The 287,384-nt window shown below is 47.3% G+C and overlaps 5 protein-coding genes, 1 non-coding gene and 2 pseudogenes across 13 annotated transcripts; 3 read left to right on the top strand and 5 right to left on the bottom strand.

The window, feature by feature from the left end:
* SLC7A10 (solute carrier family 7 member 10) lies at positions 28,681 to 45,470 on the top strand. 4 transcript variants are annotated; one of them, XM_018062275.1, is made up of 11 exons: positions 28,681 to 28,967; positions 38,135 to 38,339; positions 40,455 to 40,606; positions 41,090 to 41,215; positions 41,287 to 41,440; positions 42,156 to 42,279; positions 42,365 to 42,468; positions 42,809 to 42,905; positions 43,106 to 43,255; positions 43,834 to 44,011; positions 44,254 to 44,605. In XM_018062275.1, the coding sequence occupies exons 1-11, from the start codon at positions 28,817 to 28,819 to the stop codon at positions 44,382 to 44,384; spliced, it is 1,572 nt and encodes a 523-aa protein (XP_017917764.1). In that variant the 5' UTR covers positions 28,681 to 28,816; the 3' UTR covers positions 44,385 to 44,605. The 4 variants fall into 4 exon arrangements, with proteins under 4 accessions (XP_017917764.1, XP_017917763.1, XP_017917765.1 ...); XM_018062274.1 differs by having other exon boundaries at positions 28,730 to 28,967; positions 44,304 to 45,470; XM_018062277.1 differs by lacking the exon at positions 28,681 to 28,967 and adding an exon at positions 34,180 to 34,384 and having other exon boundaries at positions 44,304 to 45,470.
* LRP3 (LDL receptor related protein 3) lies at positions 45,571 to 57,592 on the bottom strand. 5 transcript variants are annotated; one of them, XM_018062269.1, is made up of 7 exons: positions 57,307 to 57,590; positions 55,419 to 55,466; positions 49,907 to 50,045; positions 48,397 to 48,611; positions 46,854 to 47,970; positions 46,481 to 46,613; positions 45,571 to 46,230 (listed from the first exon to the last, which is right to left on the bottom strand). In XM_018062269.1, exons 1-7 carry the CDS (start codon positions 57,377 to 57,379, stop codon positions 45,643 to 45,645), a joined length of 2,313 nt encoding a protein of 770 aa, XP_017917758.1. In that variant the 5' UTR covers positions 57,380 to 57,590; the 3' UTR covers positions 45,571 to 45,642. The 5 variants fall into 5 exon arrangements, with proteins under 5 accessions (XP_017917758.1, XP_017917757.1, XP_017917759.1 ...); XM_018062268.1 differs by having other exon boundaries at positions 45,572 to 46,230; positions 49,907 to 50,081; positions 57,307 to 57,589; XM_018062270.1 differs by lacking the exon at positions 57,307 to 57,590 and adding an exon at positions 51,748 to 53,385 and having other exon boundaries at positions 45,572 to 46,230; positions 49,907 to 50,081.
* On the bottom strand, positions 88,693 to 88,766 carry TRNAT-AGU. Its single transcript has one exon. It is a non-coding gene; the product is annotated as a tRNA-Thr (tRNA).
* Positions 91,698 to 144,111, bottom strand: WDR88 (WD repeat domain 88). The gene is made up of 11 exons (XM_005692488.2): positions 143,787 to 144,111; positions 133,290 to 133,400; positions 127,637 to 127,725; positions 124,509 to 124,572; positions 119,172 to 119,310; positions 116,125 to 116,254; positions 107,717 to 107,904; positions 105,640 to 105,722; positions 103,652 to 103,720; positions 95,127 to 95,219; positions 91,698 to 91,871 (listed from the first exon to the last, which is right to left on the bottom strand). The coding sequence occupies exons 1-11, from the start codon at positions 144,108 to 144,110 to the stop codon at positions 91,698 to 91,700; spliced, it is 1,464 nt and encodes a 487-aa protein (XP_005692545.2). The 5' UTR covers position 144,111.
* Positions 125,807 to 126,899, bottom strand: LOC102187426 (annotated as a pseudogene).
* Positions 145,688 to 200,552, bottom strand: GPATCH1 (G-patch domain containing 1). Its single transcript, XM_005692246.2, has 20 exons — positions 200,458 to 200,552; positions 193,466 to 193,600; positions 184,865 to 184,950; positions 183,020 to 183,180; positions 181,092 to 181,189; positions 180,162 to 180,220; positions 179,170 to 179,412; positions 177,786 to 177,933; positions 174,474 to 174,553; positions 171,149 to 171,353; positions 169,067 to 169,363; positions 167,846 to 168,024; positions 167,229 to 167,356; positions 166,411 to 166,547; positions 165,886 to 166,052; positions 157,527 to 157,743; positions 154,523 to 154,630; positions 152,662 to 152,759; positions 151,549 to 151,694; positions 145,688 to 145,973 (listed from the first exon to the last, which is right to left on the bottom strand). The coding sequence occupies exons 1-20, from the start codon at positions 200,528 to 200,530 to the stop codon at positions 145,943 to 145,945; spliced, it is 2,796 nt and encodes a 931-aa protein (XP_005692303.2). The 5' UTR covers positions 200,531 to 200,552; the 3' UTR covers positions 145,688 to 145,942.
* On the top strand, positions 214,425 to 285,714 carry RHPN2 (rhophilin Rho GTPase binding protein 2). The gene is made up of 15 exons (XM_018062266.1): positions 214,425 to 214,516; positions 229,050 to 229,165; positions 246,943 to 247,071; positions 250,112 to 250,187; positions 265,743 to 265,820; positions 266,180 to 266,304; positions 268,313 to 268,479; positions 271,083 to 271,270; positions 271,676 to 271,832; positions 273,573 to 273,692; positions 275,095 to 275,289; positions 279,202 to 279,278; positions 279,570 to 279,716; positions 280,385 to 280,540; positions 284,380 to 285,714. The coding sequence occupies exons 1-15, from the start codon at positions 214,448 to 214,450 to the stop codon at positions 284,638 to 284,640; spliced, it is 2,061 nt and encodes a 686-aa protein (XP_017917755.1). The 5' UTR covers positions 214,425 to 214,447; the 3' UTR covers positions 284,641 to 285,714.
* Positions 239,518 to 239,886, top strand: LOC102186897 (annotated as a pseudogene).

Raw genomic sequence — 287,384 nt, 5'->3', positions numbered from 1 at the left:
GAAGGAGGACATAGCAACCCACTCTAGTATTCTTGCCTGGAGAATCCCCATGGACAGAGGGGTCTGGCGGGCTATAGTCCATGGGGACAAAGAGTCGGACAAGACTGAACTGCTAAATACAGGACAGCACAGACTCAAAAGACTGTAACTGATCAGAGTCTGGGGTTTCTGGGAATTGGAGGATGTGTTTGAAGCATCTGTGCTTTCAGGCCCCATCTGGGATTCTGGGCATCACTGTGTTACAATCTGGAGCCAGAAAGAGGAGTCATGGAACTGGAAAGGGGAAGCTAAAGGTGGGAGGTTTCATTCAAAGGAAGATCCAGGAGATATACTGAGGGGAGTCATGCCTCATGCCTCATGAGTTGAGTCCCCTAGAAGCCCTCAGGTTCGTGGGCCGCAAAAGCCGGGGAAAGCTACAGAATCCATAACACAGGGGCAGGATATTTGTCCTGGACTTCCTGAGGTGGTAAGCTGGAACTGACGTCCTCACGTAAAGCCCCGGCCTAAAAGTGCTGCCCTGAGCAAAGTAGATTTGTAAAGCTGACCCAAGAGACGAAACTTTTCATCCTCCTTAGAACAGTGGGTAGGGAAAAGAAGTCAACTGTGAGAAGACAAAACCCTCGCCAGAGATACAAATAGGTATGGGATTCAAATTTACACAATCCAGCCTCAAGTCTAGAAATTAATATAAAAACTGATAAAGAACTATAAAACTTACTTCTAACCACTTTGTATGAACACTTCCACCCAGGGCAATTTCTACAGAGAAACAATCCCTGGTGAAGAGGAGCTCACAATAAAAGAAATTATGAAGAATCTGAGAAAGCAAGTCACTGCATCAGCAGGAGATCATAGATGTATTAATAGATACTAGAACATTTTTTTAAAACTACATAATAGAAATTTTGAATTACTAAGGAGATAGAATCAGAAGTGGAAGACATAATAAAAATATTACTTTAAAATAAAGAACAGATAGACTTCAAATGATATCAAATAGTCATCACAGTCTAAAATAAAAGTTCAGTGGATGGATTATATAGCAAATTAGCTATGGTGGAAGAGGGAACTGGAAAACACATCTGAAGAAATTTCATGAAATGCAGCACAGAGATATAAAAACAAGGAAAGATAAGATACAAAGTCTCTTAAAGGATAAAATGAAATGGTCCAAGAAGGTCCAACATGCATGGAATAGGAATTCCAGAAGGTGAAAGCAGGAAAAACTCAAGACCTAACGGTTGAGAAATGTCCAGAATGAAAGACGAAGTCCTCACACTGAAGGTGTACACTGAGTCTTAAGAAGCATAAATAAAAAGAAATTCACATAATAGGAAAACAGCAGAACTTAAAAAAAACAATCTTAAGGGTACCAGAAAGAAATAGCAGTGAGACGGATAACAGACTTCTCCTCAGCAGCACGGATGCCAGAGGACTAGGGAGTCAAGTGTTCCAGGTGCTTAGCGAGATAACTTTGCACCAAGAATCCCATGCTCCACTAATGGCACGTCATGGATTAGTCGCTCAGTCGTGTCTGACTCTTTGCGACCCCATGGACTGTAGCCCACCAGGCTCCTCTGTCCATGAAATTCTCCAGGCAAGAATACTGGAGTGGGTTGCCATTTCCTTCTCCAGGGGGTCTTCCCAACCCAGGGACTGAACCCAGGTGTCCTGCATTGCAGGCAGATTCTTTACTGCCTGAGCCACTAAGTTGTGTGCATACTCCACTAAACGGAAGTGAAATAAAGAATTGGGGTGCAAGTAGTAGGCTCGATCTGTGGTGAGAAGATAGCATTCGTGATCAGGAGTAGAACTGAGGGCCTTCAGAGCAATCAATCATGGTGGAGGGCAGAGTGGACAGATGGGCCAGTCTGGCCTCTTGGAGAATGGCTTACTTTTGATGGACACATGGGACAGGAGAGTGGTGAAAGGCAAGGTCAGACACTATTCCAGAAAAGAACATGATAAAGCGGCAAGAGAAGTCCAGCAAGACAGCTCTGTATGTGGTTTTGACAAGTCGTGGGGGTGAGGTCAAAAGCCACCAGGGGCCCCTTGAGCCCTGGAGACACACTGGCTTCAGAGTGCAGCCACATCTTCCCTGCATTTCCACCTGACCTGCTCTTTGCGCTCCACTCCATTGCCACCTCTTTTTCCCTGACCCCTCACCAGATGCAAGTTCTCTACTCCGTGAACCCCCTATGAAATCTCTTGCGAGCTATGTCAATTCAGTCGTGTGCGATTCTTTGCAACCCTATGGACTGTAGCCCGCCAGGCTCTTCTATCCATGGGGTTCTCCAGGCAAGAACACTGGAGTGGCTTGCCATGTTCTCTTCCAGAGGATCTTCCCAATGCAGAGATCCAACCTGCATCTCTTATGTTTCCTGCATTGGCAGACGGGTTCCTTAACACTAGCACCACGTGGGAAGCTCATGAACTATTTCAGATGATTTTTAAAATATTTATTTATGGCTGTGCTATAAACAAATATTTTTTTTAACTGCAAGGAGATCCAACCAGTCCATCCTAAAGGAAATCAGCCCTGAATATTCATTGGAAGGACAGATGCTGAAGCTGAAACTCCAATACTTTGACCACCAGATGCGAAGAACTGACTCATTGGAAAAGACCCTGATGCTGGGTCTGAAGGTAGAAGGAGAAGGGGATGACAGAGGATGAGATGGTTGGATGACATCACCGACTCGATGGACGTGAGTTTGAGTAAGCTCCGGGAGTTGGTGACGGACAGGGAGGCCTGGCGTGCTGCAGCCCACGGGGTCACAAAGAGCTGGACACGACAGAGCAACTCAGCTGAGCTGAACTGACGGCTGTGCTGAGTCTTTGATGCTGCGTGGGCTTTTCTCTAGTTGCAGGGAGCGGGGACTACACTCTAGTTTTGGTGCACAGGCTTCTCATTTAGGTGGCGTCTCTTGTTGTGAAACATGGGCTCCAGGGCACACAGGCTCCAGTAGTTGCGGTTCCTGGGCTCTAAAGCACAGGCTCAGTAGTTGTGGCGCACAGGCTTAGTTGCTCTAAGGCATGTGGGATCTTCCTGGATCTTTCTAGACATAGAACCTATGTCTTCTGCCCTTGCAGGCTGATTCTTTACCACTGAGCCATCAGGGAAGCCCTATCTTGGATGATTTTTATCTGGACTTCTGTGTTCTTTCCCTATGAAACACCCACCGCAGGATCAGTATAGACTCACCTGTGCTTTGCACGCAAGTCTTCCATGATTCCCTTTCCCTGGTGAGTGGCCAGGAAGTGTGCCCTGCTCACTCATCAGAAGCTGTACACAGGCTCAGCCACACCACAGCTACCCTTAGACAGAGCAAGGCTTCAATAGAGCTAGAGGACTCAAATGCCTACAACTACCCCCAGGACCACTCTGAGAAGCTCCCATCTCAGCACCTGTGATTCAAGGGGTCAAGGGGTCCTGTAAGTCAGCCTGAAGCACAGAGGGAAATGGATAAAACCATCTATTACAGCGGAGTCATGCTCTCATCCCTTCCTGTCATCCCTGGCCTGTCCTCTGGGGAGTTATGGAGGAAAATTTCTAGTACTCCATGTAGGAATCCTCAGAGGCAGGAATTCATCCACTGTGAAGCCGGTACAGCTCCCATGACCAGCAGCACAGAGCTTAGAACAGATGCCCACGCCCATCTGCATTGGGTGGTCAGGTCATCTGTATTGGGTGGTGGGGTGGTGGCCTACATCTTGGCACTACTGGAACTGTTAACTGGACAGTTAACCTGGAACTGTCCTCTAAAGACTTCCAACCTGTTCCTGCCACAGGGCCTTTGCACTCCCTGTTCCTCTGCCTAGTACACCCTTCCCTCTTAGTCATTTTGTTGGCTCCTTCTTGTCATAAAGTGTCAGCTCAAGTGTCACCTCCCAGGGGGGAGATCACCTCTGACCCCCTCAGCTAAAACCCCACGGCCACTCTCATCACCCTCATCACTCTGATGGGTGTCCTTCATGGCCTTTATCAAAAGCTGAAATTACATCATTTTCTTATTTGTTTACTGGCTGATCATTGCCTCTTCACAGAATGTCAGCTCTCCAAAGGTAGGGTTGAACACACCTTGCTCACCACTGAGTTCCTGGTGCATCACAGAGCACACGGCAGGATCTCAACAGATGCCGAGCAGGAGTGACCTTAACACCCAGAGGGCACCGGAGGTGGACAATGCCAGCCCTGGACTCCAAGCCTCAGGCCACCCTGATGACTCCCTACGCAACAGGGCTCACTCGGCCTCACCCTCCCAGCTTCTCCCTGGCCCTGGCCTTGGAGGCTGGACCCCACGATGGAGCCCCGGACCTAAACCCTCCCAAGGTCACATCCTGGCACTGCCAGTAGTCAGCTGTGGGACCCTGAACACATGTCTAGGCCTTGGCTTCCTCATCTGTAACATGAGTCTGCCCAGCAGGGATGCTGGGAAGATGAACTGGAATAAGAGACTTCAACATGGTTATGTTCCTAATGGGTGCCCTGGCAGAGTGGGCCTTTGAGCCTCGGGGGAGTCCAGCTGAATGGCCGGCAGCATTTCCCAGAGGCTGGGCACAGGGTTCCCAGCAGCTGACTGGGCGGCTGACTAAGGCCCTTCCTTCCCGGGAGCAGCCGCCCCCACATCCAGGAAGAATGGCAGGCGGGCACCGCCTGGCACTGGAGACCACTTCCTATTTTCATCCTATCCTATGAACATGCCTCCTGCCAGAGCAGGCCAAACTGCCATCCTCCACAAGAGCCAGAGCCTGGCGCTGGGCAACAGTGGCCTGCTGTGGACCCGGATGAGGGCTGGGGTCCAATCAGACCCAGTCGGGGGGCTTCCTGAGAGGAGCCTCTCACCCTCAGTGCTCCCAGGGCTGCCTTCTCCCCCAGACCCTCTACTTAGCAGGAGGCTGCTGGCAGTGAAGGCTAGTGGGCACCGACTGGAGCAGACAGTGATCACCCTCGGGCTCAGCGACTGGCCCTCTGTGCCCGAAGAACCACTGTGCGAGCCGGGACTCAGCCCTGGCTGCTCCTTCTGCTATCCTGTCACTGCCTTTCTGGGCCCCAGCCCGGGAAGGGGTGGCAGCCTGGACGGTTTAGGATCCCACTGCCCACTACAACTGACCTCTGGAAAGAGCCCCACAGGACTAGGGAAAAGCTTACTCCTCCTGGGAGCCTCACCACCAGGGCCCCACTGGCCTTCACCGCCCCACCCCCTCCGATCATCCACAAATGGCCCAGGAGAGCCTTGGGCACTTTCCAGCAGAAAATCAGGCTCCACCGCTGGAATGTCAGGCAGACTCAGTGGGTCAGAGGTGTCAGAGGCCCTGCTCTTCACGATGGGACCTCTGCTCTGACCAGCTCAGGCTCGGGGACCAAGACTGGCCTGGCTTCGGGTCTGGGAAAGTTCTCAGGCCCTGGAGCGGGTGGGGGGTCTTGGCCCAGGCCAAGAGTGACACCAGCAGTCACGCCACTCGTCCAGGGCACAAGACACAGGGACCCCTCCTTTTGAACTCCTGTGGAGTTCCAAGCCAGGAGGGCAGCAGGGTGGGGGCCCAGCTGGCCTTGAGTCGACCGTGAAGGCGGCTGGGTGGAGTCAGAGACCAGGGCCCCTTTTGTGCCCACGTACACCCTGGGGTGGCAGAAGCAGTCCCGAGGAGGGGCAGACCCTGCCCTGAGAGTGCAGGAGGTGTGGGGGAGGAGGAGGGACACCCCTCAGCCTCAGGCCTCAGCGGCCAGCCACCCACCCCTGGAGGCACAACTCCCTCCACCCACAGGCGCCCGCCCTGCAGGATGTCCCCTCTGAATTCCTCCCCTCAGGCACCCAGCCGAGGACACCCTGCCCTCTCCTGAGCTCTGGCTTCTGCCAAGCGGAGGCCGGGGCGCCTCTGGGCTGGGGGAAGGGCTGTGTAGCCCCAGGGCTCCTGCCGGCTGACATGGCTGACTCTGTGAGTGGGGGTGCCTGGAGGAGCAGGACGTGTAGCAGGCGAGCGTAGGGTCAAAGCCTGGTCAGTGTGTGTCTGTGGGCTGTGTCGCTGAGTAGTGTGTGGTGTCCGGGGGCCATATCGATGTAGCCCGTGTGTCGGTGTGTGGCGTGTGGGTCTGTGTACGGTGCATGTGTCTGTGATCTGTATCAGTGTGCAATGTGTGATATGGGCATTGTGTGGTAGCTGTGTTAGTGCGTGGTATCGAGGTCTATATGGTCTGTGTCTGTGTGTGATGTGAAATGTGTGATGTGAGGGTCTGTGCATGTAGTTTTTGTGTCTATGTATGGTACGTGTCGGAGAAGGCAATGGCACCCCACTCCAGTACTCTTGCCTGGAAAATCCCATGAACGGAGGAGCCTGGTGGGCTGTAGTCCATGGGGTCGTGAAGAGTCAGACACTTACTGAGCGACTTCACTTTCACTTTTCACTTTCATGCATTGGAGAAGGAAATGGCAACCCACTCCAGTGTTCTTGCCTGGAGAATCCCAGGGACGGGGGAGCCTGGTGGTGGGCTGCCGTCTGTGGGGTCACACAGAGCCGGACACGACTGAAGCGACTTAGCAGCAGCATGGTATGTGTATCTGTGTGTGGTGTGTGTGTCTGTGTGTGATGAGGGAGGCCTGTGTGTATGGTGTCTCCTTGTGTCGTATGTTTGTGGTGTGGGGTCCCTGTGTAGTGTGGGGTCTGTGTGTGGTGTGAGGGTTTGTGTGTGATGTGTGTGTCTGAGTGTGTTGTGTGTGTCTGAGTGTGATGTGTGTGTCTGAGTGTGATGTGTGTGTCTGTGGGTGATGTGGGGTGGTCTGTGTGTATGGTGTGTGTCTCTGTGCGGTATGTTTGTGGTGTGGGATCTGTGTATGATATGTGTGTCTGTGTGTGGTGTGGTTTTGTGTATAATGTGGGGTCCGTGTGTGGTGTGGGGATCTGTGTGTGGTGTGTGTGTCTATATGTGGAATGTGTGTCTGTGTGTGGTGTGTGTCTGTGTATGGTGTTTGTGTCTGTGTGTGGTGTGGGGGTCTGCGGCATGCTGGTCTGTGTGTGGTGTGTGTCTGTGTGTGGTGTGTGTCTGTGTGTGGTGTGTGTCTGTGTCTGGTGTGGGGGTCTGCAGCGTGATGATCTATGTGTGGTGTGGGTCTGTGTGTGGTGTGGGGGTCTGCAGTGTGATGGTCTGTGTGTGGTGTGTGTCTGTGTGTGGTGTGGGTCTGTGTGTGGTGTGTGTGTCTGTGTGTTGTGTGGGTCTGGGTGTGGTGTGGGGGTCTGCGGTGTAATGGTCTGTGTGTGGTGTATGTCTGTGTGTGGTGTGTGTCTGTGTGTGGTGTGGGTCTGTGTGTGGTGTGTGTGTCTGTGTGTGGTGTGGGGGTCTGCGGCGTGCTGGTCTGTGTATGGTGTGATGGTCTGTGTGTGGTGTGGGTCTGTGTGTGGTGTGATGGTCTGTACTGTGTGGGTCTGTGTGTGGCGTGTGGGTCTGTGTGCAGTGTGGGGGCCTGCGGTGTGATGATCTGTGTGTGGTGTGGGTCTGTGTGTGGTGTGTGTGTCTGTGTGTGGTGTGTGTCTGGGTGTGGTGTGGGTCTGTGTGTGGTGTGTGTCTGGGTGTGGTGTGTGTCGGGCTGTGGTGTGGGTCTGTGTGTAGTGTGTGTGTCTGGGTGTGGTGTGGGTCTGTGTGTGGTGTGTGTCTGGGTGTGGTGTGTGTCGGGCTGTGGTGTGGGTCTGTGTGTAGTGTGTGTGTCTGGGTGTGGTGTGGGTCTGTGTGTAGTGTGTAGGTCTGTGTGTGGTGTGGGTCTGTGTGTGGTGTGTGGGTCTGTGTGCGGTGTGGGGGCCTGCGGTGTGATGATCTGTGTGTGGTGTATGTCTGTGTGTGGTGTATGTCTGTGTGTGGTGTGTGTCTGTGTGTGGTGTGTGTCTGGGTGTGATGTGGGTCTGTGTGTGGTGTGTTTCTGTGTGTGGTGTGTGTGTCTGTGTGTGGTGTGTGGTCTGTGTGTGGTGTGGGTCTGTGTGTGGTGTGTGGTCTGTGTGTGGTATGGGTCTGTGTGTGGTGTGTGTCTGGGTGTGGTGTGGATCTGTGTGTGGTGTGTGTCTGGGTGTGGTGTGTGTCTGGGTGTGGTGTGTGGTCTGTGTGTGGTGTGGATCTGTGTGTGGTGTGTTTCTGTGTGTGGTGTGTTTCTGTGTGTGGTGTGTGTGTCTGGGTGTGGTGTGGGTCTGTGTGTGGTGTGGGTCTGTGTGTGGTGTGTGTCTGTGTGTGGTGTGTGTCTGGGTGTGGTGTGTGGTCTGTGTGTGGTGTGGGTCTGTGTGTGGTGTGTTTCTGTGTGTGGTGTGTGTGTCTGGGTGTGGTGTGTGGTCTGTGTGTGGTGTGGGTCTGTGTGTGGTGTGTGGTCTGGGTGTGGTGTGTGGTCTGGGTGTGGTGTGTGTCTGTGTGTGGTGTGTGTCTGTGTGTGGTGTGGGTCTGTGTGTGGTGTGTTTCTGTGTGTGGTGTGTGGTCTGGGTGTGGTGTGTGTCTGTGTGTGGTGTGTGGTCTGTGTGTGGTGTGTGTCTGTGTGTGGTGTGTGTCTGTGTGTGGTGTGGGTCTGTGTGTGGTGTGGATCTGTGTGTGGTGTGTGTCTGGGTGTGGTGTGTGTCTGTGTGTGGTGTGTGGTCTGTGTGTGGTGTGTGTCTGTGTGTGGTGTGTGTCTATGTGTGGTGTGTGTCTATGTGTGGTGTGGATCTGGGTGTGGTGTGTGTCTGTGTGTGGTGTGTGTCTGTGTGTGGTGTGGGTCTGTGTGTGGCGTGTGGTCTGGGTGTGGTGTGTGTCTGGGTGTGGTGTGTGGTCTGTGTGTGGTGTGTTTCTGTGTGTGGTGTGTGTGTCTGGGTGTGGTGTGGGTCTGTGTGTGGTGTGGGTCTGTGTGTGGTGTGTGTCTGGGTGTGGTGTGTGTCTGGGTGTGGTGTGTGGTCTGTGTGTGGTGTGGGTCTGTGTGTGGTGTGTTTCTGTGTGTGGTGTGTGTGTCTGGGTGTGGTGTGTGATCTGTGTGTGGTGTGGGTCTGTGTGTGGTGTGTGGTCTGGGTGTGGTGTGTGGTCTGGGTGTGGTGTGTGTCTGTGTGTGGTGTGGGTCTGTGTGTGGTGTGGGTCTGTGTGTGGTGTGTGTCTGTGTGTGGTGTGTGGTCTGGGTGTGGTGTGTGGTCTGGGTGTGGTGTGTGTCTGTGTGTGGTGTGTGTCTATGTGTGGTGTGGGTCTGTGTGTGGTGTGTGTGTCTGTGTGGAGTGTGCCCGTGTCTGAGGGCCTGACTGGTGCCGGGGGTGATGTGGTGTCTGGTGCAGAGTCTGACTCCACACCGGGAGCGGAAGAAGGGCCCGGTCCCTGTGCAGTTACCTCACGGGGTGCAGCGCAGGGAGGGTGCCGAGGGGCCTGGGGACCCAGGGCTCCCGGGGCTCATTTCCCCTCTCTGCCCAGGCCCGCATGGCCCATGTGCCAGCCAGAGAGCGGTGGCTCTCACAGCAGGATCCCCCGCCCCGTGGCCTGGACTCGCTGCCTGGGGTCCGAGTCCAGCCCCGTCCCCTGCGGGCTCTGTGCGAGCCGCTTTTCCCTCTGAGGCTCAGCCGCAGCACCCAGGTGGGGTGACCAGCAGCTTGAGCTCAGGGAAAGGCGTGCACAGAGGGGTCACAAGGCACGCGTGACACCACCGCTCCTGTCCTCACTCTTTCCTCCAGTCCAGGACCCTTTGGCTGGGTGGGGGCAGGCTGTTCCCACCTGACGGGTCCGGGTCCCAAGCGGAGAAGGAACTGGGGGCCAAACGGTGGCCCCAGTCATGGCCAATGCAAGTGCGGGTAGCGGGCCTCCAGGATCCCCTATCCCCACCCCACCCACCAACCTCAGGGCTTACTGCCCACGCAGCTACCAGCCTGGGCCAGCACAACCAGTCTTCCATCCCAAGCCTGGCCCATCCCTCCTGGCACCCGACAGTGCCCCAGGGAGGCAACCTGGAGTCAGGCCCACTTGAGCCCACTTCCAGGTGTTCCTTCTCCCTGCTGCTTTGACTCCCCAACTCCACACGCTTCTCAGCTGCATCTCCCACCTTAGAGGGTGGCCCCTGCTCATCCTCCTCCTCCACTCCTCTCCCTCATAGTCTTTCCTCCTCACCCTCCGCTTCTGTTCTTCCTCCCCCCTGGGGTGAGTCTCATTGCTGGAGTTCCTGGGCCATCCTTAACCCCTCCCACTACTGCAAACCCAGATGGACCCAGGACAGAGGGCCGCTGGGCTCCACGGCCCTCAGAGCACCCATGTTGGAGGTGGGTCCCCTTTTAGAAGCAGGAGCCAGTGTGGCAATACTCCAGGCGCCAAGAAAGGCAACCAGGTAATGGTGAGTGACTGGCACGTTCTGTTGTCCTGGCCAGACCCTCTGGGGGCAGAGTCTGGGGACAGCAGTGTCTGCCAGGACTCTCCAGGGGATAGGGGTCTCAGAGTCCATGAGGGGATTTCAGTGGGACAATGGGCTAAATACCCACCCAGGCTGGTACAGGCTGGGTGAGGGGGACAGGGTGACCAGGGCAGTGTCACTCCCAGTTGAGTCAAAGGGGACTGGGCCCAGGTAGCTTGGGAGGGGCCTCTGCTCAGCCTCTACCTCATTCTTAGCTCAGGGCTGAGACACAGATCTGGGACACAGATAGGTCAGGGGGATGGCTGCAGGGAGGGAAAATGCTGGATGGGGAAGCCACGGTCCCTCCATCCCCTAGAGGTTTATTGGCAGGTGCCCCAGCTATGGGGCCAACGTAGGCTACAAGCAATCCATAGCTGCCCTTCCTGTTCCAGGCCCCTTCTCAGCCAGGACCACGCTGAGCGCCAGAGGGTTAAAGGGTGGGGGTCTTGAGCCTCAGGTCCCCCACCTGGTGCACGCCAGTTTGCAGGGGGCAGGGTAGGGAGACGCCTTAGAGGCCTCAGATAGGAGACAGGAAGCCCAGAATCCCTTCTCTGATGGCTGGACCTCCAAGGCCTCTGGGCCCCAGAAAGGAGCCTCTGACTCCTTCATCCACAGCCCTTGGCTGCTTGCCTATTGCTCCAGGGCCCAGCCGTCTTCCCCTGCCCAGCAGGGCCCCCTCCCAGAGCCGGCCACCCGCCTGCCCTGGGCCCGCCGCTGACCACAGCCCTGAGTGTGGAGTGAAGGGAAGAGGCTGGGCCGTGGAGACCGAGGGCCTCCCACTCCCGCCCGTCACAACCAGGGTTGGAGCCAGGGGTCACCCCCTCATCCACCCCAGAGACCAGGGCAAGGATTGGTGGAAAGGCTGAGAGGTTCAGGGGTCACAGTGCATCGCTGGGTCGGAGGTCAAAGATTTGCTGACAACAGCCTTGGAGGTATTGATCCGGTGGGGGAGGTGACAGAACTCTGTCCCCTGCCAAGAGCTGTGGGCATGGGCTGGTGGTCAGCAAGCTGGATCCCCAGAGCCCACCCCAGAACAGGCTCCTGGGGACGGGGGGCAGCTCCTCTCATGGCACCAAGTCCCTCGACAGGCAGGGGACCAGTCATATCACAAGGGATTTCAGTTATCATGCTGAGCTGATGGTCCAGCATGCCTGGGCCTGTCGCCAAGGGGACAGCAGGGACCTGGCGGCTATGTGCTCCAGCACCCAGAGCTCTCACAGGTATGAGACGACAGGCCCCGGGGGAGCTGGGAACTGAGGAGTCAAAAAACCCGGCATCATCTTCAAGACAACAGCAGGCCGAGGGCCGAGCTGGCTTCCTGGGGGAGGGTGCACAGCTGCAGTGACCCGCAAAGGCTTCTCCCAGTCTTACCTGCTCACCCCAGAGGTCAGCTTCTAGCGGATGCAGGCATTATTCCAGCTCCCTCCCACCCCAGAAAGATGTAGTGAATCCTCCCCACTCCCATCCCCAGCTTGTGCCCAGAGCCCACCTGGAGGTGGCCAGACGCTCTGACTGCCCCTTACTCATCTCACACACACCCATCCACCCAGCCTTGGCCCAGAAGGAGGGAGCCCCCATGACCGAGAGGGTGAAGGGGCATCTCACTCAAATGAACTCACCCCAAACAGACTGGACCCAAAGGTGTTTCCTTTTCTTTTGGATTATATGAATGTGTACATATCTTTGTATGGAGGGGATTTTATTTATTTACTTGCTTACTTAGCTATTTGTTTACTTTGGCCGCACCATGTGGCATGTGGGATCTTAGTTCCCCAACCAGGAATCAAATCCATGCCCCCTGTAGTGGGAGCACGGAGTCTTAACCACTGGACCACCAGGACATCCCCCCAAAGGAGTCTCTGCATCTATCCTTGAGGGTGCCTGGGGAGAGAGAAGAGGGGAGTGTGCGTGTCTGTGTGTGCGCATATGTATCTGCACGTGTGTATGTCCATGTGCTTGTTGCTATGTGTGCACGTGTTTTTCCTGTGTGTGTGTATGTGCACGGAGCATGTGTGTGAACATGCAGTTGTGTGCATGTGTGCACGTGGGTGCATTGTGTGTGTGTGTGTGTGCATGTACTCACATGTGCTTGGCCCAGGCCCGAGGCTGGGCTGGCCCCCTTCCAGGCACTGCCTGGAGAGACACTCCAGCTGTCCCTTGGAATGGCTTGATCGGGGCTTAGCCAGAAACCCTTACAAGTCCCTGTGGCCCTGGCCCTGGCAGCTGGCCCAGAGCTGAGGGCTTGTGATCAGCCCTGGCCAAGCTGGCAGCATGGCCAGAGGGCAGCTCTGTCCACTGGGAAGGCATGTGGTGGCCCCTGACTCAGAGCATACCTAGGTTCGAGGTCACTGGCACTGAGAGGGGATGAGACACGTGGCCCCCTGGGGTCTGGAACTCCTTGATGCAAATGGGGCCCCCTAGCAGTGGCCCCTGCTGGGAACATCAGGTATTGCAGACTGACTCTGCAAGCCATGGCCAGGCAAAGGGCCCCCTTCGCTGCAACAGATTGCTCTCTGAAAGGAGCAGTGGGTTGATACACGTGGTTTTCAAACTGTGCTCTAAGGAAGCCTGGGGTTCCTCAAGTCTCTCCAGGGGCTCCCAAAAGTCAGCGCTCTCAGCTTCTCACCTTCCTTCTCAAAAGAGCATTGCTTTTAAGTATTGAGCTTTTGAAGCTATTTCTCCCAAAATACTTAAAATCTCCAGGCTGATTTTGACCTTTCAGTTCTGGGAGTCTATTTATGAGTGTGTCTCAGTCAGATCTGCGTTTAGAACAATTCATTGTGCTTTAACCCCATCATCTTCTGCCAGGTGTACAATGCCACTTTAGGTTGGGTTCTGACTTAAATACCACTTGGAAAGCAGAAGAAGCAATAAACAGAGGGGAGTTCGCTTCAGAGCTGGGCAGCTTTGTGGGTCCCCTGGGGCCCAACTCTTTGGCAAGGGCAGAGTTCATGCCCTCCAACAAAAGGGTATGTATGTGGGGGGCTCTAGGAGATGGGCTGCCTCATCACTCTGGCCCTGACATGGGGAGACCCTGATAATAGGGCATCTCCACCCAACAGCCCGCCGGCTCCCCCCACCACTCCAGAGGGGCAGAGCAGTTACTGCTGGTCTCCCGCTGGCACGTGGCTTCTGGCATCCTCCCGCACGTCCCCAGCTCCTACACGTAACACATGGGGCACACCACGCCGCCTGCACTCCACACCTTGCTGTGTTTGCCTGAAGCCATAAAATGTGATTTGCTAGATATAAAACATGGTTCACAGGGAGGTAAAGCAGGGCCAGAGGTGCGGTAGGTGGCGGCTAGCCACCCTGGCCCCAGCCTGGCCCACCACTTCTAGCTTAGACTGGCCCCAGAAGCTCCCCATGGGGGCCACTTCCCTGTAATTTCCTAGGGAGTGTGGCCACAATAGACCAATCAGAGCACGACAAGGTCTGGGGACAACTGGGGCAGACACAGCTTGCTCAGGTCTCTGGCTTTGTTCCAGGGGGATGGGCGCTAAGGCCCAGGGTTGGTCCTGCCATGGCCAGACCAGGTTGGGATGGGTGGGGGACAGCCTTGACCCACTCATCCCTGTTCATTCCTTCATTCGTTCAGCAGTGGAGAGACTGCTTTCTTGCCCTTCCCTCTGCCCCACTCCCTCTGACTTTGCTCCCAGCCAAGAAGACACTATCCAGGAGCCTGGAGACAGACCAGCCCTGTCCTGCCCTGGGGAGCCCTCAACCAGCGGGGAAAGGCCCTCGAGGGTTTTAACTGCTTCTCAGCCTACAAAGATATGAGGATTGGGTCCTATTGGATCCACCACAAGCTGTGGCCTCCACTCCTCACCAGCCATTACCAGCTCCAGATAGAACAAGCCCTTCAGCCACATCCCAGCATGAAGGCTCCACTGCCTGTCCCCCAAGGGCCTCTCCATATTGCATGTCCTGGGGGGGGAAGAAGGCAACGTAGCCTGAGGCCCTGTGCAGTCTGTTTTCTCCCACCCTCCACCCTTTATCGCTTCACCCATCCACACAGGCCTAGGTGTTTCACTAGTAACAGGTTCAGCTTGTTCCTGCCTCAGGACCTTTGCACATACTGTTCCAGGTACCCTGAATGCTCTTCCCTGTAGTGTTCACACAACTGACCCTCTTCATTACCTGTTCACAGAAGCCCTCCCTGGACCCTCCTTGCCCATGACCCTCCCAGTTCCTCCATGAATGATTTCCCCTGTGACAAGGTCCCCACCATGAATTCTCTGGCTCATTTACTGCTGACTTGAGCATTCTGCAGCCTGCAGGCTCCGTGGGGTAGAGTCCAGTCGTCATCTATGGCTGAATCCCCGGCGCCGGGCACACAGTGGGTCCCGCTCACTCTTGCTGAGCAGTGCACAAGTGAGTGCATGTCTAAGGGCTGGGAACTAGGCCCACAGGCAGCAGAGTAGGGCTGTGGGAATCTAACTGCCGAGCTGGACGGGGCGGGCAGGTGCAAGTAGGACTCTACCCTCCTCCTTCACCTGGCAGGTAGGCCTGCCTGCTGGCAAAGTGCTCACCTGGAAGTGTCAGCAGGAAGAGGCTCCCTCCCCCGCAGCAAGGCATCTAGGCCAGGGAGGGGCCAGGTAGCCAAGAGTTAGTGCTGCCCCACCACTCACTAACTCTGTCCTCAGCCTAGGCAGGAGGTGGGGATGGGCTGAATTCCATGGAGAATGTCTCCTCTTGGACAAGGCGATGTCACCCCCATGGGCTAAACACAGCTAGTGGGTGCTCAGATGTCTCGACAGACTGGAAAGCACCCCTTGATCAAGGAAAGGGGGGCAAGCCTAGGGGGGCGGATAAGGGGACTTCTTCTGTCCCATGGGCTCCTGGTGACACCTAGTGGCCAGCATTTCTGATGCACTGTCTCCCCCATTCCCTGAACTCTCTCTTGGGGGAGGTCCCAGGGAGCAGGGGCCCCCCAGCCCTCAGTCTCACCCACTCACGTTCCCACGATCCCTGTCTCTGGGCCCACACCCACACGCTCACTGTCATACCCTCTCTCAAGGCTCTTCCCACCCACGCGCAGTCACAGAGCCACCTGGGGCCCCTAGGGTTTCCCTGGGCCCTGTAGGCAAAGGGTCTTCACCAGGGGAGCTCCTACCCTCCAGCCTCCCCACCCCCACCCAGATGCACCATGACCAGCTAGTCGCTCCTGGGGAGGGAGGCCTCAAGGGGGAGGCTGCAGTGGCACGCTGGGCTCCCTGCCCACCCCTCCCCCTGATAAAAACAAACCCCAGACCAAGGTCGAGAAGCAGCAGGAACCCAGGAGGTCACCATCCTGACCAGAAGCCCAGGAAGAACCAGCCCATGAGCAAGGCCTGCATGAATGAGGGTGGTGACCCTTAAGGACACGGGGCAGGGGAAGGGGCCTGGGAGCCAGGCCAGGCCCCGGAGTGGGTACGTCCACACTGGCCAAGAACAACCTCAGCTGAGCCGGGGCCAGGCTGCCTGCGTCACTGAGAGGAGCCTGAGGAACTGGGGGAAAGGCCCGGGGGGCGGGGTGTCTGAGCCCTACCAACAGGCATGGGGCACGCGAGGCCAGTGGTACAGGGCGGGGCCTGACTGGGCCCCGGAACCTCAGACTCCGGGGACTGGAGGGATCCATTTCAGGTATACTGCAGGCCCTCTCCTGCAATAGCCACCAGGAAAGGAGGGCAAAGGTCACTTTCCCCATTTTTCCTCCAGTTGGGAGCACGAGGCCCAATGGGAGCTGACCGAGACAGGAGTTGCTGGCGCCTCCCTTCCCAGCCTGGAGCATCAGGGCCTTCACCTCCTATCAGGCTTCCTTGATGGCCCAGACAGCAAAGAATCAGCCTGCAACACCGGAGATCTGGGTGTGTTCCCTGAGTCAGGAAGATCCCCTGGAGAAGGGAATGGCTACCCACTCTGGTATTCTGGCCTGGAGAATTCCATGGACAGAGGAGCCTGGTGGACCACAGTCCATAGGGTCGCAGAGAGTCAGGCACGACTGAGCCAGTAACACTTTCACCTCCCATATCCTCCCAGGATCTGGTATCCCTCAGCGCTGTGCACCCAGCTCAGCCAGCTTGGAGATCCACCAGTGCACCCTCCCTGAGCCCCAGCCATCTGCACCACAGAGAGGAGGTGTCCCAGAAGCCAGAGCACCCCCGGGATGGGATGCAGTCTCTGCCAAGGGCTGAGAGGTGGCCAGGCAGGGGTGCCCACAGCCCTTCTCTGCCCTGTCCACAGCCCTGGCCCACTTGCAAGGCGTGAACCTTGCTCAGGGACAAGCAGGCTTGCAGGGAGTTGAGGAGTGAGGTGAAGGCCACCCCAGGACGTGCCCCATGCCCCAGGGACACCTTAAGTGCTGGAAGTTCTGGTTCCTCAGGAGGTAGATGCCAGGAACTGAACTGGAGGCGGGTCACTTCCCTCTGGCTCCCCAGTGCTCGTCCTCAGCCCTAGCCCCACTTTGGACTGGAGTAGACCTTCCCCAGTAGACACACCTGTGGATGGAGAGATTCCAGGGTCCTGTGAGAGAAGGGGCAGAAGCCCTGGGCTGGGAGACTCCAAGTCCTTCCCCTACCCCACAGGCTGTAACCCACTGCCCTCCCAGAGCTGCCCCTCAACAGGCATCTCCTCCAGTCTCTGGCGGGGGGTGGGGGGCACTGGAAGCCTCAGCAGATGAAACGAAGCTTGAACTGAGTTGCAGTCTCAGCCACGTCACCTTCTTGGGAGTCATACTCTGACAATGCTGGCCGTGGGGGCTGGGACATGTGGAAGCAAATACTGGCCCAGGTGATGCTGGGGAGAGGCTCTGGTGGAGGGCTCCCTGGAGAAGACCCCTAGGCTGAGAAAGCTCCTCCAGACCAGAGGTGCGGATAGAATCCCAGGCTAATGCAGAGGAAAGGGCCCTGAGAAGGATGAGACCCCGAGCTGCTGGGAGGGAGACATGGGAGGGGCAGGTGGGCGAGGCTGGAGCAACAAGGACCCTGAGGGCCATGGGTGGGATGGGTCAGCTGTCCCTGCAGGGGCCAGGGAGGCAGTGGTGACTGGGCCTGAGGGAGAAGTCCAGACATAGGTCTTACAGTGTTTGTGGGAAAGTGAAGGGGCTTCTGTTTGGAAGGGGCCTGGCTGCCCTTCCAGATCAGAGAGCCAGCTGGGCGAGAGCCCTGGTAGTTCTTGTGCTTCTCCCAGGGGGTGTCTGAGAAATGGAGGGAAACACCGGGTGTCATGCCGTGAGAGCACTATGGGCATTGTCGAGGAGTGGGGGTGGGGCTGGGGGCTGGGTGTGGGGGCCATCCTGCCCAGCGGCAAGTCGTCCTGTGCCCACACAGCATCTGAATATCACACGGGACACTCGTGGGGGTGGTTCTGCCCCTCAGGGAACCTCTGGCAATGTCTGGTCCCACTTCTGCTCATCACCTGGGGTGGGAGTGCTCCGGACCTCTAGTGGATGGAGGCCAGGGATGCTGCCAACATCCCACAATGCACCATAGCACAGCAGTAGCACCAAGGCTGAGGAATTCCTGGCGAAGGTGAAGACTCCCTCGGTAACGATGAGAAGTCTGGAAACTGCTTTCGTTTTACACGGTTTCCAAATACAGAATTTCCTAGGATGCAACAGGTGTGACAATCCTGGGAAAATGCGTCCTTGTTTCATTTGGATGTTTATCAAGAGTTGTTTCTTCTGGCAGTCCAGTGGTTAAGACTCTGACTTCCAATGCAGAAGGCACAGGCTTGATCCCTGGTCAGGGAACTAAGATCCTACATGCCACAAGATACGGCCAAAAATTGGACAATAAACCTTAAAAAGTTTTAAACAAAACGGATGGGGAGCTGCTGTGTAGCACAGGGAACTCTACTCGGTGTTTTGTATAGAAAGTGAAAGTGAAGTCGCTCAGTCGTGTCCGACTCTTTGCGACCCCATGGACAGTAGCCTACCGGGCTCCACCGTCCATGGGATTTTCCAGGCAAGAATACTGGAGTGGGCTGCCATTTCTTTCTCCAGGAGATCTTCCCAAACCAGGGATCGAAGCCGGGTCTCCTGCACTGCAGACAGACGCTTTACCGTCTGAGCCACCAGGGAGGCCCGTTCTGTATAGAGGGGGAAAGAATCCAAACAAGAGTGGATATATGTGTGTGTGGCTGATTTGCTTTGCTGTATACCTCAAACTAACACAACATTGTAAACCAACTATACTCCAATAAAAAATTCAAAATATATAAAATATAAAAAACAGAGTTGTTTGTCATTTTGGAAATTTGCCATCCCTAAGCTGTGGCTCCTGCAGCCATCTGAGCCTGGAAGGATGCTCCGAGCTCAGTCTGGTCTACAGCTGCCACAGCCTCCACGATTCTACACAACCGGTAACTGAGTCCTCTGTAGGGCATACGCAAGCATTTTTCAAATCAAACACACATTGTGAAGTTACAATTTACATCCCCTTTATTTCTCTCTAGTTTTAAAGTTAGGGCATTATGTTCATTTTTATTAAATTTGACTGTAGGTTACATTACCTATGAATTTTACTCTGGGGTGGCAAGAAGACATGATAACATTCTTTATAGAAAGGCCAATGAATCAACAGGCTGGGCTGAATGCCAGGATGGACCCCAGGGAGCAGCTCAGGACCAGGAGGCCCATGCCTCCCAGGGGTCGTAGTTTCCACATCTGACTATCCCAGCTCCCCACTTATCAGCTACGTGACTATGTCCACTCCATGCCACAGTTTTCCACCTTAAAAATGGGGAGACAACACAGTGCCGGGCCCATTGCCATCTCCCCACCACCAGACAACGCCCTGAACCTATCTTGTGCCTGGCCCCCTCCCACCTTGGCACAACTCACCCTTAGCCAGGCTGACCTGGACCCTATGGGCAGCCTGGAGTCGGCTGAGGCCCTGGGAATCCTCACTTCACACATCTTCCTTCCTGTGAGGTGGGCCCGAGGGAACGTGGCATCCTCCTCTTGGGAAAGAGATGCTGGTCCTGAGATCCTCTAGGATGGTGCTGAGTGGGCCCGAGGCCCCAGCCCCACTGGTGACTCATGTCAGGAACAGACTGGGCAGGGTCAGATTCAGGCCCTCCCCTAATGCAAATCTCAGTCCAGCCCACCCAGAGTGGATGGTGCTTTGTGCCCAAAGGGGTGGTCCCAGGAGGGTGACCCAGGGGCCAAGGGTGGGGAGATCCCTCTGACACTGAGACAGCTGCTCTCCAGACCCTTCTCTGTGGGCACCCAGGGTCCAGCAGGCCCATCTGCACAGGGCCCTGGAAAAGCAGATGGACCTGCGTTTCCAGAGTGAATCACCCCTCACCACCCAGGGGATATAGACCCCTACCTTCCCGCACAAGGAGGGCCCCCTAGGAGGGGGATCCAGGTTGGGGGCACCCAGAGAGCTGTCCTGTCCAGGGTCCCATGTTTAGACTTTCTGTGAGGTCCCCCAGTGACATTCCACCATGGCCCCTAAGCTGCCTGCAAGACTGAGGACAGTCCCTGCCCATTAAATAATAAAATCCTGCAATGTCCCAGGGGCTGGTGAGTCTCAAATTCAGAAGTATCTGGTGATGCCAAAGTCTTGTTTCCACGTTAAAAGCGTTAGTTTGCTACAAGTACATGCCTAGATTGCCCCAATGTTTAGTAGTAACTGGTTTTGACCTATCTCTGTGCTTTGAGGCACCAGGTCTCTGAGGGACCCGCCTAAGCGCCCAGGCCCATGGTGCCCGCTCCCCTCCTGCAGCGCCCACTCCTCCGCCCGCACCTTTCTCAGGCTCCCTGCCTCCCTGCGTTTTGGGCAGGTGGGGAAGCTGGGCCCATGGGGCCCACAGAGCCCCTGCCCACCAGGCTGTGGTTGGCCTGTCAGGGCAGCTCCACTCTGCTATGAGAAAGGCCAGGGTTCATCAGATAAGGCCCTGGGCCCTCCCCACACCACCACCACTGCAGAGGCTCTATCGCCTCCCGTCCTTCCCCAGCCCTGCCCCGAGGCAGGTGTGCTGCGCGGAATGAATTTCACTACGAGATCTCTCTGGTTTCACTATGAGTTTCCTGACCCAGGCCAGCACCCACAGCCCCTGGGGCCTCCCCTCCATGTCTAGGGCCAGGACAGGCAGCAGAAGAGGGAAGCAGGCACAGCCCTTGGGAAGGACTTCCCTGGCCCCCAGCTGACTCCAAGAGAGGCTAGGTCCTTTCCCAAGAAGCCTGGCCACCCCGTCCCAACCCCTTAGGACAGGATTCGCCGGGGCATGATTTCCTTGATGTATGAGAGGGAGGCAGGCTACAGGGTCCACCCCAAGGTCAGGAGGCTGCCCTCTGGTGGCGTCTTTTGGAATGGCAGGTGTCCTTGAGAGAAGGCCAGGGCGAAGGTGTCCTGGTCCAGGAAGCTCACCTGGCAAGATTTGGGACTGGGACAACCAGGAGGGAGAGGAGAGTCCAATTCCAGAGCAGAGGCCCAAGCCACAACTTCTCATGTTCTCTACTGGTCCCTGTTACTCACAGCCCTCACCACCTCCAACAGGGGGCTACACAGGGCTGTGCCTATGGGGGTCTCAGGGGAGACCATGGGTAACACAGGACGACGTGAGAGTCCCAGACTCCCCAGCAGGTCACCCTACCCCTCTTTTTCCCTCTTCCAACCAGTGGGCCCAGGAACCCCAGGCACTGGGCAAGCTGCCCCCCAGAATGGCTGTGGCACTGGGGGATCATGGCCCATTCCCACTCCCTCCCCTTCACAGAGGGTCAGTGACTCATCTGGCTTAGAAGTCAGGAGCAGGACTGGGGCTGGAAGCTGTATCTCTGAGTTCCCAGTCAGATGCTTGGGAACCCACACTGAGGACCTACTGTGTGCTGGGAATAAGGCCAGATTGCCTATGAGGAACATCTGGTCCAGCAGGGAGGGAAGTAGTAAGGAGAGGGGCAGAATGGGCACAGAAGAGGCACGCGGTCCCATCTGGGGACCAGGAGGTCTTCCTGGAGAAGGTGGTGAGCAGGCTGACTCACAAGCAACACAGAAGCAGGAAGGTGTGTGTGAGGGGGAGCAGGCCAAGCAGATGGCATGGGCAAGGCAAGATGGGGACCGACATCTAAGCATGCAGAGCCTGGCACAGTGGCTTTAAAGGTGACCACACATCCCAGCTTGCTCAGTTAACGCCCTCTCATCCTGCTGTAATTACTAATAGCACCCCCTTGCATTTTCAAACGGTCCCAGTTTGGACTGTTAGTCAAATGGCCTCCCTGGATTTCCCTGGTGGTCCAGTGGTTAAGAATCCGCCTGCCAGGGGCAAGGGAATGGGTTCGATCCCAGGTCCAGGAAGATCCCACATGCCTTGGAGCAACAAAGCCTGTGTGCCACAACTACTGAGCCCGCCTGCTGCAACTGCCGAAGCCTGCTTGCCTAGAGCCCGTGCTCCTCACCGAGAGAAGCCACTGCAAGAAGACTGTGCGTCACAGCTGAAGAGCAGTTCCTGCTTGCTGCAACTAGAGAAAGCACAGCAATGGAGACCCAGTGAAGACAAGAATACATAAATACATACTTTTTTTAAAAAAGAAAAAGAAACCTGTTCTTTAAAAAAATTTTTTTAAATAAAAAAATAAATGGCCTCCCTGCTGAAACTGAGCAGGGAGACTTTGGGATGGGGGAGAGAGATTTGATTTGCATTTTGGAGAAATCTTGGGGTGACGAAGAAGCGGCCGTCAGCCTGGAGGAAAGAGTGGGTGGTGGAGAGTACTGGCGAGGCTGGTGTGGAGGATGGAGAAGTTAGAGCTCCGGGAGTGGAGACCGAGATAGGGATCGCAGAGTGGGCGAGGGCTTGGTGTCCTGACACACCCTTCATGTGATCATTCTAGAAGCACCGAATGTGCAGGCTGAGCCCTCAGCTTTGGGCACAGGGGTCCCTGCCATGGACCCTCACACCACGGAGAGCCAGAATGTCACCAGCCCAGAATACAAAGATGTTGTTTTTAATTTCAGTCTCACAGAATATTTTAAAGTTTGGTAACTAGCTGAACAAAGGTGAACTGCGAGAGAGGGGCAAGAGTAATACAAGGGCCCCCCTCCCAAGGCCAGAAGATGCTGGGCTAAGGAGTGGTAAGTGTGTGTGTGTGTACATGTGCATGGGGGCAGTCATAACCCCTGCCCTGGGAAACTAGAAGAGACAATGCTTTCACTTAAAGTTGGTGGCCTCAGGTCACCAAGGACAGTGTCCTGGTTTTCCTCTAACTGTGCTTTCTTCATTGTCTATTCCATAGTGACCTTAGGAGCTGGGATTTAAACTAAATATTTAGGCATGCGTATGTGGAGCCTTTGTTTGGACTCCTGCCCGGGTCCAACCAGTGTTAGGGCTAGACATGGGCAGTGGCTGTCCAGGGGCGTGCGGAGACTGGAGACAGAAAGCATGGAGAGGCAGAGACAGCCCCGTGAGACAGAAACAGAACGGCCGCCTAGAACCACCCACAAGGAGATGCTGGAGACTTAGGGAGTGGTTTGGGATCAGGATGGCAGAAACCAAGGAGAAAAGGGCTGCCTGAGCAGCCACCCAGGCTGGAATGTAAGTAGCAGGAGAAGGGAGGTTAAGGCCAGAACAGGTAGGGAGGTACCGAGCAGGTTCAACACCCTTGAGGAGCTGGTGGAAAAAGAACTGGCCCAAGGACACCCCAGCTCAGATCCTGTCCCATCCAGGGACGCTGCAAAGGACATGCTTAATGTCCTATTCTTACTGAAGTGAGCACAACCTACATATGAAATATCGCACACATCCTAAGTGTTTTGCTTGATGAATTTTCACAAACTGAACATATTCATACACCCAGATCAAGAAACAGAACACCAACCTCCCCCCTCCAGATTCCCTCCCTTGCCCCTCACCAGTCACCACCTCCAAGACACCTCTGTCTTAACTTATAGCATCATAGTTTAGCCGAGAATGTTATATCACATTCAGCTTATTTTGTTCAATATTATGTCTATAAGGTCTATCCAGGTTGGGGCATGGTAGTAATTTGTTCATTTCCTTTGCAGTACAGGCAGGACTCCAGGATTTGAATGTTCTCTGACATATTTATCCATGCTACTACTAATGGTTTCCTGTTTGGGGCTACTGCGAAGAGGGCTGCTATGAATAGCATTATAGGGACTTTCCTGGCAGTCCAGTGGTTAAGACTCCAATTCTACTGCAGGGGTGCAGGTTCTATTCCTGATCAGAGAAGATCCTGCACGCCCCACAGCATGGCCAAAAAATAAACAATAAAACAGCTAGTTCTTTTAAAAATAATAAAAATGTTATAAACATCTGGCAGTGCAGTTGTATCTCTGTTTCTGAAAGGTAGCCGGGAGTGTATCTTTGCCTGGGCTCTCCAGAAACAGCCTGAGGTCACAGCTTAGGTGGTATTTCTTAACCAGAGTGTGAAATCACAGGGAATCAAGAGTGAGGGTAGAGACTCCCCTGGTGGGCCAGTGCTTAAGAATCCGCCTTGCAATGCAGGGGGTGTGACTTGTAAGATAGCACATGCCTCTCGGCAAAAACATAAAACAGAAGTAATACTGTAACAAATTCAATAAAGACTCAAAAACGAGGGACCTCCGAGCTGGTCCAGTGGTTAAGAACCCACCTTGCAGTGCAGGGGATGTGGGTTTGATCCCTGGTTGGGGAACTAAGATCCCAGATGCCGCGCAGCAACTAAGCCTGCCCTCTGCAACTACAAAATCCACGCACTGCAGTGAAAGATGCCACATGATGCAAGGAAAATCCTGCGTGCTGCAACTAAGACACAGCCAAATAAATCATTTGAAAAAAAAGACTGAGGGGAAGGAAAGTGAGGCAGGGAAGGCAAGAGAGCCAATATGAGGGTGAGTTTCTGAACTGGCTACAGCTTGCCAAAAGCATCTGATTGCTGGGCCGGTGGGACCCTCTTGCAAGAGGCTTTATAATGAACAGGACTCGTGACAGCCCATCCAGGATGAGGAATGGTGGAGAATGTGTCCACTGGTTACCACCTGCCATCACCAAAAGTTAGGCCCAAGTATGTTAATTCCTCTGCATTTTGGGTTACAAATGTGTGGGTACCGGTTTCAACCCTCATGGTCTCAGACCTCAAGGGATAGCAGAGAAGACCTGGGTGGGGGTAACGGTGATGGGAGGTGTCCGTAGGTTGTACTTGAAAAGGAAAAGAAAGTAGCCAAGGGCTTCACAGCAAGGTGAGGCTGGAGGACCCGAGGTGGAAGCTGGCAGGTGTCTGATAGAGAATGGAGATGCTGGGCCATAGGGATTTAGTGCCTGTGTGCGTGGGCAGTCAGTCATGCCTGACATTTTGTGACCCCAGGGACTGCAACCCACCAGACTCCTCTGTCCATGGAACTTTCCAAGCAAGAACACTAGAGTGGATTACCATTTCCTTCTCCAGGGGATCTTCCCGATCCAGGGATGGAACAAACCTGCGTCTCTTGCGTCTCCTGCATTGGCAGGCAGATTCTTTACCAGCTGAGCCACCGGGGAAGCCCATAGCAGTTTAGAAATACTGCCAAAAAGGCTTCCAAGCTGGTGTACCAAGGCACACTCCCTCCACATCCTTGGCGACAGTGGTGTTTACTTTTAAGCACTGTGATGGACGTGCCGTGGTAGCTCATTCTGGTTTTAATTTGCATTTCCCTCATGACTAATGAGATTGAACACCTGTTCAAGAGTTTACCAGCTATTTGGACATCCTCCCTTGTGAAGCACCTACATAAGAAGTCTTTTTCCTACTAATCTGTAGGTTTTTTAAGATACAAGTCCCTAATCAGATATATGTACTGAAATAACTTCTCTCAAAGGTAGCTTACTTTTCCCTCTCTTAGTCATGACTTTTGATTAACAGAAGTTTTTATTTTTTAAGGAGTCAAATATATCACTCGTTTACTGACCTTGCTTTTTGTGTCCTGGGTAAGGCAATGAATCTATTCTTTCCTCTAAGTCTTCTTTTAGCAGCCTGGTTGCTTTACCTTTCACGAGTTCATTCAGCTTTCATGCGCACATCCATGGACTTGGTTTTAGGGTATAGTGTCAGGCAGAGATGAAGGGGTTTTTTTGTTTGTTTTCCAATACGGACACTTCATTGATTCAGCACCATTTTATGAAAAGTCTGTCCCACTTCTCTCCCCTGCTGTGTGATGTCAACTTTGTGGTAACAAAACAGGAGTCCAAAAATGAATGAGTCTGTTTCTCATTTTCTATTCTGCTCCTAGTTGATTTGTTTATCCTTGCACCTGTCTTCCTAACTGCAGTGTAAGTCCTCCAGCTTTGTTCTTCTTCATCTATGTTTTAAAATCAGCCACTTTGCTAAATTACCTGATTAACCTTGAGTCATAAACGTAAATGTTTTGTATAATATAAATGTTTTTGGATTTTCTATCCAACAGTGTTACATATAAATGACAGTTGTATGTTTTCCTTTCCTATCTTCATACCTTTTTTATTCTCTTCAGGTTGGCTTCTTTCACTTAATAACATGCATTTAAGTTTTCTCCATGTTTCTTCATGGCTGATAGTGCATTTCTTTTTAGTGCTAAGTATTATTCTCTTAAGGGATTCCCTGGTGGTTCAGACAGTAAAGAATCTACCTACAGTACAGGAGATTTGGGTTTGATCCCTGGGTTGGGAAGATTCCTTGGAGAAGGGCATGGAAACGCACTCCAGTATTCTTGCCTGGAGAATCCTATTGACATAGGAGCCTGGTGGGCTACAGTCCATGGGGTCGCAAAGAGTCAGACACGACTGAGTGACTAAGCACAGCACACATTATTCTATCATCTAAACTGTAGATGTACCATTCACCTACTGAAGGACATCTAGATTACTTCCAAGTTTTGACAATTCTGAATAAAGCTGCTATAAACATCCATCTGAAGATGTTTGTGTGGACGTGAGTTTTCAACTCCTTTGGGTAAATACCAAGGAGCACGATTGCTGAGTTGTATGATAAGAGTATGTTAGTTTTTTAAAAAACTGCCAAACTATCTTCCAAAGTGGCTGTACCATTTTGCATCCCCACCAGCAACCAGTAAGAGTTACTGTAGCTACACATCCTCGACAGCATTCGGTGTTGTCAGTATTTCAGATTTTAGTCATTAAAAGGTTGTGTCTTATCACTTCTTTTTCTTGCCTTATTGCACTGGGAGGACCACCCTCCCAGTACTGTATAGAAAAGAGTGCTAACTAACATTCCTTCTCACCTCCAGTCTCAGTGGGAAAGCAATCATTTCGCCATTGAGCACGAAGTTACTGAATGGGTTTTGTTTGTTGTTTTCTGTATCTTGGAGGGTTTGGTAAGATACCTTTATCAAACTGAGAAATCTCCTTACTATTTCTAATTTGCTAACAGTTTTTTTGGTTTGTTTAAATCGTGGAAGACTGTTTTCTGAATCTTTTGAGAACATCCTATGATTTTATTTTTTCCTCCTGTTAATGTGGGGCCTTATATACCTCTTGTCATTTGGATGGTAAATCAATCTTGCCAACTTTTCTTCCCATCAGGGTTTGCAAGTTCAGGTGTATTCCACTACAATGACCTCCTGAACTGTGACCCTAGAAAACAAAATGCAAATCCATTCTGCGCAGTGCCCTAGGGTCAAGCCCCCTCCACCTCCTGAAACACCGACTCCACATTTCAAGGACCATGAGAGGCTCACCTTGGAAAACCACAGGCCCCTGGCCCGTGAGGCTCATGCCAACCCTGGAGGGACCCTCTCCCAACAGACTTTATCGTTGCAAGGGCTGCTGGGTGCGGAGAGTCGAACAGGTCAGACCCCAGCCCCCATCACCCGCGACAATTAGAAAGTCCCCAGAGCTCGCGCCGCTTGCCCTCACCCCACCGCCCGCGCGAGGCTCCTTTAAGAGAGTCCGCGCTGAACGCGTCTCTGGGGCGGGAGGCTGAGGGCGCCAAGAATGCGGGACTCCGACGGGAGCGCGAGGGCTGAAGCCCCGCCGGGCGGCCTCCCCCTCCGCGTCCCGCCAGGGTCGTCCCACGCCTACTCCCAGGTCCCCACCCCCAGCTTCGAAGGTCCCCCTCGCCTGCAACCCCGGTGCACCGCCACGCTGGCAGCCCGACGCTCCGCGCGCAGCCCAGCACCGGGCCAGACCCCGCCCCACCCCCGTCCGCCCGTCGGAGGCCGCGGGCGGGGGGAACGCAGGTCGCCCGGCGCGGCTCATCCACATTCAGGGGACAGCGCGTCGCGGCGGCCGCCAGGAAGGGACAAAGGCTGTTCCGCCGCCGGCCGCACCGTGCCAGACTCTCCCCTCCCGCCGCCCTGGTGGCTCCCGACGCGGCCCCCCTCGTGTCTGCTCCGCCGGGCCGGGCTACGCAGTCCTGACGGCTTCCGGGAGGAGGAGGCAGCGGCAACCTCCCTTGGACTCTGCACACCCGACCCCCGCCTGTGACCCCAGAGGCCAGGGCCCCCTTCTCCGCGTCTCCGGGGCAGTTGAGCTGGCCTCGTCTCCTGGTGCTGGCTGGACTGCGCGGGGCCTTCGCCAGAGACCCGAGTTCTGGTGCACCGAGCCCGAATTCTCACCTGTGGCCAGGCGTCTGAGGATAGAACCTGCCAGGCTCAGCGCAGAGCCGGGCTGGGCGGAGAGCGAGGGAAGGTGGGGTTTTGAGCCCAAGCCCTTCCAGGCCCCCCACGAGGCACTGGGTCCCCTCTGGATGGCCGTTGAGGGCTCCAAAGTCTTCACCCCGACCCCGTCTCCCCAGACTTTTGATGGCGTGGGCTTAGGGTCTCCTGACCCCTTCGAGGGGATCCCGGACACAACCTATACCCCTCGGAGAACTGTAGCTCCTACACCCTCCACCCAGCGTCTGTCAGGAGGCCAAGGCGGCATGGGAAAGGGTTTGCACCTCGGCGCAAGCCACTCGGTCAGCTCCCTTTTCTATCCCGGGAGCTCAGCGTCCACCCGGAGAATGGGCCCAAACCTCCATCCCTCTCCTGGCACTCGCGCTCTAGGAACCCGTGCCAGGATGTAAGGGGTCCGGCAGCGCTGGCGCACAGGGGATCTCAGCACACAGACGGCTATGATGGTGGCCAGCTTCCTTCAGTCTCCTTGAGGGCAGGGACAGTCCTGCCTTTGAGCCCTGCTCCCCTACCCCCACCCCAGGAATGGCTGTAACTCAGGCAGCGGGAAGACCCACTTCTTAAGCCTTCTTGGGTCTGGGAAGTTCTTCCTAAGTCTGCCCCAAGTCCTCTCCTTCTTTCCAGGCCCGGGATGGGACGGGGAGAGCCACGGAGAGGGGGGGAGAGTTCCCTTTAAGGAAGGTGGGGGAGGGGGCTGCCGGCCGGTCTTCCTTCCGCCCCTCCCTGGCCCCCGCCGCCGGGGCTCAGGGCCCGGGCCCCGCGCCCGCGCATGCGCCCGCCTGTGGGCGCTGTCCCGGCTGCGAGGGCGGCGCGCACCGACAGCCGGACGGACAGGCGGCCGGTCGGACCGACGGGGCAGCGCGGGGAGCGGGGACGCGGCGGGACAGCGACATGGCCGGCCACACGCAGCAGCCGAGCGGGCGCGGGAACCCGGGCCCTGCGCCCTCGCCCTCCCCCGGCCGGGGTCCCGGCCCGGGCGCCTCGGAGCGGGTGGCGCTCAAGAAGGAGATCGGGCTGGTGAGCGCCTGTACCATCATCATCGGTGAGTGGGACCTGGGCGGGCGGGCGCCTGGGGCGGTGAGGCCTGAGGCGGACAGTGGCTTGGAACAAGGAGCACCACTCTCCGGGTGCGCCTAGCTGTCCACGACGGTGAACCATGGATGAAGGATGCACGCCCGCGGCACATGCGGCGTCTCCCTTCACGCAGCAGCCGCAGAGTTCCCAAGTGGCCCGAACTTCAGCGCTCTAACGAGGTGCAGGTCCCATCCACCGCTGGAATCCTCCTGCCACCCTTATTTCTTTAAACTTCTGCAGGGCAGTTTCCCTCAGTCTAATCATCTCTAACATGTGGTCCTGCCTTGAGTGCAGGAGCCTTGCCAAGTGAGCGGACACTGTAAGCTGGCCTCCTGCTAAGGCCCCCCCAGTTCTGGGTCTTGTCGCTCCAGCAGAGTTCCTACAGTGTGCAGAGTCCAGGTGCCATAGAGTGTGAATGATTTATTCTTCCAAAGCAGGAGGGACTGTGGGTAGCCTGGACAGGTAGGAACAGCCCAAAGTGGAAATGGGTTCAGAGAATGTAATTAGTGCCAAGATTTGCAGCTGGACCCTGGCGCAGGGGGGCGGATCAGCAGTGATGGGGTGGCTGAGTTGGGGTGGGCAGATCCCACCTGCAGAGAGGCTTCCTGGGCTGGGACCCCACTCTCATCTTCTCTGGCCCAGCTTCCCCACCTGAGAATGAGTGCACACATCCTGCCCACATATGGGGACTTCTGGGTAGGCAGAGGGCTCAGGGCCCAGTGAAAACAGTGGTGGGATTTTCTTCCTGCTGTCCCAAGTCATGAACACGGACACCTCAGGAACTGGCTAACCCAGACCTGTGTTCACACAAGGTGCCCCAGACACCCTTGTGGGAGGAGTCTGTTCCACCTCCAGTGTCCCGGGAGACACGGGCTGGAAGGATGAATGGAGTGGACTTCGACTGCTTTCCCTTTATCACCTGCTCATGCTTCCCATCCCCAGTCAGTGGGAGCTGCTTGTTCATCCTCGGATCCCTGGAGATGGAAAAAGCTGGGGGCTCAGGACGACAGTCTGGGGTCTTCACTTCCTCCTCCGCTGCCCGCCCCCGCCCCCGCACTGGAGCTCCTGGGCCAAGTCTGGGGTCTAGCTCTTGGTCAACCCCCACACTCACACTGAGAGTTGCCCCAGGACACAGCCCCTATGCAGGTACCCCTCTGTCTCACCCCCTTGCACCTGGAAAGGTATCTTCTAGGGGCTGATCCTGATCTGGTCTGGAGCCCTTCTTGACCTCGAGTGCCCCTGTCCGTCTGCTGAGAGGACAGGCTCCTTCCAGGGATTCAGTCAGAGTACTGGCTAGAGCTTTGCCCAGAGCTTTGCCCTGACCCACACCGTCTCCAGGAGCTGTGCCCCCAGCAAGAGGAAGCCAACACATCGTGGGTGGACCAGGGAGTCCAGAGGCTGACCAGCTACAGTGCCCAGAAGGGGCAGAGAGAGACGTGATTCTTCCTGGGCTGCCTCAGCTAAACCCAGAATCCTCGAGCATAGACCTACTCTGCCTTCTCCCTGTATCCCATCCCCACTCCCCTAAGTCAGGCAGAGGCTGCTGGCTCATCTCGCCTCCTGAGAGGGCCCTGGTGGTGATGGTGGGAGCAGATGAGGCTAACTCAGCAGGAGTTTTTCTGTGCAGCACGGGTCTGCCCTCCCAGCTTCCCCACCTCTCGTGCCATTTTTGCTGTTCAGGGCCACTGTTCCCTTGGCCTCAGACCTTGAAGACTGAGCTGGGCTTTAGGAGTGACTTAGCCAAGGGTGGCAGACTCAAAAACAGAGCCCAGATGATCTGACTGCAGCCCAGGACACTCAGGGGTGGTCCTATAACCCTACTTGGGGAGTTTTGAAGGGTTTCAGCAGGTGGGAGGCTAGCCTGGGCAGAAAACAGACAAGGGGAGAATGGACCTGTTTCAGAAGGTGACAGACGAGGCAGGTGTGGGCTGAATCACTGCACCATCATCTCCCACCCGACACCCTGAAGGTCCCCTCTTCACTGTTCCAGGGGCCACATCTCCCACGTCTTATCCCACGTTCCTGCTCTGGGGAGCCTGGTCAGAGTAAAAAATATCTTCAAAGAGTCCTATTTTAGCCTAAAAAGTCTTGAGAACTTTATAGCCTTCTTCATAATCTTTCTTGTTTGTTAGCAGCTGCTCTTCTTATCTCCAAAACTTCCAAATACTCTCCCAGAAGAACCTATAATTCTCTCCCCTTGCAGCCCCTACCTCAGGCTGAGTAGGGCTTTGGGCTGGAAAACGACTCCACCTAAAACGTGCTTAGGACCACTGAAGCAAGCACAGCTGGAGGGGAATAGGGAACCAGCCTGGAGGAAAAAGAGTCCTCTGGGGCCGGAGCTGTGCAAGACATCACTACATCCATCTATTCAGAAAACCACACCTGGCTACATTATGAAAACACGGTCTCCCTTTATCTCACATGATTGCCCACCTTGCAAGATGGGAATTTTCATACCACTTTATAGATATAGAAACTGCTGTTGAAAGTTAAATGATCCTGCTGCAAGGGGTGGACTTGCTATTTGGAACCAGAATTGGACTCCTCTCCCAGTCCAGCGTGCTTCTTCGCACTACTGTGGTGCAGGGCAAAATCAGAGCCAGATTCAGAGCCCATGATAGGGGAAGGTTGAGGATTAAGCTGGGAGCTCATCCAACCAAGATTTACTGAACTCCTCACTCTACTATAAATAGACAAACAGGTGGACAGAGAAATCTCCTGTGACTCCTCACCCCCACCCAAGGCTGTATGTACAGGATCCCTTGTCCTGACTCAGGGACCGCAAACAGCTACCTCCCCGATTCATGCCCAAGGAGGGACTGTGCCCAGGTTCAGCAGAGTGAGAACCACCTGGGTCTGCTGACCAGGCTGTCCTGGCCTCCACTGTCTCCCTTTGACCCAAATATCTGGCCTATGTTTGTGGATCAGGCTCAAGTGTGTTCTGGGGCTCTGGCGTCTCCTTTCTGAACCCCATCTCCTTAGGAGCCAGTACCTATGCATCCAGCTGTGGCCAGGTCCCTCCATTGTCTCTGGGGCTGGAGATTCTGGGCTGCTCAGGATAGCCCTCTTCAGAACCCTCGCCCACCAGCCTGTGTTTGGTTCACCATAGCCCCAGTTTGCAGATGAGGGAAGTAGGGACCTGAGGCTGCCACCAGCCCAGGGTCAGATGCTTTTGGTGTGCTCTGGAACACCCTTGGGGGCTGAGGCAGCTCCAGCCACAAGGGTGGGGCTGGCCAGCACTGGTCATGTTCATGCATCTATTCAACAGTTAGGTACCAAACAGTACAGGGCCCTGTTCTAGATGCTGGAGGCACAACAGGGAACAGGACAGACAAACCCCTATCCTCCTGGAGCTGACGTTCCAGCGTGAGAAGTCGAAGAGCAAACAAGATAAGCCAGCTGAGTGTTTAGCTGACGGGGTCATGATTACATGCTAAGGTGAGAAGATGATAGAGAGAGGTTTATAGATAGGAGATGAGTCAGGCATGGGATGGGGTCCAGTCTTTGTGGGTCTTGCAGCCATAGTAAGGACCTTGCCTCTTTTTCTTTGTCAGATGGGAGCCCGAGGAGGGCTTTGAGCAGAAGAGGGATGGCGTGGGGTGGAGTAGGACGGAATAGAACAGGATGGCATGGCATGACATGGCCTGGGGCTTACTGTGGGGGAGAGGCTGCGGGCAATAGGGGCTGAAGCCGGAAGCCCAGTCAGGAGTCACTGGGGTAAGAGATAATAGTGGGGTGATGCTAATGGAGGTGCTGAGAGGAGGTTCAGTCCTGGGCATGTCTGGAAGATTGAGCCAAAGGACTTGTGATGAACTGGATGAAGGATATGGCTGAGTAGAGTCTAGGTGATAGCGGATTGGAGCCTGAGCAGCTGGGGGCCTGGTTTGCCATTCATTGATCTGGGAAGACTGTGAGATGAGTAGGTCCAGGGAAGAGAGTTATGTCCTTCTGCTCATCAGTCTTTCATAAGGAAAGTGGGTCAGTCTGGTGGTACACACTAGCTGATTGGCAATTTCAGACATGTCTTGGAAATGTCCCTGCTCACCTCCCTGGAGTTTTGCCACAACTTCAGCGGGCACCTGTGTCCCCCAGAGGGGTCCCTGACACGTGCTCACCACCAGGACACTGGGAGGCAGCGGCTTCACCCAGAGCAATAGCAAGGCCCCCAAAGCGGGGCTCTGGCTGCTGACCCCAGGGTGTTGAGGTCCCCAGGGGCTCAGGTCTCCATAGGCCAGCTTGGGTGGCTGGGTGTCTCCAAAGTAGACAGCAATAAGGACTACCCATAAACACTTCCCAGGACCTCTGAGGTAGCAGACGGGATGAGTACGGACCCACATCACTCCCCCATCTCCCCATCTTACAGATGAGAAGGTTCAGAGAGTGGAGCAGTTGTCCACAGCCCCCCACCACAAGGGACCTAGGGTTTGAATTCAGATTTAGGGGTTCTCAACTAGTCGTTGGCCCTGCCCATGGTCCCAGGACATTTGGGACTTACCAGCAGGAATTTTGAGTTCTTCCCTGGAAATCTCACAGGTCACATCCTAATGGGGAGGTGCTGGGACTCATTGCCCAGTGCAAGGGAAGGAGGCCTGGCCCATCGCCAGTCCCTGACAGGGCCCAGGAGCCCCGGAGCTGTTCTCTGTCAGGCCAGCAGGCCAGTGTGGCAGAAGGAGGCCCCATCATAGCCATGCTCACTGAAAAGATGGGCATATGTAAGAGGACCTAGGCCCTAGGCCTTTTAGGGGGCTCAAACTCCTTATCTCAGCAGGTCAGGGCATAGTCCCTGCCCTCTGGGAACGCAGGGTCCACCCAGGATGGAAAATACAGTAATCACTTCCTGGTCATCCTCCAGGCACCATGGGAGAGGAGGAGGGGCCATATTATAGAGATCATGGTGGGAGATCAGGGAGGGCTTCCTGGAGGTGGCCAGTGAGCTGGGAAGAGACCTGCCACAGGGGAGGACAGAGGGCCCTGAGCAGGCCGTGTTTCCTCTGGCAGCTGTGCAGGACACATCCATCCTGCACAGCAGTACTTCTGCCAAAGTCAGGGTTGCCCCAGCCCTCTGCTGCCCCCCGAGCCCCATGGCCCTTCCTGGCAGAAGAGGAACCTGAGGCTTAAAGGGGGCAGCACAGGCCTGAGGTCACACAGCTGACTCCTGTTCAGGGATGGGGTGGTGGTGACAGGACCACACCGACCCCTCCCTGAATCAGACTCTGCACATTCCCCCCACACACACCCAGGGCAGCCAGCCCCTTCCACCGGCACGACCTTCGTGGTCTACCCCGGCGACCTCCATAGTCGGCCACTGCCTCCCAGAAATAGGTCAGCACGCACTGCAGCAGCCGGGGGAACAATGGCCCTTTCTTCATTCCTCCACGGAGCCGGGTAAGCCCCATCAGGCCAAACATCTTAATGTGATAAAAAACCACCCAGCTTGGGCTGAGGGAAGAGGGCCGGGAGGATACTGGAGGGGGGGCCCCTGGTCGGGGGGACTCATCCTCACCACCCGCCTGGGAGCTCTGGCCCTGCCGAGGACCCGTGGGGACTGCAGAGCAGCCGTCCCATTGGGTGGATGGGAATATGGAGGCCTCGGAACACAGATTCCTCCAGCCCATTGAGACAGCTGACCAGGTGCTCAGCAGTATCCCCCAGCCCATCCCACCTTCCATGGTCCCCACCCTTCCTCCGCTTCCTCCAGAGCAGGATCCCCCAAAGGTTGGACTTGTCCACTGTGCTTAGTCACTCAGTCATGTCCAGCTCTTTGCAACCCCATGGACCGTACCCTGCCAGGCTCCTCTGTCCGTGGGGATTCTCCAGGCAAGAATACTGGAGTGGGTTGCCATGCAACCCAGGTCTTCAGCATTGCAGGCAGATTCTTGACCAGCTGAGCCACCAGGGAAGCCCATGAATACTGGGATGGGTAGCCTATCCCTTCTCCAGGGTCTCTCCCCGACCCAGGAATTGAACCAGGGTCTCCTGCACTGCAGGAAGATTCTTGACCAGCTGAGCCACCAGGGAAGCCCAGACTTGTCCCCTGCTGCTCACCAAATCTTGCAGAGCTGATTCTGCCAGGCCTGAACATGGGGCTGAGAAGGGAGGCCTGAACCCTCCACCACCAGGAACAATAGACAGGCATCCCTTACGGCTCTGTGGTCCCTTCTCCACACCCCTAAACATCCGCTGCTGGAGGCGCACACCTCAGCAACATCCCTCCTTCTTGCCCTCTGCCCTTCACCTAGCCTTTTTGCTCCTTGCATAGCCCCATCCCACCCACATGGTACCAAGAGCAGCCAGTGGACCTCGATGGGGTTTTCTGCCACCTTCCAGCGCAGACCCGGGGCAGAGGCTGGAGGATGTCCAGGCCTGAAGGAAGAGGCCCCCAAAGACCTCAGACACCTGCTGGCACACGTGTCCCTTTGAGCCATGGGGGGGGGGGGGAGAAGTCCTGCACTGTAGCCTGAGGCCATGTGTCTAAAACAATAGCAATCTCCACCCCTGGCCCATCCCCCAGTTCCCAGCATCCAAGTCTCCAACCAGTGGGCAATGACTAGTGATATGTCCCTTTCAGATCCCAGCCTTGGGAGACGAGGTGCCAGGTGTGGCTTCCCCAAGGGCTACCCTGGTGAGGCCCTGTCAGGCTGAATTGTACAGGGTGGTGGGGGCCCCCACGGTGGGGTGAGGGCGCCGCGTGGCTCAGGGCCCTGGATGCACCCAGCTCCTTCCAAGGCCACCCAACCCCCGCTGGCTTCCAACCTCCTTGGCTTTTGGCAAATCCTGCTCCACCAGGTCCTGAGAACAGAGGCTGTACTACTGGACAGAGTGAACTCAAAGACCCTTTAGAAACCCGAGAGCCCACGGAGGCCCTGGGCCCCATGGTGAATGAAGGAGGTGGCCCTTCTCCCCTGGAGGCAAGCTGAGGGCACAGCCTACCTGGGGGGAGGCTGGGAGACAGGAATTCTTTCCTCCTTATCTGGATGTGTTTGGGGCTCCTGGGATGTGACTGGAAAGCCAAGCGGGGCATCGTGGCCGTCCAGACTGGAAATCTGTGTCGGCCGGGTGGGGGTGGGGTAGGACTGTGAACAGGGAGTCCATGCAGATGGGCAGCCCCAGCTGTGTCCTCATCCAGACCCGCCTGTGGGCCCTGCAGGTGGAGCCGGCAGACTCTGCCCTCATGGTCGGGCGCTCCCCACCTGGGCCCCAGCAGATGGGGCCATTTGTGGAGGGGCTGAGGCCCAGGTCCCAGCAGTGTGGCTTTTTATTCATGTGGCCCGTGAGTGTGTATGTGCTTGCGTGCTCAGTTGTATTCGACTCTTTGTAACCCCTTGGGCTGTAGCCTGCCAGGCTCCTCTGTCCATGGGATTTCCCAGGCAAGAATACTGGAATGGGTTGCCATTTCCATCTCCAGGGGATTTTCCTGACCCAGGGATCGAACCTGTGTCTCCTGCATTGGTGGGTGGGTTCTTTAGCAGCTGAGCCACCAGGGAAGCCCATGCCCTGTGGGTTCTGGGGTTATCTCCTCTTGGGCAGGCCCTAGTGTACATCACCAGTGATACGACTGGATTCATAAGCACAGATGATGAGGCCCAGGTCACCCAGTACATTGTCCTCTTTGCCCTAACTGCCAGGGAGCTCAGGGTTAAGTGGGCGCTCGGCATTTTGCTCATTCTGGGAGCCTGCTCTGCAGCCTGCGGCCTGGCTCTCTGAGGGTCTCCCCCTGTTCTGCTCCCAGACCCCACGAGTCAACAGAGAGCCCCACCCTGACCAGCGCCCATCCTTCCAAGACTCAAGGGTCAGTCCAGGGGCAGGCCAGGCTTTTTGTGACCCATGACCTGCCAGATTCCACTGGCACCCAAACCTAGAAAGCCAGCCACCCCCTCTGCTCCTGCCCAGAGTCCCCTTCTGGGAGGGCCGAGTGGAGACAGCTGCACCCACTTCACAGATGAGAACATTGGTCACTCACATCGGGGCACGGGTGCCATTTTGGACCTCAAGCCATTCACTCATCCCATAGTTTGCGCAACAGATGTGTATTGACGACCTACTATGTGCTGGAGGCCCTAGGTGAGGTTTCAGACAGTACACACACAATCACCCAGAGATGCAAAGACCATCTGGATGCAGCTGTGAATGAGCTGAGGCTTCCTGTACAGTACTTCACGGAATCCTCACTACAGCCCTGTCGTGCAGGCAGGACTCTGGAGGCGACCTGAGCTAGGAGAGAGTCCTGGCTTTCTGAGCCCCCAACCAGGACTTCCCACTGTGGTCCTGGGATGTGAGTAGTAACTCCTGTTTGCAGCCAGTGGCTGCTCCCAAGGGAGAGGCATCTGTGCCCAGACCCCAGGCTGAGCCAACCGAGTCCTGCCAGCCTGCCACCATCCACCCCATCCCTGAAAATGCACCAGGTCCTCCCCCTCACCCCACTGCCCTTTGCCCAGAAGCTGAACCATTTTAAGAACACCAGGAAACCAGATCTCTTCTGAGTCTGTGTCCACAGTCTGGGTTCTAGGTCAAGGAGGAGCCCAGCAGGCAAAGGGCTCTCTGACAGGGAAACAGGAGACGGAAGATAAAGAGAGTATGGAGCAGGGTCTGGAGCTGTGAAGAGGGAGGGGGAACCTTACCAGCTGGTCGAGGAGGGCTGGAGGAGGTGCCAGTCCCCAAGACACTGTGAGTTTGGATTTCGGCCAATAAGAAAGTGGCAACAGTATCATGGTCAAGGTCTTGCTTTAAGTAACCGGCTCTGCCAGCAGACCGGGAGGAAGGAGGTGGCTGGAGGCTGACAAGCCTGGAGGCCTTGGGCAGCATTGAGGGGCTGCGCTTGGGCCCTTTGGGGAGGCACCGGAGTGGCTGCCACTGCTTGGGCTTGGCCCACCTCGTGAGAGTGAGAGGCAGAGGAATTTGGAGCTGTCTGGACAGACAAAGGTGTCACTGCCCATGTCAGGGGCTGGGGAGGGGAAATGAAGTGGCCAGAGTGGGGCTTACAGGGTCTGAGGGGCCCGTGGCATCCACATGCCTCCAGGCCCCCCTCCAGGGAGCAGCCCAAGCTCCCCTCCTCACTGCAGCATCTAGAGCTGCGCAGAGAGGCTGCCTGCTGGGGGCACCCCAGACCTGACCCCTCCCTACCTTTCCCCACTACAGGAAACATCATTGGCTCGGGCATCTTCATCTCCCCCAAAGGGGTCCTAGAGCACTCTGGCTCTGTGGGTCTGGCCCTCTTCGTCTGGGTCCTGGGTGGAGGCATCACTGCCCTGGGCTCACTCTGCTATGCAGAGCTGGGAGTGGCCATCCCCAAGTCTGGCGGGGACTACGCCTATGTCACTGAGATCTTTGGGGGCCTGGCTGGGTAAGTGTGGGGCTCCAGCAGCTGGGGGTGGGGACAGCCTCTCCAGAACCTATGGCCTGCTGGGCGCTGGACCCCAGTATCCTCTTCTGCTTCTCACATCCTGGGGAGGTCATGGGAGTGGGTGGAGGGAAGGAGGGAGTGTTGGATGGCCTTCTAAGGCCAGGGTGTGTGGGGCCAGCGCCCATGCCAATCCAGCCAGACACTAGCTGGCCCCTGACCTCTCTGTGCTACCTTTTAAATAAGCCTCACCTCCCTCCCAGGTGTTTACAGGTGAGAAAGTCCTTACTATGAAAACCCCTAGATGCTGTCAGCATGCAGGCAGTGAGGGGCATGATATTCCTATTAACACTCTGCAAGAACTTTTCTTTAAATGACTTCTACTTTTCCTTTAGTCACCATGAACGTTAGCTAAGCACCTGCTGCTTGCTGAGGGCCGGGAAGCAGTGATAAAGGGGTCCGGCCCAGTCGTCAAGTTGCTTACAGTGCAAAAGGGAAACCCCTCCAATGTGATCAGGACCAGGAGGAGCCTTGCTCTGAAAGTGTAAGAGGTAGCTGCCCAGTAGCCAAGAAAATAGCTGCCCATCACCCGGAGGAGGCTGCTGGAGAAAACACGTTTGTGCTGAGGCTTGAAGGGGGAGGTGGGGATTTTTTGGCCAACCAGTGAGGAAGGATGGGGTGCACGTACAGAGGGTGGTAGCCTGGGCGCTTAAGCTGTCTTCCGCAGCCAGAAGCGAGGTCACATCCACGGCAGACACCAGGGCTTGGCGGGGACTGGGCAGCCTGTGGGTGGAGGGGAACCCAAGCTCCATCTAGCTGAGCCATGCTGAGGGCCTGAACAAAGGTCTAGGAAGATTCCAGAACCATTTAGGGGTCCAAATCGCAGGGACATGGTGGCCGGTGTGGCATGAGGGAGGGGTTTAGGGAGACTCCACTGATGGGGGTTCCTGATCAGGAGGGGGAGATTTCAGGCTGGGGTTTGTCACTTGGGTGGGGTCTTCGGCACACCTGGGAGATGCTCAGTCAGGCCTTGGGTGGGGTGTCTGGAGCACAGAGAAGTCTAGGCTGAAGAACTTAAAGGGTGGTTCTAAGCGATGTGGTCAGGGGCCTTTAAGAGAATGGAGTGTGGCAGGGCGTGCACACTCCTCTGGGTGTATCTGGGAGTGTTCTTCTCTGGGGAGGAGGTCCTCAAAGGGGCCTGGGACCCACGAAAGCAGAAGAATCATGCTGTGTGGCTGGAATACTTGAGAAGATGGGAGAGGAGGGCCCAACCCCCACCCCAGGGACACCTAACACTGAGTGGGTGGGCGGGTGGGCAGAGGGGAGCACCCAGTATGAGAGGGGGGCCAGGGTGCTAGGATGTCCCAGAAGTGAAAGGAGTGGGGCGTGGGGGGAATGTGTACAGCAAGGAGTAAGGAGGCAGGGCCACAGAGCAAAGGCCAGGACCAAGAGGAAGCCACTGAGCTTGGTGCCCCAGAGGCCACTGGTATCCTTGGATAAGGCAGTGCCCACCTTCAAGGTGGGGTGGACAGGCGTCCAGCACCCCCCCCACGGACAGGTGCTGCCCTGGGTTCAGCCAGAGCCCCCAGGAACAGGTCAGGTCTCACTCCCACATGGACACCCTGCAGAGGGGAGTTTCTGGCAGAAGGGACCTGAATCCTTCCCACCCTACCAGGGTGCTCTGCAAGGTCTGGTCCCCTGGGGCTCACAGCTCAGAGTCAGCCATCTGTAGCCACAGGGCTCTGCTGGGGACTACTTCTAGAGCCAGGACTGGAGGTCCCAGGAGAGCCCAGCCCAGCTCAGGAACAGCCTGGGGCTGAGGACCTTTTCTAAGGTATCCTTAGAAAAGGGGTGGGTTCCCTAGTCTCTCTCCACATCTGCCCAAAGACAGCCCATAGCCGTGTGTGCTGTACAATCATCTCTGTTGAAACAGTTCATCAATAGAGCAGAGACCTCAACAAGGTGGGCCCTGCCTCCCTAGACTGAAGCCGGCCTCTGGGCGCCCACAGCAGCCCTGGGTACCAGGACTCAGGGTGCAGCCCCGCTCCCCACACCTGGGCCCACTTGGCCCTGAGGGTCCCGGGAGGCCCGTCCCACTGGGGCCCTGGCTCATTCCAGCTTCCTGCTGCTCTGGAGCGCCGTGCTCATCATGTACCCCACGAGCCTGGCTGTCATCTCCATGACTTTCTCCAACTACGTACTGCAGCCGGTGTTCCCCAACTGCATCCCGCCGGCCGCCGCCTCCCGTGCACTCTCCATGGCTTGCCTGAGTGAGTGCCCAGTCGTGGGGGTGGGCAGGGCCTCTGTCCCCAGGACCCGCCCTGCAGGGAAGGACTTGGGGGTTTGCCTTTTTTTTTTTTTCCCCAATGTGGACCATTTTTAAAGTTTTTATTGAATTTGTTGCAAGATTGTTTCTGTTTTATGCTTTGGCTTTTGGGCCTGGAGGCTTGTGGGATCCTAGGTCCCCACTCAGGGATCGAACCCACACCCCTGCATTGGAAAGCCGAGCCTTAACCACTGGACCACCGGGGAAGTCCCCTGCGGGAGGACTTTGGGAGGGGGCATCCCTCCAGCTGCCAGCCCCCCGTGAAGCTGGCCTCGGCGGGGGCGGGGGGGGGGTGGCTTCTGGCACTCGGGCTGCTGCATCAGACACCCCGTCCTGCAGCCGGGGCTGGACTTGGCCGTGGCCCACCATGAGGGGCTCGGCCTCGGGTGCCTGCTCACCCACCCGCACTCCTGTCCTTCCTCTGCAGTGCTCTTGACGTGGGTGAACAGCTCGAGTGTGCGCTGGGCCACGCGCATCCAGGATGTGTTCACCGGCGGGAAGCTGCTGGCCCTCTCACTCATCATTGGCGTGGGCTTTGTCCAGATCTTCCAAGGTAGGGCCGGGCGTGGGGCTGGGCGAAGGGCCAGGGAGATGATGCTGACCCTTGGCCTCCGGACCCCCTAGGACACTTCGAGGAGCTGAGGCCCAGCAACGCCTTTGACTTCTGGATGACGCCATCCGTGGGCCACCTGGCCCTGGCCTTCCTCCAGGGCTCCTTCGCCTTCAGCGGCTGGAACTTCCTCAACTACGTCACAGAGGAGCTGGTGGACCCTCGAAAGTGAGTGAGGCATCAGCCTAGCCCTGGGAAGGGGTGGGAGAGGCGACTTCCCCACACAGGCCCGCGGTCAGCTATGGCCGGCAGGGCTGGTCATCAGCCTGGCTGCGCTGCTGATCCCCACGAGAGGCTCTGGAAAGGCAGCCGGGAGGCCTGTGTTCCAGCCTGACCCTGCTCTGTATGGTTGTGGATGAGTCACGGCCCCTCGCTGGGTCTTGGAAACACTGAGTCTCATTGTCTCCCTGTAAACGGATCCAGCTATGTGCTTGGCCAAAAAATTACACATGTGCACACAACATGGTCCCTAGAAAAGAAGCCAATGGCTCTGTCTGATGCTCGGCTGGGACCTTGACGGTGAACAGTTACAGCTGGGGCTGGGGGTGGGGGATGCTGATGGGAGTCCCCAGGGACCCTGGCCTGTGGACTGAGCTCTAAGGACACTCTGAGGAGCTTCAAAGCTGATTTTGGCTGTATGCAACGTTCTTTTCATGTGCAGACATGAGATCCGCCCCCTCCCCCAGGATATTAGTGGCTCCTCCTCCTACCAGGCTGTGCCAAGGCTGGGCTGCTGAGTGGTGGGGAGACAGACAGATTGCAGGGCTGTCCTCTCCCCTGCCCCAGGGCCCCCCAGGAGATGGGGCCAAAGCCCCGTACCACCCTGAGGCCCCACCCCAGCCCCGCAAGAACCGACGCTGACACGCTCCACCACTGTCCCCAGGAACCTACCTCGTGCCATCTTCATCTCCATCCCCCTGGTGACCTTTGTGTACACCTTCACCAATGTCGCCTACTTCACTGCCATGTCCCCCCAGGAGCTGCTGGCCTCCAATGCCGTGGCCGTGGTGAGTGGGGGCCCCCGCCTGGTCCCTGGCTCCTGCCCAGCCCCCGCCCCACCTCACGCTCCGCTTCTCTTCTGTGTCCACCCAGACCTTCGGGGAGAAGCTGCTGGGCTACTTTTCTTGGGTCATGCCCGTCTCCGTGGCACTTTCCACTTTTGGAGGGATCAATGGCTACCTGTTCACCTCCTCCAGGTGACCAAGCTGGAGGGAGGGTGGTCAGGGTGAGGCCAGGCCATCGCCCTTGTGCATGGGAGCAGTGCTGGGGGAAGGGAGATCCCGCCTGGTGGAGCCCGCCTGAAAGTGGGACGAGGAACTCCCGGGGAGCAGAGACCTGATCCCACTTCTGAGGAACAGGAAGCAGAAGGGAGGCAGGCTGGATGAGGGGAAAAACTGCCTGGTGGGGCTGCTGGAGCAGGCGGTCAGAGGTGGCAGCTCAAGAGGGCCATCAGGTCCAGAGCTGAGGTCAGGCTCTGGCCGGCAGGGAGGCCCTGGGCCAGGCTCATGGCCCCACCCATCTGTCCCCGTCCCCCAGACTGTGCTTCTCTGGAGCCCGAGAGGGGCACCTGCCCAGCCTGCTAGCCATGATCCACGTCAGACGCTGCACCCCTATTCCCGCCCTCCTCGTCTGTGTAAGTTGGGGGACCAGACTGGCAGGGAGGGAAGCCAGGGCCACGCAGCAGCCTGGGTGGTGGCAGGGGGGTGAGGCCTGGCCCTGTCGGAGGGGAGGGCCGGGCTCACCGACGTCCTGGACCGAGCTGGCCAGCCCAGGGCCCCTCCTGGGCTGACGGGAGGCAGGTGGGAGCCAGCCCTCAGCCCGGTCCTCTCCCAGTGCGGGGCCACGGCAGTCATCATGCTCGTGGGAGACACGTACACGCTCATCAACTACGTGTCCTTCATCAACTACCTCTGCTATGGTGTCACCATCCTGGGCCTGCTCGTGCTGCGCTGGAGGCGGCCGGCGCTCCACAGGCCCATCAAGGTGAGGCCGGGGAAGGACTGGCTGGCTCACGTGCCGGAAGCAGTCAGGACTACCCCTTTACCCATTTGAGCACCAGGGGCAGCGATGGCAGCAATGGGGAGGCCAGCCTTTGCCATGTGCCCGGCTCTGCCTGGGGCCCTGTGTGCACTGGCTTATTCAGTCCTTAAGCAGCCCTGTGAGGTGGGTGCTGTGAATACTCCCACTTCATGGACAGGAAAATAAGGCTAAGACACGGTCACAGAGGATTCCACGAGCCCACACAAAACAGAAGCCCCGAAAGCGAGCTAAAAGAAAAGTCCTCCCATTTGCATATCAATCCTTGAGCTGGAGAAGTAAGTGCTCAGTGCCTGAAATGTGGAACACTGAAAATCATTCACCTCCAGCCAAGTGCGAGCGGCCAGTCCACGTACAGTCACTGTGGGGAGCTCAGAGGCACTGAAGTTGACAAACCCTCAACAGTTCAGCCAACTGGGCTCCTCAGGTCTCAGCTCCCAGGAAATGGCCCGAGACCCCCAGGGTTGGGGGGTGGGCAGGAGAGCTGGGGGGGGTGTCCTGCACTGCCGCTTGCTGTCCCCCAGGTGAACCTCCTCATCCCCGTGGCGTACTTGGTCTTCTGGGCATTCCTGCTGGTCTTCAGCTTCATCTCGGAGCCCATGGTGTGTGGGGTAGGCGTTATCATCATCCTCACGGGGGTGCCCGTCTTCTTCCTGGGAGCATTCTGGAGAAGCAAACCAAAGTGTGTGCACAGACTCACAGGTGAGCTGAGCAGCTCCCCGAAGGGGCGGGGCCTGGAGATAGGATCCTCTTTGGGGTTTGCCCTAAAGCAGGGATCTCCTGGCAGCCGAGGTGGCCACACAGGGCCCAGCCACCACCAGATGTCTGCCCATGGCGTGGCTCACGTGTCTGGGTCCCGCGTGCAGAGAGCAGCTCCCTGAGGACCCCTGTCCCACGGGGTCAGACCCCAGCGTCCATGTGTTGGTCTGTCTGTCTGTCCTCAGAGTCAGTGACACGCTGGGGCCAGGAGCTGTGTTTCGTGGTCTACCCGCAGGGCTCCCCAGAGGAGGAGGAAAATGGCCCCTGCCAGCCCTCCCCACTGCCTGCCACGGACAAGCCCTTGAAGACACAATGAGACATTTGTGGAGCCTGAAGCAGCTGTTTCTGTTTACATGTTGTTTATTGAGGAGGTGTTTTTGCAAAAAAAAAAAAAAATTTTTTTCCTGGGGAAAAATAAAAAGAGCTCTGACTGTTAGAAGGGCTTGGTAAGGAAGCCCTGAAGATGTGGACTGGGTCCCCTGTCAGCACTGCCCTGCTAGCTTTTCCTGGAAAGATCTGTGCATAAAACAGGGCTGGTGGTGCACCTGTCTCAGGAACTTATTGGGCCCCCCTGGGCTGGGGGGCATGTGTGGAGCTGGCTGGAGCAGGTGGCCTGGTTGGCTCGGGAGGAGGCTCTTGACTTTTGGGGTGTTCTGATGCTTGAACCAGACACTCCTTCTTTGGGGTTGGCACCTTGGGGTCCAGGGCCAACCCTGCCCTACAGACGTGGAGGACTGAGAATTGGCTGGGTGTGCCCCTCTCCCCCAGACCCTGCTGGAGGCTCAGCCACCCAGGAGAGCCTGGGGTTCCCGCCAGAACTGCCTTTCTTCCCCTAAATCCCCACGGAGTGAGTATCAGGACTCAGTGGCCTGGCTTGGTTTACAGGTGGGGAAACTGGGGTTTTGAGATGGGATGGCTTGGGTTTGGCTGCTGTCAGTTGGTGCCTCAGCCTCTGCCCTCTGAGAAAGCATCGGGCACCATCTTCTTGGGACCTCGGGGCCTGTAAGAGATCCCATGAGCTTTCTCTACCCCGTACCTACTTTCTAAGCCTAGCATCAAGTTGACCGGGCCCACACTGACCCCACAGGCATGAGGTTGGGGGCAGAAGCCTCCTGGCCCAGCTTCTCTGGGGCCTGTGCCACCAGCGCTCACCGTGGACTAGGTCTGATGTACCCATGGCCACGTCCAGTCCAGGGACAGCTCTGGCACCCCACAGGATGAATGGAGGGAGAAGCCACAGGAAACATTCTGGGAAGCCCTGGCCCTCCTTCTTCTCTGGAAAAGGATTCCCAGAATGGAGTCGGGGTAGGCAGATGGGGACCCCCCAGGTGTATTGTGTACACTGGAGCCCTGGAGAGGGGCTCACTACTCCACCCTCTTCCCGAGTTCAACCCCCAGCAAGTCCATCTGCCCACCATGCCCACTGGGGGGGCCAGGGTGCTGACACAGGAAGCTGGCAGGGCTCCCGGGTGGGCCTCTCCATAACAAAGAAGGACACGGAGGCAGGGCAGAAATGACTGTGTATTCCCTGGTTACAAAGCGGGGCTGTGGCGGTCATCAGCGTGTCCGGCGGGTCAGCAGACCAGCAGGGCCTCATCGTCACTGGCCTCCAACGTTGGGGAGCAGGGTGGCGGGGGGCTCCTGCAGACACCCAGTGGCTCTGATGGGTGGGGGCCGAGGGTGCTACCGGCAGTGAGGGCCAGGGGGTGAGGGTCCTGGCCGGAGCAGGACTCCTGAGGCACGTCCACAGGGGCTGGGCTGGCCACCAGAGGGTCCCTGCCAGCCTTTCTGTCCTTGTCAGCCGGCCTGGACTCCAAGGGGTCCCGCAGGCCGGAGGGGGGTGGCACGGAAGGTCCCACCTCCGAGGCGTGGCTGGGGGCGCCAGGGGGCCCCTCCCCTGCTGCCCCCGGGCTGCTTGTGTCCGTTAGGGGTCCCGGGGGGTCCCGGGCAGCCCCCGGTGCCGGCTGGAGGAGCCCGTCACCCAGCACGGTCTGGGAGGTGCGCGCGGCCGTCAGCAGCGGGATCTGCCCGCGCGGCGCCCGCGGCCGGTGAAACAGCCGGTTCCAGAGGCGGCCGAGGCGGCGGCGGGAGGGCCCGCGGCGGGAGGCGTGTCTGCGCATCTGTCGCCGCATGGCCGTGCGCAGGTTCTGTAGCACCGAGGCCTGGAGGGTGGGGCGGCGGCTGAGGGGGCAGAGGTCAGCACGACCCCACCCCCCGCCGAGGGGACCCCTTGTCCCCTCCCCTGGCCCGTCACCCTGCCGAGGCCTCATCTCCCACCTCCCTCAACCCCAGGACCAGCCCGGCTGCACGCTGTCGCACCCGGCCCCTGGGCCTCCCTGCACCCCTCTGAGGTCTGGCCGGGCGGGTCGTGGGGGCGGGGCGGGGGGGCCGGTCTCAAGCTCTCCGGCTCACCTGGGATGCACTGTAGACGGGAAAGTCCTCGACGGGTGGAATGAGGCCCTGTGCGATGAGCTGCCCGTAGGACGGGGGTGCCTCCCGCCGCACAAACTCAGCCTCCAGGCGTGTCATCTGGGTCTCAAAGGCCCTGAGGGCAACGGCAGAAGGGCAGCATGGCAGGCCGGCCAGGCGGGGGTGGGGGTCGCACTTCCCGCTTCCCACGCGGCCCGCCCGCGGCAGGATGTGGGCCCGCCTCCCTCCATCCGGGCCTCCCGAGGGGCCCAGACAGGAGAAGCCCCGGGTGGGTGGCCCAGAGCTGCAGGAAGCGAGAGCCCAGGCCCTCTCTCCAGGAACAGGGAGGAAGCGAGGCTCCGGCCCCAGCGCCCACCTGTACTCCTGCGTGCGCAGGGAGTAGAGCTTGAAGGCACAGCCCAGGGCGATGACGAGCAGCAGCCCGCAGACCAGGCTGCCGATGAGCGCGGCGGTGATGACCTTGCGGGGCACGGCCGCCAGGCAGCCGTGCTCGTCGCTGCCATCCTGGCAGTCCTCCTGGCCGTCACAGCGCCACGTCTCGAAGATGCACAGGTTGGTGCCGCAGTGGAAGGTGCCTGGCTGGCAGGAGAAGCAGTTCTTCTCGTCCGCACCGTCGGGGCAGCTCTTCTGGTTGTTGCAGCGGTCGGCGGGCGTGTAGCACAGGCCGCTGCCCCCCTCGCAGGGGTACTGGTCCGGGGGGCAGGCGGGGCAGCCCTGCTCGTCCCGGCCGCTGGCGCAGTGCCACCAGCCGTCGCAGCGCTGTGGCTCCGAGAAGCAGCCTTGCTCGCCTGGGTCCTCCGCGTCGCCCTCGCGGCTGCTCCCGCACGGCTGCTCCCACGGGAGGCAGTAGCCCTTCACTTGGTAGGTGGCATTGAAGCCGTGGCCGGCGCTGCGGGCGCGGGCGTGGTAGGCCACAGTGAGGCGGCCCTGGGCGGCCTCCAGGCTCACCGGCCGGTGGTTGCTGCGGTAGGAGAGCGTCTGCAGCAGGCGGTCCCCGCGCTCGCCCAGGCCCTCGTACACCTGCACGTAGTCGTCGTAGCCCAGCCGCAGCTCCAGCTGCAGCAGCACGCGCCGCGGGTCCTGCGTGTCCACCAGCCACGTGCAGTGAAGGTCCGAGGGCCCGCGGGCCGCGCCGAACAGGTCTGGGGAAGCGAAGGAGCCGTAGAAGCTGCCCAGCCGCCGGCCGCAGGCCAGGTCGGGGCAGCCAGCCTCATCGGAGCCGTCGCCGCAGTCCTGAGTGCCGTCGCAGCGCCGCTCGGCGGGCAGGCAGCGAGTGGAGCGCGCCCCGCTGCAGGGGAAGGTGCCCCCGGGGCACAGGCTGCCTGGCGGCTCTGAGGCGGGCGCCGAGCAGTTGCCCTCATCCGAGCCGTCGCCACACTCGTCCACGGTGTTGCACTGCCAAGGGCCCGGCAGGCACTTGCCGTTGTCACAGCGGAACTCGTCAGCCTGGCAGGACGCCTGGCCCAGCTTCCCTGCAGGGTGAGGTGTATGGTGGAGACGGTCAGGGGTGCGCAGAAGCACCCTCCTCGTGGGGCCTGGGGCCAGCAGCCCGCTGGAGGTCCCCCCCCCCCATCCCAGCAAGGCCTCTGCAGGGCCCAGGGAGGGGCAGGACCCAAGGAGAATGGCCCTGGATTCCCTCTCTCCCTGGCCACCTGAGGGGTAGAGACGCCTCAAATGCCAGGGAGTCTCAGGTCCTGACTTGAGCCAGGGTCTATAAAGTGGGGTCAGTGATCTCGAGGGGTTCCAAGGCACCCCAAGGCAGCAAGATGACCAGTTCCTGTCCTAACACTGGGCTCCAACTTTTGGGCTACTGGGGGAAACCCTGAGGGTAGGGGGCAGATGGAGGGCGCCACCCCCACCCCTGGGGAGCCCATCGGTGCACCTGCCATTGGTGTTACCTCGGATGTAGGAGAGACGGAAGCCCTGGGCCTGGCCAGAGCTGGAGGTGTCGGAGTGGAAGAAGATCCAGACATGGTCCCGGGCAGAGATGAAGGCAGGCGGGATGGCAGAGCCGCAGAGCCGGAAGGCCTCCTGGCGGGGCGGGGCCGCGGGGCCCAGCATGAGCCAGTCCAGGGAGCACTGGTGGGACTCCTCCACGTCAAAGTTGCGGAAGCTGCAGGGGGTAGGGAGGACCGCAGATGTGAGTGGGTGGCCAGAGAGCAGCAAGTCATGCTTAAGCTCACAAGGACGGCCAGCCCCAGCATCCCTTCTCTCCTCCACTCCCAGCCACTCAGCAGGCCCCCAGGGGTCCAAGAGTGGCTCCGTGAAGCATCAGGACAATGTGGACAACTAGGAACATGTCAGCCCCCATGCAGCTCTGTGAAGGCATCCTCTGTGCCTCTCCACCCACCACCAGAACACACATGGTGCCCCAACCCAAGGCCACACGCAGGTGGAGGCAGGAGTCCCATGGTAGGCACTTCCCTCCACTTACACTCTCCCCTGAAGGACAAGGTCCAGGGTCCAGATCCCCCTACGCTGGCTTTGCTTCAACAGACCCGGCACGAATCCCAGGCCAGGGCACTGAGGGGGCCTGTGTGCACAGGGCAGGCCTGGGCTGGGGGACAGCTCATCCCCTGGGGAGAAGCACTGGCCCAGGCTGTGGATGAGCAGGGCCAAGGAGTACTCTAGAAGTGGCCAAGAAGGCTGGCATCTTTGAAGAGATTCCCAGTGGCCACAGGAAAACAGGCACAGACCCTGATGTGTTCCCATCAGACCACTGGCCTTGGAGACTTGGAGTGACTGGGTCTTCCAGGCTTTGCATTTACGGGAGTGACACCCCAGCCAAACTCCAGCCTTGGTTCTACCATCTGATCGCCTCACCCTGCTTCCCTCTGCACATCCCCGCAGCTTATATCCCTGCAGCTTGAGCACCTGGCTCCTCCCTGCTTCCGTCTCCTGCTGAGATGGCCCCAAGGGGCCGGGGGTGGGGGGGGAACCCGCTCTGGGCTTAGTGCCAGCCTGGCCTCAAGCCACCCCTGCAGGGCAGACAGGACACTTCTGCCACCTCACAGACAACTGGGCCATGCCCTCCAGTCCCAGGGCTCCCCTCCCTGGCAGGCCTGAGGAGACAGACAGCCTCACAAGCCCATGGGAGAGGCCCAGAGACCCACACCCACATGTTCACGTACATTCGATTCATACCTGTGCACACATAGACTCACACATGTATTTGCACACCTACACACCTCACACACATGCCCTCCATGCCTACACACACATGTGCTCACAAACGCACATACGCGTGTCCATACCTGCTCAGGTTGGGCTCACACACATACACAAGCACATGTGTGTTCACACACCTCTGGTCACTGTGCTTGTCACAGGCACTCACATGCACACCATCACACATGCAGCACGTGCAGGCCCACATTGAGCCGCTCTGACACCCCCGCACGCAGGTACCTGATGGTGATCATGTCCCCGCGGTCGCCCTGTATGTACCAGCTGCAGTTGGTGCCCGGCGGGTAGTTGAGGGGCCAGGCTGGGCTGTAGATGACGCCGCGGCGTGCAGTGTGCCGCTCCAGCTGCCCGCTGCAGGCGGCTGTCAGGAGAGGAGGCTGAGAGGCGCTGGCTTCACCTTTGGGTGGGAGGGGGCAGTGAGGGAGGGTGACCCTGAGCCCCCCACCCCGTGACCTGAGCACAGGCCTTCCCCAGGTAGGCTCAAGGCCAGCTAAGGTGGTCATGGCCAAGGGCATGGGCGTGCCTTGAGACTTTAGGGAAGTGGTATGTATGGAGTGGGGAGAGGAGGAACCCCATGGACTCAGGACAGTCCACCCTGTGCCCCAGACCCCAGCTCTTCTTGGGGCTGGGAGCCAGCCTACCAACTCGCCTTGGCACCTCAGAGGTAAGGCCTCTCGGCCTCAGGTCTCAGCTCAGTGGAGAATCCTGCGGCCCTAGGCCTGGTGGCCCAGCATAAGCAGACCCACTATGGTTCCCTGCCTGCCACCCCACCACCTCAGGGCCTAATACAGGCCTCACACAACCCATGCTTTTTGAGGACCTACTATGTGGCAAGCACAGTACCAGGCATGCCCATAAGACCGGTAGAAGTCTGGCTCTGTGGGGCTCACAGACTAGGGGAGGAGCAGACAGACAATGCAGATTCCCTGGGCAAAGTGAGGTTTATAAAATGGGCCTGAAGGGAGGGGCTGACATCCTGAGGTGGCTGGAAACACAGGCTGGGTCTGATGGCAACTTGTGTGGCATTTAGATTTTATCCTGAGTGTGAGTGGGAGGCCACCAGGAGGGAATCTCAAAACCAGATGAGGAAACCAAGGTTCAGAGAGGGTCAGTGAGTTGCCCATGGCCGCAGAGGGTAAGTGGCAGAGTCAGGACCTACCCTGGTCCTCTAGTGGGCTGGGCCTCTCACTGATAAAGTGTCAACTCATTGATAAAGTGTCAACCGTCCACTGTGTCAGTGAGCACAAGGGATCACTCTGGCCAGCACGGGTGATGAGCCTCTATGCCCAGCCCCGCAGGCCTCATTATACCCACCTCGTTAGTTACACATGCCCTCTGCACCCAGCCAAGCTCACCTAGCTGAAAGGTGGCAAACCCTGCCCTGGTGTGCCCTGGCCTTTGCAGGACCAAGCAAGGTCCTGCACTTGGTTGCCCCTGCCCCTCATAGCCCCTTACCATACTTCTTCATCTGACCTTCACAACAGCCTGTGGCACAGGCAGGCCCAATTTACAGAGGGAAAAACTGAGGCCTCAGGGAAACAAATCATAGTGCTTTTCCTGAGCCCAGTGACACTACCTACCTCTTCACTCTCCCTGACCCCTGACTGTTGCCCTGCAAGCAGGGTCTCTCTGCTGGCTCTCAACAAGACTGTTTGGAACCCCAAAAGACTCAGCTGCAGAAAGAAGAGTGAAAGCCCTCCAGCAGCCTCCCATGCTCCACCCGTGGAGGTCTGGGTGATCCAAGGCTGTGACCCACAGGGGGTTAACCCCCAGCAGTGACTCACAGGAACATCAAGGGCTGGAAGAGAAACGCCCACACCGACCCTAAAGCAGGGCTGACCACATCAGGTCGCCGCCAGAGCCTTGACAGCCCCAGGTTGGTGAGGTACCAGCCAGGGCTCCCCACTTGGCACTCACCAGGGCCTGGGATGTCATCCTCCCTGAGCCTCAGCATTTTCGCAACCCAGGAGGGTAAGGACTAAACAACCGGAGTGGTGATCAGGGGCCTGAGTAACTGTTTCCTTGGATGAGTGAGGCTTTGTGGGCTTCCCAGAGACACTGACCTGGGGACACCCTGGCAGGTGTGAGGTCAGGGCGCCTCCGCCTCCAGGATGCTGGGTGGGGGGGTGGTCCCTAGGCAGGGTTGGGAGCACATCCTCCCCCAACATTGAGTCTCTAAAGCAAACATTACACCCGGAGTCAGATGCTCCATCAGCCAGTGTGGGAGTCACCCCCGTCCCCTCAGCCCCCAGGACAGGCCTGAGGCAAAGCAATACCCACTGTGGCCTAGAGGCTTTCTCCACAGGATGGAGCCCTCGTGGAGGCCGGGTTTCTCCCCCATACTGTCCAGAGAAAGCCAGCCCTGCAGGGACCCATGTCCACAGGATGGAGCCCTCGTGGAGGCCGGGTTTCTCCCCCATACTGTCCAGAGAAAGCCAGCCCTGCAGGGACCCATGTCTGGCCCTCTCTCATGACATGGGTAAGCCTGTCTCTCCAGACCACCAGCCTAGTCAGGAGCAGAAATCCAGACACTGCTTCAACAATCCCCTGGCAACATGTTCCCCCAGACATGCCTCACCCCAAGCGCCCCTCAGATGCCCCAGACATTTCCCCATTGGGGGCAGCAATGTCCCTGAGTCACTGTTAATTCTTCTGCAAGGGGGGTGGGCAGAGAGACCACGGTTACTGCAGCCATCGGCCTGGCGCAGGCAGAGTGACTGTGGAGGGGGAGGGATGCCGGGGTCCCTACAGGACCCCAAACTGGACACTGCCTGGCCATGGGCCTGGAGGGCATCACCAGCTCAGACAACCAGCCCCAGGCTTCTCTGTGACAGCAATCTCACTCCCATCCCACCGCCACCCCAGCACCCAGGCGCAGGCAGGAGAAAGAGCTTCGTGAATCCAGTCCAGTCCTGGAGTCCACACTGCTGGTCGCACCCTAGGCCCCAGCTTGCCCATCAGTGAAATGGAGTCAGAGGGTGCTGCTCATCTCAGGGTGGCTGGAAGATGTGGGGGAGCAGCAGTCTGGAGGCAGACGTGCGTGTGGGGTGAGTAGGGGGGATGCCTGTGGGAAGTGAGGGCAGAGATGGCATGTATGATGAGGGGTGGGCAGTGAAGGGAGGCTCTTGGGGGTCTTTAGGGGCCATCAGAGAAGTCTGTCTGAGCTTAACTGAAAGTGACCTGTGTTCACTTGGACAGTTTTGCTCAAGTCAATGTTGCCTGCTCAAGGGAGCAAGGGGTGACTGAGCGCTTTCAGACCAGCGTCCTTCTTTCTTGGTCCAAAGAAATGTCAAATACTCCCGAGAGGGCATGAGCAAGCCTGAAGACACACAGCTTACAAATCTGGTTTCCAGGGGCTGCCGGCACTCTGGACAACCTGCCAGATGATAGGAGCCGGGAGCCCCAGCAGAGCGCCTGGGCGGAGCTGCCAGATGAATGGAGAACACGCTGAAGACCCTGCTCAGGCTCAGCCCCTGAGCCTGGGTCACAGTGGCCAAAGTCTGGGCTGCATAGGGTGAGTTATCCAACCCAGTTAGTGCCTGACAAGCTGGGGCAGGATGGGGGCTGAGAGGCAAAAGCCTGTGAGGTCCCTGGGTGGCCCAGCTGGGCCCTGCGGAGGGACTGAGCCCAGTGAGGGTGGGGAAGCGGCAGGCGAGACAGTGATGACCCGGGCTCCTCACAGCAGGAATCGCACGGAAAACCTGAAAGTGCAGAGGCACGGAGCTTCAGGTGGGAGGAGACACTGGCAGCCAGAAGCTGGTCTCCACTTCTTTCAGCAATGCTAGAGGGTGAGAGACAGGCTCTAGGACAGCCTCAGCTCAGCCCAGCCCCTGCGGCCACACAGGCTCTGTGTGCAGCTTCAGGACACCGGGGGCGGGGTGGGGAAGGCAGGCACAGACAGCTTGAACCCCGCTGGCAGTCAAACAGGAGGCTGAACCTGGATGGATTTCTCTCCTGGCTCTACAGATGGACTTTGTCCCCCGAGCATCTCTTCTCGAAGCCGGGACAGACATGTTTGAAGCCACGTACCCACCCACACACCAGCAGGAGGACTGGCCTGGGACTCACATGTGTAAGACCTGCCACCCTCTTGGCCCCTTCCCCCTGCACCCACTCTCTACCATGGCCACGGGCACCTGACTCAGGTGAGGCCAGCCTGTCTGGTCCTGGAAATTGGGGTGGGGAGACTGGGTGGTTAGCTGTGGGGGCCGCGACGTCAGGCAGGACTGAGGCTGGCTCAGTGCTGAGCAAAGCCGGGCCCTGAGCCAGCATGGTCAGCAGTGGAGGCCAGGCTGCAGGAGCAGGAAGGAGCTGCTTGAAGGGAGAATGGGAAAGGAGGCTGAGAGTCTGCATCTAAGAGACAAGCCTGGGAGAGCAGCTTCTGTGAATCCTGAGCCTCCCCATCGCAGGGACAGCGACCAGGAGACAGCCCACCCCACCCCACCCCTCCACCTCCCTGAGCTGCCTCAGTGGGCCTCTGCTGCCAGCCAGACCCTGAGCAGAACTATTAATAAAAATCCCAGGTACCTCTTGCCCCACGACAGAGCTCAGGACACAGCAAACAAGCCCGCAGCCCCGAGACTCCAGCTTCCGAGGCCCTTCTCAGATGTCTCCCCTGGCACCAAGGCACCCAGGGCCTGGGCCTATGCATTCGCCAACCCCTGGCAGCCCCCTCAGCAAAGGGCAAATGCCCCTGATGGCCTCAGCCCTGAAGGCTCCCACTCCTGGCGGCCTTTGCTGTACTCGGCACTAGGCCCAAGCATGAAGACGGCCAGCGGATGGACAGACCCGCTCTAACAGGCAGGAGGCAGCCACAGAGTTCAACTGTGTTTTCTTAGATCCCCTGTGTCTATTTGGCACCTGCTTATCACAGGGCCAAACTATCAGCCAAAGTGTTTACATCTCTCCTGCAAACCGGTGTCCCTGAAACCGGTCTTTCCCTGGCAGACAGGCTGATGCGAGACGGAACCCCTACAGACTTCTTACCTAATTCACACCCCAAGCCAATATTTCATCCCAGGGTCAGGTACCAGGCACGAAGAGACCACCTCCCCAGCCCAGAGCTCTTGGGGATTAGCCAAACTAGCCAGCCCTAAGATGTTTACTCTGCCCTGTCTTGCCCTTCTCCCCGAAACTTCGATCAAGGCTCTGGCCAAAGCCTTCCCCTAACTTCTGTCTGCCTTGACTAGACCTGATGTTGCCCAAGTGACCCTAAGCGGCGTGGCATGTCCCCTCCTCACAAGACACAAGTAACAAATTCTTCCATCAACGGCTTTGGCCTCTTGGTTTTGTCACTCAGTCATACCTTCATAAACTAAATCCCAGGTGGAATTGTAAAGCAGGCAGGCATCTTATGGTGCCCTATGGTTCTCTGGGACCCCCACTGCCTACAGGAAGCACAGTCCGCCAAGTGTGCAGGCCATGACAGTTTGCTAGTGGTATGAGGCTACCATGTGCAAAAGCTGTGCTGAACACCCTACCTCACTGGCCCATTTAACCAGGCTTCATGGTTAAAGGCACCCATTTTACAGAAGAGGAAACTGAGGCTCAGAGAGGTTATAAGCTTGCCCAGTGCCAAAAAACTCCTTTGTGATGCAGAGATGCCCAGGAATTGAGGTGGAAAAAGGCCAGCTGACCTCAGGGGTGGAGCCAGGATCCTGAAGGTTGGTACTCAGAGGTCATTAAACCAGGAGAGCAGGGAGGAGGGGAGGAAGGGGAGAAGCATGTCACTCACCTAAGGCAGGAACGGCGCTGCTGAACCGCCCGGTGAGAACAATGTTCACTGTGGGAGACACAAAGTGGGTTCAGTGGTGTGGGGGAGGGGAGGAGAAGAGGGGGTGGCTCTCGGGGCTTAAACACTTGGGGTGCAAAACAACACAGCCCAAACTCCAGGCTGATTCTCTTCATCTAGAAGGGTAAGGCCTATAGCACTGTTACAGTCCTGCTGGGATGGGCGGAACGAGAACCCCAGGGGATCTCAGGACTCACCCAAACACCCATAGTGGGAGAGAGCAGGGTGCAAGCCTGGCTGCATCAGGCCACTCCCACCATTCCCCACGCTTGGGAATTCTAACTCACATTGGAGGGGGTTTGCTTGTACCTTTTCAGGCTTAGGAACCACGGGCCTTGACCATCCTTCAGGGAAAGACCTTGCTCAACCCGGGCACAGGCCCTACTTATGGAGGGGACTCCTATCACACTGTAGGGCTTCCTCCCTCTGAGAGGCCTTGCCAGCCAGCCAGGGAGGGAGGGAAGCAGTTCTGATCACCCCCATTCTACAGGCACTCACAGCCACCAGGGTTCAAGGTCCTCCTCACTGCGCCATGCTGACCTTGCTAAGAGAGGCAATTTGCCTGCCGCCTACCCCTTCAAGTACCCACCATGGGATCTGTCCTTTGCTTTCACCGAATGCTTTCCTGCAGCGATTATGGGAGCAGAAGATGTAGGCACACTCAACTTCCTGAGGTTCAGGGTGCCCCCTTCCCCAACATCAACGATGCCAAGGGAAGCAGAGAACATCTCTACAGGGGTGACCCCACGTCTGGTGAAGAAGAGACCCAGCTGCCCCCTGGCAGGACACCCAGGCTCTGCTGGACGGGGAGGGCCTTGGGGGAGGCCATAGGGTCTGCGCCTTGCCTTGCACCCGGGGGGAAGCCAGGCACTCAGGAGCACGGGACCACACAGACAGATTGGGGAGTGGGCACTCTGGGGGCCATGAAGCCTACTGAGATCTGCTCACGCAGCTAAGGCAGGGGCCTTCCCCCAGCTCCTAGATTCTTGGGGGCAGAAGAGAGTGCACCCTAAAATGAACAGGCTTCTTTTTTCACTTTGTCATTTCAGTGGCTTCAACAAACCTTCTGGGATTACAGAGCCTTCACTGAATACACCATAGGGTGTCCCCTAATGACCCCGGGCTTAGATAATGGCCTCCCTCCTTCATCATGGTAAATAAAGGAGCCATGTGGCTACAGGATTTAACCCCTTGCTTCCCCTCTCCCGCACACACGGCCCTGGAAAGGTGGACAGAAAAGCTCTGGCAGGGCTGGGTGCGTCCCCTCGGCCCTCCCCAGACACATCCCCCTGGGCTGCTGAGGCCTGCCCTGCCGGGTCCGAGAAGACACAAAGGGAAGACAGGAGTCATTCCAGCAACTGCCTCCTGCCGCGCATCCCGATCCCGGCTCCGGCTGGCTCCCGCCCCCAACCCACTCCAGGCAGGAAACAGTCACCCGTTCAGGGGACCGCCGGCCCCGGCCCCGCGGGCTTCGCCTTTGTCCGCAGCTCCGGAGGCCCGGATCCCCCATCGCCGCCAGGCTAAGAGCGGGGAAGTCAGGCAAAAGTCACTGCCCGCCAATCCCAGGCGTCCGCATAGCGGGCCGCCCCGCGCGCCGCTCACCCGGACTCCCGGACGCTATTCTGCACCCTGCTAGAGAGGCCTAAGACCCCAGCAGGCCGGGATGCCGGGGAGCCGCAGTCTCCTCCGCCTCTGGCTGGAGCTCTCGCAGTGCCCGCCCCGGGAGCCCCGGCCGAAACCAGGAGAGAGGGGCGCCCCGAGTCCGACCAGGGCGCGGTGCGGAACTACGAGGCAGGGGACCGATCCCGCTGCTGCCGCGCGGCCCACTCACCCAGGCAGACGACAGCGAGCTGCGCCCGGGCGCCCGGCGCCCCCTCCGGCCCCGCGGCTGCCCGCTTCTCCATGCCGGGACCGGCCGGCCGCCCGCGGGCGCCGCCTCCTGCCCCGCGCCTGCGGCTCCGGCTCGGGCTCCCGCGGCTGCTGCGGCCCGGATGCGGGCGGCGGCTCCGGCGGCGTCTTTGTGAGGCGGCGGTGCAGGCCCGCAGCGCGCGCGGGGCCACATCGGCCGCGGCTTCACGGGCCCCGCGGGGGCTCAGCGGCGGCCGCCAGGGAGGACCCCCGCCCGCCGCTGCCCCCGCGCCCAGGGCCCCGCGGCGCGGCCGGCCTGTGCCCGGGGGCCCCCGGCGCGCCCATGCCCCGCGGCGCGCAGCCCGCCCGGCCCTGGCGCCTCCCCCCGGCCGCCCCTCGCTGCGCCCAGCCCGTCCGGCCGGTGCCGCCGGTGGAGCGTCCGCGGGTCTGTGGGTCCCGCCGCCCGGCCCCTGGCCCGCCCGAGCCCGGAGGCCGCGCCGCGCCAGCCACGTGACACGCCCGCCGAGCCGCAGTGGCGCTGGCAGGGCGGGTGCGGGCGGCTGGGGCGGGCTGGGGGCGCGCGCCCCGCCTCGGGTGCTGGACAGCTCCACGCAGGCGGCCCCTGGCCAGTGCGCGCCCTCCCGGCCCGAGCCTGGCGCTCCCAGCAGCCCTCCTCCCTGCCCAAGAAGCGGTCCCTCCCGAGCCGGCCGAGATGGAAGGGGAGGTGGGTGGTGATGGGTAGGGGGTGGCAGAGAACGGGGCTACGAGGAGCTGCTAAGGGCACCTGAGGGCAGGACCGCGCCTAGTGGCGCAGGACTAAGGCCTGTCTTCTGTGTGAGGACCTGCCCCCCTCATTGGCCACGACCAAGCAGACCCGCCACATCCCCGAGATGAATCGCTCTGCGCAGAGCGAGGCCTGTGAGGGGACACTGCTGACCAGGTGACCATTCTAAGAGGCCTCTGGAAACCCACCCCTCCCGCGGGCCCCAGAGCCCACGCAGTCATCCCGACAGGCACTGGGAAGTGGAGAAAAGGCCTGTTTTCCAGCCTTTTCTATCCGGGAGTGTTGTCAACCAAGGGACTGGGCCCAGGAGAAGCCAAAACCCTGGGAAACAGTTTGAGGAGACCACCTAAAGGGCCAACCCTTCTTTCTTGAGAACCTTATGAAATGGGAGGTCCCCAGAGCGTCCCTCCCTTTCCTGGCTGCTGGGTATAACCTTCCCTGCCTGCCTCCCCAAGCCAAGGCTCAGGATTGGTCTCCCCTTGAGGTTCCCTGTTTTGCAAAGAAGGCAGAGAGAAACCGGTGTTATGTTAGTGAACATTGTAGACAGAACATTGTAGACGCTGTAATTCAACTAACTCATTTTCACAGTGCAGGCCAACTGGATTTTAATTTTTAAAAATCTGGGGAAAAAACACTTTTAGGTTTTCTGTCTTCCCTTGTTCTCTCTTCTAATTCTTCTGGTGATTTTTCCAAAGTGGACTTCTTGGGAGATGTATTAAAGGATTTAAGAATCAAATAACAGGATAAATGATTCATTTATGGTAAAGAGCACTAGCCTGCCGTAACTCGGTTTCAAAATTTCATCAGGCTGCTGACCACCCTGTAATGGGTGTTTATGCAGAGGTAGGGATAGGCAGAGTCTGCAGTTTTGTTTCCATCTGAAGATGCTTTCTGCCTCAGTGTATGTTTTGCAAGCTGTCCTTACATATCATATCTTACATGTCTTACAAGCTTATCCAGGGTTGACACCAGGGCCCTGGGGAGTCCTACTGGAGCTTGTGGGGAATGAAAAAATATGAGCCCCTATGTACACTTCTCAAATACAAAATAGGTTTAACCAAGTGGGAAAACATGGTTAGCTAAAAAGCTCCAATTTGCCCAATCTGTTCAGACTCACTGTCAACCCTCATAAACCCACAGGCCAGAGCACAGACAGCCTGGGACCCTTTGGTCAATTGGGAACAAGTCTTCCTACTGCCCAGTAGAGCAGGGTCAGAAAACAACCACCACCTACCTTTATGTAAAGTTTTGATAATTTGTTCAGCACGAATCTTTCTTGCATTTATATACATTTTAAAAACTATAATTTATCTGGAACTTCCCTGCTGGTCAAGTGGTTAAGAATTTACCTACCAATGCAGGGGACCCGGATTCAATCCCTGGTCTGGGAAGATTCCACGTGCCACGGAGCATCTAAGCCCATGTGCCACAACTACCGAAGCCTGAGCGCCTAGACTCCATGCTCTGCAACAAGAGTATGTGTTGGTTGCTCAGTCGCGTCTCACTCTTTGCAACTCCACAAACTGTAGCCCGCCAGGCTCCTGTGTCCATGGGATTCTCCAGGCAAGAATACTGGAGTGGATTGTCATTTCCTTCTCCAGGGGATCTTTCCAACTCAGGGATCAAACCTGAGTCTCCAGGGTCTCCTGCATTGGCAGGCAGGTTCTTTACCACTGAACCACCTGGGAGAAGACACCACAGTGAGAAGCCCACGCACAAAAACTGGAGAGTACCCCCCCATTCACTGCAGCTAGAGAAAATCCACATGCAGCAACAGAGACCCAGCACAGTCAAAAAATAAAAAATAATAATTAATGAAATTTAGAAATATATGAAGGGAATGGCAACCCACTCCAATATTCTTGCCTGGAGAATCCCCTGGACAGAGGAGCCTGGTGGGCTACAAAACATGGGGTTGCCAAGAGCTGGACATGACTGAAGCGACTTAGCACATACATACACATCTTGATTACTGAGTCTTCTGGCACAAACTTAGTTCCTGCCTATGCTGCTGCTGCTAAGTCGCTTCAGTCGTGTCCGACTCTGTGCGGCCCCATAGACGGCAGCCCACCAGGCTCCTCTCTCCATGGGATTCTTCAGGTAAGAACACTGGAGTGGGTTGCCATTTCCTTCTCCAATGCAGGAAAGTGAAAAGTGAAAGGGAAGCCACTCATTTGTGTCCAACTCTTCATGACCCTATGGACAGCAGCCTACCAGGCTCCTCCTTCCATGGGATTTTCCAGGCAAGAGTACTGGAGTGGGGTGCCTTTGTCTTCTCTGGACCTTGCCTATATGGAGACCTTGACTATCTGACATCCCTTTCCAGTTTAGTCTCCTGGTAGTCTAGTGCCCTCTGGAGGCTACTGCCCCAGGCAGGGCCTCCCTAGGGGTCTCTGGTGTAGCCCTGACCCAGTCTTCTCCTGTAACCCTTCTAATCGCTTCTGGCGCAGTTCCTGGCAGCCTAATCTCTGCTGCAGGACTTGACAGTCTGGTTGCAGTCACCAGGTCCCCCACAACTTTTTAACAAACATCTCACCTTGGCTTCATTGTCTCCAGAAGGTCTGTGTCCCTCGCAACCAAATCTTCCAACTAGTGGAGAATTTAGTACTGGATACTAAAGGGGTGATTCAAGTAACAAACCCCGAGAACCTGCAGACTGGCTGGGGCAGATGAGGAAGCAGTGGGGCGGAGGGACCCAGGCAGGGGATCAAGGTCTTCCTGGCAGGAAGCTGACCTTCCTAGTTAGGAGGAAGGGAAGCTGCTGTTCCTTCCACATGTCTCATAAACTTCAGCATGTGGGACACTGAAGCCTTCAGCAATCTGCTCCAGGAGTGAGGCAAGGAGGGCAAGCAGGGAGAAGGAAGGGGCTTGGAGGCATCCCACATAAAATCCCCTTCTGGAACAACCCCCTCACCAAAATGCAGGCACAACTCAAGCCCGCTCTTACCCAATGGTTGCTGGACTCTATGTAGAGGATGCCAAGTTGGCTGGTAATTGTCTTTCTCAATCTCACATAGTGAGCATCGTTTTGAGGAGCAAAGGCCAAATGTGGCTTTGGCAAGTCAAACTGAAACAAGGGCTTATGATCACTTGGCCCAGGTCTACTGCAAGTGCCTTCCGGGGTGGGGGGGCAAGCTCTCCATTTTCCAGACACTTCTAAATCTGCCGTCTGCACCTTTGCTATTGTGTCCATCTTGGTTCATGGTGGCATCATTTGCTGAATTAATCATTTCTACTCCAATCCCCCCAGAGCCATCCATCACTAAGTTCTGATAGCTCAACCCCACAATGTGAGTATCTCAAATCAAATTTACTCACTTCTCTTCATTACCACAGCCAGCTCCCTGGTCCCAGCCACCATCTCCTTTCTCTTGGGCCTCCTACATGGTCCCCTGCCTCCCAGTTAACAGCTCACATTTTTAACATGCAAAGTGAATCAGGCTTCCTACAGAAAATGTACCAGGGTAGACTTTGAAGTTTTTAACCTGAGCTTTGTGATCCTGTGGGACGAGCCCTGCCTACCACCCTCTCCAAGGCCCCCTCTCCACCCAACTCGTTCTGGCCCCAGAATGTTTCCACCTGAGCCAGAGCTAAGGTCTACGTTTCCTTCTTGGCCAGAAGAGCAGACAAGAAGCAGAGGAGGAGAGCATTTGGAGAGATGTTCTTAGCCCTGTGAGCAGCCCTCCAGTGTGTGGAAGTAACTGTTGCTTCATGTCCAGAACCACCTCGGAGAGACACGCTCCAAGCCCCTGAGGATGGCCACTCACTGGAGCCAGTGGTGGGAGAGTTGATCTCTCTGCATTTAAGTCTCTTTTGGGGCAGAAGCAACCCTTGAATGCTTTATAAGATCCCACTGGGACCCAGCAGGGGAGCCTCACAAGACAGTACTTTCTCTATTTTGCTATTTCTTCGCTATTTTGCTTTCATATACATCAAAATCCATGTTTCCCAAATGATATTTTAAAATCTCAGCCTTTTAGGTAGAAACTAACAGGAAAACCTGCAACTATGGGACTTCTGAATGGCAGCTAATGGTGTACAGCTTTAATCTAAGCTGGTAGAAGGACAGGAAAGAAGCAAGAAGAGAAAGAATAGCTTCAGAAAAAGAGAGTTAAGGTTTATTTGCCTTAGAAGTACTAAATATCAAAACCACGATGAGACACCACTTTATATCCATTAAGATGGCTATTATAAAAAAAAAAAAGAAAGAAAATATCAAGTGTTGGCAAGAATGCGGAGAAGTTAGAACACTTGTGCATTTCTGATGGGAACGTAAAATGGTACAGCTGCTGTGGGAAACAGTTTGGCAGTTTCTTAAAAGGCTAAATATAGAACTACCATATGATCCAGCTATTCCACTTCTGAGTATGCACCCAAAAGAATCGAAAGCAGGAACTCCAGGAAATGTTTGCACACTCATGTTCGTGGGAGCATTATTCACAATGACCGCCAAGCAGATGCAACATAGGGGGAGTGAGAGCATTAGTCCCTCAGTCTAACGACTGAGGTGGCCACCACGACTCTTGGAGACCCCATGGGCTAGAGCCCGCCAGGCTCCTCTGTCCATGGGATTCTCCAGGCCAGAGTACTGGAGTGGGTAGCTTTTCCTTTCTCCAGGGGATCTTCCTGACCCAGGGATCAAACCCAGGTCTCCTGCATTGCAGGCTGGTTCTTTACCATCTGAGCCACCAGGGAAGCCCAGAACAGAAGTGCCCATTAATAAATGAATGGATAAGTAAAGTGTGATATATAGTTATAGGCATAGACATAATGCTATTCAGTGGAAAAGGAAGGATGTTCTGATACATGCTTCAACATGGATGAACCTTGAGAACATTATGCTAAGTGAAACAAGCCAGCCACAAAAGGACAAATAGTGTATGATTCCACTTACATGAGGGACGTAGAGCCATCAGATTCACAGAGACAGAAAGGAGAAAGGTCGTTGCTAGGGACTGGGGGAGGAGGGACCATCGGGGAGTCACTGATGAACAAGTAAAGAGTTTCCCTTTGGGAAAATGAAAGTTCTGGAGATGAAGCATGGTGATGGTAACACAGCAACATGACTGTACTTAATGCCACTGAACTGTACACCTCAAAGTGCTTAAAACGGTAAATTTTGTGTAAAAGGCGTTTGCCCACAAATAAAAAATACTGAAAATAGGGACGTGCCCAGTGTTCCTGTGGCTAAGACGCCATGCTCCCAATGCTGGGGGCCTGGGTTCGATTCCTGGTCAGAGAACTAGATCTCACATGCCACAGCTAAGAGTTTGCATGCTACAACTTAAAAGAGAAAAAAATCCTGCATGCCACAGTGAAGACTGAGGATCCTTCGTGCCACAGCTAAGAACTGGCATAGCCAGATAAATAAATAGGTACTTTTAAAAGTACTAAAACTGGCAAAATTCCGAGTTGTGACAACATTTCCTCCTGGACTCTGGGGTGAGGTGGCCAGCCTAAGTGGCTGCTGTGGATTTAATGTGTTTCCCAGCATCCCTACCCTCCCAGAACCTCACAAAGCTCAAAGCAGAGCCCTGCTCCACCCTGGGCAGCCCAGGGACCCCGCCTGCTGCATCTGCAGGCACATTGGCAATGGACTCAGTGCAGCAAAGTACATCTACCTATAGACACTCCCCAGGCCGCCGCTGGTTCTTCCAACTTTAATAGACCTGCAGCAGTAAAATCATTTTACCTTCAGTATTGAGCGGTAATTTTCAAAGCATAGGCCTGGAACAGTGATAGTATGCTGTAAAAGCCCCATTGCAAAAAAAAAAGAAAGAAAAAAGGCTTTTTACTGCAATAAAAATGTTAGTGCCAGGTCACCCCCTTGGTTTACATAACCCTCTCCACAGTAATTTTGAATAAGGAGTGCAGTTTTAATTTTCAATCGAAAAGCCCCCCCTCGGCCTTGCTGAACCACTCAGAAGTACCCTGAAACAGTAATCATTTTGTATATTGATTTGGGGGGGGGGATCAATCCAATTCAGTGCACCTCACTAAATTATTAATGGAGCAAAGTACATCAGAACCCGGAGGTGAGTAAACAGGTACTGTTTGTTCTTTAACTTCATTGCTGCCGCAGGAATGAAGGCGACAGTTTGAAACCCTGAGTCCAGAGGCCGGTGTACAGCTCTGGGAAACCCAAGGGCAGAGGGAGAGGTGAGGAAAGCCATGGGGACAAGCCCTCACAAGCCGAAGTGTCTCCTTCATGGTTGAAGTCAAGAGAGTGGAGACTCAGCTCCCTTCCAGCATGTGGGCGAGACGAAAGAGCCTGTTGAGGGGCCCCAGGTGGCCCCTAGGGAGGCCACTTTTCCCTGTTGAGTTCCAAGGACTCCTGGGGGACAATAGGGAGCCTACTGCCATGCTGCTCACTCACCCAGGCTAGGAGGACCCCTCCTCTACCATGGTGGGTTGTGAGCCTTTTATTATGGACTTAGTAGTTGTATTTAAGTCAGCTCATTCTAAAATAAGAAATATACTTACGTGTTTCTGCTTCAGAAAGAAATCTTACATCATTACCCTGAACATAAATCCAGATCTCTAGCCATAACTTAGGAACTATGATCTACGATCCAAACAAACCATTGCACTTTTTTTTTTTTTTTTTTTTTTTTTTTTTTGCCTACATCCCTGTTTTCACCACCGAGAACAGTTAGGAAGTAATCTAGAGAATTGAACATGCACCAGCTTCAGGACTTCCCTGGTGGCCCAGCGGAAAAGACTTCATCTTCCAGAGCAGGAGGTATGAGTTAGATCCCTGGTCGGGGAGCTGAGATCCCACATACCTTGTGCAAAAAAAAAAAAAAAGCTAAAACATAAAACAGAAGCTATCTTGTAACAAATTCAATAAAGACTTTAAAAATGATCCACATTAAAAAAAAAAAAACTTTAAAAAAAGACATACTACCTTCAAAGCAAAGATTTTCTCTTCAATCAAATGAGAAACACTGGAGAACTGAAAGAGAGGAGCATCCTAGCATTGCGGTTCAATAGTATTTATGGCCTTTGGACAGCAAGGAGATCAAACCAGTCAATCATAAAGGAAATCAACCCCGAATATTCCTTGGAAAGGCTGAGGTGGAAGCTGAAGCTCCAATACTTTGGCCACCTGATGTGAAGAGCTCACTCGTTGGAAAAGACCCCAATGCTGGGAAAGATTGAGGGCTGGAGGAGAAGGGGGTCATAGAGGATGAGACGGCTGGATGGAATCACTGACTCAATGGACTTAAGTTTGAGCAAGCTCTAGGAGATAGTGAAGGACAGGGAAGCCTAGCATGCTGCAGGCCTTGGGGTCGCAAAGCATCAGACACGACTGAGCAACTGAACAACCAGTATTTATGGCAGGATGCAACAGCGCTGATTAGGATCGTCCCAGTCACACTAGAAGTCATCCCACGCATCCCACATCCCACAGGCAGGAAGATGGACATGATTAAGCACAGAAGTTTTGGAGTCAACCTGCGGAGAATTCAACCTATCTCCCCATGGACTCCCCACGTGAGCAGGTGTAACTGCTATGAATCTTGGCTTCCTCCTCTACAAATACGACCACAACAGTACCTACTTTTCTAGGTCGTGGTAAGAGCTCAAAGCAGTAATACCTGCAAGGCACTCACAACAGTGCCCAGCACTGAGTGAGCACTCAGTAAATATTAATACTAGTCATTATCCAGCTGCAACTCCCTTCAGAAAAACTCCTGTTCAGTTTTCAGAACCCAGGCCAACGATCCTCTGTGCATCCTCCCAGAGGAAGATAAAACTCCCTCTCACCTCACTGCTTCTTCTATATCTTAAAGAGGGTTCTGGGACTGAGCACATCCTCCTCTTGTAATTCACAAGCTTATTTTCACGGCTATCTGTGTCCTTAAGCAGTCAGTTCCTTCCGAGAGATGTTAACTACCTTTTATACCCTAATCATCCAGGGCAATTCTGCCCACACCCACCTAGCAGGTGATTAGCAGGTGTTGATTGACTAGGGTTGAAGCAGGTGACAGCCTGGCTCTGGCTGCCTGCAGAAATACTGTCTTCCTTCATGTCTCCAATCTCTCATTCCATAAATCCCCCCCTCACCCCAGAGGAAAGGAGTCCACCCAGCGCCCCTTAGAATCAACAATCACCTCCAGAGAATCCTGCCCCATCCCCTTCTCCATCACTAACCCAGCCTGAGTCTGGTATACATATTTACTCTTCATGTTTATACTTTCACTACATAGTATATACCCATGACCAATGTATCATATTGGGTTTTTTTCTGAGTTCTTTTTTTAATTGGAATATAATTGCTTTACAATGTGTGTTAGCTTCTGCTGCACAACAACGTGCATCGGTCACGTGTATGCAGATATCCCCTCCCTACTGAGCTTCCCTCGCACCCCCACATCCCACACTCTGGGTCATCACAGAGCACCAAGCTGAGCTCCCTACACTATACAGCAACTCCCCACTAGCCAGTTTACACAATAGTGTATATATGTGATGCTTCTCTCTTGATTTGTCCCACCCTCTTCATTTTGTATTTTACATAAGAGGTTATTCTCTGACAACTTGCTTTTCACCCAGTGTTATATCTACAAGATCTATCCACACTGATATGCCCAGACCTAGTTTATTCACCTGGGAGCCATGAAAATGCATGGGTCCCATGCCACACTTCCTGCACGCTGCTCCCAGCCAGGGGCTGAGCGTAGCTGGGGTGCTAATGCCAGTCCACTGCTGCAAGATGACGTGGGATGGGGGCTCCCCTAACAGGCAGCTATGACTCAGCCTGGCCAGACTGAGCCTCTTGCCAGCTACCCACTCACTCCTCTTTCCCAGGGTAAGGTCTGCATCTGACCCGGAGGCTGCCCCCTGCTCCCCCGCCACTGCCATTTCTCCAGCTCCCTTCCCTTTTATTGTTCAGGCATTTCCCCCAGTAATTACCTTGCAGATCTAATATCATCTTCATGGCTGCTTCTCAAAGGACCCACACAAGCACAATTCCTTTTAACTTATTGTTATTCTGTTTATACATATGTGTGCATTTCATGGGCTTCCCTGGTGACTCAGTGGTAAAGAATCCGCCTGCAATGCAAGAGACGAGGTTCGATCCCTAGGTTGGGAAGATGCCCTGGAGGAGGGCATGGCAACCCACTCTAGTATTCTTGCCTGGAGAATCCCATGGGCAGAGGAGCCTGGTGGGCTACAGTCCACGGGGTCACAAAGAGTTGGTCATGACTGAAGCCACTTGGCATGCATGCATGTGCATTTCATACCGGGGGACATTCAGGCTGTTAAAACAGTGTTTTGCTATTGCCAAGAATGTTGACACCTGTGATGGTTTCTAAATGGTGGGGGATGAACAATGAGAGTTTCCTCCTTAGCTTGGCATCAGGGTATCTGTGTCCACAGTGGTCTCCAATGGTCCCAGACTCCTGACAGTCATGCTCCTCTGAGTGTCCCCGTCCCTGCTCCCTTTGAAGGTGGACTGGACCTAGTGATTCTCTTCCATGAATAGCAAAAGCGATGGATGCCACTTCCAAGATTACGGCCTTCATGCATCTTGGACTGCTCTTTCCCACCCTCCTCCTCTGAGGGAAGCTGTGAGCAAAACTGCTGACACCTTGATCTTGGACTTCCAGCCTCTAATATTGTGAGAGAACAAATATCTGTTGTTGAGTTTCCCCAGTCTGTGGTATTTTGTTATGGCAGCTCTAGGTGACAAATACAAGGACCAACAGAAAGGTCCCTAAACATGCAGGTGAGTGAATACAACACCCTCAGGTGAAGATATGTACCTCAGAGAAAATAAGATGTGGGGTCAGGATGGAGGAATCTTCAGTGGCCTGCCAGAGGGATGCACCAAGACGGCCTTCAAGCTGAGACATGAATACAAGGAGGTAGTGAGGCAGAGGTTTGGAGACTGATTGCGGCAGGCAGAGGGAATAGCTTGTGAAGAGTTTTCAAGCTCTGGAAGTTTGCTGCCAAGTGGGCAGCTGCCAGGGTTAGACGGTTCTCCCTTCCTGGTCCCAGCCACAGTCTCCTTTGGAGGATGCTCTGCCCCCGGCCATTGCTAGAAGCGCAGAGGTCTATCAGTGACACTCTGTCCCACTCTTGCAAGCACTGACATGCACGCAACCAAGATCAGCCAATCACCACACTCTCAGGCCCTGGTTACCGATCAGGAAGCGTGGGGGGAAGGGGGGGAAGAAGGGTTGGTGTTACCAAACCAAACTGGGTCCACTCACCTGTGCCCAGTAAAGCCAATCTAGCAACACCAGGCTGTGGTGAAGAAAAGCGAGGCATTTTTGCAAGGCATTCAACATGGGGCCAAACAAAGAGAATGGGCAACTCATGCTCAAAAGACCCCGAACTCCCCAAAGTCTCCCGGGGGAGGGTTTCAAAGACAACACTAGGGTTGAGGATCGCAGGGTAACTGATCAGCTGGTGGCCATTCTTCTGACTCTTTGCTGCTGAGATAATCAGGTTCATCAACCTTTCGGTTCCAACCAGTCTGGAGTCTACGTGCTTGCGGTCAGCATGCAGTCAACTTCTACCTGGTAGGGGGTTTTAGTATCTGTAAAACAGCTGAGTTTATGGCTCAGGATATTACCTACAGCCCTTGAGGAGGGAACTAAAGGTGCTTGACCTTGTTCTCTGGCTAAACTATTATTATTCTGTCTTGCTAACTGTTTTCCTTTGTTTCTGTATTTTTTTCATTTCCCTGATTCAATTTGCTCTTTGGAACTCAGAATGGGTCTAGGAGGCTAAAGCTTTTCTACAAATGAGAGGCAGGAGACACAGAGGGTTCTGTCCCTGGAGGGGCCCTACAGGACCCTGCTTCATTGCAGTGGGGAAAAGGCCTCTGGTGGCTGGTTCCTGGGACTGCTCTGCCAGTGAGTGCCAAGCTGGTGTCTAGCTTTGCTGCTGTGGGTTCCATGACCTCGCTCCATCCCTGAATGTCCTCCTCTCCCTCCTCAACAAACTTCCCTGGCAGCTAGAACAGTCAGTGGTGCCCACCGTGGGTAAGAGCAATCGGCAGGCCCTGAGGCTGACATTCTACAAGGCCGTGCGGCAGGACCCATGCTGGAGTGTTTCCCCTCCGCTAGGGGAAGTTTGGAAAGTCTGTGGGGTGGGAGGGGTAAGCAGGGGTGGGGGGTGGAAGGGAAAAGAGGCAACAATTGTACATTTGCTTCTAAGGGAAAATTTGACAGAAACACCCCCCAAAGAGATCATGGGTGCAGGCTTCGAGTCAACGTAATAGCATTTTAATTCTTTAATGGAAATAGAGGTAGTTAATGAACTACCTCACTAGCTGCCCACAAAATGAAGAAGAAATGTATGCATGTTATAAGGAAAACAAAGACCAACCATACAGGGTTATTTTGGCAAAAATCCTTCCAGTTTCTTTTAAAATAAATCTTCTTGTGGTAAAATATACATAACATGATATTTACCGTTTTAACCTTTTTAAAGTTTTTTTTTTTAATTGAAGTATAGTTGATTTACAATGTTGTTAATTACTGCTATACAGCAAAGTGATTCAGTCACACATACATATGCATTCTTTTTTAAATATTCTTTTCCATTATGGTTTATCATAGGATATCAAGTATAGTTCTCTGTGCTATACAGTAGGACCTTGCTGTTTGTCAATGAGCCATTCTAACCATTTTTAGAAATTTTTATTTTGTTGATTTATTTGACTGTGCGGGTCTTGGTTGTGGCATGTGGGATCCTTAGTTGCAACATGTGGAATCTAGTTTCCTGACCAGGGATTGAACCCCAGGCTCCTTGCATTGGGAGTACAGAGTCTTAGCCACTAGACCACCAGGAAAGTCCCCCACTTTGACTGTTTTTAAGTGTACAATTCAGTGGCACTAAACTATCACCATCATCCCACTCCAGAATTTCTTCCCAAACTGCATCCGTGTACCCAGTAAACAGTAACTCCCCAACCTCGCACCCCCACTGCCCTGGCAACCCCCATTCTACTTCCTCATCTATGAACGTGACTGTTGCAGGTACCCCGTCTGATTGCAGTCATACAGTATTTATTCTTTGGTGACTCCCCAGACTACTTTTTTAAAACACACACGCAAATGTTTTACAGAAATGAAATCACAATGAGCACAGATTAGTCGCTTTTCTCACTTGGCAGTACACAGACCTCCTGTCCCCACATTTGCATATGAATGTCTGCACCCCCATCCTTAGCACCTGCCCCACGCTCCGTGGAGAGCTGTACAGCATGCATCTCACCCGTCCCCGCTGTGGACGTGAGGTTGTTTCTGGTCTCTCTCCTAAGCAATCTTCAGTCAGTGGCCTCAGTTTCCATCCTCACAAAGGGCTTCAGTTAGAGCTTCAAGACTGTGCTTGGGGGTACAGTTTCTGAGCCAAAGGGAGCAGTGTAAACCCTGGTGAACGTAGCCAGATTGCACCTGGAAGGTGGGATATAAACAGTGCTCATTTTCTCAGCAACGCAGAATTGTCATTAGCCTTTATATAATAGTTTCTTGTGTGGCTGGAGAGAAAAAAAAACCTCACTGCTTCAATTTGCATTTGCTCAATTGAACATTTTTTCATATGCTTTTTTTTTCCATCTTTTATTTGCTTTTCTTCCTTGCCTATTTCTCCTTTTTGCAACTTTTTTGCAATTTGTTTTTTCCAAGGGAAAAAGTATTTAGAGAGAATGAGAGGTATGTGCACTACCTTTAGGAACAAGAGCAAATAAAATTGTGCCTCCATAAGCCTCTCAGAAGGGCACATTTGTCAACAGAATGAACACGCTTTGAAATTCCTCCTTTAGCAGGTTTCTAGGATATTTTATTCCTTCAATATGCGAATCATTAGCTTCACAGCAGTTGAAATAATCAGTGCCAAGAATTTTAGAGGTCTCCTTCCAGCTCCTTCTCAGATAACAAAGAAAATGAGCAGGTTACGTAGCACTGGAAATACAAGTTTACACTCTCTCAGGTAGCTGAAGGGACTGGAAGTCACCAGGGTGCATGGGGCTGAGTTTTGTCCACTCAACTCCCCATGTTATCAACAACGGAAGTTGTACAGCAAATAAGGGAGTGACAGTTTCATCTAGAGAATGAGCATCAGAAATGTCCATCCCAAAAGTTCATTCAACTGTTTATGTAAATAACATTCTATACCACCTAGAACACCGAGAGATAATGTTCTTTTCATTTTTTCTTTTTTTTTAAATTTCTATAAATAAAGAGGAGAAAATAATCTCAGTTTCCTTAATCTGTTTGCAAGATACAAAGCCTAATCGGTTTTAAAGTCTAAAGTTCGGTCACAGGTCGCCATGGAGTGGTCAAATTTGGGAGGCGGCAAGGGAGGCCAAGGGCACACCTAGAACCACATGAATTCAGGGTGCTCAATTATGGCTAGCTGTCACAATAATGACAAGGACAACCACAATCATAATACTATCTGCTCTCGGGAGGGTTATGACAACTTCAAGGCCAACTAGGGAGGCAAAAATTGTTTTCTACTCCTGGGGAGGCAAAAATCCCAAATCATCATCCCCATTACCATCATCACTATTGGACAGGTGTGTGTGCTAAGTCGTTCAGTCGTGTCTGACTCTTTGTGACCCTAAGGGCTGTAGCCCACCAGGCTACTCTCTTGGATTTATTTTAGCCCAAAATTCAGATGACTGAAATTCTTTGTGGCCCTCCTTCCAACATCTTTGTCCTGGCAGTCCTTTGAATACCCTCTCCGTCCAAGATCCCTGCATGAAAGTCAGAGAGGATGTCCTTCACTTTATGAAAGATGAAGAAAATGAGAATCAGCATGGTGTGGCTCAGCCACAGTGATCCCCAACTTAGACTGGGGAGGAGGAGGCCAGTTGAGGGAAAGTGACCAGTGATACTTATGGCTGCAAGTAACAGAAACCCAACTCAAGTCTTCCTAAGGGACTGTGGCCTAAGGTATGTCCAAGAGCTCAAATGTATTTGCCGTTTTTCCTAAAGGCAGTACACATACCTCTCTGTCTCTAAATACTTTCATCCCTTGAAAAGAAATGCAAAAGGTAGAAACAGGCAGATTGTGTCGTTCGGGTCTCTCGTCCTAGCCCTTCTTCCTGTACCTGATCTGTTATCTTCTCCAGCACCTTCTGTTTCTTGCAACTACGTAGCAGAAAGCACGGCACCCCACCACCGCCTCCATCACCCACAGCACCGGGGTCTGCATGTTACAGGCCAGCCAATCAAGTTCCAAACTCTATGGAAGGTCTCTGATTAGCTGAGCCTGGCCAGGAGTTCTCCTGTATAGGCCATCCTGGGACAAGTGTCCAGGATGTGGTCAATGGATAGTGTTGTCTGATCTTAAAGCCCTGGGAATTGGCATCAAACCGCGCCACCTGACACAGCCAAAAAAAATTTTTTTAATTTAATACAGCAATATATTAAAAAGGTACTAAGTGGAGTTTATCCCAAGAATGCAAGGCTGGTGCAACACTGGAAAATAAGTGTGTGTAATTTGTCAAAAATCTATAGATCTGTATACCACAAAGAGTAAATTTTACGATATAAAGTTTTTTTTAGAAATCATCCAGAATGTCAAGGGAATCCAAAGTGAAATGTATACTCTGAAATTTGAAAATGAAAAGCAGATAAATAAATCTGCTTACAAACAGATGGTTTAGCCACAATGAAACTGGTGAGGAAGAAAAGAACCAAGGCAGTGTACTGACGAGATACGGTAAAACTAAAGATGAAAAGAACTGTACATAAACTGTACTCTGGTTGGAAGATTTGTTTCTCAAACAGATGTGTGTATCTGCTCAGTTGCTGAGTCAAGTCCGACTCTTTGTGACCCCACAGGACTCCATGTCATCTGCCAGGCTCCTCTGTCCATGGGGATTCTTCAGGCAAGAATACGGGAGCGGGTTGCCATTTCCTTCCCCAGGGGGTCTTCCTGACCCAAGGATCAAACCCTCGTCTCCTACATGGGCAGGCGGATTCTTGACCACTGTGACACCTGTGAGGCCCTCTCAAACAGATACAGGCTAGGAATTCTGAAACCATTCCACACATCTAGTAGAACTGAACAAAGAAGTAAATGTGGAGATAATGAGAGAAATAGATTTTTCACTGAGTGGGAATGAAATTACCAGAAAAGCAAGGGGGAAATGCTAGAATGAACAATGTGGTGGGTCAGAAACTGCACTCTGGTTTGGTCCCTTCAAACACTTCCCTTGTGGTCTACTGGTGAAGAACCCGCCGGCCTGCAGGGAACATGGGCTCAGCCTCTGCGCCTGGAGAATCCCACGTGGCAAGGAGCAGCTAAGCCCGTGTGCCACGACTGCTGAGCCTGCGCTCTAGGCCCCACGGGCTGCAAACACGGAAAGCTGCGAGTCCTAGGGCCTGTGCTCTGCGACAAAGGGAAGACAGCAAAACGGTCAGCCCACGCATCACCACTAAAGAGTAGCTCCTGCTCGCCGCAACTAGAGAGAGCCTGCTTCCAGCAAGGGCAGCCAAAAGGAAATTAAAAAAATAAAACAGGAGGTCTCTCGAGTCATTCAGGAGATGATTCTGATGTGTTGCCAGGACCACAAGGGGACACTGTGGGATTCACCCACTGAGCCCCTCCTCCTTTCCTCTGGGTGACAGCATCTCACCCAGGAAAGCCCTGAGGCCCAACTCTGGCTCACAAAGATGAGCCTGAGCTTTCGAAGCTGGGGAAACTCTTTACCCTGAGCTGGTGCGGCAGCGGGATGTCCGTCTGAGGCCACTGGCAGCAAGCTCCCCTCCCACCTGGAAGGGAGGCAACCCCAATGGAAGCAGAGCCAAGCGACAGAGAATACACAGACCCTGAGGCACTGTGGGAAGACTGGGCCACCCCGCCAGAAGCCAGTGCCACCCTGGGACTTTCCAGAGTCTGGACCCAACCAAGTTCTCTTTTTCCTTCAGTGGGGGAAGTTCTAAGGAGCACACAGGGACCAGGTGCTAGGCTCCCAACCAAGAGGCCACCTTGCTTCCCACCGGGGCTTCAGTCCTGTGAGTGGCCACACAGGCTGCCCTCAAGCCCTCCATCTCGTGTGCCTTGACACCCTCTCCTTCGTTTGGCCCTGCCTCCAAAGGCACTGATGACAATACCAGGAAGCAAAGTCCTGCCAGCACCAACACATCCTTGGCTTACACCTGCTTTATCTGTTGGATCCCACTGGCCCCTTTGTCAAAGACTGCTCCCCGCATTTGCCTCTTCTGTTTCATCAGCTCGATCGTTTCATTTTGGGGTGGTGGATGGAGTTTGAAAGAATTTACTATTAGTTTTTAAATTGTTACCAAAATCATAGACTATAAGATGCAATGATAAATGTGGCTGGTTGTGAATATAAAATCCAGCATCCTCTCAAAGTTATTGGGAGAAATTGTATGTATTTATGTAGCTAATGCTTTCCTGGTGGCTCAGTGGTAAAGAATCCACCTGTCAATGCAGGAGACCCAGGTTCAATCCCTGGGTTGGGAAGATCCCTTGGAGGAGGAAATGGCAGCTCACTCCAGTGTTCTTGCCTGGCAAATCTCATGGAGAGAGGAGCCTGGTGGGCTACAGTCCATAGGGTTGAAAAGAATCGAACACAACATAGCGACTAAACAACAACAAATGTAGTTAATAGATCACCACGTGCTAATTACAAATTGTTCAATTTTTTTGGCCTTGCCCCACAGCATGTGCAATCCTCGTTCCCTGACCAAGAATCCAACCCATGCCCCTCTGTATTGACAGCACAGAGTCTTAACCACTGGACTGCCTGGGAAGTCCCAAATTTGTTCATTTTAGAATGTAAAGAATAACGCAGGTATCATAATTGCAAGTATCTCCATTTGTTTACCTCCAATCTCATTTTGAAGTGCTACGATCTAGAATAAATTCTTATCTCTGTGATATTTTACCACCAGGGATTCCCTGGTGGCTCACAGGGTAAAGAATCTGCCTGCAATTCGGGAGACCTAAGTTCGATCCCTGGGTCCGAAAGATCCCCTGGAGAAGGAAATGGCAACCCACTCCAGTCTTCTTGCCTGGAAAATCCCGTGGACAGAGGAGCCTGGAGGGCTACAGTCCATAGTGTCGCAAAGAGTCAGACATTACTGAGCAACTACACTTTCATGATATTTTACAAATTTGGAAAACGTGGTCTAGAAGTACTTGTTTGATGAAATGTGTTTGTATAATTATATTCTGTACTCTAAGTTATGGTGATTCAAACAAAATTCTTTTACTCTCATGCATTACAAAGAGCTTTGGGAGTCACTGAAAGAGGGAAATCAGGGGTGCCCATTCCACCAGGAAACTGATCAGTCTGGCTTTCTCCAGGGCTTGATTCTCAGAGGTGTGGATTTACTGAGTCACTGGCTTGACAGCCATCCCAGGAATCCGCCCCACCCCCAGGTCACCTTTAGCTGTGTGCCCTTGGGGCTGACCTGCAGAAGCTCCACTGAGGCATTCATCAGAAGACTTGCTCCCCGAAGCATCCACTGGCCTCCTGAACTCTCGTTAAAGCAAAGTTCCCAAGTTCCTCTCTGCACTTCCGTCCCAGGTACACACAGGTATACCAGACACTGCAGAGAGCAGAGTAAGCACAGCCAGTGGCTGACTTGGTACCACATTATTGGTTAACATAGCAACAGTGGGACTTCCCTGGTGGTCCAGTGGCTGAGAATCTGCCTGCCAATGCAGGAGGACATGGGTTCGATTCCTGGTCCAGGAAGATCCCACAGGCTGAGGAGCAGCTGGGCCGGAGTGCCACACCTACTGAAGCCGAAGCGCTCTAGGACCCAGTCGCCACAACTACTGAAGACCAAGAGCCCTAGAGCCTGCGCTCTGCAACAAAGAGAAGCCACCACAATGAGAAGCCCTCACAAGGCAACTTGCAACTGAAGAGGAGCCAGCCCCTGCTCGCTGAAACTAGAGAGAGCCTGTGTGCTGCAATGAAGACCTAACACAACCAAAGTAAGTGAATAAATAAATAAGTTTTAAAATAAAAAGCAAAATGCCAACAACAAGGTCCTACTATATATTAATAGCACAGGGAACTATTTTCGAATAAGTTATTATGGGAAAGAATACAAAAAAATAACGTAAGTGTAACAATCACTTTGCTATACGGCAGAAGCTAACACCACAGTGTAAATCAGGTATACTTCAATTAAAAATAAAATAACCGATTGCAACAGCCTTCTAAGAAGCCACTCTGTTCAGAAGTAAGTGACAGAATATCTCAGGGATGCAGACCAGTGAGGAATCAAAACGTGAAGGCTGGAAACCAGTCCGCACTAAATCCTACACCTGCCCTCGCTCTCCATTTTAATGCCCCTCCAGCTTGAATTAGGGCACTCCCCCCACAGATCTTCTAAGCTCATGTTACAGCTCCCAGAGCACAGAGTAAATCATTTCACGCCTAATAGACACTCCATGCTTGCTGAGTTTCAGTTAAATATAGATGAGTTTTTGTATTAAAGTATAATCTGATTATAAGAAATATAATGTAGTATGAAATGTTTTCTGTTTCTCCATTAGTTACCTATTAGCTTAAATAATAAAATCTTGTAAATATCATTTGTACAAATACATTCAACATTACAGTTTGATTTATAAAAATAACTGCATGATTGAACAGAGCTGGAGTGAGGGAACTCCATGATTGATTTTGTCTCCCGAAGAACCCAGCACAGCAGAGACCCCACTCCAGACTCTTCCCTGATAGCCAGGCTTCTTCCCCAGGAGGATGTCAGAAGGTTCATCCCCAAGGCTGAGGCTGCCCTCCAGATGATAACTAAATGTGAAACCCTTCCCAGGAAGCAGCTAATGGGGTGTGTACATCCCTGTCCTCCTGGCCCAGATGAACTACTGGAAAAACCAGTAGTCAAAGTCCAGCTTTGACTAGGACCTTTGTTGGCAAAGTAATGTCTCTGCTTTTCAATATGCTGTCTAGGTTGGTCATAACTTTCCTTCCAGGAGTAAGCGTCTTTTAATTTCATGGCTACAGTCACCATCTGCAGTGATTCTGGAACCTAAAAAAATAAGGTCTGTTACTGTTTCCATTGTTTCCCCGTCTATTTGGCATGAAGTGATGGGACCAGATGCCATGATTTTAGTTTTCTGAATGTTGAGCTTGAAGCCAACTTTTTCACTCTCCTATTTCACTTTCAAGAGGCTCTTTAGTTCCTCTTCACTTTCTGCCATAAGGGTGGTGTCATCTGCATATCTGAGGTTACTGATATTTCCCCCAGCAATATTGATTCCAGCTTGTGCTTCATCCTGTCCAGCATTTCTCATGATGTCCTCTGTGTATAAGTTAAATAAGCGTGGTGACAATATACAGCCTTGATGTACTCCTTTCTGGATTGGAACCAGTCTGTTGTTCCATGTCCAGTTCTAACTGTTGCTTCCTGACCTGCATACAGATTTCTCAAGAGGCAGGTCAGGTGGTCTGGTATTCCCATCTCTTTAAGAATTTTCCACAGTTTGTTGTGATTCACATAGTCAAAGCCTGCGGCATAGTCAATAAAGCAGAAGTAGATGTTTTTCTGGAAGTCTCTTGAAATTCTGATAAGATGAGGTAATTTCTACGACTCTGCTAACCTCACTGGGCCCTTCCTCTGCCAAAAATTATTTTGTTACTAATATGTATTGCAGATGTCTTTTTCTAGTTTGTTGTGATCTTTTTTCCCCTTAAGATTAAATTTATCATTCAATATCCCAATTTTCAGAACCCAGGATTTGCCCCCCCCCACCCAAATCTAACAAACTATCATCAAACTGTAGAGACTCAGGCAAGAGGGCTTCTTTAAAAAGCCATATCCAAACATAAAGGGCAGTCCTGCATAGCAGGAGTATAGAAATTTTAAAATAATAGTATTATCCCATTCACCATCAGTTCAGTTCAGTCGCTCAGTCGTATCCGACTCTGCAACCGCACGGACCGCATCACACCAGGCCTCCCTGTCCATCACCAACTCCCAGAGTTTACCCAAATTCATGTCCCACTAGAAATAAACCCAGCAAGAAACAATACAAGACCTTGATGAAGAACACTGTAAACTGACCAAAGGACTTGAAAGAGGACATAAATAACCAAAAAGATAAAACTGTAATAGTCCAAAGGCAAATGGCATACTGAGAAAAAATATTGGTTACACCTATAAAAGGCAAGGGGTTCTTATCTAATATAAATTCCACCTGCAAATCAATAAGAAAAACAAACAACACAGCTGTAATCCTGAGCAAAGGATGTGGGCAGGCAATTCACAGAACAAATGCCATGCCCAACAAACATATAGAAGGATCCATGTGTATGCAAAGGAAATGTGGATTAAAACAGTAAGACCTCATTTTACAAAGCTATCCCTGATACTGGCAGTCTCCAGTGCTGGCAGATGTGGAGGAGTGCATTTTCCAGAACAGCTGGTGGAGGAGGGAAGAGTGTGACCCGTCCACACTACAATCAGCAATCCCTTCTCAACTTTGTCTTAGAAAGACTCATGCGCAATAAGAAACCTGTATGTGAGGGGAGTGATATACCAGATTTGTCCTTGGTGGTGAGATTCAGAGAAAACCTCACACCATCATGATGTCCACCAACAAGGGAGGGGTCCTTGTGGGTGCAATAGGACCAACAATTCATGCAATGGTCATAGCTGGGGTTGGGGAGTGGGAGGGAGGCTCAAGAGAGAGGGAGTATATGTATACATATAGTGATTCGTGCTGTTGTACAGCAGAAACTACCACAACATTGTAAAACAATTTTACACCACTTAAATAGATAAATAAAATTTAAAAACAGCCACAGCCAAGCCAGAAACACAAGAGAGTGATAAATGAGAATATAAGGAATTTAGGGGCACGCACCTTGAAAGACTTCCAAGATAAAGTTGTTGATTACATATGTTACAAACACATCTGTGTGAGGTTTACCACAGGAATGCAAAGTTGGTTTAACATCTGAAAATGAATGAATGTAATACAACAATAAAATAAAAAATAAAACACACATAATTATCTCAACAGATACAGACAAAGCACCTGACAAAATCTTTCCATGGATAAATACACTCAGCAAACTAGGAACAGAGAACTTCCTCAACCTCATAACAGACATCTATGAAGAATCCACAGCTAACATCATACTTAATAGTGAAACACTGGATGCTTTGCCCCTAAGATCAGGAAAAAAAACAAGAATGTTGCTCTCACCACTTCTATTCAGTACTGTACTAGAGGATCTAGCCAAAGCAATTAGGCACAAAAATGAAATTAATGATACCAGAATGGAAAAAAGAAGCAATTTTTTCTATTCACAGAATATATGATTTGTATATTACAGCTCTAAAGAACTCACTAAAAAAGTATGAGAACTAATAAAAGAGTTCAGCAGGGCTTCAGGATATAAGATTAAGATTTAAAAAAATTGTATTTCTATATATTTGCAGTGAACAATATGAAAATGCAATTAAGAAAATAATTCCATTCATAATAACATCAAAAAGAAGAAAATAGTTGGCAATAAATTTAACAAAAGTCCAAAATGTTTACTCCAAAAAGAAAAAAAAAAATGTTGAAAGAAATGAAAGACCTGAATAAAGGCAAACGAATGATATGTTTATGGATTGGAAGAGTTAATATTGCTAAGGCAGCAATTCTCTCCCCAAAATTATCTACAAATTCAAAGTAACCCTTAACAAAATCCCAGCTGGATTCCTTGCAGAAATTGAAAAACATTCTAAAATACATATGGAAATTCAAGGGACCCAGAGTAGCCAAAACAATCTTGAAGAAGAATTAAACTGGAGGATTCAAAATGCCCAATTTCCAAACTTACTGCAAAACTGCAGTTATCAAAACAATTCAATACTTAAATAAGGATAGACATATAGATCAATGAATTTTATTTAGCTCTTACCTGAATGGTCTAGTAGTTTTCCCTACCTTCTTCAATTTAAGTCTGAATTTTGCAATAAGGAGTTCATGATCTGAGCCACAGTCAGCTCCCGGTCTTGTTTTTGCTTTTGAACTGCGGTGTTGGAGAAGACTCTTGAGAGTCCCTTAGACTGCAAGGAGATCCAACCAGTCCATCCTAAAGGAAATCGGTCCTGAATATTCATTGGAAGGATTGATGCTGAAGCTGAAACTCCAATGCTTTGGCCATCTGATGCAAAGAACTGACTCATTTGAAAAGACCCTGATGCTGGGAAAGATTGAAGGCAGGAAAGATGCGGCAACAGAGGATGAGATGGTTGGATGGCATCACCAACTCAATGGACATGAGTCTGAGTGAACTCCAGGAGATGGTGATGGACAGGGAAGCCTGGCATGCTGCAGTCCATGGGATCTCCAGGAGTCAGACACAACTGAACAACTGAGCTGAAATGAACTGATAGATCAATGGAATAAGACTGAGAATTCAGAAGAAAAACACTCATGTTTATGATCAATTGATTTTCAATAAATGATGCTGAGATACCAGGATATCCACATGCAAAATAATGAAGTTAGACCCTTACTTCACAGGATATACAAAATTAACTTGAAATGAATCAGAAACCAAAGTAAAAGAAAAATTTTTAACCCCCTAAAAAAATGTAATTGTCAAACTTTGTGACCTCGGATTTAGCAGTGGAATCTTAGACACAAAAAAGCATAAACAAAAGAAAAAAAGAAAAGAACAGATAAATTAGACTTGATCAAAATTACAACTTCAAATGATGGTCAGAAAGATTCCACATGCCTCAGAGCAACTAAGCCTGAGCGACACCACCGCTGAAGCCCACACGCCCGAGGACCTGTGTTCTTCAACAAGAGAAGCCACCACAATGAAAAGCCTGTGCCCTGCAACTAAAGAAAGCCCATGCACAGCGATGAAGACCCAGTGTAGCCAGTAAATACTTAATAATTTTTTTTAATGACAGTATGAAGAAAGTGGGGGCTTCCAAGGTGGTGCTGCTGCGGCTGCTGCTAAGTCACTTCAGTCCTGTCCGTCTCTTAGTGACCCCACGGACTGCAGCCTACCAGGCTCCTCCGTCCATGGATTCTCCAGGCAAGAGTACTGGAGTGGGGTGCCATTGCCTTCTCCAAGGTGGTGCTAGTGGTAAAGAACTTACCTGGCAATGCAGGAGACGTAAGAGATGCATGTTCAATACTGGGTGCAGAAGATCCCCTGAAGGAAGTGCAACCCACTCCATTATTCTTGCTTGAAAAATTCCATGGACAGAGAAGCCTGGCAGGCTCTAGTCCATAGGGTTTCAAATAGTCAGACACAACTAAAGCAACTTAGCATGCATGTATGCACGCCCAAAGAAAATGAAAACTCACAGAATGGCATGAAATATTTGTAAATTATGTATCTGATAAGGAACGTGTATGAAGAATAATTAAATGCAATAAAAAAAGACAACCCATTGATACTTTAATGGGCAAATGATCTGAATAGACATTTCTCCAAAGATATACAAACGGTCAACAAGCACATGAAAGACGCCCAACATCATGTCATTAAAAGAATGCAAATCAAAACCACAGTGAGATATCACATCAAACTTACCAGGGTGGCTATAAAAAGATAATAACAAGTGTTGTCAAGGTTGTGGAGAAATTAGAACCCTCATAATTAAAGGATATGTTTTGTGGGTTGTTGTGTGTGTGTGTGTGTGGGGAAGGGCAATTTTATGTGTCAACTTGACTGGGTCACCAGGGTGCCCAGACATTTGATCAAACATTATTCTGGGTGTGTCTATGAGGGTGTTTCTGGATGAAATTACACATTTGAATCGGCAGATTGAGTAAAGCGTATTATGGAGTAATTACTGAGTAAATTGATTCCTAAGTTAATTACTGGGTAATTACCGAGTAATTACTGAGTGAAGCCTATGAACTCAGTAAAGCATATTACTCCCTAACCTGGGGTGGGTCTTATCCAATCAATTGAAAACCTAACAGTAAACCCTTATGAAGTACTTTCTCTGTGTGATCTAAGGGTGAAGAGAACTCATTTAGTCTTTAGGACAACCAAATGAGGCAATTATTATTATTACTCTCATTTTATACATGCAGAAACTGAGCCTCGGAGAGGATAAGAAATGTGCCCAGCATTTATCACCGGCAACAAACACACAGCTGCTGCTGCTGCTGCTGCTGCTAGGTCTCTTCAGTCGTGTCCGACTCTGTGCGACCCCATAGACGGCAGCCCACCAGGCTCCCCCGTCCCTGGGATTCTCAAGGCAAGAACACTGGCATGGGTTGCCATTTCCTTCTCCAATGCATGAAAGGGGAAAGTGAAAGTGAAGTCGCTCAGTCGTGTCCAACTCTTAGTGACCCCATGGACTGCAACCTACCGGGCTCCTCCGTCCATGGGATTTTCCAGGCAAGAGTACCGGAGTGAGTTGCCACTGCCTTCTCCGAAACACACCGCTAGGACCTGGCAAAGCAGTTTGGTTCCAGAGTCAGTGGTCTTACCCATTAACATAGATGATGCGCTGTGCTTAGTGGCTTAGTTGTGTCCGACTCTTCGTGATGGACTGTAGCCTGCCAGTCTCCTCTGTCCACGGGAATTCTCCAGGCAAGAATACTGGAGTGGGTTGCCATGCCCTCCTCAATACAGACTATACTGCGTCGCGTATATCTTGGTCTATACATTTATTTTTTAATATTTATTATTATTCCTTTGTTTGACTGTGCTAAATCTTTAGCTGTGGCATGTGGGATCTAGTTCCCTGACCAGAGATCAAACCCAGGGCCCCTGCATTTGGAGTGTGAAGTCTTAGCCACTGAATGAGCGGGGAAGTTCCAGTCTATACATTTCTTACTTGAACTTTCACCAGGAGGCTATATTAGTATGATTTCAAAACTTTACTTAAATCATAATTTTGTCATCAAGATAATTCATTCAACACTATCAAAAGAGTCACTGGTCAATGAAAACGATGTTGTCACCACATTCCAATCCTCAGTTACCATAATTCAAAGTTGTTTTATTGAGGGGAACGCATACAACCCCTCACACATATCCCAACACTCTCTCTTATCCCGCCTCTCTTAAAATCCTTCAAGGCTCCAAAAGCTTTTTCACTAAAACAGTGGTTCTCAATTCTTTTTACCTTGAGATCTCTTTGTACTCTTAGAAATTACTGAGGATCCCAAAGAAGTTTTTATTTGGAATATATCTATCAATATTTGAGATATTAGAAATTAACATTGAGACACATTTATAAATATGTATTAATGTTTTAAAGTAATAAAAAGTTTTAACAATAACTTTAAAACAATGTTTTAAAGTAATAATAATTGCAAGTTAAATAACATTTTGCGTGAAACTATTTACAAAATAAAACAAAACTGAGTGAGAAGGATGGCATTGTTTTAGAGTTTGCAAATCTTTTACGTTGGGTTTAACAGAAGGCAGCTGAATTGTCATATCTACTCCTGCATTCAGTCTGCTGTGATATGTTATCTTGGTTGAAAATGAAGACAATATGTCCTCAGAATGATATGTAGATAGAAAAGGAAGCAGTATTTTAATAGCTTTTTCCAGAAAATTGTGGATATTCTTCTTTTATCCTATACCTAGTACCCCCACCAAGGTTCTAAGGCGGATTCTTAACCCCTGGACCACCAGGGAAGTCCCAGAAAGTTTTTAAATACTGGAAAACTGTCAAGCTCATGGTGGTGGATACAACTTTTCTAAAATTTGTGTTTTGGTTTGGAAATCCAGATTTTATCATTAGCAACAAATACTGTCCATTGGTTTCCTTGAAGTGATAGGTTCACTTCATTCATTTTTAAGATGTCTATTAAATCCCCAAGTGTGAATAAGCATAGTTTGCCTGTCGGTTATCTTTTCAAGTGGAAATGGTGTTCTGTGAAGACCGTTGTCTTGTCACCTGATAAACAATCACACAAGTACTTTTTCTCAAAACGACCACTGAACCATGACACTTGGCAGAAGGGCTCTTTGCCTACTTCCCATTTCCTCACACAAAATATTAAAGTACTTGTGTTAAGATTTAATAAAATTAATAATGCTTACTGCTTCATAAGCACATTCTTAAGGGAGACTGGCTTTTTCTCTGTGAAAGAGTACTGAAAGCGAAGTTGCCCAGTTGTGTCCGACTCTCTGCAACCTCATGGACTGTAGCCCACTAGGCTCTTCTGTCCATGGGATTTTCCAGGCAAGAATACTGGAGTGGGTTGCCATTTCCTTCTCCGAGGAATCTTCTGGACCCAGGGATCAAACTCAGGTCTCCTGTATTGCAGGCAGATTCTTTACCATCTGGAGAAGGAAATGGCAACCCACTCCAGTATTCTTGCCTGGAGAATTTCACATACAGAGGAGACTTTGCTATAGTCCGTGGGGTAGCAAAGAGTTAGACATGACTGAGTGAATAAAACAAACAAACATCTTTACCATCTGAGCCACCAGGGAATTCTGAAAGTGTAGTGAAGAATAAATATAATGATAGCTAGGGCCCTGTGGCGCCACTGCCTTGAATTTACCCGCATCTATGCTGACGTGTTGCAGCCCATCGATGACAATGTCAGTGCAGGGAAAAAGTGACATAACAGTAAGATCATGAGAGTAGATTTGACCACCTAAGAGAGTCTTAGGGACCCCTAGGGTTCCAGGAACCACATTTTGAGAACTGCTGCCTACGGTATCTGAAAAGGCTGAACTAACTGTCCAAAAAATGCATAATCCAATCAATATAATATGTTCAACTTTTAAAAAGTCATGTGTCCAGGGGCTTCCTTGGCAGTCCACTGGCTACGAGTCCATGCTCCCAATGCAGAAGACCCAGGTTCAATCCCTGGTCAGGGAAATAGATCCCACATGTCACAACTAAGAGTTTGCATGCTGCTAGTAAAGATGTTCCTTGCCACAATAAGATCAAAGATCCCACGTGCCGAAACTAACACCCTGCACAGCCAAATACATATATTAAAAAAAAAGAGTCATGTGTCCACAAATGCCTATTACGGTCCAAGCACCATTGGATAGACAGACATATGAGGCTGCCCACCTGCCCAGGCTTAATGCTCTTTGAGGAAGTGGACAAGGGACAAAATGATTTCAGACTGTGAAAAGGCTATAAGGAAATAAGCAAGATGAGGTATGGGATGCTGACCTAGAGGAACCTGTACAGAGCATGGTGAGAGGAGGCCTCCCAAAGAGGTGAGACACTTACTGACCGCCAAGAGAGGAGAAAGATCCATTTCTGCAAACGGCCCAGGAAATAGCATTCGAAGTGCAGGGCACAGCAAGTAGAAAGGCCCTACGCAGAAATAGCATGACGTTTTTAAAAGAAAAGAAGGAGGGTTGGGCTCAACCCTGGGCCTAACTCTCTTTTCTGGCTTTGCTCACTGTCCAGGAGTGAGGACATCTTCAAAGTTACCTGCATGCTTAGTCACTCAGGCGTGTCCGATTCTCTGTGACCCCATGGGCTGTGTAGCTCCACCAGGCTCCTCCACCCATGGAACTCTCCAGTCAAGACTACTGGAGTGGGTATTGGCACAAGAACAAATATAGACCAATGGAACAAGATAGAAAGCCCAGAAATAAACCCATGCACCTATGGGTACCTTATTTTTGACAAAGGAGGCAAGAATATACAAAGGGGCAAAGACAGCCTCTTCAATAAATGGTGCTGGAAAAACTGGACAGCTACACATAAAAGTATGAAGTTAGAACACTTCCTTACACCATACACAAAAACAAACTCAAAATGGATTACAGTCATAAATGTAAGACCAGAAACTATAAAACTCTTAGAGGAAAACATAGGCAGAACACTCGATGACATAAATCAAAGCAAGATCCTCTATGACCCATCTCCTAGAGTAATAGAAATAAAAATGAAAGTAAACAAGTGGGACCTGATTAAACTTAAAAGCTTTTGCACAGCAAAGGAAACTATAAGCAAGGTGAAAAGACAACCTTCAGAATGGGAGAAAATAATAGCAAATGAAATAACTGACAAAGGATTAATTTCCAAAATATACAAGCAGCTCATACAACTCAATACCAGAAAAACAAACAAAAAGTAGGAAAAAAATGGTACTGAATCAAAAAGTAGGAAAAAGACCTAAATAGACATTTCGCCAAAGAAGACATACAGATGGCTGACAAGCGCATGAAAAGATGCTCGACATCACTCATTATTAGAGAAATGCAAGTAAAAACTACAGTGAGATATCACCTCACACCAGTCAGAATGGCCATCATCAAAAATAAATGCTGGAGAGGGTGTGGAGAAAAGGAAACGCTCTTGCACTGTTGGTGGGAATAGAAATTGATACAGCCACTATGGAAGACAGTATGGAGATTCCTTTAAAAACTAGGAATAAAACCACCATATGACCCAGTAATCCCACTCCTAGGCATATACCCTGAGGAAACCAAAATTGAAAAAGACACATGCATCCCATTGTTCATTGCAGCACCATTTACAATAGCTAGAACATGGAAGCAACCTAGATGTCCATCGACAGATGAATGGATAAGAAAGCTATGGTACATATACACAATGGAATATTACTTAGCCATAAAAAGGAACGCATTTGAGTCAGTTCTAACGAGGAGGATGAACCTAGAGCCTATTATACAGAATGAAGTAAGTCAAAAAGAGAAAGATAAATTATCGTATTCTAATGCATATATATGGAATCTAGAAAAATGGTACTGAAGAACTTATTCACAGGGCAACAGTGGAGAAACAGACATAGAGAACAGACGTATGGACATGGGGAGGGGGGGGGAGAGGGTGAGATGTATGGAAAGAGTAACAGGGAAACTTACATTACCTTATGTAAAATAGTCAATGGGAATTTGCTCTATGGCTCAGGAAACTCAAACAGGGGCTCTGTATCAACCTAGAGGGGTGAGGAGGGAAGGGAGATGGGAGGGAGGTTCAAAAGGGAGGGAATATATGTATACCTATGGCTGATTCATGTTGAAGTTTGACAGAAAACAACAGAATTCTGTAAAGCAATTATCCTTCAAAAATAAAAATGTAAAAAAAAAGAATACTGGATTGGGTTGCCATTCCCTTCGCCAGGGGAATCTTCCCAACCCAGGGATCAAACTCAGGACTCCAGCATTACAGGTGGATCCTTTACCATCTGAGCCACCAGGTAAGCCAGCACAAAGGGATGACGGCTTACAGATGCTTTTCTCCAGCTGACTTTCCCTAAGACCCAGATTCACACTCCCCAACCAAGGACTCCCCTAATCTATCTAATAGGCAAATGCTCAAAACTGACTCCGAATACCTCAGGCTAGCAGTAAAGGTGTCCCAGGAAAAAAACGCAGCACCACAATGACTCAAGCCCTATAACCAATAAAGTCTTCTCCAGTTGGGTTAGGAGGATTCTCCTATCAGAAATGCAAAGCCTCAAATTATTCCTACAAGTTTTCCTTTGCAACACCAAACAAAACCAAACAAGCTGCAAAGGGCAAGAACCGACCGGCAACAAAGAGGGAAACACATACACACAGACACAGACACAGACACACACACACACACACACACACACACACACACACAACTCAGAACCATGGGAGAAGGCGAGAAAGGTGCAGCTTCTGGAGCAGGTGATCTGGGCGCAGACGCTGATGCCATAAACTGCGATTTTTGCAACTCGTCGGTACTGTCCTGAAGCATCTAACAGGAATATTGTTGAGGTTGACGTGAAAATTCCTGGATAACTTGTTCTTGTCATTCCAAGGCCTCATTGCCCCCGCCAGACTCCGATGCAATTGCTTGGGGTCAGCACCCACAATCATCTATCTACTTGTGCAGCTCCGGGACTTAGGATTCAGCCTCACAGAGGGCACCTCGGAGAAGCTGGCTCTAAGCCTGGCACAGGGAGTCCCATTCGAGGCTCCCTCCCTGGAAATTTCATACTTTTATCCCCCCCGAGAGTCGCTCTGGCAGGGTTCAATCCTCCTTTCTCCCCGGTGACTTTGGGCCTCCCTTGACCTCATCGAACCCGTCTTTCAGTCTGGGGAACGATGGTCTGGATCGTGTGGCTGGAGAGAGGGGAGTAAGTCGGGGGACCTGTGTGAGGGGCGCCCAGCACGGAGAAATCGGTGGAGGAGCGCGAGGGCTCGGCCTCGCCGCGCAGCGGCCGCGGAACTTGCGCAGGTCTCCAACCCCGGAGTGTTCCCGCGCCTCCAGCGAGCGTCCCGTCGGCACCGAAGCCCCAGTCAATGATCCCCCGCCACTCAAGAAACTAGGGACTCCGAGGAGGGCCAGCGCCCCACCGCGCCACGGGCAGGGGCTGACTGAAATGGCTTTTATGCTCTCTCTTTTCTCTGATGCTAGGAAAGATTGAAGCAGTAGAAGAGGGAGACAGAGGATGAGACGGTTAGGGTTAGGGTGCATGGCATCACCGACTCCACGGACCTGAGTTTGAGCAAACTCTCTGAGATAATGAAGTCCAGGGAAGCCTGGCGTGCTGCCATCCATCGGGTCGCAATGGGTCACACACGACAGAGACTGAACTACAACAAAGCCTCCTGTCACACCCCCAAAGCGAGGAGGAAAGGCGTAGAGGCGCAGCAAAATTGGGTGTGAACAAAAAGAGAGCCGGGACGCTCGGTTGAGGCACCGCTGGGATTCGAACCCAGGATCTCCTGTTTACTAGACAGGCGCTTTAACCAACTAAGCCACGGCGCCGCCTGCGTTTCTTCTTTGCAAAACTGTTCCTCATCACTGTTTACTACATAGGCTGCGCGCATGCGCACAAACTTTGTTGGCGGATGACGCATGCGCAGTGTAAGGTCTCGGTCACTGGCAACTTAGACCAGGGGTACTCTGAAACCGGAAGCTCGGACAGTGAGCGGAAGGGCCCGGTGATCTCAGTGTTGCGGTATCTGCTCACCAACGTGGAGCTAGGATGGCCCGTCTTTAGGGGATGCTCGCGCAAGATCCGGTCCCCAGCCCTCCATAACTGGTGCAGGGAAGCCCCAGGCTGTCCGGCAAGGCCGAGCCCCTCCCGCTCCAGAGATCCCGGCCCCGCGAGCGCTGCCTGGCCGCCGGCTGCCCCCGCGTCGGGTCTCGGCTCACACCCGGCGCTGGTCCCACGGTGACCACGCGGCGGACCCATAGCACGGGCGCCCTCAGCCTGGGTAGCCGATTGCCCTCCTCGGCCGCACACTAGCCACCGTGATCTCCGGCGCCGCCAGTTCTGGGGGCTCATTCGCCCTCCACTGGGCCTCTTCCGCGGGTCCTGAGCACAGAAAGAATCCGGGGGCACTGAGGGGACCCTGAATAAGCACAGAAGGATCCAGAGTTTCAAGGGGCCTAGGCTGCCGCCCTTGGAGCATCAACACCATACGTCGGAGGATTCTGCTGCCAGAGAAAAGCAGAGGCCTGCCGACCAAGGTTCCTTATTTACGCCTTCTGGGGCTCCTCGCTCAGACACATCAGCCCCTTCGTCGCAACACTTTTCAGAGGGCTTTTGAGCATCAACAAACCCGAAACCTGCTAATTCATTGACCCAGAGATTTCTCCAGTAGGAGAGTTTCATCCACAGGAGGAATGTCAGTCTCTGCAGACCTATGTACACAAGATGGTTCATTCCAGCTGACTATTTTGTAATAGTCAAAAAGGAGAAGCAACCTAAGTGTCTGTCCCTGGGGACAGTGATGGTACATGCAGGCTGTCCACCCTCCTCCGCAGTGAGGAAAAATAATCTCTGCATGTCTTCGCGTGAGGGAGAAGGGATAAGACTTCTCTTCCAAAAAGAGTCCAGTTACTGGGAGGCCATTCAGTGGAGTTTTGCCATGTATCATCCATCATCATTCTTGTAAATTAATGGATAAATACTGAACAGTCTGCTGAAGCTGGGCGGTCACCCCGGTTTTGACGAAGGAGGGCAGCACCAAGCACAGGGCCTGCCCAGGCAATGACTACCAGGTTAGGGTGCTCTTGGACAGAATTATAGGATGCCAGTCAGTTAACATTAAGTAAATCAATCCTGCACCTAAGTTTTTAAGAGAGACCAAGGGGCATACTAATGATAGCTGATGGAAATCCTGTGCCGTGCTGAGTCACTCAGTTGTATTGGAGTCTTTGCGACCCTATGGGGGTAGCCAGGATGTCACCTGCCAGGCTCCTCTGTCCATGGGATTCTCCAGGCAAGAGTACTGGAGAGAGTTGCCATGCCCTCCTCCAACCAGGGATCTTCCCAACCCAGGGATCAAACTCAGGTCTCCCGCAATGCAGGCGGATACTTTACCATCTGAGCCACCAGGGAATGGGATTGGTGTCCCATTACAGGGATGGGCCTCCCGTTCAGTTCAGTTCAGTCACTCAGTCGTGTCTGACTCTTTGTGACCCCATGAAACGCAGCATGCCAGGCCTCCCTGTCCATCACCAACTCCCAGAGTTCACTCAGACTCACATCCATCGAGTCAGTGATGCCATCCAGCCATCTCATCCTCTGTCGTCCCCTTCTCCTCCTGCCCCCAAACCCTCCCAGCATCAGGGTCTTATCCAATGAGTCAACTCTTCACATGAGGTGGCCAAAGTACTGGAGTTTCAGCTTTAGCATCATTCCTTCCAAAGAAATCCCAGGGCTGATCTCCTTCAGAATGGACTGGTTGGATCTCCTTGCAGTCCAAGGGACTCTCAAGAGTCTGCTCCAACACCACAGTTCAAAAGCATCAATTCTTTGGCGCTCAGCCTTCTTCACAGTCCAACTCTCACATCCATACATGACCACTAGAAAAACCATAGCCTTGACTAGACGGACCTTTGTTGGCAAAGTAAATGTCTCTGATTTGAATATGCTATCCAGGTTGGTCATAACTTTTCTTTCAAGGAGTAAGCGTCTTTTAATTTCATGGCTGCAGTCACCATCTGCAGTGATTTTGGAGCCCCAAAAAATAAAGTCTGTAATCCATACCAAATGGAAAAGGGAGCCCTTCTTGTTTACCTGAAACCTTCACTCTTTGTGAAGTAACTGGTTTACGTTGTATTTGATGCTGTGGAAGCAGGAAGGAGGCTGTACACATGCTTGGACATTCTGGAAATTGAAGACACTGGGGTAGAAAACAAGCAGCATTCTGTGATGGAAATGCCCTCACCTACCTGCCTAACCAGACCTTCCTCAGCTCTGGGCAGGTGACCATTTGGGCGCATCAGCCAGGGAGGCACCCACAGGGCCACAGTACAGTCCCTTCCACAGAGGGGGCGACACAGCTTCCTCTTCATTCCACAGACCCTTCCTCAGGGGTTGCTGGTGCCAGCACCCAATGACTCCTTTACAGGGCAAATCCAGAGACCAGAATATGTTCCCGAAATGAGATAGGATGAACAGCAGGACATAGAAATAGCAGAAATGTTTCTAGAATGCACACGCTGTTTTCCAAAAGCATCTAGATTTATTCTGCATGAAAACTACAGACAAAGGGACCCCCGAGGTGCTGTGGAGCTGAGAAGGCCAAGCAGTGGTGGGAGTCCAGCCAGAGCCTGGCCTGGCCCCTGCCTTAGTCTGATGGGCCCACCCACTGCGGAGGGGCCCCAGAGAAAGGTCTCTGCAGAGCCCCCAAGCCTACGTGACAGGTGACCTGGGCTCAAGTCACCCAAAGGATCTTGTGGCCATCAGCCGTCCTCATCTGGGCTGCTCTCCCTTGACAGTGAGGCCTCCCATTCTGATGACTGTGAGGCCTCTGTTGACAAGTCCGTTGCATTCATCCGGCAGAGCACACATTTGGTGACTGTTTCAGAAAAGATGTCACTTTCATAGGTGGAGAAAGGACTGTCACATTCTTCACACTGACATGAAATATTTTAAAAGAGTAGAAAGGAGATGCTGATCAGAGGAGGTCGAGGCATACAGTTTAGAATTCTTCCCCTCGATTCAACCACCTGGGGCCGGGCCAAGGCAAGAGCTGCCTCTCCTCTCCGGGGTCTCTAAGCCCACAAGGATGGAAACTGCAGGCCACTGAGAGAGAATGAGCTCAGGCTTTCCCCTCTCTTCCCTCACAAAAGCTACACAGGTCCTGCCAACTCATGTCCCATGTTGTGGGGTCCCAGCAGTGGATGAGAGGGAGGGGGGATGTGGAAAGCCCCTTGACAATGGCAAGGACTGGGGATGGGTGTCTCAACTGTCACCCTCTGCTCTGTGCAGAGCGAAACTGCAGAGCCAAGGGGTATCCTAACTACCTGACATCCCAGGGACACCTTGCTTTTGAGCATCAAGTAGGCAGGACTTCTGAACAAAGCAGGAACATGATAAAGATGCTGAACATCCTCCTCTGTCTCAGCCTGTTTCTGGCTGAAGCACCCAGAGGACAGTGGGTACAGTGGCACCGCTCGCTTGTCACATTTTCCCACCAACAAGTGAGCAGCACCATGGGATGGGCTCTTGGGCCACGAACAGAGGTCTCTCAGAGGGTCCCAACATAGCACGGTACCCCGAGACCAGCCTGCAGGTAGCAAGCCTCCACCCTGGCTCTCCAAGCCCCTATGCTTTGTCACCCTGGCCCTGCCTAGGGCCCCAAAGCCTGCAGGGGAGGTGGGGCAAACCCCACCCAGGATAGGTCCTCTGGGAAACCTGGCCTCCAGGATTTCTCACATTGATTCAGAGCAAGTCAAATGCAGCAAGCTCATCTTTGCTACAGCTTTTAAATTCAGTTCAGTTCAGTTCAGTCGCTCAGTCATGTCCGACTCTTTGCCACCCCATGAATCACAGCACGCCAGGCCTCCCTGTCCATCATCAACTCCCAGAGTTCACCCAAACTCATGTCCATGGAGTCAGTGATGCCATCCAGCCATCTCGCCCTCTGTCATCCCCTTCTCCTCCTGCCCCCAATCCCTCCCAGCATCAGGGTCTTTTCCAGTGAATCAACTCTTCGCATCAGGCGGCCAAAGTATTGGAGTTTCAGCTTCAGCATCAGTCCTTCTAATGCACACCCAGGACTGGTCTCCTTTAGAATGGACTGGTTGGATCTCCTTGCAGTCCAAGGGACTCTCAAGAGTCTTCTCCAACACCACACTTCAAAAGCATCAATCCTTCAGTGCTCAGCTTTCTTCACAGTCCAACTCTCACATCCATACATGACCACTGGAAAAACCATAGCCTTGACTAAATGGACCTTTGTTGGCAAAGTAATATCTCTGCTTTTTAATATGCTATCTAGGTTGGTCATAACTTTCCTTCCAAGGAGTAAGCGTCTTTTAATTTCATGGCTGCAGTCACCATCTGCAGTGATTTTGGAGCCCCCCAAAATAAAGTCTGACACTGTTTCCCCATCTATTTCCCATGAAGTGATGGGACCAGATACCGTGATCTTCGTTTTCTGAATGTTGAGCTTTATGCCAACTTTTTCACTCTCCTCTCACTTTAATCAAGAGGCTTTTTAGTTCTTCTTCACTTTCTGCCATAAGGATGGTGTCATCTGCATATCTGAAGTTATTGATATTTCTCCTGGCAATCTTGATTCCAGCTTGTGCTTCTTCCAGTCCAGCGTTTCTCATGATGTACTCTGCATAGAAGTTAAATAAGCAAGGTGACAATACACAGCCTTGACGTACAGCTTCATAGGTTTCTTTCTTTCCTTCCTTTTACAAGAAAGAAATGTATTTGATCCTTTACCTACCTTATTCTATAACATAATTCCCCACGACCGAAGCCCAGGACAGCAGGGCTCAGAGGCGGCAGTCCCTGGATCCCGCCCTGGTGGCAGGTGGAGACACAAGCACTGCTCTGTGGCCAGTCAGCTTCCAGGGCCTAAGGGCCAACATGGCTGCAAAGACCATGAGGATCAGCTGGCCACAAAGATGCGATTCCATGGGGGACCCACCCATCACCTCCCTGCCCCCAGCGCCATTCCCCAATTGCTATTGTTGTTCCATCACTCAGTCATGTCCAACTCTTTGCAACCGCATGGACTGCAGCATGACAGGCCTCCCTGTCCTTCACCATCTCCCCAAGTTTGCTTAAACTCATGTCCATTGAGTCAGTGATGCCATCCAACCATCTCATCCTCTGTCAACCCCTTCTCCTCCTGACTTTAATCTTTCCCAGCATCAGAGTCTTTTCCAATGAGTAGGCTCTTCACATCAGGTGGCCAAATTACTGGAGCTTCAGCTTCAGCATCAGTCCTTCCAATGAATTTTCAGGACTGATTTCCTTTAGGATGGACTGATTTGATCTCCTTGCAATCCAAGGGACTCTCAAGAGACTTCTCCAAAAGTCTCCACAGTTCAAAAGTGTTCATTCTTTAGCACTCAGCCAATTAGCCATCCCCAGAAGCGGTAGGGTAGCTACCAGCTGGGGGACCTTCTCAACAGAGACAAACCTGGGGGATTCCAGGATTCACAAGGGCCCACAGGGACTCCTCAGCTTCGTGAAGGGGTAGCCAGGTGCCTGCACTGCAAGGCCCCAGCAGGCATTGGCCTCCAGTGCCCGGGGCTCGTCCTGGCTACACCTGGTGAAACAGGTGTGCCCACCATGATCATCCACCAGAGAACTGGGACTTGAGTTCCATCCATGGGAAACAGGGCACTGGGGACCTGGCCAGGGTTCTGCTGACGGAGCTTAGGAGGCCCACACGGAGTCCAGCTGTGTCCTCCCACTCATTCCACTCTTCAGCACCAGCTCAGTCCTGCCTCAGGGTCTCCACATGGGCTGTTCCCTCTGCTGGGATGTTCTTCCCCTAAAACAGCTTCACAGCTCAGAGCTCACGCCCTCCCCACCTTCAAATCTTTGAACAAATGTCACCTTCTCAATGAGACCTCTCCTGACCCCCTTTTAGAATGGCATACCACCAGCCCTCCCATTTCCCTTCCTGTTATTTTCCTCCGAAGTGCCTATGACCATGTGAATTACTACATAAGTTTCTTATTTCTTTATTCATTGTTTATATCCCCTTTTAGAAATGTAAGCTCCCTCGGGGCAAAAATTTCAGTCTGTTTGTTCATAGTTTTATCCCCAGTTGTCCAAGAAATATTTGTTCAAAAAATAAATCAATTTGTAGAGAGAATTAATGAAAGCCTTCATTTGGCTTTGTTTTACCCAATACCAACCTGTTTCACCTTTAAGCCCCGGGTCTTTTTGTGCTCGATTACCAAGGGAATTTGGTCAATTTCTTCAATATTCCATAGCCTCACAGTCCTATCCTAAAACAAGTTAAACAAGAAACCAGCAGTCACAAAATGGGCTCATTAGGCTGGGACAACCCAGGGAGGTGCATGGCATCCGGGTTACATGCAGAGAACTTCCACCTGCAGAGTGATAGAGTTAGGGTGACCCACTGTCCCAGTTTGTCTAGCACTATCCTAGCCTTAGCACTGGAAGTCCCACATCCCCAAGAGTGGAAACAAACAAGATGTCCCTGAATAAGAGAAAAGAGAAATTGCAGTTCATTTATGTGACCGAATATTATTCAGTGAGAAAAAATAGAAGACAGCTGTCAAGTCACCAAAAGGAGGAGCCTTAAATACGTATTCCTAAATGAAAGAAACCACCTCTGAAAAGGCTACATACTATATGATTCCAACTACATAAGATTATGCAAAAGGCAAAAATATGGAGCCAGTAAACAGGCCCATGGTTGCCAAGGGTTCTGGGGAAGAAGGGGAGGGGTGAACAGTTATAGCACAAGAAGTTTTGAATTTTTAGGACAGTGAAATTGTTCTGTATGATATTGTGATGGTGATAACATGATGTGATTTTGGCAAAACCCACACCACACAACATCCACTGGATCATTGAAAAAGCAAGAGAGTTCCAGAAAAACATCTATTTCTGCTTTATTGACTATGCCAAAGCCTTTGACTGTGTGGATCACAATAAACTGTGGAAAATTCTGAAAGAGATGGGAATACCAGACCACTTGACCTGCCTCTTGAGAAACCTGTATGCAGGTCAGGAAGCAACAGTTAGAACTGGACATAAAACAACAAACTGGTTCCAAATAGGAAAAGGAATACATCAAGGCTGTATATTGTCACCCTGCTTATTTAACTTATATGCAGAGTACATCATGAGAAACGCTGGACTGGAAGAAGCACAAGCTGGAATCAAGATTGCCAGGAGAAATATCAATAGCCTCAGATATGCAGATGACACCACCCTTATGGCAGAAAGTGAAGAGGAACTAAAGAGCCTCTTGATGAAAGTGAAAGTGGAGAGTGAAAAAGTTGGCTTAAAGCTCAACATTCAGAAAACGAAGATCATGGCATCTGGTCCCATCACTTCATGGGAAATAGATGGGGAAACAGTGAAAACAGTGTCAGACTTTATTTTGGGGGGCTCCAAAATCACTGCAGATGGTGACTGCAGCCATGAAATTAAAAGACGCTTACTCCTTGGAAGGAAAGTTATGACCAACCTAGATAGCATATTAAAAAGCAGAGACATTACTTTGCCAACAAAGGTCCATTTAGTCAAGGCTATGGTTTTTCCAGTGGTCATGTATGGATGTGAGAGTTGGACTGTGAAGAAAGCTGAGCACTGAAGGATTGATGCTTTTGAAGTGTGGTGTTGGAGAAGACTCTTGAGAGTCCCTTGGACTGCAAGGAGATCCAACCAGTCCATTCTAAAGGAGACCAGTCCTGGGTGTTCATTGGAGGGACTGATGTTGAAGCTGAAGCTCCAATACTTTGGCCATCTGATGCGAAGAGCTGACTCATTTGAAAAGACCCTGATGCTGGGAAAGATTGAGGGAAGGAGGAGAAGGGGACAACAGAGGATGAGAGGGTTGGATGGCATCACCAACTCAATGGATATGTGTTCGGGTGGACTCCGGGAGTTGGTGATGGACAGGGAGGCCTGGTGTGCTGTGGTTCATGAGGTCGCAAAGAGTCAGACATGACTGAGCGACTGAACTGGACTGGACACAACATAAAATGTGAAACTTAAACCATGGATGTTAATTCATAATTATGTATCAACACTGGTTCATTAATGGTGATAAGTATACCACACTTAATGCAAGGTATTAATAATACTGGCAACTCGAGAGTAGGGCTATAATATAACTCTGTATGATTTGCTCAATTTTTATATAAACCTAAAACTGCTCTAAAAAATAAAATCGATTTTTAAAAAAGAGTTCTACGCTCCTAAAAACTGGTCACTGAACTAATTTGGGACTACCACTCAGATCTATTGTGTCATCATTTCTTTGATTATGAAACTGAATGTGGTCGGCAAAATAATGTTCTCCCCCAACCCTACCCCTGGAGAAGGCAATGACACCCCACTCCAGTACTCTTGCCTGGAAAATCTCATGGACGGAGGAGCCTGGTGGGCAGCAGTCCATGAGGTTGTTAAAGAGTCCCACTCGACTGAGCAACTTCACTCTGACTTTTCACTTTCATGCATTAGAGAAGGAAATGGCAACCCACTCCAGTGTTCTTGCCTGGAGAATCCCAGGGACGGGAGACCCTGGTGGGCTGCCGTCTATGGGGTCGCACAGAGTCGGACACGACTGAAGCCGGACATGACTGAAGCGACTTAGCAGCAGTAACAGCAACTCTACCCCCACCCCCAAAGAAGTCCACATCTTAATCCCCCAAACCTGGGAATACGATAGATTTCATGACAGTAGGGAATTAAGGCTGCAGAGGGAATTAAGGGTGCTAAGCAGATGATCTTAAAATAGGTAGATTATTCTGGGTTATCCATATGGCCCAAAATAACCACAGAGTTTTCTAAAAGTGGAAATTCTAGTCAGAGGAGTAAGTAACAACTGAAGAAAGGCACAGAGAGATACAATGTTGCTGGCTTTGAGGCCGGAAGAAGGGGCCCCAAACCAGGGAATGTGACTGGCTTCTAGAAGCTGGAAATGGCAAAGAAGTGGATTATTGCCTAGTGCCTCCAGCAGGGAATACAATCCTATTGACATGTTGATTTTATCCCAGTGAGAACTTGTCATACTTCGATCTTACAGAACTCTCAGATAGTAAATGTATGTTAGGCGGTGAAGTCCGTGGTGATTTACTATAGCACGCTGAGTCATGTTTCATTTTCTGACTTTGCACTTACAAGTAAATATCCTGTGGGAAAACAAAAGGAGAAAGTTTGGTGACATACACGCTGGCCCTTACAGTGCAGAGCTGTCAGATTTTATCAACAGCCATGCCCGCTACAGCAGGGCTCCCCAAACCCTGGGCCATGGTACCGGTCCATGGCCTGTTGGAACTGGTCTGCGTAGCAGGAGGTGCGTGGCAGGCCGGCCAGCGAAGCTTCATCTATGTTTACAGTTGGTCCCCATCACTGGAACTCCATCTTCTCTCAGATCACTGGTGGCTTTAGATTCTCAGAGGCACAAAAACCCTACAGTGAACCGCACAGGCGAGGGATGTAGGTTGCACACTCCTTATGAGAATACAATGTCTGATGATCTGGTCAGCATTATGGTGAGTGTATAATTATTTCATTATAGATCACAATGTAATAACTATAGAAATAAAGTACACAATCAATGTAATATGCTTGGATCATCCTGAAACCATCCCCCACTCCAGTCCATGGGAAAAACTGTCTTCCATGAAAGCAGTCCCTGGTGCTGAAAAGGTTAGGGACCTCTGGTCTGCAATATATTGAGTGATTTGTCCAGCTATGACAATGACAACAATGAAAAAGCTCCTCCTAGCTCTTAGACACTTGATTCAAAAGGTGGGGTTTCATATCATCTTCATTTCTATAAAGATTTTAATGAAACTACAGAAAATATAAAACAGAAACATGTTGACATCTTACACAAATACAAACCAGATGCTGCTCATCTATCTACATATTCCTCAGACATGTACATATTCCTACAAATTCCCAAAATGTGAATTCTGGGAAATTCCATTTATTAACTTACCAAAATAAATGAAAATATCCTACCAGTCAAAGGGCCTGCACATCCTACAAAGGAATCTTATTTGCTTACCTGTGGTGTTGGGCCTCTCCCAAGCAAAGTTTTTTTTAGTCATTTTTCAACTTTCTCAAAATGTGCAGAAGCACTTAATACTAACAAAAACAGAGGTTTTACAGAAATGGAAGAAGATATCATCCTTAAACGTATGCCTACAAGATGGTTATTATCATTGCTAGTCATAGAAAGGATGTTAAAATGTTAGCCTACCATTAAATCACATATTTTAAGTATGAGACAAGTTAATCCTAAAGGAAATCAATCCTGAATATTCATTGGAAGGACTGCTGCTGAAGCTCCAATCCTTCGGCCACCTGATGTGAGGAGCCAACTCATTGGAAAAGACCCTGGTGCTGAGGAAGATTGAGGGCAGGAGGAGAAGGGGTTGACAGGGGATGAGAGGGTTGGATGGCATCACTAACTCAATGGATATGAGTTTGAGCAGGCTCTGGGAGATGGTGAAGGACAGGGAGGCCTGGAGTGCTGCAGTCCATGGGTTGCAACAGGTCAGACACGACTGAGCGACTGAACAACAGCAACACAGTAGCTAAAACAATATGGTGTGTGCTAGTCACTTAGTTGAGTCCAGCTCGTTGCAGCCCCATGGACTGTAGCCCTCCAGGTTCCTCTGTCCATGGAATTCTCCAGGCAAGAGTACCGGAGTGGGTTGCCATTTCCTTCTCCAAAACAATACAGTACTAGCATAAAGATAGAGCCCAGAAACAAACCCTCACTTATACAGTGAATAATTTGATGAGGAAACCAAGACTACTCAATGGGCAAAGAGTAGTCTCTTCAAAAGTAATGCTGGGAATCCCACTCCTAGGCATATACCCTGAGGAAGTCAAAACTGAAAAAGACACATGTATCCCATTGTTCACTGAAGCACTATTTACAATAGCTAGAACATGGAAGCAACCTAGGTGTCCATCAACAGATGAATGCATAAAGAAGCTGTGATCGTGTACACAGTGGAATATTACTAGCCATAAAAGGAACGCATTTGAATCAGCTCTAATGAGGTGAATGAACCTAGAGCCTATTGTATAGAGTGATGTAAATCAGAAAGAGAAAGATAAATATCATATACTAATGCATATATACAGAATCTAGAAAGATGGTATTGAAGAATTTATTTGCAGGGCAGCAATGGAGAAACAGACATAGAGACCAGACTTATGGTCTTGAGGAGAGGGGAGGAGAGGGTGAGATGTATGGAGAGAGTAACAGGGAAACTTACATTACCATATATAAAATAGATAGTCAATGGGAATTTGCTGTATGTCTCAGGAGACTCAAACAGGGGCTGTGGCCAACCTAGAGGGGTGGGGTGGGAAGGGAGATGGGAGGGAGGTTCAAGAGGGAGGGGACATATGTATACTTATGGCTGATTCATGTTGAGGTTTGACAGAAAACAAAATTCTGTAAAGCAATCATCCTTTAATTAAAAAATAAACGTTTAAAAAGAAAATGATTTTTTAAATATAAATTTATTTGTTTTCATTGGAGGCTAATTACTTTACAATATTGTAGTGGTTTTGCCATACCTTGACATGAATCAGCCATGGGTGTACATGTGTTCCCCATCCTGAACCCTCCTCCCACCTCCCTCCCCATCCCATCCCTCAGGGTCATCCCAGTGCACCAGCCCTGAGCACCCTGTCTCATGCATCGAACCTGGACTGGTGATTCGTTTCACATATGATAATATACATGTTTCAAAGCCATTCTCCCTAATCATCCCACCCTCGCCCTCTCCCACTTAAAAGGGGTGCTGGGAGAACTAGATAACCACATAGAGAAGAGAAGAATGAAATTGGACCCCATCTATACAACTCAAAAAAAATTAACTCATATGAATTAAAGATTTAAACATAAGACCTGAAACCATAAAGAGAAAATATTTATATTCAAAACTGATTAAAAAAAAACTCACAGAATTCAATAACAACAATAGCAATAAAAGAGAAACTGAATAAGCAATTTTCCAAAAAAGACTTACAAATGACCAACAGGTACATGTGTGCTCAGCATCACTAATTATTAAGGAAATGTAAATCAAAACCACAATGAGATATCACCTTACTGTTAGAATGGCTATATCAAAAAGTTAAGTGTTGGTGAGAACATGGACACAAGGGAACTGTTGTGAACTGTAGGGTGCAATGTAAATTGGTATAGGCACTATGGAAAAAAGTATTGGAGGAGCCTCAAAAAAAAAATTGAGAATGGAACTATCACATGATCCAGGAATCCCTCTTCTGGGTGTATATCCAGAGGAAATAAAAACAGGATCTCAAAAAGCTATCTGCACCCCCGTGTTCATTGCAGCATTACTCATAATAACCAAGGTATGAAAACAAGCTAAACACTCAACAGTGAAAGAATGGATAAAGCAGACGTAGTATATGTGTGTGTGTGTGTGTGTGTGTGTGTGTGTGTGTGTGTGTGTGTGTGTGTGTGTATAGGATATTATTAGGCCGCCAGAAATGAGGACATTCCACCATTTGTGACAAGGATGAACGTTGAGGGCATTATGCTAAATGAAATAAGTCAGACAGAAAAAGACATATCTCAATGATATGTGGAATCTTAAAAAAAAAAGAAAGAAATTTATAAAAACAGAGAGTAGAGCAGCGGTTACCAGAGGCTGGGAGGGAGCAGCAGGGAAATGGAGAGCTATTTGGGTCAAAGGATACAAACTTTCAATTATAAGATTAACAAGTTCTGGGGCTCTAAAGTACAGCATGGTGATTACAGATAATAACCCTGTATAATATATTTGAAATATGCTAACAGAGTAGATCTTAAATGTTCTTGTTACAAAAATAGAAATGCTAATTATATGACGTGGTGGAGCTCAGGCTATGGTGGTAAGAGGGCTTCCCTGGTGGTTCCAACAGTGAAGAATCCGCAAACAAGGAGACCGGGGTTTAATCCCCGGGTTGGGAAGATCTCCCAGAGAAGGAAATGGCTACCCACTCCAGTATTCTTGCCTGGAGATTTCCATGGACGGAGGAGGAACCTGGCAGACTACAGTCCATGGACTTGCAAAGAGTCAGACACAACTGAGCAACTAACAACTGGGCTTCCCCGCTGGCTCAGTGGGGAAGAATCTGCCTGCAATGGAGACCTGGGTTTATACCTGGCTCGGGAAGACTCCCTGGAGGAAGGTATGGCAACCCGCTCCAGTATTCTTGCCTGGAGAATCCCATGGACAGAGGAGCCTGGTGGGCTACACCCCATAGGTTCACGAAGAGTGGGACATGATTGAAGCAACTTAGCACAGTACAAATGGTGGCAAGCATTTGCAATATATATGTGCATCAAATCACACCTTGTACCTCTTAATCTGACATGATGTTACATGTCAATTACATTGCAATAAAGCTGGAAAAGATAAATACATAAAGTATCTGTCTAACCAATCTTATTGTATTTATATTCTCTTTTTAAAAAGTTTTATATTTATATATCTTAAGAATGTACAATAATATAGTCTGTAAATTTTAACTAATCAATAAACGGACTTCCCTGGTGGTCCAGTGGTTAAGACTTTGCCTTCCAATGCAAGGAGTGTAGGTTTGATCCTGGGTCAGGGAAGCTAAGATCCCATATGCCTTGCAGACAAAAATACCAAAACATAATACAGAAATAATAATATTGTAACAAATTCAATACAGATTTTTTTTTAGTGATCCACATAAAAAAACTTAAAAAAATATTTTAAATAACCAATAAAGTCTTTTTTTAAGTCAAAATAAATTGCTATATCAAAAGACAGAAAGAAATATCACAAAGCATATTTTTCTTAACCATATTTGCTTAATTATCCTATTATTGGTTACTACTAATACTGTTATTGACTAGTTCTAGCGTTATTTTGTTTAAATAATTGTATTTATGTGACAGAAAAGTAAATAATTTTTAAATAAATACCTCATTTTTGATACTTTGCTTGTATTTTTACTTTTTCTAGCTTTACTGCGATATAATTGACATAATCATTTTTCATATTTTTATGCTAAAGTAACAACACATTGGCATAAAATTTTTATTATGTATTATATTATTGTTCTTTTTTTTTTTTAATCAGGTGTTGCAGTCTCCTGCATTGGCTCTCTAACAAGTTGATCGTGGCAGGCAGGGTCTTATCCACATTTTTATACACTTAGAAACCCCCAATCTAGAGAATGAGATGATTCTAATTAAGGTTGGGGGACAAGGTGGGACCCTACTTCTCTGATGCTCACACATGGAGGACAGCCCTCAGGATGTCCCAGGCTGGTCATTATGTGCCCTTGGCATGGGAATCAAAGGATGCAGAGAGTAGAGAGGGAAGACCCTCCTGGAACCTCAGAGTGATCTGCTCACCCACAAGCTGACCCCTTTCCCTCCAAAGCCCCCAGTTGGCTCCATCATTTGCCAGTCTGAACAGGCTCTTGCTCCAACAAAGTTCAAATAACGATGGTGCAGAGAAATACCTGGCAACTTCTCACTTGAGCAAATGGAAAGACCCAGTTTCCACATTTTCAGGCAGCTCCGTGGATGGGGACAGCCTGGCCAGGTGTGGCTTTCAGACTGAAATGCTCAGGGATCTTACTTGACAGTACATTTCTGCTAACAATTCTCACAAATGTAATAGAGGTTTTAAGTCACTCAAAGGTTGGCCACTTTTACCTTTGAAGCAGAAAGGATCCATTTCTTGTTGTTGCTAATGGAAACATCCATCACCCAGTCATTATGGCCCTGAAGAAAAGTAGAGTTTTAAGAGGACTAGAGGGGAAAAAAAAACCTTTGAAAGAACAACAAGAACTGAAAAACAAAGTCAAGAATTCAACATTGCTTGGTTTTGAAAGCAACTAATTGTGTGTCCCTGGTTTCACCCAAGACATTTAAGGTCTACAAAGTGTAAAGGCTTGTGATTCATGTGTATTTCACAGCACCATATGTGTTTTTTTAAATAGTACTCTGGTGCTTAGCACAATGGGAAAAAAATTATATTCCCAGCTGGTCACAGAGCACATTTTGCAGTTTTTTGTCTGCTTTCTTTGTTCTAGGAAATATCACTCAGTAGTCCTATTGCTAAGGGAGCATTTGGCTTCAAGTAACTGCAAATCTACCCACTGTGACTTAAGTACATGGGGTTAATCTCCTCCAGTAAATGGAGTTTAGAGGAGATAAATACTTGCTGGTTCAGACACTTAATGATGTTGGAGCTCCATGTCAGCATCTTTTTCATTCTTTGGTCTTTCCCAAATGGAAAGAGGTGGATGGTGAGGTATGGTAAGAAGAAAAGAAGTAAGAGTTAGGTTAAACTGCTGTGCATTTAACAACAGGGCAGGAATTTGAGGGTGGAATAATAGAGAGAGGAGAGAAGGGGAAACGGAGAGAAGAATGACCTGGTGGGAGCAAAAGGGACTTTTAACCACAGTGAGGTTGAATGTTTATGTGCTATGATGTAAGCTCCCCTGGCCTCTCCAAACCCACAGAGAAGAGAGGGACACAGAACAGCCCTGGGCGTCTCCTGCATTCACACCCAAAGGTGGCCACGCAATCACAAGACCAAGGAGTGTGCAAAAATCTTGGCATGGGGGCAACTGGAGCAGAGGCACCAGTTCTGGAACTGCCTACCCTCTGGATTCTCGCTGTGCTGGATAATCCACCTCCATATCACAAAGCCACTTGGAGTTGAGTCTCCTCTAACTTGCAGCCAAAAGCACCCAGTCGACACCCACCATTCTGGAGCCCACAGCTGTCTGTGCACGCCTCATGATGACATTCACTCCTCTGTATAGGGATTCCTGCCGTTTGCAGACACGGCCCCTACTCAGAGTTTTTGCCTTTACTGCTCCACTTTCCTGGAATGTCTTTCCCCAAGATCCTCACTCATCCAGTCTTTCCTTGCCCTCCAGTTCTCAGCTCAAATGCCACCTTCTCCGAGAGGCCCTCCTGACCCACCCACTATGGATTAATCCCTGGAATCTATTACATCACCCTGTTGTGGGTTCTCTGTGTCGCTCATCACTGTTGAGGATGTGTTTGCTGGTTTTCTTGTCTGTCATTCCCCACAGAGGTGTCAGTTCCATTGGGAATATTTAGGTCTGTCTCCCTGTTGTATCCCCAGCACCCAATATGAAATGACTAAAGAATGAAGCTCAGGGACTTCCCTGGTGGTCCAGTGGTTAAGACTCCACGTTCCCTGTGCTGGGGACCCAGTTCAATCCCTGGTCAGGGAACTAGATCTCACATGTCACAACTAAAGATCCAGCTTACTTACTAGTTCCTTGTGGGTGCTGAGTCGTGTCCAACTCTTTTTTTTTTTTTTTTTTCGTGTCCGACTCTTTTGCGATCCCATGGATTGTAGCCCACCAGGCTCCTCTGTCCATGGAATTTTCCAGGTAAGAATACTGGAGTGGGTTGCCATTTCCTTCTCCAGGGGATCTTCCCAACTCAAGAATCAAACCCATGTCTTCTGCACTGACAGGAGGATTCTCTACCACTTGTGCCACCTGGGAAGCCCAAAGATCCAGCATGCTACAACTGAAAAAAAGATCCCATGTGCTACAACTAAGACCTAGCACAGTCAAACAAAGAAATAAAATAAATATATATTTTTTTAAAAAAGAATGACGCTCAGATCTTCTATCTGATACTGGCATTGGTACCTTCAAGGAGAGCTTCCGGTAGCCTTCTTCTACATCCCAAATAGCCACGGTCTTGTCGAACCCTCCAGACACGAGAAAAGAGGCTGGAACACAAATGAAAGCGTCTCAGGGGGTAACCTTCCTCAGCCAACTGCTTCCTCCTCTGGTGAGGCCAAAGCAGGCTGAGGATGCATCTGTGAGGTGCCACTGTGTCTAAGGACACTCAACTCTCTTCCTGGTGTGACTCAACAGCCCCCAGTCAATCAGAGCTGGGCTTCCTTGGTGGCTCAGATGGTAAAGAATCTACCTGCAATGCAGAAGACCCATTCTGATTCCTGGGTTGAGAAGATCCTCTGGAGAAAGGAATGGCAACCCACTCCAGTATTCTTACCTGGAAAATCCCATGGACAGAGGAGCCTAGTGAGGTACAGTCCATGGGGTTGAAAAGAGTTGGACACGACTGAGCAACTAACACTTTCACTTTTTCTCAATGTTCATGGTAGTTATGCTCTACAAAGTCATCTCAAACACTCAATGAATGACTGGCCATAGGGAAAATGTGGGGTTAAGTTCCTGTGAGCCTCTGGTCACAACATTTTCATCAGCCAATCAATTCTTAACTTTGTTTTCTGTCTGATTCTGTTTACAGATGCCTTATTTAACACATACTGCTTATTTGTTAACATTGAATCCATAGCCCCTGGCATTATAACTCATGCCTGAACAACGCTAACCTAACTTGTGTTTCCCTGTAAAGCACATCACAGGCTTCACACAGTTAGGATCCTGGACAGTACTACAGCACTATGTTTGGGGGCCTCTTTAAACAGCAAAATCATAAGCAAAAAGCACAAAATGGAAAAAAAAAAAGTGGAACTAAATAGATCACAAAAAAGACATCTTATGATAAGAGAACTGAAAGAAGGCAGAGGGTCACCTCATTCAACCTCAGCTGGGAACACATGTATATGGCAAATTCGTGGCTGCTCTGCACGTATCCATGGATGGCTGCAAAAGTGCCATAAGTATTGATTTTAGGGTTACAAATAAACTTTACCCAGTAGGTAACTCCACAAATACAGAATCTGCAAATAGTGACAACTGACTATACACAACTCTGAAACCTAAATAGAAGGCCAAAGACAGAAGCTGGTGGGATACCTCATAGGAGGGTCTGGCTTATAGAGATGCTACTTCTGAAGAAGGAAACATGTCACAAGTCAGGCCCTGACTATGTGCGTATTGGCTGGGTAGCAGCCTGCCCCCAGCCCCTGTCACACAAGGGGGGCAAGCCCCACTCCCCACAAGGATTGGGGAGTACAACATTTTGGCTGCTGGATGTCAGGAACAGTCATGGCCCTCACTGAAGCCAGCTGCCCCTGGCTGTTTCCGGTCATTGTTCCTGGTCGCATCTATGCCTCTTTATCAGGAAGGCTCCACAATGTACCATGGGGAAACACCCCTCACCTATTCTCAGTGCCTCTCGTTCAGAAGGCACGACTCAGACCTCAAGCTCCAAGGATGGGTAAGATTCCCAGGCCTGGCCAATCAGAGACTTCCATTCCCTGTGAAAGGGGCGGGTTCACAGATGGGCATGTGTCAGCTGAACCAATGGGAGTCTTCCCTGGGACTTGTGTGGGTGCCATCAGAAAGAGGGTCTCTCTTCCTCTAGGACTGTCAGTAGCCAGAACCGTTGTTGGCCTGGACCACCAGAGGCCATCTTTGCCTCTCTGAGGAGAAAGGTTAAGACAGAAGAGAAACTGAGCTGGGCGGGGGGTGGGGTGGGCAGAGTGGAAGAGTTGGTTTCCTGAGAGCGTTGTCTGAGTGTCTGGATCCAGCTACTCCTGAAGGGCGATCAGCTCTTGGACTCCTCATTACAGAACTTAATAGATACTTTGTTGGCTACATCAAGCTGAGTGTCTGTCACCTGCAAACTTGCACATCTCTCTCTTGATTCTTGAGGAAAATAAATCCACCCTCTCTGTGGGCATCATTGGAAAGCCTTTCTGTCCTAAGGAGGGTCCATGTGAATGGAACATGAGGAGCTTGGCCCCAGCAGTCCCACGGTGTGGAATCCTTTGATGTGTTAATTACTCACTGTCTCTGGCAAAGTGGCAGGAGCTCACGCAACCTTCATGGCCCTGCATCAGAGTCACACAGGCTCCACGGTTTCGAAACTCCCCAGTATGGACATTCCATATTTTCAAGGTTTTATCCCAGGAGCTTGTACACAGGAAATGGCCACTGAAGGTGAAACAACAGTTTGAGATGGCATTGTTATGTGCCCTGCAATACATATGAGAGGGTTCACACATTAGCATGTCACTCCTGGAGAATCCGGAGACATATTTAAAGTGGAGGTGAGTGGAATGGGCATTGGAGCTGATGCCTTGTGACTTAATGGATATCACTTGTTTGATCACTGCCTACTATGATCCAAACATTAATTAATCTAACTATGTTACACTATTCCAGAAGGTCCCAATAATGGCAATATTGATCTTTTTGACTGGATAATTTTTTGTGGTAGAGGGATGTCCTATGCATTGTGGGATGTTTAGCAACATCCCTGGGCACCCCTTAGCACATGCTGGTAGCCTCCATACCCAATTATCACAACCAATAGAATGTCCCCCAGACACTGCCAAATGTCCACAGGGGCACAAAACTGACCCTGGCTGAGAACCACCACCCTATTCAGAGCTGCTTGAGGCTTCAGAAAAAAAGAGCAGATGGAAACATTGTCTGTGATAGTTAATGGACTAATAGCCTTTCAGGTTTAAGGTGGGTCTCCTCTGCTCCCCACTTTCCCTCCTTTTTCTCACGGACGGGGGGGCGGGGGGGGTGGGGGGGCGTGGCTCCTTCCCCTCATCTTCACCACCCCTCTCTCACTCACTCCCCTTACTTCTCCTCACACCAAATGCTCTTTTTCCCTCTCCCTCTCTCCTTATCTGTCTTCAGTGTCACTAAAGCATATTTTAATGTTGGGCATTTAATTAGTAAAGTTTGGGGCTATTTATTCTCAATTTTTAAATGTCTTTTTAAATTTTATTTATTTTTGGCGGTGTTGGGTCTTTGTTGCTTCATGGGCTTTCTCTAGTTGTGGCGAGTGGGGGCTACTCTCTAGTTGTGGTGTGAGGACTTCTCATTGCTGTGGCTTCTCCTGTTGCAGAGAATGGGCTCTAGGTGCGTGGGTTTCAGAAGCTGTGGTCTGTAGGCTCAACAGCTGCGGCTTCTGGGCTCTAGAGTACAGGCTCCATGGCTGCAGCACACAGGCTTAGTTGCCCCACAGCGTGCGGAGTCTTCCGGGATCAGAGGCCTAATCGATGGCTCCTGCATTGGCAGGCAGATTCTTTGCCACTGAGCCTCCAGGGAAGCCCAGACTATCTTATTTTTTAGGGAAAAAAAAATTGTCAGAATTCTGCTTTTTGTTTTGTTTCATGATCCTCAAAGTATTTTCCCTATGATTCTCATCTCCTGTAGCAAATAGGGTTTTCAATCTAAACTATGAACACAATTGAGCATCTGAGTAGCCTGGATTATAATATCAATTCAAACTGAAGAAGAGGTTGAATAAATTGTTTTCTAGCACCCAAGTCAGAGTTTTAGACTCCGTGTGGGTTCTTTGAAGTATACAAACTGAGTAGGATCAAAGGAGAAGAAATGTCAGCTTCTCAGGGGTCTCCAGGCTTAAAATGTCCAAGTCCCAGTGCCTGGTGGGGTAAGAACCATCCCAGCATTTACTGGAGGTAAACAGCCAGCCCTCCTCTGAATCCAAAAATTGTCACTGAGGTTTAAACCAAGGGTCTCTACTCCAGGATGGGACTCTCATTTCAGATAAGTTCCGTGTATCATAAAAGACCATTTTACTTAGTACAAAAGTTTGGGAAAAGTGTTTGTGTTGCCCTTGCAGTTCTGGACAAGACGGAGTCAATACACTGCTCCCTATTCCTCCTGTTAAGCACAGCTATGAACCTTGGCCACAGGACCGGAAAAGGTCAGTTTTCATTCCAATCCCAAAGAAAGGCAATGCCAAAGAATGCTCAAACTACCACACAATTGCACTCATCTCACACGCTAGTAAAGTAATGCTCAAAATTCTCCAAGCCAGGCTTCAGCAATACATGAACCGTGAACTTCCTGATGTTCAAGCTGGTTTTAGAAAAGGCAGAGGAACCAGAGATCAAATTGCCAACATCTGCTGGATCATCCAAAACAGTAAGAGAGTTCCAGAAAAACATCTATTTCTGCTTTATTGACTATGCCAAAGCCTTTGACTGTGTGGGTCACAATACACTGTGGAAAATTCTGAAAGAGATGGGAATATGAGACCACCTGACCTGCCTCTTGAGAAATCTGTATGCAGGTCAGGAAGCAACAGTTAGAACTGGACATGGAATAACAGACTGGTTCCAAATAGGAAAAGGAGTACATCAAGGCTGTATATTGTCACCCTGCTTATTTAACTTATATGCAGAGTACATCATGAGAAACGCTGGGCTGGAAGAAGCACTAGCTGGAATCAAGATTGCCGGGAGAAATATCAGTAACCTCAGATATGCAGATGACACCACCCTTATGGCAGAAAGTGAAGAGGAACTAAAGAGCCTCTTGATGAAAGTGAAAGTGGAGAGTGAAAAAGTTGGCTTAAAGCTCAACATTCAGAAAACGAAGATCATGGCATCTGGTCCCATGACTTCATGGGAAATATATGGGGAAACAGTGGAAACAGTGTCAGACTTTAGTTTTTTGGGCTCCAAAATCACTGCAGATGGTGACCGCAGCCATGAAATTAAAAGACGCTTACTCCTTGGAAGGAAAGTTATGACCAACCTAGATAGCATATTCAAAAGCAGAGACGTTACTTTGCCAACAAAGGTCCGTCTAGTCAAGGCTATCGTTTTTCTAGTGGTCATGTATGGATGTGAGAGTTGGACTGTGAAGAAAGCTGAGTGCTGAAGAATTGATGCTTTTGAACTGTGGTGTTGGAGAAGACTCTTGAGAGTCCCTTGGACTGCAAGGAGATCCAACCAGTCCATTCTGAAGGAGATCAGCCCTGGGTGTTCTTTGGAAGGAATGATGCTAAAGCTGAAACTCCAGTACTCTGGCCACCTCATGCGAAGAGTTGACTCATTGGAAAAGACCCTGATGCTGGGAGGGATTGGGGGCAGGAGGAAAAGGGGACGACAGAGGATGAAATGGCTGGATGGCATCACTGACTCGATGGACGTGAGTCTGAGTGAACTCCAGGAGTTGGTGATGGACAGGGAGGCCTGGTGTGCTGCGATTCATGGGGTTGCAGAGTCAGACATGACTGAGCGACTGAAGTGAACTGAACTGAAGAAACTTGGGCATTTATAGAGCAAATATAAAACTGTGAACAGTGGAGAAGAAAAGGCAGACTAGATAAGAAACTTGGGACCCAAGGATGGCATGCTGTTGAGTACCTACAATTTTCTTTTTGCTTCTTATATCCTGAACTGAGTACTGGGGAAGCTGCAACCTCCGAAACAATGGGGACTGGATAAAAGGCTCCCAAGAAAAGCCTGTTCTTCCTAGCCAAAGAGATAGCCTAGTAACCTTTAGACAATAGCCTAGTAACCTTTAGACCTCTAGAAAACCTTTAGACAATACCTGCCTTACTCCAACCAAAAATCTTCGGAAAACTGCAATCCCATCCCCAGCACTGTCAGCAAAGGCTGAGAGGGAGTCTAGACTGCCACTCTTGCCAGGTTCTAATGAAGTAGCCTGCTAAAACAGAAGATTTAAATAACATTAAGAGTCTCATAATACCCAAAATGTCCGAGATGAAACTGAAATTCACTCATCATACTAAGTAAGAGTCAGGAAAATCTCAACATGAATGAGAGAGTCAACAGATGCCAATACCTAGATAATACAGACATTAGAATTATCTGACAAGGATTTTTAAGCAGCCATCATAAAAATGCTCGAGGGCTTTCCCAGTGGCTCAGGGGTAAAGAATCTGCCTGCAGTACAGGAAGCATGAGAGACAGGTTCAATCCCTGGGTCAGGAAGATCCCCTGGCGAAGGAAATGGCAACCCACCCCCGTATTCTTGCCTGGAGAATCCCCATGGACAGAGGAGCCTGCATAGGGTCACAAAGAGTCAGACACAACTGAAGTGACCTAGCATGCATGCCTAAAAATGCTCTAATGGACAATTATAATTGTCTTTAAAATAACCAAAAAGATTGGAAGCTTTGCAAATAGAAGATATAAAGAATGACCAAATGGAAATTTTAAAACTGAAAAATACAATAACAACAACCAAAAAGTAAAATTCTATAGAAATGATATAGGAAATAATCAGTAAATATAAAGACAGATACTATAAATTAACCATTTCAAAAAACAGACTGAAAAAAAAAAAAGAGAGAGAGAGAGCCTTAGGAACCTATGAGAATATACTGAAATATCTAACATTTGGGGCATCAGCATCTCAGAAGAAAAGGAGAAATAAGATAGAGCTGAAGAAATAATCAAAGAAATTATGTCTGGAATTTTACCAAATTCGGCAAAGAACAGATTCAAAAAGCTGAGTGAATCCCAAGTGGGATAAACTCAAAGAAATCTATATTCAGACACAATATAATTCTACTTTTGCAAAGTAGGGACAGAAAAAAATCTTGAAAGCAGTAAAAGAGAAATGACCCCTTACTTATAGGGAAAGAACAATTTGAATGACAGTGGATTCCCCATCAGAAACCATGGACGCCAGAAAAAAAGCGGCATGATAGCGTTCAGATGAGGAAAGAAAACAACTGTCAATCCAGATTTCTATATCCATCAAAAATATCCTGCAGGAATGATGGGAGGATCAAGACTTTTTCAGATGAAGGAAAATTTAAGAGAATTTGTTTTCTTCAGAACTACCCTACGAAGTCACTCAGTCGTGTCTGACTTTTTGCGACCCCATGGACTGTAGCCCGCCAGGCTCCTCCATCCATGGGATTCTCCAGGCAAGAGCACTGGAGTGGGTTGCCATTTCCTTCTCCAGGGGATCTTCCCAACCCAGGGATCGAACCCGGGTCTCCCGCATTGTAGGCAGACGCTTTACCATCTGCTGCTGCTGCTAAATCGCTTCAGTTGTGTCCAACTCTGTGCGACCCCAGAGATGGCAGCCTACCAACCTCTTCTGTCCCTGGGATTCTCCAGGCAAGAACACCAAAGTGGGTTGCCATTTCCTTTTCCAATGCATGAGAGTGAAAAGTGAAAGTGAAGTTGCTCAGTCGTGTCCGACTTCGCGATACCATGGACTGCAGCCCACCAGGCTCCTCCATCCATGGGATTTTCCAAGCAAGAATACTGGAGTGGGGTGCCATTGCCTTCTCCGTCACCATCTGAGCCACCAGGGAAATCCAAACTACCTTATAGGAATGGCTAAAGGGAGTTTTTCTAAATAGAAAATGGTGAAAGAGAAAAACTTGGAACATCAGAAGACAGAACATGGTCAGCAAAAACATGGGTAAGTACAATAGATCTTCCTTCTCCTCCTGAATTTTCTAAACTAGGTTTGACAACATTAAAAAATTATAACAAAGTACCTATGCTCCTTGCAAGCTTCAGAATCAGTTAAGAGTATGGATTTTCAAAATTATCTAGTAAGAACAGCTATATGATTTTGCAAGGCCCACTGCAAAATTAAAATGCAAGTTCCAAGTTTTTCAAAAAGCTAAATACAGTATCATGACATGATCCAGAAATTTGTTTCCTAGGTATATAAGCCAAAAGAATTAAAAGCAGGTACTTGAACGGATATTTGTACACCAATATTGACTGCAGCATTATTTTCAATAGCTAAAAGACAGAAGCAACTCAAGGATTCTCTAACAGATAAACAAAATGTGGTATATACATGCAGTGGACTGTTGTTCAGTCATTAAAAGGAATGAAACTCTAATAGATGCTTTAACATGTATTAGATAAACCTTAAAAACATTATGCTAAATGAAACAACCAGACACAAAAGGAAAAATAATGTATGATTGTATTCATATGAAATATCTAGAATAAGCAAATTCATAGAGGCAGAAAACAGAGGTTACTTTCTTGCTGTTGTTCAGTCACGAAATCATGTCCAGTTTTTTTCGACTCTATGAATTGCAGCATGCCAGGCTCCTCTGTCCTCCACTATCTCCTGGAGTTTCCTCACATTCATGTCCATGAGCCAGTGATGATATCTAACCATCTCATCCTCTGTTGCCACCTTCTCCTGTCGTCAATCTTTCCCAGCATCAGAGTCTTTTCCAATGAGCCAGCTCTTCGCATCAGGTGGCCAGAGTATTGGAGCTTCAGCTTCCACACCAGCCCTTCCAAGGAATACTCAGGGTTGATTTCCTTTAGAACTGGCTGGTTTGATCTCATTGTAGTCTTGGGGACTCTCAAGAGTCTTCTCCAACATCACGGTTCAAAAGCATCAGTTCTTCAGCACTCAGCCTTCTTTATGGTTCAACTCTCACACCCGTACATGACTACTGGAAAAACCATAGCATTGACTATATGGATCTTTGTCAACAAAGTGATATCTCTACTTTTTAATATGCTGTCTAGGTTACTAGGGACTAGGATTGAGGGGAGTGGGGAATTATTGTTCAATGGGTACTGAGTTTCTGTTTGGGTAATAGAAGAGTTTTGGAAATAGTGGTGATGGGCGTACAATATTATAAATGAAATTAATGCCAATAAAATGACTTTGAAAATTTTGTACATATAAGACAATTAAAAATAATAATAATATCCCTCAAACCACTGAATTATGTACATGAAATGGTGAACTGTAGGATGCGTGTGAATTATATCTCAGTAAAACTGTTAAGAGGGAAGGGCAGCCAACAGGCAGGAAGGAAGGAGGAAAAGTGACAGCTTCTCAGGAAACAGTGGTTATGAGACAGCTAAGAGAGAATTTTTCACTCTGTATTCTTTTGTACCTTCAAAATTTTGTACTGTGCTGCATGTTTTACATTTTCAAAAAGGAAATTACATATTTTTGAGACAAAAGCATTTGAGGTCCCTTGTTCAAGAATGAAGAATTTAGGGACTTCCCTGGTGGTCCAGTGGCTAAGACTCCAAGTTTTCAATGCAGGGGGTCTGGGTTCCCTCCCTGGTCAGGGAACTGGATCCCATTTGCTGCAAATAAAGAGTTCCCATGCCACAGCTAAGACCTGGTGCAGTCAAATAAATAGGTAAAAATATTTTTAAAAGTGAAGAACTTCAAGATGTTGCCAGCAGAGCAGTCAACCAAGTATGAGCCCTCCTGTGTGTGGGACCCTGCGTAACTTCAGAATTTCATGCCAGGAAGCCAGCCCTGTCCTGCAGCACTGAGAATCCTTGTCTCTGCATTTTCCTGCTAAAAAATACATTTCCAGAAAATTTATAAATGTGGTTCAATCAAATACACCAGTAGACAGTTTCCTTCTTTCCCTTTCCACCGTCCAGAGTTGCAGCTCACAGCTGCCTCACCCTCCTCGCCGCTACTGCCGAGCAGCTCTAACGAGCAGAACAGGCATCCACAGCGCCTGCTGACCCCAGCATCCATAGAAGCCAGTCTCAGTAGCAGAGCTGGGGCTGAGTGGCCGCCATGCATTCTACGCTAAGGACTTCCGTCTGTTGTCTCCTTCACACCCCACCGGGGCTCAGTTTGCAGGTGGAAACTAAGGTCAAAGGTCACTCAGGATGGGACCCTGCACACTCTTAAGCCCTGGCCAGACACCCACGGGAAAGCCTGGCGCAGGCCAGCAGGGCTCATAACTGAGCCAAGTGGGCAGGATGACACATCCCGAGGCCATGAGTCCAGGTCCCGTTAGGGAGGGCTGCCCACACAGCTGGTGCTGGTGGCCACAGATGGAGTGAGCAGACCTCGTTTTGCAGGAGATGCTGGAAACCCACATGTGGGGAGGCAGGGGGCACTCAGCACCATGTTTTCCAGTGTTGGCTCACACTGCAACAAATGCATCTGAGGCCCGTCCCAGCCCACAGGCCACAACCACAGTAAGTCCCCTACAGAGGATTAATTTCTGTTCTGAGTGTGTTCATAAGTGCAATTTGCTTCTAAGCCCAACAAAGCTGGCCTAGGTACCCAGCTAACCCAATCAGCTATATAGTACTGCCTTACAATACTTTTCACACAAATTACATGTACAGAAAAAACAAACACCAAAAATAAAACAGTTACTATTACAGAACCTTGAAAAGTACAGTAGCACAGTACAACAGCTGGCACACAGCGGCTGGCTCAGACGTTCACGTCTTTGAAAGCTCGCAACTTGAAGGTTCCAATGTAGAGGACTTACTGGAGTGGTTTCCCCTTGCTCGCCTGTGCCCTCCCCGTTCTCCATCTCCAGCCTCCTCGCAGCACCACAGCGGACCACAGCTGGAGACGCCCCACGTCCACACCAGCTGGGGAGCTGGAGGTGCACAGGCTGAATCCAGGAGGGTGTGAATCCCGCCCACCTCCCTGTTGCAGCATGCTGCCCGGCCTCCTCACTTGGTGATGGTGAGCAGCGTGGTCTGTGACGTCACGTCCCAGATCTTGATGCTCCTGTCAAACGAGACGGAAGCCACCCTCTGGCTGTCGGGGTCAAAGCAGCAGGCAGTGAGCGACATCATGTGATGATCTGAGGCACAGGGACAGTGACTTGATACCGGGCCACACGCTCCTGGGACACTGAGGTTGCTCCCCCAGACAGCGACAGTATAATAGAAACACAATTCTGGTTTTCACAAGGAAGGGACTCTTCACTTGCATAATCATCTCCTGAATGCCTGCTGTATACCAGGCCTCGAGCCAGGAGCTCTGCCCTCTTCCCCCTCAGAGGTCACAGGCAGACACCTCTGAGCAGGCAACAACCTGCAGCCAATGTCACAGCTCCAAACCAACGGAAGGAAACCTGGCCCAGCCCTGAGAGATCGCTAAAAGCTATGGAGGGAAACAGGAAAGGAAGAGTGCTCTAGGCAGAAGGAACAGGGTGTGCCAAGGCTTGACATGACACAGCGTGAAGGAGCATGGTGAGCAGACAGGGCTTAGAGTGTGAGGAGAGAGACTACGAGAAGACACATCAAGGGAAAAATGCAAGCTGTGTGGCAGACACACATCATGGCTCCATGGTGATAAAAATAAACATTAAATGTATGTGGGAAGTAGTGCTGTGTGTGTATGTGTTTGCACATACACACACTCACGGGAAGACCCCCCAGCAATGTACTGTTAATGATAGGTACCTAAATAGATGAACCTATTTGCAAGGCAGGAACAGAGACACAGACGTAGAGAATGGACTGTGGACACAGTGGGGCAGGGGAGGGTGGAATGAACTGGGAGAGTAGCTCTTACACAGATACACTACCACGTGTGAAATAGTTGATGGGAAGCTGCTGTGTAGCACGGGGGGCTCTGCTCAGCGCTGTGCCGCTGCTGCTGAGTCGTGTCCGACTCTGTGCGACCCCATAGATGGCAGCCCACCAGGCTCCCCCGTCCCTGGGACTCTCCAGGCAAGAACACTGGAGTGGGTTGCCATTTCCTTCTCCAATGCAGGAAAGTGAAAAGTGACAGTGAAGTCGCTCAGTCGTGTCCGACTCCTAGCGACCCCATGGACTGCAACCCACCAGGTTCCTCCGTCCATGGGCTTGTCCAGGCAAGAGGACTGGAGTGGGGTGCCATCGCCTTCTCCAGCTCAGTGCTCTGTGATGACCTAAAAGGGCGAGATGGGGGTGGGAGGGAGGCTCAAGAGGGAGTGGATATATGTAAACATACAGCTGATTCACTTTGTTGTAGAGCTGAAACTAACACAGCATTGTAAAGCAGTTATACTCCAGTTTTTTAAAAAAAATACTATCTCACAGTACAATTTTAAAAACACTTTTTCCATCGAACTTAAGGGATATAAAAATTCAAATCAGAAGAAATACTATGGAAGACTAGAAGAAATAAATTATAAACAAAGTTGTTTAAATTAAAAATAATCATAATAATAGGTCCCTCCAGGCTTCCCTTGTAGCTCAGTCAGTAAAGAATCTGCCTGCAATGCAGGAAACCTGGGTTCGATTCCTGGGTAGGGAAGATTCCCTGGAGAAGGAAATGGCAACCCACTCCAGTATTCTTGCCTAGAGAATCCCATGGACAGAGGAGCCTGGCAGGCTACAGTCCATGGGGTCACAAGAGTCGGACACAACTTAGCATCTAAACCACCACCACCACTGGGGAGAAGACAGGCCGGCACAGCAGTCGTGTCTGACTCTGTGACGCTATGGACTATCGCCACCAGACTCCTCTGTCCATGGGGATTTTCCAGGCAAGAATCCTGGAGTGGGTTGCCATTTCTTCCTCCAGGGGATCTTCCTGACCAGGGATCAAACTCATGTCTCCTGCATTGAAAACATTTTTTTTTTTTACCACTTTAGCCACTGGGGAAGCCCACTGCTTACGCACTTTCAAATTTTTTCCAATGATTATGTATGCTTTAATTTTTTCTTCTGAGTTAACTGTTAACTCACATGCAGTTCTAAGGACTCCTTCAGAGAGACCCCGTATGCCTGTCACTCAGTTCCCCCAATGGTAACCTCTTACACAATGACTGCACAGGATCACAACCAGGAAATTGACATTTGATCACTGTTTTTTTCAGGAGTTGCCATTCTAGTCTTTTTAATTATCTGAATTTGTTTTTTTATATGTGATAATTGATAGTAATAAAATTGCTAATCATCACTATTATAAAACACTAGAATAAATGTGTGTTATTAATTATCAAGGATTATTATTTTTATGGGCTTCCCTGGTGACTCAGCAGTAAAGAAAGAGGAATGTGGGAAAATACACATAAAATGTTAAGAAGCCTGGAAAGAAAGAAAGTGAAGTCGCTCAGTAGTGTCCAACTCTTTGCAACTTTATGGACTGTAGCCTCCATCCATGGGATTTTTCAGGCAAGAATACTGGAGTGGGTTGCCATGTCCTTCTCCAGGAGATCTTTCTAACCCAGGGATCGAACCTGGGTCTCCTACACTGCAGGCAGACTACCATCTGAGCCACCAGGCAAGTCAAGAAGCTTGGGTCTTCATTCAATAAAAGATGGGCTTTAAATGTCCATATGAAGCTGGAGCAGAACAATGTTTCATTATTTATAAGCATGAGACTGAGTGAAAAAGCCTTAACCAGTCTTGATTTTAATTGCCCATGTTTTTATCCATCAGGGCTTTCCTGATAGCTTAGTTGGTAAAGAATCCACCTACACTGCGGGAGATCTGGGTGCGATCCCTGGGTTGGGAAGATCCCCTGGAGAAGGGAAAGGCTACCCACACCAGTATTCTGGCCTGGAGAACTTGGGTTCTACCCACTCCAGTATTCTAGCCTGGGTCACAAAGAGTTGGACATAACTGAGAGACTTTCACTTCACTTTTATCCATCAATGTCCCATCTTTGATGACATCGTTCACAGCATTGTTGATTTACCAAATAAAACAATAAAGTCACTGTCATTCAAGTGACAAGTTGCTGTTATCATAATAGAACAGAGCAGGGAGCCCACGCAAACTCACCTTTGATGCAGGACACAGTGGTGGAGTCTTTCGCATCTATTATAAAGATTCCATTATCCACATCCAAGCCCAGGACCACGTATTTACCATCAGGAGAGAACTTAGCGGAGACTATGAAGGTTTCATGACTGAGCTTCCACTGAAATAGGGCAACAATCAAAAGGTTTCTCTCTAGCCCAGCGTTCCAGCAGGACTTTCTGAAATATGCTATCTATGCACTGTTCAATATGCCAGCCACTGGCCACGTGTGGCCACTGAGTTCTTGTAATAGACTAGGGCAAACAAGGAACTGAATGTTTATTTAGTTTTCATGAATTAATTTTTAATTAATACATGTAATTAATGTGTGTCCAGGAGAGACGAACAAGGATAGGGGGCACCTAGCAGAACTGGCAGCCAGGTTCTAGTAATGGCCAACTTGACTCTTGTTCAGTTTGGTAAACAAGTCTGCCTGGAGGACAAGGCTCTACAGTCCCAGCCCCTCAGGACAGAGAGCTACTCATTCTCTCTGTATGTTATAAATTATGGAAAGGAAAGGAAAGGAAAATCTCTCTGTATGTTATAAATTATGGTATTGCTGTTGTGAAGCTTTTAAAATATGCTCCCCAATTTGTTGACAGTCCTCTCTCCACAGAAGTGAATGTTACTCAGTCATGTCTGACTCTTTGCGACTCCATGGACTGCAGCCCAGCCGGCTACTCTGTCCATGGAATTCTCCAGGCAAGAATAGTAGAGTGGGTGGCCATTACCTTATCCAGAGGAATTTTCCCATTCCAGCAATCAAACCTGGGACTCCGGGAATGTAGGCAGATTCTTTACCATCTGAGCCACCAGGGAAGCCCAAGGTGGAGTCTAATTACCCACCCCGAGGGAGGGTGTGAACTCAACTCAGTGAGTTGCTTCTTTGGATACAATATAGCAAAAGTGATAGTCTCTGACTCAGTTCAGTTAAGTGGCACACTCTTTGCGATCCCATGAATCGCAGCACACCAGGCCTCCCTGTCCATCACCAACTCCCGGAGTCCATCCAAACTCACGTCCATTGAGTGGGTGATGCCATCCAGTCATCTCATCCTCTGTCATCCCCTTCTCCTCCTGCCCCCAATCCCTCCCAGTATCAGGGTCTTTTCCAATGAGTCAACTCTTAGCATCATGTGGCCAAAGTATTGGGAGTTTCAGCTTCAGCATCAGTCCTTCCAATGAACACCCAGGACTGATCTCCTTTAGGATGGACTGGTTGGATCTTCTTGCAGTCCAAGGGACTGTCATATGAGAAACCAGGGCTTTCTCCAAAGAAAACATACAGATGATCAACAGGCACATGCAAAATGTTCAACATCTCTAATCACTGCTGCTGCTGCTGCTGCTGCTACAGCCCACCAGGCTCCCCTGTCCCTGGGATTCTCCAGGCAAGAACACTGGAGTGGGTTGCCATTTCCTTCTCCAATGCATGAAAGTGAAAAGTGAAAGTGAGGTCGCTCAGTCGTGTCCAACTGAGAAATGCAAATCAAAACTACAATAAGCTATCATCTCACACCAGTCAGAATGGTTATCATCAAAAAGTCTACAAATAATAAATGCAAGAGAGGGTATGGAGAAAAGGGACCCCTCCTACATTGTGGGTGGGAATATAATTTGGTGCAGCCACTACAGAGAACAGTATGAAGGTTCCTTAAAAAACTAAAACTAGAGCTACCCTATAATCCAGCAATCCCACTCCTGGGTGGGATTTCATCTGCAAAAGATGAAAATTCTAATTTAAAAAGATGTATGTGGGACTCCCCTGGTGGTCCAGTGGTTAAGAATCCACCTTCCAATGCAAGGGATGTGGGTTTGATCCCTGGTCAAGGAACTAAGACCCCACGTGCCACAGAGCAACTAAGCCTGCACATCACAGGTACCAAGCCCACACGTTCTGGAGCCTGTGCACCACAACGAAAGATCCTGCATGATACAACAAAGACTCTGCATGCGGCAGCTAAGACCCAACACACCAAACAGACAGACGACAAAAAGATCCATGCACCCCCATGATCACAGCAGAACTATCCGCAATAGCCGTGACATGAACGCAACTAAAGTCTCACTGATAGATGAAGAGATTAAAAAAGAGATATGGTACGTATGTAAAATGGAACACTGCTCAGCCATAAAAAAGAATGAATTATTGCCATTTGCAGCAACATGGAGGACCTAGAGATTATTAATACCATACTAAGTGAAATAAGTCAGAGCAAGACAAATATCATATGATATCACTTATTGTGGAATCTTAACAAAATGATACAAAAGAACTCATTTACAAAACAGAAATAGACTCACAGACATAGAAAACAAGCTTATCTTTACCAAAGGGGAAAGTGGGGGTGGGATAATATCCTATAATGGAAAAGAATCTGAAAAAGAATATACGTGTTTATATTCATAAATATGCACATTTATAATGTACACATATATACACACACGTGCACACAAATACATGTCTGAATCACTTTGCCATATACCTGAAACCCTGTAAACCAGCTATAACCACAAAAATTTTCTTAAAAAAGAAGGAAACCAGGGTTTCCTCCTGCCATCTCTTGTATCGCTTGCTCTGAGGGAGTAAACCGCCATGTCCTGAGGACACTCAAGCAACCCTGTGGAGAGACTTGGGTGCAGAGGAACCGAGGGCTCCTGCAAACAGCCATCTTGGAAGGAGACCCTCAGCCTCAGTGAGCCTTCAGAAGACTGTAGCCCCAGATGGCATCCTAACCATGACCTCACCGGAAACCTAAGTCAGAACCACTGGCTAACCTGCTCCAAAAGTTCTGTCACAAAATTCTGCAAGGACTTCATGGTGCTCCAGGGGTTGAAAATCTACCTGCTAGTGCAGGGAACACAGGTTCAGTCCCTGGATTGGGAAGACCCCCATGCTGAGCGGCAACTAAGCCCAAGCACCACAACTACTGAGCCTGTGCTCTGGAGCCTGTGTTCTGCAACAAGAGAAGCCACCACGATGAGAAGCCCGCACACCACAACCAAGAGCAGCCCCGCTCGCTGCAACGAGAGAAAGCTCACGTGCAGCAAGGAAGACCCCGTGCAGCCAAAATGTGTTAATTGTTTTAGAAAAAAGAAACCCTGTGTGGCAATAAATGCTTGTTGTTTGAAAATAAGTTCTGGAATAGTTTGTCAAGCAGCAGTGGATCACTAACTCAGCCCTATAGATGGCAAGTGGCATGGACATCCTGTGCAACGAAAATAATAAAAGCACTATACAAGTTTACCGAAGAGAAGGGAAGGGACTTCTCAGGTGGTCCAGTGGCTAAGACTTCTCACTCTCAATGCAGGCAGCCTGGGTTTGATCCCTGGTCAGGGAACTAGAGGCTGCATGCCACAACTAAAGATTCCACATGCTGCAACTAAGACCTGGGGCAGCCAAATAAATAAACAAACATTTAAAAAAAAAAAAAATCCCAAGGAGAGTTTTTTAAAAAGAAAAGAAGGAGAAAGAGGCTAGAAACAAGAGCAGGATGTTTCTGTTAAATGAAATGAGCATTTGGGAAAATGCTAAAAGTCAGGAGTAATCAATGATCGTATTTAATGACACTGTTGTCAGCAGAACACGTCATGTTGTCATGCTTGCCCGTGTTCATATGTAACATGTGTACAGGAAAAGAGACATCAAGATGTTAACTGTAACACTATTTTTTTTACACTTGGTTTCTCTTTCTAAAAATGTTTCACAACACAGAGATGTTATGGGGAGGGAGGTGGGAGGGGGGGTTCATGTTTGGGAATGCATGTAAGAATTAAAGATTTTAAAATTAAAAAAAATTAAAAAATAAAATAAAAATAAAATGTCTACTATTAATTTATAGAACTTGAAATCTGAACTCTTTGAGTGCACCTATTTGTATTGTTATTACATGTAGAAGTACCCATGCTCTGGAGTACTCAGATTTTCCAACTTTAAATATATTGTATATTTGGCCAATTTGTTAAAATTGAATATTGGTAAGTATTTTTTGTTGTGTGTGAACTTGATTATATAAACTGCAGTGTATAAATAGTAAATAAATGTTTCAAATATTTAAGTATATGTAGTAAATATGATTACATACTTGATTCTTTAATTACTTCATGTTCAAAACTCTATATAGAAACTATTTAATTTTGAGCATTGTTTAAAAATTAAATAATAATTGTCACTAATTGCTGTTACTGAGTGTCAGCTTTAAAACTATAGTTAACATTAGTGTCTTGTTTCATATCTTTATGGATTATTCTGATGATTCATTATATTTTAAGAGAAAATATAATTGATGCAACATCTTGTTTAAAAAATAAATAAATAAATAAAAATAAAAATGTTTCACAACGAAAATAAATTGATCTTTGCACTAAAAAGAAAGTTTTTTGTTTTTTGTTTGTTTTTTTTTAAGGAGAGAACAGAGGAGAAAGGGAAAAAGGGAGAAGAGAGATGACAAGAAGCTGCCTGGAGTGGGGGGAGGGCAGCAGGGATGGGGCAGGACACCCTGCGGAGCACCCCAGACACCAGGCAGGAGACAGGGGGATCCTGCACCCACTGGATGGATGGATGGATGGATGGATGGTGGCCCCTTCTTAGATGGAGAACAGACTAGGAACCAGTGGCCTTGTCCTTTGGCCACATGGCCTTCATCCCATGGCCTCAGCTCTACTTCCGGCCCCCATCAAAAGCCAACATCCCACAAGGGAGGGTCTCTTTTCCCACACAGTTCTCTCAGTCTGTAATGCCACCCTCCCTACCCTCTGCCCCACCTCTACTTCTTCCCTTATACCCATCCTCCCAATCCCTGAAGCAGAGCCCTCCTCTGCCTGCTTCAGATAGCTTCCCTTCCCTGAAGCCCACCATCCATCACGTTGGGTCCCTAAGAAAATTTTCCTTTCCTGGAAGATTGGCTACTCTTCCCAATCCATGACCAGCTCAAGGCCACCTAAGGCCCAGCAAAGAACCTGTGTTGTAGGCAGGGAAGGAGAGGGTGAGATGAACTGAGAGAGCAGAATCAACATATATATATATACACACACACTACCATCTGTAAAACAAAAGCTGTCAGGAAACTGCTGTATAGCACAGAAATCTCAGCTCGGTGCTCTGTGATGACCTAAAGGAGTGTGATGTGATGGGCAGGGGCAGAGGGAGGAAGGCTCAAGAGCAGAGGATATATGTTTACACAGAGCTGATTCACATCATTGTACAGCAGAAACTAACACAACATTGTAAAGCAATTATACTCCAATTAAAAAATTAAAAAAAAAAAAAACAGAAGACCCTGGTGCTGCGACATCTCCACCAGGGCAGAGCATACATACCAGCAGCTTGCCTGTTTCAAGGTCCCAAGCCCTCACTGTTTTGTCATAAGATGCTGCAATGATTCTGGAAAGAAAATGACCAGAGTCTTAACAATCCAGACTATTACGCCCGTGGTTTCTAAGAAAGATCAAATATTTAACAGAAAGTTTCTACAGTTTAGGACCAAGATTGCAAAAAAAAATACTTGAATCTTTCTAAAGATATTTCATGAGGCCCCTGGAGAACTAGGGGTTCTCAGTGAAAACAGAGAGATCCTAACACAGAAGGCACCGTGACACCGTTCTCTTCCTTAATCCTTTAATTGGCCACCCAAATATGTCCTTTTCTATCTAGGGCATTAAAGGTATCATTTCTTCTGTTCTGTAATTGACTTCTTTTAGAAGGATAGCTACAACTCACAAGGATCAATCACTTCTTCCACTGATTTCACATCTTTTTTTTTTTTTTAAACAGGAAAAGACTGTCATAGCTCATTTCATCCTGAATGTTTTCTTGTACATTTACACTATTAGGCTGGCTAAAGAGTTCATACAGATTTTCCCATAAGATGTTATGGAAAAGCCCTAATGAATTTTTTGGCCAACCCAGTAATATAAGTGTACCCTTGTCTTCTTTTTTTTTTTTTTTTTAAGTTAAAGGGTATAATTTTAATGGAGACATATTATGAGTCAAATAATATAGTATCAAAATTCATAAAGCAAAATTCACCTCCCCAAACCCCGGGAAACCAACAATACAGTAATAGTAGAATTAAGTTATCTCTCTCAGCCCAACACAGTTCAGCCACTCAAACAATAAGATTATAGATGATCTAAATAAAATTATTGATTAGCAGGCCCTTGAACATCTTAGGACTCAGTCTATGTCATGGTGTGATATTTTGTATGTCATTTAATATAAATATTGAGAAATATTTTTTAAAGGCAACACTGAAGGGTCTCTCATCACATACAAAGCTATGTAGCTTTAAAAACTGGAATATGCAATTTATAACACAACTGAATACATTGACCAATAACCATGTTTTAGTTAAATGTTACAGTATGTTATTCAACATGGTCTCAAAATCAATTCAATTTTTACAGAATCCATGATAATAAATTATCCTACTTTAAAGTGACTTTGGCAGCACACTAGATATAGACGCATGAAAGAGATCTTTGACGTTCATTTTCTAGCTTGCCTATAGCCATCTAATAAATATTTCAATCCTTTTTATATTCCTATCTGACACTGTACTGGAAAAGAAGCTATATACTGTTACTGCATGGTAGAATTGATCCTCAAACTGCTTTCAAGATGAAATATCCAGCTCCATTCTTACTCAGAGAACAAGCTCTATTACAGTTCTACATCTAAGATCTAGAAACCATACTTATTGCCGGGTTTCTTTCTAATGGTGACAAAAGGCCATTTCTCAATCAAACCCAATGTCACCTTCAGTCACGCAACAAAGTCAGAAGGTATAGGCATGTCACATCCTTGAAGTCTTGCCACCATCACCAGATTCTGTTTTGTTTCAACTCATGGAATTCAAGGCAACATGAAGTATCATCCAGAAATCAATGACTTTGATGTGTCAGATTCACTCAAAACGTGATGAAGGTCGGGGAATAATCAGTTAAACCTGGCACAGGCAGACGCACAGCAGAGCTATAGAAAAGCTTGAGAATCCAGATTGCAGGGAACTCTGTAGAGACAGGAACTGGCGTATTGGCTGCTTAGAGAGTTGGCGATGTCACCTTGAAGCTGCAGAATCTGAGGAGCGGGCATCGTGAGGACAACGATATCAAACTGCTCAGAGAAGCCTGTTTCCCTGGAGACTTCCCACTTGTTGTTTCTCAAATTGATCTGAGTCACACATTGTCTGAAGCAGATATCAGCACCTGATTGATTCAAGTAATGTTTACTAATTGAAGAAACTCCATGAGGTGCTACAAAGTTACAATCTCCTTCTTTTATCGCCATTCCATCAATAGGAGAGGTCAGAGGCTTCAAAATGCCACCAGCTAACAATTCATCATAAAAACTTTGGTGTATTTTGGCATAATGAGGAGTGCAGGTGATGTACTGGGCACCCAAGTCCACTGTGCTCTGTGGATTATGAGGACTGCTGGCTGTAGTCATTCTTCCTCCTTGAATTAGTCCCCAGGAAAATATCTGAATCCTCGGCCTTGTCCCACACAGTGAGGCGCAGAGGACTGGACGCCTCCCTCCTCAGCAGCGCCGCGCACAAGCTTCCCGTCAGCCCGGCGCCCACGATCAGCACCCGCGCCATGGCCCGCTGTCCCCGCGCCCGGGTGGCCGGCCTGCAGCCGGGGGAACCGCCGCCACAGCCCAGCGGGCCAGAGCTGTAGGCTCCGTGCTCCCGGCCCAACTCGGCCCCTGAGCAGCTCCCCTACCCTTGTCTTCTTAAATGGCATGTTTCAGAGACAACGTGTCCTCTACGTGAGAGAAATTCCCAGGAAGCTTACCCTGGAGTAGGAAATGACAACCCACTCCAATATCCTTGCCTGGAAAAAGAGGAGCCTGGCAGGCTACAGTCCATGGGGTCTCAAAGAGTCAGACACGCCTGAGAGAATGAGCATGTACATGAAGCTTACATTCCCCCATGCGTTTTCACTAGTAGATCAATTTTGTAGCTGCTGCTCAGGGTAAAAGCTAATCCATTTTAAAACAAATCCCCTTTTAAAGGCTTATCTCACATCTGTGTGAAGCGTGAATGCAAATGCACCCCAGGGTGGCTTCCCAAACTGACTCTCCCCAGGTGACAGCTCAGACTTTCTTCCTGGGCCCCGGTTTCCTCCTGTGACATGAGGGCCTGCCCTGAATCGCTAGTGAAACTTGCAGCTGCCCCGGCCCACAGGCATGACTGCGGGAAAGAAACTCCATGAAGAACATTCAGACTGGCTTCAGTCACAGTACATTTCGTCTTTTTGGCACTTTAAATTTTCAGAGTCACCACATCTACTTGGTTCTCACAGCAAAAGATGGAAACCATGAGACCAATATATGCGAGTGTAAGGTCAGGTGTTTGCTGAAAAGACAGTGAAGGGCCCCTGGCATGCTGTGTGTGGGCCTGCCCTTCCCTCTCACCTTCCTGACCAGTCAAATGAGGGCAAGTCACCTTCTGCTGTCAGCCGTGATGCTGCATTCTAAAACAGGACCTTCGGGCATCGGCTCAAAGTCCCGAACAATGGATCCATCCATAGCATCCTGGACCAGCAGGAGAGAGCGGGAGAGGGTCAGAGGTCACTAAAGTGTCAGCCGAAGCAGTGAGCCGAGTTCAGCATCAACCCTAAGCTTGTCTGAGTACCCACGGTCCTATGACTCTCCCCCCAGCTCAGAAGGGTGAAAAGACTTCCCCACCACTCCCAGAGCAAGAAGGCCACCGTCACCATCCCCAGGAGACTCCCCCTCCATCCCACAGTGGCCCATGGAAACGGGCCACTCTGAAGGCAAAGCTGCGAACAGGTAATATTCTCGTTCTCTCCTGGCCAAAGAGACTTCACAGAATCTAGCAAGATCTTTCAAGAACTTTCTAAAAATTCCCACCGTTTGACCCAGCAATTCTATTTTGGGGTGGGGCAGTGGGGGTGCTGCGGGGACAGTCTTCCGTAAGGAAATAATCTAAATTGTGGTCAAAGACTTGTGCACAAAAAAGGTTCATCAACAAACTTACGGTTGCCAGGGGGAAGAGATAGTTAAGGAGTTTGGGATCAATATGTGCACACTGCTACGTCTAAGATGGATAACTAACAAGGTCCTATTGTATAGCACCGGGAACCCTGCTCAGTGTGACGTGGCAGCCTGGATGGGAGGGGAGTGTGGGGCAGAATGGATACATGTATATTATATGTATGGCTGAGTCCCTTTGCTGTCCACCTGAAACTATCACAACATTGTTAATTGACTATACTCCAAATGGAAAGTTTAGTGAAAAAGGTTCGTCGTGTGTTTTAGGGAACAGACAGCAAACTCACCGGCAGCAGTCTGTATCCACCTAAAGGGGGCGGTTAAAACAAACTCTAAGACACCCAATAGTGGGACCCAGGCAACTGTTACCACACTGAAGGGAGATAACTAGAGAATATGACGAGGACAAGGTAGGGTAATAGCTGGCAATATGATGGGAACAATGAGGGCACCAACGCGAAAGGTGCTTGAGTGACAGAAATAAAAATGCTTTCAATAAATGCGGAGACTTCCCTGATGGGCCAGTGGTGAAGATTTCACCTTCCAGTTCGTGGGGTGCAGGTTCAATCCCTGGTCAGGGAGCTACGATCTCACAGGCATCGTGGCCAAAAAACCAAAACAAAAACAACAGTGTAACAAACTCAATAAAGACTTTAAAAATGGTCCACATCAAAAAAATCTTTGAAAAAAAAATTGTGTCCACAACTTTTCAGGATAAGCCGAGGTGGAACGTCCCCTTGAAACAAACGCTATTAGCAAGACAATGAATTTCTACAAAGACCCTGCATTGTTATGTGAAATTATGGTGCCTGGTTGGGAGAGCTTTTGGCCTGACCAGACCAGGCCTGGGACAATTCTCCCTGATATGCAGAGACCAATTCACATTAAGACCACAAGACTGCTAGGAGGCAGACCCCCTGACACAGGGGTCCCCAGGACCACCCTGACGATTGATGATTCTCCAGGATTCATAGGACTCAGAATACAGGCGTGCTCACAGCTAAGATTTACATCAGCCAAAGGACACAAAGCAAAATCAGCAAAGGGAAGGGCACCTGGGGCGAGGTCCAGAGAAAACCAGGCACTGCTTCCAAGAGTCTCTCCCTAGTAGCTTGGAAACATACACACTACGATATGTAAAATAGATAGCCAATGGGAATTAGCTGTGTGACTCAGGGAACTCAACAGGGGCTCTGTAACAACCTAGAGGGGTGGGGAGGGGTGGGAGGTGGGAAGGAGGCTCAAGAGGGAGGAGACATATGTATACCTATGGCTGATTCGTGTTGATGAATGGCCAATGCAATATTGTAAAGCAATTATCCTTCAAATAAAAATAAATAAATCTTGAAAAAAGAGTCCCCGTGGGTAGCATGGGATGTGCTTAGTTCCTTCAGCAACCAGTCGTAACAACACGTCAGATGCTGTCTTCTAGGGAGGTGCACCTGAGCCTTGGGACCCAGATTTTTACCAGGGTCTGGTCACACAGGCATCACCCACATGGGTTGCACAGTCTAGACACAGCAACCCCCCTGGATCACTTAGGGAAAGATTCATGATTGTAGGACACTGTTTACCAGTGAAGTTCCCAGATGCCAGCCAAGGCCAGCCTTGCCAGCGGGTCTTTGCAGGGACAGCAGGCCACCTGCGCAAACTCTTTTCTGCACAGATCCAGTCCCTCAACCCCTGCTCCATGAGACTCTAAACAGCCGGGTCCTTAATCGAAGCCCCCTGGCAGGAAGAGATCCCAAAGAGGAACTCATGGGGGTAGGACACATCCAGGATGGAGGCTCAGCTCATGAGCCTCATGACTTGGGAAGAAATGATTGGCTCTGATGGCCGGTGATCCAGCCTCCCTGGATGGTGTGTTACTCCAGAAAAAAATATGTGTCTGGGGGCTTCCCATGTGGCTCAACTGGTAAAGAACCCGCCTGCAATGAGGGATACTTGGGTTCGATCCCTGGGTTGGGAAGATCCCTGGAGAAGGGAAAGGCTACCCACTCCAGTATTCTGGCCTGGAGAATTCCATAGACTGTATAGTCCATGGGGTTGCCAAAAAAAAAAAAAAATGTGTCTGGAAACTAAAAAAATGATCACGGTGGGTCCTGAGGATGAGGCCCATTGCAGTCTGTGGCCTTAGCCCTGAGCCAGCTAACAGCAGCACTAGAACAGAATGAGGTCTATGGGGCTGCACAGGTTCAGTGCTCGATAGTGCCACCATATGGCCAAGAGGGAAAATAGCAACCGCAGACTGCTAACCCTCTCGGAAAATGAGCACTGCCATGAATTGCTTGGCAGGAGAGCTACACGGCAATAGAGCCAGATGTTGCCAGTGAATTCCAAAGACAGTGGAAATGTCTATGTTTTGTACTGAATGTTTCTTGAAATAACTGGGCCATTGGCTAGGGGTATGGGAAAACAAATAGAGACATTTACCCCTTCACTTGACGTTTGGGACTAGGAACTCTTTCTGTGGATTCAGATAATTTAAGTTGGTTGGTTGGACTTTGAATGAATCCTGAGAAAGTGGTTCTAATAAAGGAGGTGAGACCGTATTTGTAGCCCATGTTTACTGTCGTTATATAAAGAGTTTTACTGTGTGGTCTCAATTTCATAAATATGTGTACACATGTTCAAACAGGAAAAAGAAACTACAACCTTTTCACGTCAGTTTACTCACAGTTCATGGAATGATTTTTTTCTTTGTGTTTTTGTGTCTTTTGGTGATAAAGCCATCTTACCTTCATAATATGAGAAAGACTAGCAAAGTGGTTTTTTCTATAACGACTGAAAAGAGATGTACTGTACTAGAGGATGATTGGGTATAAGACAAGGATAATTTTTCCCCCACTTCATACATTGATGGACTTTCTAAATCATTCACAATGATCTTCAGCTAGGAGAAAGGGAGCTTTTTTAAAGCTTAAGCCAGGGGACTTCCCTGGTGGATCAATGGTTAAGACTCCGGACCCCCAATGCATGGGGCCCAGGTTTGATCACTGGTCAGGGAACTAGATCCCACATGCTGTAACTAAAACCTGGTGCAGCCAAATAAATAAATAAATAAAAGGCTAAGCTAGATGTTTGGGTTTGTGGTAGGTTTGAGAGGAAAAATTGATGAGAGTGGGGGAGAGAAGAAAGAGGCAAGGAGACTTTTTCCAAAGATACCTCCCAGGCAAAGGCCTGGGGAAATTCAGGGGGCATGTAACCAGCCAGGGTCAAATATCTGGTAGGTCCCTAATGTGGGGCTCCCATCCAGGGAGGCTGCATGGTAATGAGTTGTCACCCCCCTGAGGGAGGGCTCACCCAAGAACTGTAACTGGGGCAGGGAGAGCCACAGGAGGAGACAGGAGCAGAGACAAAGATGGAGAAAAGTGAGCCAGGAGGAGCAAAGAGGACCTGCTGGAGGGGCAGCCAGGGCAGGGAGACCAGAGAACTGGGTGATTTTGCAACTAGGCGTGAAGGTATGAAGGAGGGCAGGGGGTGGAGAGGCAGCAACTGGAGAAGGTGGCACAAAGTGGTAGGGCTGTGAGCAAGTCAGGGATGGAGGGGGTTTGGACAGGTTGAGGTGACTGCATCCTGGAAGGAGCATGGAGTAGGCAGGAAGCAAGGGCAGTGAGGCTGCTGTGGGGAGTCAGAGATGTCTCGATGGATGGTCCCTAATACTGGGACAACCAGAAAAAACAGGCAGACTTTCCCTTAGAGAGAGAGAAACTCTTTGGCCAAAATAGACAGAAACCCCTGTGAGTCTTTCCACTGACTCAAAAGGTGAGAAGAACATGAGAACTATCTGAAGATGATAAAGCAAAATGCACACTTAGAAAGTCACCAGCCTCCCTCCCCATAGGTGATGACAACCAGCAGAAGCCCCCTTGCTTCCAGGCCTTCTCAGTCATCCTAGGGGACCAAGAAAGGGCTTGGGGTTCCCAGAGGAACCAGTGGCTTTCCCAGCAAGAAGATCATGGGGCTGGGTGGAGGGGGTGGTGGATAAGGGCCACAGAAGAGAAGGAAGTGGATGTCTGTAGGGACCCTGGAATGGGCCAGGCAGGCCCCAGCTCTCAGCTGATCCTGAGGGGTCTGGGGAAATTCTGGGAGGCCCAGGAGGTCATGTAACCACCCAGGGTCAAATATCTGGTAGGTCCCTAATGTGGGGCTTGGACTATCTGGATAGCTCCCAAACCCTCCTGGCTAGTCTTCCTGGCTTGTTACCCACCAAGACCCAGAAGATGTTCCTTTAAGGGGATCTGGAAGGTGAGGAGCTATCCTCTACCTTGTTGCCCAAACTGGAACCCAGGAATCAGCCTTAACTCACTCCATCCTGTCCCCCTCCTGCTCCTGAAGCCAGAGGAGATAGCAAAACTCCAAACTGACTGTCCTCCCCAGGGGGCCAGCCTCACCAGACAGTCGTCTGCGGAATGGCCCCCGATGGTCATTGCCATCTCCCAGCCCTGATACCTCCTCATCTTCTCCTGACTGACCAGCAGTGCACCTAAGCGGGCCCGCCAGGGTCTGCTGGCTCTGCCCTGAAGGCTCTGAAAGAGTTCACAGTGGCCACCTCTGTACAGCCTCGTCTGACCATCACACCCCTGTTCCTGTGGCCCTGCCCCTGCTTCTTACAGCACTGACCTACTCTCTGTCCTGCCTCTCCCAATCACCCTTCACGGGCAGGTCCCAGGTTTGGCCACATTTTTGTCCTCCTGTGATAGCCCAGGCCTGGACTTACCATCTCTGTGGATGGAACTGAATATTCCAAGTGAGAAGGCATCCCGGAGAGATGTCACAGCTCAGAGACCCTCAGGCACAGCCTCCAGCAAAAGCTGGTGGGCTCCGGTCCAATGGTCTCCATCCCTGCTCCCACTGTTTCTAAGTCAACAGGCTGACAGCAGCCACACTAACTTCATCTCTCTCAGTGACTTAACACTAGAGTGAGCCTTCATTTTGCTGCTGCTTCTTGCACTTTGTTCAGGAAGGCTTCTCCAGATCTTTGGGATCCTTGAATGTCTGGGAACTCAGTACTGGGGAAATCTCATAAGAGGTGGCATAAGCTTACGGGATGTTTTGGCTCCACCTAACACAGGGCCACCTACCCACAGCTTCACGGTGCCATCATAGGAGCCACTGAGGGCCTTAGTGTCATCCACACAGAAGTTACAGGAACTCACGATGTGCTCATGTCCCCTCATAATTTTAAATGGGATCTGAAAAAAGGATAGACTGAATGAGTTCAGAAGGTTGCAGAATACCAGATCAATATTTTTTAAATCAATAGCATTCTTATACACTTGTAATGGACAATACAGAAAAAATTAAGAAAAAATTACATTTACAAAAGCATCAAAATAGTAATAAATTTAATCAAAAAGTGTAAAAAGTATACACTGAAAATTACAAACCATTGTTAAGAGAAATTTTAAGACTTAAATAAATGGAAAAGCAGCCCATGTTCATGGATTAGCAGACTTACTATTCTTACGAAAATACTCTCCAAAGTGTTTCTATTAATATATTTGTTTATTTATTTATCATGTATTCAACGTCATCCTTCTGGCAGACTTCTTTTCTGAAACTGAGAAGCTGATCCTACAATTTGTAAAGAAACTCAAGGGAAGCAGGAGAGCCGAAACAGTCTTGAAAAGGAACAAACATGGGGGCTCACAATTTCCAATTTCAAAACAACGTTCAAAGCATACAAAGAGACAGTAATCAAGACAGTGTGGTACTGGCATACAGACAGACATACGGACGGATACACTAGAGCTGAGAATCGAGATAAGCACTCATGGTTTTGGTCACTTGATTTTTAGCAAGAGTGCCAAGATAAATAAAAGGGGAAAGAAAAATCTTTTCAACCAATTGTGCTGGAACAAGTGAATATCCACAAGAAAAGAATGAAGCTGGACACTTACCTCATACCATATACAAAAATTAACTCAAAATGGATCAAGACCTCAATGTGAGTGCTAAAATTACTAAATTCTTAGAAGAAAACATGGGTGTGAACCTTTGTGGATTTGCAGGGACCTCTTAGATACGGCAACGAAACCACAAGCAGCAGCGATGACAATGATAAACTGGACATTATCAAAACTAAAGCTTTTGTGCCTCAAATGACACCATCAAGAAAATAGAAAACAATAAACAAAAAGAAAAAAAATTTTAAAGGAAAGTCAAAAACAACTCACACAGTGGAAGAAAATGTTTGCAAGTCATATATCAGATTAAGGATTTGCATATGGAATACATAAAGCACTCTTAAAACTCAACAAGAAGGAGACAAACAATACAAATTAAAGATAGGCAAAATATTTGAATAGGCATTTCTCCAAAACAGGTATGTAAATTATCTACAAACACATGGAAATATGCTCAACATCATAAGCCATTAGGGAAATGTAAATCAAAACCATATTGAGCTGAGAGAATAAATCCTAAGCAGTCTCATCACAAGAAAAATATTTTTAATCTATTTCTTTCATGTTGTATCTATATGAGATGATGGATGTTCACTAAACTTTTTATGGTAATCATTTCATGATGTATGTAAGTCAAAACATTATGCTGTATACCTTCAGCGTACGCAGTGCTGTGTATCAATGATTCCTCAATAAAACTGGGTTAGGTACATTCAATTACAGCACCTAAATATAAAAAACAGAACAAACCAACCAAACAAAGAAACATATTGAGGACTTTCCTGGGGGTCCAGTGATAAAGAATTCACCTGCCAATGCAGGGGACACAAGCTCAATTTCCAGTCTGGGAAGATTCCACGTGCTGAGGGGCAACTAAGCTGATGCTCCACAACTGCTCAGCCTGCACTGTAGAGCATGCGAGCTGCAGCTGCTAAGCATGCAAGCTGCAGCTACTGGAGCCCGTGGGCCCTAGAGCCCCTGCTCTGCACTAAGAGACGCCACCACAATGAAAAGCCTGCACGCCACAACTAGACAGCAGCCCACGCACAGCGATGAAGACCCTGCACAGCCAAAGGTAAATAGATAACAAGTACAGGGCTGCTACACAGATCAATCTAAAAGCAGCCCATTATATGCATCCGTCACAAATATCTAAAAAATAAAAAGAAACATATTGAGATGCCACTTCATACCTAGAACAATGTCTACAACCAAAAAAATCAGATGATAACAAGAATTGATAAGAATGTGGAGAAATCAGAACTCTCATCTATGGCTGCTGCTGCTACTGCTGCTAAGTTGGTTCAGTCGTGTCCGACTCTGTGCGACCCCATAGACGGCAGCCCACTAGGCTCCTCTGTCCCTGGGATTCTCCAGGCAAGAGTACTGGAGTGGGTTGCCATTTCCTTCTCCAATGCATGAAAGTGAAAAGTGAAAGTGAAGTATATATGGCTAGGGTGATGTAATATCATGCAGCTACTTTGGAAAATAGTTCAGCAGTTCCTCAAAAATTTAAACACATGTGTTAACTTATGAGGCAGTAACTTTACTCCTAGACTTGCACCTAAGAAAAATGAAACCATGTGTCCAAACTTTAACATGGGCCTTCATAGCCATATTAGTCATAATACCAAAACTTGGAAACACCACACACCCATGGTCAACTAATTTTCAACAAAGAAGGCAAGAATATATGATGGGGAAAAAACATTCTCTTCAGCAAGTTGTGTTGGGAAAGCTGGACAGTTGCATGTAACTCAATGAAATTAGACCACTGCTTCACACCGTACACAAAAACAAACTCAAAATGGCTTGAAGACTTCAATACAGACATGACACCATAAAACTCCTAGAAGAAAATGGGCAAAACATTCTCTGACATAAATCATATCAATGTTTTTCTTAGATCAATCTCCCAAGGAAAAAGAAAAAGCAAAAATAAACAAATAGGACCAAATCAAGCTTATAAACTTTTGCACAGCCAAGAAAACCATTAAAAAATGAAAAGATAACCTATGGAATAGGATAAAATATTTTAAAATTATGCAACTGACAAGGACTTAATTTCCAAAGTATACAAACAATTTATACAACTCAAAACAAACATGCAAACAAAAAAATGGACAGAAGCTCTAAATAGATATTTTTCCAAAGAAGACATCTGGGTGGCCAATAGGCACATGAAAAGATGCTCAGCATCACTAATTATTCAGTTCAGTTCACTCGCTCAGTCATGTTCGACTCTTTGCAACCCCATGGACTGCAGCACACCAGGCCTCCCTGTCCATCACCAACTCCTGGAGTTTACTCAAACTCATGTCCGTTGAGTCGGTGATGCCATCCAACCATCTCATCCTCTGTTGTCCCCTTCTCCTCCCGCCTTCAATCTTTCCCAGCATTGGGGTCTTTTCAAATGAGTCAGTCCTTTGCATGAGGTGGCCAAAGTATTGGAGTTTCAGCTTCAGCATCAGTCCTTCCAATGAATATTCAGAACTGATTTCCTTTAGGATGGACTAATTATTAGAGAAATGCAAGCCTAAACTAGAATGAGGTATCACCTCATATCAGTCAGAATGGTCATCATCAAAAAGTCTACAAATAATAAATGCTGGAGAGGATGTGGAGAAAAGGGAACCCTCCTCCACTGTTGGTAGGAATGTAAGTTGGTACAGCCACTATGGAAAATGGTATGGTGGTTTTTTTTTAAAAAAAAAAAAACCTACAAATAGAGTTGCCATATGACCCAGCAATCCCATTCCTGAGCACATATTAAAAAAAGAGGAATACTCTGTCTTGAAAAGATACATGTACCCCAATGTTCATAGCAGCATTATTTACAATGACTAAGGCATGAAAGCAACTCAAGTGTTCATCAACAGATGAATGGAAAAAGAAGATACGGTACAAATATACAGTGGAATATCACTCAGCCATAACAATGAATGATTTAATGCCATTTGCAGCAACAGGGACGAACCTAGATATCATCAGACTGAGTGAAGTCAGTCAGAGAAGGACAAATACGTGATATCACTTATATGTGACATCTTGAAAAAATGATACAGATGAACTTATTTATGAAACAGAGACAGACTCACAGAGAAAACAAACTTATGGTTATCAAAGATGAAAGGGAGGATAAGGATAATGAGGAGTTTGGGATTAGCAGATACCTGCTATTATATACAAAATAAACAGCAAGGACCTGTCACAATAGCACAGGGAACTATATTCAATATCTTGTAATAAACTATGGTGAAAAAGAATTTCAGAAAGAATCTATACATACAGAATACACATATTCTGAATATATGTATTTTGAAGCACTTTGTTCTACAGTAGAAACTAACACAACATTGTAAATCAACTACACTTCTATTTTTTAATAATTGAAAAGAAAAATTGGAAACAGTTCAAATGTCCATCCACTGATGAATGAATCAATAAAATGGTGTATATCCATACAACAGAATATTACTATGCAATAAAAAGGAAATGAAGGACTTCTTTCTTCTAATCTGGCATGTGAAAAGCTTGGAAGTCCCCATTCCATCCAAACAACAAGGAAAGAACTGAACTGAAAAATCTCTTGGATCCATAAAAGAAGTGAGGTCACAAGCCAAATGGCTGTCCCCCAGATTGGAAAGATAGGGAGGCAAATACAAAGAATTCCAAGTTACCAGAGCAGAGATCCAGGAGCAGCGACTTCCGTGGGAGCCACTGCCAGGATAGGGAGTCCTGAACTGTAATTGACCAACTGCTGGAGGCGCAGGTGCGGATAACTCTTCGAGTTAAAACTCCAAAGGGGAACCCAGTTATGGATCTACAAAAAAAATCCACAATTTTGTGAGTGTTACCTCCAGAAGCAGTCCTAATCCTCACAGTGAAAACAGGAGAAAAATCCCCTTGTGCTTCCAGCAGGGAAAAGGAACCATTTTGAATATGCCACAGCATCCTGTTCTTAAGTTCTGCCCTCAGGAGAAACTAACCAGAGTTTAACCTGCTCAGATTTTATCAGAAATCAACTGACCAGAGGAAAGAGAAGTACCCAGCCCTAGCAAGCTCTAGCCATCCTATACCATGTAAAAGCGAAGGGTGGGGGTTTCAGACTAAAAGGCACATGTGAAGTTAGCAATCTAGAGGCACAGGTTCACTAAGAGACAGAAGCCTGATCATAGGGCTATAGAATGCTTCTCTGCATCCTACACCTAACAATCACATTACTAAAGGCTGGTTGATAGCAGTTCATTTTACCTAGTAAATCACGTCTGGCTATCAAGGAAAAATTACAAGAAACGCTAAGAGGCAGAAAACAGTTTCAAGAGAGAGCACAAATATAACATCAGTACCAGACTCAGATGTGGCAGAGATGTTGGAATTATCAGACCAGGAATTTAAAACAACTCTGATGGTATGCTAAGGGCTTAATGAATAAAGTAGACAGTTATGCAAGAACACATGGGTAATGTTAGCAGAGAGATGAAAATTCTAAGAAAGAACCAAAAAGAAATGCTACAGATCAAAAAACACCATAACAGAAATGATGAATATCTTTGATAGGCTTATTAGTAGACTACACTTGGCTGAGGAAAGAATCTCTGAGCCTGAGAATAAATATCTCAATAGAAACCTTCAAAACTGAAAAGCAAACAGGAAAAAGATTGGAAAAACAAAACAGACCATCCAAGAACTGTGGAACAACCAACTACAGGAGGTATAACACATAACAATACCAGAAGAAGAGAGAAAGGAACAGGAAAATATTTGAAAAAATTATGATTTAGAATTTCCCCCAAATTAATTTCAAACACTAAATCATAGATCCAGGAAGCACAGAGAACACCAAACCGGATAAATACAAAAAAATAAAATAAAAATCTAATCCTACAATTTAAAGCTACAGAATATCAAAGATAAAAAACCCTGAAAGAGGGACTTCTGTGATGGTCCAGTGTCTCCCTCCATGCTCCCAATGCAGGGAGCCCAGGTGTGATCCCTGGTTGGGGAGCTAGATCCCACATGCCACAGCTAAGAGTGTGCACGCTTCAACTCCTGGAGAAGGGAATGTCTACTCACTCCAATATTCTTGCCTGGAGAATTCCAGGGAGGCCATGGGGTTGTAGTCAGATATGACTGAGCGATTTAACACTCTCTTTTTCATGTTTCAACTAAAGATTCCACATGCCGCAATGAAGATTAAAGATCCCATGTGCCGCAACTAAGACCCAGGAAAATAAATAAATAAAAATAAATATTTTTTTTAAAGCCTGAAAGAAGTCAGAGGAAAAAGGCACTTTACCTATTGAGGAGCAAAGATAAGCCTGACATCCAGGTTCTCCTCAGAAGCCATGCAAGCAACAAGAGACTGAAATATTTCAAGTAGTGAGAGAAAAAAACTTACCAACCTAGAAATTTGTATCCTGCAAAATTACCCTTCAAAAATGAAGGAGAAATAAAGACTTCCCAAACAAAAATTGAGGAAACTTGTTACCAGTAGATCTACCTTGCAAGAAAGGTTAAACGTTCTTCTAAGACAAGAAAAATGATATTGGTCAGAAACTCAGATCTATATTAAGAAAGGAAGAGTGTGTGTGTGTGTGTGTGTGTGTGTGTGTGTGTGTGCACGCACGCACATGCACGCTCATCTTCGTATGATTGCCTCTATGTTTTTCCCAGCGAAAAGTTCACATATATCCTGGCTTCTCCCTTGCCTCTTCGGAGCAGTCCTTCAGAGCTTTCTGAGAGGTCATCTCCCATGCTATAGTCCTTAGTAAGCTCCAGGAATAAAACTGAACTGGTAATTCTTACGTTGTGCTTTTTTTTTTTTTCTAAGTTGACAGTGCTGCGTTGTGGGGACCTGGGAGGAGGGATTCGAGGCTCAGCCGCCAGCCAGTGCCCGCACAAATACAGGAACTGTGGATGGGGAGGACCAGGTTGGGGTGAGGCAAATTCAGCCCGAGGTTCAGGGTTGAGGGGAGGCGGGCATGTAGGGTAGGGGAGCGGTTTCGGGGTTGTGGAAAACACGCTGGTGTGGGGCTGTGAGGAATGAGAGGGCCTTGCCCCTCCAGGTAGCTGGGAGAAGTGGGACAGAAACGGGCCTCCAGGAGACTAGCTAAGAGGCTCCAGGTCCGGGCTAGGCCGCCAGGGGGCAGAGGCAAACAGCCAGGCTGCGGACATGAAGCAGGGCCGGCAGGCGCGGGGCGGGTCAGGCGGCGGGGCCTGGAGCCCAGGGAGCCAGCAGCCGTGGCAGAGTGCGGTCGGGAGAGGACCCGATCTGTGCTTTTCTCAACGCTCCGCAGCCAAAGCCCGCACTTTAACGCAGTGCCCACCGCCGCCACCCCCAGCTCCCTTCTCTGCAGCTGCCTCCGCCTCTAGACAAAACTCTCCTTCTTTTTCTCATAACAAAAATAGAACTTTGTTATGGGAAAACATCTACCCCCTTCTGGACCTTTCTGGGCAGAGTTCTTTTGGGGTTTATGGGGATGGAGACGGAAACGGCAAACTACTCCAGTATTCTTGCCTGGAGAATCCCATGCACAGAGGAGCCTGGCCGGCTACAGTTCACAGGGTCGCGAAGAGTTGAGTTTTAGGCCAGCTTTTTCACTCTTTTCTTTCACCTTCATTAAGAAGCTATATGTAGCATCCCAGGAATACATTCTACAAGTTTTCCTGCCTGCCTCTTTGGCCGGGGCTTGGTCACAGTTCTGCAGGGCATTGGGAATCCAGGAGCAAAGACCTCAGCCCAGGAGTGTGTGATGGGCTCCTGCTCTAAGGAATCAGGGTGGGAGATGGGTGAGGCCACCGCACAGGCGGTACCTGATGTCAGGTCACTGCCAGAGCCAGCTGATCAGGGCTCTAGATGGAGCGCAGGGACAGACCACCCCCAGGGCGCCCCCATCCTCCAGGAGCCTCAAGGAGGACAGGGGCGTTTGGACTGGCTTGGAGGTCAGCAAATCAGAGGGAAGAGGAGAACAGAGAAATGAGCTCGAGCCAAAATGGCTTGGAAAATTATGGTCAGATCTTCCAACTTCATCTTAAATGAGCCAAGGAGAGGTTTAGAGTCAATTATTTTTAAAATTTGTGCCACATCTGTGTGTGAGTGTGCATTATTTAAAGGCCAGAGTGAAGCATTAGCACTGAGAATGTTCTCTAGCAAACCATCTCAGGAGAGTTGGATGAAATCGTCTGAAACATTCTTGTATCCTGCACCTTCATTTCAAAAGATGATTTGTAACATTTTCACTGAGCTACACAACCACATTAACCTTGCTGTATAAACACCTCCAAAGTGTCCTGTTTTCAGGCACTGCTCCATTCTATTTTTCCTGAACTGCTTTCTCTTACTCCAGTTCTTAATTAGGACTTTTTTTGTTGCTGTTTGCCAGAGTACTCCCTTGAGTAACTATTTCTTCAAAGAGATGCATCCTTTCTGAGTTTTTGCAACTCTAAAAAAATAAAATGTCTTTTTGTTGGCTTTATCAAAGACAGCAGTTTGGCCAGGCAGAGAATATTAATACCTAGGTCACAAAGTTTCCTCCCAGAGCTTTATATAACTTCTCAACTTCTGTTAACTTAATGGATCATAAAATCCTGCAGCCAAAAAAAAAATTTAATCCACCTGAATATGCAGGCACCCAAGACTAGTTAAATCCATCTGGGGGCAACCAGTCAATGGAATACTCTCCAAAATAAAGAACAAGGGGATACATGTATATGTATGGCTGAGTCCTTCACTGTTCACCTGAGTCTATCACAACATTGTTAATCAGCTATCAGTTCAGTTCAGTCATTCAGTCATGCCCGACTCTTTGTGACCCTGTGGACTGCAGCACCCCAGGCTTCCCTGTCCATCACCAACTCCCAGAGTTTACTCAAATTCATGTCCATCAAGTCGGTGATGCCAGCCAACCGTCTCACCCTCTGTCATCCCCTTCTCTTTCTGCCCTCATTCTTTCCCAGCATCAGGGTCTTTTCAAATGAGTCAGTTCTTTGCATCAGGTAGCCAAAGTACTAGAGTTTCAGCTTCAACATCAGTTCTTCCAATGCATATTCAGGACTGATTTCCTTTAGGATGGACTGGTTGGATCTCCTTGCAGTCCAAGGGACTCCCAAGAATCTTCTCCAACACCACAGTTCAAAGGCATCAATTCTTTGGCACTCAACTTTCTTTGTAGTGCAACTCTCTAATCTGCTATACCCCAATACAAAATAAAAGGTTAAAAAAAAAAGAACAAGGATGCTGTTTATTAATATGGAAAGAAAAATTGTTAAACCAATTGCAGAAGATGTCTAAGGTACCCTTCCATTTATGTTAAAACAAAAAAGGAAAGGATCAGAATACACTTGTGGGTATGTGCATAAAATACTTCTTTAAGGATATAGAAGGAACTAGAAACATTTGTTGTCTCTGTAGAGGGAAAGGGGGTAGTTGGGGAGGCATGGGTGCTACAGAGACTGTTAACTGAAAAAACAATTGAACAAAACACTTTTTATATCTATTGAATTTGATCTTGAGGATATTCTATGGACAACAGAAGTAAAACACAACTCCTATGACCTTCTCTAATTTTACTTAAAAATCAGAATAACTATCACAAATAAGTTAAACAAAGCACTGGTACAGCCTGTGCTTTCTCTTCAAGCAGACTTCCCCATGGAGATCCCAATGCACCCCTGCAGGGGGTGCTGACGGAGGCAGTCAGCCATTCAACAGATCCAACTGTGGACTTGGCTCCGAGTTCCTCTGACATTGCAGAAACCTCCATTTCAGTTTGACCCCAGGCTTTTCCATCTGTCTGGGGACAGCCTTGCTCCTTCATACAGTTCAGGCATTGGCCACCTGTAGCTTATGTGTCCCTCCAATCTTGCATTGAACTTGACCATCTCTTGCCACATGAACCCTCCATTCTTTCTTCACCCCAGAGACATATCCTTGTCTCCTTCTCTATTTCCCCTACCCCACCCCCAACACCTCTTATATATGTAGGGTTGACCAGAAAGTTCATTCAGCTTTTTCTGTAACTTCTTATGGAAAAACCCAAACAAACTTTCTGGCCAACCCAATGTATCGATTTTTCTGCATCTCCCCTGCATTCCGCCTTACTTTTCTCTCATCCTTATTGTTCCTTTATACTTTTTCTCGGAGAATCCCATGTGCTGGTTTTCTAATTTTCTGTTTCAGTTCTCTGATCTGATTTTTTAAACCTCCGGGGAGGATTTTGGCTTTGAAAATCCTCTTTTTCACCCCCAAGAATTCTCCCTGTCCTGTTCACAGATTATTTCCTCTTCCCAGCCAATAGCCTTCTTTTCTAGCAATGCATTGTCTCTCAACTAGCACTTAGAATACACAATAGTGTTGTCGGGTTTTTATTCCTGTATTTTATTGCTATTTGCGGTTGCTTCTAGTGCTGTTTCCTGGGTGACAGGGCTCTTTCAATCCCCCCAGGGCATGCACTTGGGAGTGTTGCCCTGGGGACATTTGAGGGGCTCAGAGTCCCACAGGGTCTGGGTTGAGTCGGGTCCTCTTTCCCAGCATGGTTTCCTGAGCTGCCCCGCCTCTCCTCCGGTTGCCCCACTGCAGGGGCTTGGTCCTCTAGGTCCCCTTCCTGCACTTGAGCTCTCAGCCACTATTGGGAGCAAGCCACAGCCCCTCCCCTTGGGGGCGGTTCTTACCTTGGAGAGGGGCTCCTGGTCACCCCATAACACCTTCTGGGTCATCCAGGGCATCCAAAGAGTATCGGGTGGTGGCGATTCATCACCTACGGCCAGGGGGTTAAGCGAGGGCAGCAGCCGGCTGCGCCGCACCTGCAGGAGCGATAGCCTGAAGCGGCCACAAGCCCTAACCACATCTACCCAGGGCAGCTTGCTGGACCGGCGATGTGTAACGTCGCGGATATGGAGCAAGGAGAGCGGCAAGTTACTTTTCCGGGGTGTCTCCTTCCCATCCTCGCCGGATTTTTTTGAGGAGCCGGGGGTACCCGGGGACTGGGAGGCCATCTCGGAGCCCAGCCTGGCCACGAACGGTGGCGCCACGCGCCCCCGCCCCCACCTTGGGACCCACGCGCCCTCCCTGCGCCCGGCGATCTCACTGCCTCCTCTCACCCCGCAGCATGGGTTACTCCCAGGAAAATGGGCTTCGAGTTTCTGGGCACAAAAGGAATGAGGCCAAATGTGTGAAACCGTTTGTAGGGGCTCCTGGACAACGCACCTCATGTTCTACAACAGAGAAATGACCCATAAGGTATAGAATGTACCCTGGATTAATTAAGACGCAGCTGGTAGGGGTGGGTACACACAACATATAAGGGCATGAAGGAAGTATGTCATAATGCTAGTGAAAAACCAAAGAACAAAATGTCACCACTTGTCCTGGAGCAGACTCAGTGCTAGAAAATGACTGTGTGAAATTAGAACAAAAGAGCAACGGCGTCATCTCTGGGGTGAAGAAGTGCCTTTCTTCTTTCATTTTTCACAATTCTGATCGTTCTATGATGTTACTTTGATAATGGAAAAAAAACTATTTACTTTTTCATTTTTTAAAAAATATTTACTTTGCTAGTTTTGGCTGCATCAGGTCTTAGTTGCCCCACAGTATGTGGGATCTTAGTTCCCTGACCAGGAATCAAACCCATGTCCCCTGCATTGGAAGGCAGGTTCTCAACCCCTGGACCAGGAGAGAAGTATCCCCTTCTCTCTTCTCTTTTGTGTGTTTGTTTGTTTGTTTTTAACATGGACCATTATTTTAAAGTCTTTATTGAATTTGTTACAATACTGCTTTTTCTTTTTAATGTTTTCTGGTCATGAGGTACATGGGATTTTGACTCCCTGGCCCAGGAATCGAACCCACACCCCCTTGCATTGGAAGGCTAAGTCTTAACCACTGGATGGCCAGGGAAGTCCCCTGCTGCTGCTGCTGCTAAGTCGCTTCAGTCGTGTCCAACTCTGTGCGACCCCATAGATGGCAGCCCACCAGGCTCCCCCATCCCTGGGATTCTCCAGGCAAGAACACTGGAGTGGGTTGCTATTTCCTCCTCCAATGCATGAAAGTGAAAAGTGAAAGTGAAGTCGCTCAGTCATGTCTGATGCGTAGTGACTCCATGGACTGCAGCCCACCAGGCTCCTCCGTCCATGGGATTTTCCAGGCAAGAGTACTGGAGTGGGTGTCATCGCCTTTTCCAGGGAAATCCCCTGCAACAGAGCAGGGACCCAGAGCTACAGTGAAAACACCTGGAGCTTGTGCGATCCCAGATGTGGGCACACACTCTTCCACTCTTGGTCCCAGTGCCTTCCTCAGATACTTTGGTGGCTTCTTCCTGAAGAGGCTGAGGCCACCTGCCCGGATCCTGGGGCTGTGCCGCCCACTGGGCTCCTGGCTCCCAGCACCAACCATGGGAGGGAAGGAACCACACCCCCCAGGAAAACAAGAATGGGAAAGCGACCTCCCTGCTCCCATACGATTCCTTAGGTAAGTCAGACTCTCCTTATCTGAACCTAGCTTTCTTTACCACAAAACCAGAGAAAAGCCTTCACTTTTCATTTCTTTTTAAAAAGTTTCAGGGAATGAAAATCAAGAAGAAAATAGAAAAACACCATTTTAATTAAACTGTACAGTCTGAATTTCTTTCTCTGACACTAACAGAAGTTAAAAATAGAAATCAATTTCAGCAAACTTCCAAGGCAGGCTTTGAAATGTCAAGGTTTAAAAAAAAAATTATTTCACAGCATGAATTTACATATAAATACAATCTGTACAATGTATTAACTGAATGATCAATGAACTTCCATCCTGGAGGAGATCTGGTATTAGGACAGGCAGGGGCAGAATTCAATTACTGCCTCCTTAGTGGAAGACGCTTCAGCCTGCAAGAGGAAATAGAGAGAGTTAGATACAAATAGAAAAACTAGATGGTTCAGTGGGGGAGGAATATGAAAATGCCAGGCCTTTCCCTGAATCAAAGTGGCACAAAATACAGAGAGTGACCCACACCATGAAAGAAAGCAGCATTTAATCTGCACTCTTAAGATTCTGTTCCCCCCGAAACACACAGAGAGACTCACCACCTCTTATGTTAAGACCCATTTATAAAAGCAAGTTTTAATCCTGGTTTCACTTACCTATCTCATGTATGACCCTCGGGAAGGAACTAAAAAAACAAAAAACCATGCTTGCTCTGGGGCCAAAAGCTCCTGAGCTGCCAGTCTTAAACTCAGCTTTGAGCACACAAGAATGTTCATGGCAGCTCTAACTCACCAAGCAGAGCTGGGTCACCCTGACTCTAGACCCTTGCTCTACAGCCCCAAACTGGCACACCAAAGGCCCCCAACAACGGGATAGAAGGATACTCCACGGCAATGAGGACGAACCAGTTGTTACTAAGACAGTACAGAGGAATCCCACAGGCCAGATGCAAGAGCTCCTAGTACACAGGTCCCTTAAATAAATCTCAAAAACAAGCAAGAGTAATCAGTGATGACAGAAGCCAGAATGGTTGCCTTTGAGGCTAGGGGAGGGGATCGTAAGTGAGCTGGAGTGCTGGTTTAGTCCTTGATCTAGGTAAATTCAGGTAGTGAGAATGCATGGAACGATGAGCTTATAATGTGAGTGCACTAAAGAGGGTACTCCACTGTACGATTCCAGGTCTGTGAAATTCTAGAATGGGCAGAGCTAACTTAGAGGGACAAGACGCAGATCAGTGTCTCCTGGGGAGAGGATGGAGATGGGGGAGGCGGGGTGGCAGATGCAATGCCATCTAGAACTAGGCTGTACTATCACTGAAGAAAAGCATCAGGGGCCCTTGACAAGAGTGAGATCTCAGCCAGGTGCTGGGTATGCAATTAAGACCCATATGGCTGTGACCCTTAAAATGCCTCTTGCAGGAGGGACTTCCCTGGTGGTCCAGTGGTTAAGAACCAGCCTTGTGAGGCAGGGGATGTGGGTTCGATCCCTGGGTCCAGGAACTAAGATCCCACATGCTGCAGAGCAACGAAGCCCCTGTGGCACAACCAGAGAGTCCATGTGCTGCAACAAAAGATCCCGTCTGCTGCAATCAAGACCCAACGCAGCCAAACAAACAAAAAAGTAAATGGAAAAAAAAAAAAAAGCGCCCCTTGCAGGAGACAGATGCAGACAGGTAATACACAGAGTGGAGTGAGGCACAAAAGATGGACAGGCTCCCTGTCTCCCTGTGGAGAGTCTAGGAGGCTTAGGGTTGAGGGGCTATGGAAACTATATCTTTAATAACCATGAGAATAATATTTAAATACACTTCACACCTCTGCCCCTGCCTTCCCCCATCCCAGGCCCTGCCTCAGTGATAAGTGCTCTTAGGAGTGTAAGAACCCCTCCAGTCCTCTTCTCTGCAAAGATGTACATACAGGTGTACACGGAGAAATCCAAAGGAGTGAGGATGATAGTACCAACTGTATACACTATTCTGTAGCTTTTGGCCTCTTATTGTTAAGTTTCAGGTGCCAATCAGCAAGCAGCCCATGTTTTCTGACTGCTATGCTCGGCACACTCCACCATACCTTCCAGATGGGCATCAAGGGGCTTCCACGTGTGCAAGTGCCTCTCTGCAGGAATAACTCATTACGTGGCCCCAAACAGTCAAGGGTGATGATATCAGGTGTTGGCAACAGCCTCTCTGGGCCTTGCTTTCCCTGCCTATGAACTGAGGGGACACGAGTCACAGGGTGTGTGGGGATTAAAGGAGCCCACACCCATGTGGGTGCCTCATAGTGCCCGGGCCATCAAATCAGCACTGGCACGTGCCTTGAGAAAAGGGAGACATGAAACAGCACAGCTGCTTCAGGGGGCTCTGGATTAAACTGAAATGCTCATATCTTTGTGTTTTTGAACCATGAGAATGTCCTGTCTACTGGGAAGACATAAATGAAAAAGAATATGGGGCTGGCACTTGTCTTTCCAGATAGCAAAATAACTATGAGCCCATAGGAATTAAAACAGAGTGGACGGGCTTCCTTGGTGGTCCAGTGGTTAAGATCTGCCTTGCAGGGGACACCAGTCCGACCCCTGGTCCAGGAAGATCCCACATGCCTCGGAGCAACTAAGCCGCTACACCACAACTGCTGAGCCAGAGCTCTAGAGGCTGGGAACCATAGCTACTGAGCCCATGCTCCAAAGAACCCATGCTCCACATGAGAAGCCTGTTTTGTCTCTCTTCATCCTGGGCCCACAGCTGGACTTCCCCCACCCAGTCCTGTGGTGGACAGCAGGGTCATTGAGCTGCCCTGGGCTACGGGCTGGAAGGGAAGAGAAGCCAGGACTTGCAGGCAGGGCCGTAACAACCTCCAGAACCATCTTCCAATCCATTCCCCTCCTCTGAGGGGCACATGCTACAGTGGAACAAACTGGGATCCTGAGTAACTTTCTCAATCCCATTGATGCTTCGTTGGCTGAGCCACTGGGATTCAGGGGTTCTTTTAAATCACAGCTCGTTTACTCACTCTCACTGATATTTACAACTGGCCATCTATCTGGAGAAAGTTAAGTTGGATGCCTATACTACTCTGTTCACAAAAAAAGGAAAATAAAACAACTCAAATAAACTAAATGAAAACAAAACTGAAAAGGCATGAGGACAGTCTACATACATATACAAAATCTTACATTAGGGAAGGCCTTTAAAAGACAAAATATAGAACACACCACCACCAACAACAACAACCAAAAACTAGGAAAATTGAGTGTACCAAAAATTAAAGCTTCTATTCAACAAAAGTCATATAACAGATAACACTCTAGAACACAAAGGATGACTATCCAGAATTATTTTTTAGTTTCTAAAACAGTTTTTATAAATTTTTAAATGTTAAAAAAAAAAGGGTTAGGGGGATACTTCTCTGGCAGTCCAGTGTAAGACTCTCTGCTTCTACTGCAAGGGTCACAGGTTTGCTAACACCAGACCACCTGACCTGCCTCCTGAGAAATCTGTATGTAGGTCAAGAAGCAACAGTTAGAACTGGACATGGAACCACAGACTGGTTCCAAATCGGGAAAACAGTAAGGAGTACGTCAAGGCTGTATACTGTCACTGTGCTTATTTAACTGATATGCAGAGTACATCATGAGAAATGCTGGACTGCATGAAGCACAAGCTGTAATCAAGATTGCCAAGAGAAATATCAATAGCCTCAAATATGCAGATGACACCACCCTTATGGCAGAAAGTGAAGGTCTCATCACTTCATGGGAAATAGATGGGGAAACAGTAGAAACAGTGTCAGACTTTACTTTTTGGGGCTCCAAAATCACTGCAGATGGTGACTGCAGCCATGAAATTAAAAGACGCTTACTCCTTGGAAGAAAAGTTATGACCAACCTAGATAGCATATTCAAAAGCAGAGACATTACTTTGCCGACTAAGGTGCGTCTAGTCAAGGCTATAGTTTTTCCTGTGGTCATGTATGGATGTGAGAGTTGGACTGTGAAGAAGGCTGAGCGCTGAAGAATTGATGCGTTTGAACTGTGGTGTTGGAGAAGACTCTTGAGGGTCCCTTGGAATGCAAGGAGATCCAACCAGTCCATTCTGAAGGAGATCAGCCCTGGGATTTCTTTGAAGGAATGATGCTGAAGCAGAAGCTCCAGTACTTTGGACACCTCATGCGAAGAGTTGACTCATTGGAAAAGACTCTGATGCTGGGAGGGATTGGGGGCAGGAGGAGAAGGGGACGACCCAGGATGAGATGGCTGGATGGCATCACGGACTCGATGGATGTGAGTCTGAATGAACTCCGGGAGATGGTGATGGACAGGGAGGCCTGGTGTGCTGTGATTCATGGGGTGGCAAAGAGTCGGACACGACTGAGCGACTGAACTGAACTGAACTGAAGAAGAACTAAAGAGCCTATTGATGAAAGTGAAAGAGGAGAGTGAAAAAGCTGGCTTCAAGCTCAACATTCAGAAAACTAAGATCATGGCATCTGGTCCCATCACTTCATGGGAAATAGATGGGGAAACAGTGGAAACAGTGGCAGACTTTATTTTTGGGGGCTCCAAAATCACTGCAGATGGTGATTGCAGCCATGATATTAAAAGACGCTTGTTCCTTGGAAGAAAAGTTATGACCAACCTGACAGCATATTAAAAAGCAGAGGCATTACTTTGCCAACAAAGGTCCGTCTAGTCAAAGCTATGGTTTTTCCAGTAGTCATGTATGGATGTGAGAGTTGGACTATAAAGAAAGCTGAGCACCAAAGAATTGATGCTTTTGAACTGTGGTGTTGGAGAAGACTCTTGAGAGTCCCTTGGACTGCAAGGAGATCCAACTAGTCCATCCTAAAGGAAATCAGTTCTGAATATTCATTGGAAGGACTGATGCTGAAGCTGAAACTCCTGATGCGAAGAACTGACTCATTTGAAAAGACCCTGATGCTGGGAAAGACTGAAGGCAGGAGGCAAAGGGGACAACAGAGGATGAGATGGTTGGATGGCATCATCGACTCAATGGACATGAGTCTGAGTAAACTCCCGGAGTTGGTGATGGACGGCGAGACCTGGTGTGCTGCACTCCGTGGGGTGGCAAAGAGTTGGACACGACTGAGCAACTGAACTAAGCCGAACTGAACAGGGAACTAAGATACTACCTGCACGCCTCACAGTGTGGGCCAAAAATAATTGTTTTTAAATTTTTTAATAATAATTCCTAAAAATCAGTAAAACAGTACCTAAAAACCAGAAAAACAATCTAACAGAGGACAGAACATTGTGAAATGTTCAGGAGCATGTTATTCACAAAGGAGCCCACAGCAAACGCTGAGACACAAAGCAAAGGATACTCGGCTTCATTACTGATCCAAGAAATGCAGAGAAGATGACACTCCATTCTTCACCCATCAGGCTGGCAACATCTCCATGCTGCTTGTAGCTGATATATCAACAAGGTACTTTCACAATTCAAATGGATAGAGCCACTTTTAACAACAGTTTGGTGGTATTTATTCCTTCTTCTAAGGGCTTCCCTGGTGGCTCAGACGGTAAAGTGTCTGCCTGCAGTGCAGGAGACCCGGGTTCGATCCCTGGGTTGGGAAGATCGTCTGGAGAAGGAAATGGCAACCCACTCCAGTACTCTTGCCTGGAAAATCCCATGGACTAGATTTATGTTAAAAATGTGAAACAAAATGTGTGTGTACCTCTGTGTGTGTGTGTGTGTGTGTGTGTAGTTGTGTAAAAAATCTTCAAAGTTACAAAGCAACTGACAACAGAGGGGACTGTGGAGAGAAGAGAGATTTGGGGAACTAGTCACAGTTTTACCTATAAGATTTGAATTTTCACAACAATAATATATTTATATATTACTTATATCATTAAAAGTTAACTTTATAAAAAGCCAAGTCAATACACAAATCTATCATTCCTGACATCTGCCTCTAAGCAAAACATGGCAAGGTTTCCATCGGCCTCTGAGCTGCCTACCGTCTCAGCAGCTCCTGGGGTGACAGGTCTGTGGGCCCTTCTTCACTGTGGCTGTCGCTGCTGTCTGTACTCTCAGAACTACTACTTTTCTCTGCTTTTTTATTCTTTTGCTTGCCTTTGTGTTTGTGCTTCCGGTGTTTCTTTTTCTGAAAAAAAAAAAAAGTAAATAACTTTAAGGAGAACAAATAGGTGTTTCCATCCCTCATTCAGCACGATTACAGGCTAATGAGGCATTTGGTTGCTGGAGTCATTCAAAAACAAAACCAAAGGGCCTTCCCTGGTGGTCCAGTGGTTAAGCACAAAGGAAAACCTGGGAGAAGGTTAGAGAACAGCACACAGGCCGTTGGGAAGCAAGGGAGTTTGGTTTCCAAGCCTGTCAGCACCAGTTCCTTTCCTTTCACCCCAGGAGAACTTCTCCTATCTTCCATGCGCAAGAATCCTCTTTTCTGGGAGCTAAAAGTAGAGCTGTTTCTAATCAGTTCTCCTACTGCCCAGGCCACTGTGGGAGCCCAGCACTAAGGTTAACTGAATTAAACGTCTGCGCCATAGTGCAGAAGAAGATCCCGATGTCGAGGTAAGGGCTCTCAATGGTGTTCCTCAAGTGTCTGTCACTTCAAATGATAAGGTACAGACCCAAGTCTCTATTTGTAGCGATGACAAAGTAGTTGAGAAATAGTCAAACTAATACCTTCTTTTTATATATCAATATTAAATATTCTTATTTAATTATTTTAAACAATTAAAGTTAGTAATTAACTGTTTTATTACTTAATACTCAACCATTACTCTGGGATAGAACCCAGGTCCCTGCAGTGAAAGTGCTGAGTCCTAACCACTGGACCACCAGGGAATTCCCAACTCTAAGATAGTAAATGTCCTTATTTCCTACTTTTTAATGTTCATGAATTTTTAAAAAAATTTAAGTACAACTGAATAAATTAAGATATTCTGTCTGAAAGAAAAACAAAGTGTTTTTGAAAATCAAGGGGTTACATTGAATTGGTATTCAGTCAAGTCAGTGAGAGACCTATGGCCACATCCCTCTTTGACTGGCTTCCTGGGTCACTCCTGGAGGCTGGGGCATCTGACACCACACAGCCGGAAGTTACTCACCTTCTCTTTCTTCCGTCTATGCTCCTTCTTGGTCTTGTGTTTTCCTTTGTTCTTTTTATGTTTCTCTTTGAGAGGTGCCTCAAGTTTTTGACGTGCATCTGAAACACAGATGTAATAAAGACATGAATTAGAGGCACCATGGGGGAAAAAAGGCTAAATTACTGAATTCAGTAATGACGCAGATAGAATGTTTACCATTAAGGCAGAACTCCAGCCCTACCTCACTGGTAAACAAGCAGATTAGCATGTCACACTGTAGCTCTATATTTGGAAACTGCCAGAAACCTCAACCTAAGACCTGTTTGATCCAACTGGTGTTTGGTCACAGCCTTATCTGCCAGATGAAGATAAAGTCAGACCAGAATGCCTACAAGCTTTCTGTAATTTAACATCCTTGGGTAAACTCAAAGACGGATCAGAATCTGCATCTGGCTCTGTCACCAGCTCTGTGATCTTTGACATGTTGTTAAACCTCCCCACATCTGTTTTCCCATCTGAAAAAAGGGGAAAACAAGAATCCCTATCCCCTTAGGGACGGAGAGAGGATCAGAAGGGACCATAAACACGAGCCCCAAAGCCATAACTGCCAGCCCCTCTGAAAGCCTCCTCCCTTTCCAAAAGCACATTTCATATGAGTTCGTCTTATAACTGGAAACACTAAAAAATTAGCACCAAAAGAACATAGTGTACGTGATCATTAAAAATGACTAAACAAGTTGTATGAGCTCAAATTCTCCGTCTCCAAATTCTGACCGAGTTGTTTCATGAACTTCCAGTCATCAAGCCAGCAGAAAACTACCTAGAGTAGAAACACTGTAAGACATTAAAGCAACTTTTATCTACCTAAAAAAAAGCTCCAAGGATTTCACAATTACAGTTTATTTTTCAAACCAGGTTAACAGATACCTGCAACTTTCTAGTATTATATTTTGGTCAGATATTTCCAAATTTGACCTCCCCAAACTATTTTTTTTAATGCTAGTTTTCGGAAAATAACTCATAGACCAAATTAGGTTATTAACTATTACAAGGATATCAAGGGCCATTCTGGGAAACAGCCATAAGTAACTTAGCTTTCAGGTACTGACACAAGTATTTTAAACTAAAGATCTGAACAACTATAGAGATGAGAAATACATTACCACAATTTTTCAAAATCTCACACTTTTTACTCCTCTCTGCTTTCTATCAGTTCCTTGAAAGCTGGGTTAATTAACCAAACCAATATGTGTAAGTGGGCACTACAGGAAACTATAAAGTAGGTAAGAGAATTTTATGTCATTTATACATCTGGGCCCTATTATCAGATGTGTGTTAACCCAGCTTTCAAAGAGATGATAAACCAGTATAAACATTTTAATGTGAGAAGTCAATTTAAGCTGGCAATGAACAGAAGTTGTCAACAGACACTGGGGGAGGAAGATGAGCTGTATTTACTGCTGAAAGGATTAGTTTTATTTATTTTTTTGCTATATTAGCCAAAGGATTTTAAAAAAGTCTCAGAATATCCTTCTCTCTACAATTCCTGTTCCATCTTTGTGTCCTAGATTTTTAATTAAAAAAAAAATTTCTATAAGTGACAAAATTTGAGATACTAAGGACCCTTCTGTTAAAAAGGTTTTTTTCAAAAAATCTGAAGGTGTCTGAGACTGAAGAGCAACTACTATCATTTAGGTACAAGGTGGAGGCACTGATTTTCAAGTGTGGCTGAGAACAGATAAGCGAGGAAGAAACGTATACATTTGGGCGACCCCGTGCTGGATTATGTTGGTGGGTGGAACGATGTGATTAGAGTTGTTCCATCCTAGGGGGAGACTCTGGTGTCCATGCAAACGGATGATGCAAAGCACTCTCGACTCACTGGGGCAGAAGACTGGGGGCAGCCGTGGACCGAACGCCTCTCTTTCATCTATCTGCATCTTCTGAATCGGGAAGAATGGTGCAGGCTCCTGGGGTGCTGGCTCGCTAGCTGAAAAACATCAGGGTATTAATTACATACACATGGCAAACATCAGTGTACTTGAGTCTAAAACTGTCTATTTTCACCAGATAACACGTGCTTTTCTTCAGTACCCCACTTAACCAGCTTACACCAAATGCTGAGGACACAGAGTGAACACACAGGCCCGGCTTCTGACCGCATGGACATTTGAGCGGGGATGTCGGTCACCCAAGGACACCTGCAACCAGGTGCCCCAGTGGCTGTATCACCGAGGTGGCGACGGTGCTTGTAGTACACACTCACATTACCTGAGACCTAAAAGGCTGAAACACATCCTTGAGGGAGGGCCATCTCAAGAGAATAAAGACAGAAATAAACAGGATGTCAGACTAGGTCTCAGCTCGGAAGGCTTCACATCACTCAAATCGTCAAAGAGCAGAAAAACTGAATATGAACAAATTATCATGTTCACATTAATAATCTCATTTTTAAAGAAGAGATGATTTGGCTTTCAGAGATAAGAGAGAGAGATGGGGCAAGTCTAGAAAAATATGTATCGAAGTGTTGGTGGTTATCTCTGGGAAAGGGGGATTCCAAGAGACTTAAGCTTTCTACATTTCTGAATTTTTAAACTTTTCAAGTAACATATAATTATGTAATTAAAAAAATAAGTTGCCTTTTTTTCACAGAAGAAATAAATAGGCTGACATTTGTGGTCACCTACAAACAAACAGTATCTTATATCTCTACATAACTTTTTGGTTAAAGGCCCTTAAAAATTATACCTAAGTCCACCGCAGACTGACAAGGGCAAGAAGAACACTCCAAGACTGAGATGGGAAATGCTGTCCACCCACCCAAGCATCTGAAAAGTCTACCACCCTTGCAGATGGTCCCCATTCCTATGCCAGAACCCCTGGCTGGGGTAAACAGAACAGGTAGAACAGGCTACTAACCAAGCATCAGACTCATTATAGTGAGAACAGACACCACCTACCAAGTGCTACTTATGTGCCAGGCAATGCCCATCTGACGGGTGAGCCAGAGCACACAATCTGCCCTACAGAGAAGAAAGCAGAAGAACCCCTGTACATGTTATGACCAAATGTTTCCCACTAATCCTGGCATCTTGTCATCAACCACATGAAAAAAAGGAAGTTTTTTTTTAATGAAAATTTTACTATTTTTTAATTCTTCTCAACTAGCACACATAGGAAAATCAATATTATCAAACATAGCCATTCTAAAGATATTCCATAGATTTCTGCCAGAGAGGAGGAAAAAAAAAAGAACTCTGCTCCATCTCAATTAAAAATGCAAAAGATTATGAATGAGTGAGTGAGTGAAAGTCACTCAGTCATGTCTTACTCTTTGTGACCCCATGGACTGTACCCCACCAGGCTCTCCTCTGTCCATGGGATTCTTCAGGCAAGAATACTAGAGTGGGTTGCCGTTCTATAAATTATATAAATATTTTTGGATCTGTCTACTAAGGAAAGCAAAAATAAACAAATAAGACCTAATTAAACTAAAAAGCTTTTACATGGCAAAGAAAACCATCAACACAATGAAAAGACAACTGAATGGAACAAATATTTGCAAATGACATGACTGATAAAGGGTTAATGTCCAAAATAGTTAAACAGCTCATACAACTCAACATCAAAAAAATTTTAAAAGTAAACAACCTAATTAAAAAATGGGCACAAGACCTGAAGACATATTTTTCAAAGAAGTCATACAGATGGCCAACAGGCACATGAAAAGATGTTCAACATCATTAATCAGCAGAGGAATGCAAATCAGAACATGACGAGAAAAAACAAAACAAAAACACAAGATATCACCTTACACTTGTCAGAATGCCTACCATCAAAAAGACCACAAATAACAAATGTTGGTGAGGATGCAGAGCAAAGAATTCTTGTACATTGCTGGTAGGAGTGTACACTGGTGCAGCCGCTGTGAAAAGTAAGACAGAGATTCCTCAAAAACTAAATAGAACTATCATAGGACCCAGCAATCCCACTCCTGAGTATATTTCCAGAAAAAAAAAAAAAAAAAACACTCTATTTTGAAGAGATATATCTACCCAAATGTTCACAGCAGCATAATAGCCAAGATATGTAAGCTACCTAAGTGTCCATCAACAGATGAATGGATAAAGAAGATATGGCATACACACGCACACACACACACACACATACACAGGAATATTATTCAGCCATAAAAAAGGAAATTTTGCCATTTGCAACAACATGGATGGACCTGGAAGGTATTATGTATAGTGAAATAATTCAGAGAAAGACAAACACAGCACATTATCACTTACATGGGAGTATCAAAAATAAAACGAGTGAATGAATATAACAGAACAGAAACACACTCACAGACACAGAAAACAGTCTGGTGTTTACCAGTGGGGAGAGATAATGAGAGAGGGGCAAGAGAAGGGTAGGGGATTCAGTGACACAAACTACTGCGTATAAAATAAGTGAGCTACAGGGTATTCCCTGGCAGCCCACTGGTTAGAACTCTGCACTTTTACTGCCGAGAGTGCGGGTTTGGTCCTTGGTCAGGGAACTAAGATCCAGTGAGCTGCAAGGTACAACACCACCACCAGCCAAAAAGCTGCAAGAACATGTTGTGCAGCACAGGGGACAGAGCCAAAATTTCAGAGCACTTTTGAACGGAGTATCATCCATAAAACTTTTGAATCACTATGTCATACGCCCAAAACGTAATACTGTAAATTAACTATACTTAAATACAACTTGTTTTAATTTAAAAAACACGAACCTTAAAAACTTAATCATCAGTTGCTAATTACCTTGGTTAAAAATTGATACCAAATGAAGCAGCAGCTTCTCTATAGACACCAGTTTTCTTTTTCAGATTCCAAAGTCTGAAATATTTGACATACCTTGTGCCACAGATGATGCTTCAACCAAGTCAGTCTCTTGGGAACTTTTGGAGTCAGCTTCCCTGGTACCCTCCTGATCATCCTCACTGTCACCTTCCTCATCCTCAGAGGACGAAGACTTCTCATCAGAGGAGCCGGCAAAGATGGCTTTGAATAAGTCCATGGATGGGCGGCTACCCTCTCCTTCAGTCTGTGAATCCGCATCTTTGTTCACTACCTGTATTAACCGTGAAATAAGAGTCAGAGGTGAAGAGGCAAGGATGAAAAGAGCTACATGTTCTAGAACACGGCAGACGCACACACACAGGTACTTATGCTTATCCTCATGTGTGTGGGCCTCCATATCCACACATTTGCTAACTAAACAATGATCACTCACATATTATCATTTTGTGGTATTTTTCTGATTCAATCAATACCTGTAGACCACGCTGACTGGTAGAAGTAGCTGAAACCTCTCATGGAAATAGGTCATTAATCAGAACTGCAAGGGACCCAGAAAAAGGCAGCAGGGACTAGCACAGCACCTCTGTCCTGGTTCCAAAAGTCTATCTGAGGCTTCTATGGTGGTCCAGTGGTTAGGAACCCACCTTGCAATGCAACAGACACCGGTTCGATCCCTGGTCTGGGAAGATCCCACATGCTGAGGAGCCAGTAAGTCTGTGAGCCACAACTACTAAGCCCACGTGCCCTAGAGCCCGTGCTGCACAACAAGAGAAGCCACCGGTGAGAAGCTTGGGCACCGCAACAAGTAGTAGCCCCTGCTGCTGCCACTAGAGAAAGGCGCCGGACAGCAACGAAGACCCAGCACAGCCAAAAATCAATCAATCAATAAATTTTTAAAAAAAAGTCTATCTGAGCCTTTAGAGGTCCAAACATGAAGGGTAATGGAGACAGTGTACTCATTAAAAGGTGCTGAAAACTGGGGATCTCCACATTTAGATAGCAAGATCAAACCAGTAAATCCTAAAGGAAATCAACCCTGAATATTCATTGGAAGGACTGATGTTGAGGCTGAAGCTTCAATACTTTGGTCACCTGATTTGAAGAGCCAATTCATTGGAAAAAGACCCTGATGCTGGGAAAGATTGAAGGCTGGAGGAGAAGGGGACGACAGAGGATGAGATGGTTGGATGGCATCACTGACTCAATGGACAAGTTTGAGCAAACTCCAAGAGACAGTGAGGGACAGGGAAGTCTGGCCTGTTGCAGTCCATGGGGTCGCCAAGAGTTGGACATGACTGAGTGACTGAACAACCACACAATGGGGAGAGTGCGAGGAACACACTGACAAAGTGGTCCTGGAGCTCCCCTCTGCAATTACAGGTCACCCTTCCTAAAAGCAGCCCCAGGATAGGGGGTCAGGCTAGTGACTTTGTACATACTCCATTCTATAAACAGGGACAAAGGTATGAAGAAGGCATGGTTCCCACATCCCAACAGCGTATCACACAGACATGGGGTGATCTAAACTGCTAAGTGTAAACAGCAGCCACAAGAGTGGCTGAGATCAGAATCCACTTCAGTCCTTCCGTTTTACCACTGAAGAATGTAGGTCAGGAAGGACAAGAGGCTCTGTCAAAGACGCACGTGTGCTCTACATACACACACATGCCACGTGCCCCGACTGGGCCTGGACTCTACCTGGTGGAGCTCTCGCTCTCGGCCAGGAGCCCCTCCCATATCCCACACCACCTCCAACTTCTGAAGCAGAGTTATAAATATGTGAAGAAAACCAATACAAGATGGAGTTTGTGACTGTGTAAAAATCCTTTCCCATAGGAAAAAATTAAGGATATCATTGTCCACTAAAAATAACCAGGGCACCTTGGAGTAAGGACTGACTCTAGAATTGGGGCTGAGATATAAAAAAAGGAGCTTAGAGCATCTAACTGTGCCCAGAAAGTGAGGACACGCTCACAGCATAAGAGGGATGTACCAACGGCACACAGGAGCCAAACTGAATGGGCTTCAACTAACCAAACCAGGACAGCTGGAGCATTAAAATAAGCTGGGATTTCCCTGGCAGTCCAGTGGTTAAGACTCCACGCTTCCACTGCAGAAAGCATGGGTTCAATCCCTGGTCAGGGAACTAAGATCCCACATGCCACACAGTGCGGTCAAAAAAAATGACAGTACTCAATTATCCCTTTGGATAAAATAGGAAACCATGGGTCCACCGTGATAGAAATAATTTGATGAGGGACAGGGTGTTTATATATTTCAGAGCTCTTCAATTTGTATTAAAACAAAGTAAAATAATAAATAAATAAATGTACTTAACTACAAAAGGGAAAAGACTAACTTCCTAGTGGAGAGGTCCGGTAGATACCACCTTACTTGAGTAATCAAAGTGAGAATCAGGAACAGGACAAGTCAACACCATGTGCCATTTTGGCAGGACACACTGGGACCACAGCGGCACCCCTTCTGAGGTGTTCCTGCCAAAAAGGCAGGCGCGGATCTAATCCTAAGTAAAGGCCAGATGAGCCTAAACTGAGGACTGTTCTACAAACCACTGGCCCATAATCTTCAAAAGCATCGAGATCAGGAGAGTCAAGGAAAGACTGAGGAACTGTTCCAAGACTGAAGGAGGCTAAAGAGTCGTGGCAGCTCAACGCAACAGCGATGCTGCGCTGCCCTCTTTGGCTATGAGGGACAGCTAGTGGGTCTCGAACGGGTTGGAGCACTGAGCAATAGTAACGCCTCAAAGTTGACTTGCTGACGGTGATCAATGTTCCACGGTTGTATAAGAGAACGCCCTTCTTGGGACTTCCCCAGTGGTCCAGTGGTTAAGAATCCTTGAAATACAGGGGACAAGGATTTGATCCCTGGTCGGGGAACTAAGATCCCACATGCCGCCGGGTAACTAAGCCTGAGAGCCACAACTAGAGAGGGTCTGTGCACTGCAATGAAAGATCCCACATGATGATGAAACACAGATCCTGTGAGCTGCAACTAAGGCCTGATGAGGCCAAATAAATACATAAAAAGAGGATGCGCTTCTTTAAAAGAAAACGTGGGTGTGACGGGGTATCCGGCTGGCAATTTATACTCAAGTGGTTCAAGAAAACAAAATTATCTACACTGTATCTAAACTTTCAAGATTGTTTCAAACTTTTCAAAGTTATAAAAATGTCAGGAGAGAGGCTAACAGCGAAGCACAGGAAATCATAGCCACAATTGCCTACAAAAGTCATGTATTTGATATTTTTATGACAAACCACAAACACCAAAGTCACATGCATGGACCATTACTGAATGACAGTGTTTGCAGACAGTCCTGACCTTTAATAGTGTCTGTATTATTAAATGTCCCTTGGGGTAGGAAATGGCAACCCACTCCAGGATTCTTGCCTGGAAAATGCCATGGACAGAGGAGCCTGGTGGGGTATAGTCCATGCGGTTGCAAAGAGTCGAACACGATTGAGCAGCTGAGCAAATATGCACATTATTAAATGTACATGAGTATATAAGACATTCCACACTTAGACACAGAAGATTTTTTTGTTTACATTTTTCTAGAATATAATAGGAGCTGTACTGAAATTAAACAATAAAAACATACACCAAACACACAACAACTACATCTACAAAGCTCCCTAACCACCACCACCCCCACCTTCCATCGAAAGTGTGCACATTCACAATTGTGGTGATTCAGGGAAAGAAATTAAGTAACTCAGAAAGGGGAAGAGACCCTCCTAGGGTCACAAGCTAATAACTAAAGAAAGCAAGAACCAAGACATTTCAGCCAAAATTATCTAAATACTATCGCAACATGATCTGAGAAAATTTAGAAGGCTTTCTAACCCATTGACCATATCACAGAGCCAGAACCGCTGGGTTTTATACCATCAGACCCCAACAGGCATGGTTCCAAACCCACGGTGGCATGGGGGATGGCTGCTGCTGCTGGGCTCAGCAGGAGGGGACCATTTTTCCTGGCCATGGGAGCTGTGTCTCCAACGGTCTGGAGTGAATGTCACTGCTGTGTTCCCCGGCCTGTCTCCTGCCACTTGACTCCAGACAGAAAAAGTCACGGGAAGTGCAAGGCAGAGCAAGGAAGCAAAAGCCCCAGCTTTCCGACTGGAGGACTTAAAGGGCATGTCAGCAATATCAGGAAGAGGAGGAGCTGGATAAGGTGATCCAGGATTAATGAGTTTCTTTCTGCCTCACCTCTGAGCTCAGGGATCTGATTTTGAACAGCAAACCATAGCCTTTGATAACAGAACTATGGGATTAACTACCAGCCATGAGGATCAGCACATACAGGAAAGATCTGAAGAGTACTATAAAGGCTTTGAAAACTTGAAGAGCATTTCAACCAAGATGAGTTAGAACTTGTAGCCTGAACCTAATTAGGTCCATTGTCCACTTAAGCAAAACAAAACAATACAAAACATCGAGATTCTCCTTAGAATTTAAACAAGACCCAGAATCTCATAATATTAACATTCAAAGTATCCAGAATGCAATCCAACCCTGAATAGCGAAAGTGTTAGTCGCTAAGTTACGTCTAACTCTTTACGACCCCATGCACTGTAGCCTGCCAGGCTCCTCTGTTCATGGAATTCTCCAGGCAAGAATCCTGGAGTAGGTAGCCATTCCTTTCTTCAGAGGATCTTTCCAACCCAGGGAATGAACCCGGCTCTCCTAAATGACAGGCAGATTCTTCATCATCTGAGCCACTAGAGAAGCCCAAAAAGCCTATAGCTATAGCACCTGCTAGTCCCAGGCATTCTCCCATCAAGTACTAAGCAGATCCCTGCTTAGCTTCTAAGATCAGTTGGGATCGGGTGCATTCACGGTGGTATGGCCAGAGACAAAACTTACTTGGTACACCAACAAACAAGAAAATCTCAGCTTGCAAAAGATAATCAATAGACGCCAACCTCAAATGACAAAAATGTTGGAATTAGGAGATAGATTTTAAAGTAGCTATGATAACCATGCTTCAAGAATAAAGACAAACAAATAGAAAGATTTTTCAAAAGTCTTAGCAAATAAATAAAAGATATAAATACAATAACCCAAGTTAAAAATTCACTGGATGGACTCAACAGCAGAATGGAAATGGCAGAGAAAAGACTCAGTGAACTTAAAGACAAATCAAGAGAAATTATCTGATGTAAACGGGGGAAAAAAAGATTGAAAAACAGAACAGAGGCTCAGAGACCTATAGTACAAGTTCATTTAATGTCATCACAGTCTCAAGAGAAGCGTGAGAATGTGTGCAGAAAAATGTATCTCGGGGAATTCCCTGGTGGTTCAGTGGTTAGGATTCTGCAATTTCACCACTGAGGACTTGGGTTCCATCACCAATCAGGAAACTAAGATCTCATAAGCCACTCTGTGTGGCAAAAAAGAATTTTTATAAAAGGAAAATATTTTAAGAAAATAATAGCTGAAAATGCCCCAAATTTGTCCAAACACAAACTTAAAGATTAAGTAAGTCAGAAAGAAAAACACCAATACAGTATACTAACACATATATATGGAATTTAGAAAGATGGTAATGATGACCCTGTATGCGAGACAGCAAAAGAGACACAGATGTGTAGAGCAGACTTTTGGAGTCTGAGAGAGAGGGAGAGGGTGGGATGATTTGGGAGAATGGCACTGAAACATGTATACTATCATGTAAGAAACGAATCGCCAGTCTATGTTTGATGCAGGATGCAGGATGCTTGGGGCTGGTGCATGGGGATGATCTGGAGGGATAATGTGGGGTGGGAGGTGGGAGGGGGGTTCATGTTTGGGAGCTCATGTATACCCGCGGCGGATTCACGTCAATGTATGCCAAAACCAATCCAGTATTGTAAGGTAAAATAAAGCAAAAATAAAAATTAAAAAAAAAAAAACTCAGCAAACCCTAAACAAAATAATCTCAAAGAAATTCACACCCAGATACATCGTTATCAAACAGCCAAAACCGAAGACAAAGTGAAAATCTTAAAATGAATCAGAGGAAAAAATTCGCATCATTACAAGGAGAGGAAGAACAAGGTGAATGGCTGCAGGTTTCTCATCAGGAACCACGGGGCCAGAAGGAGGTGGTAGAATATTTTTAAAGGATTGAAAGAAAAGAACTGTTGACCCAGAATTCTACATCCAGCAAAAATATCCTTTGGGAATGAAGATGAAATACAGGATATTCTCAGATGAAGGAAAATGAAGAGAATTATTTGTTGGAACTGCTCGGAAAGCAACGCTACAGGAAGTAAGGAAGGAAATGATAAGAGGGAAACTCGGAACTTCAGGAACAGAAATGGTAATATCCAGGTAGATCAAACATATTATCTGCTCAGCAGTTCTCTAAAATATGTATAACGATGGAAAGCAACAATTTAAATATTGTCTGCTGAAGTTTTTAGAGAATATATATATTAATATGTAGCACATAAGACAACAACATAAAGCAGGAAGGGTAAAGGGATTGAGCATTCCACTCAAAGTGATAAAATCTCAATTCTAAATACATGGTGAAAAGGTTAAGTATGTGCATTGAAACTCCTAGGGCGATCACTGAAAAAACAGAGTAAAAAAATTAGACAAATGAAAATGGAATACTAAAAAGTATTAAAGTAATACGAAAGAAAGTAGTAAAGGAGAAACATAGGAATGAAAGAGTGGGAACAGAATACAAATAATAAAATTACAAACCAAAACCCAGTTATATCTACAAATAACATTAAATGCAAATGGTTATAACATACAAAGATTAAAACACACAGATTATCAAAATATATTTAAAAATAAAAGACCTAATAACAATGACACACTGTTTATTAAACACCCACTTTAAATGTAATGATAAAGAGTAATATTACATGATGAAAAGGTCAATTCACCAAGAAAATATAACAATCCTGGGAATTCCCTGGCAGTCCAGTGGTTAGGACTCTGCACACTCACTGTCAAGGGCCTCGTTTCAATCCCTGGTTGGGGATTGATCCTGCATGCCTCACAGAGTGTCCAATAAAAACATAATACCCTTATATAAAACAATCCTTGGTGTGTACGTACCTAACAAGAAAAGTTTCAAAATACAGGAAACAGCACTTGGGAATACAGTATGGCAATTTCTTACAGTTACATCTGTATGCATATATTTCCCACCAATCCCACAATTAGGTATTTACCCTAGAGAAGCGTAAACTTACGTTCACACACAAATCCACACATGAATAGTCACAGCAGCTTTAGTTATGATAACCAAAAGCTGGAAACAACTATATGTCCTCAAAGAGTGAATGGACCAGGAAGCTGTGGTATATCCATTCAATGAAATATTAAGCAACAAAAAGGGTACACACCCAGTACTGAGGAATCTCAAAGCCGTGACACTAAGTGAAAGAAGCCAGTCTCAAAAGGCTACTTATATTGCCTGATTCCATTTATATAACATCCTTCAAGGAACAAAACTATGGAGACAGAGTTGAGAGCAACAGTTGACACGGGTTTAGGGTGATGGGAGGGTATGGCCACAAAGAGACGGCATGAGGGAAAGTTTGAGGTGATGGCCTCTCTCTGCATCCTGATTACGGTGCTGGCTCCATGAACTTATGTATGTGCAAAACTCACTGAACTGTACGTTTTTTTAAACAGTGAAGTTTAAGGTATGTTAAAAACACAATAATTTTAATGAGGCTATTAGAAATAAAATCAACTTTTTATTAAGCTCAACTTTTAACTATTAAAGCAGTCTTTTTTTTTTTTTCTGCAGGGGGCCACACCTCACGGCTTGTGTGATCTTAGTTCTCTGACCAGGGATTGAACCCGAGCCCTGACAATGACGGTGTGGAGTCCTAACCACTGGATTGCCTGGGAATTTCCACAGCAATAATTTTTTTTAAACCCAATGAATATTTTCTCTATAGTCTCCATAAAAGGGAAACTTATTACTTGAAAAAAATAGTATTTTCTATACAATACACTGAGTTTTGTTTCAGTGTCTGACATTCAGTGAAAGGCATTCCAGGTAGAGATGTTCATAACGTCTCCTCAAATGATTAAGGCTATGTCTGAAATTGTTGAACTGCAGAGCAGATGTAGACAAACTACAGCCCATAGGCCAAAGCCAACCCACTGCCTGTTTTTGTAAAGTTTTCCTGGAACACAGATGAACTCTTTTTTTTTTTTTTTCCCCCATATTGCATTTAGTTTCTTTTTCACTCACCAGCAAAGGTAAATAGCTATGGTACTGTATGGCCCACAGAGCCTAAAATATTTAATATCTGGCCTTTCACAGCAAAAGCTTGCTTACCACTGCTATCGAATAACAGCAAAGCATTACCACTGGGAAAGGCAAAAGCCACAGTCAGCCAGGCAAAGAGAGCTTGAAAGCCCTGAGTACCTTATTCGAGACTGATTCCGTCGCACGCTCTTCCTCTTTGTTTACTGATGGACTGGGCTCTGGTTTAGCTGGACCAACTTTTGATCTAGCCAAACTTAAAAATTCACTAATGGAATCTTCTTTCTTTTCTTCTTTAGAAGTATCCCATCTGGATGGTTTTCTTGATTCTGAAAGGTAGGACACAGACCTAATGTCAGAATTAGCAAGCAAAAGGCAAGCTGTACTTATGGTTCTTTAATTCATTCAGGAACATCAGTGAGCCTTTATGGTCCAAGCACTGTGCGAGGTGGTAGGAATGTGGCAGATGCTGAAGCAGAGCCCAGTCACAAATGGTGTACACCTGGACCATGTCAGCCTGACCTGACGTACTCACATAAACAATCCTTTTAACAGGAGGGTTTGCACTGCTTCTACCCTATGGGTTAGATGGGTAGTTGAACTGCTTGTACCCTTTACTTCTGTCTTCCCAACAGGGTAGGGGCTGAGACCACAGTTAGCACATGGACCCGGGGAAGCCCTACTCACTGTCGGAACCTCGGTGCTGTGGAACTTTTTCACTTGATGCTTGAGTCACAGGTGAGGAAGCTGTCTCAGGGATCGTCAGAAAGTTGAAGACTGAGTATTTGTCACGTTTCACTCTCGGTAAGCCAACTAAAGTTGAACTGGGGGTTGAAAAGGAAACATATATATAATTTTAATAACAACTGCAAGGATAAAATCAAATTCCTGTGAAGCTGCTTGTCTCCTGTTTTTCACCAGCAGCCCTTCTACTTGACTGAAAAGATCCCTTAAGATGTTTTTGCTTCTCAAAGCAATTTTAGAATTTGGAATGTCTGACTTTAGGAGTCAGGAGTTTTTTCTTATGATAGGAAGAGCCAGAATTTAACTCTGACAAGGGATATCCATGGGAAAAAAAGTTCCATTGCTAAAAATATGCCTAAATTTTCTGACAAAATCTGATTCAACTGGATATGCTTTCTTGCCATGTTTACAATCAGATAAGTTGTTGAATTCATGTAACAAATCAGAAAACATAAATTTCATTTTAAATGTAAACTCTATGTGCAGGATTAAAAAGGTGACAAATTAGACAGGCATTTTGTTTTTGTAACTTGACATATCTGAGTTTCCTATCTTCAGTACAGAATAAAGTTTGCTAAATGGAGGTCTGCTTATTTTTTTAGTAACAAATTAAAACAAGTTAAATCTGCAAAGTCTGCAGTTCCAAGTACTTACAAGTAAGTTCACCTAGAAAAGAGAAATTTAAACGAGTATGTAGGGGGATCGTAAGCTTTAACACAGGGGTGTAAGTACTGACATAAAGGCAGGTTTATCACACTTACTCTGGATAAGGGTCAGGGACATTAAACCTCTTACACAGAAGCTTGTCAGGGTGCCACTCAAATGTGTCTCGGGTAAGCTTCCCAAACATCTTCATCTTCACAGCCGACTGCTTGTCACTGACGTCATTCTGGGAAAAGATAGGCATCTGTTTCATCAAGTGGCCACACAGCTGGCCTGCTTCCCCATCTATGAGTTTCCAAACAATCTCCCAAAAATTTCAAACAGCTTATGCTATATATCTGCTAAAGTATACTGGAAGCGAAAAGAACAAACCTCCCTCTTATTCTATAGTGCCATGTATATTTTGATGCTTTTCACCAAAAGATTTAATGTATCTGGCTACACAGTGTTTTCATTTTAAAAATTCAGCTTTGTAGGAAGTGCTTCCCTGCTGGTTCAGAGTCCCCCTTGCAATGGCGGGGACATGGGTTTAATCCCTGGTTAGGGAACTAAGATCCCACATGCTGCAGAGCAACAAGGCCCACGAGCCACAACTAGAGAGCCCATGTGCTACAACTAAGATCTGAGGCCCCCAAATAAATAAATTAAGTAAATAAGTAAATAATTCAAAAGAATTAAAAAAAAATTCACCACGTAGGGAATAGCGGCAACAGACCTCTTGGTCCCGAGGGACTTCCACCTGATCAGAATCGTCCTCCTCCTTGGCGTGAGTGAACCGGGAGGACAACGTCGAATGGGAAGACGCGTAGAGCAGGGCTGCCCGGGCAAACTCGTCCCGCTCTCGGCCTCGCTCCCACTCTGTCATACCGGGGTCCAGACAACGTTCCAGAGCATCTGCGGGGGAGAACAAGGACCTGCTTCACTCCTCGGAAAACACGGGGAACTTATAGGAGAACAAGTTGTTCACACCACTGTAGAGTTCATCAGAGGAAACACAAATCGTTAGCCAGATTCTGAAGAGCACGGCACTGGGGTACTTGGCAGGTTACTGTGCTCCCTTCCTCAAAATGCTGTTTTTATCTGAAGCACCAATAGTCTACCATGGTGAACAGTTTTATAATAAAATAATTTGTTAAGTCAATGTTTTATTAACCCCCCAAAATGATGCTTTTGTTGAATTCTGCCTCGTGCACATAACAGAGAAAAATATTGGGAGACTAATGCTTGAGTTAGTTTTCAAAGCCAGCAACTTATTTCTAGTACCAGATAGTGAAAATTCATCTGTATACTGTATTCCAAAGTTTGAGCAGAAAACACTTCTTTCTCTAACATTTTTTTTTTTAATTCAAGAAGAAAACATCAGGGATATAAAATCTTGGCACAGTACACAAGGACATGCTTTGAAAAACCAACCCCTCTAATTTGAGGACAAGCTCTCGCAGGACTTCTGCGTATGTGAGCAAGCTCGTGCCTCAGCCTTGCCATATTTACTTCATAGATCACAGAGTGACTTTCTTCCCATGCAAGGGTTCAACAGCCAACTGTCTCTGTAAGTCAAACTTTAGACTATGATTTAGGGCTACATGGTTAGGATCTTAAGGCAGAGTGGGAAATGACCTTGTTCTCTTGGCAGGAAGTACAACCCTCACACAGAAGTCAAACATTTGCAAACAGAAAATGGTCTGTAATTTAGCATTAGCCAAGGCACGCTCTCTATTTAAACAGCTATCTTTGGGACCCGAGATACAGAGAAACACAGGCTAATTGTTCTTGCTTTCTTAGGTCAAGAGCCAGGGCCTTGAATCTTTACAGTGTTCACAGCAGGGCAAAGTAAAACTGCCAGAGCAGGATACTCAGTTCTGAATCTGGGCCTCGGGTCAGAACAGTAAAAACACTCCCCGTGGTGACATGTGGGAGGCCCCGGCCTAGCACCCACCTTTCTGACCCTGTTTCATATTCACTAAAAATTCTTCATATCGTTTTTGCTTTGCTGGATCTTTAGCGAAAGGTTTGAAGTTGCTGGCTCTTGTGGTGGCCGTCCCTCCACTCAATGCCATGTGCCACGAGCAGTGTCCGACATCTGGAGACGAGGGCTGCGGTCTGCTGCCCGAGGCACTCTGGGCCAGGCTCCTGGCCCTGAGCTGAGCGGCTTTAAGGTCAGTTGCCTGCTTCACTTCTTTGAGTCTCTCTTTATCTTTTTGGGACAGAAATTCTAACACTGAAGTGGGTGCCCCTACAAAGAAACAAAAAGAGCAAGAGATTAAATATGCTGTTAAGACACCTATATTCACATTCCTCTGCACATGTACATTTTCAATATCACAAATTTCTGTAATTGGAGGGGAGTATTTTACATGCAGTGTGATCTGTACTCATACTGTCCCTGTGGACTAGACAGGAATAAAATAACACCACCTCCATTTTACACTTGGCAAAAGTGGGGGCCAATACTTCGATGTTTATCAGGCAAGTGGGTGCTCCTAGACAGAGGGGCCTGACACTGCAGTCTCCAGGCCTCCGTTAGCAAAAGCCCGGGCTCAGAGCACAGTTACCCGTCAGGCACTAGTGTCACAAATGCCCACTGAGCATACTCCATGCTGGGCCTGGGGCTGGGAGAACAACACATACGAGGTCCTGCTCTCACTAGTGAGGGAGACAGACCCTAAAGAAGCAAGAATCAACACCTCCTCTCACCTGCCATGAGAGGAGGACTATGGGGGGAGAAAATAAAAACGATGAGAGGACTAGTCATAGGGGCAGAGAGAGAGATATTTAACAAACAGTGGGCAGGGAAAGCCTGGAAAGTCTCTCTAAAAACATAATATCTGAGGTAAGTTCTAGTAAAAAGAAGGAGCTGGGAATTCCCTGGTGGTTGAGCAGTTAGGGCTCTGTACTTTCACGGCCGAGGGCCTGGCTTCAATCTGTGGTCGGAGAACTAAGATCCTGCAAGCCTCAGAGCAAAGCAAAAAAATAAATAAACAGCCAAAACAGGAGAGAAAAGAGAGGCAGAGGCAAAGTGAAGGCCCCGAGGCACATCACGGCGGCAGGTTCAGAGGGCAGGAGGGGGATCACAAGCCTGGACCGCAGTGGGGTTCAGGGAGAGTGGAGGAGGCTGTGGCCTGAAAGGCGGGCAGGGTGGGGTCCACAGGCCCTAACAGCAGTAGGGGAGGATTTCAGGGGAGTAGGAGGGGAGTCATGTAGTTTGGCGGCTGTTGAAAGGAACTAAGGAGGCTGCTGCAGTGATCCAGATGAGAGAAGGTGGATGCAGAGACCAGGGTGGCAGCATTGGGAATGCAGACAAGTGGACGGCGTCCCCACGCCTGGTGACGCAGACTGAGAGGACTTGCTGAGGGCCTGGGTAGGGCAGGGGAGGTGGGGGAAGAAAGGTGCTGAGAGTTAGGATTCCCGTGTTCTAGGCCGGGCAGGGGGCCACTGGTGGTACCACTGACTGAGAAGGGGAAGGCTGGAGAAAGAGCAACTTTGGGGAAGGAAGTGGGGAACCAAGAATTCTCATTTGGTCTACTGTATTTGAGGCTCCCAAACCAAGTCCAAGTCCATCTCTCAGTGCGTCTTTGGGCTCCAGCCTACAGATTCTCCATATCTGTTCATCCTTTCAGACACACTCACTCCTCTCAGGCTTTCAGGTAAAGACCCACAGTACCCTTCTCCCCTGAGGAAAAGAAACCATATGTTCCCAGGCTGTGCAGAAAAAATGAAGACACACATGGCCCTGGTCTTCACCTCATTCCTGGACAACTACCAAAAGTCTGAAAACTGCTGCACTTGAGACAGGGCTTTGAATTCTAACGACACAACTCAAACGGATGATGAAACAGCAAGTACTAAGCAGAGGCTGTGTACAGGTAAGCAAGCCATTCACAATCAGCAATTTTCATTCCCACAGCCTGGGAATACAAAATTACGTAAAAGCTTCAGTGGAAAAAGGACTTTCCGTTTTGCTTTGGGTAGCTCAGGTTATTATAAACATAATGATTTTAACCTTCTCCATGGCACGTACCTTGAATAGGCGTCTCTCCTAGCAACTCTCCCCGTTTGCAGGCATTCAGCTGGTGCCTACTATGTGTCCCTGGATCATTTGTTGGCTTCCCGGCTGACTCTGATAATACCTGAAGTAAGTGGGAGTTCTCTGAGGTTGCGGCCACCACAGGTCTGAAATAATGCACTGGTCGATAGTCTCTTGGCAATTCGGGTGGTGGATAAATCTTACAAAAAAATACAATGAAGCAAAATTCAGAATATACAGGCAGCAAGGTGATCACGTTTTACTGAACCAAGAAAGCGCATTACCTCTGGGCGTTGTTAATCCCACTCTTTCCTAGGCAGGGCAGCAGCCCCAGGAACAGCCTGCCCAAGTGCCCAGGCAATACCCATCCTGGATGTGGAGGGGCATCAGAACCACCCTGTTCTCAAGGTCAGACATTTTAGATATCACCCCTGAGCACTCTTAACAGAGATGCTACTGCGCATGCTTTACATCATAGGAAGAATAACGATAACTATGATAACTATAGTTAACGCAACTGGTTCACGTGGGGAACCGGTCCACTGTGAATTAGAAAACTTAGAAAAGTATGATTCATGGCTTAGCTTTTAAAAAATTACTTTAAATAAGTTTTTTTTTTCCCCTGTAATCTCTCCTAGTTTAATGTTCAAATAGTATGACTGATTAAAAAATGTTATTAGGGTACTGGAGATGTAAAATTTTATTTAATTTCAGTACTTCACTGAAATTAAAGTACATTTGGGAAACTCAGGCATTCCTGATGGTGGAACAGAGAAGCTAAAAGAAAGCACTAGACATTTTTAAATTACTGCTCTAAATGGTCTTCCTTGCTCCTGGTCTAACAAATACATGCTTAAGGCAGTCCTATATAATCCATTTTCTAGATTTTTCAGCTACCTGGCATTCTGAGCTCTATGATCAGTGAATCACTGAATGTTCTCAGCTCCAGCCACACACTGCACTCACCTGGGGGGTTTAACACTACTGGTGCCTGCATTCTGTCCCATTAAAAAATGTCAGCTGTGGTTGGAGTTTCCCAAATTTCACAGGTGGCTGTAAGGTGCAGCCTGGGGCAAGCACCTGGTCCGATGAGAGTCATGAAAGGGTGCTATGATCATTGTTAGCAAATCTCATTTTTATCATCTTAGCTTGACTGCCTTCTCTGAAAAACACAGACTCCCAAATCAGCCAGGAACATTCTCCTGTTACCATGACACAAAAATCCAGAAGGGCGTGGCAGAAAAGAAGTGCGTATATACACGACTCTTCCTCATTCTCCTCTACTGCATTCAAGGGCTACCCTGATGGCTCAGTTGGTACAAGAATCTGCCTGCAATGCAGGAGACCCTGGTTCTATTCCTGGGTTGAGAAGATCTGCTGGAGAAGGGATAGGCTACCCACTCTGCATTCTTGGGCTTCCCTTGTGGCTTAGATGGTAAAGAATCCGCCTGCAATACGGGAGACCTGGGTTAGATCCTTGGGTTGGGAAGATCCCCTGGAGAAGGGAAAGGCTATCCACTCCAGTATTCTGGTCTGGAGAATTCCATGGACTGCATAGTCCATGGGGTCGCAAAGAGTCGGACACGACTGAGCGACTTTCACTTTCACTGCATTCAAAACATTTCACTCCCTCTGCTAAATCATTGCTCTGTTTTGCTTCTGGATGCAGAGCCTGGGTTTTTAGGCACATATTAGAAAACCTGCCTGTCCGTGAGAGGTTCAGTGAACACAATCCCGCTCTGAATTGATCATGCCCAAAGCCCTCTCCAGTGAGGAACCACCAGTGTCCTTCTCTCCATTTATACATCCTGCCCACAACACTGGGTTTGTCTGTCTAGCGCTCTCAATGAGCAGGAGCTACTTGGGGGCCAAGACTTAGTCTTGAACACTGAGTAGAATAAGTACTTCTCGATCGTTTTAAAGATTTGTTTTTAATGTGGATCATTCTTAAAGTCTCTATTAAATTTGTTACAATATTATTTCTGTTTTATGTCTTGGTGCTTCGGCCATGAGGCATGTGGGATCTTAGCTCCTTGACCAGGGACTGAACCTATACCTCCTGAATTAGAAGACAAAGTCTTAACTACTGGACCACTGGGAAAGTCCCTCTCAACCATTTTAATGCTCCCTTTCATTCATATAAAAAACTCATACTCACTCCCCTTTGACATTTCTGGTAAGTGATAGCAGCTTACTGTGTGCCCCATACTGTTCTGATATATTCTGCTCACTGTTCCATTAACTATCACAACTAAACAAATCAAAGCCACTATAATACCATATATAATTTCTCAGGCTACGCTGTTCCTGGCTTCCCACGTTCTGGAGAACTACAGGCCAAGCCACAGAGATACTTAACAAATGTTTACTGAGTCAAAAACAAAAAACCCGTTGAAATATGGAACAATCTAACATAAGGACGCCAAGGAGACAAATGGTCAGACACCCCTCCTGAACTACCAACCACCCACTCAAACCTATGAGCATGGGGCTCTGATAGGTGTTAAAGAATCATGTGTCCAAAGCTAAAAAAAAAAAAAAAAAAGAATCATGTGTCCAAAGCTGTGAAAAAGCCCACAGAGACAGGACTGTCTGGAAAGGCATGGAGAGTTCTCCCCAGGATCGACCCACATGCTCCTAGCTTTTCTCCCGTCCAGCTGGCACAAGCAAGGAGCCCAGGGAGCCCTGCCCATAGCAGCTAATGTGCTCCATGGCTGCCAGGAAGAGTCGGGACCAGGAGCTGCTATGGCTCTTTGAAACTTTCTATAAGTTACATTGCCCCTAGGGTTGTATCAATTCTATTCTCCTACCAGCTTCTAATATAATTCTTCCTTAATGGAAATAACCACTCACTTGAAGCTCAGATTTAAAAGATTAGCAGTTAGGGACTTCTCTAGTGGTCCAAGAATCCCTAGTGGTTAAGACTCTGCCTTGCAATGCAGGGGACAGGAGTTTGATCCCTGGTCGGAGAACTAAGATCCCACATGCTATGGAGCAACTAAGCCCAGACCAGAACTACTAAAGCCCATGCACCACAATGAATGATCCCGTGTGCCACAACTAAGACCCGAAGCAGCTGAACAGATAAATATATTAGGAAAAAAAAAAAAAGATTAGCAGTTAGATGTTTTGGACACAGTGTGGCTACTGACTGACATTTCCAACATAGAATGTTTCCCTGGACCATTAATAGTCACCAAGCTGTTGCCTCAGTCAACAGAATTTATTTATCTTTTCAGTTGTTAATATAATAACTGAGATTACACAGCAGCAGATATTTTAAACATTAAACCAGCAAGGAAAAAAAAACAAAACTTACTTTCTTGGAAGATAAAGGTTTAGAAGCCAAGGAAAAGCCATCCAAAATTTTGCCAATGTAGCGAAGGTCTTTCTCTGATTCTACAAAATGATGTAATTTGATTAGTTCCAGAGGCAAAGAAGATTAGAATAAGACAAAAGACCTCAGTTGTTTATCTCCAAGATCATAAAACACTACATGTCACTGCTATCAGTAAAAGGGAGGAAAGAATGGCCTGTAAAGCCCTCACACCTCTGTTGACTCAGTGACCAGCAGCCCAGAGCACACCGCCCTGTGCAGATTAGGCTGCCCATGGCACCTCAATCGATATTATCTAGAAAAAGTACCTGAGGTCCTAAGCTAAGGGGCACCAGAGAATATACTCTATGGAGTAACAGATCTCAAAACCATCAAGAGAACAATTATAGATAAAAAATAAAAATAACTTTGAAAGAGTCATGGAGAACCATGGGGCGACAAAATTGCCATTTCCTTCTTCAGAGGATCTTCCCAATCCAGGGATCAAACCTGAGTCTCCCACAGTGTAGGCAGACGCTTTACCATCTGAACCATCAGGGAAGTCCCAGTTTCTTTAGCAACCATCCAAATAAGGCATGGAAGGCAGTACAACCAGGTCAGCCTGTAATCTAATTGTGGGACTAATTAAAAGTGCTTCTTCTCAATTGAAATTCAAACAAGAGATAAAGATCACTAATTCAGGAGGACTAAAGCCCTCTGACTTGCAGCTAGGGATGGTTTTATTGGTCTCAGAGACAACCCCTTTGATTCTTAAGGACTGTCTGCACTTAGAGGTTATGCTGAAAATCCATATGCATGAACTGCATTTTCTGTAGCCAAAAGCTGCTGCTACATGACCACCAGCACTTCACAAGCTGGGTGCTGAACCCTGAAGCAGGCATGGCTATGTGCTGTGTAGGTGGTGCTGAGGTTTTAAACCATTTATGACGCAGCACTGGCCAGTAACTACCCTCCCCTATAGTCTCATTCTTTGTACTTCAACTGACTTAGAATATTTGTACCAGCTTCTGGAAATCCCTAAAATCCTGTAGGGAGACTAAATTTCACATTCTTGGAATTTGGTATTCTTTTAAAACCCAGCAATTTCACTTTTATGAATTTGTTCTGAAGAAATAAATAAACATCTATACACAGAGAGCCGTGAGACTATTATAGCCCTATTGATCAAAAAAATAACAACAATTTAAAAATCAGCTATGGAGGCTGACTACATATAGACTCCCTCAGTGAAAAACCGTAAGGTCAGAACTGTAGATGGTGTGACCCTAAGGTGAGGGGAGGGGACTGTGGCAGACAGGTAATAAGGGGAGGGTGAGAAGCTTAGAGGGAGGCACCAACCCAGGCTTGATGGGGAGAGGAGGGGGATTTAAAGCAAAGGCGCCATACAAAGAAAGAGCCAAAGATTTGGCGGAGAAGGCAGATTTAAATACGTATTTATTATAGATTAGTAATTACTATACAAATAAAATGTTAACATTAGTAATATAGTATATACATGTATGTGTATATATATATATATATATATATAACAATATATATTAATATTGATATAGTTAGTATTGGGTTGGCCACAAAGTTTGTTTAGGTTTTTCCATAGACCTTATGGAAAATGCCAAATGAATATTTGGTCAACTATAAGGAATAACTAGCATATGGCAATGCAAGTTATAATATTAATTAATATATTATAACATTAATATTATATGTCTTTCAGTTAAAAAACCAATACATAGTCTTGGGAGAAAAATCTGAAAATACAGGTAAGCAAAAGGAAGAAAATAAAAGCAGCCTAATTCCCACTCGGATGTGATGTCTACTAATGTCCGGCTACATACCCACCCAGCACCTTGTATAAAACCCTATTTGTTGGGCTTCCCTGATAGCTAAGTTGGTAAAGAATCTGCCTGCAATGCAGGAGACCCCGGTTCAATTCCTGGGTTGAGAAGATCTCCTGAAAGAAGGGAAAGGCTACCCACTTCAGTATCCTGGCCTAGAGAATTCCTAGTCCATGGACTATAGTCCATGGGGTCCTAAAAAGTCGGACACGACTGAGTGACTTTCACTTTTTTAGTGGTGATGAGGACAGAGGCACCCACATAGTGCTGGGTTTCCATGGGCAGGTGAGTCACTGCCACACCCACTGCCCAGAGGCACAGAGAGGCAAAGCAGCCTGCCTAAGGCCACAGCCAATTACTGAGGAGAGCCAGGACTGGAGCCCAGGAAGTCTGTCTTCAGAGTCCGTGCTCACAGCCATCAAGCAAACTACTTCTGAAGACTATTTTTGCACCTGCTCTTTTCTCTTCTGGAAATGTAAAATGGGCATTATTTTGGGGAGTGATGTTTAGATTATTGAGATATATTTTATAAGTGTTAGACCAAGCTTGACCTGACTATAGCTAAAAATGTCTAAATGGATTGTTTTATTGAGACTCTCATCTTACTTTAAGTGGTTGTTATAAGAGGTGTCATTTAGTCACGATTTCTTCTTTGGGGCAGGTACTATGCCAAACCTGTGATGCCATTTAATCCTTACAATGCCCTCAGAGTGGATTTTACCCTCACTTTACAAATGGTTCTAAGACTCATGCAGCTGGGCAGAAGAGAGCTGTGATTCAAATTTAGGTCTGACTGAGGAGAGAGCCAGGATTCAAATACAATTCTGACTGGATTCAAATCCCATGTCATTAAAACCTACTGACTCCTCCCTACACCTTCTCTGGAAAGAAAAACTGAAATCCTACTTAGATCCATAGGGTGTGAATCACTATAGACTCTGACTGGAAATTCCAGGTGTACTGAGAGAAGTCCATCTCCCAGCTCAACAAGAGCCCCTAAGGGCCAGATACGCAAGTGAAGAGATGGGCTGGGCTCTCTGGACAGACCACCTGGTCCCCACACCTGGCTTCCTGACCGGTTTCTTGAGTTGGCCTCCTTTGGCCACCTGCCCAGTTCCTTGAGCTGGGAGTGCTACCCTCTGACCAAGTGTCAGCTCTGACTTGCAACATGAGCCAGCGCCTGTCCACATACTTGCTCCTTTCCTGAGTCCAGCCCCTTCTTCCTCCCCACTTGACCTTGCCTTGACAGTTGGCTTTGGCCTTGAACAGGTCTAAATCCCACTTCTGTCTTACTTCCCACCGTGGGCCTGTCTTCTCCCCACTGTGTTTCTCACTTGGCATCTTTGACCAATGACTTCCTGCTCCACAGAGGCTGACCCTCCAGTATCGATTGTGCAATCCCTTCTTCCTGAGGTCCTGACACTTGGTCCTACCATCAGCTGTGGACCCACGGAATTACCTTTCTGACTTTTATACTGCCTGGGTGCTGTCCAGCCATACAGTCCGTCCCCGGGCTCCTCATCCTTCAAAACGGTATCGTACTTGGATAGAGTTTCTGTGGCATAGATATCGTCATCTTCCTCTTCCAGGGCACCTACACCAAAAGCCTTTAAAAACAGAATTTCACACTGAGCAATTTCAGGTTTTTAGTGTATGCCTACATTGAAGGATGAAGCTACTATAAGGATATGACTGATCAGACCACATTAGCACTTGGAGATCACCAAGACGGAAGCGAATGGGAGCCCCAGATTAACACACAGATCCCAGTCTTTTGGAAAACAATGACCAGAGGGGAATGTCCTGCCTCCGACGCTGCAGCTATCCTCCAGGCTCAGCAGCAGCCACGGTCGGGGTCCCAGTGCAGGAAGAGAAGTGGAGAACACACCCAAGCAGCTGTGCAGGGGGCGAAATGAGACCTCCAAAAGGAGAAAGGAAGAATGTTCATCTACTGAGGCCAGGGTTGGTGACCAGGGTCTAAAGACCACTGCTACTCAAATGGCTGAGAAAGGAACTCCTAATCTTTGTAGAAAATGGCCAAGAACAAGTATCACTTTGTGATTAAAGGATGGGGTAAAAAAAAAACAAACACACACACACATATAGGAAAGAAAAAGATCTCTGAATCAATTTGAGAGAACAGACAAACAGGAAAAGCTCTCCATCTCCTCAAAGGTCAAAAGCAAGTCTCCCAAGTTAACCCTACACCCAAGTTCCTGACTTAGGGCTTGCAGCACTGGGAAAGAGTCAGAGAGGTAGTAAAACGTGGACCTGAATTTGGAGAGGCAAACTGTGATTCAACTATTAATTAAATCAAAGACGTAAGTGTGGTTTTCTGCTCAGCCCAGCAGGGGTATGAGAAAACAGTTCTCATACCTAGAAATGCGCAGACTCCACCAAGAACATTAGGTCACAGGATCACATATTCAAATCAGGAGGGTATGTTTTAAATACCTTCAGACAAGCTCTTAAGGAAAATACAAACCCTTTAAGATCTTCATTTAGTCACTCAACAATGAGTGCTTACCATGGGCAAGGGCTTCGAAGGTGGCACTAGTGGTAAAGAACCCACCTGCCAGGGCAGGAGACATCGAAATGCGGGTTCAGTCCCTGGGTGGGGAAGGCCCCCTGGGGGAGGGCATGGCAACCCACTCTGGTATTCTTATCTGGAGAATCCCATGGACAGAAGAGCCTGGTGGGCTATAGTCCATGGGGTCGCAAAGGATTGGACACGACTGAGGTAACCTCGCACACACTCACATGCGTGCACTATGGGGCAAACACAGTATGACAAGAATTCTTTGTCCATGATTCCCTGTCTATAAAACAGAAAACACTTTTACCTGGCCTGAAATTCCCAGTTTTCTTCCTTTATTCACACCAATGTCTCCAAGAAGATTGCTGGTCTCTTCGGGTCCCCCACTAAAAAGATTAAAATGTTCTCCTGAGGTTCCAAACAGCGCTTGGTGGGGATCCAGGCCCTTGTAAGCCAGTCCATGTACATTATCTTTGGGTGTGAAATCCACAGGTGTGACATCCTTGGGTGCAAAGGTCACATTTTCTGGCAAGTAGTCATCATCTTCGTCCTATTTCCAGTGTTTAAAAAGTGGAATGCAGGTGAGTCACTGCTTGGCATAAAGCCTGTAAAATACCATTTTCAAATGCCATGATTCATTCCCCAGACAACAGTAATCATACTTTCGCTTCCGCTATCACAGATCACTAAATCAAGTCCCCAGACAAGTGACACTAACACAAACAACTCCATACTTTGAAACCTTTTTTTTTTTAAATTGAAGAACAGTTGATTTACAATGTTGTGTTAGTTCCAGGTATACAATCAAGTGATTCAGTTTAATAACATATACCTTTTTCAGATTTCTTTTGCATTATAGGTTATTTCAAGATATTGAATACAGTTCCCTGTGCTATACAGTAGGTCCTTATTGTGAGCAACTAAGAGCACACACACACACACACACACACACACACACACACACACACAGTGTATATATTTTAATCTCAAACTAACTCCCAATTTATCTATCCCCCTTGGCCCCATCACTATCTCCTTTGCTAACCATAAGCTTGTTTTCTATATCTGTGAGCCTATTTCTGACAAACAATTCCATTTTAAGAATCTGACTGGGGGCATCAATGGGGCTTGCATGTTGCTGAATGCATTATCTGGCATAATGAGGACAGTTTTAGGGTATGGGTATTTCCCTGTAATAGGATAGGACTGATTTCTAAAATTTTCTGACCTTAAATTTCACATTCATAAAATAACAGGTGCTGGTGTGCCAAACTGAAGGTCAATCATTCTATACAATACCTCAGATCCTTCAGAGCCTCCAGGGGGTAATGCACAACCATAGATTTTTACTCCAGGATCTATCAAAGAGATTTCAAATGCATTAGCCAGGGGTGACTAGAAATACAGAAAGCTGATTCAGGGACACACTTCAGAGGAAGACGGCTGAGCCTGTAAGAGGTGCTGCAGCTTTAGAGTCAGGCACTCATCACTTGGGTATTCCACCAGCTCCTCCCCACCTGTACTCTGGCAACAATGCACACAGTGACCAGCCACTACTGCCCAGAACCACGGGGAACCGGAAACAAAGTACTGCTTCCTCCACAAGTCCACAGTCTGGCTGGGGAGACCACAGGACAGGAATAAACAGAAAATAACCATGTTAAGCTACAACACTGTTTTGGTAAAGGTAGGAAACAAGAACTTTCATAGGCTGCTGGTGGGAATGTAAAATAGTACAATCCTGCTAGAAAGTTACCTCGCATTACAGGTGAAAAACTTTAAAATATGTGCACATCACTTGACCCAGGAATCTTATATCTAGAAACAGATAGTCATCAAAAAGTATGCTGTAGGGGACTTCCCTGATGGCCCAATGGCTAAGATTCCACGCTCCCAATGCAGGGGGCCTGGGTTCAATCCATGGTCATGACATTAGATAATACACACTGTAACTAAGAGTTCATAAACCCCAACTAAAGATCCCACATGCTGCAATGAAGATCAAATATCCCGAGTGCCGTAGCTAAGACCCAGCACAGCCAAATAAATAAATAAATACATAATTTTGAAAAAAAAAAAAAAAGTCTGCATGGCACAACTAAGAGTTTGCACGCCACAACTGAGGCAACAAGGATCAAAGATCCCACAGGCCGCAACTGGGACCTGGCACAGCCAAGTAAATATTTTTTAAAAGTATGCTGCAGAATTAATAGTAATCAATATACATACCAGGTTTCTGTCGGCGTGGTCTCCTCTTTACTCGAGGACCAATTCCTTGTCCTTCCTTCCAACCCATTTTTCTTAGCAATTCAAAACCAATAGATAATCTAGGATATCAAGGTACCAACAATGAACTTTTTAAAACACCAAGGAACAGCAGGAAACAAGCAACTCAAATATCTGTCATGCCTGAGCCCTTCTCCCATCCCTGTTAGGAGTGCATGGCCCTGCTGTTCTCACCACAGCTGACTGAACTTGGGGAAGTCCATCAGATGCCCCCTCTCCCAGGGCTTTGGGATGGGCACACAGATGCCAAGCATGTGGCCTGGGAAGCCATGATGGTCTGAGGCTGCCAAATCAGGCCACATGCCCAGGAGCAGAACAAGGAAGTATGCAGAATGGGAGGGTAGAATGAGGAGAGAGCCCTTAAATTTGTGAGGCAGCGGTTAGAGGGAAGCCGCACCAGCTCCTAATGGCTCTGCAGCCTCCAGTAACACAGCCAGTGGCTTGAATTCTAGAGTGTGCCATGTAGTAACAGCACAAGGTCCTTTTAGCAAAACCCCCTTTTGTACTCAAGCTAGGCTAAGAGGGCTTCTCCTACTTGCAGCCAAATCAACCTCAATTAAGATTATCATCATGCAAAATGCCAGGCTGGATAAACCACAAGCTGGAATCAAGATTGCCAGGAGAAACATCAACAGCCTCAGACATGCAGATGATACCACTTTAATGGCAGAAAGTGAAAAGGAACTAAAGAGCCTCTTGATGAGGGTGAAAGAGAAGAATGAAAAAGCTGGCTTAAAATTCAACATTCAAAAAACGAAGATCATGGTATCTAGTACTATCACCTCATGGCAAATAGATGGGGAAAATGTGGAAACAGTCTCAGATTTCATTTTCTTGGGATCCAAAATCAATGCAGATGGTGACTACAGCCATGACATTAAAAGATGCTTGTTCCTTGGAAGAAAAGCTATGACCAACCTAGACAGTGTATTTAAAAGAGACATCACTTTGCCAACAAAGGTCCATCTAGTCAAAGCTATGATTTTTCCAATAGTCATGTATGGATGTGAGTGTTGTACCATAAAGAAGGCTGAGCACCAAAAAATTGATGCTTTCGAACTGTGGCGCTGGAGAAGACTCTTGAGAGTCCCTTGGTCAGCAAGGAAATCAAACCAGTCAATCCTAAGGGAAATCAATCCTGAATATTCTTTGGAAGGACTGGTGCTAAAGCTGAAGCTGCAATACTTTGGCCACCTGATGCAAAGAGCCAACTCACTGGAAAAGATTGAGGGCAAGAGGAGAAGGAGGGTAACAGAGGATGAGATGGTTGGAAGGCATCACTGACTCAGTAGACATGAGTCTGAGCAAACTCAGGGAGATAGTGAAGGACAGGGAAGCCTGGCGTGCTGCGGTTCATGGGGTTGCAAAGGGTCGGACATGACTGAGCAACTGAACAACAAGATTGTCATACATAGGCAAGGAACTGGTGCCAAGATCAGAGAAGTCAGAATTAAATTCTTCTAGGGATGTCCCTGGTGGTCCAGCAGCTAGGACTCTGAGCTCCTGATGCAGGGGACTGGTTTCCCTCTATGGTTAGGGAACGAGATCACACATGCCACAACCAAAGATCCCACAGTGAGTGTGTGAAAGTCACCCAGTCGTGTCCTACTCTTTGCGACCCCATGGACTATGTAGCCCGTAGCATTCTCCAGGCCAGAATACTGGAATGGGTAGCCTTTCCCTTCTCCAGGGGATCTTCTCAAGCCAGGGATCGAACCCAGGTCTCCTGCCTTGCAGGTGGATTCTTTACCACCTGATCCCACAAGCTGAAACTAAAAGAGCCTGCGTGCCAGATCAAGGGTCCTAGAAGCCTCAACCAAGACCCAGTGCAGCCACATAAATGAATTAATTACCAAAAAAATCCTTCTTACTTCGCTGGTGTTATCAGGTCATCAAGCAGAGTGGCTCCAGGAATAGGGGCAGTAGCCGCTGCTAATTGTCGAGCCTTTTCTCGTATCCGATCTTTGGTTTTAGAAGCAAAATCGTCTGTGGTAACAATCGATTTAGGTGCTATTCCAAATTCACTAAGATCCTTAAAAAAAAAGACAGAATTACTCACATTATTTGGGAAGTAATTATGATTCATCACATGGCTTTATTTCTCCGAAAAGAAAAATGTTAAAACTATGAAACTGAGTTAAGGATCAGCAGAGCAACTGATTTTCACAGTGATTTTGGATAAGTTAAGGCCAGCAGCCAACAACAAAGTTGCTTGACAGTGGCTGCTCATTGAAGCCACTACAGGCAATGCCACCCTAGGAAGACAGGAAGTAAGGGCTGTATTGTTTGTTCTTCTTGGACAATATCTCAAAGGTCAAGTGTGAAGGGGGTAATCTTAGAGTAGCAGTCAGCAAGTATTCAGGAGCACCTCTGTGCCAGGCTTAGTGTTAGGAGCTTTTGTGTTTACTGAAGCAGTTACCGTTGGCAGCCTGTCCAAAAACCAAGGCCCTTTCCTCTCTCCCCAAGGAGCCCTGAGGCTGTCCAGGCACCAGCCTTGCTCTGAGCCACCGTGCACTTCAGGATTGGTGTCTCTGGTGGGGTATAGAGGGTTCAGGAGGCGGGCTGTGGTTCATGTCTTATCTAAGCCAGGCATTCTGATCCCATTTTCCCTGCCAGGGACTGCTTTAAGAATGGGTATAAAAGAATTCATGTCTTATCTAAGCCAGGCATTCTGATCCCATTTTCCCTGCCAGGGACTGCTTTAAGAATGGGTATAAAAGAATTCATGTGAGGGAAAACCACCAGATGGTTTCTTTACTCTCAAGAAGATTCTAAGAAGAAAGTCCTCCTTCCACTGGGTAACGTCATCACAAATGTGCCACCTTGAACTACCACAGCCACCTCACAATGGCAAAGAAAGCTCGTGTAAGGACAAGCTGACGTGCAGAAGATTACTAAGAACCTGGGACCCTGCTGACATCCAGACTTGTTTCATTAGATATGCTTCCTCGTAGATTATACAGGTCAAACAGGAAAAGGACCACCCCTGGCCTTTCACCGGCAGCCTAAAGTATGCCGAAATAAGTACTTTATTTAATCTTTATCACAAATGAACCCATGAATAGGTTTTAAAGAACAGGTTTAATTTTATAAGAAAACAGAGCCCAACCTTTGGGCTGCAGGACCACTTTCGAACCCCCCACTGTTTAGCCTAAGAAGCCGGCGGCCATGGTCGCTTTAATTAGACACACAAATGCCTGCATGGGACTTCCTTTCACTCCTTTCTCTAGTCATTTACTGCTCCTTAAACAGCAGTATGGCATCACCAACTCAATGGACATGAGTTTGGGTGAACTCTGGGAGTTGGTGATGGACAGGCAGGCCTGGTGTGCTGCGGTTCATGGGGTCACAAAGAGTCGGACACAACTGAGCGACTGAACTGAACTGAACTGAAACAGCAGTTTGTGTTTTCTATGGACTCAGCTCAGCAAACGTTGCACTTTGGGGCAGTTGGGGCATTTTCAAGTAAATTTGCCATTATATGATCTTCTGCTTACACTCTTGACTTTAGAAACTGGCACCAGCCTGTTCAGGCACTACACCAATGAATGAGAATCCGTTCACGTACAGGGCACTATAAAGTCCAAATACTGAAAAGATAAAATCTTACAAAGAGGAGATCGTACACTGGACTTTCCAGGAAGAGAGATGGTGCTACAGCAACTGCCCACCCACATCCCACTGGCAAAGTGGTGGTTATAGTTCTGCACACCCACCTCTTCATCCATAAAATCTTCGGGACCAAGAACAGACTTGTCTGCTCTGTTCTGTCGTGAAGACACGAAGGAAGAGGGTGTCCATCCTTGAAAGAAAAGAGTTTAGAACATTATAATCATAGATGGTATTTTGGTTTATGACTAAATAACTAAATAACACATATGGAATTGAAATCTCCAATAACTACAAATTCTCAGTGACTTCTCAGCTCACTGCTTACATAGACACAATTAGGCCATATGAACTTTTAATTTCCACATGCCCTGTTGTCAGAACTTAGGGGATACAGTGAGAAATTCTTCTTTCCCCAGAAGAATTTGCAACCAAGAGAAATCAAATTATACACTGAAAGCTAAACAGTGGGTTGGACATGACTGAGTGACTGAACTGAACTGAGATGATTGAACAGAGAGAACTCCAAGGACTTAGAGGAACATGGAGCCACAACATGGCAGGAGCCTGGGTTCCTGAGCCAGCAATTCAAAAGCAGGCTCCCAGAAGAGTCATCAGAGAGAGAATACACACTCTCTTACTCTCTTATGTGCAAGAACCCTTCGTCTTTGAGTCCTCAGCTCAGAGCTCTGTGCCTGGAGCACAGCCGGATCATCAGAACACCTGATGGTGGAGTGGATGAAAAGCTGCATGGATAAACAGAGTTCAGGCCATGAGCCTTTGGAGTGGGAGCACTGATTCCAAGATCCTAGACTACGAGGGAACTAACCCTAGCAAGTATCAAATAGTGAGAACTCACACAAAGGAAACCACTTGAATACAAGAGCCGGCATCACCCAACCACCAGTAGTACCCTGTGCAGGACGCCTCATCTAAACAACAAACAAAACAAAAATACAAACCCAATCACCAGCAGACAGGAATACCACCTCGTCAGCCTTGGTCATCAGAGAAAAAACAAACAAAAACTTAGCAAATCTCACCCTATATAAGCTTACACACACCACTACACCAACTTTAGGAGGGCAGAAACCAAAAGGAAGAAAGAATTCAACCTTGAAGCCTGGGAAAAGGAGACCTCAAACACAATAAGTTTAAAAAATAATAATAATGAAAAGGCAGAGAAACACTACACAAATGAAGGAAAAACTAGAAACACAGAAGTCCAAATAAATGAAGAGGAAATAGGCAAACTACCTGAAAAAGGATTCAGAATAATGACAGTAAAGATGATCAAAAACCTTGAAAACAAAATGGAGAAAATGCAAGAATCAATTAACAAAGACCTAGAAGAATTGAAGAATAAACATGCAGAGACAAATAACACAATTACTGAAATTAAAAATACTCTAGAAGGAATTAATAGCAGAATATCTGAGGCAGAAGGACAATCGGTGAGCTGGAAGAAAAAATGGTGGAAATAATTTCTGAAGAACAGAATAAAGCAAAAAGAATGAAAGAACTGAGGACAGTCTCAGAGACCTCTGCAACAATATCAAATGCACCAACATTCAAACTACAGGGGTCCTAGAAGAAGAAGAGGAAAAGCAAGGATATGAGAAAAATTTCAAAGAGATTACAGTTGAAAAATTTCCCAACATGGAAAAAGAAATAGTCAATCAAGTCCAAGAAGCACAAAGAGTCCCATACAGGATAAACCCAAGGAGAAACACGCCAAGACACATACTAATCAAACTAACAAAGACTAAACACAAAGAAAGAATATTAAAAGCAGCAAGGGAGAAGCAACAAGTAACATACAAGGGATACCCCATACGCTTAACAGCTGATCTTTCAGCAAAAACTCTGCAGGCCAAAAGGGAATGGCAGGATATATTTAAAGTACTGAAAGGGAAAAATCTACCACCAAGATTACTGTACCTGGCAAGGATCTCATTCAAAACTGGTGGAGAAATAAAAAGCTTTTCAGACAAGCAGAAGTTAAGAGAACTCAATACCATCAAACCAGCTTTACAGCAAATGTTAAATGGACTTATATAGTCAAAAAACACAAGAGAAGAAAAAAGATCTACAAAATCAACCCCAAACAATTAAGAAAATGGCAATAGGAACATATATATCAATAATTACTTTCAATATAAATGGATTAAAAGCTCCAACCAAAAGACACAGACTGGCTGAATGAATACAAAAACAGGACCCATATATATGCTGTCTACAAGAAACCCACTTCAGACCTCAAGACACATATAGACTGAAAGTGAGAGGATGGAAAAATATATTGCATGCAAATGGGAAGCAAAAGAAAGCTGGAGTAGCAATCTTCACATCAGACAAAACAGACCTTGAAATAAGGAAGATTACAAGAGATAAGGAAGGACACTAAATAATGATCAAGGGATCAATCCAAGAGGAAAGCATAACAATTGTAAATATCTATGCACCCAACATAGGAGCACCTCAGTACATAAGACAAACACCAATAGACATAAAAGGAGAAACTGACAGTAACACAATAATAGTAGGAGACTTTAACACCCCACTCACACCAATGGACAGATCACCAATGGAACACAAGGCCTAAATGATACATTAGATGAGATGGATCTCATTGATATCTTCAGGACATTCCATCCAAATGCAGAAGAATACACCTTCTTCTCAAGCGCATATGGAACATTTTCCAGGAGACATCATCGCATCGTGGGTCACAAATCAAACCTCAGTAAGTTTAAGAAAACTGAAATCATATCAAGCATCTTCTCCAGCCACAACGCTATGAGACTAGATATCAATTACAAGAAAAAAACTGTAAGAAACACAAACACATGGAGATTAAACAACACATTTCTAAGGAACCAGCAGGTTACTGAAGAAATCAAAAGGGAAATCAAAAAATTTCTAGAAACAAATGACAATGAAAACATAACAACTCAAAACCTATGGGATGCAGGAAAAGCAGTTCTAAGAGGGAAGTTCATAGCAAAACAATCCTACTTCGAGAAACAAGAAAAACATCAAATAGACAACCTAACTTTACACGTAATACAACTGGAAAAAGAAGAACAAAAAAACCCCAAAATTAGTAGAAGGAAAGAAATCATAAAGGTCGAAGCAAAAATAAATTTTAAAGAAATGAAAAAAAAATAGTAAAGATTAATAAAACTAAAAGCTGATTCTTTGAGATGATAAACAAAATTGACGAACCTTTAGCCAGACTCATCAAGAAAAAAAGAGAGAAGAATCATATCAACAAAATCAGAAATGAAAAAGGAGCAGTTACAACAGACAATGCAGAAATACAAAGGATTATAAGAGACTATTATGAACAACCATATGGCAATAAAATGGATAACCTGGAAGAAAATCACAGATTCTTAGAAAAGGTCAATCTTCCAAGACTGAACCAGGAAGAAATAGAAATTATGAACAACCCAATTACAAGCACTGAAATTGAAGCTGTGACCAAAAATCTCCCAAAAAACAAAAGCCCAGGACCAGATGGCTTCACAGGAGAATTCTATCAAACATGTATAGAAAAGCTAATGCCTTTCCTTCTAAAACTCTTTCAGAAGATTGCAGAAGAAGGAACACTTCCAAACTCATTCTACAAGGCCACCGTCACCCTGATACCAAAACCAGAAGACAACACGATAAAAGAAAAGCGCAGGCCAATATCACTGATAAACATAGATGCAAAAATCCTCAACAAAATTGTAGCAAACAGAATTCAGCAACACATCAAAAAGCTCATACACCATGATCAAGCTGGGTTTCTTCCAGGAATTCACGGATTCTTCAATATACACAAATCAATCAAGGTGACACACCATACTAACAAAGTGAAAGACAAAAACCATATGATCATCTCAGTAGATGCAGAAAAAGCCTTTGGCAAAATTCAGCACCCATTTATGATTAAAACCCTTCAAAAACTGGGCACAGAAGGAACCTATCTCAACACAGTAAAGGCTGTATATGATAAGCCTACAGCAAACATTATTCTCAATGGTGAAAAACTGAAAGCACTCCTCCTAAGATCAGGAACAAGACAAGGGTGTCTGCTTTCACCACTAATATTCAACATAGTTCTGGAAGTCCTAGCAATCAGAGAAGAAAAAGAAATAAAAGGAATCCAGGTCGGAAAAGAAGTAAAGCTCTAACTGTTTGCAGATGACATGATACTGTACATAGAAAACCCTGAAGATAGTATCAGAAAATTACTAGAGCTAATCAGTGAATTTAGCAAAGTTGCAGTATACAAAATCAATACATAGATATCACTTGCATTTCTATATACTAACAATGAAAAATCAGAAAGAGAAATTAAGGAATCAATCCCACTCACCATTGCAACAAAAAGAATTAAATATCTAGGAATAAACTTGCCTAAGGAGACAAAAGAACTGTACACAGAAAATTATAAGACACTGATGAAAGAAATCAAAGACAACATAAGCAGATGGAGAGATATTCTATATTCCTGGGTAGGAAGAATCAATATTGTGAAAATGACTATACTACCAAATGCAATCTACAGATTCAATGTGATCCCTATCAGATTACCAATGGCATTTTTCACAGAACTAGAACAAAAAATTTCACAATTCATAAGGAAATACAAAAGACCTCAAATAGCCAGAGCAGTCTTGAGAAAGAAGAATGGGGCTGGAGGAATCAACTCTCCTAACTTCAGAGTATACCACAAAGCTACAGTCATTAAGACAGTATGGTACTGGCACAAAAACAGAAATCTAGACCAACGGAACAAGACAGAAAGCCCAGAAACAAACCCATGGACCTATGGGTACCTTATTTTTGACAAAGGAGGCAAGAACATACAATGGAACAAAGGCAGCCTTTTCAATAAATGGTGCTGGGAAAACTGGACAGCTACATGTAAAAGAATGAAATTAGAATACTTCCTAACACCATACACAAAGATAAACTCAAATGGATTAAAGACCTAAATGTAAGACCAGAAACTATAAAACTCTTAGAGGAAAACATAGGCAGAACACTCAATGACATAAATCAAAGCAAGATCCTCTATGACCCACATCCTAGAGTAACAGAAATAAAAACAAAAGTAAATAAGTGGGACCTGATTAAATTTAAAAGCTTTTGCACAGCAAAGGAAACTATAAGCAAGGTGAAAAGATAATCGTCAGAATGGGAGAAAATAATAGCAAATGAAACAACTGACAAAGGATTAATTTCCAAAATATACAAGCAGCTCATACAACTCAATGCCAGAAAAACAAACAACCCAATCAAAAAGTGGGAAAAAGACCTAAAAAGACATTTCTCCAAAGAAGACATACAGATGGCCGACAAGCACATGAAAAGATGCTCAACATCGCTCATTATTAGAGAAATGCAAATCAAAACTACAATGAGATATCACCTCACATGAGTCAGAATGGCCATCATCAAAAAGTCTACAAACAATAAATGCTTGAGAGGGTGTGAAGAAAAGGGAAAGCTTTTGCACTGCTGGTGGGAATGTAAACTGATACAGTCACTATGGAAGACGGTATGGAGATTCCTTAAAAAACGAGGAATAAAACCACCATATGACCCAGCAATCCCACTCCTATACCCTGAGGAAACCAAAAATTGAAAAAGACACATGAATCCCACTGTTCACTGCAGCACTATTTACAATAGCTAGAACATGGAAGCACCCTAGATGTTCATCGACAGATGAACAGATAAAGAAGCTGTGGTACATATGTACAATGGAATATTACTCAGCCATAAAAATGAATGCTTTTGAGTCCATTCTGATGAGGTGGATGAACCTAGAACCTATTATACAGAGTGAAGTGAGTCAGAAAGAGAAAGAGAAAAAAATCATATTTTAATGCAGATATATGGAATCTAGAGAAATGATACTGAAGAATTTATTTACAGGGCAACAGTGGAGAAACAGACATAGAGAAAAGACTTATGGACATGGGGAGAGGGGAGGAGAGGGTGAGATGTATGGAAAGAGTAACATGGAAACTTACATTACCATATGTAAAATAGATAGCCAACGGGAATTTGCTATATGGCTCAGGAAACTCAAACAGGGTCTCTGTATCAACCTAGAGGGGTGGGATGGGGCGGGAGACGGGAGGGAGGTTCAAAAGGGAGGGGATATATGTATACCTATGGCTGATTCATGTTGAGGTTTGACAGAAAACAACAAAATTCTGTAAAGCAATTATCCTTCAATAAAAAAATAAATTAAAAAAAAAAAGAAAGTTAAACAGTGAAAGGAACCTAACTAGATCTGAGAAGAAAGATGTAAGATCACCTTAAAAGGAAGGACCTCCCTGAGACCACCAGGATAGCAAAATACACTAATATATCAAGGGGCTTCCCTGGTGGCTCAGCTGTAAAGAATCCACCTGCAATGCGGGAGCCGCAAGAGACCCGGGTACGATTCCTGTGTTAGGGAAGATCCCCTGGAGGAGAGCATGGCAACCCACTCTGGTATTCTTGCCTGGAGAACTGCATGGACAGAGGAGCCAGGTGGGCAGTCCATTGGGTTGCAAAGAGTCAGACAGGACTGAAGCAACTTAACACGCACACACTAACATATCAAAGAAACACTACCTCAGGTGCATTCGTCAGCCATGAAAGGATTCAACCTGGTTAGTCTAAGGGTGGTTTCCCTGGTGGCTCAGACGGTAAAGAAACCGCCTGCAGTGCAGGAGACCTGGGCTCAGTCCCTGGGTTAGGAAGATCCTTTGGAGGAGGAAATGGCAAACCACTCCAGCATTCTTGCCTGGAGAATCCCATGGACAGAGGAGCCTGGCGGGGTACAGTCCATGGTGTTTCAAAGAGTCAGACACGACTGAGCAACCTAGCACAGCACAGTCTAAGGTCAGCAACGGCCATCCATACCAGGCCCCCAACTCCATCAAATTCCTGAGTCCTATAACTAACACCCCTGTTCCCCACTCATGGTTACCAAGCCTGTGCCGTGCCTACAGAGAGAAACTGCACTGGAAGTCAAGTTTATCCAGAACCCTCTAAGAAAAACTGTTTTAATTTTCTCTCACGTCCTTTCTGACTTCCTGCCAGAGGCTTGAGGAGCTGAGGAGTATGGAGCAGACCTATACCCAGTACGTGGGTGGAGCAGGCTTCCAGGACAATTTGGGAGAAACTCCAGGAGAGTGAAGGTCAGCTCTCCCAGGGAATACACTGGGCCCAGCAGCTTCCCCATTTTGGATTCCTACAGTCTTTGCCCTGTAGCTGCACAGTGCTTGAATCTGTTACTCCTAAAGGTAAGGAGATATTCCAGTGTATTAACATATCACAGTCTATCTGTAAAGACTAGTCATTTGAGCTGGCCTTACTTTTTAATTATAATATACATACAGCCATAATTATAACCACCAGTAGTGTACTCGTATATTTCTTTCTTCACAAGCCCTACTGCCATTTTTAACATTTTATAAATATGCTTCTTTAATAATGCCTTAGTTATCTAATTTTGCTTTTCATAATAATAAGGCTGAACATTCTATGTAACATTTCTGGAGTAAACTGTTCAAATACTTTGATCATTTGCTCATTGAATTGATCTTTATACATTCTTGATATTGAATTTTAAACCATCTTATTTACCCTAATTATTTTTCTTATCTGCTTTCTACCTTCCACTTTCTTGTATCGTTTTCCATCTTTATTTTACCATCATTGTTATGTATGAGTAATTTTTTTAAAAAATCTATGACAGACTTGGCTCATCTTGTTCTTAATAATTGCTAGGTGAGTTAATCAGTCATTTTAATTCATATTTGATATACATAAGTCATTTTCTTTCAGTTTCTCTGTTAAAACATTTTTGAAAAATATGCATTGAACAGTACAGAATTTACGATGTTGCATGATGTAAAAAAATTTGGTTGACTTTTCTTTTCTCCAGGTGGACAACGTGTACTGAGAAGTGATACTGTGGGCCCCAGGGCCAAGACCTGCAGTGCCCTCACCCACAAAACAGCGGTGACCCTTGCCCTCCTTGGGCACTGAGTCATGTGAGGTGGTGATGCCCCGAGTGAACCGCGCGAGCGCACTGCCCGAGGCGAGATGCAGTAGAAACCAGAAGCCACTATCATCATCTAATCTCCTGGCTGCGCTGTGCTGTGCTAGGTCGCTCCAGTCATGTCTGACTCTCTGCGACCCCATGGACTGTAGCCCGCCAGGCTCCTCTGTCCATGGGATTCTCCAGGCAAGAATGCTGGAGTGGGTTGCCACGCTCTCCTCCCGGGGATCTTCCCCACTCAGGGATCAAACCCTCATCTCTTACGTCTCCTGTATTGGCAGGTGGGTTCTTTACCAGTAGTGCCACCTGGGAAGTCCAATTATCTGGTTAGGATGTATCTATTTATTTTTTTAAAGTCAAACCTTCAGGTTGTAATCAATAAACAACACACAAGTTCACTCTGGAAACATCCAAAGAACACAAATGACTACAGTGTACTTATTGGGTTGGCCAATACCTTTCCATTACACTGTGTGGAAAAACCCAAACAAACTTTTCAGCTAACCCTATACTAATATGTTTTTTAAAGTTTTTTTAAAGGGAGCATTGCTGGGGGTGGGGGTGAGGGGAGCAGAGGAGTGAAAATCTTATTATATTTCAATCATTTGCTTTAGCCACACAGTCGCTGTAATTAAGAAAATCCTACCTTCTTTTGAGCCAACAGTGTTGAAGTAACCAGCAGAGAAACCTCCACTAAAGGCTCCATGAAATCGTTTATACCTTCCTTTTTCATCTCTGACGGTCTGATCCTGAAGAGGAATTGGCTTCTTTGGTCTCTCACCTGAAAAAGAAAAAAAAAATTTTTTTGAATGAGAGAGAAGGCAGTGGAAGGTTATAGAGGATTTAGGGGAAAGATCACTGTTTTATTTATTTATTTTTTGGCTATGCCACACAGTTCACAGAATTTCAGTTCCCTGACCAGGGATCCAACCCAGGTCCCCCACAGTGGAAGCACTGAGTCCTACCCACTGGACTGCCAGAGAAGTCCCAAAGATCATTTCTTAAACATAGTCAATTGTTCACTTCTTGTAGTTTCAAATATAATTCAAGTTGCTTTTCCTAGATTTTAATAGAGTGTGTAGCTTAGAAAACAATATATGTTATCAAACAATATGTTTTATCAATTAAAACAATATATTTAATATTTTATATATATTTTCTTTACAGTTCTAAGAAAATTATAGATATCTCTTCTAATATTTATATTAGAAATAAGTTTTAGCAAAAGTGGCCTGATTTTCCCACTAAGTTCCATTATGAAACTGAATTGCACTGGGGCGAGGGTTCCAACCCATGGAGGTGAAACATGCTGGCAGGCAGGCAGGCAAGCTGCTGGAGCGGCACAGAGCGTGCAGAGTGTTATGGCAGAGAGAAGCACTTCTATATCTCTTCTGGAAATTCATGGTATCCCTGAGTCCAGAATTTTCCCACTGATATTGCCCGTTTTCCCCAAAGCTTAAGTTTCCTTATTTCTGGAACTCTCTTGATTCCATAGTTTTGTTGTTGTTTATTTGCTAAGTTGTGTCTGGCTCTTTGCAACCCCATGGACTACAGTTACTGTTTTTTAAATTTATTCCTTTTCCTACTTTGCTGGAAAGGGCTGAGTTGCTAAATCATACAAACTAGTGAGTGAGTGTTAGTAGCTCAGTCGTGTCGGACTCTTTGCAACCCCATGGGAGCCCACCAGGCTCCTCTGTCCATGGGATTCTCCAGGCAAGAATCCTGGAGTGGGTAGCCATTCCCTTCTCCAGGGGATCTTCCCAACCCAGGGATCAAACCTGGGTCTCCTGCATTGCAGGCAGATTCTTCACCGTCTGAACCACCAGGGAAGTCCAACAAAACATCACACAAACAAAACAGGAATTTAAAACATTTTAGCCTTTGGGCTTCTCTGGCTGTCCAGTGGTTAAGACTCTGGGCTTCCATCACAGGGGGCACAGGTTTGATCCCCGGTCAGGGAACTGAGGTCCCCCATGACATATGTGTTTGTGTGCTTAGTCTCTCAGTTGTGTCCCACTCTTTACGACCCCATGGACTGCAGCCCACCAGGCTCCTCAGCCCACGAGTTTCAGCCACAAAAACCCAAACAAACAAAAATTTCAGTCTCACCTATAAATTCCCTATGTTTAAAGTTTCAGGTACTACAGCACAAAATACTGCCTAATTTTATCAATTCCAATGAAAATGTCTGTTATCTATTAAAAATAAAAAGTAATCATCAAGTTATTTTCAAACATTCAATTCAGAAAGCAAGTTACGTAGTAGTTAAGTGCTCCGAGTGGAGTCACAGCAAGCCCACCTTTACTAGCACTGGGATTCTGGTCATCTTAACCTCTCTGTGCCTCAATTTCCTCATCTGTAAAATAGAGATGACACTAATAGCAACATCTATTTCATAGAGTCGTTATGCAAATTAGATCAGAAAATGCATCTAAAGTGCTTGGTAAAAAGAGGGACACCCAAATAAATACCTTTAAAGTGCCAGCTTCTATTGCTATTGGTAGTAGTTAAGGCTACAGTCTTTCCAGCAGACATGTACAGATGTGCGAGCTGGACAGTAAAGAAGGCAGAGCACTGAAGAATTGATGCTTTCGAATTGTGGTGCTGGAGAAGACTCTTGAGATCCCTTGGAAAGCAAACCAGTCATTCTTAAAAGAAATCAACCTTGAATACTCCTTGGAAGGACTGATGCTGAAGCTGAAGCTACAATACTTTGACCACCTGATGCAAACAGCTGACTCATTGTAAAAGATCCTGATGCTAGGAAAGATTGAAGGCAGAAGGAGAAGAGGGTAACAGAGGATGAAATAGTTGGATGGCATCACCGATTCAGTGGAGATGAACTTGGGCAAACTCTGGGAGATGGTGAGGGAGAGGGAAGCCTGGCAAGCTGCAGTCCATGGGATCTCAAACAGTCGGACACAACTTGGTGACTGAACACCAACAAAGTAGTAGCACATACAGTAGGTAAGACATGTCCTAAGGCCCTGGGCACCTGTTACTGCAATAATTAAGCCAGTCACTACTTCTGGATGATGGAACAAAAAGTAAACAAATGTTTACCCTCATAGTCCTAAATTCTGACTTGTAGCTTATGGAGACTTTAGGTCATTTCTAGAATATAACCTACCCTCCTACTTGCTAGGTTTGTGACCTTAGGCAAGTTTCTTGACTTCTCTAAGCCTCAGTCTCCACAACTACAAAATTAGGGTAATAACTGAACCACCTTGTAGGATGGTGCTAAGGATTAAAAACCACATGTGAGGAGCTGAGCACAGTCGCTGGCCATAGCAAAGCTTGGTTAGTATAAGTTAGAAATTTCATTTCATTCTAAAGAACTGAATCACAACTTGGGTCCCCCAATCCACGATTTTCACCATTTCTTAGAAACGCAGCCCACATGCTCCATTACCGCAGGCGCACCTGGCATGATTCCAGGCTAAGATGGAGTGGTGCGTCTGTGCTGGATAATTCCTAGGTAGGTGGGACTGACTTGTACACCACAGCATGGTTAGCAGCATCCCTAGCCTGTAACACTAGATGCCAGTAACACTCCTGTCCCAATAAAGCATGACAACCAAAAATGTCTCCAGACATTGCCAAAAGTCCCTTGCAGGGCAAATTCATCCCTAGTTGCAAACCACCAGGTTAAGGTGAGAGAGGACAGGCCCCACCAACTCAAGGTTCTGTCTTGCTTGGTTCTCCGGGTACTCCTGAGCTGAAAACGGAGATAAGATTGGTCGACAACTAAGCAGAACCCAGCAGCAGATGCTGGGGGCCACGCAGTGTGGGAGCCACTAGGCTCCATGGGGCTCCTGAGCGAGAGGCACCACCTCTAATCACAGCACAAGAAAACTCCAGGGGGCAGTGGCATTTTAGGGAGCCCTATGATAATTATCACTGCTAATAATAACTAATCCTTTCCTTCCACACATATTATCTCATTTATCATACCCTGATAAGGATGCTCTGATTAAAGAAGTGCCTTAAGTTCCACAAGCAATAAGCACAAAACTGAAATCAGATTTCAACTCAAGTCAGGGATGCAACCCATTCTATCCTTTACTTGTCCCCCACCAGGAGTTTACTGAGGGTCTTCCGGAGGAAGCCGGTCTGTTCTAGACTTGGGTGTGGAAAACTAAACACAACTCCACTCCCGTTCCCAGGGCACTCAGGGTCTAGCAGAGCAGACCTGTGTGTATAGGAACTGCTCTGACAATGTGCAAGGCCAACAACATCAGAGTCACCCAGAGGCATTCATTCCATCAGCAAACAGTAAACAGAAGGTCTAACAGGGAAAGGTAAGACGTTACAGAAACTAATACAGTCTGAATGGAAGGAAGCCATGGAATATGGAACCAGAAGAGCAGACGGGGGCTTCCCTGGTAGTCCAGTGGTTAAGAATCTGCCTGTCAATGCAGGGGACACGCGTTCAATGCCTGCTCCAGGAATATCCCACATGCTGTGGGGCAGCTGAACCCTGGCAACACAACTACGGAGCCCATGCTCTAGAGCCTGTGCTCTGCAACAAGAGAAGCCACCACAATGAGAAGCCCCTGCACAGCAACAAAGAGTAGCCCTTGCTCGCTGCAACTAAAGAAAGCCCGCACACAGCAATTAAGACCCAGAACAGCCAAAACTAAATAAATACATACATAAGAAGGACAGATGGTGCAGCAGCCATGGAGCACAGCGCTGCAGGCTCCAGGCATGTCCTGTGGGTGACTGGGAGTCAAAGGTAGTTTTAAGTGGGAGAATCACAGCAGGAGGAAGAAGAAAATGGTCCTACTAATCTGAGTGCAGGATGAGCTGGAGATGAGAAGGTTTCTACAGCCAAGTGAATGTATCTAAGGGAAGATAAGATAAGCCCCAAGGCCCCTTTCTTCCAGGCCAGAGCACCTATGTGTCTAAGAGTCTGTGTATACAGATCAGTCATTGTCTCTTCTCTTTTTTTTGAAGGTTCTGTTTGTTTTTTCAATTGGAATATAACTGCTTTACAATGTTGTGTTAGTTTCTGTTGCACAACAATGTGAATCAGCTATATATATAAGTGTGTGTGTGTGTATATATATATATATATATATATATATATATATATATCTCCCTCCCAAGCCCCCATCCCAACTCTCTAGGTCATCACAGAGCACTGAGCTAAGCTCCACTGTCTTTTTTTAAGATTTTTTTTTAATGTGGATCATGTTTTAAGTCTTTATTGAATTTGTTACAATATTGCTTATGTCTTGGTTTTTTGGCCCCAAGTCATGTGGGGTCTTAGCTCTCTGACCAGGGATCAAACCCACACCCCCTGCATTGGAAGGCGAAATATTTTAATCACTGGACCATCAGGGAATCCTTTCACTGTCTCTTAACCAATAAAACTTTCTGTCAGGGCCAACAACTTTAATTAAATAATAGAGTCTCTCCTCTACCAATGTTTGTCTAACCTGTCACTAAAGTTTCAAAGCAGGAGGTAAAAGTGGTTATTGGTCTAGTATGTTATATCGTAAAATGTAGTCAGAGTGTGTTTTAACTTCAAAGTGCTTAGGTAACAATGAATCAGTCCTCAAAAACTTCTAGTGATGAGAAGTTATAAGATCATTTTAGGCCAGGAAAAAAGAGTTCACTCTACTTCAAAAGACTGCCTAGACCATTAGGCTTCATTCCAGATTTTGTACACCATCAAAACAGGAAGAATTAGAAAAATATGGATCAAATAGTTGATGACTTACAATATGTCACTTCACAAGGAAACAACCGTGAGCAGAAATATAGAAATGACCCAAACTCCTTCCTGACAGGCTATAATAACCTCCACCCATGAGTGTTTAACCCTTCCTCATTCTGCATACCTAAATTCCAACCAGTTTTCAGAGGGTCCTATCCTGCCTTTTCAGGTTTCCCTGTTAGCTTGTGTAGGTTATTTCTCCTCTACTTGACATACTTTAGCGCTTGTGAATCACATACTTTTGTTTCCAACTAGATTCGAAACTCCTTGAATCACGTATCTTTGTCAATAAATTCCTTGGAATCATGGGATGATGTGTTTGCTGATACAGCTACTGCGATCTCGTGTGCTTGTGTGTTTATGCTAAGTCACTTCAGTCATGTCCGATTCTTGGTGACCCTATGGACTATAGCCCGCCAGGTTCCTCTGTCCATGGGATTCTCCAGGCAAGAATACTGGAGGGGGTAGCCATTCCCTTCTTCAGGGGATCTTCTCCACCCAGGGATCGAACCCACATCTTCTGCCGCTCCTGAACTGCTGACAGATTCTTTACCACTGAGCCACTGTGGAGACCCCATGCAATCTTAGATTGTATTAAAGAAATACAGCCTAAAATGAAGGATGCACCTAGTGATGGCCCCACTTTACCCACACTCTGGTCCCATACTTGGATAAAAGCTTTGACAAATTAGGGTTGAGGGGACTTTTTAAACTGAATTTATTAGAGAACTGAGTGTGGTACAGAGATGTCTTAGAGGAAATGCAAGGGGTGTCTTTAAATACATAAGAAGCTTTCAGGAGACTAGCATTTCTTTGTCTTTTGCACTCAGAGAATAGACACAGAGCCAGCATCTGGCACAAGTTTATAATGATTTGAACTGTTTCTAGGGAATAAGAGGGTCATCAGTGGCTATGTCCCAGAAGTACAAACAAGCTGATAGGATGAGGTCGGGGTAGGGAAAAAAGGAGTCTGCAAATAACTCCTCGCCCACGATATTTCCTTTGTCTTCCTCCACGGGGCTAGCACTGCCATCAGTCCTTACTGGCTAGTCAATACAAACTTTACTGAACAAATCAAGTCATGAAGTGGATCAGACCAGAAACATGGAAGAGAATCTTGCTTCATCTTGCTCTCACCCCTACATTCCACCAGCAAGCTCGCGGTCAGCTCTGCTTTCAAAGTACTCTCAACTCACCACTACTTACTGCCGCCACCATCATCGCCCTAATTTTGCTAATCTCCCTGCTTCACTCCTGCCCACCCTCAACCGGCCTACTCACAAAATCAAGGATAGAATAAACCTAAAAACATACATCCCTCCTTTGTGTGACCTCTCCCCCATGACTCTTCTATACTTGGTATTAAAATTCAAACTCCCTGACCACACCAAGTAAGGTTCAACCCCCACCTCCTCCGAGATCATCTTCTGCCAGCCTCGCCCAGGTGCTGTATGCTCCACCCACAACAGTCCGGCCTGTTCCTCAATTTGCCAAACTGGCTCCGACTTCAGAGCCTTTGCACTTACTGTTAGCCTTGCCTAAAATGCCTTCACCCAAATCTTCGTACCGTTGCTTCCTTTCTCTGTTTCAGATCTGAACTCAAACGTCCTGTCTTAGGAAAGGACGACACAGATGATCGCCTGACCACCGCTGCTCCCCTAACTCGGCTCTCACACGAACCTACTGTCATCTTTCTATTTCCCATCCCTCCGGGCCTTTAATCCGTCCCTCCGAAATATAAGCACCCCGAAAGCACAGTGCACGCCTTTCTGGTCGCTGTTCCCAGAGCCCGTAGCACGCAAGCCTTTCCCCCAGTGCCAGAAAAGGTCTGGCACAGGGTTGAGTGTTTTGGCCCCGAACCCTGGACCCCCAGCCTGTTTGCCAGAGGCCCTGGCGACGAATGTAGCCCGCACCTTCTTCCAGCGGCTCCAGGCCAGTCCCATAGCTGACCAAATCCTCGTCGCTGTCACTGTCCAGCGCCGCCATACTGCTCCCTTCCGGACCCCGCCCCCTCGCTACGGCGGCCTCAAGAGGCCAAACATATTCCGCACTTTTTTCTCCGCAAACCGCTGCGAGGTCTAAGCGTGAGTCGTGAAAAGTGCTGACCCCGTCAGGCAATCTTCTTTCTTAGGATCTGCGTCTGGTGGTTCTCAAACCCGTTTTGTTGGAGGCAGACCCCCGCAGGAGTTGCCGCGGAGGCTTTGGATGCCACGACGTCCCATCCTAACTGCACCAGGTGCCGGTCTGGAGGAGGCGCCTGGGAGAGAGTGGAACGCACCCCGCTGTCCGACTGCTGGTTCTCCATGAAATCTGCGCAGCCTCACACCCCTCCCGAAACCGGTCCAGACCCTTCCCCAATTTCACCTGCTGGTAGACTCTGCTCCCCGCAGTGCTACCGCTGTCATGTGCGGGGAATTTGCCTCTACCCCACACATGCGCTCGCTATCTGAATATAGCGCCCTTGTTGTTCCAGTCGCTTAGTCGTGTTCCACTCTTTGCCACCCCATGGACTATAGCCTGCCAGGCTCCTCTTTCCGTATAACACCCTTAGGGTTATTAAGTGTAGTCCCCTTCCAGACCTGTGAAGGGATTCACAGGCAGGGGGTACCCTGATGCCCACGGGGAAGCGAGTTTGGGGCAACACTTGGTCAAAGAGAAAAATAACAGAAAAAGAGATCAAAAGAAAAGGAGAAAGAAGGTGGGGGTGTAGGTGAGGAGCCCTATACCAAGGCCACAGATGCGGAGCCTCATAGCAACCGTTGCCATGAGTCTCCCTGTTCTAAACCAGCCTACTCCCTGACCTCACATTAGACAAAAATACCCACCCTATACCACTCTATCAAGTCACCTAATGCCACCCTCCAAACGGGAGTTTTCTTTGTCTTGATGCTATAAAAATGGCCTACTATTCCGCCAAACCTTGTCTCTCCAGCCGTCCGCTGTTTCAATAGCATCGACCACTCTATCTTTAATTGAAAAATAATTGCTTTACAATATTGTGTTGGTTTCTGCTGAACAACCACTGGAATCAGTCATAATTATATGTATAATCACCTCCCTTTCGAGCCTCTTTCCCCTTGCCATCCCACCCTTCTAGGTTGTCATGAGGTGCCAGGCAGGATTCCTTGTATTGTATAGTAGCTATCATTTTTATCATTTTATCACTAGTTATCATTTTTACACATGATAGTGTATCTATGCCAATGCTATTTTCTCAATTCGTCCTGCCCTCTCCTTCCTCCACTGCATCCACAAGTTCATTCTCTACGTCTTCATTCCTTCCCTGCAAATAGGTTCATCAGTACTATTTTTCTAGATTCTGTAAATATTCATTAATATATATTTGTTCTTCTCTTTCTGACTTCACTCTGTATAACAGCCTCTGGGTTCATCCACTTCACACAACTGTCTCAAATGTGTTCCTTTTCATGACTGACTAATATTCCTCTGTATATATGCACCACATCATCTCCATCCATTCATCTGTTGATGGACTTCTAGGTTGCTTCCATGTCCTGGCTGTTGTCAGTAGTGCTGCGATGAACCTTGGGGTACATGTGTCTCTTTGAATTGTGGTTTTCTCAGGGTATATGCCCAGGAGTGGCATTGCCAGATCACATTGTAGTTTTATTCCTTTTTTTTTTTTAAGGAATCTCCATGAAAAATGAAAGTGGCTCAGTCGTGTCCAACTGTTTGTGACCCAAAGAGTATAGTCCATGGAGTTCTCTGGGCCAGGATACTGGAGTGGGTAGCCTTTCCCTTCTCCAGGGGATCTTTCCAACCCAGGGATCAAACCCAGGTCTCCCACAATGCAGGCAGATTCTTTACCACTTGAGCCACAGGGGAAGCCCAAGAATACTGGAGTGGGTAGCCTATCCCTTCTCCAACAGATCTTCCCAACCCAGGATTCGAACCGGGGTCTCCTGCATTGCAGGCAGATTCTTAATGCATCTCCCCCTCTAATAAACTCTATTCTCCCCTCCTTCTGCCTCGTGTCTGATAATTCTTTCCCAATCTGTGCACAGATCATGACAGTAGGGAGGGGAGAAAAAGAGGGAAAGAGCAGTAAAGAGAGAAAAAGAAAATTGGAAAAAGATTGAAGAAAAAGAGACAGGAAAAAGAAAAGGCAAGCAGACAAGCAAAGGGCTGTGATGTGGGGTGAGGGATACTGAGGGCTCCCTTACTGAAACTAAAGAAACAAACATCTGTCCAACGGGGTGCCGTTAGCTCACCCCAAAACTCCTTCTTACAGAACAAAGAAAAGAAGCCCAGATTTTCAAAGTGAGGGTCAGAAGTCTGCATGACTGAGAATCTGTAGGATGTTGTTGAACTAGCCTTTCTACCCATGCCCCGGGGCCTCCTGAATCAGAATCTCTGGAGCTGGGACTGTTTCTTGAGCCCTCAAGACACTCTCTGGCCTCGAGGCCTCTGTCGTCACTGTTCCCTGTGCTTAGAGTACCACAGGCATGATTCACAACCTCATCTGCTTCAGGTCTCTGCTCAAAGGTTACTGACTCAGTATTATGTCTAATGTCTTCCTCTTCCCCATTGAACTGGAAGCTCCCATTGAAATATAAGCTCCAAGGAGAGATAGATCTGAGGCAGTTTGGGGTTTGTTTGTTGTAATATTGGCTGCACTGGGTCTTCATTGGAGCACATGGGCTTCTTTGTTGCAGCTCATGGGCTTAGCTGCCTTGAGGTATGTGGGATCTTAGGTCCCCAACTAGGTATCAAACCCACATCCTGTGAATTGGAAGGTAGATTCTTAACTACTGGACCACCAGGGAAGTCCTCAAGCCAGTTTTTCTTTCTTTCTTTCTGTGCTGTATCCTCAGAGGTTAGAACAGTGCTTTGAATATAGTAAGCACTCAATAAATAATTTTGAAGAATGAATAATTAAATAAGTCATGGTTCATGACTTTTTTTAAAAGTTATTTTAAAAACATCTTCTAGGGGTTTCCCTAGTGGTCCAATGGTTAAGACTCCATGCTTCCACTGCATGGGACACAGGTATGATCTCTGGTCAAGGAACTAAGATCCTACATGCTTCACAGAATAGCCAAAAACCAGCCAACAAATAAAGCACAGCTTCTATGTATAATTGATAGACTTTGCTGTATACTGAAACTAACACAACATTGTAAATTAACTCAATTAAAAAAAAAACCATAGTTTTGAAGTTTTGGGCAAGTTTCCCATCAAAAAGTGGCGTCCATGTGCCCTCCCTTGAATCTAGGCTCCATGCCTATGACCAAAAGAATACAGTAAAAGTGACAATATAACATTTACCACATTCAAGCTTTAAGAAACTGATAGCTTCGATTTTCTTGGGCTGCTGGCCCTGGAATCTTAATCTCCAGTCTGTGAGGAAGCCAGGCCATGAGGAGAGGCTAGGTTGATAGTCCAGACAATGACCCAGCTGGGATTAATAGTCAGCATCAGTCACCAGACGGGTGAGCAAGGAAGATTCAAAATAACTCCAGTTCCAGTGGCCATCTGACCAGAGAGATCACAAGCAAGAATCTCTTAGCTGAGTTCAGTCCCTTCTGAAACCAAGAGAGTTAATAATACAATGATTGTTCTTGTTTGGAGCCATGAACACTTGTGGCAATTTGTTAACAACAGCAGGGACTGGGAACAAACTTTATGATAAAATACTGTAAAGCATTTAAAAATGGTGATATGGGACTTCCCTGGTGGTCCAGGGGTTGAGAATCTGCAGGCCAATGCAGGGGACATGAGCTCAATCCCTGGTCCGGAAAGATCCCATATGCCACAGAGCAACTAAGCCCATGCATGGCAACAACTGAGACAGTGTCCTTTGGCCCGCCAGCTGAGTGCCCTAGAGCCTGTGCTCTGCCACAAGAGAAGCCACTGCAACGAGAAGCTGGCACACCGAAACTAGAGTAAGCTGGCACATAGCACAAAGACCCAGCACGACTGAAAATAAACATAAATAAATCAATAAAATTAAAAAAATTAAAATGCTGATGGTGAGGATCCCCAGTGGATGCTGTTAAATGAGGAAAACAGAGAGTGAGGCAGAGTACTGCCATTTATATTAAGAGAAAGCATAAAAAGCCAAATTTACTGTGACTATTGCATCCACAATGTAGGGACACGGTACATCCAAAAATATGCTATATCCCCAGTAAACTCCCCAAAGAATCTGGTAACAGTGGTTGCCACTGATCAAAGGAAACCAGAGCAGGGGGATACATGTATACAATATTGCAAGATTTGAATTTTTGTTTTTAACTGCATCCATGATGGTCTTTCCTTCTATGTCAGTAACTTGGTTTTCATTTTAAAGGTTTTTGTATGGATTAGCTCCTTTCCTGCCCTGATAAATTTAATGTACTAAAGAGAAAGTATCTTTGTTTATTGAAGCCCTGCAGGGCCCCAGCACCATCCTTTGATCATCACTGTTGTGAATAAGGAGCTTTTGAAAGTAAAGAAGGTTAGGGTTATATACCTATATACCTAGGTTATATACCTAGAAAAACCATGATGGTCCAAGATTTTATTTCTAAATTACCCTAGCTAATTTTCTTACAGCTTATAGCTTCTGAAAGGTGAGAAAACCCAATAAATTTATTGTTGAGAGTTTACTTTATTGGATTTCTGACGATCACAAGCATTTAGTAAACCAACCTTCCTGACTCCAGATCTTCAGAAATGATTCACCTGCAACTCTGATCACTTACTACCCAATATTCCTGAATCTTGGCAGCAGGAATCCCTAAACAGCACAGTTTTTTATTTTTTGTTGTTGTTTTTTATTTCATTTATTTATTTTTTGACAACAAGGCACGTGGGATCTTAGTTCCACAACCAAAAATCAAACCTTCACTCCTTACACTGGAAGCACAGAGTCTTAACTACTGGATCACAAAGGACGTCCCATGAATAGCCTGTTTTTCTGCAAAGCTGTAGCAACTGATAAAGAAAATGTAAGTTGCTCAAGTGAGTCCGATTCTTTGCAACTGTATAGCCCATGAAATTCTCCAGGCCAGAATACTGGAATGGGTAGCCTTTCCCTTCTCCAGAGGATCTTTCCAACCCATTAATTGAACTGAGGTCTCCTACATTGCAGGCAGAGACCTCAGTCTTTACCAACTGAGCTATCAAGGAAGCCCCAAAAAGCTAAAACACCACTTACTCTTCCTTTCTTATTCAAACAGGCAGGAAACTACAAATCTCAGAATCTTATCAGAAAACTGCAGATAGGAAGATGGGTGAATCAGCTGGGTAGAGAATAATTTCTTTCTCATGGTCCACACATCAGTGCTGGTGGTGGGACGGTACTCAAGACATACGATGAACTCTGCTCTAAATGCCTGGGAATCAATGTCACTCACAAATACAGAGTTCCTGAGAAGAGCAAGGAGAGAGAAGGAGGCCTTCTTAAGAGAACAGTGCAAAGACACAGAGGAAAACAACAGAATGGGAAAGACTAGAGATCTCTTTAAGAAAATGAGAGATACCAAGGGAACATTTCATGCAAAGATGGGCACAATAAAGGACAGAAATGGTGAGGACCTAACAGAAGCAGAGGAGAGTAAGATAAGGTGGCAAGATTACACAGAAAACTATACAAAAAAGGTCTTAATGACCTGGATAACTATGATGGTGTGGTTTCTCACCTAGAACCAGACATCCTGGAGTGTGAAGTCATGTGGGCCTTAGGAAGCATCGCTACTAACAAAGATAGAGGAAGATGGAATTTCATCTGAGCTATTTCAAATCCTAAAAGATGATGCTGTTAAAGTGCTGTACTCGATAAGCCAGGAAATTTGGAAAACTCAACAGTGGCCACAGGACCAGAAAAGGTCAGTTCTCATTCTAATACCAAAGAAAGACAATGCCAAAGAATGTTCAAATTACCATACAGTTGAGCTCATTTCACATGCTAGCAAGGCAGGGCTCAAAATCCTTCAAGTTAGGCTTCAACAGTACTTGAATTAAGAAATTCCAGATGTATAAACCGGATTTAGAAAAGGAAGAGGAACCAGAAATCAAATCCCCAACATCCACTGGATCATAGAGAAAGCGAGGGGATTCCAGAAAAACAACTACTTCTGCTTCATGACTATGCTAAAGCCTTTGACTGTGTAGATCACAACACACTGTGGAATATGCTTAAAGAGATGGGAATACCAAACCACCTTCCCTGCCTCCTGAGAAATCTGTATGCAGGTTAAGAAGCAACCTTTAGAACTGGACATGGAACAATGGACTGGTTCCAAATTGGAAAATGAGTACATCAAGGCTGTATATTGTCACTCTGCTTATTTAACTTCTATGCAGAATACATCATGCGAAATGCCAGGTGGGATGAATCACAAGTTGAAATCGAGATTGACTGGAATCAACAACCTCAGATATGTAGATAATACTACTTTAATGGCAGAAAAAGAAGAGGAACTAAAGAGCCTCTTGATGAGTGTGAAAGAGGAGAGTGAAAAAGCTGGCTTAAAACTCAACATTCAAAAAAGTAAGATCATGGCATCCAGTCCCATCACTTCACAACAGATAGATGGGGAAACAATCGAAACACTGACAGACTTCATTTTCTTGGGCTCTAAAATCACTGCAGATGGTGACTGCAGCCACGAAAGACACTTGCTCCTTGGTCAAAAAGCTATGACAAACCTAGACATCACTTTGCTGAAAAAGATCCATCTAGTCAAACCTATGGTTTTTCCAGTACACATGTATGGATGTGAGAGTTGGACCATAAAGAAGGCTGAGCACCGACGAACTGATGCTTTTGACCTGTGCTGCTGGAGAAGTCTCTTGAAAATCCCCTGGACAGCAAGGAGATCAAACCAGTCAATCCTAGAGGAAATCAACCCTGAATATTCACTGGAAGGACTGATGCTGAAGCTGAAGTTCCAATACTTTGGCCACCTGATGTAAAGAACTGACTCATTGTAAAAGACTCTGATGGTGGGAAAGATTGGGGGCAGGGGAGAAAGGGGACCAGAGAGAGTGATATGGTTGGATGGCATCACTGATTCAGTGGACATGAGTTTGAGCAAACTCTAAGAGATGGTGAAGAACAGGAAAGCCTGGTATGCTGCAGTCCATGGGGTCACAAAGAGTCAGACACGACTTAGCGAATGAACAGCAACAATTTATTTCCATTGAGCTTTCTTATTGAGCTATGGACATATATACAGAAAAGTGCAGAAATCATAAGCACATAGCTCTGTGCATTTTCATGCAGTGAACACACCTGTGTAACAACAAGCAGATCAAGAAATAGAAAATTCCCCCAATCCCAGAAGCAATAACCTCAGAATAGATTAATTTCGTGTTTCCTATTTTACATAAAATGGAGTTATATAGCATTGTGTGGCTTCTTTGGCTCAAACACATTTTGGTAAGTCAAGCATTTTGCTCACAACATATTTGTTGCTTATATTAATAATAGTAATAAATTAGTTTTCCTTATGTGAGTACACCACAATTTCTTATCCATTCTACAGTTGATGGGCATTTTGAGAAGTTTCCAGTTAGGTGCTTTTTAAAAAAAAAAAATTGGCCTCACCACAGGGCATGCAGGATCCCAGTTTCAACCACAGGCTGAACCTGGGCCCCCAACAGTGGAAGCGAAACATCCTAACCACTAGACTTCCAGGGAAGTCCCAAATAAGGGGTTATTGTGAAAAGTACTTTCCTGGTGGCTCAGATGGTAAAGAATCCGCCTGCAATGCAGGAGACCTGGGTTCGATTCCTTGGTTGGGAAAATCACCTGGAGAAGGGAATGGCTACCCAATCTAGTATTCTTGTCTGGAGAACTCCATGGACAGAGGAGCTGGTGGGCTACAGTGGATGGGGTCACAAAGAACTGGACATGACTGACCAACTAACACTTTCACTTTGAAAAGTGCAGCTATGAACATTCTTGTACATATGGAGAACAGATGTGTGTATTTCTATTGGGTATCTACCTAGATTTGGAATTGCTGGATCACAAGTTATGCATATACCCCTCTTTAGTAGAAAATGCCAGTTTTCCAAAGTAGCAGTACCAATCTACACTCCCACAAGCAGTGTATGAGATTCTGGTTGCTTCACCTTTTTACTAACACTAATTCTAATATTTTTGGGAGCTATTCTGTCTCTTATTTATGTTTATTTCCTAATGACTTCTTCCCAAGATCCCAAAATATCTTTCCTTTTAAATCACATGTAACAGTGTAGTGTACCATAAAGTGTGCTGTAACATCAGGCAATCTAACTTACCAGACTAGTAACATCTGAGCCTCAACTTATTCATCTGTAAAATGGGAATGATAAACTACCAACTTCATAGGGTTGTTGACCAACTGAGATCATGTGTGCAAAGTGCATAGCACAGCTCCTGCCATAAAGTATGCAGCAAACGACTGTATGCACTTGACTAGACTTCAGAGCTGGGGAAACTGAGGCCACGAGAGGTAAAAGGGTCTGGTCAAGGTGATGTAGTGGCAAAGCCTACAGAGCCTGGTGTGGTTTTCTCAAGTCAGTGCTCCATGGCACCCTGTGGCTTCAATTTCTAAGATTTTTTTCTTGAAAAATGCAAACTTGATCTGTAATTTTTTTTTCCTGGGCATGCTGCAGGGCATGTGGAATCTTAGCTTCCCAATCAGGGATCAAACCCAAGCCCCTTGAATTGAAAGAGCAGGGACTTAACCACTGGACAGCCAGGATAGTCCCTGGATCTATAATTCGTTCTATAATTTCATTCATTTAAGGGTTACATTGTGATTTTGGCTTCAGGTTAGCAAATTTCATCTGATTCTCCAAGAAAGGATGTACATCAGGCTGCTCCCAGAGAAACCAGTGCTCCTTTTTCAACAAACAAGTCTTAGGAGGTGAGACTTACATTTTATTTGGAGAAACTGAATCCCTGGAGAGTCAGCTGCTGGCCCCAGCCAGAAGGTAAAGCAGGGACTTGACAAAATAGTTGAGATTTTAATCATTGCCTGTCTCAGGAGTTCCCAGCCCGGCTCTTTTATTAGGAGCACAGAGGCTCATTGGTGGTTCCTGTGACACACAACACCAGCAGGGTTGACAAATAGGGGGTCAGAAGTTACCGTCCTGCTGGGTTAGCAGCAGTGGCTCTCATTTCCTGATCGCAGCAGGATCAGAGATAAGGGCTCAGGCCTGTGAGCCCCCTGCAAGGAGTCATGAGAATGTCTACAGATGTCTGGTACTGCACAGCCTCTAGGAGGGACACACAGATGGTTCCCAGGGCCAGAAGATGCCTGCCAGGACACACAGTAAAGGACAGAAATGGTATGGATCTAACAGAAGCAGAAGATATTAAGAAGAGGTGGCAACAATACACAGAAGAACTATACAAAAAATATCTTAATGACCTGGATAACCATGATAGTGTGATCACTCACCTGGAGCCAGACATCTGGGAGTGTGAAGCCAAGTGGGCCTTAGGAAGCACTACTATGAACAAAGGTACTGGAAGGAGGTGATGGAATTTCACCTGAACTATTTCAAATCCTAAAAGATTCTGCTACTAAAGTGCTGCAGTTAGTATGTAAGCAAATCTGGAAAACTCAGCAGGGACCATAGGACTGGAAAAGGTCAGTTTTCATTCCAATTCCAAAGAAGGGCAATGACAAAGAATGCTCACATTACCCTAAATTTCACTCATTTCACATGCTAGCAAAGTCATGCTCAAAATCCTCCAAGCTGGGCTTCAACAGTACTGAGAACTTTCAGATATACAAGCTGGATTTAGAAAAGGCAGAGGAACCAGAGATCAAATCACCAACATTGTTGGATCATAGAAAAAGCAAGAGCATTCCAGAAAAACAGCTACTGCCGTATTGACTACACCAAAGCCTTTGACTGTGTGGATCACAACAAACTGGAATATTCTTAGAGAGATGGGAAAACCAGACCACCTTATCTGCCTCCTGTGAAACCTGTATGCAGGTCAAGAAGCAACGGTTAGAACCAAACATAGAACAACGGACTATGTTCCAAACTGGGAAGGGAATATGTAAAGGCTGTATTGTTACCTGTTCATTTAACTTATATGCAGAATACATCAGGTGAAATGCCAGGTTGGATGAAGCACAACTTGGAATCAAGATTGCTGGGAGAAACATCAATAATCTCAGATATGCAGATAACACAACCCTTATGGCAGAAAGCAAAGAGGAACTAAAGAGACCCTTGATGAAAGTGAAAGAGGAGAGTGAAAAAGCTGGTTTAAAACTCAACATTCAAAAAAGTAAGATCATGACATCCAGTCCCATCACTTCATGGCAAATAGATGGAGAAACAATCAAAACACTGACAGACTTCATTTTCTTGGGCTGCAAAATCACTGCGGATGGTGACTGTAGCCATGAAATTAAAAGATGCTTGCTCCTTGGAAGAAAAGCTATGACCAACCTAGATAGCATATTAGAAAGCAGAGACATCACTTTGTTGACAAAGGTCCGTCTAATCAAAGCTATGGTTTTTCCAGTAGTCATGTATGGACCACAAAGAAGGCTAACCACCGAAGAACTGATGCTTTCGAAATGTCTTCTTGAGAGTCCCTTGGACTGCAAGGAGAGCTAACCAGTCAATCCTAAAGAAAATCAACCCTAAATTTTCACTGGAAGGACTGATGCTGAAGCCAAAGTTCCAATACTTTGGCCACCTGATGCAAAGAGCCAACTCATTGGAAAAGACCCTGATGCTGGGAAAGATTGAAGGCAGGAGGAGAAGGGGATGACAGAGAAGGAGTGTTTGGATGGCATCACGGACTTGATGGACATGAGTGTGAGCAAGCTCCAGGAGATGGTGAAGGACAGGGAAGGCTAGTGAGCCGCTGTCCATGGGGCTGCAAAGAGTCGGATACCACTGAGCAACTGAACCACAACAACATACAAAGAAGTGCTTCTTTTCCTCTAAAGATGCCCAGGAGCTCGTCTCAGCTAGCTCTCAGGGTGGGCTGAGGTGTCTTTAACACCAGGCTACCTCTTCTTGCTCTTCTCCCTTTTTAATAAAAAAGAAGCAGTTCAAGAAGACAAAGGTGTTAGGCTAGATTAAATAACAGATTTTGGTTTTCAATACATTCACTTTAACGTGTATGTCCCCATAGGACAAAGTAACTGGTTTTCCGCTTATTGTTATGACATAGTTGTGTTTTAAAATAAAGTTTGTTAAAGTGGATAATTTTAAAGAAGACTCTTAAGTTAATAATAGTACAAGTGACGGGACTTCCTTGGTGGTCCAGTGGTTAGGATTCCATGCTTCCACTGCAGGGGCTGCAGGTTCAATTCCCGGTTGGGGGAACTAAGATGCCACATGCTACACAGTACAGTCAGGAAATTAACAACAAAAAAAATAGTACAAGTGACATGTGTATGTGACAAATTGTAAAGGTGATTGGAGCTTCGAGGTAGTAGAAAGAGATGACAAAAATCTGAGAGTAGCAGAGAATGACTGGAGCCAGCAGCCCTGAACAGTGATCTCAGCCACTAACGGCCAGTGTTTCCTGAACCACTTCACTCCTCTGAGCCTCCATCTTCTCACCTGTTAAATGGAAATTATTTAATTCTCTTATTAAGGGTCATGAACCATATTCGTAAACTTCCTGGCTAGCGAAGAGGTTCTATTATTGACAACTTTATTATTCAGTTCAGTTCAGTCGCTCAGTCGTGTCCGACTCTTTGCGGACATGAATGAGGATGAATTGCAGCACGCCAGGCCTCCCTGTCCATCACCAACTCCCGGAGTGCACTTGGACTCACGTTGAGTCAGTGATGCCATCCAGCCATCTCATCCTCTGTCGTCCCCTTCTCCTCCTGCCCCCAATCCCTCCCAGCATCAGAGTCTTTTCCAATGAGTCAACTCTTCACATGAGGTGGCCAAAGTACTGGAGTTTCAGCTTCAGCATCATTCCTTCCAAAGAAATCTCAGGGCTGATCTCCTTCAGAGTGGACTGGTTGGATCTCCTTGCAGTCCAAGGGACTCTCAAGAGTCTTCTCCAACACCACAGTTCAAAAGCATCAATTCTTCGGCACTCAGCTGTCTTCACAGTCCAACTCTCACATCCATACATGACCACTGGAAAAACCATAGCCTTGACTAGGCGGACCTTTGTTGGCAAAGTAATGTCTCTGCTTTTGAATATGCTATCTAGGTTGGTCATAACTTTTCTTCCAAGGAGTAAGCGTCTTATAATTTCATGGCTGCAGTCACCATCTGCAGTGATTTTGGAGCCCCCCAAAATAGTCTGACACTGTTTCCATTGTTTCCCCATCTATTTTCCATGAAGTGATGGGACCAGATGCCATGATCTTCGTTTTCTGAATGTTGAGCTTTAAGCCAACTTTTTCACTCTCCTCTTTCACTTTCATCATTATTAGCAGTGGTAATAGTATAACAAACGTAACAGTGACCTGCCACTCCTGGTTCCCTCAAAGGGAAGCGGTTGTTCTCAAGCCCCAGCGTGTGTGTGTGTGTGGGGGGGGGGGCGTACATTTCCAGTGTAATGAATTAATTATTGGGTGACCGACAATCCTGAAATTAACTTGGTACTCACTTCTGACACTGAGAAAGGAAGTTTCTGTACCTGACGCAGAGTTTCCCAAAATACCTGTCCCAGATGTTTAAGATTCTTCAGGCTCTGTACTAAAACAGTCCTTTCAGAAAACGCCTTTTCTCGTGCTGCGTCTTGGACCCAGCAATGATGATGAACTTTTATTTATTTTGACGTTTTCTTAGTTTTTGCTACTATTTGTTTTAAACACTCGGACATCCACTAATGTATCTCCCTTTTTGGCTTGTTTAGAAAGCAAACTGTATCGTGTCCTACCCGTGGCACCTACCGCGACTGCGTAAGGCGTCCCTTGGTTGGGGGAGGGCGTAGGAACGTCAGGACACCTGCCAAGAGGGGCGTGGCCCCACCCGCTGGGGGGTTTCCGGCTCCAGTAGCCCAGTTTCTGCACCTTGTCTGCTAGGCTTCTGTGGCTGGAGTCCACCGATCAGCTGCGGGTGGGCGAGAGAGCGATGCTACCCCTATCGCCAGGAGCTCCTTCCGCTCCTAAACTATTCGCGTTCCTACTGCGCAAGCTAAGCGGTTATCCACTACTTTTGTTGCAATGCCTTCGACCTGCTCAAGAGTGATAGGGACTCATCTTGCAGTTGAGAAATCTCAAGTTTGAAGTGGTGGTTAAAAAGGGCAGTTGTCGAATCTCTTGGTCACGAAACCTTTTCTGGGGATTTCTCCTTGGGTGGACCTCTCTCTTCCCGCCATCCGCGACCCCCAGCGGATCTGCCTAGTTTCTGCAACGCGGGTTGGGGGACTGGGGATTGATCACCGAGCCAGTCGGTTTGAGTTACCCGCCAAGGCCCTCGGTGGCGCAGCCAACTCCCCAGCGTCCCGGACCGGGCCCTGGGGGGATCCCGCGCTCCCCCCGCGCCCTCGAAAAGTGGCGTCAGGTCTGGTCACTGTCCCTGCGGCGTGCGCTCAGGAGCCTTAGTTAGACCCACGCGCTGCATTTACGCCCAAGGTTCCAGACAAGAGGCTGAATCCCCAACCTGGGTCTCGCTGCGAGACGCCCCTGCGCCCCTGGGCTGAGGCTGCAACCGCGCCCAGATTAAGCCCCTGAGGCGGGGAAGGAGACAAGTGAAGAGCCCAGGGGCTTGAGCTCGCAGCTCCGCCAACCTCGCCAAGGGCTAGTGCTGCGAGCTGCCAGTTCAGAGTCGGGGCGGGGCCGGGGGCGTGGTCTCCGCGGGCCGCGCCAGGTCTGCAGGGCTGCAGGCCAGGCCTCAGGCGGGGCTGGAGGTGGGGGCGGCCGCGAAGGCGGGGCGGGGGCGGGGCCGGGCGCCCTCTGGGACCAGCGCGCTGCAGAGCTTCAGTCAGTTCTGCGCTCCGGTGCCGCCAGCATGACGGACGCGCTGCTGCCCGCGGCCCCCCAGCCGCTGGAGAAAGAGGGCCACTGCTACTTTCGGAAGGTGGGCGGCTGTGGGCGGGTGGGGAGTCCGCGAGCTCCAGACCTCTTTCCGGGCTGTGGAAGGGGCTGCAGAGCGCGAGGCCGGGGTGGAGCAGGCCGGAAGGGGGAGGGGGCGCACTGGCCTGGGGCGCTCTCGGAGGAGGCTCGCGGTGAGGGGTGCGGCGGCGGTGCACCCGGCGGCCGAGAGCAGGTGACTTCCGGGGCTGGGAGTGGGGGGAAGTCCGGGCCGCCCCGCGCAGGTGCCGGCGGAGGACTGGGCCAGGAGGGGCTCTCGGAGTCGCCCCCGCCGGCCGTCCCGCGCGCTGGGGGAAGGGACGGTTCCTCGAGCGCTGGCACCCTTGGCGTCGCGGCGCGTGGCGACGCGAGCCCAGCTTCCACCCGAGCGCTTGGCCGTGGCGCGTGGAAGTGGAGCCGCTCAGGAGGGCTGCCGTCCCGTCTTTGCCTCCAGAATGCTTCCAGTGTAAGCCTCTTGGACTTTTTAGTGGGCGGGAGGGGACGGGCTTCGTCTCCTTCTCTGCGCGCGGCAGACCTGAGGGCAGCGGTCTCGCCCGGTTTCCACTTTACGCTAAAGCGGATTTACCCGATTGCTGTGGAGACCTGCGGCTAGTGCGGCTTCGCGGGAGCTCGGTGCATACGGTGGCCTCTCTCCTTGAAGTTAACAGTTCGTAGCTCAGCCCCTCAAAAGAGGCCCAACCCACGGAGCAGGGTCGCTGGGATGCCGGCAGGTGGCACGGCCTGGGCTACAAAGGTGTTTTTGCATCCGAAGTCGCGGGGATACCTTCCATCCTTCCTTGTCTGTCTCAGCGAGTCTAAAAATAGCCTTTGGGGCTTGGCCAGGCGGGACTGGGTGGGTTGAGAAGTTGTGAGAGTGTTTTTAATAACTTCTATGACCGAAGGCAAAGGGCGTAATTATAAACAGGGCAGTGAAACTGTTTCCCACAGAACAATCAATTCCTAATTGTTCCAAGCCTAATGATCGAGCCAGTGAAAACGCTCTGGGCGGCTTCCTCCTTCTCCCTTGACTCTGCCTCGGGGCGTTTTTTGCTCTCTGGTGAGCAGCAGTGTCCCTCCGGGATGGGCAGGAGAAGATTCTGGGGACCGGTGAGGACAGAGTTGGAAAAATTCTTTTTGGTTAAATTGCTTTTAGCATTTAAAAAAAAAAAAAAGTAATTTTAAGGTGTATTTAAGTGAAAAGATGTCATCACGGAATTACAGGAGTAAAACTTCTAATTATATGCAGCATTTGGGACAGAGGATCCACAGGCCCTGGAGTTACAGAAGGAGGCCAGGCCAGGGAATCCTGAGATCTTAGCCCTAGGGCCTCAGACCTTGACTGCCACCCCTCCCCCACCCCCAGAATTGCAGTGTAGCCTCCAGCCAGTGGCTCCCCCCGTTCTGAGACTTCATTTCCTCCCCAAATTGTTTGTCTTCTGAACAGGTGGATGTCTGGACCATCTGGGGGAAATGACAGAGGAAGGGGCAGAGGAGATGGTGAACACCTGCCAGTGTTATGTTCCTTGGTCTTCCAGAACAGGTTTTCCTGGGGAGGATATGCATAGGACAGGGTGGAAGGCCAGGGAGCTGTGAACGGATGCCAAGCTTGAGTGTTTCTTAGGTGGATTCTCCAATGGTAGATAAGAGGATCGTGGGTGCGGAATACGATGAATCACTGGTTTGCAATTAGAAGCATCTCTTCTGAAAATGAGACCTTGTAATGATCATTGTGTTACATCATACTAGTCCAAAGAATGTTCCTAGTACAGCTTAATAAAAGGCATTGATTGGGTACCTTTCCTGAACAAATGCTCCTTGAACGACAGGTAGACGTTATGGAGGTGAAGGAGGGGAGGAAGAGCATTTCAGGTAGAGGGAACACCGGTGAAGGCACTGGATTGTGAACACTTGTGAGTGAGCCCTCAGGGGTGTGGAGGTGTAACGGGGAACCAGGCCTTTCGGGGGTCACGCATCCTGGATGCAGGGAACGGGAACCTGGGGACCTATCAAAGTGCTTCATTCAGGGCCAGACGTGTGAGATCTGTGTCTCAGAAAGACCACATTGAAAGCTGAGAAATCAGTAGGTGAGCGGTGGGGGAGAGGCCAGGGTGGAGCCAGGCAGGGAATGTGGAGAGTTAATCTCATTGTCTCTGTCCTACTCTGATAGGGACTACTGATGACTTTTCAGTAACTAAGTACTAGGTAAACACACCTCACCACCTATCCTTCCCACCGCTTGTACCCCTAAGTCAAACATGGCATCCAGACTGGAGGCAGGGATCCCATTGTGGGCTGTGGAATGAAGAGGGCTTGAGCAAAGGCAGTCAGCAGGGATTGGAAGAACAAATGGATCAGATATGGTGGGAAAGGTGCTGCTCAGCGGAGTCCAGAATGTCTGCCTTGAGTGTCTGGGGGGATGGTCAGGGGCCGCAGTGAACTGGGGTAACCAGCAAGCTGAGGTAGAGGCAGTGGACTTGAGGCCCCCAAGAGTTATCCGAGTAGTGGTCCCTGTGGGGAGTCCACTCAGTGGACCCAGCAGCCATGAGAGTACCCGGGCTGGAGTTGCAGCTTTGAGGTGCCCCAACGTGGAATGTGGTGGGATATTGTGAAAAAGGACCCAGTATAGAAGAGAAGAATACCTTCACTTAAGGGACAGGCAGAGAGATGGTAAACAAGCCCAGAGGGTGACAGTGTCGAGGCAGCTGAGAGAAGAGATCTTTCTAGTAGAGAGATGAGGCTGACAAGTCAGAAGAGCCCCAGAAAATCCTGGATGTAGTCCTTTAGGGGAGTGGCCACAGACTGCTTTGGCACCAGGGACTGGTTTCGTGGAAGATAATTTTTCCACGGACCAGGTCTGGGGGCGAGGGTGGGAGGGGGTCCAGGGGGCAGGGCAAAGGGATGGTTTTGGTATGATTTAATTTATTGTACACTTTATTTCTATTATTATTACATCAGCTTCACCTCACATCATCAGGCATTAGATCTCAGAGGTTGGGGACCCCCTGCTTTAGGGGGTTCTTGGTAAATGAGTAAGTGGAGAATTGGGGGCAAAAGTCAGTGTGGGGGAGTACAGGGGGAAGAAGGGCAGAGAAAATAGTTGCGGGAGGGGTATGGGAGAGAGAAGAAGGCAGGTTTGTTTAGAATGAGGAGGGAGGTCTAGGGACTTTTGAAAGCTGAGAGTGAAGACATTGGGATGGTGTGAAGATTCAAGGAAGAGAGCGACAATAGCTGTCGTAGCTGTCGGAGGCCCCAACTGGTGAGGACTGGAAACAGCTGGGGCACATACTGAGTGGATGAGCCAACTAGGGGCAGGAAGTAAGGACCCCGAGACTGGGGTGTTCAGGGCAGGCCCCCCGTCCAGTCTTTGGGGATTTTATGCACACTTAACCAGGTCAAATTAGTTTCTAGTCAAGTCAGACTTCTTCATTCTTATTCTGTTTATCCTGCCTTCCCTCTCTTTCCTTCTTTTTTTTAAAAATGATTTCTGGAACTCCCCTGGGGGTCCAGTAGTTAAGACTGTGCTTCCAACACAGGAAGTATGAGTTCGATCCCTGGTTGGGGAATGAATATCCTATATGCCATGTGGCACGGCCAAAATTAAAAAATAAAACTCACTTGTTTATTTGGCTGCACCGTTTCTTAGTTGTGATATATGGAATCTAGTTCCCTGACCAGGGATCAAACCTGGACCCCTGGCACTGGGGGCCCAGGGCCTTAGCCACTAGACCACCAGGGAAGTCCCTGTACTTTTCTTGGATGTGCCATTCTATTCTGTTAATTTAAAAAGCATTTATTGTGTGGCAGCAAGCTCTGAGCCTGATGGCTCTCAGGTCTGGGGGTACACTTTACCCTAACTCATTGTGGCTCCTGTGGCAGTTCATGAGTGAGAGAAAGTCGCTCAGTCGTGTCCGACTCTTTGCGACCCCATGGACTGTGTAGTCCATGGAATTCTCCAGGCCAGAATACTGGAGTGGGTAGCCTTTCCTTTTGGGGGCCCCATTTCCTGGGATAGCTCAGGCCATGCTTGATTAGACAATTAGCCTCTTTTGCTGTAGTTCAGGGAGCAAGAAGTGGGGGGTGGTAGTACATGGTCCATATTCAGAGCTGAATTGTGTAACTTGTACACAGAATGAAGATTAATTGCCTGAAAGTCCTCTCTGCCTGCTGGTCCTAGACCCTGAATGTATGAGACAATCCTTGCAGAGAAGGAGGCCCTCTGGCAAGTCAAGGTCTTCTTGGGGTTGTGCGGGATATGGCTATACAAAGCTGAGGACACGGATTCAATTTGGCGCCAGGTCAGACATGGACACCCCCTGCACAGACCTGGCCCCCTGGGTGAGCAACCTGGGTGGGTGGGTGGGTGGGAGTGTCTCTGAATTAAGAACATACAGAAAGTACCGAATACTTTCTGGTCTGTCACACGTCACAGTATGTTTCTCTCTTCTCTGGTTTCTCATTGTTTTTTTCTTTCTTTTTTTAAACTAATATGTTTAAATAGAAGTACAGTTCTATACAAATAATTAATAAATTACTTTCTTAAAAGAAGGACCCGTGGAAATGGAGTTTCTTTTTCCCAGACAGATTTCTATGCTCAGCCTAATGTGTCTTGGAAGAATGTGTGTTTTGGCCAGGAGTTAATGCAGAGTAATACACGTTACCAAGACGCTGCATGCTGAGAGCTGACCCTGTCTCTGGGGCTCTCCGAGGCCCATAATCCTAAAACTCACAAGAAGATCTGTTCTTGGCCAAGAGAAAACCAGCTGGAGAAAAATCAGACAAAGATGTTTCCCAAGGCTGTTGAAAAGACCTAAATGAAAGGGCTTAGCAGTATAAGGAAGAAGAGAGTTGGTACAAAGTACAGCATTGTGAGACCTTATCTCTGCCTCTCCTTCCTCTGGGAACACTAATGGCCTGAAATGAATTTAGCTCCATTGTTTTTACCCAAGAGCTGGAGGAGAAGTTGTTTCTTATTCACAGAAGCCTTCATTCTGGACAGGGCTCCAGGGTTCATTGTACCCTGGTTTACGGGCCCTGTTTACTCTGGATTTCCTTGCGGATCCAGCAGAGAAGGAAGGAGAATTTTTTTTTGATCCAGTGGCTCCTCTTAGGTCCTCCTCTGCACTATTCATCTTAGTGAAGTATAATTTCCTGTTAGACACGTGTATGCTTTATCTGTCTGCATCTGCGTAGGGGAACATGTGCAGAGGAGCCCAGGCTGGGTCATGGGGTTCATCCACTCCATCTTTACTGAAGTGCGATGATATCTCTCCAGGTGTTTGAACCCACCCTTGGAGCTTTTAATCCTTCCCCCAGTGGGGGTGGGGGGAGGAGGAGGTGTAAAAGTTTGTGATGCTATCTGCTCCCCACCCCCCGCCCACCACCCCACCGTGGTCTGAGCCAGATCCTAGAGGCCAGGCTGGATCCAGGTTGAATATGACCTTAGTGAGAGTCTGACCGGCTTCAGTGGTGCACACCAGCAGTCCAGGGGGCGTGGTTGACCAACATCTCCTCACCTTTCATTATGGCCAGGAGGGAGTCCCCTGGCAGAAGCAGGGTTTTAGGTGACTCAGAGGAGAGTCAGCACCATAAGCTGTAACACTGTAAATGTCGCTTGCTTCCTGGGGCTATTTGGACAGATTCCAAGCCACCACCTGATGATACAGAGCATTGGCTTTAGCCTGATCACCACTTCCTCCTTTAGCTCAGGTACTGGAGTCTCATGACGCAAAGGCTACCTTGGAGGTGGCCATAAAGGACAGCAGATCCGCAGGTGCAGCGCAGCTCAGCCAGCCCGAGCATCAGACTGAGTGTCTGCAGAGCAGGCAGCAAGGGTTGCCAGTCTGGGGTGAGCTCGCCAGCCTGGGGTGAGCTCTCCTGCCTGCAGCACCAGGAACAGGGAAGGATGCAGGTCTGGCCTTGCTGGTCAGACCCACAGAGTTCGCTAGGGCCATATGCCTTAGAAAATTCCGTTTCTGTTGGATTCCAAGAGGAGAAAAGGCCAGGGGATCAAAAACTGCCACTTCAGAACTAGTTTATTTTTCTCCAGTATTATTGTATTAGAAACGTAACAGGAATTCCCTGGTGATCCAGTGGTTAGGACTCTTTGCTTTCACTACGGAGAGGAGCCAGGTTAGATCCCTGGCCCTTGAACTAAGATCCTATATGGTAATGGACCAAAACAAGCAACAAAAGAAGTAACAAATTGTTTGGAAAAGGGTAATTATAGAAGTGTACAAAATTACACACATACCAGCCCTGGTCTAGATAAGAACTGTAAACTAATGAGTATATCCTGTGTGTGTGTTAGTCGCTCAGTCATGTCTCACCTCATGGACTGTAGCCCACCAGGCTTCTTTGGTCCATGGAATTCTCCAGGCAAGAATACTGAAGTGGGTACCATTCCCTTCTCCGGGCGATCTTCCCGACCCAGAGATTGAACCCAGGTCTCCTGCATTGCAGGTAGATTCTTTACCGTCTAAGCCATCAGGGAATACATTCTACCAGTTGAAATAAATGGGTCGTTAGTTGGTTCTGAAAATACATTTGACTCGCAGAAATGTGATCACGAATCTTTGTAGAGTGGCACACACTTTGTACCCACACAATAGGTGTCTATAGATTTGTAGAAGTGATTGAATAATCTTGTTCAGGATTATAGCTACATTTTGGTTCATACTGTGACCCCTAACCCTGTGTGGATGGATGGGGATGCTGGAGGGAGCCACCTGGCAGAGACTGTGGAAGGGCAGGAGGCCTCTTTATAAGTGCCAAGTTCATGTTTTAATTTTTATGGACGTGGAAGAGGTAGATTCTGTTCATCCAAACTGCCCTGAATCTCCACTGTGGTGAAAAGTTAAATTAGATGTATTTTTGTGTATTGCAGGGTATCACATGCTATTTTTGTGCTTGCTGGTTGTCAGTTTCTGGCTAACTTATAAACAAACAATTGTGCTTTCCAGGGCTTGGTGGTTGAGTGAGGGATTGCATAATCCTAGGAAGGAGTGAGAAAGTGAGAAAGGCAAAGAAAATAACTTTGCGCACTAGAGAGGCAGCCAAAAGCACCCCGTCTTCTATGCCCTGTGTGAGGGTCTCTAATCAGGAGACCCTGCGTGGTCACCCATCACTCAGTCTCACTCCTGACCTGGAGACCTCAAGTTCACACTGTGCCCTCAGTTTGCTGGAAACATATCTACATGTGTGAGTTTTATCTTTGGCTGTGTGGAAGAAGGGCCTCACTGGTTCTCTGGGGTGTAGGGGGAGCCAGGTGCCAGGCACTGCCTAGAGCAAGTCCCCCACCCTCCCTCCACCGCACCCCTCCTTTTTGGGAGGAAAGATTCCTCCAATGCCTCTGTGTCTGCCTTCCCAGTGATCTGGCCTGTCTGCCTTTTCATTGTCAGTCTCTGCAAATGTAGGTTGAATAGCCTTTCCTTTCTTCCAAACCCACTGCCTCTGGTGTTTGCCTAGGTCCTGCTGTTTGTGTGTGTGTGTGTCTGTTTTTACTTTTTACTTTTTTGGGGGGTAGGGGAGCCATGCCATGCAGTGTGCAGGATCTTAGTTCCCTGACCAGCAGTCAAATCTATGTCCCCTGTAGCGGAGGTGCAGAGTCCTAGTACTGGACTGCAAGGAAGTCCCTAGATCCCGCTCTTTTTGTTTGTTTTTGGTTATGCTGGGTCTTCTTTGCTGTGCGCAGGTTTTCTCTAGCTGCAGAGAATGGGGGCTCCTCTTCGTTGCAGTGCAGAGTCTTCTCATTGTGGTAGCTTCTCTTGTTGCTGAGCGCGAGTGCTAGAAGCATGGGTTTCAGTAGTTGTGACCCATGGGCTTTAGTTGCCCAAGGCATGTGGAATCTTCCTGGACCAGGGATTGAATTGGTGTCCCCTGCATTGCTAGGCAGATTCCTTGCCACTGTACCACCAGGGAAGTCCCGTAGATCCTGCCCTTAAATACTTGTTTCCCAGCCAAACAGCTTGATTGTTCACAAAGGACATGTGCATGTATATTAACACATAGAGTTTTTACTCTAGATGAACTTACTCTGGTTAGGACTTTTTCTTAGCTGCAGTTACCAGGAGATCTATTCCCAAATGGTTTAGGCAAATAAGCACACTACGTGTGGTTGTCGTCATTCAGGTGCTCAGGTCACTGTAATGGCTGTCGTCGTTCAGTCGCTCAGTTGTGTCCCACTCTTTGTGACCCTGTGGACTGCAGCACACCAGGCTTCCATGTCCTTCACCATCTCTTGGAGTTTGCTCAAAGTCATGTTCAATGAGTCAGTGATGCCATCCAACCATCTCGTCCTCTGTCATCTCCTTCTCCTGCCTTCAATCTTTCCCAGCATCAGGGTCTTTTCCAGTGAGTCGGCTCTTCCCATTAGGTGGCCAGAGTGTTGGAGCTTCAGCTTCAGCTTCAGCATCTGTCCTTCCAGTGAATATTCAGGGTTCATTTCTGTTAGGATTAATTTCCTTCCCTGCTGGCTCAGCTGGTAAAGAATCCACCTGCCATGTAGGAGACCCTGATTCAATTCCTGAGTTGGAAAGATCTGGTGGAGAAGAGATAGGCTACCCACTCCACCATTCTTGGGCTTCCCTGGTGGCTCAGCTGGTAAAGAATCCGTCTGCAATGCGGGAGACCTGGGTTTGATCCCTGGGCTGGAAAGATCCCCTGGAGATGGGAATGGCTACCTGCTCCAGTATTCTGGCATGGAAAATTCCATGGACTGTATAGTCCATGCAGTTGCAAAGAGTTGGACATGACTGAGCGACTTTCACTTTCACTTTCCTTTAGGACTGACTGGTTTGATCTGGTATGGTACATTCTTACAATGGAATTCTACTCAGCAATGAAAAGGAACAAACCACTCATAAATATAACAGTATGGATGAATCCCAAAGCAATCTGTTGAACAAAATAAGTCAGACACAAAAGAATATATACTATATAATTCCATTTATACAAAGTTCTAAAACATACAAAAGTCTAGGATGATAGAAACCAGAGTCTTGGTTGCCTTGGGGAATGACAAGAATTGTATATTATATATATATATATATATACACACACACACATATATATATGTATATGTCTGTATATATGTATGTACGTGTGTGTGTTTGTGTATTTTTGTCCAAACTCACTGAGCTATGTACTTTAAAATCTGTGTATTTTATTATGTGTAAATTATACCTCAACTTTTATTATTTTTAATTTTATTTATTTTGGCGGTGCTAGGCTCTTCTCTAATTGGAGCGAGTGGGGGCTACTCTCTAGTTGCAGGGTGCAGGCTTCTTATTGTGGTGGCTTGTCTTGTTGGGGAGCACAGGCTCTAGAAGGCAGGCTTGGTAATTGGGGTGCACAGGCTTAGTTGCCCTGTGGCATGTAGAATCTTCCTGGATCAGGGATCAAACTCATGTCTTCTGCATTGTCAGGTGGGTTCTTTACCACTGAGCCAGCAGGAAAGCCCTCAATTTTTAAAAAATGGTATAGGCAAGAAAGGGAATGCATTTGACTCCTGGAGCTAAGAAGTCCTGAGGAACGGCTTCAGGCCTGGCTTGATCTAGGGCTCAAATGTCACCCAAGACTCAGTTTCTCAGTTCTGCTCCTCCAGGTTAGCTCCATTTTGGGGAAGACACTCCCCTGCTCTGGTAACGTGGCTGCAGCTGTCCAGTCTCAGCATCTTCCTAGATTCAGGGCTGATGGGGGAAAGTGAAGGCCCGTCCTTGATGGGCTCTGGTTATCCTATGTCAAGTGCTCACCTTGAATCAGACCCAAGGTGAGTTTGGTTTCCAGTTGGCCAGGCATGAGTCAGATGTCCTTCCTCTTGGAAAGGAGGTGTGGGAGCATGAGTCTGCCAGCCTGACTGTTATGGGCTACAAGGTGGGAGAGTGGAAATTGGGTCACTGTGGCCAAAGGGTGTACGTGCGTGATGTCAGGCAGCCCTCAGCTGGGAACCATGAGAGGGAAGCCTGGGAATTGATAGGTGAGCTGTCCCGATATCCCCACACATTCCTGCTGTTCCAGCTCAACTCAGAGTGGCAGAAAGGATGTGGGCTTAAAGTCCCTCTCCCATTCTTACTGTGTCCAGCATGTTTTTTTTTTTTCACACAAACTCTTGGTTGGGGCAGGTGGGATCTAGTTCCCTGATCAGGGATCAAACCCACGTCCTCTGCACTGGGAGCATGAAGTCTTAACTAACCCCTGGACTACCAGGGAAGTCCCCTGCCTTTAACATCTTGGGTAGCTCACTCATCCTCCAAGCTTTAGAATTGTGGGGTCCAAGATGCTGTACCAGAGCCCACGTGGGCTGTCCAACACATGGGAGACCCCACTAAGCTAGTGAGAAAGCTGAACTTTCACTCCGTACTTGCTTTTCTCGGGTGTTGGCAGTTGGACCATCCTTCCGTGTGTTGAGACGAACGCCCTTGCCCAAGTCTTAGTCTGGTCAGGAAACTGACAGACTCTGTATAGTGGACAGACTCAGGTTCACTGTAAGACTTATGGACAGTGATCCTAGAGGCCAGGGCAGTTCATTTGCTCCCCCCTCCCCGTCCTCAGTTCCCAGGCCAGGCCAGTCTGATGGGTGCTGCCTAGGTCCTGGGCACAAGCCCACAGTCCAGTTTGGAACAGTGCTTCCTCCTGTTGGGATCCAATGAAGAACTAAGGCGTGACTGTGGGTCCCCACTAGCAGAGAGCCCCCGTGGCAGGGGCCAGTAGACAGCAAGCAGCCTCTGTGATTCTAGGGCATCTTTCTGACAGTCTCAGCCCAGATTCATCTCTCAGGGCTCTGGGTAGTTTCCAAATAGCCCTGTGGGTGTGTCTGGTGTTTCCAACAGGCCCAGCATTCCTACCTGTCAGTAAGAAGTAATGTGATTTGGGGTCCAGTCACTCAATCAGATCTAATCCTAAGCATTCCTATGTCTTATCTGGAAACTTGACCCCACATCTGTGGGCTGGTTAGGGTGTAGCCATTCCAGGCCTGCCAGACGCTGGGTGAGGTATGGGAGCAGGAAAAAGTTCTTATCCTTGAGCTGGAATGGCTGCTTATCAGCTCTGGGAATGTCCGTAAAGGAATTAGTTATTAAGGCTTCTCTGTAAAATAGAACACAGCCTTGGTGAACCATGTAATTTTAAGTCAGATCAAGCCACCCCTTCATAGTAATTCTGGGAAATAGAAACGAAAGAGGCCTGCAATTATTTTAGCCCTGTAATATTGTTAGCTTAATATTAAAGACATTTTAATCTTAGGTCTGATTTTCTGATTTTTATTTTCAATCAGGGGTCATTTAATGGTGTGAAAGATGTTAATTTTAAGACTATTCCAAGTCAGATTGTGACTATCTGTGTAATTTGAATTTGGGAAGCTGCGTGGGGGACAGGTGGGGGTGGCCACCTGCTACGTTGTTGTTGCTTAGTTGTTGAGTCGTGTCCAGCTCTCTGCGACCCCATGGACTGTAGCTCCCTAGGCTCTTCTAACAGTGGGATTTCCCAAGCAAGAACACTGGAGTGGGTTGCCATTTCCTTCTCCAGGGCATCTTCCCAACCCAGGAATCGAACCTGCATCTCTTGCATGGGCAGGCAGATTCTTTACCACTCTGCCACCTGATGCGATGGGAGAATGAGAAATCTCTGTGGAAGGAGACATGTAACAACTCCTTTCTGACTCAGTGGTCCAAAGGCGGCTAATATGGGAATCCCTGAGAAGCCTGGGGCTGCAGATAACCCATTTCTTCCTCCTTGGGGTCAAGGCCATGGGTGTGGCTTGGGCAGAGGTGTGGGAGGCTAGGTATGTGCAGGGCTGCAATGACAGTGACCAGGCAGTGACGCAGAGAGAAAGGGCAGTCGCCTCACCAAATACTGCCCACCAGCCACTCCCAGGGTGTGAGCATAAGCCCTGTCAGTGGGCAGAGCTCAAAGATATGCTTTAGAAAGGAATGGAACCTTCAGATCCCTGGGCTTCTATTAATACCTGCTGGAGTGGGAAGAACACTATTAGATTAAAAGGAAACTTTTTGAATCTCTTTGCTGTACACCTGAAACTAACACTATATAGTAAATCAACTATAATTTACCAAACAAAAGGGGGGGATTCCTTGGCAGTCCAGTGTTTAGGATGTGGCTTCTCACTGTGGTGGCCCAGGTTTCATCCCTGATGGGGAACTATGTGCCTGAAAGCTGCTCAGACCAAAAAAAAAAAAAGGAAACATTTTTTTCTGATGTTAAACTTTTCACAATGAAACATTGATTATAATCTAGAGACTTTTCTGTTGGTCTGATGGTTCAGACTCCGTGCTCCCAATACAGGAGGCATGGGTTGGATCCCTGGTCAGGGAACTAAGATCCTGCATGCTGCCCAGCGAGGCCAAGAAAGAGAGAGCAACTGGAGGCTGGATTTGGCACATGGATCTTAAAAAAAAGGGGGGAAACTTTTTTCCTGACCTTGAACTTTTCACAGTGAAACATTGATTGTAAACTAAATACCCCAGGAAATAATGGACAGAGAACACAGACAATTCTCCAGAAAAAAAAACAATTTAACAGATCAATAATATAAGGAAAAAAAAGTGTTTACCTTCACTAATAACAAATGCAAATTGGGAGAATACTGCTGCTGCTGCTAAGTTGCTTCAGTTGTGTCCAACTCTGTGCGACCCCATAGACAGCAGCCCACCAGGCTCCTCTGTCTCTGGGATTCTTCAGGCAAGAATACTGGAGTGGGTTGCCGTTTCCTTCTCCAATGCATGAAAGTGAAAAGCTCACATATCAATTTGGCAAAGATTAAAAATACATATCAACTCAACAATAAAAGATAACCTGGCTTAAAAATAGGCAAGAAACCTGCATTGATCTTTCTCCAAAGATATACAAATGGCCAATAAGCACATGAAAAGATGTTCAACATCATTCCCCATTAGGGAAGTGCAAAGCAAAACCACAGGGAAATACCACACATCCTAGGTTGGCTATAATAAAAAAGACAATAATAACAAGTATTGAGGAGGTTAAGGGTAAATTGGAGTCCTCATCTACTGCTGGTGGGAATGTAAGATATTGTAGCCACTTTGGAAAAGAGTTTGACCTCAAATGGTTAAACGTAGAATTAACCATATGATGTATGATTACGACATAGGAGAATTAACCATATGACATAAGGGAGTGACAGAGGATGAGATGGTTCAATAGCATCACCGGTCAATGGACATGACTTTGAGCAAACTCCGGGAGACTGAAGGACAGGGAAGCCTGGCGTGCCGCAGTCCGTGGAGTCTCAAAGAGTCAAGCATGACTTAGAGACTGAACAGCAACAACCACCATTTGACACAATATTCCACTTTTAGATCTATAGCCAAGAGCAAGGAAGGCATTCATTCAGATAGAAACTTCCACGGAAGTAAGCAGCCCTATTCATAAGAGCCAACAGTGAAAAGCATCCCCCAATGTCCTTTAACTGATGAATGGCTAATGAATGTGCGTATCGACTGGAGTGTTAGGGACAGAAGTGAAGTACTGATACGTGCTGCACTGTGGATAAACCTTAACTAAGTGAAAGAAGCCCATTGCAACAGACATTCCATCATGTGGAATGTCCAGATTAAGCGAGTCTGTGCAGATAGAAAAAGTAGGTTCATGCTTGCCTAAGGCTAGTGGGGGACCTTTAGCTGTGGCATGTGACATCTAGTTGCTCAGCCAGGAACCCTGAACCCATGCCCCTTGCAGGAGAAGCCTGGAGTCCCAAATGCTGGACTGCCAGGGAAGTCCTGGGTCTTGATTTTCTGAGAGGCCAACGCTGGCCGTGGCATCGCATACATGCTGTTCCTGGGGGGAGGAGTGTGCTTTGTATGATCCTTCATACCTAAGGAGGCCTGCACTTGGATTCCTCTCAGCTCTCTCTTTCCCAATGATCTGGCTGTGTGTCCTTATTGAACCTCTGTCGTAAATGTCAGCTGTGAGTGCAACTGTATGTTGAGTCCTGCGAAACTCCAGTCATGTGGCTGGTCTGGAGAACTGACACAGCCACTAATGTGGAAGGTAACAATATGCATATAAAATAGGTGGGCAGGGGCTTTCCTGGTGGTCCAGTGGTTAAGATTCCAAGCTCCCCATGCAGGGGGCCAGGGTTCAATTCCTGGTCAGGGAACTTGATCCCTCATGCTGCAACTAAGAGTTCGCATGCTGCAACTAAAGGTCCCACATGGTGCAATGAAAGTCGAAGATCCTGCATGCCACAACTAAAAGACTTGGTACAGCCAAATTAATAAATAAGCATTTAAAAAAATCTTAACTTCTTAAAAAAAAATTGAGTAGGAAAGAAATTCCTACTCACTTCAGAGTCAGTTCACAGTGCCTATTTTGGCGTTGTGTTATGGTGAATGACTTATTTTCTTTTTTACACTTTTTTTGGCATTTCATATATTTTCCTTGTTAATGTTACTTTTATTTTCAGAAAAGATGAGTATTTAAAAAAATTTTTTTCTGTTGTGTTTGACATTTGTCATCATTTTTAGAGTGGCTGATCTTTAAAGGGGCTTCTCTTATTTTCTTTCCCTTAGGGTTGCAATCCCCTTGCGCAGACTGGCCGGAGCAAACTACAGAATCAGAGGGCCGCCTTGAACCAGAAGATCTTGAAAGCCATGCGGATGAGAACAGGAGCTGAGAACCTTCTGAAGTAAGTGTCTGCTGGCTCCGCCACCTCAACTGGGAGCCCGGCCTCTCCTAAGGCCTATCCATCTATTTCCTAAACTCCTCGACCTGCCAGACTTCCTCTCAGCTCTTGATTTTAGCTTTGAGCCTCCTCCTTATCTCTGGCACCTGGAACGGGCCCTGTCTCACCCAGAGGTTGGTTGTGTTAAAGACATGTACCTTATGCCGCCTGTCTGTGTGGTGGGGGTGGGAGGATGATGGGGGAGGTCCAGTTATCCTATTCTTGTTTGCTTTCCCCACTTTCTTGGGACCCACCTGTTTTCTTATGCCTGATCTACAGTCACTTCTTGCTGAATATTTGTTGAATGTATGAAGAAAAGGCTGAGAGAAAGGAAGGGATAGGAACCTTTCTGTTGCCAGCATTCATCTCTGTAACGAGAGGGGCCTCCTAGGCCTGGGGCTCTTGGGACGCTCATTATTGTGCTCTGGTGGTAACATAGTTAACTTCTCAAGCATAGAACTCAGTGAAGCCTTACCTGTAGACTTTCTTCTGCAGAGTTCTGGGGTAGCTCTTGCCAGCCCCATGCCACCTTCTGCACTGTGTACGGGAGGCAGGCACTGTGTATGCTACCAGCTTACTGAGACAAATACCTCCTAGAGACCCAGAAAGAGATGGGGAGTGTTTGCTGGGACCTGGAACCTGGAAAGCTGGCAGGATATGGCTAATGGCTGTTTTCAGTGGGTCAGGTTCACTCTTGGAGGCCTTAAGGAGCCCAGGATGCTTGGAGGCTGCTGGGCAAAGCCAGATACATCAAATCAGGTGTTGGTAAAAAAGCTACAAGACTTGTGGTCACAAATATGTTTGAGGAGTATGGTCCGCTCTTCCTTATGAGCCGCTTACCTGAGCACTCAGTGAAGAGAGGAGGAGGGTTTCTCACCATGAACTTGGGGTAAATTCATTAAAAAAACTTTTTTTTCTCAATTTTATTGCAATTGAATTGCTATACAATGTTGTGTTAATTTCTGCTGTACAGAAAAGTGAATCAACCATACATATATACATATCCCCTCTTTTTGGAGTTTCCTTCCCATTTGGGTCACTGCAGAACATTAATTAGCCTTCTCTGTGGTATATAACCTATACAGTAGGTTGTTATTATCTTTTTTATATATAGTATCAGTAGTGTATATAGGTCAATCCCAGTATCCCATTTCATCCCATCCTCCTCCTTAAGTTCATTTCTGAACCAATCTGTTCCTTAGGGAAGATCTGTGAGGTATGAAGTAGGAGAAAAGAAAAACCCAGGACAGCATGCCCTGCGTATACATTTTAAGGGATGAAGAAAACACCGTTAGGGGCTCTTGGGAGCTAGGCAGGGTAGAGGTGACTCCTACTTGTCACACTATACTTTCAGTGTTTGAATGTCCTTTTCCAAAGTGTATGGATTACGCTTATGCATTTTTATTGTGAGATATCCAGAAGAATTGTGAGAGGCCCAGAAGATTAGCGTAAGTGACCCACTGCCCCTGGGTCAGAACGACAGTGCTGTGCCTGTGCTGGTTTCGTGACTCGTGGACTGGCAGACAGTGCAAGTCCCAGGTGGCCAAGTGTCTGGAACCTCTTCTCCAGCTACTTCCCCAACGGGGCGGAAGGGAGATTGTTCCTGGAGGAGACTGGGGACAGTGCTGTAACACGTCGCCTTTTGAAATGTCTGACCATGTCCCTGTCCTCAGAGAAGCCTGGACCTGGGAGTTGTCAGGTCCACTACGCAGCAGACCTCGTCAGCCAGGGCAGCTCAAGAGAGCCCCCCGATTTTGGGAGGACTTGCCGTGCGCTGAGCTTGACATGCTGAGGGCCCCGCTGGTGTGTTTGTAGCCTTGGGTTTTGGTTGACACCTTGCCAGGCCAACAGTCCGGTTGAGGGGGGCGGGTGGGGAGCCCTGACCCTGTGCCTGTCCATTCATCCAACAAATGGATTTGTTGAGCACCTGCTAAGTGGCAGGCGTGCCTGAAATGCGAAGGGATAAGGCTGTGAGCAATTCAGACAAGGCTCTGCTTTCCTGATGCTTAATCTCTCTTGGGGGAAGCTTAATACACAAGCAAACAAATCCGCTCACGTCAGGAGGTGATGTTTTCCAGGGCGCCAATGAAAGGGAAATGTGACAGAGGGTGACGCAGCGTGGCGTGGCCTTGGAGACCGAAGGTGGTCAGGGAGGCCCTTTTTGGCCCGAGCACTTGGCGTTGCTAAGGTGGGGACTAGGGCGGTTTTGTCTCTCTTGCTCTGTGAATGACACCAGCAAACAGCCCCTCTGAGGCTCGTTGTCAAGTTCGGTGTTGAGCTGGCAGGGGTGGGGGTGGAGTGCGGGTGGTTAATGATTCTTGCGGTGACCTTAAAGTTCAAAGTGCTCCTCTCTGGAAAATGTTGTTGGAGGAAACCCTAAAGGTATTTATTAATCTGACTTAACCGGCACCAACCGTTTCCCAAAAACAAATAGGGCGTTTAGCCAAGCACAGCCCTGGCCCGTGGGTGTCCCTGGCTGGCCAATTAGGGGGCTGTCCCCGCCAGCAAAGGGTAGTCAGAAAGTGCGCCCTGCTCTGCTGTCTGTCTGTCTGTTTTCAGGTTCCCAAATGCTCTGCCGCAGCCTCCCGATGAAGGTAGAGCAGATGGAATGTTTGGGGGAGGTTGTGTTTGGGAAACTGATCCTCAAATGTAGAAATGGAAAGGTTCCGGTCCTTATGGGCATCAGTAAGGGAGCTTTGAGGCTGGGCGGGTGTTGTGAGGAGCCAGGTTTTATAGGCTGCGAGCAGTTCAGGCGAGACCCTGCTTTCCTGATGCTTAATCTCTCATGGGGAAGACCAACTCTGATCCATATTGGCCAAGCGTCCATGAGCTTCCTTGAATTTGATTTGGAAGATAGCAGGTATTTTAAATGTGCCTTTTCAGGCTAAGCAAGGACAATATCCTTTCGCTTTTCCTAGCTCCCTTTCCTCCCTTGAGAAAAAGCTGGGGTAGCCATGTGATGATGTTTCTCAAAAACAGATGGTCTTTGTGAAACTCAAAGCCAAGTTGTCACACAGCTTAATTTTAACTAACTGGTTCTTGGAACAAGGGCAGGCATTTAACATCTTGGGCTTTAGGTTCCCTTCTTGGGGCCAGGAGGGCCTAGAAAGGAGTGAAGGGACCAGTGCTGTGAGGCAACAGGGAGTGGCAGGGACTGTGGTGAAGAGCAGAGCATATGCTGTTTGGGTTGGAGGGGTCGGGCAACTCCAGTGCGGCCCATATGGAGCACAAGGGCTAGGGTTGCCAGGTCTTCAGTTTTGCTTGTTTCTTTTTTCAGGAAAAGCCAGAGATCTGACTCTCCTCCCCACCTTCCCACCCCCTACCTTTTTAAAATCTTCTGATAATTGCATTTTAAAATATTGGCAGCTAGTTCAAGGGGGAGGAAAACACCCTGAGAGTCAAATAAGCAAGACCTATGGACCTCCAGTTTGTGACTTCTGAACCAGAGGGTGATGAAGTCCTGGGACACGGGTACCCTGGGGTACATTGGTCTGTATGAGCGTGATTTGAGGTTCATGACTGCTCACACTATCAGTTCTGAGGGGGGCTGATGGCTGCGCAGGGGGATGTATGAGCCAAGGCCTTGGGGACGTCTGCCTTCCTGCACTGAGGGGTGGGCTGAGAGCAGACGTCCTCCCAGACCCGCTGATCTGCTGCCTTAGCCGGGTGGCCACACGGGAGCACTGGACACTGCTTACTCCAGTCTCCTTGAATCTCTGGTAGAGCAGGATTTGGGGTCAGATGGATTAAGGCCACACAGCTCCAATAAAGTCTCTGAAGCTGGTACAAGCCTGTTATTGCCTGTCAACAAGCCTGTTCCTAGAGGGACATTTTACTAAAAGACTTGGGAGAAAAATATTACACTAAAATAAATGGACATACATGGGTCAGAATGCAAATTCACGCACACCTTTAAGAGAAAACATGGGGATATTAGAGAAATTTTGGACTTGGGGCAAAGAAGCCATATATCCCATGGGACATCTTAATGGTGGAAAATGTCTCAGAAACTCCGACTTGAGGGACATGTGTGGATGTGGTCAGTAGCCACAGGAAATCATTGAATGTGGCCCTCCTTTCCCTGTTTGCACATGGTGGGTTGATCACTCAGAGAGAGTAAGTGGAAAACATTTTAATTCTTGCAGCATGTGTAGGCTCTTTATGAAAAGCCCAGGGAAGTAGGGGCTTCCCTAGTGGCTCAGACAGGAAAGAATCCACGTGCAGTGTGGGAGACCCAGGTTCAATCCCTGAACCAGGAAGATCCCCTGGAGAAGGGAATGGCTACCTACTCCAGTTTTCTTGCCTGGAGAATTCCATGGACCAGAGGAGCCTGGCGAGCTATAGTCCATGGGGTTGCGAAGAGTTAGACATGACTGAATAACTAACACTTTCACTGTCAAAGGAGTAGGCTTCTCCTTGGTGGTCCAGACCAGAAGGTAGACCCAGGGCAGGAAAGGGCTAAAACACCCTTCTGCCTCATCCTGGTTGGTCTCAGAAACTCTTTTGGCTGTAACTTCAGGTACCAGATAACAGGCATCTCAGAGGAGGAGTACACACAGGTGAAAGCTGAGAAACCCCATGTTCTTCCAAGAAGACCCCTGGAGAGGATTCATTTTCACCCAGAAAGGCAGCCCAGGTGCAGAACGTCAGTGCTGAATGGTCCAAGGTTCTGGTTCTTCATTCCTGATTTGGGCCAGCTCCTCCCCCAGCCAGTGCACAGGGGAGCTGGCACACACACCATATTAAACTGATGGCGTCTTATGGAAGAAGCCCCCCCGTCCTCCACCAGTGAATCCATGAAAAATCATGATCTGTATTAGGAACGGTACACACTATAGAGTTGATTTCTGAATCAGCATAGTACCCTAAGGTCAGCACTGTGGAAACGCACCCTGAGGGCCCCTCCTGGCCACCAGCTTTTTCCAGAGTGACCCATGATCTACTTGAAGAGGCCCACATCCAAAGAGCAGCTCACTGATCTGCTGTAAATCCTAAACCTCAGGTTGTTGCCAAGTTGAAAAGAAGTAGCAGATCAGTATACAGAGGTGGGAAAAGCAAAGCGCCAGCATATTTGGAGGTTCTACGGGTATTTGGTTGGAGGTCTTAGGGCCTATATAGTCGTATTTAAGTTGGACCCATTTCTGTTGCTAAGAACCAGCCTCTCCCCGACCCGCACCAACCCTCCCCCGCCGCCCCCACCCGCCGCCCATACCATTGACTCTGAACAGTCATCTTGACCCTGCCCTTTGTTCCTTCATAACCTGAAATTTGTGAAGCCTCTACCATGTGAGAAAAGCTTGCAGGAGAAATACAGAGTGATAGTAGGCAAAAAGGTATTGTCCCTCCAGGAATTATAATTGTTTGTCAGGCCTCACTCTAAAATGTATCTGAGGGACTTCCCTGGTGGTCCAGTGGTTAAGAATCCCCCCTCCAACACAGAGGATATGAGTTTGATTTCTGGTTGGGGAACTAAGATCCCACATGCCTCGGAGCAACAAAGCCCAAGCAAGTTGCAACTAGAGAGCCCGTGAGCTCGAGAGCCCATGTGCTGCAGCTACAGAAAACCTGCATGTTATGATAAAGAGCCTGCACAACCAAATAAAATAAAATAAAAGTAATAAAAAATTTAAAAGATAATAAAAAATGAAATCAAATAAAATGCATTTGAGGCACCCTAACACACTTGATTCTGACAGAATGTGGTCCACTGGAGAAGGGAATGGCAAACCACTTCAGTATTCTTGCCTTGAGAACCCCGTTAACCGTATGAAAAGGCAAAATGATAGGATACTGAAAGAGGAACTCCCCAGGTCAGTAGGTGCCCAATATGCTACTAGAGATCAGTGGACAAATAACTCCAGAAAGAATGAAGGGATGGAGCCAAAGCAAAAACAATACCCAGTTGTGGATGTGGCTGGTGATAGAAGCAAGGGCCAATACTGTAAAGAGCAATATTGCATAGGAACCTGGCATGTCAGGTCCATGAATCAAGGCAAATTGGAAGTGGTCAAACAGGAGACGGCAAGAGTGAATGTCGACGTTCTAGGAATCAGCGAACTAAAATGGACTGGAATGGGTCAATTTAACTCAGATGACCATTATATCTACTACTGCGGGCAGGAATCCCTCAGAAGAAATGGAGTACCCATCATAGTCAACAAAAGAGTCCGAAATGCAATACTTGGATGCAATCTCAAAAACGACAGAATGATCTCTGTTCGTTTCCAAGGCAAACCATTCAATATCACAGTAATCCAAGTCTATGCCCCAACCAGTAATGCTGAACAAGCTGAAGTTGAATGGTTCCATGAAGACCTACAAGACATTTTAGAACTAACACCCAAAAAAGATGTCCTTTTCATTATAGGGGACTGGAATGCAAAAGTAGGAAGTCAAGAAACACCTGGAGTCACAGGCAAATTTGGCCTTGGAATACGGAATGAAGCAGGGCAAAGACTAATAGAGTTTTGCCAAGGAAATGCACTGGTCATAGTGAACACCCTCTTCAAACAATACAAGAGAAGACTCTACACATGGACATCACCAGATGGTCAACACCGAAATCAGATTGATTATATTCTTTTCAGCCAAAGATGAGGAAGCTCTATACAGTCAACAAAAACAAGACCTGGAGCTGACTGTGGCTCAGATCATTAACTCCTTATTGCCAAATTCAGATTTAAATTGAAGAAAGTAGGGAAAACCACTAGACCATTCAGGTATGACCTAAATCAAATCCCTTATGATTATACAGTGGAAGTGAGAAATAGATTTAAGGGACTAGATCTAATAGAATGCCTGATGAACTATGGAATGAGGTTTGTGACATTGTACAGGAGACAGGGATCAAGACCATCCCCATGGAAAAGAAATGCAAAACAGCAAAATGGCTGTCTGAGGAGGCCTTACAAATAGCTGTGAAAAGAAGAGAAACGAAAAGCAAAGGAGAAAAGGAAAGATATAAGCATCTGAATGCAGAGTTCCAAAGAATAGCAAGGAGAGATAAGAAAGCCTTCCTTAGCGATCAATGCAAAGAAACATAGGCAAACCACAGAATGGGAAAGACTAGAGATCTCTTCAAGAAAATTAGAGATACCAAGGGAACATTTCATGCAAAGATGGGCTTGATAAAGGACAGAAATGGTATGGACCTAACAGAAGCAGAAGATACTAAGAGGTGGCAAGAATACACAGAACAACTGTAAAAATAGATCTCATGACCAAGATAATCACGATGGTGTGATCACTCACCTAGAGCCAGATATCCTGGAATGTGAAGTCAAGTGGGCCTTAGAAAGCATCACTACGAACAAAGCTAGTGGAGGTGATGGAATTCCAGTTGAGCTATTTCAAATCCTGAAAGATGATGCTGTGAAAGTGTTGCACTCAATATGCCAGCAAATTTGGAAAACTCAGCAGTGGCCACAGAACTGGAAAAGGTCAGTTTTCATTCCAATTCCAAAGAAAGGCAATGCCAAAGAATGCTCAAACTACCGCACAATTGCACTCATCTCACATGCTAGTAAAGTAATGCTCAAAATTCTCCAAGCCAGGCTTCAGCAATACGTGAACCATGAACTTGATGTTCAAGCTGATTTTAGAAAAGGCAGAGGAACCAGAGATCAAATTGCCAACATCTGGTGGATCATAGAAAAAGCAAGAGAGTTCTAGAGAAACATCTATTTCTGCTTTATTGACTATGCCAAAGCCTTTGACTGTGTGGATCACAATAAACTGTCGAAAATTCTGAAAGAGATGGGAATATGAGACCACCTGACCTGCCTCCTGAGAAACCTGTATGCAGGTCAGGAAGCAACACTTAGAACTGGACATGGAACAACAGACTGGTTCCAAATAGGAAAAGGAGTACATCAAGGCTGTATATTGTCACCCTGCTTATTTAACTTCTATGCAGAGAGTACATCATGAGAAACGCTGGGCTGGAGGAAGCACAAGATGGAATCAAGATTGCCAGGAGAAATATCAGTAACCTCAGATATGCAGATGACACCACCCTTATGGCAGAAAGTGAAGAGGAACTAAAAAGCCTCTTGATGAAAGTGAAAGTGGAGAGTGAAAAAGTTGGCTTAAAGCTCAACATTCAAGAAACAAAGATCATGGCATCTGGTCCCATCACTTCATGGCAAATAGATGGGGAAACAGTGGAAACAGTGTCAGACTTTATTTTGGCGGGCTCCAAAATCACTGCAGATGGTGACTGCAGCCATGAAATTAAAAGATGCTTACTCCTTGGAAGAATAGTTATGACCAACGTAGACAGCATGTTGAAAAGCAGAGACATTACTTTGCCAACAAAGGTCCATCTATTTAAGGCTATGGTTTTTCCTGTGGTCATGTATGGATGTGAGAGTTGGACTGTGAAGAAGGCTGAGTGCCGAAGAATTGATGCTTTTGAACTGTGGTGTTGGAGAAGACTCTTGAGAGTCCCTTGGACTACAAGGAGATCCAACCAGTCCATTCTGAAGGAGATCAGCCCTGGGATTTCTTTGGAAGGACTGATGCTAAAGCTGAAACTCCATTACTTTGGCCACCTCATGTGAAGAGTTGACTCACTGGAAAAGACTCTGATGCTGGGAGGGATTGGGGGCAGGAGGAGAAGGGGACGACAGAGGATGAGATGGCTGGATGGCATCACTGACTTGATGGACGTGAGTCTGAGCGAACTCCGGGAGATGGTGATGGACAGGGAGGCCTGGCGTGCTGCAATTCATGGGGTTGCAAAGAGTCGGACATGACTGAGCGACTGAACTGAACTGAACACACTTGATCCCCTAGAGAAGGAAATGGCAACCCACTCCAGTGTTCTTGCCTGAAGAATTCCATGTATAGAAGAGCCTGGTGGGCTGTCGTCCATGGGGTTGCAAAGAGTTGGCCACAACTGAGTGACTAACACACACACATACATACCCACAACACACCCTTGTGTAGGGTGTAAGATTAACAGGAACGATGAGGATGTGGGGGCAGGCGGAAGAAGAATAAAAGAGATTTAGTTGGAAGTAAGACTAGTACCCACTACAAGGTCTTATATCCTCTGTTAGACGTGGGCCATGGTTTTCTCTGAGTTTTCCGGCGGGCAGTAAGAAGGGAATGTGATCTGGAACACATTTCATACCCATTATTCAAAATCAGACAATTTACTAAGAAGAAGCTGTTCCAAATACCAAGGACTGGGAGAATTTTCTCCTTTGCACCCTCGTGGCTGTTATCAGCTAGTGAATCAGTCATGCTCTCAGCAACATGTCTATACTGCAGGTTTTACAAGGGGCCCATGGTGTGTAATGAAATCAATTCAGTGGGTTGCTGTGGTATAATAAAAAGAAAAAGTGTTTGGTTTTTGTGCCTGGTTCCTGGCACAGAGCTCCCAAAACCTTGGAATTACTTGTGTGTCTTGTATGCTAATGAAATGACACCCAATGGGGGTTGGGAGCCTTTGGGAACTAGGGAGGGTGCTGTTTATCAGAAAGAGCAATCCTGTTGAGCGGGTCGGAACTTCCAGCCTCTCCCCTGGACATCTGGGAAAGAGAGGCTGGAGATTGAGTTTAATCACCAGTAGCCAGTGATTTAGTCAATTATGCCCACGTAATGAAGTAATGAAACCTCCATTAAACTGCTAAGTGATGGGGAACTTGGAAGTTGGAGAACACATCAAGGATCAGGGAGGGAGACCTGCCTGGAGAGGGCATGGAAGCTCCGTACCCTCCTTGGCCTGTGGATCTCTTCCACCTGGCTTTCCTGAGCTGTATTCTTTACCATAAACCACAGTGGGTAGGTGCTCCAGTGGCTACGATTCTCACTGCACGCCCTGGGGGTTTGATCCCTGGTTGAGGAACTAAGATCACATAGGCCTTGCATTGTGGCCAAACAAACAAAATAACCCACAGTAAATGTCAGGAAAAGGTTTTCTTGAATTTTGTGTGCCATTCTAGTGAATTGTTGAAGCTGAGAAAGGGGTTGTGGGAACCTCTCATCTGTAGCTGGTTGGTCAGAGATTCAGGTGTCCTCCCCACCGCCCAACTTGCAGCTGGTGCCTAATGTGGGGCAGCCTTGTGGCACTGAGCCCAGAATCTGCGGGGTCTCTGCTAACTCTGGGAGTTGGTGACAGAATTGAATTGAATTGTTGGGCACCCAGTTGGTGTCAGAGAATCAGAATTGTAAACTTTATGGTAATTGTACAAAACTAAAGTAATTGATAAGTAATTGTAAAGTAATTTACAAAACTAAAGTAATTGTAAACTTTATGGTTTTTTAAAAAGTTATGAGAATTGCTGTGATCTCACGGCAAGCCTTCCAAGATGGCGCTGAAGAAAGGTAAGAAGCCTAAGAAGTTAACCTGGAAGTTTAATTTGGATCTTACTCATCCAGTAGAAGATGGAATTTTTGATTCTGGATATTTTGAACAGTTATTGTGGGAGAAAGTTGAAGTGAATGGCAAGACTGGAAATCTTGGGAATGTCGTTCACGTTGAATGCTTCAAAAATAAAATCATAGTCGTTTTTGAGAAACAGTTCTCTAAAAGATATTTGAAGTACCTTAGCAAGGAATACCTTAAAAAGAACAATCTTCGTGATTGACTTTGTGTGGCTGCATCAGACAAGGAGACTTACTAGCTTCGTTACTTCCAGATTAGTCAAGATGAAGATTAATCTGAGTATGAAGACTAGATGAAACCATCCTTTATAGGGCTTTGCTTGCTAATAAAACAAATTAAGCATACAAAAGAAACATATTGAAATGGACCTTTAGCTTATCAGTGAATAAAAAACATTGTATATTAACAAAACAGAAAAGTTATGAGAGTTGAATAGAATATATTGGAGAGTACCACATGTATGGCAGGGCCATATGGGATCTTAGTTCCCCAACCAGGGATGGAACTTGCACCCCCTATAGTGGAAACACAGAGTCTTAACCTCCAGCTTCCCCAGTGGCTTAGACGGTAAAGAGTCTGCCTGCAATGCAGGAGCGGAGAAGGCAATGGCACCCCACTCCAGTACTCTTGCCTGGAGAATCCCATGGACGGAGGAGCCTGGTAGGCTGCAGTCCATGGGGTCTCTAAGACTTGGACACGACTGAGCAATTTCACTTTCACTTTTCACTTTCATGCATTGGAGAAGGAAATGGCAACCCACTCCAGTGTTCTTGCCTGGAGAATCCCAGGGACAGGGGAGCCTGGTGGGCTGCTGCCTATGGGGTCACACAGAGTTGGACACGACTGAAGCGACTTAGCAGCAGCAGCAGCGATGCAGGAGACCCTGGTTCAGTACCGTCAGGAAAATCCCCTGGAGAAGGAAATGGCAACCCACTCCAGTATTCTTGCCTGGAAAAATCCCATGGACAGAGGAGCCTAGCAGGCTGCAGTCCATGGGATCCCAAAGAGTCAGATGCAACTGAGCCACTTAACCATTGGAGTGCCAGGAAGTTTCCGAGACTCGGTTTTTGGGGCAGGAGGTATATGTGTATGCATGTAGTGTACTGTGATGCAAAACTCATTTCTTACTGGTGATCATGTCCTCCAAAAAAATTCCCAAATCAATGATATTCACCAACTGAGCTTCCAATAGCTCATTGCCTGGCTGGGGAGTCCAGACTATGCATGAACGAAAACTTACTGGTCAGTGAAAGGGCAAGGGCCATCCTATTTGCAGCCAGGTCATGACTGCTCTTTCTTTGATCTTTGTTCTTTAGTTGTGGCGTGTGGGATCTAGTTCCCCCACCAGGGATCAAACCTGGGTGTTCTGTATTGGGAGCACAGAGTCTTAACCACTAGACCACTGGGGAATTCCCTATGACTGCTCTTTCTGAGTGGGCATAAGCTTGTTGGTTGGTCATGGAGAACAAGCTGAGGGAAGGGAGGTAGAGAGAGGGAGAGAGAAAGAGAAGGGAGTACAAAGACACCGTGAAGAGAAACCGATGAACCCATGTATGTGCAGGGCGTGGAGAATCCCCGGGGGAGGTCTGACTCCAGGGCAAGTGGTTTAGTGCTTTGCTTTCTGGAGGAAAGGTGGTCAGGTGGTGAACAGAGCAGGCCAGTGTCAGTTGGATGGGTTTTCATCAGCTGAGGATGGGGAGGTGGTCAGTTACTGTTTCTGGCTGGCTGGAGCTCTTGCTGGTGACCCTCAGCTGTCCTCATGTGTGACAGGAGGACATTTCTAGCACTTGGCCTGAACCATGACTGGGCACTTGCCAGGATGGTTCAAGGGAATGTACTCAGCAAGACCTGGCTTAGAGCTTGGTTGCTACTGTGACTGTTGTTTTTGCAGTGGTTCTGAATCTGTAGAATGAATGAGCTAGCACCTGAAAGATGCTTGAGTAGGTAGCAAGACCCCTCCTTTGGGAACTTGGGTAAAGTCTGTTCCTCCATCCAGCTTCACGCTATTCTGTTTAATGAATATAGTACATTTTGCTCATCGATTTGCTTGTTGCATATCTGGATTGTTTTCTACTTTTTGGCTGAGGAATAATGCTATTATAAACAGTCACATTCATGTCTTGGTTTGGACATATGTTTTCATTTCTCTTGTATAGATTCCTAGGAGTGCAATTACTTGGTTGTACAGTAAGTTATGTTGTAACATTTTTTTAAGCTACCTCGCTGTTTTCCCCGGTGGTTGTGTCATTTACATTCAGGAATGTATGAGGTATCCAGTTTCTCTGTACAGCCTCACTAATACTTGTTATTGTCTTTTTTTTTTTTTAATTATAGCCAGTCTGTTAGTATTGTCTTGGTAGCTTATTATGTCTTTAACATGCCTTTTACTATTGACTAAAGACACTGAGCATCTTTTCATGTGCTTATTAGCCATTTATAGAACTTCTTTAGTAAAATGTCTATTCACATCTTTTGCCTGTTTTATGAATTCAGTAAAGTTACAGGATACAAAATCAATATACAGAAATCAATTGTATTTCTATACACTAATAATGAACTATCAGCAAGATAAATTAACAAAATATTCCCAACACTTATCCACCATTGGTGGGTCTGTAAGTTGGTATAGCCACTATGGAAAACAGTTTTGAGATTCTTCAAAAACTTAAGACTAGAATTGCTATGTGACCTACCTACTCCACTTCTGGGTATTTATCTGAAGAACACAAAAGCTACTTTGAAAAGATGCAAACACCCCATGTTCATTGCAGCATTATTTATAATAACCAAGATATGGAAACAAACTAAGTGTCCATCAATGGATGACTGGATAAAGAAAATGTGATACACACACACACGAAACATTATTTAGCCATAAAAAGGAATAGAATTTTGCCATTTGCAACAACATGGATGGACATTGAGGGCATTATGCTAAGTGAAATAAGTCAGAGAAAGACAAATGCTGTGTGATCTCACTTATATGTGGAATCAAAACAAAACAAAATAAACAAAAAAACCCAGATCCTGTATACTGCAACTGAGAGTTCACATGTCACAACTAAAGATTCCTCTTGCTGCAGCAAAGAAACAAAGATTGAAGATCCTGAGGGCCACAACTAAGACCCGGCATGGCCAAATAAATATATAAATATGTATTTTTAAAAATCCAAGCTCATAGATACAGAGAACAGATGGTGGTTGCCAGAGGTAGGGGTTGCAGGGTGGACGAAATGAGTACAAATTTCCAGTTATAAAATAAGTCATGGGAATGTGATGTACAGCATGGTGACAACAGTTAATAATACTGTACTGTATGTTTGAAAGTTGCCAAAAGAGTAAATCTTAAAAGTTCTCATCTTAGGAAAATATTCTATAACCATGTATAATGACAGAGGGCATGCAGATTTATTATGGTGATCATTTTGAAGATACACAGATATAGAATCATATTGTACACTTGAAACTAATAGAATATTTTATGTCAGTTATAACTCAATTAAAATCTTTTGCCCATTAAAAACATTGAGTGATCTTTTGATTATTTAATTAACAGAACTCTTTATGTTTTCTAGATACAGATTCTTTATCAGATACACAATTTGTAAATATTTTCTCCCAATCTGTGGCTTTTTTCTTCTTTTTTAATGTTATCTTCTGAAACACTGAAGTTTAAAATTTGACAATTCAAATTAATGTTTCTTCTTTTATGGATTTTTGTGCTTTTGGTGTGTAACTAAGACTACTTTGCCATCACTTCATGGCAAATAGATGGGGAAACGATGGAAACAGTGACAGACTTAATTTTCTCGGCTTCAAAGTCACTGCAAATGGTGACTGCATCTATGAAATTAAAAGATGCTTGCTCCTTGGAAGAAAAGCTATGACCAACCTAGACAGCATATTAAAAAGCAGAGATATTACTTTGCAACACAGGTCTGTCTAGTCAAAGCTATGGTTTTTCCAGTAGTCACGTGTGGATGTGAGAGTTGGACCATAAAGAAGGCTGAGCACTGAAGAAATGATGCTTTTGAACTGTGGTATTGGAGAATACTCTTGAGAGTCCTTCGGACTGCAAGGAGATCAAATTAGTCAATCCTAAAGGAAATTAGTCCTGAATATTCTTTGGAAGGACTGAAGCTGAAGGCACCAATACTTTGGCCAACTGATGTGAAGAACTGACTCATTAGCAAAAACCCTGATGCTGGAAAAAATTGAAGGCAGGAGGAGAAGGGGACGACAGAGGATGAAGTAATTGGATGGCATCACCGACTCAGTGGATATGAGTTTGAGCAAGCTCCAGGAGTTGGTAAAGGATCGGGAAGCCTGGCGTGCTGCAGTCCATGGGGTAGCAGAGTTAGACACGACTGAGCTACTGAAAAGTAACAAGAATGCTTTGTCCAATTCTTGGTCATGAAGATTTCATTCTAGGAGTTTTGTAGTTTTTGCTCTTTTACTGAGGTCTCTGAAATATTTTTTAAAACTTTCCTTTTAATTGGAGGATAACTGCTTTACAATGTTGGTTTCTGTTGTACAACAACCTGAATCAGCTGTAAGTTTTTATATATCCCCTCCTTCTTGGAGTTTCCCTCCCACCCTCAACCCCTGTCTGATCCATTTTGACTTGATACTTGGTTTGGTATAATGCTTAGATTGAGATTTATTTTTTGCATATTGTGCAGAAAAGAGTTATTGTCGTAGGCCTGAGAAGTCTATCTTTAGAAAGCCCTGCTTGCAAATTTGGCACTTGGCTGGTGTGTGGAAATGTAGATTTCAGGAGAGTTCTCCTCATTCCTAGAACTGATAAGAGGAGCTCATTAAACTATTTTCACAAACCATGTGAAGTGAAGTAGAAGTCGCTCAGTCGTGTCTGACTCTTTGCGACCCCATGGACTACACAGTCCATGGCATTCTCTAGGCCAGACTACCGGAGTAGGTAGCCTTTCCCTTCTCTAGGGGATCTTCCCAACCCAGGGAATGAACCCAGGTCTCCCACATTGCAGGCAGATAAACCATGTGGTTTCCTTCTTGGAGTCTTAAATTTTGGAACATGCTAGGCAGGGATGTTTACCTGACCAACCCCCAGCAAAAACTCTGGTGATCTTCCTTGGATGATAGCATATATACACATGTTGTCACAACCCTTTGCTGGAGGAATTAAGCGTGTCCTGTGGGACCCCTCTGGGAAGGAGGACTCTTAGCAGCCTGTGCCGGTTCCCTCTACACCTCACCCCAGGCGCCTTTCCCTTAGCTGATTTTGCTGGATGTCCTTTTGCTGTAATAAATCAGAGCAGTGAGCACAGCTGCATTGTGAGTCACGCAAGTCCCACCCCCACTGACTCTAGGGGTGGTCTTGGGGACACTGACATGCCTAGAAATGTCCAACTGCTTCAGCACCATTCGTCAGAAAGACTTTTGCTCCTTGACTTTTCTTGTCACCTTTGTCAAAATCAATTTACCTTAAATGTAAAAATTTACTTCTGGATTCTGTTCTGTTCCATGGCCTATCCTTATGCCAGTACCACATTGTCTTGATTACTGAGGCTTTATAGTAAGTTTAAAAGCAGATATCCTAAGTCCTCCAACTGTTTTTTTTTTTTTTTTCAAAATTATTTGGCTCTTCTAGGTCCTTTGCATTTCCATATAAATTCTAGGATCAGTTTGTTAGTTTCTCCTAAAAAGCTTACTATGGTTTAGATTGGAGTTGCTGTTTTCAATTTTTTTTAAGTTTATCTTGACTGCACTTATTTATCTGACTGCACTGGGTCTTTGTGTCTGGGACTTTCTCTAGTTGTGGCTAGCGGGGGCTACCCTTGGTTGCAGAGCATGGGCTTCTCATTGCAGTGGCTTCTCTTGCTGCAGAGCGCAGGCTGTAGGCTCAGGGGCTTCAGTGGTTGCAGCACGTGAGCTCAGTCGGTGCGGTTCACAGGCTGTATAGAGCGAGGGCTCAGTAGTTGTGATGTTCAGGCTTCGTTCCTCCACGGCATGTGGGATCTTACCCAACCAGTAATCGAACTCGTGTCCTCTGCATTGGCCTGTGGACTCTTATCCACTGTACCGCCAGGAAAGTCCGTGATTGGAATTGATTTGAATTGATGGATCAGTTGGAGAGAACTGACGTCTTGACAATAGTGAGTCTTCCAATCCATAAATGTGAAACGTCTGTCCGTTTAATATCTCAGTAGTGTTTTGAAGTTTTCAGTGTGCAAGACTTCTGCTTCTTTTCTTAATTTTATTCCTAAGTATTTTATTCTTTCTGATAATATTATGAGTGAAGTTGTTTTCTTAATTTCATTTTAAGATTTCTTGTTGCTGGTATATAGAAGTAAACTTGATGTTTGTATTTTGACCTAGCTAAATTTATTAGTTCCAGTATTTGTTTTTTGGGTGCCTGGGGACTTTATACATGCAAGATTATGTCAGCTGTGAATAAAATTTTACTTCTTCCTTTCAGTTTAGATGCCTTTCTTTACCTTATTGCTATTGGCTTGAATCTCTAGTATGGTGTTGATAAGAGTAGCATAAATGGACATCTTTGCCTTGCTCCTGATCATAAGGGGGAAAGCATCAATCTTTCATCTTTAATATGATGTTAGCTGTGGGTTTTTGTAGATGTTGTTTATCAAGCTTTATAAATTATCTTTTATTCCTAGCTTGTTATGGATTTTTACCGTAAATCTGTGTTGGATTTTATCACATGCTTTTTTTTCCTGCATCTATTGAGGTGATGGGGTTGTTTTTTTTTTTTTTTTTGTCCCTTATTCTGTTGCTATAGTATGTTACATTAATTGATTTTCAGATATTAAGCCAACCTTGCATTCCTGGGATAAAGCCCACTTGGTCCCCTGTATATGTTGCTAGGTTCAGGTTGCTAATATTTTGTGGAGGATTTTTACATATATATACATGAAAGATACTGATTAGTTTTCTTGTGGTGGTTTCCCCTGGTTTTGAATCAGGGTAATATCAGCGTCATAGGCTGAGCTGGGGAATGTTACCCACCCCCTCTCTTTTCTCATCTTTTCCCTTTTAAGGAGATAATTTATGGTCCCTTACGGGTGACTAGGAGCAACTTCTTTTTTTCTTCTCAAGGCTAATTCTTACAGAATTCAAGTTAAGCAGCTCAGTGTCATTGGCTAAATCCTAAGTCCCTGTATGGACAGATGTGGCTCAAAATGGAGCAGGTTCCCAGCCTCCCTGAGACACCTTGTCTGATCACAGCTGGCACCTCCATCTGCAGGCAGACCCCCAGAGCTTCCCTACAGGGACAGGGGTGGGGTATCTGCTCAACTGGCCACTGGGGAATGCTTGGCTGAAGTTGCTTCTCTCCCCCTTTCTCTTTTAACAGAGCAGCCACAAACCAAAAGGTACGAGAGCAGGTGCGCCTGGAACTGAGCTTCTTGAATTCAGACCTGCAGATGCTCAAGGAAGAGCTGGAGGGGCTCAACATCTCGGTAGGAGTCTATCAGAACACAGAGTAAGTAGGGGCAATGCTTCTGTCAGATACTTTCTGAGCCTTGGGAAATGCCTGCATCAGGGATGGAACACAGATATGCCCCAGGGTGTAGCCAACCCTGCTTTGATCTGGTTTGGAGTTGAGCAAGGTGCAGGAGTTAAAGAGAACCTGTAGAGTTTGTTGGAGATACCTGACCAGTTGGAGAAGAAGGCATTTATTTGTCCTGGGGCCACTTGGGCCGCAGTTTTACTGGAGAGCCTTGTGGCTGGGTTCAGGCAGGGAAATGGCACCTGTCACGTAGCCTGGGTGATGCCTCTGTCTTGAAGAGGCCTTGGAAGGGTAGCTGTGGTCAGCTCTGAGAGTCAGCCTGCCAGGTGGGGCTCAGGAAGCCCCATCTTCTTCCCTCTCCACCTCAGCACCACGCACACGATCTGACTTTGAGTCATTCTGTTGATAAGATTATAGAAACATGTAATAAGCTGCCTTTTCCAGCAAAGATCATGAGACTTTTGCAAGTTCCCTGAGGGGATGGTATAACTGAGATACTTTGGAAATGTCTCCCATTTAATATTTGAGAAAGAAATGTTCTGATTCAGAAGCATCCCTTAGAGAGTCTTTGTGGGAGGCCAGATGTTGAAGTGCGACCTTCAGAAGAGCTCAGAAATTCTCCCTCCCCAAGGTGAGCTATCTTGGAAGGAAAAGTCCATCTTTTTTTTCCCCTATATGGACCATTTTAAAAGCCTTTATTGAATTTATTAGAGTATTGCTTCTGCTGATTATGTTCTGCTTTTTGGCTTCGAGGCATGTGGGATCTTAGGTCCCCAGCTGGGGATAGAACTCGCACCTCCTGCATTGGAAGGTGAAGTCCCCTCCCCTAGACAGCCAGGGAGGTCCCCCAAAGTCCATCTTTAAGAGGAAATAACCTTGAGAACTGCTGAAGAACAGTTTACATACTTTTCTGTCTGGGGAAGTAGGACTTTTCAAAAGGTAAGGAAGCCCAAAGGAAAACCCAGTCAGAAAATAATTCCCTAGATGAACAAAACGGAAATGTTGGGGAACCTTCCATCACCTTTGAAAGGTGCTTTTCCTGATCGTCTCCTGCACAGTCCTCTGCACTGTCCCCAAGGGGCTTTTCTGAGCCACGGGTAAAACCTCTGCTTCCTTGGTGGCCATCCATGAGCCAGGCTGTGTGTCCTGGCTCACTTACCTTTGAGCTCCCAGCATAGTTCTGACACCTAGTCAGTACAGCCAGTGAACAGCTTCCCTCATCTCATGCTGTATACTCAGCTGTGTCTGACTCTTTGCAACCCCATGGTCTGTAGTCTGCCAGGCTTCTTGGTCCATGGGATTTTCCAGGCAAGAATACTGGAATGGGTTGCCATTCTTTTCTCCATCTATGAGATGAGTCAGGGCCCAGCGTTGGTGATAGAAGTAGGATGTTTCTTATTCCACCTCGCTGTACATGAAGCACAGGGCTGTTCATGCATATTGCCCAAAGACATGCAGTTAAGGCCCCTGTGTGACTGCAATACAGCTGTAAAGTGGCCAGTTGGTTTCTGGGAGTGGGGAAGAGGGGAGAGAGATGTGCAGATATATAATGACATCTTGCATTTCCATCCGCCCTCTTCCTGTTTTCAAAGCACATTATTTTTTTCTTGGCACAGTTAATCTTCACACTCGTCTATGAGGTAGACAGGGAAGAAACAATCTCATGCAGATGAGAAAACACAGGGACCCCTGAGATTATGGGAAAATGTTATATTAGTGCAAGATGGAGAGGGTGGGGAGTCCTGGCCAGGAGCCTGGGGATGCTGGCTGCTCTTGCACGGTCACAGGAAGAGCAGACCTAGCCGCTAGCCCCGTCGGGGTGAAGCCAGCAGAGAGGGGCCCGGTCTGTCCTCATCTCCTTCTAGCAGGATCCAGCTTTCCTGGCAGGCCTTGGGGAAGCTACGCACCCCATTGGGACTCGCCTGCTTTCAGCACAGCCCCATTGTTTTCTGTCCCCCACAGAGGCAGCTTCAGCTTACAGCCCATTGTCCACTCACCCCGCCTGCATTCCTGGCCTCCTCCCCGGCTGGGCTGAGCAGCCCCAGGAGGTCTCCTGTTACAGGTCAGGGAGCGAAATCCCTGTTGGCAAAACACAGCTGAGCCCAGTTCCCTTCCCACTGGCCCTGCCCCTGAGACCACGCCAAGGGTGACCTTTGGGGGTAACCAGGTGGTTGGTGGGGGGAGAGGAGGTGGTGGGGAAATAGCCGGCCAGGGCCTGAGCGGGGGCTGGGAGCCAGGTGCACTTAGGTGTCAGATGGGTCCCTCAAGGCCTTCCCCGTGACACCTAGAAGGATACGCCCCATGGGAGGAGGCACGTGAGAGCCCAGGGTTGGAGGGCTGCAGGAGAGGTGGGACCCACTGCAGGAAGGGAGCAGGAGGAGGGTGGGGGGGGTTGGCTGGAAGTGGCAGCAGTGCACCAGACCACAGAGCGGTGAGCACGCGAGGCACAGACCCTGGTGTGCAGAGGCCCTCGGGACAGTTATTCAGAGATGCAGTGTGATTGGAGGGATAAATCAGGGTACAGCTGGTAGGGGCCTCCTGTGTTAGGCTTGGTCGTCTAGAAGGGGATGGGGACTCCTTTTGCAGCAAAGACGAGGACATGACCTGAGTGGTCTTTTTTAAAAAAAAAAAAAAATTTATTTTTGGTTGCACTTGGTCTCTGATGCTGCACACAGGCTTTTTCCAGTTGCAGTGAGCGGAGCAACTCTTTATTGTGGTGCGCGGGTTTCTCACTGTGGTGGCTTCTCTTGTTGCGGGACATGGGCTCTAGGCATCTGGAAACTTCTCAGACCACAGGTCAAACCCACGTCCCCTGCATTGGCAGATGGATTCTTATCCACTGTAGCACCAGGGAAGTCCCCCAGTGGTCTTTATGGAAAATGAACTGATGTGTACTAGCTTGGCCAGAGGAGAGGGGTGGGGACCTGAGCTGGATTCTGGTGGCGGGGCAAGCTGGGGGTGTGCAAAGTGGCCGAGATGCGGATGTTCATGTAGCTTGCTCTGTTCCTTCTAGGGAAGCATTTACGATTCCCCTGATTCCACTTGGCCTGAAGGAAACCAAGGACGTTGATTTTTCAGTCGCTCTCAAGGTAAATCTCAAAGCAATGGGCACTGGATTCACTGTTTAAAAGAGAAATGTGGAAATTGTGGATCCCTTGCAAGTGCTGAGTGAGGCTCAATGGGCCAAGTGTCGCTTGATTTCTTCAGGGTGGCCTTGAGCACCTTCAGCAGACCACCCGGACAGCCCATGCTAAACTTTCCTATGCTCACTAACATCTGGTTGCTAAGACTCTCACATGCCTGGAGAGGGGTTGGGAACCTGGGCTGGTTGGCTCCAGGAATCCAAGGCAAAGAGGATCTATGGTAAACAGGCTTTGAGTTTTTAAAATTGCATCCTGTTTTAGTATCCTTTTTTTGCCTCAAAGTTTACAGTCAATTTAGGTTATGTTTTTGGAAGAATAGCCAAAAGTTTTTGACCCTCAACATTTTATTTTGAAAATAGTAGAAAATTTGAAAGAATGTCACAGTGAACCCCTGTATACTCATTACCTAGATTCTCCTGTTGGCATTTTGCTGTAGTCACCTTATCATGTATTTGTGCATCTATGCATCCCTCTCCCTGCACATTAATGCATCTTATTTTTGATACCTTTCAGAGAAAACCAAAAATACTGGTTCACTGCCCTTAAACACTTGAATAGCTAGAGTTTATGCATCCCCCACCCCCTGATCCCTGGATGTCTGCCTTCCCTTTTTTTTCTCTCTATCCTCCACTCTGCCCTCCCCCTTTCTCTTTCCCTCCTTCTTTCCCTCCCTTCCATCTTTTTTTTTTTTAAAGTACCAGCTTTATTGGGATATTCATACACTGCACAATTCACCTCTTTAAAGTAAAAATAGTACCTGGCCTCCCTTAGCCATGTGTGTCTCTGGCAAGCAGTGATATTGTAAGCCCACCTGTGTCAATCACTGAACAGGTGCTGGTGATGTCAGAGGCCCAGCTGTTAGGGCCTCTGTAATTCAGTGGAGGATCTGGGTGGGAAGTGAGAAAGATGCTTTGATGGAGGTACCCAGAGATGGCTTTCCCCCAAGCTGGGGCCAGGAGAGGCCTCCCCAAGTGTAGAATGCTTTCCTCTTCCTCTTTGCCCCAGCTCCATCTCTATGAGTTTTACTGAATCATCTCAAACTTCCATGTAGGAGAAGAAAGTGGTGATGAGGTGGAAGGTGGTGTCTGTCTCCAAGCTTTCCAGCACAGGCAGGGTGTGTAGGGATGAATTCCAGAATCATGAAAAATGCTTCAAAGAATTCTGTTTCTTGTCACAGCAGTCCTATTAGTTGACTCATCTTTTCACTGATTTTATTTTAGACAGGAAAAAAATGACCATATGGCATTTTGGGCACTACACAATTTGTCCTTTTAAAAAGCAATTGGTAATAAACAAGTGGGAACTAATTAAATCTAAATTTTAAAATTAAAATTAAAAGCTCTTACACAGCAAGACTGTGGACTATGCTAAGTCACTCGGTCGTGTCCGACTCTTTGTGACCCTATGGACTGTAGCCCACCAGGCTTCTCTGTCCATGGGATTCTCCAGGCAAGAATACTGGAGTGGGTTGCCATTTCCTTCTCCAAGGAAACTATAAATAAAGAGAAAAGACACCTTTCAGAATGGGAGAAAATAATAGCAAATAAATCAACTGACAAAGGATTAACTTCCAAAATACACAAGCAGCTCATACAGCTCAATACTAGAAAAACAAACAACCCAGTCAAAAGCGGGCAACAAAGCTAAAGACATTTCTCCAAAGAAGACCAAGAGATGGCTAGTAAACACATGAAAAGATACTCAACATCACTCATTATTAGAGAAATGCAAATCAAAACTACAATGAGATACCACCTCATGTCAGTCAGAATGGCCATCATCAAAAAATCTACAAGCAATAAATGCTGGAGGATGTGTGGAAATAAGAGAACCCTTTTGCAGTGTTAATGGGAATGTAAATTGAAACAGCCACTGTGGAGATTCCTTAAAAAAATAGGAATAAAACTACTATATGACCCAACAGTCCTACTACTGGGCATACACCCTGAATAAACCATAATTGAAAAAGATGCGTGTACCCCAATGTTCATTGCAGTGCCATTTACAATAACTAGGGCATAGATGGAGAAGGCAATGGCACCCCACTCCAATACTCGCCTGGAAAATCCCATGGACGGAGGAGCCTGGTAGGCTGCAATCCATGAGGTCGCAAAGAGTCGGACATACTGAGCAACTTCCCTTTCACTTTTCACTTTCCTGCATTGGAGAAGGAAATGGCAACCCACTCCAGTGTTCTTGCCCGAGAATCCCAGGGACAGGGGAGCCTGATGGGCTGCTGTCTATGGGGTCGCACAGAGTCGGACACGACTGAAGCAACTTAGCAGCAGCAGCAGCAGCAGCAGCAGCAGGGCACAGAAGCAACCTAGATGTCCATCGACAGATGAATGGATAAAAAAGCTCTGGTACATATATACAGAGAAATATTTCTCAGCCATAAAAAGGAATGCACTTGAGTCAGTGCTAATGAGGTAAATGAACCTAGAAGCTATTATACAGAGTGAAGTCAGAAGGAGAAAAATATCATATTAATGCATATATATGGAATCTAGAAAGATGGTACCGATGAACCTGTTTGGAGGGCAGCAATGGAGACGCAGACATAGAAAAGAGACTTGTGGACATAGTAGGGGAAGGAGAGGAAGGGCCTAATTGAAAAAGTAACATTGAAACATATATATTACCATATGTAAAGTAGCCAGTGGGAATTTGCTGTATAATACAGGGAGCTCAAACCCAGTGCCTGTGACAACATAGAAGGGTGGGATGGGGAGGAGGCGGGAGGGAGGTTCAAGAGGGAGGGGACATATGTATACCTATGACTGATTCATGTTGATGTATGGCACAAACGAACAAAATCAATTCAGTTCAGTTCAGTCACTCAGTTGTGTCTGACTCTGTGACCCCCATGGACTGCAGCACGCCAGGCTTCCCTATCCATCACCAGCTCCCGGAGTTTGCTCAGACTCACGTCCGTTGAGTCAGTGGTGCCATCCAACCATCTCATCCTCTGTCGTCCCCTTCTCCTCCTGCCTTCGATCTTTCCCAGCATCAGGGTCTTTTTCTAATAAGTCAGTTCTTTGCATTAGGTGGTCAAAGTATTGGAGCTTCAACTTCACCATCAGTCCTTCCAATGAACAAAATATTGTAAAGCAATTATTCTCCAGTTAAAACAAAAAATTGTTTAATGCTTTGAAAGCTTTTGCACTTGTCCTCCAATCTCAAGCAGAGACTGTGAGTTCCTTTCACTCAGGGCTTTGTGGACTGATGTCTTGTTTAAATCCAGGTCCTGGGCCCTGTGAGTTTGGGGTTTATTTTAGAGTTTAAGAAGGGACTTTGGTAGTCTCGCCAGACCCAGGATTACCACAATTTTATTTTCTGGGTAGTAGACAGCTATATGCCAGCTTTTCCCAGGGCGCGTGAGCTTTTAGTTAGGTGTGATACTTGCCATAGGTCTGTGAGACTCCAGACAGTGCTTATGTCTGTGGAAATGCTTTAGTTGCTTTTGTAGAATAGTTTCTTTTAAGATTTAGTTTGTTGCTTTGTGCCAGAGCTGGAAGAGTGTGGGCATTTTGCAGGGGACAGGAAGTAGGTGAAGGGGATTAAGGTTACAAATTTTCATATAATAAACAAGCCATGGGGATAGACTATGAAGCATAAGGAATATATTCAGTAATACTGTAATAACTTTGTATGGCAACAGATGGCTACTAGACTTGCCATGGTGATCATTTTATAAAGTATGCAAATGTCAAACCAGTATGTCATATACCTGAAACAAACATAATATTGCAGTCAACTATATTTCAATTAAAAAAAAAAGACATACCCAGAAACACAAAAAATGTGAGTTCAGAAGGAATTGTGCAGGTCGCCAAAATTTACAAAATGTAAAAAGAGTGCAGGCATTCAAAAGGGAGGCTCTTGGAGAAAACTGGGAATTTCCTGGGCAACTGTGAGGATCCAAACATGTCATGTGCAGAATTCACATTAAATCTAGTGGGGGGAAAAAAAAAATCACATGTTATGGATATGGCCAAGTGCTATTCAGCTGAGGTTTCCAACCATGTCATTTTAGTCTAAAAAGAACTCTACAGATGTCAGTCATACAAAAATGAGAATGTTTGGGGGACATTCTGTTTTCCCTCCCATGTTTGTGCTTGAGAGTCACACAGACAGGTGCACAAAAGTATCTGGCCAACTAGATCAGGGCAATTCACGTTGTCTTTCAGATCTGTGTATCCTCGTGGTGTTTAATGGTCAGTGAAGCTTCATGGTCTGATTATGTTCTGTTGTAAACAAATGGGCTTTAAAACAACTTCATGAAGAAGCACCATCAAAATAAATTCCAGAGCATTCAAGGTTTTTTTTTTTTTCTTTTAAATATAACTTTGTTAGTATATATTTCTGATTGAGAACAGTATTTTGCAATAAAATCTTCAGAAGATACCAAGACATGTAAAGATCCCTCACAGCCACACACATCCCCCTACACCTTTATTTGGTACTTCAGCTTTGAGCACCTGGTCTCATCTTCTGATCAGGGGTCTTTAGAAGGATGTGAGACTCCTCTGATCTATTCAGGCTCAGCATGGTATCTACTGGTAATAAGTGCCAAGTAGGGTAGCTATTAATTTCATTCTTAAGGCATCTTCCAAATTTTATCGTCAACAGCTCTCTGGTGAGCATTTTTACACACTTTGCTGAATATTTCCTTTGGATAAATTTCTACATGTGGATTTGGTAGGTCAAAAATAAAATTACCTAATAATCCACCAGAACTGGTCTTGCCTTACTTTCCTATCAAGTGTGTGTGACTGCTTATGAAACCGTTTGTGTCATCTTTGGGGGCTCTAGTGAGCTCCGGTACCACAGTTCTTTATGTCTCAGCACAGAAGACAATTTAGTGAGCAGTGAAGAGGTAGATAGGTAGTGATTTTTTTAGAATAGCACGCTTGTGGGCAGGTGAGAAATGGTGCACCCTGGCAACTTACTGGACTATATAGTTTTATAATCAACGGAAAAGTGGGGGGCTTCCCTGGTAGCTCAGTGGTGAGGAATCCTGGGAAGATCCCACATGCTGTGGAGCAACTAAGCCTGTGTGCTACCACTTTTGAGCTCTGGATCCCAGGAGTCTCAGCTACTGAAACCCATATGCCCTAGAGCCCATGCTCTGGGGAGAGGGAGAAGATCTTCTTTGTCTTTCTTGAGTAGACATCATGCTTCCATCATCAGCTCTTCCTCTAGGTTGAGCAGGGTAGTTTTCTTCTCCCTACATAGTCAAGCTAGGTCCACAAATTATTGTATTTTATGCGGGCAGAGAGCATGTCTTAGGGGTCATTAACTTCCTGAGCCCACTGGGCAGGATGTGGGTCTCAAGCCACCATTGTTCTATTGTCTTGGGCGTATGTCTTATGCCTCTCTTGCATGGTTTTGTTTCTAAGCAAGCCTGCCTGGTTTTGTGATTAAGCAGACTTACAGGGTCTCCCATATTTTTTCTACTTACAATCCCCTAGTGGGATTAACTACTTAATCACCTACTTTGTCCCTTTACTCTGTCTATATCATTCCTCCCTCCAGGTGTTTACCGTTTTATGCTTCAAAGGGGGTAAAGGGCGGTGACTGATCATTAGCTACTTCGGGCTGAGATGGAACATCAGCCTGCCTGGGGCAGGGGTAAAGCACTTGGCTGACTGTCCCTTCTCTTTTCGGAGAACTGCCAGTCAATGTCACTGTGGTTAGCATCATCCTTTTAGCCTTCTTAGATGTTAAGCATTGGAGGATGAATCTACAAAAAGGTATAAATTAAAAGAAATGCAACAATGAGCTTTGGAAAAGTCATTAAGAAAGATTACAGCCATGATTTTGAAGATCCAGACCATTTTCCTCAGTTTCCAAATCTAAAAGAGAGTCACTGAGGGCCTCAATCTGTTTGTTTCTGATTAGGCCTGAAATCTTAATGTTTTATATTTTAGGGTGTATTGAGTCTTTTATCTCAGTTATAGATTTAATTTCTTTTCTATTTTATGTTAATATCCTTTGATGATGAGAGTGATTTCCTTGTCCCTCAAGGGACAGAATGTGGCCCCTAATTTATTTTAAAAGTAGCTTCCATTAAAGAAATAGGACAATCAGGCACAAACAGAAAGGAATGTGGAAATAACCAGCCCTTGATGTTGTACAAAAGGGGTCGCAGGAAAATGTGCCCCTGTCTCTTGCCTGACACTCCCATTACATATTTCTTATAGTTGTTAAGGTTTCCCATCCTTTGGGTTAAGACCAAGAAGGTTGCATTAGTCTGTGAGAAATTTTATCAGGTGACCTGCCATTTCAGTGACTGCCCAGGGCTCTGCATTACTTATGTAGATGCCATGTCTGGGCAGAGCCATTTTTGGCCTTGGGCCCTGTCAGTCTTTTGATTGTGAAATCATCAAAGAAGGCCGACCCCACCCCCCAACTCTCTGGTGCCTGGGGCATTCCCTCTTTCAATACCTTGGCTGTTTGCAAAGGGTTCCATCACAATCTTACTGTAATGTGTCCCTTCTGTCCACGCAGAGCACACTGACTTTGTCTGGGTACCTATGGGCCTTATGGTCTACTGTGGCCAGATTGGCCTAAAAAACCTGGCCTTTCCTATGGTGGTCTCAGAGTGGACACAGCCATTGTGATCATCTGGGCCTTTTGTTTACCTCTCTGGGTGTATTCAGCCTTTTTGGCCATATCCCTATTATTGAAAACCAAATAAGCCAATGAAAGCAAATCACTCCTAGGAGTCTGAGGACCCACAGTTGGCTTTTTTGAATTTCATTTCAGATGTCTGGGGATGTCTGTAGAGCCAAAAAGTCCTGTCCCTCAGGCGAGGAGGGATCCACCTAGGTACACTTTTTAAAAGCTTCTATTAATCTCCCTTGAAAAACTGTAGGATTTTTATCTGGTCCCTATTGGATTTCTTTCACTTTTTTTCACAGTTGACAGGTTTCATTGTAAGCTTTTTCTTTTTAAAACAAACTTCTGCCCCCAAGTTGTGAGTGTTTTTGTGTGTTTTATTTTATTGGCTGCCCACAGGCTTTCTCTAGTCGTGGGGAGCTGGAGGCTGCTCTTCAGTGTGGTTCAGGGGCTTCTCATTTGCGTGGCTTCCCATGTAGCATGGGCTCTGGGGCTCGTGGACTTCAATAGTTGAGGCTCGGGTGGGCTCAGTAGTTGTAGCACACAGGCTTAGTTGCTCCACGGCATGTGGGATCTTCCCGGACCAGGGACTGAACTTGTATCCCCTGCATTGCAAGGTGGATTTTTGCACCACTGGACCACCAGGGAAGCCCCCATTGTGAGCTTTTTCATACCCTCTATTAAACTATTAATCATATGGTCCCATCTATCGCTCTCAACAAAGTGGATCTGATGACTTCATCGTGGATTTGGCTCAGGAACAGCCTCGTTCCCCATATGGTGTACTGCATGGCCCCCCTGGCCATGAGCTGCCATTTGGTCAGCATGGACTCTGGCTGCCAGTATTTTGTGCTATTCTTTCTCAGGAGTGCAGCAGTGGGATAAGATTTGTAAATCTCTTCAGGTGAGATCAAAAGATTGGATCAACCTGGTAAACTCTTTTGTGAAAAGTTCCCTATTTACCCTCTGCCAGACTTAGACTGGATGTTGAAAAAAGCATGTGACCTGTTGCTGTTTATTGATTTCTGTCAGAAGTTTCTCTCAGAGGCAGAACCATTGGGGCAGTTGGTTGGTACCTTATGCTGCTGTGGGTGCTAGCTCAGCTGAAAATGGGCCCCTTGGATAGCTCGGGATGCAAAGGAGGTCTTTCCTCACTCTTGGACGCATTTTGTTGTTTTTTAGTCACTAAGTCATGTCTGGCTCTTTGCGACCCCATGGACTATAGCCCACCAGGATCCTCTGTCCATGGGATCTTCCAGGTAAAAATATTGGAATGGGTTGCCATTACCTTCTCCAGGAGATCTTCCTGACCCAGGGATAGAACCTGTGTCTCCTGCATTGGGCAGGCGATTCTTCACCACTGAGCCACCTTGGAAGCCCTGGGTGTGTTGTCACCTGGGATAACAGCCTTGGCTGGAACAGCAGCTCCCGCCTGTGAGACAGCCCTTGTTGGAGCAGCCATTTTCATGGATATAGCAGGTTTCACCAGAGCAATAGTTAGCTATCCAAAAGTTTCCTTCCTGTGTCAAAGTCTACCTTGTAACTGATTCAAGATTTGTACTTACAACTTTAGATGTTATTCCTCCCAAAGCAGTCTCCCAGCCAGGTGTTACTGCCTGAGAAATTGTTTCTAAGGAATACTACAGAGGGTATCCCAGTGATGTTGACAATGAGCAAGATTTGGTCTAGCTGCAAATGGGAAATAAAGGGTCAGCACTTGTAAGAGTCAGAGGGAGAGGAAGACCAACATCAGGGCTCAGGAAGTTCTCTGTTGGGCACTTTAGGTAATTAGGAGCAAACTACCCTACATCTTGAAAGTTGATTCCCTTCAGTTTTCTTGAGCATAATGTACTTAAGAATACCTGATAAGAAGCCTTTGATCTAGGCGAGATACAATCCTTTAAATGATTTTTTTTTCTAACATTTATATCCCCGATTATAAATTATAAGCATTTAGTCTTTATCCAAAGATGGATTACAGTGATCAGCTTTAGAAACAAATTTAGAATACCTTTTTAAGAACTCGGTTAAGCTTAACAGTAATATAACAAAGAACTATTTGAAAAGTGAGTTTTAGATAGTAGATACTGACCTCAAGTAGCAAAACTAAAATTTAATATCTATTAAAACATAATTTTCTTCTAAAATTACCCTCCTCTTTACCAAAGATAGCCAAGTTAAGATTAATTTGTTTATAAAATAAGTCTGGTTAATTCATCACATAGGTATATTTAATTTGTCCAATAAAGCAGATGCCTTGAATACTAAAAATTGTAAAAGGTATACCCTAAATAAAAGAGCTTATTTTAAACCTTTTTATTTTTCATTGTATGGCATCAGCTTTGTAGCCAAGGAAGGCTTTAACCCATTAAGTAAAAGACGGAGTTTGCTAGGGAGCCTGGAAGAGCCAAGCAGCTATCTTGGATTTCCCATATCCCTGACTGTTTAATTTGCAGCTTTTGTATATCTGTCTTAATTTTTTTTTTTTTAATTTAGGAGCAGATTGTTGCCATGCTACAAGGATATCAGGATGGCAAAAGTCTGACAATAAGGGGTTAATTTTTTTCTTGACAAATTGTACAACAAATATAGTATGAACTTACTTTTAGTAAACCCAGATAAAGGATTATACTTAATACTCATGAGTCTAAAAGCATCTATATTAACTAACTTAAACTACAAACTTTAATACCAAATATTAATTTAATATTAAATATTTCTTAAGTCATGTGAACCTATAATCCATTTAGCTTAGTTTCTCTTATATTTGGAAGTGTTTTATTTAAGCCAGTTAAATTGAGCTCATTCACAAATTAAGCAATATTATCTAAAAACAAAAAGACATGACTTAAATGTATTCAGAGATCTCAGTTTCATTTGTAAACTTATTCATAAAACAGACATTGCAATGCAGATTTATCAGTTTACAAATAACAGTTGGAAAAATTAAGTTTACAGACTTGAGTTTTAACAGGGATAGGTACAGAATATAGAAGAAAAGTCTCAGACTTAAAAACAGTGTAGACTGCCAAATCCTGTCCGAAGCAATCCAAACAGTGACGTGTCTTTCTTTCTGCACATCATTCCCATTGTCAGCTGATCCCTTCCTCATCTTTACGGTCCCTTGCCACATTTTTATGGCGACCCACCATAAAATGTTGATTACTACCATTCCTCCAGTTTTTTGTTTGTTTTCCCTTTATACATCCATAATATCACTCACTTGACCTGTACCCAGTTCTTGATCAGAGCCCCAAAGCCTTTGGGGTTGACCAGCGTGTCTAAAACAAAACCGCCATCGGTGGAGTATCTTCCTCCATTCTCTTGGCGCGTGGCATCCCATGAGCCTTCTAGGGCCAGACCCCAGACCTTCTCATCTTACCGCCATCCTGCCGCAGTCGCCATCTAAAACTATTTGTGTCATTTCAGGGGCTCCCAAGAGCTCTGGTACTACAGTTCTTTATGTCTCAACGCAGGAAAGAATTCAGTGAGAAGCAAAGAGGTAGATAAGAAGTGATTCATTAGAATAGGATGCTAGTGAGGTTTACAAGCAGGCAGGCGAGAAATGCTTCGCCCTGAGAACTTACCGGACCACAGCTTTATAATCAAAGGAAAAGTGGGGAGAGGGAGAAGAACTTTGTCTTTCTTGAGTAGACGTCATGCTTCCATCATCAGCTCCTCCTCCAGGTAGAGCGGAGAGTTTTCTGCTTCCTACATGGTCAGGCTAGGTTCACAAAGTATTATTTTCCTATGTGAGCAGAGAGCGTGTCCTGGGAATCATTACCTTACTGAGCTCACTGAGCAGGATATGGGCCTCATGCCACATGTCTTGTGCTTCTGTTGCCTGGTTTTGTTGTTAAGTGTCTGCTCTTTTGAGTAATCATTAACTTACAGGGGTCTCCCATATTTTTTCTACTTACAATCCCCTAGTGGGATTAACTATTTAATCACCTACTTTGTCCCTTTACTCTGTCCCCTGTCACTTACAATGGGTATCATTGATCATTTTGATTTTGGGAAGTCAGGCAAAAATGGTGTCATTACAGTTTGTATACATTCTCGAGTTGAATACATCCGCACTTCTGTTTATTTGCTCCTTACATGTGTCCTCTTGGAAACACCTATTTCTGTCCTTTGTCTCCTCTACCACAGAGTTTCTCTTGAGTCCGTTTGTATGTGCAGGAGAGTAATCCTTGGTAATGTATGTTACAAGTATTTCTCCTAGTATGTTCTCTCCTTTAACTTGTTTTACAAGCAATACCAGTTTAAAAAAAATAAGATATATCCTTTTTTTTCAAACAGATTTTATGTTGTTAAGCTTCACAGTTCTTCCCTTTATATCCCTGCCTTGAAAGGCATTCTCCACACCAAGAGGAAACATTTATTTTGCCGTAGTTTCTTCCAGTGCTTTGTTTAATTTTTAACATTAAATCTTTAGCCAATCTGGAGTTTGTTTGGGGGTGAGTAATGAGAGGCAGGGGGCTAACTTGGTTTTATTTTAGTTTCTTTTTGGCTGTGCTGGGTGTTTGTTGCTGCATGCAGGCTTTTCCTAGTTGCAGAGAGCAGGGGTTATTGTCTCGTTGTGGTAGGCGGGCTTCTCATCGGGGTGGCCTCTCATTGTGGAGCACAGGTTCTAAGGTTCATGGGCTTCAGTAGTTGCTGCATGTGGGCTTAGCAGTTGTGGCTCAAGGGCTGCAGAGCGCAGACTCAGTAGTTGTGGCACAGGCTTAGTTGCCTTGCAGCAGGTAGGATCTTCTGGACCTGGGATCAAACTAGTGGTGTCCCCTGCATTGCAAGGCAGAATCTTAACCACGGGACCACCAGGGAAGCCCTGGGGCTGTACGTTTATTTTCACCAAAGTGGTGGCCAGCTTCCCCTGAGCTGCGTATGAAGAATCCATGTGTCATGTTGGATGCTGTCCTTTTCATCCTGTGCCCCTCCTGCCCCCTCCTGCCCCCTCAGTCCCCCTCCCTCCTGCTCTTTGTGAGAGTTAGCACTGGCTCCTGCTGTGACTTCCTACTGGGTGTGGCTGAGGGGGAGATGAGAGGATGGGAGGAGAAGGAACTCCTCAGTTGCCTCAGCTGGCTACCTTTTGCATTCCCCCCAACCCCATCCCACCAGAGGACGTCCTGGTTTGGATCCTCGCCTCAGGCAGCCACCTCTCCAAGTTCTCATAACTCCTTCTCCCCTTTGGTCCTTCAGCCCTGTGGTTCTAATGGCTCTGGAGATCCCAGGCCATCCCTGTGGTTTCCCATAACCCTACCCACATCCCTGTAAGAGTTCTTCCCTTCAGTTCACATCAGGAACAGCTGTGTGTACCCTCCTTCCTGCCTGGACCTGGTGGATGCTCCAGGCTTTTCCTCTTCTTTGAACAGTGGGCTGTGTTATATACCTGATTCTCGAATTTGGTTCTGTTTCTGCTCCATATTTGGTTTCATTGTCCATTTTTCATGTGTTTTAACACTGAGTAGAACAAGCCTTCTTCTTTGTCCTCTTTTTTAAAATACTTGTTTATTTATTTATTTTGGGCTGCTTTGGGTCTTTGTTGTGGCATGTGGGATCTTTCATGTACCAGATGAATTCAGTAGTTGGGGCGTGTGGGCTTAGTTGTCCTGAGGCATGTGGGATCTTAGTTCCCTGACCACGGATCAAGCCCACATCCCTCTCATTGGAAGGCAGATTCTTAAGCGCTGGGCTACCAGGGAAGTCCCCTGAGTGGTGGCTTTAATGCTTTAATCCACTCTCATGGATGTAGTCCTAGAGAAGCCCTAGAGGAGCTTTGTCTTCCAGATCATCCTCACCATAACGTCTGCTGCTACTGCTAAGTTGCTTCAGTCATGTCCGACTCTGTGCGACCCCATAGACGGCAGCCCACCAGGCTCCCCCGTCCCTGGGATTCTCCAGGCAAGAACACTGGAGTGGGTTGCCATTTCCTTCTCCAATGCATGAAAGTGAAAAGTGAAAGGGAAGTCGCTCAGTCGTGTCTGACTCTTCGCGACCCCGTGGACTGCAGCCTACCAGGCTCCTCTGTCCATGGGATTTTCCAGGCAAGAGTACTGGAGTGGGGTGCCATTGCCTTCTCATCACTAGTAACATAATAGTGACTTCCCTGGTGGCTCAGACAGTAAAGCGTCTGTCTACAATGAGGGAGACCTGGGTTCGATCCCTGGGTTAGGAAGATCCCCTGGAGAAGGAAATGGCAATCCACTCCAGGACTTTTTGCCTGGAAAATCCCGTGGACAGAGGAGCCTGGTAGGCTACAGCCCATGGGGTCGCAAAGAGTTGGACATGACCGAGCGACTTCACTTAGTAACATAATTGATCATATTTGAAAACCATTTCAAATATACACAGTGTCACTATGTTAGTAGAGGAGCTGATCCCAAACACCAGCACTTAAAGTCATAAAGAAAATCATAGAATCATAAAGCGAACAGAAAAGTTGGCTGAAAATGACACACGTGAAAAAACAAAAGGAGCCTTCTGCATCTCCTTGGAACTGGCACAACATCTCAGGATTTATTCTGAGGAACTAATCAGAGATGTGCAGAAGGAGGACTGTCATGATTTATGTGTTTAACAAAGGAGGGTTAAGAATATGATGGTACATATTGGCTAGCACATAGTAGGTACTCTATTTGTTGAATAAATGAATGGCACGTTTGTGCCTTTGGAGGATTATATAACCATTGAAATTTGTGTCGTAGAATACTTTGTGGCATAGGAAAACATTTGATACAGTGCCAGTTCAAGAAAAACAAGAGCAAAGCCAAGTTGTATATTCGTTCAGTACAATCCCATTTTTGTAAGTGGAGGGTGTATGGGTGCATGTGTAAATATTCACTGAACATATAAAAAGCAGAAGGGACTTTAATGTAGAAGGCGTGTAAAGAGAATACTCACAGCCACTTGGGAAAATGTAATCAGCAATCGCTCCCTTCAACTTTTTGCAGCCAGGTAGAGCCAGCGCTTATGGAGGATGTTGTACAAGAGCTCATTCTCCACACACATTATACTTCTCTTATTTCTTTCCTGTAATACTTAACCATCTTCTAATATATGTTCTGTTGTGCCTATTTCTTTTTTATTTAAAATTAAAAAAAAATTTTGGCCACACCACACAGCTTACAGCAGGCAGTGGGGGTTGGGGGCTTCCCACGTGGCATCAGTGGTAAAGAACCCGCCTGCCAGCGCAGGAGATGTCAGAGATGAGGTTTCAGTCCCTAGGTGGGGAAGAGCCCCTGGAGGAGGAAATGGCAACCCTCTCCAGCATTCTTGCCTGGAGAATCCCTTGGACAGAGGTGCCTGGCGGACTACAGTCCACAGGGTCTAAAAGAGCTGGACATGACTGAGTGACCAGGCAGCAGCACAGCTTATGGGATCTGTTTCCTGACCATTGAACCTGGGCCACTGCAGTGAATCCCAGCCTGTACACCACCAGGGAACTCTGTGTTATGCCTGTTACTTATTATCTGTGCTGTCTTATGAGATTATAAGTTCCATGGGGCAAGGTCTTTGTTTTGTTCTCTGAAGAGGCCCCAGCACTGTGTACAGTGCCTGGCACGCTGCCAGTGCTTACCAATGTGTCTTATAAATGAATTCATTCACAGAGCCAGCATCAAACATTGGACCCAGCTGGGGGTCTCACTGGGGTGCTTTGTTCATGGAAGTGCCCTCACAGAGGTTCCCATCACAGACCCTGAGGTCTCATAACAGTCCCCAGACATGAGTTGCCTTTACCATGTATGAAGTCCCCACTGAAGATGAAGGTCTGAGCCCCTGAATATCTGTGATGTTTGTCAATGTGATTGAACTCACAGTCACTTACACAAGTCACTTCGCTATGCTGCCAAGGCACTTTAATTTTAAAAAAATATTTATTTGGCTGCCCCAGGTCTTAGTTGTGGCACGGGGGGAGGGTGGGTCTTCGATCTTCACTGTGGCATTTCAGATCATCAGCTGCGACATGTAGGATCTTTAGTTGTGGCATCTGAATTCTTAGTTGCTGCTTGTGGGATCTTTAGTTATACCATGTGGCATCTAGTTCCCCGAGCAAGGATGGAACCGTGACCTCTGCCTTGGCAGCTCGGAGTCTTAGCCACTGGACCACAGGGAAGTCCCCTGCCAAGATGTTTTAAAATAGAAAACAACTTCGCTTTTAACTGGGCTTCCTTGATAGCTTGGTTGGTAAAGAATCCGCCTGCAATGCAGGAGACCCTGGTTCCATTCCTGGTTCTGGAAGATCTGCTGGAGAAGGGATAGGATATCCACTCCAGTGTTCTTGGGCTTCCCTTGTGGCTCAGCTGGTGAATAATCTGCCTGCAATGTGGGAGACATGAGTTTGATCCCTGGGTTGGGAAGATTTCCTGGAGAAGGGAAAGGCTACCCACTTCCATGGGGTTGCAAAGAGTCGTACATGACTGAGCGACTTTCACTTTTACTTTTTTCCCCTTTAACTGAAACAGCAAAAGCAAAAGAATTTAAATATACTTAAAACTAAGAAAATAAATCCCACCACTTAGAAAATCACTGTAGTGTACACGTTCCCATAAATTTTTATGAATTCTACCTGCATTTTTATGGGTTTCCCAGGTGGCGCTAGTGGTAAAGAACCCTCCTGCCAGTGCAGTAGATTAAAGAGACGTGGGTTCAATCCCTGGGTCTGGAAGATACCCTGGAGAAGGGCATGGCAACCCACTCCAGTATTCTTGCCTGGAGAATCCCCTGGACAGAGGAACCTGGCAGGCTACAGTCCATGGGGTCACAAAGAGTCGGACACGACTGAATTGACTTAGCATACACGCGTACCGTAGATGCTACTATTTTACCTGTTTCTAGTTTTGGGTCAGACCTTACAGTCTCTCATTTTTCTTGCAGGATTTTATTCTGGAACATTACAGTGAAGATAGCTACCTCTACGAAAATGAAATAGCAGATCTCATGGATCTCAGACAAGTACGTTTCCGTGTGCAGCGGGATGGAGAGGAGACTGGCTGTGATTAGAGGCTGTCCAGTCTTCTGATGATCCCACTGTTGCACATAAAGTCTTGTAGAATCAGTGGTGGTCGGGGATGTTAGGGAGGGGCTGTCGGAAACATCCATTCATCTTGCCACAAAAGAAGACCACAGAGGAGATAGACATGCATGTCTGGGGCTGGGTCCCAGGACTCATGAGTTCCTCCCAGCTCTCCTAGAGTTCATGATACCAGCAGCGGGGCCCAGGCTCCAGAGAAGCTGTGTGTGAGCATCTTCCTGGCCCGCCCATCTGCTCTCTGTTCACCCACTCACCCCTGCGGTGGTTCCTGTCCTTTCAGGCCTGTCGAACGCCCAGCCGAAATGAGGCGGGAGTAGAGCTGCTGATGAGTTACTTCTTGCAGCTGGGGTTTGTCGAGAGCCGATTCTTCCCACCCACCCGACAGATGGGGATCCTGTTTACCTGGTAGGTGCCTGAGCTGGGGCTTTCTATCTCTAGCCACACTGGGGAGCCTCAGCCCCACACAAGGCTCCTCTGCACTGCAGCCCCCTCCTTCTAGTTGTCCCATGAACAAAGGGGAGCCTGGAGATGTGTAGATAAACCGGTGTTTGTTTATAAAGGGGATCCACAGGGAGAAGGCTCCAACAGACAGTGGCTTCTTCCTTCTCAGAGCAAGTGAGCCGAGGAGAGGAGGCGTGTGTGTGTGTAGAGGAGGCGTGTGTGTGTATGTGTGTGTTTGTATGTGTGCAGTTTATCGTGAGGGAAACCCCAGGGCTCCGAGGTAGAACTGACAAGAAGCAAGATTCTTGTCTCAGATGGGATGGGGGTGGGAATCAAGTTTTCTCTCAGTGACCAGTGCAGCAAACAGAAGTAGATCAGATCTATTAAAAACTGAAGCAGAATCTTTGATCCTTCCCCAGAGTTGGTACTTTTGATTAGTGCTGTCGAAGTATCTTGGAGATGCTATACCTCTTCTTTGAGTTGCTTAGGAGTATGTGCGTGCTTAGTCACTTCAGCCAGTCTCCTCTGTCCATGAGATTTCCCAGGCAAGAATACTGGAGTGAGTAGCTACTCCTTTCTCCAGGGGATCTTCCTCACCCAGGACATTACAGGTGAATTCTTTACCATCTGAGCCGCCACGGAAGCCCAAGGAGTATGTGAAATGAAAGTGAATCTTAGTAGATGAGAAGCATATTCAGAGTTAAATTTCACCACAGCAGATGGCTCTTGATGCTTGCTTTTGAAAGGAAGGGCAGATGACTTTTCCTAAAGGTGTGTTAGCTTCTGGCACATGAGTGAAAACCCCAAATGTGACTTTTTAGTGCTCAATTAGGGAGAAGCTCCATATCTATACTCTGGTCAATGTATGAACTTTAAAATATATCCTGAGTCTTTAAGACCTCAGGAAGAATTATGAGGGGTTAGTAATTGCTACATTTCATGTAGGAGCAGCCTTATTTTTTAAAAAATACATTTTATTTTTTAGAGCAGTTTCAGGTTCATAGTAAAATTGAAAGGAAGGTGCAGAGAATTCTCATATACCCGCTGCTCCTGCACACCCAGCACCTCCTCCGCTGTCAACATCCACCGCCAGAGTGTTTAATTTGTTATAGCTGATGTTCTTACATTGGCTGCCCATCACCCAACACCCACTGTTTACAGTTCCTGTTGGTGGTGTACCTTCCATGGGTTTTTGGACAAACGATCAATGACACATGTGGGCTTCCCAGATCGCTCGGTGGTAAAGAATCCCCCTGCCAATGTAGGAGTGGGTTCGATCTCCAGGTTGGGAAGATCCCCTGGAGAAGGAAATGGCAACCCACTCTAGTATTCTCCCCTGGGAAATCCCATGGACAGAGGAGCCTATTGGGCTACAGACCATGGGGTTGCAAAAGAGTCAGACATCACTTAGTGGCTAAACAGCAGTGACATGCATCCACGTCATAGTATCACACAGAATAGTTTCATTACCCTGCAATCTTCTGCTCTCCACCTAGGCATCCCCAGCCCTTGGCAGTCCCCAACCCTGGCAACCACTGATTCTTTTTATCTCTATTGTTCTATCTTTTCCAGAATGTCATATAGTTGGAATCATACAGTATGTAGCCTTTCCGGATCGGCTTCTTTCACTTAGTCACATGCACTTACGGTTTCTTGTGTCTTTTTATGCCTTGATAGTTCATTTCTTATATATTTTTTTAAGTGTTGCATAGTTTTCCACTGTATGGCTGTACCACAGTTTGTGTGTCCATTCACCCACGGAAGGCCATCCTGGTTGAGAAGCAGCCCTGCTTCTGTTTGTGCTTGTGGGCGTCCTAACAGTATGAGCAGCCCATTGTCTTGCTTGAGATAAAAGCCTCATTGCATGTGCATCTTTGAGTTTTATTCAAGAAATGTTTTGTCCATTTTCACTCCCAAACGGCACTCACTAGCCAAGGGATTCATATTCTCAGAAGATGTTTCTTTTAAATAGGTATGACTCTCTCACCGGGGTTCCGGTCAGCCAACAGAACTTGCTGCTGGAGAAGGCCAGCATCCTGTTTAACATCGGAGCCCTCTATACACAGATCGGCACTCGGTGCAATCGACAGACAGAAGCTGGGCTGGAGAGCACGGTGGATGCCTTTCAGAGAGCTGCAGGTATGTCTCCAAGGGGGCGCTGCCGCTGAGATAAAGCTCTGGCTCTGCCGGGTGGCCCTGGTACCTGAGCTGAAGGGGGTCTGTGGATCCTCCCCAGGCCCACACTTGGCCTCAGAAGCCTGAAAGGGCCCGGCCAGCTTCTGGAGCCGGTGGCTCTTCCCATCAGGAAAATTGTTTCCTGGCTCAAACCGGGTCGTCTCCGTCTGACTGTGGCTCATGTACACAGTGGTTAATGATTAATCTTTTCCGAATGACTGGCCCCATGGATGGCAGTGGATGAACCGTGCCTTTGAATACAGTTTTGAAGAAGAGAATAAGTTTTCTCAAGCGGTGACAATCTAGGCTTTTTCTTTTTCCTTTCATCCGGCAGTGTGCCTCATCAGTGAGTGTTACCATCTGTGCCTTTGTTATGAGAATTCTGAGAAGCTTGCTCACCCATAGTTGCTCTTCTTGGCTCCCTGCTAAGTGGCACTTAGCACCAACCTATAGAGGAGCAGGGGGTGGTTGGCAGCCCATGGGTGCAGTGGGTAGGCCTGCCTCATGGGCGCTCCAGGGTCCTGGCTGACTCCCCTCTAGCTGTGTCCTGCGGAGTTGGCATAGAGATTGTAGGCAGAGGTGGCCACAATGCTGACCACCGTGTGATGCCCCGAGCTGGCTCCATAATAAGTTTCTTTCTGTGCTGGTCCTTGTCACTCTACTTTGGGGTGTTACCCCTGGCAGAAAATTTTGGGGGTTATCTCACTTTCCTCTGCAAGGCTGTGAAGAACCTTGGCTTTGCCGCTTGGGCTGGTCATGATACTGTTTGGTTAAAGTGATAGATCCCTTGGGAGAAAGCACCATGCTGAAATTTCATGTGGGAGTCGAATTTTTTCACTGTAAATCCTTTTCTGGGCTCATCTTTCTTTCTGAAGAATCTGAAGCAGGTATGCCTGTCTCTGAGATTCCAGAGACGTGGACAAAATGAAGCTTGAGAACAAAGTGAGAGTGGATCCCAGAGAGCCTGCAGCCGTGGCCTTCCTCCTGTAGGGCAGCTTGTGCTTTGCAGCAAAACCAGAGGAACCAGTCAGATGGGATTTTGCCAGGAGGTTCTATTTCAGCTCTAGGCTGCTTTGCCAGTTAATGCTGTGACACTTTTCTAACACATAAGAAAGTCAGCTGAGGGCTATAGCATGAAAATTTCCACTAGAGTGACTGAGCTGATCTTCCCTGAGGTCCTGGAGAAAAGCCTTGAATTTCTGAATGACCCAGAGGTTAAGAGTGAGCATGACCCCCTGCAAGCCCTTTAGTCATTCTGTCTTCCTTCACTTCCCTCAAATGCCTAGTCACGTATGGAATTTCTTACAACGGTCCAGGTGAGAGAGGAATGGACAGGGAGCAGGCTGGTTTCCTTGCTTGATACAGATGTAAATGTTTTCGAAGAGAACTGGAAAACAAAAGTCTTCTTACTGGTAAAACATGCCTAACAAAATTACAGTTGTAACCATTTTTAGGAGTAGTTTGTTAGTATCAAGTACAGCCACACTATTGTGCAACTGTCTATCCCCAGAACATTTTTTAATCTCCCCAAAGGGAAACTCTGTCTCATTAAACAATAACTCCATTCCCTCCTCCCTCCAGCCCATGTGTGTCTATGAATTTGACTATTCCAGATACCTCCGCTCAGTATGATGGACCTCCTTCACGTAGCATGATGTCTTCATCCATGTTGTACCATGTGTCAGAATTGACTTCTTTTTTTAAAAAAAAAAAGATTGATTCATTTATTTTTGGCTGTGCTGAGTCTTCATTGTTGTGTGGGCTTTCCTCCAGTGTGAGTGAGGGGTGGGGATGGGGGGCTACTCTGGTTGCCAAGCAACGCCTTTTTGTTGCAGTGGCTTCTCTCATTGCAGAGCATAGGATCTGGGGCACGTGGGCTTCAGTAGTTGCAGCATGTGAACTCAGTAGTTGTGGTTCCTGGGCTCTAGAGCACAGTCTCAGTAATTGTGGTGCAGGGGCTTAGTTGCTTAGCAGCATGTGGGACCTTCCCAGACCAGAGATCAAACCCACGTCTCCTGCATTGGCAGGCAGATGCTTTACCACCGAGCCACCAGGGAAGCCCTTGCCTTTTAAAAAATATATATTTATTTTATTTATTTGGCTGCTCCAGGTCTTAGTTGCAGCACAAGGGATCTTTGGTCTTAGTTACGGCGTGTGGGATTTAGTTCCCTGACCAGGGATTGAACTGGGAGTAAGAAGTCTTAGCCACTGGGTCACCAGGGAAGTCCCAAGGCTGAAAATACTCCATCGTATGTATAGACCACACTTGATTTATCCTCGTGTCGCAAATGTCGATGGACATTTGAGTTTCTACCTTTTGGTTACTAGGGATAATGCCGCCATGAGCATTCTTGTATAAATATTAGTTTAAGTCACTGCTTTCAATTCTGTGGGGTTATACCCAGGAGTGGAATTGCAGGTTTTCATGGTAATTGAGAATCAGTTTTCTAGAGATGCTTTGGGACACTAGTTTCATATTTTTGCTTCATCATTTTTTATATTCTTGAGCAGCATGGTGAAATAAACAGGCTATTCCTAACTAATGCTCAAAACAATTCCAATTGCAGGGGTTTTAAACTACCTGAAGGAGACATTTACTCACACTCCAAGCTACGACATGAGCCCCGCCATGCTCAGTGTGCTCGTCAAAATGATGCTGGCACAAGCCCAAGAAAGCACGTTTGAGAAGGTCTGCCTCCCTGGGCTCCAGAACGAGTTCTTCCTCCTGGTGAAGGTGGCTCAGGAAGCGGCCAAGGTGAGCCTTGCTGTTTCCCCTGACTTCCGGGGCGAGCAGGGTGCGTTGGTGTGGGCCCCCTGGAGGTGGCAGGGGCTTCCCACGGCAGCTTGCCCGTGACCTGGGCAGCACGCCCACCCTGGCCGGCCAGAGCACTGGCTTGCCTTTTGTTGGCAAGTTGGTGTTTCAGATATGGATCACTGATTCCATCTGCAGCTGAGCCTAAAGACCAGCATAATGACGGTGGCCCAGTCTCCCTGTCAACTCTGACACTGACAACACTGGGAGCCCTTGGAATAGCTCCCAGACTGTGGAGCGGCCTCTGGCAGGGGCCGCCACAGAGAAGAAAGGGCTCTTGTTCTGCAGCCCGGATACGTGAGGGCCCCTGTGCCAGGCTCCTCACTCCCAGCGCTCCTTCCATTCTAGGTGGGAGAGGTCTATCGGCAGCTGCACGCAGCCATGAACCAGGAGCCGGTGAAGGAGAACATCCCGTACTCCTGGGCCAGCCTGGCCTGCGTGAAGGCCCACCACTATGAAGCCCTGGCCCACTACTTCACAGCCACCCTGCTCATCGACCACCAGCGTAAGGCTGGGCAGCCTGTGGCTCCGGGCTTTGGTCAGGGTTGCAGGCTTGCTGCCTCTGGGTGACACTGAGCTGAGCGAGAGCTTTCTGCTTGCCTGAGAGATGCTCAACAGCCTGGGGGCAGAGGGTGGGGGTTACACGTGGGCCCAGGCAGCTGTCACACAGGGTGGGATTAGGGGTGATGTGATACTGCTGTGGGAGGGGGAGGGGGTAGCATTTCTTCTGCCTGGGGTGGAGCTGACAGCTTCATGGAGATATTTCACCTGGAATCTAGGACCAGGACTAGATTGGGAAGATACTCACCTCAAACACAAAATCTAAGGGGATGCCCTTAGATTTTGAACTCAGTAATTGAGATAATGTTTTAACATGTAATTGTAGATGAATCAAAACTGAGGCAAAAATCCACGGTGATTAAAATTTAAAAGAAGACACCTTAAAACTTTAAATGAAGACACCTGTTGGGACTTCCTTGGCAGGCCAGTGGTCAAGACTCCATGCTTCCACTTCATGAAGCACGGGTTTGATCCCTGGTCAGGGAATTAAGACACCACATGCTGTGTGGTGTGGTCAAAAACAAATTAATAAAAGAAAATGAAGATGCAGATAATAACAGTGGTATGCTGAGGCACACTGGAGCATGAAACAAAGGAAATTTGATGTTCATTATGAATATTTTTGCATTAATTTTGATACTTAGAAAATTGTATTAAACTATCGTATATATCTTGGTGACTGGGTTTAGAGCACCTGCTTAAAATTTCAGCCTGGGGTGAATGCCTCACTCTCCTCCCCCTAGTCTTGGCTCTGATCTGAGGTTGTAGGTGGGAAAGGGACTTTCATTGCAATTCATGCTCATCAAGGCTGCCCTCCAAGTAATGGAAAGGCCATCCTCTGGGGCCAGACTTCCTGGGTTCACATCTCAGCTCTCATTTACTAGCTAGGTGATCTTGGGCAAGTTACTTAGCTGCTCTGTGCCTCAGTTTTCTCAACTATAAAACGGGAATATGAAGAGATCCTATCTCACAAGCTGTTGTGAAAACTAAGTGCCTTTGTGCAAAGCTATATAATGCTCCATATATGGAAGGCTCTCTGTGTTAGCTGCTCCTGCTGGGATGATTATAGTCTTTTGAGCGGGACTGGTCGGGTGAACCAATAGGAATGCTCAATGCTTCAGTCGCTGAGGTAGGAACACAAATGGGGCAGAGGTTGGAGTCCTTGGTATAGTCATGGAGGTTCCTCCGAGGCAGGCATGGCCATCTAAGTTAGCCTGGGGACTCTGAGGGGGACTTTTCCAGTGGAACGAGGAAGGAGAGGACAGCTAGAGTGAGAACAGGATCTGACTGGGTCCTGGAACGGAGGCTGTTGAGGTAGCGGTGGGTGGTTTGGTGAGGTTAGGAATGGACATATACCAGGCAGGGTGCAGGCAGGGAGGCCCTCAGAGGTTTAAGGCAGGGCTGTGCTTGGAGGTTGGTCAGATGGGTGACTGGGAGGAGATAGAGATCAGGGGCTTGGAGCCAAATCACGAGCCCCTAGAGTGAGACTGGCCCCCCTGCACAAAGACCTTGGGCTGGATTGCCTGGGTGTGGCCAGGGGTGGAAAGGAGACCTATTATCCCAAGTGCCTTGTTAAGCTGGGGATGTAGTTGAAAGAGGGATTTCTCAGTGGGTCTGTGGAGCCGTGTATAAAGGCTCCACCACGGTCATGAATAAAGGATCTATCTTGCGGTTCCTGTTGCAGTGAAGCCTGGTGAAGATGAGGACCACCAGGAGAAGTGCCTGTCCCAGCTCTACAGCCACATGCCAGAGGGACTGACACCCTTGGGCACCCTGAAGAATGTTCATCAGCGCCAACTACTGGGTGCGTGTTGGCTCTCCTGCCCCCTTCCTCCCTTGTGTCCTGTCTGACCCATCCAGCTGCTCCCACTCACTGACAACCCCAGACAGGTTGCCAGGGAAGGGCCTGGGGAGTAGGTCTTCTGAGTCATTGTGGCCACTCTGGATTCAGAAACCAGGAGGCATAGTCCTCTAGCCTCAGCGGGCTTCCAGAGCTGTGTTCTCATGGGTTCTCTGTGCGCCCAGCTCTCTCACAGTGGAGCCAGAGCTTTGGCAGTCTTCCAGCTCCCTAGTGGTCCAGGGGATGGTCCTTGGTCATCCTATTCTGGAAGCACGTGTTTCATAGGCCACACTTAAGAACCGAGAATGAATTGTCCCAGTTTGGTCTCTAACAGATCTCAGAGCAAGTTTTCTGTGTCCAAATCTGAGTTCTTCCACCACTCAAACTTGCCCCCCATCCCGCACATGCACTTTCCCCATCTCAGTGATGGTGACTCCATCTTTCTAGGTTTGCAGGCCAGAAACCTAGGACTCACTCTTTACCGTCATCTTTCTTCCTCATCCATCTTTGATTAGCAAATCTTGTTGACTCTACCTAGAAAAATATCCCAAACCTGATCACTTCTTACCTACTACCCTGGTCTAAGCTATGCTTACGTGGTGCCTGCTTAGTAGATATTAACTCGCTTAAACCTCACCCAACCCTATGAGATAGATGTGGTATGATACCCAGTTTTCATTTGAGGAGAGAGAGGTCCAGAGAGGTCACACAGCTTGCCCAGCTTTTTACCAGGAGCCCTCGTGCTCCCTTCTCACCCAGAGAATGATAGGAGTCTTCACCTGCGCTCTCTGGCCTCATTCTCCATCCTTCTCTGCAGCCTTCACTCTCCCCAGCGAAACTTCCAAGCCCCTTGTTGTCCTTAAACATTCAGGCATGCTCCTGTCCCAGGGCCTTTGCACTTGTTGCACTTCTTCTAGGAATGCTTCAGGGCTCTGCCTAAGTTAACCTCCTAAAAGACCTTTCTGATCACACATCATAGAACGGCGACTCCTCATTCCCCATCTTCTCAGTTACTACATCTGCCTATTATTTTTGTTTCTGCTTTATTTTTCTCCAGAACCTTAATGCTGCATGACCCATTATACATTTCTTTGCTTGTTATTTTAACTCAGTGAATATAGAGGCTAGCTTTTGCTTTATCTCTAATGCCTAGAACATTTGGTAAATGTTTGCTGAATGATAGTTCTAGAGACAGAAGTGAGCATACTGCACACACAGTTCAGAGGGACTGAAGCCTTCCAGGCAGATCCTTCCGGAAAGAGAATGTCCACCTTTCTGGGTAGATCCTTGGGCGCTCAGGCTCTCCATGAAGTATTCACGTTGCATTTGTTACACGTGACCGGTGGTGTTGATTTTCTGTGGGCAGGGAAATCCCATCTGTGCCGAGCTGTTACCCACCACGAGGAGTCCATGAGGGAGGCCAGCCTGTGCAAGAAGCTCCGCAACATCGAGGTGCTGCAGGAGGTGCTGTCCGCGGCGCGCCAGCGGTCCCAGCTTAAGTACTCTCAGCTCCGGGAGGACGATGACCTCCTGAACTTGACCGATGCTCCCGACATCGTCTGTGAGTGGCGTGGGTGCCAGTGCAGAGTGTGCTGCATGAGAGGCAGGGCTGCTCAAGTGCTCCTCTTGCCCTGGAGACCTTACCTTCTCACTCTTAGATCTGGGGCCTCCTTTATGGTCTTTTTTGACCCTTTAGTGACAGCTGACCCCCTCCTGCCCCTCATATCGCTACCTGTGATGTCAGGGTCCTGCCACCTTGGTTGTGCTCTGACTTTCCTTCCCACTCTTCGCTGACTGCCTTGCCCAATCCCAGTCTCCCCTCTTGGCATCCTTGAGGGTCTCCTCTCCCTGGTTTCCTTCCTTTAGGTTCCTTTCCTTGAAGTCTCATGACCTCCTCTGGGGTTGTAGCTATTACTGATAGTCAGGAGCACCCAGGAACTGCCTTTTACCTTGACATTTTCCCTATGCTCCGTACCCACCCACATACCACTATTTTAATGGAAATCTGCACTTTGCTATCTGTCTGTTACCTCCGACTGCATGATTTGAAAGCCACCTGCATCCTTATTCCTCCTCCGAGGCTTGATCTTGGAAGGTGTTTCATTGATCTGTGTGTCTGTTTTTGTGCCCAGGCTATACTGTTTTGATTACTGTAACTTCATACTATAATTGATATCAAGGAGCATGATTTCATGCTGGAGCTCTAGCTTTGTTCTTTTATCTCAAGATTGTTTTGGCTATTTGGGATCTTTTTTGGTTCTATACAAATTTTAGAATTATTTGTTCTAGTTCTGTTATATATGCCATTGGATTTTTGATAGTGATTACATTGAATCAGTAGATTGCTTTGGATATTATAACAATATCCAAATGTGTATGTGTGTGTATATATATATATATATATATAAACAATTGGACATTTTAACAATATAACTTCTCTAGTCTACAGACATGGAATATCTTTCCATTTATTTATGTTTTCTTCAGTTTCTTTAACAATGTCTTATAGTTTGCAGTATAGAGATCTTTCACTTCCTTGGGTAAATTTATCTCTATGTATTTTATTATTTTTGATGTAATTATAAATTAGATTGCTTTCTTAATTTCTCTTCCTGATAGTTTGTTATTTGCGAATAGATATACTGGATTTGTTTATATAATGGATTTCTGTTTATTGATTTCGTATCCTGCAACTTTACTGAATTCATTCATTAGTTCAAATATAGTCCATGGGTTTGCACAGAGTCAGATATGACTTAGTTACTGAACAACAATTAGGGTTCTCTGTTTGTAGTAGTATGTCATCTGCTCATGGTGACAGTTTTACTTCTTTCTGATTTGGATGCCTAATAATTTTTTTTTCCTTGTCTAATTGCTATGGCTAGGACTTCTAGTACCATGTAAAATAAAAGTTGTAAGAGTGGGCATCCCTGTCTTGTTCCTCATCTTAGAGGAGAATTTTTCAAGGCTTGTCATATGTGGCCTTTATTATGTTGAGGCTTGTTCCCTCTATACCCACTTTGTTGAGGTTTTTTTTTTAAATCATAAATAGATGCTGATGAGTTTGTTTCTGATTCCACATATAAATGAGATCTTGTACCACCAGCACTTTCTAAGCATCTCTAAGGTGTTGAGCACTGTCTTGAGTTTAGAAATACGGAAATAAACTGGTTAGTTGCTGCAGCCCTTGGGGAGGTAGTGGTCAGTTCTGCCGTGAAGGGCAGGAGCTGTGAGGTGGACGGTTGCCTGGAGAGGTGACCTTTCAGTTAAAAATGACTAGACTCTTTCTAGGAGTTAGAAGAAAGGGAGTGAAGTAGCCCAACTGAGGGAACCCCCCTTTGCCCAAGCCCCCTCCCACCCCACTCCCTACACCTCTGTCCCCAGTCTCTGAAGTTCCACCCCATTTTCAGGGACAAGCTTCTAGAGATAGAACCCTTTTCAAACTAGAATGCCGAGTTTGTCAGTAGTAAAGTTGGCTAATGTCTGTTGAGGATTTGAGATCTGCCAAGGAGTTGGTGATGGACAGGGAAGCCAGGTGTGCTGTGGTCCATGGGGTCGCAAAGAGTCGGACACGACTGAGTGACTGAACTGAACTGAACTGAAGTGAGGAACAACATTAAGCCTCAGATGTATATAGAATTTCATTCTACTCGTTCTCACCCTTATCTTAAAGATGAGGCAACGCAGGCTTGGAGGGATCAAAGTCTTTGCTCCAGATGACCAAGATGGTTGGTGGAAACAAGAATGCACTCAAGAATTCTCCTTTATGGACACAGGCTACTTCCTTGGCAACCTTGTCCATGCAGTGTGGTCTGTGGCTACAAAGTAGAGACAACCTCCATAGGAGGGAGACGCACAGCTCCTGGTGACGTTTTCTGGGGGTGGTAGCACCAGTCTTGTAGTAGATGAGCAGCCTGCCTGAGCCCAGTGCTGTGTGAAACAGTTAGAAAGAAACCACAGGGTCATCCTGTGAATACAGAGGTTCAGCTTTCTTGGCATTGCCAGTCTTCTTCCCCAGATTTTCTTTTTTTTATAAATTGTTTTTCATGTATTCTTAGCCTGCACTGGGATCTTTTGATAAACACTGACTAGCCTTGTGGGAAGGGTTGGCTTGTTGTTGTTCAGTTGCTAAGTTGTATCCGGCTCTTTGTGACCCCATGGACTCAGCATGCCAGGCTTCCCTGTTCTTCACTATCTCCCTGAGTTTGCTCAAACTCATGTCCATTGAGTCAGTGATGTCGTTCATCTCATCCTCTGTCACTCCCGTCTGCTCTTGCCCTCAATCTTTCCCAGCATCAGGGTCTTTTCTAATGAGTCATCTCTTCGCATCAGATGGCCAAAGTGTTGAAGCTTCAACTTCAGCATCAGTTCTTCCAATGAATATTCAGGATTGATTTCCTTTAGGATTGAATGGTTTGATCCCCTTGCAGTCCAAGGGACTCTCAAGAGTCTTCTCTAGCATCACAGTTCAGAAGCATCAATTCTTCAGTGCTCAGCGTTGGTCCAAGTCTATGGTGCTTCGACATCCAAATCTTATGGTCCAACTCTCACATGTGTACACGACTACTGAAGAAACCATAGCTTTGACTGTACGGACCTTTGTCGGCAAAGTAATGCCTCTGCTTTTTAATATGCTCTCTAGGTGTCACAGCTCTTCTTCCAAGGAGCGAGCATCTTTTAATTTCATGGCTGCAGTGCCATGAGTATGATGGCGGAGCTATTTAGCTATTGATGCGCGTGATTTGGCAAACCCACTTCTCACTGTGAAATCCTCACGTTGCATGTTAATAATGAAAAGGGGAAGCACGTCTTGCCCAAAACTTAAGTGTTGAAAGCATGGTATTTCCCCAACAGCCACACCTGAAATGTAAGTTACTTTTCAGTAGGATTTTATGAGTATCAGAGGATGTCCACTAGAACAGGGGTCCCTAGCCCCTGGGCCTCAGACCAGTACCAGGCCATGGCCTGTTTGGAAACAAGCCTCCCAGCAAGAGGTGAGCAGGGGGCGAGCCAGCAAAGTCTTACCTGTATTTATAGCCGCTCCCCATCGCTTGCATTACCGCCTGAGCGCCATCTCCCGTCAGATCAGCCGCAACATTAAATTCTTGTAGGAGCATGAATCCTAACCCTAAAGTCAAGGCAGAGTATCCTGAAATTGCCATAAAGTAGAAATAAAGTGCCCAATAAATGTAACGCACTTGAATCATCCTGAAACCATCTCTGCTCCCTGATCCGTGGAAAAACTGTCTTCCACAAAATGGGTCCCTAGAGCCAGAAAGGCTGGGGACTGCTGCAATAGAATGCAAATAAGCTCCCGTGAAGGCAGGGAATTTGTCTTATGTCACTATCTGTCCCAGCCCCAGAGTGGGCTATAGCTCATAGTAGATACCCAAATGGACTCAGGCCTGAGTTTTCAAAAATAACTTTCAATTACAGAATCACTTATGCTTTTATTTTTAACTTTCTTTTCCAGCTAAAACTGAGCGAGAAGTTGAAATTATACTCCCACAGTTCTCTAAAGTGACAGTAACAGACTTCTTCCAAAAGCTGGTATGTTGAACATTTATTTCATAATGACTTGAGGGGAAGGCTTTTTTATAAGTTGCAAGTATGTAGAGATGCTATATAACATAATTTTGTTTTAAATATATCAATCTTTTAGAGAAAATGGCAATGAACATTCTTGTATGACTTTGTAGCGCAGATTATTGCAGATGGTATCAGGAGTCTTTTGACCAGGGCTGAATGAAATCTGTAAGGACAACAAGGCATCATTTCCTTTAGCTTTCAAATGCCTGACTCAGCCTTCAGATCCTAACCTAATGATGCTCTTTTCCCAAGGGTCCTTTATCTGTGTTTTCGGCTAACAAGAGATGGACGGCTCCTCGAAGTATTCACTTCACTGCAGAAGAAGGGGACTTGGGGTTCACCCTGAGAGGAAACTCCCCAGTTCAAGTCCACTTCCTGGATCCATACTGCTCTGCTGCGGTAAGCATGGATCCTTCTAGATTGGAAGCAAAACTCACTGGCACCTTTTCAGACAGTCAGTCTGGTAAAGGACAGAGTTAAGTGTTAGTTGCTCAGTCATGTCTGACTCTTTGTGACCTTATGGACTGTAGCCCGCCAGGCTCCTCTGTCATGGGATTCTCCAGGCAAAAATACTGGAGTGGGTAGCCATTCCCCTCACTAAGAGATCTTCCCAACCCAGGGATAGAACCTGGGTCTTCTGCTTTGCAGGCAGATTCTTTACCATCTAAGCTACCAGGATAAAGAGTGCTGTCCACACAAATATACTGGGGTGATTTGATTTAGGGCTCTTCTAAGTAAAAGGCCTGGTTTTATGTGCAAGGCCTTTCATACCTTTCTTGCCCAAAGAGAAACAGATTAATTTTTGCCTTTTTTTCTTTTAAATTGGAGTATAATTGCTTTACAATGTTGTGTTAGTTTCTGCTGTTACGACAAAATATATCAGCTATTTGTATTCATGTATCCATCTGTCTTGGGCCCCACCTCTATACCCTCCACACCCACCACAATTCTTGCCTTCTTGAAGTTAACTTATGCAGATAACTATTTTGTTAATGAACTTGGGAACTACTGCAGGGATTTCAGTGAACAGAATGTTGACCTGTATTGAAATCATATATATTTTTTAGGAGGCAGGAACCAAGGAAGGGGATTATATTGTTTCCATTCAAGACGTGGATTGTAAGTGGCTGACGCTGAGTGAGGTTATGAAAATGCTGAAGAGCTTTGGCCAGAATGACATTGAGATGAAGGTCGTGAGCCTCCTGGATGCCACATCATCCATGGTGAGTACTGATGCCCCCTGGCAGTAAATAGTGATGTGGAGTGAAGTCAGGGTGAGCCAGCCTCAGGACCCCTGCTGCCTGCCTGCATTTGTAACATGCCACAAATGACTGAGCTCCTAAGTTTGTCATCACTGAGAATGTGTTCAACTTGGGTCAGAGAAATCACTGGAAAGCTTTTTTTAAAAAAATCTTAAAGATGAACCAATGGATCTATCTTTCTGATTAAATTCTTTTCCATTGCAAAAGTGATACATACTCATGGTTTAAAAATATACATATTCAAATGGTACAGAAGGTGTGTGGCAGATGTTCTTCTCAGGAGTGTTAGCACTTTCCTGTGAGATCTCGGGACGTGTCTGAGCCCGTGCAAGTTCACAGGCACAGTTCTATTCTTCTGTGTCCCCAAGGAGGAGGAGCTGTCGCATTCACGCTCTTCTGTACTCGCTGCATTTAATTTTGTACATTGGATACTTCTGTTTAGAACAGTATGCATGTATTCATTCAGCAACTATTGATTGGGCATCAGTTGTGTGCCAGGCTCTTCTCAGGTGTTGGAGCTCCAGCTGAAATAAGATAAGGTCCTACCCCACAAAGCTGGCACTAAATAAGTAAAGAAATAGTTGTGATTTTGGTAAGTGCTGTGAAGGAAATAACATGTGTAATGAGCTAGGATGATTGGGGCTGGGAGGGGCCTCTGGGCAGGGCTGCACTGAGGCTTGACTGTCAGGAGGAACCAGCCCTGTGAAGAGGTATAAGCAAAGCATACGGGGACTTCCCTAGTGGTCCAGTGGTTAAGACTCTGCACTTCCAATGTAGTAGGTGCGGGTTCCATCCCTGGTTGGGGAATTAAGATCCCACATACCACGCAGCATAGCATGCCCACCCTCCCACCCCAAGAAAAAAGAGCCTATAGACAGGGGCACCAACAGGTGCAGATACCAGACCCACTGGCAGGACTGAGCTTCACTTGCTAGAGGAACTAAAAGGCCTTTCAGCTGGAGCATCGTGACAAAGGGCCAGCGTGCTGAGAAATGAGGCTGGAGACAGGCAGTGCTTCCTTGGCAGTGAAGGAAGGTTGAAACCTTATGAGATGGGGAATGGTGTGCTCTGATGTTTATTGTAGAAGGCTCTCTTGCTGTCTGGAGGCTGGCCACGTGGCTGCAGAGCGAGCTGGCCGTGGCAGTCACCCAGGCCAGTGATGTTAGCAGCTTTACACTAGGGGGTGGAGAGAGGTGGATGTGCCTGTGACTTAACTGGGAGGCAGAGCTGACAAATTGGTAGATGAGTTGTATAGAAAAGATGGTAGACAAGGGGAGGGCGCCTTGATTTTTGGCTTGAACAAGTGCATCATTTTTCATTATGGGAAATTGGGGCTGGGGGTGAGGAGGGCAGAGGAGAGAAAACACAAGTGCTGTGCTGTGAGTGTCTCACGTGCCATGAGACACCCAAGAGACACGTCAAGGTGATGTAGGCAGCTGAGTAGTCACATCTTTAGTTCACAGAAAATGTCAGAGCTAGAAATAAATATTTGAGGATATCAGCATAGAGTTGATGTTTCAAGCTGTAAGACACTAAATCAAATTACCCTTGAGGGGTTGAGGGCTGAGGACTAAACCTTGAAGAGACACCACAAGCATCTGGGGGTCAGGAAGATCCAGCCATGTGAAGGGGCACATATGGGGGACTTCCCTGGTGGTCCAGTGGTTAAGACTGTGCTTCCAGTCCAGGGGATGCAGGTTCAATCCCTGGTTGGGGGATTAAGATCCCCAAGTAGGAGCGAAAGGGAGTGCAAAGTAGATGTGAAGGTGGGATAAAAAGGGGCTTCTGGAACCAAGAGAAGAAAGTCCTGCAGGAGAGAGTGGTGGTTTGTATTGAACACAGCTAAGAGGTGGAGAACGATGTAAACAGAGCTGTTTGTTGTACCTGGCAGCGGGCAGCGGGGCAAAAGGACACTTTGTTTGGGCCGCACCGCATGGCACGTGGGATCTTAGTTCCCACCAGGGATTAAACCCGTAACCCCTGCAGTGGAAGTGCAGAGTCCTAACCACTGGACCGCCAGGAAAGTCCCCAGAGGACACTCTTTCATGGGGAAATGGCAACAGAACTCAGACTAGAGAGGGTCAGAGAGTGAATGAGGGTGTGACTCCATTAAGAAATGTTCAGAATACGCAGATTCACAGAAACAGAATGTAGGTTAGTGCTTAGCAGAGGCTGGGGCACGAGGGAATGAGGAGAAGCTGCTGACCAGTACAGAGTGAGTTTCTTTCCCATTTTTTTGGCCACGCTGTGTGGCTTTTGGGATCTTAGTTCCCCAAGAACCCAGGCCACCACAGTGAAAGTGCCAAGTTGCAATAACTAGAGCACCAGGCAAGTCTAATGGGCAGTTTTATATTAATAGAAAAGGAGAGGCGTCTTTATCCAGAGGTGCCGAACTCAGGAGGGATATTTTATCGTGAAGTCCCCTCCTTTCTTGCTGCACCACTCAAACTCCTTTCCTGGATTTATATTATGAACAATGTGCCCAATGGCTTCAGATATATATTGTATGTCTGCTTATACATACAGCCTGATTTCAGTGCCTGGAACAAGGTAGATGGTCAGTAAACATTCTGTGAGCAAAGTAATCTCAGTATTAGGCAAACCTTAGAAGCATGTGATAACTCCCATGGAAGTCTTTAGAAAACAAATTCCTTCACATTTCCCATTTGAGTCCTGCACAATCCTGAAAAAGTTAACAGTAGTGTTGAGTGGGCATGGAGTTCACTCGGGGAAGCTGGATAAGTTCTGGAGGTGGGTGGTGGTGATGGCTGCATAGCAGTGTGAGTGTACTTAAGGCCACGAGTGGTTAAAATGGTAAATTTTATGTTTATTTCATCAGTTTAAGAAACTGGAAAAATGTAATCATAACCTTGTTACCATGGATTCTGTTGTCCTTTAAAGAGAACGTGCTTAGTCACTCAGTTGTGTTTGATTCTTTGCAATCCCGTGGACTGTGGCCCACCAGGCTTCTCTATATGTGGGATTCTCCAGGCAAGAGTACTGGCGTGGGTTGCCTTTCCCTTCTCCAGGGGATCTTCCCGACTCAGGGATTGAACCCAAGTCTCCTGTATTGCAGGCGGATTCTTTACCATCTGAGCCGCCAGCCATGTCTACTGGTGTGGGCTGAAATCCAGGATACATTAAGCGAAGAAAGCAGGGTGTAAACCCGTGTACACAGTGTATTCTTAAGGAAAGACAAATGGTGCTGTATACTTGACACATATCAATACCTGTATGTGGATGTTATCTCTACAAATGGAACAGATAGTGGTTGCCTCAGTGGACAGGGCTGAAAGGTAGGAGGGACACCTGCTGTTCACCTGATGCATTTCAGTACTATTGACCATGAGTGTGTATCACTTTTTCAGATGTCATGACCTTTAAAAGTGAGTAGTGGTCCCTAGCCTAAATGACTGCTGTTGAGTATATTCCTTAAGAACTGTCCTTGTTCTTAAGAACCGAATCCTATATCAGCATTAGTCACTGAATCTCAGAATTATATCACTTAAAGAGGATGCCGAGAGTGCAGAATGTGAGTCTCAAAACTTGGCAGTCATTTCTCTGACACCTTGATTTCTAGCCATTTTTAACCGACACTTTAAAAATGGTTAAATGAGATCTAACCATTCTTTTCATAATTTAAATCATGTATATAGATTACTTCCTATAACAGAAAAATATGTCTGCCTAAAATATTCAATTCATTATAATCACAGCATATCAAGACAGGTTTTGAGAATAAAAAGAATTATTTGGAAGATAAAACAACCATTTAACCGTCCTTCTTTTTCTGGGTACAGCATAGTAAATGTGCCACCTACTCTGTGGGCATGCAGAAGACTTACTCCATGATCTGCTTAGGCGTCGATGTTGATGACAAAACTGATAAAACCAAGAAAGTCTCGAAAAAGCTCTCATTTCTGAGCTGGGGCACCAACAAGAACAGACAGAAGTCGGCGAGCACCCTGTGCCTCCCGTCGGTTGGTGTCGCAGTGCCTCCAGTCAAGAAAAAGCTCTCCTCTCCCTTCAGCCTTCTCAACACCGACAGCTCTTTGTACTGACGTGAAGATGCGAGAGCGCTTCCCATACTGACTGGACCTTCATGTTTGTGCCACAGAGGAAGATTTCTCAATATGCTCAAATCCCATCTTCTCAGAGCATAAACATACAATTGATATGTCCTTGAGTGTAAGTAACAAGAAGCCTCTAGAAGCTTGTGGAAGACAAACTTAATTAGGGGAGTCTAACCATACTGCTGCAAGTTATTTATTATATAAAGTATTGTAAATAGAAGAATGTGGAAATACGGCTGTTTTTAACGACTATAATTAGGACTCTTAGTTACTTAATGTCAGAGTTCAATTAGGATTTCCTATATGGGTCCTATTAGTAAGTTTTTAGGCTCAGGTGATACATAGATTAATTCCTTAACTTGGAATTCAGGTGACCCCAAACTCAGGCAGGGGGAGGGACTATAATGCTAGACTAAGTGTTACTAAAAACTGTCCCAAAGACCTGCTACCTAAGGGGGAATCACTAACCTAGAACAAGATTTTACTATTATTTCTAGATAATATGAAGGCTATTTCCAGATAAAATCTAGTGCCAAATTTGTCATGACTTTAGATTAAAAAAAAAAACATTTAGGAGCAGTTTTTCTTCCACTTTATGTCACTTAAAAGTCGCTAACACAGTGGCAGTGTTAGATGAAGATGCTGTCTACAAGGTAGATAATATACTGTTTGATACTCAAAACATTTCTCATTTTGTTTAAAGTAGAAAGTACATAATTGTATATTTTAAGAGTCTTTAGGAAGGGTTAAAAACATTGTACAAAGACAAGATGTAAATGACTCAAGTTTAGAGCTCTATTTGACTTTGTAAAATGACACTGGTTTATCTTGCTATACATTGGATAACATAGTGATTCTAAGATTCACTGTTGACATAGTATAAGTTATATATCTTCTACAGATATAGCACTGCCATGTCATTTTGAGAATAAATGAACTTAGAATATTTTCTAGTGTGTAATGTCAAAAGGGAAGCAACCATATTTGGGAAAGTGTATCCACTGTTCTTATTGATATTTTTGTAAAAATATTTAAATAAACACATTCATTTGCCTCAGTTAATGGTTTCCATTTTGATTTCACTTTCTTACCCTAACGCACAGAAGTTTTATTGTACTTGATTTTTTAAAGTTTGGACTTTCCTGGTGGAGCAGTGGATAGGACTCTCCCTGCCAATGCAACGGACATGGGTTTGATCCCGGGTCCGGGAAGATTCCACAGGCCGCAGGGCAACTAAGCCCCTGCACCACAACTATTAAGCCTGTGCTCTAGAGCTGGGTGCCGCAGCTACTGAAGCCCAAGTGCCCTGGAGCCAGGCAGCCACAACTCCTGAAGCCTGCACACTCTGAGGCCCTCGAGCCACAACTAATGAGCCCTGTGTCACAACTCTGGAAGCCTGAGTGCCCTAGGACCATCCAGTCACAACTACTGAGCCGTGTGCTGCAACTACTGAAGCCTGCGCGCCCAGAGCCTGTGCGCCCCAAAAGAAGCCAGCACCATGAGAAGCCTGAGTACCAAAACAAGAGTAGCCCCCGCTCTCTGCAGCTAGAGAAAGCCTGTGTGCAACAACTAAGTCCCAGTGTAGCCAAAAGTAAATAAATAAATAAGCAGTGTGTATGTAAAAAAAAAAAAAAGTAATAAAAAAAATTACTGGGACTTCCCTGGTGGTCCTCCCAATACAGTGGGCCCAGGTTCATCCCCTGGTCAGGGAACTAGACCCCACATGCGGCAACTTAGAGTTCGCATGCCACAGGTAACGATCTAGTGTGCCACAACTAAGACCTGGGGCAACCAAGTAAATATATAAATATTTTAAAAAATTACTAACATTTCACAAAATAGGACTTTGAAGCTTTCAAGATGTCTTAGTGTCCTTGAAAATGGATGGCCTCTTTAATTCTATTTTTTTTGTGTGGTCTTTTTAAAAAAATTGGAGTGTAATTGCTTTACAATGTTATGTTAGTTTCTTGTGTACAATGAAGCAAATCAGCTATATGTATACATATATCCCTTCTCTCTTGGATCTCCTCCCTTCAACCCCATATAATCTATCTAGGCCACCACATAGCATCAAGTCGAGCTCCGTTCGCTATAGTCAATTCCCACTAGCTATCTACTTTACACATGACATTCATATATGTCAATCACAATCTCCCAATTTATCCCATCCCCACCTCTCTGTGTCTACCTGTCCATTGTCTATATTTGCATCTCTATTCCCGCCCTGCGAACAGGTTCTTTTGTAACATTCTCCTGAATTCCACATGTTAATATATTTGTTTTTCTCTTTTGACTTACTTCACTTTGCATGAAAGACTAGGTCCATCCACATCTTTACAAATGACCCAACATCATTCTTTCTGATGGCCGAGTATATTCCAATATGTGTGTATGTGTGTGTGTGTGTAGTTGTTGTTGTCCACTGTGCTTATTCTTCGGATGAGCGATTGTACATTTTGGTCTCTAGCCCCAGCTCTCCTCAGCTGGCCCTGCCACTGCCCTGTGCATCTTTTGGTTGCTGGGCTATCCATTTACAAACACATTCTTCCGTCCCTCACACACACTGGCTTTTTATCTTACAGTGGGTACTCCAGACTCCAGGTCTTGTGTGTTCAGAAGACGTGCTTAGTGATTATAAACAAACTGTGCAACTACCAGGAAGGGAGACAGAAAGGAAGAAAAAAAGGCAGTACAATTGTTTGTTGACACTGGCAGCTACCCTCACAGCACAG

This window comes from Capra hircus, chromosome 18 (genome assembly GCF_001704415.2).
Source record: "Capra hircus breed San Clemente chromosome 18, ASM170441v1, whole genome shotgun sequence".
NCBI lineage: Eukaryota > Metazoa > Chordata > Mammalia > Artiodactyla > Bovidae > Capra > Capra hircus.
Note: the sequence above shows the minus strand (reverse complement) of the source record. Positions and strands in the feature narration are given on the sequence as shown.

Coding starts and splice junctions, on each gene's coding strand:
- SLC7A10 (XM_018062274.1), top strand. CDS start 28,817: ATGGCCGGCCACACGCAGCAGCCGAGCGGGCGCGGGAACCCGGGCCCT. Junction 40,607..41,089: donor ACTCTCCATGGCTTGCCTGA/GTGAGTGCCCAG, acceptor CTTCCTCTGCAG/TGCTCTTGACGTGGGTGAAC. Junction 42,906..43,105: donor TTCCCGCCCTCCTCGTCTGT/GTAAGTTGGGGG, acceptor GTCCTCTCCCAG/TGCGGGGCCACGGCAGTCAT.
- LRP3 (XM_018062268.1), bottom strand. CDS start 57,379: ATGGAGAAGCGGGCAGCCGCGGGGCCGGAGGGGGCGCCGGGCGCCCGG. Junction 50,082..55,418: donor CAGCGCCGTTCCTGCCTTAG/GTGAGTGACATG, acceptor TCCCACCCAAAG/GTGAAGCCAGCGCCTCTCAG. Junction 48,612..49,906: donor GGGGACATGATCACCATCAG/GTACCTGCGTGC, acceptor TACCCCCTGCAG/CTTCCGCAACTTTGACGTGG.
- WDR88 (XM_005692488.2), bottom strand. CDS start 144,110: ATGGCCTCCCAGTCCCCGGGTACCCCCGGCTCCTCAAAAAAATCCGGC. Junction 127,726..133,289: donor ATGGCACCGTGAAGCTGTGG/GTAGGTGGCCCT, acceptor CTGCTGGTCCAG/GATGCTATGGATGGATCCAT. Junction 105,723..107,716: donor CTGCCACTTTGCCAGAGACA/GTGAGTAATTAA, acceptor TTTGTGTTCCAG/CCTCTTTTCTCGTGTCTGGA.
- GPATCH1 (XM_005692246.2), bottom strand. CDS start 200,530: ATGGCGGCGCTGGACAGTGACAGCGACGAGGATTTGGTCAGCTATGGG. Junction 183,181..184,864: donor AAGATTTTATGGATGAAGAG/GTGGGTGTGCAG, acceptor TTTTTTTTTAAG/GATCTTAGTGAATTTGGAAT. Junction 171,354..174,473: donor AACCTTTATCTTCCAAGAAA/GTAAGTTTTGTT, acceptor TTTTTTTGTAAG/ATTTATCCACCACCCGAATT.
- RHPN2 (XM_018062266.1), top strand. CDS start 214,448: ATGACGGACGCGCTGCTGCCCGCGGCCCCCCAGCCGCTGGAGAAAGAG. Junction 271,833..273,572: donor CCTGCTCATCGACCACCAGC/GTAAGGCTGGGC, acceptor TTCCTGTTGCAG/TGAAGCCTGGTGAAGATGAG. Junction 279,279..279,569: donor CAGACTTCTTCCAAAAGCTG/GTATGTTGAACA, acceptor TCTTTTCCCAAG/GGTCCTTTATCTGTGTTTTC.